Source organism: Cupressus sempervirens, chromosome 8 (genome assembly GCF_028749045.1).
Source record: "Cupressus sempervirens isolate cs-2001-9-10 chromosome 8, ASM2874904v1, whole genome shotgun sequence".
Lineage (NCBI taxonomy): Eukaryota > Viridiplantae > Streptophyta > Pinopsida > Cupressales > Cupressaceae > Cupressus > Cupressus sempervirens.
Window position 1 is genome coordinate 512,413,373 of NC_143125.1, and position 288,358 is coordinate 512,701,730.

The 288,358-nt window shown below is 36.2% G+C and overlaps 2 protein-coding genes across 4 annotated transcripts; one reads left to right on the forward strand and one right to left on the reverse strand.

Annotated features, from left to right (window-relative positions):
• The first annotated feature begins 64,206 nt into the window (after nt 1-64,206).
• On the forward strand, nt 64,207-64,776 carry LOC149543449 (uncharacterized). The gene is made up of 2 exons (XM_089795801.1): nt 64,207-64,537; nt 64,664-64,776. Exons 1-2 carry the CDS (start codon nt 64,207-64,209, stop codon nt 64,774-64,776), a joined length of 444 nt encoding a protein of 147 aa, XP_089651927.1.
• An 8,768-nt stretch (nt 64,777-73,544) lies between these two features.
• On the reverse strand, nt 73,545-233,823 carry LOC149543450 (transcription elongation factor SPT4 homolog 1-like). 3 transcript variants are annotated; one of them, XM_089798248.1, is made up of 7 exons: nt 233,767-233,823; nt 194,302-194,431; nt 193,983-194,118; nt 193,599-193,690; nt 173,314-173,369; nt 160,820-160,881; nt 73,545-73,992 (listed from the first exon to the last, which is right to left on the reverse strand). In XM_089798248.1, the coding sequence occupies exons 3-7, from the start codon at nt 194,067-194,069 to the stop codon at nt 73,939-73,941; spliced, it is 351 nt and encodes a 116-aa protein (XP_089654374.1). In that variant the 5' UTR covers nt 194,070-194,118; nt 194,302-194,431; nt 233,767-233,823; the 3' UTR covers nt 73,545-73,938. The 3 variants fall into 3 exon arrangements, with proteins under 3 accessions (XP_089654374.1, XP_089654375.1, XP_089654373.1); XM_089798249.1 differs by having other exon boundaries at nt 233,497-233,823; XM_089798247.1 differs by lacking the exon at nt 194,302-194,431.
• Between the last annotated feature and the right edge of the window lie 54,535 nt (nt 233,824-288,358).

Genomic DNA, 288,358 nt, shown 5'->3' on the forward strand with positions numbered 1-288,358 from the left:
ATAATTACTTCACCATCTCTAATAGGTCATCAAGGTATTCTCGATCATATTGTAGTGGAAAATGTAAATAGGTAAAAGTCACACAACATGATGGTTGAAGCATGACTAAATAGAATGATAGAAGATTATTCAAATTTCATAAAAGGAGCAAAGGAAATATCTAGGAAAATAATTGCACAGGTGCAAGAGATGTCTAAAGAGCTTGAAATAAAAAAGGAACAAAAGGCCACTTGGCAAGGAGTAGTTGATGAATTGCAAAAGATGTCGTAGGTACATGTGAACACTCTAATAATTGAAAAGGTTATTTCTGATCTAAATGATAATTAGATGCACATGTCAAATAAGAGTATCAATTGGAAAGTAGTAAACATCAACAAAAGCATTGTTGAACTTGAGAAATTGATAAATGCATGTGAATAAATGAAAGTGAAAGTCTTAGATGAAGTGGTCATGATTATTATAAGTGGAGAAAAAATGAATGATATTCAACATGTTGATTGTCAATTTCTTCTAGATTCCTTCACTTTCATAATTCATTCAAAGATAGAGAATCAAGTATCAGATGTTGAAACTATGAAGAATATTTTTCTAATCTCTATCACTCTTGAGATTTCAACATTTCAAAATATCAAAAGGAGTTGGAAGAGATCCAAGAAAAGTATTTCACAACCAAACTCACGATGAAAAATGTGTTCATTCCCAATTATGGTTTGATGGTAGCACTCCTTGATGCTTACAAGTTTTTCAAGAATAAATCTATCACATCTTGATGGATGGATTCCAATAACTAGAGATCTTAGTGATCGGATGTATATGTCATGCATTTATGATAAATTTTAGCTTGAGTCATGTTTTTATACATTCTCCTTGTATAGGTTAATTTTAGCAAGGTTAATTAACCTCACCTGAAACACATAATTGTGACATAGTTATTAACCACATAAGGGGTAGTTTTTGACCTCAAGCCTATAAGGGAATCGATAGTGTGCTAATGATATCCTTCAAGTGTAGCTCTTGATTTTTCTTATTAGTGGTTTAAGTTAATCTAAGAAAGCTTTAATGTCGTTTGGTGCATTCATCATCAATATCTTTGTTTCTACGCTTCAAAGTTTGAATACATTTTGTTGAACAATCAAAACTTATATATTATGAGGAAGCTACCCCTCTTAACACAAAGGAAGGTTGTATACCAAGGGCCTATCCAACTATTGGAGAAATTGAATTTCCACATACATTCCATTGGGAAAAACCACATATTTTTCAAGTGAGAATCTGTTTACCAACATAGATAAATTCTTTATACTTTTTGTTGTCCACTGTTCTAAAATAATAGACTTGCATAATGTAAACATTAATTAGTTAAACATCATAATAACATCCACATGAGTTTGACATTGGGATTTAATGTGGAAACCAAATTTGGGAAAAATTACGAGCAAAATTTCACTAATTTTCACTCTTTTGAAGTGAGCCCTATTAGGAGCCAACCTTGTTAAAGGATACAATACACAAATGTGGCCTTGTTAAAGGATTTAATCAACCTGTTAGGAATGGCATTGTTAGAGGACTTTAGAACATTCCATTAGAATGTCACCCTATTTTAGGATTTACATAGACGGCTAAGTCACTATGATTGTTCGGTCAACCTTGATAAAGGATTTCAAATATTGTTCACAATGGTTAGAAAGTAACAAATGGTTTGATCTGTTAAGTACAACTCACATTACATGTACATATATCTATTTTGTTCATAAAATGATTCACTATCTAGCCTCCATTGTCATCTCAATCTCTGATTCTCTTGGTAGCCCTTCAAGAAATCACCCTTCACTTCTTCTCAACTCGATTCATCCTTGTGCTTGGATTCATTAGTCAACAACATCAATCATAGCTCCAACTTCACAAGCATCCACATATAGACACACACATAGACATTGTAAGCTTACCTTTGTACCTCCTTAAATAGGTAATTCTAATCTTTTTCCACTTAAATACCATTGTAGATCTTAGGGTCTATGATTAGATCCCTCAAATACAATGTATATATTTACCATTTTATTTTTCTCTTCTTTTCTAGAAATTTCACTTGGAATCCATCTCTTAGGTCATTTACCTAATCCTCTTCTAGAATTAAATTATCCAACTCATCGATCCTTATCTTCAACATGCTTTCCATATCCCAAGAAGTCTAATTAGTCAGCTAGAAATTACAATTCCTTGCAAACAATTAAATTGTTTTTCCTCAGCCAACACTATGTTTTGACACGTGTTCATCACTGGATTACTCAGTCATTATTAAACTTCTTTCTCAACACATAGACTATCACTCAGTAGATATTGATGCTCATCAACACTAAATTTTCTTGACACTTACTGTGGCTCAATTGACAATAGCATCACTTGGCATGTACTTCAAAATTCTTTAGTCTTCTACTTCATTACTCGGTCAAACCTATACATTTGATCTATCTTTGTTTGCACTTTGAAGACTTGAACATTACTGTCTTCTCCACTTGTAACATTATTTAAACAATCAACACATCTTGTCAAAGTCCAACTAATTAAGTGTCTGTTACAATTTCCTCATCATAACTCAACCTTTCCTCTAGGTGCTTTTGTTATGAGAAACTTCTCAAATCTTCTTCGTTAATAAAATAGTTATGACACTTAAATCAAATAGAAAACTATCTCACCAATAGGTTTGACATCAATGACAACATATTAATTATTTTAATTGTAGTTTCCAACAATCTCCCTCTTTGGTATTAATGGAAACACCTCTAAAATATTGCAAGAATATTTCAAGTTACCATACAATCCAAAACATTTATATAGCCTTGAGCAACACCCTCAATGTATCAAATCTTCATTAATATCCTTAGTTTCATTCTAATTCATATATCTAGAAATACTTTAAATAAATCTTATGAACTCCCTCCAAGTAATCTCTCCCTCTTACTTAGCATGTCTCTGCTAGCTTTCACATTCTCCCTCTATCATTGTGATCTTTATTTGTAACTCTTTGATAATCTCTCCCTCTTGGTGTCTTAGATATTCTCCCTCTTTATATTTTAGATATTCTATCCCTCTTTGAAAAAAATGACAAAGACATTATCTCTATCTCATACATCCTTCTCATATAGTTACCTTCATGTTAGTTTTGAATTCTTCATCTGTCATCTTCATGTGATTGATTCATCATTCTTTCCTTCTTCTTTACTACTACCTTAGATAACTCCTAAAGTAGAATTGCCTACATCAATGTATAAGATAGTCTGATCAACACATTTGATGCAATGCTTCACTTGTGCTTAAGTAGCTTTTTCTAGGGGAATCACTCCTAGTTTACCTCTAAGATATTCATGAGCATCTTTAGGTAGCTTTAGTGAATATATCAGCTATTTTATATTTTGTGTTTACATATTCCAATTTCACTTATTCGTCTTGAACAAGCTCTCTCAAGTAATGATAGTTGATAGAAATGTGCATTGTCTTTGTGTGCCTAATAGGGTTCTTTTATATGTTAATAACACTTGTGTTATCACAATAGATAACCACTAGATCAGTAATTTATTCCTTCATACCTTTCAACATTGTTCGATCCATATGATATTTGAACAATTCACTACTGCTTCCACATACTCAACTTCAACTATTGATTAGGAAATGCAAAATTTTTTCTTGCTTATCCATGAAATCAATCTCGTTCCTAGAAAGAATGTACCACCACTTGTGCTCTTCTAGTAATCAATATTTCCTACAATATCTAATCTTCTATGAACATCATATTGTAGTTTACCAATCATTGATCTATATTGTATTTGGTTCGCATCAACAAAATCACCATTCTTAGATAATTTATGTCCAATAGACATAGGTGTGCTCACTCATTTTGAATCTTCCATCCCAAAAAAATTTAGTATCTCCTTGATATATTTGGACTGAGTAATGAAGATACCTTGCTTCATTTGATATGCTTGTAAACCATTGAAGAATTTGATCTCACCAAACATTGACTTTTCAAATTCCTTTTTCATTTCGTTAGCAAATGATTTGCATAATGCTTCCTTGCCTCCAAATATGATATCATCAACAAAAAATTTAGATAACAATACCTCATTGTTCTTGCTAGTTTTCAAATATAGATTGATATTATCATTTGTTCTTGTTAGACCAATATTCACCAAATAGTTATGAAATTTTTTATACCATGCTCTAGGGGATTGTTTCAATCTATATAAAACTTTGTGCAACTTACACACCATATTCTTCTTGCCAGGTCTAAAAATCCTTCAAGCTATTCTATGTATACTTCTTCTACAAGTATCCCATTGAAAAATGTAGATTTGACATCCATTTGATATACCTTGAATCCCTTATAAGAAGACTATGCCAGCAGTGTTCTAACTCCTACTAGTCTAGCTACAGGGGAAAATGTCTCCCCATAGTCAACACCTTCCTCCTATACATATCCTTTGCATACCATTCTTGCCTTATTCCTTCTGACTTCACCTTTTTCATTCATCTTGTTCTTTATTACTCATTTTGTTCCAATAACACTTTTGTCCTTAGGTCTAGGTACTGGGGACCATGTTTTATTCTTTTCAATCTTTTCAATTTTTTCATTCATTTCTTGTATCTTATCTTCATTCTCCAAAGCATCTTTCATAGATTTGGGCTCAAATTCACAAAGTAAGCATGTATCATTTTTGAGTCTTTTTCTTGTCATAACACCAGACTCTTTATCTCCAATGATTTGTCTAGGTGCATGGTGTCTTCTTACATTTTTTGCTAACACATGCTCTTTTCTTCTTGGTTCTTTAACAGGATCATCTTGAAAAATGATTTCAATCTCATTATCTCTCTCTCTTGTTCAAGTTTTGGTTCTTGTTCTACATGCTCAACATTGCCTTCCTGATGTTCATCTTCCTCTATATGTGACTTGACATCATTTCCCTATTTCTTGACACCCATAGTCTATTGCTTGACAACTGACTATTGCAACTCGACATTCCCAATGTGTTGGGGATCTATAGCTTTGTTTCCATGTTTAGGTGGAGTGCTTGGAGCACTATCATTCACATATATGAATGAACTATAGTCTTAAAGTTCTTTTTCTAATTTAATTTAATTTTTCTTTGTATATTCATCAACTTTCACATTTGCTCTTCCACAACTTTATTAGAGTTAGAGTTCACACACTTATAAGATTTTCTCTTAGTGGAGTATCCTAGGAATATACCTTTATCACTTTTAGCATCAAGTTTTCCATTTCTACTATCTTTATATGTAACATTTGTTTCCAAAAACTTTTAAATATTTCACCTTAGGTGCATATCCATACCATAATTCAAAAGGTGTAGTATGTGTACCTTTCTTGACTTGCACTCTATTTAGAGTATAAACAACTATACTTACAGCTTCTCTCTATTATTTTCGTGACACATTCTTCTCCATCATCAATGTTCTAGCACAATCAATAATTGATCTATTTCTTCTTTCAACTATTCCATTCTAAGGAGGGGTCCTAGGTGTAGACATCTGTCTTTTAATTCCTCTATTATTTCTAAATATGTTGAACTCATTGGAAATTAATTCACCACCTCTGTTAGATCTCAAGCACTTCAGATTCTTCCTTGTCTCTTTTTCAACTCTAGCCAAATACCAATTAAATTATTGAAAGGCATTAGATTTTTCTTTAAGAAACATCATAGACATCATTCTAGATCAGTCATCTAAAAATAGAATGTAATATTTGTCTTCACAATAGATTTGAACACACCAATAGGTCCACATAACTTAATATGAACCAATTCCAAAATATCATTAGATGAGAATGTTTTTCTCTTGAAACTAGAATTTTACATTTTTCCTAGTTGGCATTGTTTACACATAACATTGTCAGGTTTTAGTTTTGGCAAACCTCTTACTCTTTCATTTTACTAATGGTAACCAAATTGTCAAAATTTACATGACATAACCTCTTGTGCCATAACCAAATATCTTCAGGTTGTGCAAATAGACACATCTCATTAGATAAATCTTGATAGAACAAGTTACCTTTTGTTTGATCACCACCTCCAATCAATTTACCATCAATGTCAAATATTTTAGCCTTTCTGCGATGGAATTCAACTTTGTACTCTAATTTTTTTAACTGTGATACACTCAACACATTATAGTTAATTCCTTCAACCCAATAAACATTTCCAAATTTGATATTATCAATTAGTTGAATTGACCATTTTCCCTTCACAAGACATGGAATATCATTACCAAATTTGATACAACTGCCCTTGTATGATCCAATGTCCTAAATTTACTTCTATTACCATTCATGGAATTTGAGAAACCACTATCAATTATCCATCTATCACTTTTATTCACATAATATATTAAAGCAATTTTCTCATCTTCATCATAATCATCTTTCATAGCAACATAGAAAACTTCTTCATCATTACTCTTAGATTCAATATCGGTTTCTTCTTCAGCAATATAATAAGATTTATTATCTTTTTCCTTGTAGTACTTGTTCTTCTTGAAGTCTCGAGCATCTCTTCTTCCTTTGTACTTTCTCTCCTTCCTTTCATTCTTGTCTGCATAAATATGACCAACTTTATTGCATGAAAAATAGATTATGGGAAGTTTACCTTTGTATTTTCCTTTGCCTCTTCCAAATCTCCTAGTAATCAATGCTTCAAGTCCATAAAGTTCATCATTGTTAGAAGTACCATTGTTAGGTTTTACATGTTTTTCTTTTCCTTTCTTGCTAATAATTAGTTGAGATTTAAAAGAATATTCAACAGTGGAAGTATAATTATAAAAAATAGACATCTCAAAAGTAGTAAGCCTACCAATTACACCCTCCAAAGTTAGGTCATTACCTAGCGTACATCTTAGTTCTTGTATTGTAGAAACCCTAATTGCATAGATAGGAAGTAGAGTTCTGAATACCTTATTATTGTTTCATCCTCAATCTTTCCATTCGCACCTCGAATAGCATTGGCAACCTCTTTCTTGTGTAGTACTGAACTATGTTTTCACCTTCTGTCATTATCATTTCATCAAATTTTCCTCTCAAACTTTTTGATTTGGCTCTTAAGACATTATCATCTCCTCCATAGATGGTCTTCTATTTATCCCACATTTCCTTTGAATTCTTGAACTCTTTTATGTCATCAAACTCAACATAGCTTAGGGCTAAAACAATCTCCAACATTGATTGATTGTGTTCTTTCTTTTCTTTCAATTCTTGAGTAGTTAGAGGGATTGTTGTTATTTTCACATATGCATTGTCCATAAAATCCAATGTAACATCACCATTACTAGCTATAGATAGCCTCATCAACATTTTCCATGTAGGAAAATTCTCATTGTTTAACTTTAGTACCTCCCTTTTATATGCCATGATCTTTATATTTGAGTACCTTCAAACTTCTCTTTACAAGCACCAATTCTATGATACCGATATACCAATTGAACAAACAAACACTTAAATAACTTCATATCATATCATTCCATTGCTCAATCTCTAATGTAAACTATTAGCAACATCAACTAGCTATCCACTATTCTAAATAATAGACTTGCAGAATGTAAACATTAATCAGTAAAAAATCATAATAACATCCACACAAGTTTGACACTAGGATTTAATGTGGAAACCCAATTTGGAAAAAACTACTAGCAACATGTCACTAATTTTCACTCTTTTGAAGTGAGCCCTATTAGGAGCCAACCCATCACCCTATTAGGAGTGGCCTTGTTCGAGGAATTTAGAATGTTCCATTAAAATTTCACCATATTAAAGGATTTACATAGATTGTTAAGTCACTATGACTGTGAGGTCAACCTTGATTAAATTTAAAATATTGTTCACAATGGTTAAAAAGGAACATTAGGTTTGATCTTTTAAGTACAAGTCACTTTGCATGTAGAGATCTTTGTTCAGTTCATAAATTGATTCACTGTCTGGCCTCCATTGTCATCTCAATTTATGATTCACTTTGAAACCCTTTAAGCAATCACCCTTTAGTTCTTCTCAACTTGATTCAGATTTTTGCTTAGATTCACTAGTCAACAACATCAATCACAACTCCAACTTCACAAGAATCTGAATACAAATGCATGCACACACATACATTGTAAGTTTTAATCTCTACCTCCTTAAATAGGTAATTCTGATATTTTTCCACTTAGACACCACCATAGATCTTAAGATTTATGATTAGATCCATCAAAAGCATTGTATCTATTCACCATTTTATTTTTGTTTTATTTTAGAAAATTCACTTGGAATCCATCTCTTAGGTCATTTACTTAATCCTCTCTTGGAATTAAATGATCCAACTCATTGATATTTATCTTCAACACATGATTTCAACTTAGTCATCTAGAAATCATGATTCCTCGACAATAATTAAAATGTTGTTCCTAGACCAACACTAGGTTTTGACACTCAATCATCACTAGGTTACTCAGTCACTATTAAACTTCTTGCTCAAAACATACACTATCACTCAAACGATACTAATGCTCGGTCAATGCTAAATTTTCTTGGCACTTATTGTGGTTCGATTTTCACTAGCATCACTCGACATGTACTTGAAAATTATTTAGTCTTCTACTTTGTTATTTTATCTAGCATATACATTTGATCTATCTTTGTTCACACTTTCAAGACTTGAACAAAACTGCCTTCTCCACTTGCAATATCATTTAAATAATCAATACTCAACCTTTCATCATTACTCAACCTTTTCTCTAGGTGCTTTTTTTATGAGAAACTTCTCAAATCCTCTTCATCAATAAAATAGATATGCCACTTAAATCAGATAGCAAATTTTCTCACCAATAGGTTTGGCATCAATGACAACATAGCAATATTTTCAACTATAGTTTATAATAGATTCACCCCACCCCCCTCCACCCACTCCATATTAATCAATCTGATACCTATAATTGTATATTCCCCTAATTTGCTAGACTCGTAGTTATCATGGTCTGTTCTCTGATACCAATTGTTGATCTCAACTAGTATTGAGAGAGGGGTGAAGAGTATGCACACTTTTACAAAATCTAGTGGTTATTGCAACTAGAATTATCACAGACTTTATTACTACCTATTTCACTATTAAATAAATAAAAAATGTAGTGCAATAAAACCACACAATATCTCACACAGAAGCATACATTAATGATAAAGATATTTTTAAGTGGGAACTCTCAGTGTGAGAGTGAAAACCAAAGTGGGAGTAATATACCCACTATCCTTTCCTTACAAGAAAAAGGGTGCCCTATTAAAGGCTTACATTTTTTCCTTCTGAGAATGCATCTTGTTAGGAATTTCAGTAACCTGTTAGGATTACAATAGCTTGTAAAGGCTAGCTTGTTAGAGGATTTAGATCTCTTTCTAAGAGATACATTGTTAGAGAATTTCAAACACCTATTTTAATTCTTCCCTTTTAAAGGTATAAAATAGATGCTATGGTTAGAAAGAAAACTAAAGTACTTGATCTAAATGCATGACACACCTTTCTTGATATATCCTTTGGTACATCTTCCTAAAGATGCTCTATTCACAAAAGATCTTCACTACTTGAGTTATATGGTTCAAATAGTTGCAACTACAACAATGTCCCTTGCCTCTTCCCCTAGATGATAGTCTTCCCCTCTTCATTCAGCCAATAACTACACTAAATGATAGACAAGTGATATTTAAATCACCTTTTTGCTATAGATAAAAACCCTAGAGTTATCCCACTCAAACTATACTTTGAATTTTAACTCCATAGTGAGCATAGTGACGAGACATCCATGACTACCTATCTATAGATGTCTATGCTAATAGGCCATCTTGTCCATTTGCAAGTCTACAACTAGATTTGGGACCTTGGGTGTTTAAGCCACATTCTACTACTTTTATTTGTTGCATTTATTATTGCATTTAGACTTCCTTTAGCATCATCACATAAATGGTTAATGAGATATAGCCATTATAATTTCACACTTTTCCTTCACTCTTCATTCTTTTTCTTCACTCTTTTATCTATATTTATATTCCATACTATTGTTGCACTTGCAATGTTTTGTAACTTCTTGTTAATTAATTTCTAATCAATGACAACACATTATACTAACTCAATGTCTAAGTTCTTCAATCACCAACTACCCAGTTGATGTAGTTGTTAGAAATAGAGAATATTGAGAGGGGGTGATTAAGTATTCCATAAACTTTCTCCCAACTATGGATATTATTAGCAATCTTTAAGATGCATAAGTGATCAAACTGAAGAAAAATAATAATAATAATAATAAAATGCAACTCATAAAACCATTATTTGTTAACTAGGGAAACATTTTCCAAGGTAAAACCCTGTTGAGATTATGAGTGCCACACACATTGTATGGTATTATTTATATTCTATTATTTTATTTTATTATGTAATGTTGCACCTAGATGGACAAGCAACATGTAAAGATTCTCATGGGATATACTTGATGAGTTGTATTGTAACATTGTGATAATATTTCATGTAATTATTTAATATTGGGAAAAAGAATTAAATTTTCAATACTAAATTTGAGGTCAAGGGGTTAGGTAGCACATGGTTTATGTAATACCACTTGATGGTTTTGTGGGATTTGCTACTATATAAGTAGTTACAAGGGTAGTCTTTGGAGTGAGAATATAGAAGGGAAAAGGGGAAAGAGTCAAGTGAGACAAAGCTTGATAGGTTAGCCAAAGGAGCATTTGTGAAGGTTGGAAGCATTTCATGGGATGTGTGGATTCATGCTTGTTCACATGGATTGCTTGGTTGTGGCTATGGCTTTGAAGACTTTCATAGTTGTACTACAATGGTGTTTTTGTTGAATAATACATGGTGATGGATGTTTTTTGGAGGTTGGGTTTTTCCCTCAATAAAAGTTTCCTGGGGTATATCTTGTGTCACAATTTTTGTGGATATGTTGTCTATTCTCTTGCATGTGGACTTTAAGTACATATTTATTGCAGATCTATTATAGGTTATATGGAAATAGTTATATTATTTGTTGCAAGTTTCCTTACATGTGGTATCAAAGCCTACTTTTTATTATTGTAACCCTAGATTGAATCCATGGGAATGTATGAAAGGATTTAAAAAAGGGCAAGATATACGAATTATTTATTGCAGATCTGAGGGTTTTGGGTTTGTTGTCATGATGGGATGTTGGTAGATTTTTGGCATGTGAAATTATTGGTCAAAAGAATTTTTTGGATGTTTCATTTAAATGAGGGTTTTAGGGAAGAGCTTGCAGAAATGATCTCTTGGGTAAAAATAGACCTCACCATTGGATCTAGGTCGATGTTTCCATAAATTTTGATATATAATATGCCCTAGTTTGGCCATGTTCAAAGGAAATGAAAGAGTTTTTTAACTTCAGCCCATGATGGTCATCAAATTTAATCTCACTAAAACTTTTGTCACAAAAAAAAAACTTTGCAGTGAAAATGGTAAAAAAACTGTCTTGGTAAAATGACCATAACTTTCTCTCAAGATATCAAATTTTGGACTTCTTATAGGTGTTGAAAAGTTAATTCAGAGTACTACAATTTGATATAGGCTTGGGTCTATGATTTTGACATTTTTGTCAAGTTTTAAGAGCCCAAAAGTCAAATGTTATTTATTTTGAGCATATATTAGGGCATAACTTGAGCATACAAAGTCAGATTTTGGACTTCAAGTAGTCAACAAAAAGCTCTTGGAAAGATCTACACATTTTTTAAGATTTGGTGCAAGTTTGGCATGGTTTATTTGGTAATATATTAATTTGAAAAATTTATAGTATATATTGACTATGGTAGCATTGTGAATTTATGACATTGTAAGTTTTGGAGATTTGGATTTGATGTCATTGTATACTCAGTTTATATTTCAAATTAGTCTCATGATGATATGGTTATTAGTGTTGGTTTGGATATGCATGATGACTTATTGGGTCTACAAGTTATGCAATGTTGTAAGTGTGAGGCCTCGCCCTAACCCATCGTAGCATAGAGATACATTATTATTTTGATACTCACGACTCGAGATGTCGAGACATTATCTGATGCTTTAAATATAGTATATTATTTCATGTTGTGTGAGATTACTTTTAGATATTTGATGTTCGTCATTTAATGTTTTATGTATATGTATGTTGATGAAATAAGAAAATGTAGAATTAACACTTTTATTAAGAGATTCTAATGGTTAAAAATTTGAGTAAGATGAGAGAAACCCTAACTGATTTATAGATGTATGTTTTAATTTATGTGATTTTATGGGACTACTAATGTGTGCAATGAGTGTGCAGGATATTTTAGTTGAGAAACCTGATGGAGGAATGGAACTGATCCCTATGTGCTATTTGTGGAAACCTTGTTGTTCATAACTTAATTATTTTGTGAGATGTGTGAATGTATCTTCCTATAATTTAGTAAATGTTAATGTTTCGTAACCGTGTTCTTATAGTGCCACTTGGCACTCGTGAATTTGCATATGCATTTCAGCATGCTAGTTAGGATTAATTGCATAATCTTTGGACCTATGTCGGACTAAGATAGTAACCTTTTCCACTAATTTGTTTCTTAATCGAGTTTAGTCACCCCTAATCCAAATTAGTGCTTAATCTACATTTTGGAGTTGTTAGTTGGTCCTAATTATCCCTAGCTTTTGTTTGGTTCCAAATCAATTCCTAAGACCTTTAAGACATGAAATCTTTATACCCAAGGGGTATGGGTATGGGTTGGAGATATTTTCCACCCCCTAAGCCCCTTTTATTGACTTTTGAGGTCACTCAAAAAGTCTATTTTTGCCTTTGTGCAAAAATTGAAAGTGGTTACCTTGAGTTGCATGACCTCCACTCCACTTAGTGGTTAACCTTAGGATTGGTTGAGTTAGAAACTTCTAGATTTGTAGGTGAGTGGGTGAAGTTATTGCCCTTTTTGGTGGTTGAATTTGGATCTTATTTAGAGGCCCTTCTTGAAGTAGTTTTGGTTGTTACCCAATCTCTACTTTTAGAGAGGAGTCTTGAAAGGTTGAAGGCAAGGAAGGAAGGAAAAGATCTTCTCAATTTGATCATTTACCATAACCTCTTTGTGAAGGTAGGAGTTCTTCATCTCCTTGTTTTCAGTTTGTTCATGCTCGTTTCATGCTTATGCTATTGTGTTGTTATTCGTATGCTCGTATGTATGTTGGGTATGTTTTGGGAAGGATTGAAACCATGTTTTCTTGAATTCTTTCCTTTCATGTTTCTATTTGAATTTCGAAGTTTTCTTGTATGGGTGTTTTGGCATTACTCACCCTTGCAGAGGGAAGAAGTGGCCAATTTCGGGAAAGGTCTTTTTAGTTGGACTCCAATAGTATAGAGTCTCTTCTCAGGACAAGAAGAGGGAGAGAGGGTAGGGTGTTATGGGCCCCTACCTATCAACACAAACCATGTATAAGTTTTGGCATGTAAGAATGGAAGAACAGAAGTTCTTGAGTTATAGCCTCGATTGGGCACCTGGTTTGTTGTTGTGTTTGACATCTCCTATTAGAAAAATCCACCTTTCCCTAGTTTTGATTCATTGTGAATCCTATTGTGAAAATTTATTATGAATATGCATGTTTGATTTTGTCTCTTGGTCATGCGTGTTTGACACCTGATCAGATTTTGTTCTCTCCACGATCTTAGCAATGTGTTGCAGAAAATGGTATAGATCCCTTGATAAGGGTCATGAAGGAAAATTATTTGATTGTTGAAAATTTGGGATTGAAATCCTATGAAATTTGTATTGAATAACTTTTTTGTAATAGCAACAACATCAGGTTTTCTTCCTAGTTCTTTCCCGGCTGAGCCTTTGAATCAAGTTTGCCAATAAAATAGTGGTTGAGTATTATTGCTTCTCATGAGATTTAATTGTAAATTTTAGTTATATGGATGCACATCAAAAATAAGATGAAATGATGATGATTAAATTAGGCAAAATTTCAAGTTTCATATATGTTGAAAAATGAAAGATTATGTTATGAACGTAGGTGCAGTTTTTGTGATTATTGGAAACAAAACAATTCTTGCATTGTGGTTAAAATGGATATTCAAATTTATGGTTTGTTTAGTTTGTAACAAGTCCTATTAGAATTATTTTGCCAAAAAAAATATAACCCCTCTTGCTTAATAAATCAACTCCAAAATCTATTCTTTAAAAAAATAAGACAAAAAAAAAATGTTCCAAGAGAGCAAAAACTCTCTGGTTTTTGTATGGGGAGCAAATTTAAATTCTCCCCTTGAGATAGAGAATCTAAGGAGAATCTTTAATATCCATAAATAAAATATATATAAATGTGCTTTGAATATTTAAATAAAGTAAACCAATAAATCTATATATATATATATATATATATATATATACAAACTAATATCTCTACTTACCAACTTTACTTTATACATTTAATCCTATGTATCTCAGGGGCCAGTTTGAATGGCAATGGTGTTTAAAACTGAGTCGATGAGTTTAATGCCAAAACTTTTGGCCACCTCATGACATCACGTTCACTCCTCTCCTTTCAAATTTTGGGCACAATAAGCAAGTCAAACTTGTATTAAATGGAAAGTCAGTAATGTTTTAAAAAATATTTCAGTTGTTATCCTCTATCTTCCAATCGCTTGATGTAAAAGCTGCCCTCTTGTACCTTGGTCAGACCTACATAAGGATTCACATGAGATAGACATTGGTCCATGTGAAGAGTTTTGGGAGGCACCCAAAGACCATAGGAATTCGCAGCTTAGCAAATCCTAGGATTTGGCATTTATTGTGAATGTTTTGTAAAGGGAGGGTATTTGTTTTAATGCCTTCTACTATTTCCTTTACTTGGACGCTACATCACACTTGAGTGTGGTCAGCGCTGGTGGGTTTGGGGCAGAGAGCCAAGCTTCCTTGGTAAGCGCTTGGAAAGCGTCAGTCTTAGGGATCTGCACATGGGATTTGGGGGGAGATGTGATGTGGGTTGGGTGGGAAGTTAGTGCTAGGTTTGGGATAGTATAGGATTGTTTTGCCTTTTTTGTAGTTAATATTAATAAAGTTTTTAGATATTAGTTTAGTGATAATTTAATTGATTTTTTTTTTTTAGATTTACATTTTTGTTTTGTAGTTAGTTTATATTTAATTTTAGTTTAAGATTTAGTTAGAGTTAGTTTAGATTAGTTTAAGTTTTAAGTTGTTAGTTTATAGTGTTTAGTTTAGTTATAGTTTAAAATTTAGTGTAAGTTAGTTAGTTTAATATGTTTTAAATATTTTATCATTTCTAATAGTTTTGTTTTAAATTATAGTTAGTACATTCAAAGCTTAATTAAATTAAGCACTTTAGGTGAAAAGGGGGAGTTAAGGGTTGTTTAAGGTTAAGGATAGATTAGAATGTTTAGGAAAGAAGGAAATTAGTATAGCTGAGTTAAATTTTTAGTTAGTATCATATTTTAATAATTTATTTTATTTTTATATTAATTAATTAGTATTTATTTATTTTTTAGCTATTAAGTCCTTGGAGATAGTTAGTTCTAGTTAAGATGTTTGTTAGGATATGTTGTTATTCATATAAAAAAAATTATTTAGTTAAAGGGTTTTTCGTATATGTTATTTGGATAATTAATGTTAGATTTATAATAGTGTTAGATTTCATTTGAAAATTAATTAGCTTTGTTATTGGTTGTTTTATTTGGTTTAACTTAAGATTTATATGATTATTGTTTGGTATTATGTTAATTATGGGGTAAGTATAAAGAGGATGAATTGATTTAAAATAATGTAGAATTATTGTTTATGATTTAATTAATTATATTGATTCTATAATATTAGCCTGGATTTTAATAAATGTTGTTATATTAGATTAATTAAATATGTTAGTATTTACCTTTAGAGAAATAATTAGTTTTATTTTGAAAGTTTAGTATAGACTTTAAATGTTAAGCAAATAATTGGATTAACCTAGAATGAATTATAAGTTTAATTTTGCAAGGGTTATTGCAAGGTAGATGACAATTGTATATTTGTTTTAAAGTAAGGTAATGATGAATGCTCAGCTTTAACGATCTATTCATACCAATTGGTTGTAAAACTTTTATGAGATTGTCAAGACACTATTAGGAGAAATGGTATTGATTGTTTTGCTATGTGCATGTGATTAAACTAATTTAAACTTATCAAACTTAGTAAATTTAGTTATTGCTTCTAAAAAGAAAATTGTATGTGTTTCTGCCCATATTTTTGGGCATGACAGTAAGTGGTCTATACTTATAGGTTGCATTTATAGCTTGGTTATGGGTTGTCTTTGCCCATTGATCTTTCATTATTGGTGCATATTCAAATTGTTGGCTTTGATTTAGGTTGTCTATGCCTTAAGTCACATGATTTGCTAATTTTTCTTCATGTAGAAAGGATGAGATGTTGTTACTAGGTACAGTCATGGTAGAGGATTGTGGTTGACTATTTTATGTTGACAAATTGAAAACATTGAAAGTTAGTTTCTTCGTTCATGGATGTGATCATGGTTCCATGGATTTTGGCATAATATGTTTGGACATATAGGTACATCCTTGATGTTTATTGGTTTGGATTACTAATTTGGTTACGATGGTATATCTTCTTGGTTGAGGATCATGGTTGTTTGGTTTCTTTTGAAGAGCTCACGATGTGCACTTTGATTTCTTTGATGGTTTGATGCCTTGGTTGATTCTCATGGTTAGAGGATGGTTTTTCATCATGATTTCATGGATAGCCTGGATACATGGTTTAGTGGGAGCTTGTGGCAGTGATGGGTTGATAGTGTAGGATTATTTCCTAGTTAGGTTTGTATCTTCTTGGTTTGGAGATCCTGGTTTCACTTGGTATTGACACTTTGGTTGTGTGTTTAGACCTAGAGGATCTTCATGTCGAAGATGGATTTTATGATTCCATAGGTGACTTGGTACTACGGTTGAGTGGGAGTTGTTGGCATTGATATATTTATTGAGTGCTTGCAGATGTTAGAGGTTTGTCTTAGATCTTGTTGCTGCAAAAGTGTCTGTGACATTTTCATGGTGCACTTAGTTATCTTCATGGTGTGTGGAGATGGTTCTTCATGGTATGTAGAAATGGTTTTCTTCATGGTGTGTGGAGATGGTTGTATCTTGAGGACTAATGAGGTTCTTGATAAAGGTGTGGTTTATGCTTTCATTTGATATATTATCCTTGGTGTTAGAATGGTTTCATTATTATGTCATGGCATACTCTTGATACATGTTTAGAGTTTTGATATGTTATGATATGTTCATATGGAGCATGTTTTCTCTTTTGGTTGAGATGGTTAGATCATGTTTTCATGTTTATGTTCTTGAGGCCATGGTTGCAACTTTGACATTGATCTTGGTTTAGTTTCTTGGTATTGAGTACATTGATCATAAGTTGGATACTTCACGATGTTGCTATGTTGTATCTAGAGTTGGCATGGATTGATTGGTTATAGGTGCTCATGGATACTTAGAGATGGTGGTGATGCTAATTTCTCTTGGATTAGAGAAGTATTTGTTGGGATGGTTGATGGTTTCAGCAAGAAGTCTGAGGGGCATTCACCTTATATGGACTTGAAAGGAGATTGTTCTTAGATGAGTTTTGGTTGGAGACTTAGATATCTTGATGAGGATTCTCATTTCCTACTCATGGTCTAATCAGTGGTTTTCTACTTGAGAGGTATAGCCCATTGTTTCTCTCAGGTGCATTATGCTTATGCTTGTCTTTCATGGATATGGATCTTGAGCTACAGTACATGAGTTAGTTTTAGAGGGTTCATTTGAGAGATGGTTTAGCATTGGTTATCTCCATTTGCATTTTTTTTATTATGCTAGTTGAGTTTGGGAGATGGTTTTATATTGGGCATATTCCTTGGTTTAGGAATAGTTATTCCTTGAGTTAGGAATGGTTTATGAGTTTAATCTTCTTGTGGGAGGCTTACATCCATGATTAGTTATATGGTATGATTTGGGTGTTGTGGCTTCTTGGTTGGGGTTTTATGGAGGAGATCATACTTGCACAATTTACATCTAAAGGTGTGTGTAGAAGGACATGATATAGGTTATGATTTGCATGGTTTCTCTTTGGTCTTGGTTATCTTCCTGGATGTTCAGTTTTACTTACATTGGATTTGAGATTGGTTGGAGATTATGATCACTGGTTTTTTCTCATATCTGTCATGTGAGAGATGACATGGTTATTCTTTTATATTTTTCCTTTGTTGGTTGTGGAGAGATTGGGAGACTATTGGATTATTTTTTTGAGAGTTGTTCTTGTAGGTTATTGATTTATGTATTCTGGATGTTTTTGAGACTACATGGATTCACTTCTTTGAGATGTTTTGAGTGGATTGGTTATAGATTTGACATTATCTTTTGTAGTAGGAGCTTCTTGATACATATGTGGTAGGTATTTATCTTGAGGCTTGTGATTGCAAGTTACAGATTGGATATGTTGATGATGTGAGATTCACTTAGTATACCTTTGGAGGTATGGATAGTTGGATGGGCTGGCACTTGTTGTGGGTATTATTTCAACTATGGATATTTTGACAACTATAGATACATGTGATTACCTTTGGATTAGGTTTTTGTGCTTGGCATTTCAGTTGATACAAGATTTTATGATCTTCTAATGTGACAAGTTGGGTGGTTTTCTCTTTGGATGGCTTCTATGTATATTTGGTGGTAGTGGCATAATAGGAGGTGAGATCATTCATGTTTGAGATGCTAGATACTTTGATTTTGTTGCGGGTACTAGGATGGACAACATGGTGTACTTTGATCCATGATGGTGGATGTGCTAGTAGGGATTGTTCCCTTGTTCATTTATGTGGCATGCAATGTATACAACAAGTGGGAGATCATTGAGATTATGGGTGTTGCACACATTTCATAATATTTGTTTTGTATTGTATTTTTTATTTTATTATGTAATATGGACATGCAGCATGTAAAGGTTCCCATGGGATATACTTGATGAGTTGTATTGTAACATTGTGATAATATTTCATGTAATTATTTACTATTGGAGAAAAGAATTAAATTTCTAATATTAAATGTGGGGCCAAGGAGTTAGGTAGCACATAGTTTTAGCACATGGTTTATATAATACCACTTGATGGTTTTGTGGAACTTGCTACTATATAAGCAGCCACAAGGGTAGTTGTTGGAGTGAGAAGATAGAAAGGAAAATGGGAAAGAATTGAGTAGGACAGAGCTTGATAGGTTAGTCGAGGGAGCATTTGTTAAGGTTGGAAGCATGGCATGGGATGTGTGGATTCATGCTTGTTCACATGGATTATTTGGTTGTGGCTATGACTTTGAAGGCTTCCATGGTTGTATTGCAATGATGTTTTTACTGAATAATACATGGTGATGGATGCTTTTTGGAGGTTGGGTTTTTCCTTCGATGAGGGTTTCCCAGGGTATATCTTGTGTCACAATTTTAGTGAGTATGTTGTCTATTCTCTTGCATGTGGATTTTAAGTACATATTTATTTTAGATCTGTTATAGGTTATGTGGAAATAGTTATATTCTTTGTTGCAAGTTTCCTTGCAAACCCCATTGGGGATGGTACACACAAAACGATCTATTAGTCAAAAGTATCTTGTGAAAGATATTGACCCTATTAGAATTCTATTACACCTATATGGTGTGTATGTCTTTTTTATAGGACTAGACCTTGTTAGAAGCCTTAATCCTATTAAGATTTAGTATTATAATTACAAAAGTAGAAAGCTGAGCCCACTACTCAAACATGCATATATAATAGTAAAATATTTATACAAAAACCTTTCTGACTATGTTGATATCTTCAATATCTAATTTTTTCTTTGTATCTCTCTTCAAAAAATGGATTATACAATTGTACAATACCATACTATCATCAAGTTTGCACCAATACTGGCCATACATAGTGTGCATCACAACATTCTAACATTACATTACAATGAAACAATTTTTTTTTTAAGTTCTTCCTTTATATGGAATTCTTTCATCATGTATGCCTTATTGCTTGATACCTTGTTAAATATTTTGAATTACATTTTTCTAAGTGAGGGGTTAACATCTATGGTATCATCCCAACCTTGTTAAGTCATTTTTTTGGTAAACCAAAATAATCTCTTAACCAAAATCCCTTTACTATGTTATCTTTTATGTTTTGCCTGTATAACTTCTACCTAAAAAACTTGACATAACTTTGTTTGTACAACAATTTTTTTTAAACACTCTTAACCACATGCTTATTACAACATTTCCTTCCTTCCCTGAATTACACATAACCTCTGGTGCTTCCATTAATTTGTGCTAAATAAAAAATATATAGTTGTTCATTGTTTTCCATAAATGAGAACCCTATATTACCCTTTCATATCCTCCTAGACAAATTTTCAACAATATCCTCCATTGGTATCGATGGCAACATGTGGAAAAATTGGCCAAGTCCCCAAAATATTCAAATTTTCAAAACTTGTGAATTTTTTCATATGGCCAAATAAAATTTGCAAAATGTGGATCATTTATATATTTATCATGTTTACATTTTACAATTATACATTACTCCCCCTTTCACTATACTTTATCGTACTTATAACTCCTTACAATAAAGTATACATAATAGTTTTATAATTTTCCTCAATTCTCTCCCCCTTTGACATCAATGGAAAGGCGAGTCAAAACCTATATGCATATTAAAATAGTGTTACCTTCTCCTTCATCAAGGTTTCTAATTGTTAATTAGTTCCATGCTCTCTTCAAAGTTCCTCTTGAAGCTGGTGAATTCTTTGTCCCATGTATCCTTGATTGCTTTTGATATGTTGATTAGTGCATATAAGCCATAGGATGCTAATTTACTCCATTAATATTAGAATAAACAAATGTAGTAAATGAATCCATTATATCTATACACTCATCTTCTTTCTTAACTCAAGTAATCTCAGCCCATCATGAATATTGTTGATTCTTGATTTCAGATTTTTCATATGTGCAATTGAATTTTGTAATTCATCCACAATGCTCTTCAAACTTGCTTCCTTTTCCTTGATCTCATTCTCAATATCTTTTGTATACTCAAATTACACAGTAAATTTACCATAGAAATCTTTACCATCTTGTAGAAATATTCTTAATACCTTGATACAAGTGTCAAGAAGTGATAAGTCACTAGTAATATTGGTGCAAACAGTGCTAAACAAGTTAGCAGCATGAGTACCTTGAGCTTTTGTTGTTGCAACTTCTATTAATATGGAAAATATATTATCAAATTCAACCATTGTCTTTTCCACTCTATTCTCTATATTTGACTCATCAATTTGTACTTGAGGAATATCTTCCTATTTTTTTGTCATTTTATCAAGTGTGCCCAATGCACTTTTACTCATCTTTCTTGATTTTTCTACAATTTTCTCCAGTCAAAATGTTGTTACTTGTAGATATCTCTGAATATCCATGTTACCCTCAGACATTTTGGTAACATCTTGTGGAAAATCAATGATCAATGCTTCAAGAGGGAATCTTGAGATACTAGTTTATGTAGGCTCAATTTCCTTAGCAAGTGTTTGCACAATTGTTGTTTTTATTTCCTCTTATGTGGTGCTTGACTTTTAGGTGGATGAGATAGTTGAATATCCATTTGATTATCTTGTTCTTTCTCTTGGTCTTCCTCTTTCTTTTCTTCTTCTTTCTCTATTTGTTCTTCTACTTTCTTTCCTTCTTCTTTTTGTTTCTTCTTCAAAGAAATGGTTTTCTTTGTGGTTTCTTCAATAATGTTTGACTAGTTTTCTATGTAGTCAAACTTTGCACTCACTGGAGTAGGTAATAAAGGTAACTCTATAGGTGTTATATGTCTATGCACAAGTGTAGAATCTTCTTTTCTCTTGATATTCTCTTCTTTTGAGCTGGTATAATCTACAATATGGACTAATTCCAAATTGCCAACTTCTTGGTCTTTTTGTCTTGTAGAGGGGTCAACTTTAGCACTAGCAAAGGGGCCTTCACTAGTATTAATAGTGATTTTGTCTCCCCCTATCATCATGGTGTAATCATCTACTTCTAGTGCATTTTTTATATCCATTGCAGTATCATCGTGTGGTTCATCTGTTGCTAGAGTAGACTCTATCATAAATTTTGCTATTGCCTTATATGTCTCCTTGATTATTTCATCATACAAGCCTCACATTATTTGTATTTCATTTTTACTTTCTCAATAGGGGCTCCAAGTTCTTCTTTATATCCTCCATTTGATCATCACTATCTAAGGTACATAATTTTTGAATTGCATTTTCTCTTATTTTCTTCTCTTCTTTGTTAGCTATTTTTTTCCCTTATCTTCAACCTTTCTATAATGTCGCCTTTCTAGCATTCATAGCATGATGTTGTCATTAGCCTATTTCCCAACAGTCTCGTAGGCTAACCAAGACATTAAAGGGACTTAGAGGCCATTTGGCATAGATAGTTTCAGTTGCAGGTCTTTTTGAGGGGTTTTGAGGCAACTTTGGGCATACTTACTATTTATAGTAAGTCATCTTGGGCATGGGCGAACATCCAGTGGCAACGGTACGTTGATGGTAATTGTTTAAAATCGACAAGAAGATTTGTTTATCACTAATAAGATTTGTTATAAGCTATTTTATAAAGTTAAATTTAAATATTTAACTTTATTAATGCATAGACTATAGTTTGTGGGAAATATTTAAATTAAAAGAGTCTCCTTTATTTTATAACACATTGGAGACATAAGTTACATAAAGGGAGTTATGTTTTATCGCACATTGAGAAAATGAAGGACGGAGCCCTTGTGAGAACACTATAAAAGAAATGGAAGAGCTTCTTTTAAGTATGGTTGGAAATATCAAAGAAATTGGGAAATTTTCTGGTGATTATGTCTCAATAGTTTGAAGGACGAAATCCCTTCAACCTGGAAATCTTGACACCATTGAAAGATATGGTCTTGAGATTCAATAGGGTAGTAGTCCGAAAAAGCAGATATGAAAAAGCAGCCTGAAAAAGTGGAACCAAAAAAGCAGCCTGAAAAAGCAGTCCGCAAAAGCCGTTCAAAAAGAAGATCCGAAAAAGCAGTTCAAAAAAGCAAATCGGAAAAGCAAAGCAGAAGGGGCAACATTGAAGAAAATTATTACAACCATCTACAACCAGGTTCCTTTATTAGTATTGCCTTTTTAGGGTGTTATAAGTTTCAGTTGTAAGTGTGCATTATACCAACATTATCATTTTGTAATCCATGTAAATGCCAAAAGTCTTGGCCATATTTCATGAGCATTGTATTAGAAATTTCATTGCAAATTAAGAAGATAATAGTTGCTGGTATCATTTAAGCAATTCAATATCATTATTTATCAGCTAGTTAGTTGCATACCAACTATTTGTAAAAATGTCAGTTGGCTGTAGGTGTTCATTTCTCATGCTTAGATCATATATATGCACCGAATATTGTCAAAATTAGTAGCACACTCATGTTAGGCCATTATGTAGTCCATTTGGAGTCTTCTAGCACAAGATTCTCATTGATGCAAATTGAAAAAAGAGTCATTTAAAGCCAGTTGAAAAACTATATCAGTTATACGTCCCTTGCATGTGAATTGTTTGATGAAATTCCTTGAGCTTTCATCAGCATTTTTTGAGAGCAGATTTGAGGAGGGTCATTACAGTAGTATCAGAGCTATAAGTCCTGCCATCCTGTAGAGGTCTTATAGGGAATTTGGAACAGCCAGATAGAGGGGAAAGTGTTTGATGAAATGTCAAAAACACTAAAATCAGAGCATTTATGTTTGAGCATGCGATAGGGGCCTTATAATTTCTACAATACCCAAGCAAGACAAAATAGGATTTCAAACCTACAAAGCGAACAATCTAGTTCATCTGTGCAGGTGGACATAGAATCCAGTCATACAAACACATAGGAGGTATTCTTGGATCAAGTCAACAATATGGATGATCGAGATGACAGGAATACAAGATTAGGCAGAGGCAACAATGCCGGTCTAGATCAAGGAAAGGAAAGATTCTTATAGTTATTAGACACCTTAGCACAGGGACAGTGATCAGCAGAGTAGAGAGCACAAGAACAGAGTCAGAGATTGGAGCTTATGATTCAGATGATGGCTCGTCAAATGGGGTTGAATGCTAATGTGGGTGGAGGAAATAATCAGAATGGTAATAATCAGAATGGGACACATAATGGAGGCGAACAAGTTGGGAACAATTTCGGTCATGCACCCCAGCATACTAGGATAATGAGTTCGCAGCCGATGATTCCCACATTTCCTCCTAGAGCTCCAGAGCAGCATATACCAGAGCCCCAGATCACTAATATACAAGACCATCTGAGGAGAGATTGGGAAGCCGGAGGTCCAAATTTTATTGCTGCAATTACCTTTAGGGAGTATATGGATGTGCGGATGAAGCATATGCCACGTGGACATGACAGGAACTAGAGCTATGAGCTACAGAAGAAAGTAGGGAAACTTCAGTTACCATATTATGATGGCTCGGGGAAGTCTACAGCAAGAGCTTGGGTTCAAAAGCTTGACAAATACTTTCAATTGAACCCTAGGCCTAAGAAAGAAGCTATTAAATATGCACCAATTCACCTGGATGGGTTAGCACATGAGTGGTGGCATCATGGTATGGTCACTATGGGTCATGCACACATTACCTCATATGTGGAGTTTACGGAGAGACTGATTAAACATTTTGATAGGCCTAAGGATTGTACCTTCCTATGACAGGCAAAAACTTGTATGAGGAGTTTAACAGACATGCTGATTTGATACAAGGAGACATTAGCACATCTTTAGGTAATGGTTTATCTGCATCATCTTCACAGGAAGAAGAGGTTAGATGTTGTGTAGGTTGAGCCAGTAGCATCAGAAGGTGATATCATAGGCACACCAGATTGTGTGATTGACACAGATAGTGATTCCAATACAATTAGGCTGGATGAAGTTACAACAGTTGAGGATACTATCATGTTTGAGGATAATACATTTGATCAACAAGTGAGCATTTAGGACTTTGCAGAAAATGAGTATCAAGCACAATTAGATGCTTCTTCACATGAGATAGAGGCTAGTAGCTCTTTACTTGGTTTGGCAAGCTAGCTGAAGACAAGGGATAAGAATATTGTCACGACTTTATCTCATCATGACAGGATACATGGATTGATTGAGAATCACATTTGGATGATTCAATTGTAGGAGAGATAGAAAGGAGTCACAACAGGTTCTTCTTGTGACAACTTACAACAGATCAAGGAAGGCATGGAGGCAATGAAGGTAAGTTACATACACCTACTTTTAGATCGCAATCATCTCCTTAATCTTGCAGGGATTTATTTAGATGCATTGAAGAAGAAGGAGAAGGAGGTTGACTGGCTTTCTCATGAGCTAGAGGATACTCAGAATTCCTTGGTGTGTATTCAGTTGGCTCTCCAGGATTCTGAGAGACATGTGGACGAGCTTTGTCTTGAGGTGAGCTCATTTCGAGAGTTAGTGCATATAGAAGGGACTCAGTTTTCTTTTACAGTCAGGTCACATGTTGATGATTTCTCAGAGATGATAGAGTTTACAAAAGAGTCTCAAGATCTAAGTATTACAAATGATATCTATTCTAAGGTTACTCCTTTGGACAATGTACTAGGAATAGAGTATAGGAGTTCAACCAGTCGGCACAATCATGTGTCTAGTCAGTTGAGAGTTGGTGAGCGAGACATTTCTATCGCTTGCGAGCTTTTTGATGGTGTTCATCAATTGTTAGTAGTTTATGGATGGAGTTCTCCTACTAGTGATGAGCAAGGAGGCAGTTATATTTCTTTGATAGAGATCCACACCTTATGGGAGGCTATCCAGATTTTGAGATAGAATTATATGCAGTTGGTAGCCGACAGAGATTATCTTATGGAGTGGGGCAGTACAACATATGATGCATTATTGGTCAAGGAAGATGAGGTGAGTGAGCTTACTCAGTAGCTCGAGGTGACTTCTGAGTTTCTTGAGAGTACACAGTTGGCTTTCAAGTAGTCACAGTTTCATTTAGCTAAGGTGACCATGGAGTTAGAATGACTTCAGCCTTTACCAGATTCTGTACAATCACGGACCGTGGTGTCTGGTGATCCGCAGATGTCCATGGTCAAGGTTGATAGAGGTAGTGGAGATGAGGATATATCTGTCCACGACATAGTATTGGCATATTTGGTCTGTTTCCACTAGAGGCAGGTTCAACTAAGTTGGGTGCTGCAGTTGAGCATTGTGATATGTTTGACTTGGAGCGCATATGTTTGACTTGGAGCACATAGAGACTAGTGATGTTGTTGTTGATTCTGCACTCTTGGCTATATCATCCTCTGACTTAGCTGATGATCAGTCACAGTTGGTTGTATCACGTCTGCAGGATGAGTCTTTGACTAGGATTGATTCTTTTTACCGGCATTATATTGTAGGATATGTTCATCGATTTGCTTTTGATCCATGTGTTGAGGAGTTGATGGAAAACAGGTTTGGTCTGGGCTCTCATTTTTTCTATCTACTATGTAATGACTATTCACCATCAGCAGTGCATGGGTGTTATGGTTATGAGACAGTGACCGGTGATCTGTAGAGTTGTGTTAATTGTAGTAGGTGTGCAGTGTGTAGATTCTCTGTATTTGGTGCAGTTTCATGCAGGAGTATTCATTGTTGTAGAGGAATTGTATTGTACATTCCACATAGGCTAGTGGGATGTGTTGATGGTATTTACTATGTTGGTAGTTTGGGTTATCTACTCTACTTGGGTTCTGATATTTTGAGAGCTTTTTTCTCATGGGTTCCTGACTTTGGAGTTTGGGTGAGTTGTATTTGCCAATTTGATTATGGATTCCTCTTGGTTAATTTTTAGAGGTTGTTGCAGGATCCTATGTTGACTGACAGCAGTATAGTTCATGACTACATTTGAGATCCAGGTGGATTGATTGGGTTGTTGTTTGACCATTGCTTGGGGACAAGCAATTTTGGGAAGGGCGGACTGTAATGTCCCCTTTTTAGCATTCATAGCATGATGTTTCCGTTAGCCTATTTCCCCATAGTCTCATAGGCTAACCAGGATATTAAAGGGACTTAGAGGCCATTTGGCCTAGATAGTTTCAATTGCAGGTCTTTCTGAGGGGTTTTGAGGAAACTCTGGGCATACTTACTATTTATAGTAAGTCATCTTGGGCATGGGAAGACATCCAGTGGCAATGGTATGTCAATGGTAATTGTTTAAAATCGACAAGAAGACTTTTTTATCACTTATAAGATTTGTTGCATTGATAAAGCTATTTTATAAAGTTAAATTTAAATATTTAACTTTATTAATGCATAGACTATAGTTTGTAAGAAATATTTAAATTAAAAGAGTCTCCTTTATTTTATAACACATTGGAGACATAAGTTACATAAAGGGAATTATGTTTTATCCCACATTGAGAAAACGAAGGATGGAGCCCTTATGAGAAGACTATAAAAGAAATGGAAGAGCTTCTTTTAAGTATGGTTGAAAATATCAAAGAAATTGAAAAATTTTCTGGTGATTATGTCTCAATAGTTTGAAGGACGAAATACCTTCAAGCTGGAAATTTTGACGCCATTGAAAGATATGGTCTTGAGATTCAACAAGGTAGCAGTCCGAAAAAGCAAATACGAAAAAGCAGCCCGAAAAAGCGAAACCGAAAAAGCAGTCTGAAAAAGCCGTTCAAAAAGAAGATCCAAAAAAGGAGTTCAAAAAAGAAAATCAGAAAAGCAAAGGAGAAGGGGCAGCATTGAAGAAAATTATTACAACCATCTACAACCAGGTTCCTTTATTAGTATTGTCTTTTTAGGGTGTTATAAGTTTCAGCTATAAGTGTGCATTATACCAGCATTATCATTTTGTAATCCATGTAAATGCCAAAAGTCTTGGCCATATTTCATGAGCATTGTATTAGAAATTTCATTGCAAATTAAGAAGATAATAGTTGCTGGTGTCATTTAAGCAATTCAATATCATTATTTATTAGCTAGTTAGTTGCATACCAACTATTTGTAAAAATGTCAGTTGGTTGTAGGTGTTCATTTCTCATGCTTAGATCATATTTATGCACTGAATATTGTCAAAATTAGTAGCACACTCATGTTAGGCCATTGTGTAGTCCATTTGGAGTCTTCTAGCACAAGATTCTCATTGATGCAAATTGAAAAAAGAGTCATTTAAAGCCAGCTGAAAAACTATAACAGTCATACGTCCCTTACATGTGAATTGTTTGATGAAATTCCTTGAGCTTTCATCAGCATTTTTTGAGAGCAGATTTGAGGAGGGCCATTACACTTTCACATAACTCATTTGGTATGTTAATTACCATGTATTTCTATGAAATGTTTCTTGAGATCTTTCATATAACTTGTCACTATATTCTTGAACTGTCTCTTCTCCATAGGATCATATAAATCATAATACTTGTTTACCTAAGTACGATTTCCATCTCTGATTATCATTTGGTTCATTCTGCCAATTTTTGGCTTCCACTTCTTTTTCTTCTTCTTAATGCTTTCTGCTTATTGTCACCATGGTTGTGGTTGTAGCTGTGATTAAGGTGGGTTAATATTCCATCTCATTCTCTTTGGTGTTTTGTCTTTTAGTTTTTCCTCTACTATCTTTCTTCCAACATAAATTATCATTACTTTTGGTTTCTTTCTTGGTCCTAGACAAGTGGCCATTTATTTAATCCTTTTTGATATCTTGGGGAAAATTTATTCAGTTTTCTTTCTTAATAGGTGCAAAAGTTATTTATTGTAAGGTCCTTGTAGACCTTATTGAACCTATGGGTGTACTAATCTCATTATTATTGTCACATCTTCCTCTTTCTCAATCGGTGGTTCAACTTCTTCAAAAGATGGTTCTGCACTGATAGGTGTTGCAAGGGTAGGTTCTATTGATGATGGACTACTAGGTGCAACAAAAAAGGTTGCACTAGCAATATGTTATTTTGGCCTATTTTATTCATCTCTACTATAGTTTTTTTTTCTTTGACGTACTCTTCTTTGTCATCCTTGTCTCCTTAAGAATTTTCTTCATAACTTTCTCTACTAATTTCTTTATTTCCTTGGATGTTTGATATTGTCATGCCACAACCAATCTCTCTTCTATTACTCCCCATTTTTTAACTTTCATCGCCTACATCTATCTTTAATAGTTTTGTAGCATACTTGATTATTTTAGCCAAAGGGTCAACAAACAATTACTCTAGGTACAACTGAGTTCATGCATTTTTTTTAGTTTCAACCATTAAGAATATATGTTTCTTATATCTTTCTACAACATACTTTTGTATCCTTACTCTTCCCTTTATCTCTGATAAAAATGAACTTATGAAACTATTTATAGTCATAATCATATAGTCTTCAGGTGTTTTCCTATAAAAGTATCTCACCAATTCTATTGTACTCTTGTCCAATTTCCATTATGACTCCAACATGATTGGGAATATCTCATTGACATGAAAGAATAGGTACGTTATTAGAGATCCAAGTCTAAAGGTTGCATGCTTGTTCTTCTTGATTCAATCTAAGTTATAAAAGAGTTGTTGCTTTAGAATTTTACACATTGACTTCAATTTTCTCAACACACATTTTATAAGTTGAATTAATGAAGCCTGAAAAGACTTAATCCTTTCTAGAGCTTGAACTCATCTTGTAGGATTAGATTTTGCTTATAAATGCCACATCATCTTGTTCAATCAAGCTTAGAATCATGTCTCAACCATTCCATTTGGTTTTAATGTTTGTTAGCATTATTTTCTTCACATTCTTCTCATTGATAGGAATTTTTCCCTTGCTACTTAGGCATTTTACCTCATGAATTAGGTCACTTGTAATCTCAACTACTTGATCTCCTAACTAAATTTTTTTTTCATGTATTCTACTTAGGATTACTCTAGCCCATTCCTTATTATTGAATTCAAGGCAGAATATGAAATGTCCAATCTTGAGTTGACCTAAGAGGTTGAACTCATCTTTAATACTCATGTTTTTCTTGTGAACCTTCTCACATTCATTAGAAATATTTGGATCTCCTAGGGTTTCAAACTTACAGTGGATGTATGATTGTACATTCTCCACAATCACTACATCTAGAATTTGTGAGAATCCACCAATAGGGTCATCTCCCAATTGTGCAATTGATGTTCTCTTAATACCTAGATTTTTCCATAATATCATGAAATAAAAGACTGGTCCATTTTAAAATTTTAAAATTACTTCACAATAGAGCCTCAAGAGTGTAGATTAATACCTTGAAATCATAGATATAGGGCTTTAGCGTAAACCATCAGAATTTTTCTTCTCAAAAGCATCAATTCTCCTTCAAATCACTCTTCAATATCCTCCACAAATTTATCTCAGTTCCAAATTCTTGAATACTGTCTTGTGACTTTAATTCAAGTCCTTTTATTCACCACAAATTAGATTTTCATTAATTGTGCAAGTGCAAAACTCAAAAGGTTTGATATTGTAACTAGTGTATTGAATTTCTTTCTGAAGCTCACATATGACCTCAAAATTTTATGCATTGTTAATTGTTTCTTCTAGACATCATTCCCATGCTCCTCCTAAATGCATAAAACTTTATGTCACCATTTTAGGGTCTAATGAATTTATGGTGAGATATCCCATGTTTCCTCCAATGAATTGATTGCTTAAATTGACAAGAGTTTATCGGCCACTATAGTTGATTTTAATTTCTCATTAGAGGTGTCATTTTCCTTTTCAACCCATATTTTTGTACTTATAAGTATATTTTCCTTAACAAATGTTTTATTGAAGTTTTCCACTTTCTCTTTTATAATTTTTTCTATCTTTTATTACTATTTCCATTCCTTCTTATGGTGGTGTTTTTCTTTCTATACTTCATGTTATGTCATATCATATTGGGTATTTTCATAGTGTTCACTCTACAAAATCTTGTTGTGTGTCCCAAATTGTTGCAAATATGACATGCTGTCACATTATTTCCATACCTAGGTCCAAATTGATGAGACTGTAATTTGCAATCCGTAGAAATGTCCAAAATTGTTGCAATTATAACACATGACTCCATTTATTATGATATTTGTTGCTCCAATAGGTCTACTAGTTGTAGGGTTAGTACTTTGATACATTCCATTATTATTATATCTAGGTTTCCTACATTCATTAGCTCTATGTCCATAAGGAAAACAATTATAACAATAACCAAAAAAGGTTTAGAATACTTACTTGTGCAGTCCTTCATATGACCAAGTTCTTTGCATGAAAAAAATCTATCAAATGGTTTCTTCACCTCCTTAGGTTTTTTTGGTTGTTGATATTGATTAAGTACTTCCTTGTTCAGATCTTCTTATTGTTTAGATTGTTGGTTTACTAGATCTAGTTCCTCAGTAACTTCAAAAAATTTAGATTATTCTCCTTCATAGTAGCCAATAATAGTCATATCACCTTTAAGTCTTTGTGCCATGATCTTATCATAAAGCTTCTCAGTCTTGGAATACAACTTCTCAAGATGTTACTTAGTTTGTGTAAGCTCCACTTTCACAATAGTGTTGTACTTCTCAATTTTTGTACATTGTAGCTTTGTAGTCTTTATTTTAGATCTCACCTTGGTAAGTTTGGATTTCATATCAACATTCTTAGATCTCAAATTTGATTGACTTTTCTTCTCATCTTCCACCAAACTAATCTAAAGATTAGTGATCTCAAGTTCATGCTTTAGAATATCATTCTAACGCAAGGAGGGAAAGAATAACTAGGGCCAAAGGCACACCCAACAATCCAAACTAACCTTGCAGAGTTAACACAATGAAAGCAAACACACAAAGAGAATAACACTATAGAGAGAGAACAATATTCTTTTATTGATTCATCAAATGATCAGCATACATGCCAAGCTATAAGGCCTTCTAGGTTATGACCAGATACAAAATACATTCAAGATCTAAGATCCAACTTCAAATTTGCACTTCTGGACACATATGTCACAAACTTTCCAAACCTCCCAGTTCTGCTCTAAAATCACCCAAATTACATAATAGAAAGGCTACCCAACAATGGTCTAGACACATCCCAAGAAAATATCTTATCATAAATGTCATGATCAAAATAAATCCCGCAAGTTAGCTTGCACCAAAAATGTAGAAAACACGTCCAAAATGTTGATGATTGGCATCAACAGAAAAACTCAGCACATGAAGGATCACTTAGCATACACTGGATAACTTGGCACATGAAGAATAACTCGACACACACTATGGAACTTGGCACACACTGTAGAGTGAGATGAGATAACATGCTAACCCGAGTGTTAACATGACATGGGATAACCTCAACTTGGCTTAAACTATAGAATTACTAGCACTCGACAATTGCTGCAAGTTGGAAATGACTGGAACTTGGTAACAACTGATAGAATGAACACAAATGAGTAGGATAACATGTCAACTCAGGATGCTCCTACATCAAACAACCAAGGTAGAAAAAAATCATTCTCTTGAATCATGCAAGTGTCACAACTTGAGCTGAATCTAACTCAGATTAAGAAATCCATGTAGCATCTTCAACTAGTCTATTTTTCCACTTCACCATATATTCAAAGTACTCTTTTCCTCTTGTGCTTTTACCAACTCTCTAATCTAATATCTATTCAACCTCTTCAATCTACTTCTTAGGATAGTCATCAGGTACAAAAACTTCATCATTTGACTCGTGATACTTATATAGATCAACAATATTGAATATAGGAGATATATCCATGTCATCAAGTAACTCAACTTCATAAGCATTTCTACTGTCAAACTTTTTCAAGATCTTACAAGGTCCAAACTTCTTCATCTTTATCTTACTGTATGTTCCAACCAAAAATCTGCCTTTCTGTAAATGTCATTCTCAACATTCTCTAAATGTTCCAACTTATGAGCATTCTCCCTGTATTGCTGATTACCTTGTTCCAAATTTAGTTTTACTTTCCTATGCAAAGATTTTCTTTAAATCAAAAAATTCTTCGCTTGCAACACTTCTCTTCTCTTCACCAGCAAAATCTCTTAAATATAATTTTCCTCTAGGCTTCATTCCAGTAATAATCTCAAAAGATGTCTTCCATGTACTCCTATTCACAAAAGTATTATATGCAAACTCAACTTGTGCCAATACCATCTTCCAGTTATATGTTTCATCTCCAATTAAGCATCTCAAAAAATTACCTAAGCTTCTATTCACAACCTCTATCTATCCATTAGTTTGTGGATGGAATGTAGAACTAAATTTCAACTCAATACCCATCTTCTTCCAACAAACTTACTATCTCTATCAGAAATAATACTTCTTGGTAATCCATGCAATCTCACAATCTCTTGGAAGAAAAGTTCAGCAACATGCTCAACATTTGATGTCTTCTTACATGGTATAAAATGAGTCATTTTAAAAAATCTATCCACAACAATGAATATAAAATCATACCCCTTTGCTATTTTAGGCAATCTGAGAATAAAATCCATACTAATATCACCCCAAGGTTTCTTAGGAATAAAAATAGGTGTATACAATCTAGTATTCTAACTTACTCCTTTTGCAACTTGATAAACTCCGCAACTCTTCACAAATTTATGAGCATCTTTATACATTTTTGGCCAATAATACTTCTCCTTCAGCAAACTCAATGTCTTATCAATTCCAAAATGTCCAATCAATCCACCACTATGCTTTTCTTTAATCAGATTCAACCTCATAGAACTTCTAGGAATACACAACTGAATACCTTTGAACAACATACCTTTTTGAATGAAATATTCATCATACTTATTGATGTGATATGTCAGATTTAGTGCTTTGCACTTTCTCCATGCTTTGGAAAAATCAAGATCAATACCATACAACTCTTTCATTTCATCAAAACCAAGAACTTCAACCTTCATCTCAGTCAAAAAAGAATGACTTCTGCTCAATGCATCAGCAACTTTGTTAGTAACTCCACTTTTATGCTTAATCACAAATGTAAAACTCTACAAATACTCAACCCACTTCATATGTTTTGTATTCAATTTATGTTGACTTCCCAAGAACTGTAAAGCTTTATGATCAGTATACAACACAAACTCCTTAGGAATCAAATAATGTCTCCACTTCTTTAATGCTTGAAAAATAGCATAAAACTCTTGATCATACACAGAATACTTTCTTTTAGCATCATTTAATTTCTCACTAAAGAAAGCAATAGGTTTACCTTCTTAACTTAATACAACTCCTATTGCACTACCACTTGCATCACATTTAACTTGAAATACCTTATTGAAATTAGGCAAAGCCAATACGTGTAACTTAGCAACTTTTTGTTTCAAAGTCTCAAAACTCTTATCAGCTCCATGTGTCCACTTGAGTTCCTTTTATCTCCTCTTATTGTCTCATTCATAGCATTACAAAAAACACTAAAATTCTTCATAAACTTCCTGTAAAAACTAGCCAAACCATGAAATGATCTTACCTCACCCACATTCTCAGGTGTAGGCCATTCCAAGATTGATTTAACCTTCTCTGGATCCATTCTCAAACCATTAGCTGAAATCACAAAACCCAAATACATGATCTCCTTTTGCATGAAAGAACACTTTTTCATATTAATCATCAACTTCTCCTCTTTCAACATCTGCAATACTTGTCTAACATGCTCAAGATATTCTTCCTTGGTCTTACTAAATATTAGAATATCATCCAAATAAACAATCACAAACTTACCTAGAATTTTTTTTTAGAATTTCATTCATCAACCTCATGAAAGTACTAGGTGCTTTAGTCAAACCAAAAAGAATAACCAACCATTAATACAAACCATATTTTTTCTTGAAAGAAGTCTTCCATTCATCACCTTCTCTGATTTTGATCTGATGATAGCCACTCTTCAAATCAATTTTGGTAAAATACTTTGCTCCACTCAAACAATCCATTATGCCATTCATCCTTGGCATAAGAAACCTATATTTCATTGTGATCTTATTAATAGCTCTAGAATTAGCACACATTCTCCATTCTCCATTCTTCTTAGGTGCTAATACAGTAAGTACAACACATGGACTCAAACTTTATCTAATTAATCCCTTTTGCAGCAATTCATGCACTTGTCTGTTAAGTTCTTCATTCTTTGTAGGTGTTAATCTATATGGTGCTTTGTTCAACAAACTAGCTCCAGGAATCATATCCATACAATGACTTGTACTTCTCACTAGTGGTAAACCATTAGGAATATCCTCAACAATAATATCCTTATACTCATTTAGTAATTCTATAATTTCTTCTAGTACTCGGCTACATTGTCTATTGTCACTAGGTCATTACCAACTTATGTTGTCACTCGACCATCACTACCCAAACTCAATCCTCTAGGAATTATGGAAAAACATACTTGATTCTTCTTCAGTTCTTTCTCAAATTGTTTTCCATTAACCATGCAAACTTTTACTGTGGTACAATTAACCTCATCTGGTCCTTCAATCAAAGGCAACAATATTTTCTTCTTTCCATTCATCTAAAGAGTATATTGATTCAATCTTCCATTATGTACAACATATCTATCATATTTCCAAGGTCTACCAAACAAAATATGACAATAATCCATAGGCATAATATCACACAACACTTCATCAAAGTAATGTCCAATTTTGAACTTCACAACACATTGCTCACTTATCAATATCTTATGCTCATCTTTGATCCATGAAACATGATAGGGTTTAGGATGCTTCAGCCTTTGGAACTACAACTTTGTAACCAACTCTTCTAATGAAAAATTTGTAGAAATTCCAGTATCAATGATCACCTTGTAGCATTTTCTAGCCATCTTAGATCTTGTCTTGAAAAGACTTCTTCTAAGGAAAGGTTCATCATCACTTCCCTTATTACATAAGGTTCTCCTCACCATCAAATTTTCTCTATCCTTAGGTCGACTCAGTGAACTCTCAATGTCTCCTTAAATCACAACATTTCTATTATTTTTCCCACTTTTAGAAGATCTACATTCAAAAGATCTATGCCCTTCTTTACCACATCTAAAAAAATTACCACAAAAACCACCTCTAGGATTAGAATTACCTCTTCCTCAGAAAGAACCAGTACCTCCTTGGTATGAACTACCACCTTTCCACTCAGTCTTGTTTTTGTCATCATTCCTCCATTCAAATTCGCCTTTATCTTGCTGTAAGATCTGTCACCTTCACCATAAGATCTACCTCTGCCTCTCTAAAATCTACCACCTCTACCTCTTTGTCTTTGTTCATGCTTCTTTATCAAGATCTCCTCAGCTTTTAAGGCATATTGATATGCTTCTTCCACACTTTCCTACTTCACAAAACTTATTTCATCTTTAATTCTAGATCTCAATCCATTTAGATCTCCTCAGCTTTTAAGGCATATTGATATGCTTCTTCCACACTTTCCTACTTCACAAAACTTATTTCATCTTGCAATTTTCTCAACATCATCATCCACATGTCTAGATCTGATGTCCAATCTATATAATTCCTCAGTATACTCTTTTACGGTCATGTCTTTTTGTCTTAGATTTTGCATCTTTCTCAATAAGCTAACTTGGTAATTAGCAGAAAGGAATTTTTTCTTCACATTGTTCACCATTTTCACCCAAGTTCTAATTTTTTTTTTTTCCTCTCCTTTGTCTATCAAATTATAAATGCTCCCACCACAGTGAAGCATGACCTTTCAACCTAATAACTATAATCTTCACCTTCCTATTATCAAGAGTGTTTTCATAGTCAAAAAACTTCTCCATATCAGAGATTCAATCCAACACAACATTGGTGTCCAATTTCCATCATAAGGAACAACATCATGCTTTGAATGTGCCCTAGACAATACTCTCAGCTATCTTTCCTCATCTTGATCTTCTTTCAGTTCTAGATTAGGGTTTGGTGCTACCACTTCATCATCACTCACATCCTCAAGATGTGCTCCTCTCCTCTAAGTTGTCTCTAGAACATCTAGTCTAGCTGTAATATGTCTCAATGCATCTAGCATGACATTATTGGCATTTCCTCTGCCATGAACCATCTTTACAAACTAGGTTCCTACAAGATCGTAACCCTCTACAAGTTATAGTTCAAATCCATAGATCTACCACCCTACAACCAAATTTGAATAAGGGTTCTACACGATCCAATCTTCACAAAAATGAACCTCAAGCTCTAATACCACTTGACGCATGGAGGGAAAGAATAACTAGGGCCAAAGGCACACCCAACAATCCAAACCAACTTTGCAGAGTTAACACAATAGAAGTGAATACACAGAGAACAACACTATAGAGAGAGAACAATATTCTTTTATTGATTCATTAAATGGTCAGCATACATGCCCAACTATAAGGCCTTCTAGGTTACAGCCAGATACAAAATACATTCAAGATCTAAGATCTAGCTTCAAATTCACACTTGCAGACACATATGTCACAAACATTCCAAACCTCCTAGTTCTGCTCTAAACTCTCTCAAATCTCTCCTAACTCTAAGCCTAAACATCCTATTTAAACTCACCAAAATGGCCTACAAAAAATTGTATAACATTACATAATAGAAAGGCTAACCCAACAATGTTCTAGACACATCCCAAAAAAAGATCCTATCATAAATGTTGTGATCAAAATAAATCCCGCAAGTTCTCTCACACCAAAAATGCAAAAAACACGTCCAAAATGCTGACGCTCGGCATCAACAAGAAAACTCAGCACACAAAAGATCACTTGGCATACACTAGATAACTCGACACATGAAGAATAGCTCAACGCACACTGTGGAACTTGACACACATTGTAGAGTGAGATGGGATAACATGCTAACTCAAGTGTTAACATAACGTGGGATAACCTCAACTCGGCTTAAACTACAAAATTATTGGCACTTAGCAATTGTTGCAACTCAGTAATAACTGAAACTCGGTAACAATTGGGAAAATGAACACAAATTAGCAGGATAACACGTCAACCTAGGATGCTTCTACATCACATTCTCCTTCTTAAGCTTAGAAACTCTATCACTATCCTTGATCTGATCATTTGGCTCTTTCTTCTTGGATTCAGTTGATTCAATATGATCCTTCAACTTCCAAATGGAATCTTATGCATATTTAAGTTTGATCTTTAGATTATCTCTTTCTTTTGTTACTACATCAAGTCCCTTGAGATATTCCTCTAGGTTCTTTTGTAACTAATACATATTCATAGAGATCCTACTCAAGTTGTTAGGCCTCTTTTGGGTAACTATTCTTTCATACCAATTGTTAAAAACAGGAAATACTGAGAGGGGGAGGAGGTAAATCAGTGTTCCACAAACTTTCACCCAACTATGGATATTATTAATAATCCATAAGCATGCATAAGTGATTAAATTGAAAAATAAACATAACCATAATACAATGCAAGTCATAACACCATTATTTGTTAACTAGGGAAACCCTAGCCAAGGGAAAACCTTAGTGTGGATGATAACCACAAAATGATCCACTAATTAAAAGTATCTTGTGAAAGATATTGACCCTATTAGGAGTTGGTACTTCAATTACAAAAGTAGCATGTTGAGCCCACTAAACAAACATGCATATACAATAGTATAGTCTTTATACAAAAAGGTACAAATACAAAAACCTTTCTGATTGTGTTGATATCTTCAATATCTAATTTGTCCTTAGGAGTTGGTACTTCAATTACAAAAGTAGCATGTTGAGCCCACTAAACAAACATGCATATACAATAGTATAGTCTTTATACAAAAAGGTACAAATACAAAAACCTTTCTGATTGTGTTGATATCTTCAATATCTAATTTGTCCTTTGTATCTCTCTTCAAAAAACTAATTATACAATCATACAATCATTAGTTTCACATCAATACTAAGTAAACAATTGTGCAATACCATACAATGTCACACTTTTTACAATAAAAAAAAATTCTTCCTCTATACCAATTTCTTTCATCTCGTCATCCTTGCTACTCAATACCTTGCTAAATCTCTTGAATTACCTTTTTCTAAGCGAGGGTCAACATCTACGATGTCATACCAACCTTGTTAAGTCATAGTTTTGGTAAATGAAAATAATCCCTTAACCAAAATGCCTTCACTCTTTATCTTCTCTATTCTTCTTGTATAACTTGTAACTATAAAAATTTCCATAACTTTGTTCATACAACAAATTTTTTCAACAATCTTAACCACATGCTTATTACATCATGCCTTTCCTTCCCTCATCTGTGTATAACTCGGGTACTCGTAAACCTGTATAGTTGTTCATTATTTTTCTAAATTATACTTAGACAATTCTCTAAGTCTAGGTATCCAAAACTTAGTATTATGTTTTGCTTTCTTTATAGTAGATATATGTTTTCATAAATGACAACCCTATATCATCATTATATATCCTCCTAGCCAAATTTCCAATAGTATCTTATTCCAACATCATTCATGTGGCTAGCCCATAGGCTCTATACCCATTTACAGAGAGGTGATGACATATGGTCTTGGCCGCTCGGGGTTAAACTTCCCTCTTTTACTAGGCAACACACTTACATTTCTCTAGTTTGCATACAGAACAAGATCACCCACCTTGAAGGTTCATGAAATAACACTTTGATTACACTGTCTAGAGAGTAACTTTTATAATGTTCAAGATGTTGGAGTACTTTGAAACAATTCTCATCTAATGTTTCTAACTCATGCAAATGATTGATGTCATTAGTGTTATAAATGTCACTCCTCCAAGAGAGGCACACAATGATGGTGTCTCCAAATTGAGGGGTATGATAATATTAGCTCTATAGATAGGCTATAAGGAGAAGTTCGTGTATATGTACATATGCTATTATGATATGATCGTAAAATACTATTTTATTGGGTATATCAATCTTTCCCATGCTTGGTTACAGTTTTCAGCAATATTTTCTCAATGGTTTCACTAGACTTTTCTTCCTTACCATTCAATTTAGGGTCATAAGGTATAGAGAAATTATGGTAGATATGAAAATTCTTAAGAAACTATTTTACCTTCTTGTTATTGATATATGTCCCATTATCAGATATAATGGTGGAAGGTCAACCAAAGAAAGAAAACATTATGTAGGATAAATTTATTTATCATTTTACTAGCAGTGGACCTCAAGGGAACGTCTTCTACCCATTTACTAAAATCATATGTAGTATTCGTGATGAAGATATGGCCTTTCAAGGATGGTGGATATATTTTTCCAATAATATGTGACCCCCAAGCCTAGAAGGGCCATGGGGATGCCTGAACTTGGAGTTCCTATGTAGGATCCCAAATAAGGTTAATGTGTTGTCAATATAGAGGGAATCTTTTGACAAAATAAAAGGATTATTGTTCCATTATTTTCCAATAATATCCATTACAAGTTTGTTTTTTCATTAGGGCCTTCTTGCCAACATGCCCTCTAATATATCATGGGTGAGATTTTTAGAGAGTAAGGGGTATTTCTCCCTTAGAAATCGCAATAGGAGACCATTTTTGTACAAGGGAATGAAATTAATCCATCCAAACACCTTATAAAGGGGGCATAAAAATATTCACCTTCTAAGATATGACCGATTAACACACAAGGAAGTTTAGTTCATGACCTAGTGCAAAAGGGGGAATTAATCTGATTTATTTCTCTCTCACCTTCACCTTAAGAGGTTTTAAGAAAGTAGATATGAAATGTAAGATTGAAATATAAGGAAAATAAGATAATAATTTGAAGATATTATTCCTTGCAAGATATAAATCTAAAAATGTGTTGCAGGCAATGTCTAAAAGTGTTGAATCTCATGCGTTGGACTAAAAATGATGAGATCTACAAAACCTAGAAATTGTTCAGTGATCTAGCAAGGTCAAATTTTCCAAGTTGGGTTGAATTTTTGCTAAAGAGAGGTCAAATTTTGTGCCAGCCAACCTTTATCTTAAAGAGGGGAATAGTGTGTCCCTAATCAATTGTGTTTGATCTTGATTCTAATATTGTAGTTTTGAGAAATGATGAAAAGGGTATCAAAATCTAAAACCTGATCACCTTTTCTGGATCTAAATCCTACAAAACAAATAATTTTTTTTGTTGGTTGGGGGGTTTGCCTTGGTCGAACCTCAGTTTAGGAATTAGTCTTTAATTGAAATAGAAATGGAATGTTGGCAAGTAGTAGTGATAGATCTAACATGAAGCAATGTAAATATATGAATATACTCTTGAATTTAGAATGTAATCAAGTATGTAGATGCAATAGCCTCAACTTAACTTCAAAAAACCCTAGGAAAGGATATCAAGCTGAAACTAGAACCTTCATAAATGAATATGTTCTAAATATTCCTTAGGAAGGAATGTAGATGAATGTAGATCTTGAGAGGAAAATTTTAGAAGATGCAACAAATGATCTTGAATTATATGAAGGGAGATGTTGGATGTTAAAATTATATGAGAGATCTTTCATAAACTCCTTCAATGACTTGAATGCACGAATCCTTGATCTTCAATTGATAGATTTATTGAATGCCTTAAATGCTTGAAAGATGCTTGAGAATGTAAGAGCTTCAAAGTGGATGATAGAATGCTTGTGGATGATGGATGAATGCAAGATGGATAAAATGGATGTGTTTATAAAGTGCTTAGAGTTAACTTTATTCAATAGGTTGGTCCACCTAGAAGTTAACACCTTGTAACAATCCAAACATAGGACCTAGGAAGAAGACCCAAAATAGGGCCTAGGAAGGTGTGTATTATGCCCTTGATTAGCCTACCAAGGATGCACTACATCCCTGATTGGGCAGGAATGCATTACATCCCTTCTAACTAGGGCCCAAAACCCTCAAGATTCCTTCAGGGTCCTTAAACATGTCCTGAATCCCAAAAAAACTAGTATAGACGCACTACATCCCTGATTGGGTAGGAATGCATTACATCCCTTCTAACTAGGGCCCAAAACCCTCAAGATTCCTTCAGGGTCCTTAAACAAGTCCTAAATCCCAAAAAATAGGTTTGGAACTCAAGATATAACTGTTATAGCATAGAAAATAGGTTCCAAGTGATTGAATGAAAGGAAGGGAGGACCGAGGTGGTTAGATCCCACCTCAAGATTTACGCAATAAAAATAGGAGATTTAAAGATGATGTATTAGGTCCTACCCCAATTCCTCTTAGTAGAAAGGAGAAGAAAGGGGAGGATTACAAATGAATGATGAAATCACATAAGCCATCATTAAAGTGAGGCGCTCCCAATTTAAGATGCTACATTTAGCTCCCACTTTGGTAAAGTGGAGAGAAAAGAAGAAAACAATTCAATGAATCACAACAAGATAGAATATCACTTAATCAAAGGGAATAAGCCCCCAAGACCAAGGATTATAAATCTACATTCATGCATGAGAGTAGAAAATACAAGAAAAAAGGAAACGACACAATATGAGGTTAGAACTAAAACAATCCCAAATTAACCAGTGAAAGAGACCCCAACTGAAGAAATGTCTAACCCACTAATATTATATTTAGAAAGCTATTAAAAAATTAAAAAATGATGTTATAATAAATGCAAGAGAAACATCATTAATAACATAGCTTTAGGATCTATCTATAGTAGAATGAAATCAAAAGAGAGAAGGGAGAGAAAAGTGATTACCTTGCCCAGTAAGGTGGTCACCCTAGTGTGAATCAAAAGAAGAGTTGTTTGCAAAATATTCTATTGAATAGTCTAATGAGGTAACCTGCTAGTCCAACCACTAAAGTTCCATCCATAAATCAATGTCCAATGTATTACCATGGCATGGCCTTGTAAAAACAGGTTACTTGTGTACAAGACTTAACATGTTTTGCTTGAATGTGTTATCTATATATGAGATTTAGCGAGCTTGTACACATTACACATATATAATTATTAGCATGTATGTCTAGATGTGTTACCCATATATAATATTTGGCAAGTTTGTACCTGTTACCTATAAATGGGATTTAGCAAGTTTGTACCCATATACCCCATATATGAGATTTAACATATGTTTGTGCAAAAGAAAGAGAGACCCAATCTCAATGACACTAACATTGAACTACAGGTGTACTTGGAGAATCCATTCTTTAATACTGTGCATAATCCATAAAGGGATTCACAAGATGTGTGGAAAAAGAAGGTGATGAAGTAGTAATACATAGATTTGAGGATAACCTAGGAAGTATACCAACCATCCAAAGCTAAAGTACCCTAATCCATACTCAGAATTCATATTTACTGCTCCATGATTATCAATAAAAGATATGTACAAGGATGGTGTATTAATACCCTCCTCCCTATCATGTCTATATACTAGACATGAGAAGGAAGATAAAGAGGATATCTACTGCATGCAACAAGAAGATATCCTTCAAGAAATAATGCAAACTATATATTGATAGTGAAGAGCCTTGACCCTTATGTTTTAAGAACATAATTAAATGTGAAAGGATCCATTTCTTAAGGAAAGAGGATTGTCAGAAGGGAGAAATATTTATGGCAAGATATATTCCTCAAAGGAGCACTTCATCAAGATAGCATCTCCAAGAAGAGGGGAAGAAGAACAAGAACACACTATTCAACCCGCATGTATAGGTAGAATGGGGATCATTGGATAAAGGATGCCAAACATTAAATCTAAGCAAGTGTATATAATGGGCATAGCTTTACATGATAAATAATACATGATGACATAGAACATACACCACTTGCAAAAGAGAGAAACTATAGTCAAGCCACAATTTTTGGGATAATTTAGAATAACTTGGGGCAGTGGGGTGGTGTGGTGGTGAATCAGTTATCCAAGGTCCAAATGTACATATACAAATTTTTAGTACTCAACAAATATATGTGCATGCATTGATTAGATCATCCAATATCTCAACCCTTTGTATATTATTGTCCTAGGTCAAATGAACTTTGAAGAATTGTAAACATGGAATATCACAAATTCAATCAAACAGTTTTGTCACAAGGATTTAACATGGAAACCCAAGTTAGGAAAAACCACCAGTAACATGCTACCAATTTTCACTCTTATAAAGTGAACTCTATGAGGATCCAACCATGTTAAAGGTTACAATACACACTGTTAAATGAGACTTTGATTAAAGAATTTCTATCACCCTATTAAAAATGAGCCATGTTAGGACTTTAGAAAATTCCATTACAATTTTACCTGATTAAAGGATTTGCTCATGACTATTAGGTCAACCTTAATTTGAAGGATTTATCCAGATTGATACAATTGCTAGAGAGTAATAGTAGGACTTAATCTGATTAAAAAACAACTCACTTGCAAATTTTACTTCTCTCATTCAACTCTCATTCTACTTGGCATTCATTCCCCTTCATCTTTGATTACTTGTTCATCCTTCAAGCCCTCACCTCCTTAAGCCTTCTTTCCTAGTATGCCAATTGTAGGTTCATTCCTTTAGCCACCATATGAAGCAACACCTCTAGACTCCTCTTTTTCACTCACTCTTTGCTTCTGGCCTTGTATCTCCTTAAATAGAGAATCTCAATCTTTTGCCACTTAATCACAATCATCCAACTTAGGGTTAGGTGAGATATATTTAATCCTCCCTTCTTTCCATTATGTTCCCTCTAGAAACTTCTCTTACAATCCATATCGATCTTGTCTTCAAATAGTTTATCTTGAATTTTGTGCCACTAGCTCATCAAGCTTATCATCAATACGACTCACAAAATTGAAGAAATCAACTTATGTCAGCTCAGATTCATCAAATCTTCATTCAAAATCTTTATGTTGTCACTCGGCAATAACTGGCTTCTAATGCTTAGTCAACACTAGGTTGCTCGGCATAAACTAAATCTTACTCAATAAATACTATCATTTTTTGATGATCGACACATACTAAGTTATGATGACACTTGACACATAATAATTTTGTCTTTTCTTGGCACATACTATCTTTCTTCTTGGCCTAAACTAAATGCTTGGCTTACACTGTTTGTTTGGTTAGGCTTGGAAAACACATTCTCTTTGTATAGTCTTCTTCTCGTCTTTGCTTTAGTATCCTTTCATTATAGCCTTAAGTAGATAAATAATACACTATATCATCAAAGTCTTATTTGGTCTTAGTTCTCCTTTTATACACCATATAACTCGATCTTTCTCTAGGTACTCTTGTTTTCCTTTCTTTTCAAATCCTCTTCATCAATCAATCAAATGATAGCATTCTAAGCAAAGTTAGTGATTGTCTTACTAGCAAGTAGCAGGTTTGACATCAGTGATAAAATAATGATTGTTCCCATGGTAGGTTTCTATACTTCAACAATCTTCTTTTTAAACAATCTCCCTCTTTTGCATTGTTGGCAAACCAATACCAACAATAATACCAAAAAGAAACATAATATCTTTTGTTGAAATCTCTCCCTCTATCAGTATATGTCCTTCCTCTATATAGGTTATTGTTTTCTTTGTAATCTCTCTTCTTCTTCAAATAAACTCTCTCTTTAAGATATTCAGTGTAAAATCTTCCTCTTCTTCTAATAAAACTCTCCCTATTTGAGTACAATGCCAAAGACTCGTTATCTATTCATGTAGATATCAATAATTTAGGTTTTCTTGATAAGGTTCTCCCTCTGTCACCTTGCTTGTGACTATAAATCTTTTGTTTTAGTTCCTTCCCTATTTTAGGCAGTTCCTAAAGTAAGATTCACTGCACCAAGTTGTAAAGTATGTCATTCAAATCAGTTGATGAAGGTTATTACTCTTACTTCTTTAAGTAGCTTGAGATAGGGGTATCACCCCTAGCTTACCTCTGAGATATTCATGTGCATCTTTAGGTAAAGCCTTGGTGAATATATCAGCTATCTATTACTTTGTATTCACATGTTCCATTCGCACTTCTCTATACTAAGCCAATTCTCTCAAATAATGATATTTGATTACAATGTGCTTTGTCTTTGTGTGCATCACATGATTCTTAGATATGTTTATAGCACTTGTATTGTCACAATAGATTACCATATGTTCAATGATTTCTTCTTTCATTCCTTTGAGTAACTATTTGATCCATACCAAATTTGTACAATTCACTACAACAGCCACATATTCAGCTTCAACAGTAGATTGTGAAATACAATTTTATTTCTTGATAGTCCATGAAACTAATTTTTTTTCCTAAGAAAAATGCTCCACCACTTGTGCTTTTCTTGTCATCAACATTTCCAACCCAATCAACATCTATATAGGCTCTAAAGTCAAACTTGTCATTCTTCTTGTAGTATAGACCATAGTCTTATGTACCTTTTAAGTATCTCATGATCCTTTTAACAACCATTAAATGATTACCCTTAGGATTTGCAGAACATCTTGCAACAATCCCAATAGCTAGTGCAATATCAAGTATGCTATGAACTACATATTACACTTTTCCAATCATAGACCTATACAATGTTTGATTTACCTTAGTAGAATTATCAATTTTGGATAGTTTATGTCCTATCATCATGGGAGTACTAACTGGTCTTGAATCTTCCATACCAAGAGTCTTCAAGATTTCCTTTACACACTTGGACTAGGCAATTTAAATACCATATTTCATCTGATATGCTTGTAATCCAACAAAAAAAATTATTTCTCCAAAAATAGACATCTCAAATTCTTTCATCATTTCATTTGCAAATGTTTTACATAATGTCTTCTATCCTCCAAATATGATATCATCAACAAATATTTCAGCCTTTAAAATTCCTTATCTCCTTTTGTCTTCAAGTAAACATTGTTGTTGTCATCATTCTTCTCAAAACCAATCTAAGATAATTGTGCAGTCTTTCATACTATGCTCTGGGAGCTTTCTTTAAACCATATAAATCTTTGTGCAATCCACACACCATGTTTCTATTGTTTGGATCAAAAAATCCTTTAGGTTGTTAAATGTAACCTCCAGTTCCAATATACCATTCAAAAATGCTGACTTAACATCCATTTGATAAACTTTGAATCATTTATAAGTAGAATGAGCAAGCAGAGTTATTACTCCTTCCAATCTTGCAACTAGGGAAAATGTCTCTCCATAATCAATTCCCTCTTCTTGTGCATAACCTTTGCAGACTAATCTTGCCTTATTCCTTGTTACTTAACCATTCTCATCTAATTTGTTTTTATATACCCACTTTTTTCAAATAACATTCTTGTCCTCTGGTCTCGGTACTAGTGTCTAGGTTTTGTTCTTCTCAATCTGATCAATTTCTTCATTCATCGCTTGAATCTAGTCTTCAGTCTCTAGTGCATCCTTCACTTTTTTAGGTTCATGTATGCTTAACGAACATGTGTCATTTCTTAATCTATCCCATTTCATTGGTCCATTCTCTTTCTCTCCAATGATTTGTTCAGAAGGATGATGTCTTCTGACATATTTTGATAATCTTGGTTATGTTCTTTCTTCAACAATAGGTTGTTCATGAAGTTCAATCTCGGGTTCACTATGTACTTCTCTGTCAGGTAACTTGGCATTCCTTTCCTGTAAACTAATCTTGGCATTAGAATATTGTTGGACTAACTACCAACATTCCCCTTTAGCATTCATGACGTGGCCTAATTGCCTCATATGTTCTATAAGTCTAGTGGTCGTATCAGGAATTGATAGGTCGATCTTTTGGTGCAATGACAACTCTAGCTTGTAACAAGTGGTATCAAAGCTTGGTCACAAGTTCAAATCTCCTCAGGTAATGCTGAGGGGGGGATTGTTGGAGTAACTGCCAACATTCTCCTTCGAGATTCGTGACATGATTTAAGCACCTCCTGTGTTCTATAAGTCTAGTGGTTGTATCAGGCATTCACAGGTCGATCTTTTGGTGCAACAACAACTCTACCTTGTAACAAATGTATCTCAACTTGTGACTATAACTTGACATCCATTGTATGTGACTCAATAGTCATTGGTTCTTTTTGATTAGTAGTTTGGTTCTCAAAATCATCAGTATTAGTAGACATATCTTCATAGTAGTACATAAAGGTTTAGTAATTTTCAAGTTCCTTCTTTTGTTCATCTTCATGTATTTATGTATATTCATCAATTTTTACATTCGCACTTTCCACAACTTTGTTAGTGGTAGTATTTAAATACTTATAAGATTTACTTCTTGTGGAATATCTTAGGAATATACCTTCTTCACTTTTTGCATCAAGTTTTCCATTTCTTTTATCCTTTAGAATGTAACACTCGCTTCCAAATACTTTAAAATGTTTAACATTGGGTAAGTATCCATACCATAATTCAAAAGGTGTGAAATGTGTACCTTTCTTGACTTGTAGTTGGTTCAAGGTATAGACAATTGTACTCACAACTCCTCTCTAGTATTTTAAAGCAACATTCTTCTCCATCATTAGTGTTCAAGTACAATCCATCATAGATCTATTTCTCCTATCAACTATCCCATTTATAGAGGGGTCCTTCGTGCAGAAGTTTGTCTTTTCATTCCTTTGTCATTGCAAAAATTGCTGAATTTATTTCATGTAAACTCTCCACCTCTGTCATATCTTAGAAATTTTAAGCTTTTATCAGTTTCCTTTTCAACTTTTTCTAAATACCACTTAAACATTTGAAAAGCATCAAATTTTTCTCTCAAAAACATCATTGTCATCATTCTAGAGCAATCATTAACCAATAGAATAAAATGCTTGTCACCTTTGTAGATTTGCACATCAATTGGTCCACATAGATCTATATGAACTAATTCCAAAATTTCTTTTGAAGTATGAGTCTTACTCTTAAAACTAGACTTTTTCATCTTTCCTAATTGACATTGTTTGCAAATCATATTATCAAGTTTCTTCAATTTTGGAGAACCTCTGACTCTTGTCATCTTACTAATGCTAACCAAGTTGTCAAGATTTACATGACATAACCTTTTGTGTCATATCCACACATCATTGAATTGTACAATTAAACAAGTTGCTTCAATCATGTCAAGATAAAATAGATTACCTCTTATCTGATCACCACTTCCAATGAGTTCTCCATCAGCATCATAGATCTTGGCCTTCTTGTTTTCAAATTCAACTTTGCATCCTGAACTATTCAGTTGTAATACCTCAATAGATTATAGTTAAGTCCTTCCACATAGTGAGCATCGTCACACATAATATTGTTTGTCAATCTTATTGATCATTTACCTTTCACTAGACAAGGTGCATCATTACCAAATCTAACATTATTTCCATTATAATGCTTAAGGGTTATGAACTTACTTCTGTCACCAGTCATGTAATGAGAACATCCTCCATCTGTCACTTTTGGTCACATAAGATGCTAATGTAGTTGCCTCATCTTCATCTAAATCATCTTTCATAGCAACATAGACAACTTCATCATGATCATATGATTCATCATTAGATTCTTCTTCAGTAATGTAGCAAACTTTCTTTCCCTTGTCTTTATAGCCTTTGTTACTCTCATATTTTCTACTTCTATATTTGTCTTGATTTTTTTTGTTTGTCTTCTCAAGATTTCTTGTTGCAATATCACCAACTTCATTACAATTAAAACATATGATGGGTAACTTACCTTTGTATTTTCCTTTGCCTCTGTGAAATCTCCTAGCCAGCAGTGCTTCCAATTCTTCTAGATCTTCATCATTTATTTCACTGTCACTAGAAACATGTTTTACCTTTTTTATCTCTTATCCTTAGATTCTTTGAGTGTCAATTTAGCTTTGAAAGTAGAGTCGATATTCTTAGATTTGAAATTATCAAAATTTTAAAGTTCAAAAGCAGTGAGTCTACCAACCAGTCCTTCAAGGGTCAGATCACTACCAAGAGTACACCTCAGTTCTTGTATAGAAGAGACTCTAATAGCATAGATAGGCAACATGGTTCTTAGTACTTTTTTATCACAGTTTCACCTTCAATCTTTCCATTTGATCCTCTAATTGCATTTACAATATCTTTGATTCTTCCATAATACTGAATTATACCTTCACCTTCTTGCATTTTCATATCATCAAATTTTCCTCTTAGACTTTCTACCTTGCATCTTAGCACATTCTTGTCTCCTCCATAGATTTTCTGTAGAGCATCCCACATTTCTTTAGCATTAGCACTTTCTTTGATGTCATCAAACTTGGAATATCTTAGGGCATATGCAATCTCCAACATTGCCTAATTGTGTTCTTTCTTTTCTTTCAATTGTTGTGTAGTAAGGTCTCCAACTACTTCCACATATTTAGTGGTCATAGTTGACTATACAAAATCTACAAGTCCACCTAGATGCAACTTCATCAAACTTTGCCATACAAGAAAGTTTTCCTTGTTTAGCTTGGGCACCTCCTTTTTGTACATCTTGATCTTTAGCTTCAAGTACCTTAAAATTATTTCCTCACAAGCACCAAGAGCTCTAATACTAATTGTTGGAATAATTTAGAATAATTGAGAAGGGGGGTGAATCAGTTATCCAAGGTCCAAATGTATAGAAAAAACTTTTCAGTACTCAACAAACATATGTGCATACATTGATTAGATCATCCAATATCTCAAACCTTTGAGATATTGGATGATCTAATCAAATGAACTTTGTAATAATGTAAACATGAAATATCACAAATTCAATCACACAATTTTGACACAAGGATTTAACATGGAAACCCAATTTGGGAAAAACCACCAGTAACATGCTACCAATTTTCACTCTTCTAAAGTGAGCTCTATAAGGAGCCAACCCTATTAAAGGTTACAATACACACTATTGAATGACACCTTGATTAAAGGATTTCAATCACCCTATTAAAAATGAGCCTTGTTAGATGAGTTTAGAATATTCCATTAGAATGTCACCCGGTTAAAGAATTTACTCATGACTGTTAAATCAACCTTAATCCAAAGGATTTATCTAGATTTATTCAATTGCTAGAAAATAACAGTAGGACTTGACCTGATAAGAAAACAACTCACTTGCAAATTTCAGATCTCTCATTCAACTTTCCATTCTACTTGGCATTCATTCCCCTTAATCTATGATTTCTTGTTCACTCTTCAAGTCTTCACCTCCTTAAGCCTTGTTGCTTAGTATGCCAACTATAGGTTCATTCCTTCGGCCACCATGTGAAGCAAGACCTCCAAAATCCTTCTCTTTTTTGCTCACACTTTTCTTCTAGCCTTTTATCTCCTTAAATAGAGAATTTTGATAGTTTGCTACTTAATCACAATCGTCCAACTTAGGGTTAAGTTAGATTCATTGAATCCTCCCTTTTCCCATTATGTTCCCTCTAGAAACTTCTCTTACAGTCCTCATCAAATTCATCTTCAAATTGTTTATCTTGAATTCTATGCCACCAGCCCATCAAGCTTATGATCAATACGATTCACATAATTCAAGAAATCATCTTATGTAGACTCAAATTCATTAAATCATCATTCAAACTTTTTATGTTGTCACTCGGCAATAACTGGCTTGTGATGCTTGGACAACACTAGGTTACTCGGCATAAACTAAATGTTGCTCAGTGAATACTACCATTTTCTAACACTTGACACATACTAAGTTACGTTGATGCTCAGTACATACTAAATTTTTCTTTTCTCAACAAATACCATCTTTTTTCTTAGCCTGAACTAAATGCTCGGCTTACATTTTTGTTCAATCAGGCTTGACAGACACATTCCTTTTGTATAGTCTTCTTCTTATCTTTTCTTCAGTATCCTTTCGTTGTAGCCTTAGGTAGATAAACAATACACTATATCATCAAAGTCTTATTTGGTCTTCATAAAGAAAAAACAATGTCACATAATAAGCAAGTTCTATGTAAGCCTAAGGAAAGTAGATCCTTAAAACAAGATACAAGGAATATACAAGTTTCTTTACCCCCAATCATGAGACAAGGAAATGAAATGTATGGTGGATTATATAACAAAATCTTGGAAGACATAAGGATAAGTCTATAGAAAAAACTTATAGTCATGCACAAAACAAAAACACCCCATATCAAACAAGAAGTATTATAGAAAAATGTGACACCATAGAGAAAATGAAAGAAAGAAACATCATATGATAATCAATTCTAAACCATGTAATAAACTAGAAAAGATATCACATATGAAGTAGACTAAATATGATCATTGAATGAGAGGCATTAAATCTAAGGCATGAAAAGACAGTTGCTAGGCAAAAACACATGGTCATGCATGTAACAAAGCAATATATACCCATAGATAAGAATCTATCATAAAATAATACAAATCTATAGAGAAATAAAATAAAGGAAGGGGTAGCTCATTATGCCCATTTCATGATCACAAAAGTAAGAAAAAAAGGGATAACATATCCTAAAGAGAAGAGAGAGATAAAATCCAACATATGCTCTAAATGGTAGATTCTTTGTAAAAAACAGATGTACTTACAAACATAATATTTAACTCAGGATGTTAATCCCTACATAACACAATAATTGCATGCAAGAGAGAACATCAAATTATAAGAGAATTAAAATTCATAAAAAATAATGGATACATTTAAGAAGGGAAGAACACAATATGCCTCCCTAAATGGATTTCCATTTACACTAACATGCAATTTTCAAAAAACATCATAATGTACGTGGAATGTTACTCTACAAGTAATCACAATAAATGAATGCAAGACAAGATGTCATCATATAAAAGGAAAAAAAATCATAAAAATGGAGATAACGAATCTTATGATATAGATAGAAAGAGGAAATATGACCCTTTCTCCCGAAGTGAAGAGACAAGGGAAATGACTATCATGTTTTTTATTTTAAAAAATAGGTTTTGAAAGGTGCCTGAAACCCTTTACAAATAAAAATATTTTCAATGTATCCCGAACAAAAGATATAATAGACCAAAGGTAAAACAAGTCACCAACCAAAATAAGGTGACTACAGATAACACAGTAAACTTCTACCACCAAAACAGGTTTTGAAACGGGTGCTTGAAACCCCATGGTTACAAAAGAAATAGACATTAAGTCCTAAACCATGACAAACTACAAATAAACAATGGACCAAAAAGTCCAAGAGAGCCAAATAAAAAGTGACGGCCTCAAAAGAATAGGCGAGCAACAAGTTTTGAAAGGACCCAAAACCTAATACAAAACCAAGCCTCAAGATTTACATTTTAGTCTCGTCTTTTGAGAATGTAAAGACATATCAAACAAAGGATTAGAGGGCTTGACTATTTTTCCTTTTACTATTGTCCATCCATCCTCCACCTTCCCAGTAGCCTTCTACCACTCAAGGTCATCAGCTCCACAACCAACCCCCAACAACCTCACAGCAAGAGAAGAAACAACACTACCACACGATTTTTGGCCACAATAGAAGAAGGGACATCAACACTATCCTTAGAAAAAGTCGCAAGAGGGGCAACAAACGAATCAATAGTTATAATAGTTGAAGAAGGGAATACTGCAACATTTATGGTCACTACCATAGGGGCATCATTTGAAACATCAGAGACAACAATATAATCCTTCACCAAAGAAATTTCATCCTGAGAAGAGCCTTCCAAACCATCCCCAATAGTGGAAACTTTCTAAACCATGTAGTGATCATCTAAAACCCCCAACCACCATGAAGGTTATTTCCTTGGTCTAACCTTTTCAGAGGAGCATCACGCAGTGAGATGGCCAATCTTATGACATTTCCTACATCTAAGGGAATACCCTCATAATCAAGAAGTTGAATCCAAGAGCCTTTTGGAGAGGCCAACTTAATCATTTCAAGGACCCCTTAGAGATGTCAATCTCCACAAGAATTCAAGCATACATCGTCTGAGACACATTGGAAGATATGACATCAACCAGCAAGAAGTCCCCAATGGCCTCCCCCACAACCTCTAGGATTGAATCCAACCATAAGTGAAGGAGAAGATTCAACAACCTTACCCAAAGAGGAATCTTATTAAAGAATTCAATCGATGGGTCAAAATCCTTATACCAAGGTTTAGCCATCAATGAGAACCTCTCCTCCCAAGAGAAACCACGATATCGAAAGCCATTTCTATCTTCAGCAATAGAAAATTTCACAATAAAAAACCCTCTTTCCACAGGGTAAATCTAAACTAACTCTAAAATGATAAGCTCCCAATATTTGGATATCCAAGCATGCAAACCCAACAAAGATGGCCAAAATCCCCTAAAATGAAAAAATAGCAGTTGAAGAGAAGTCCTTCACATATGTGGAAATCTCATCAACTATTTCAGATTCTAGATTAATCAGAATTGGGTTACTTACAACAACAAGCACAACTACTCGGAGCCCCAACTTCATAGCTTGAACCCCAATACCTACCTCATAAGTAGCCACATCAAAATACGAGATAGTGGATCTTCCTATAGCACCTTGAGGCAGAGCAACATGAGCCTCCTTAGTAGGAGCCACAAGAGCAGAAGTTGTACCCCTATCTATTGTAGAGGGATCACCCATTGCCTTGGCCTGAGAACAAACAACCCCGTTGTTTGCCAAAGATAAATGGGTGGAAGAAGTCACAGGTTCAAACCCTACAAGAGCATCACGGGCAGAGATAGGAGCGAGAGCTAGAAACATTCTCTTCTTTGGAAATGACTATTATGTTAGTCACAAAGTACAATAATGATCCCCCAAAAGATAGGCTAACAATGCCACATACCTAGAAGCAACATAATAGGGATGTATATGTATCAAGTAAAACGATCATGAAAACGATACCATTCATCATTGTGGCTTTTAACATAATAAAGAATAGAAGAAGATCTATTATGTGTAATTAGATGAAAATATAGAGAGAAACACTTAATATGCACATATTCATCAAATAAAGGAGTTTGATTCACAAAGTCAAGAATGTATGATGTTGGTGTGAAATCTAAATTTTCCCAATCTTGAAAAGTTGGAAAGCCACTTATAGGGTCAATCTGAGTAGGATCCTTATGATTTAAGATTGAATTAGTGAAAAGGGATTCATAATGAACACCTAAATTGATTTAAGATGTGTCTTAAAAGGAGAATAAGAAGGATTAAGTGTGTGGTCTCCTATGGCTAAGGCACTCTTTGGAGAAGGACATACAAAACTCATTAAGGCCTCATCCATACAAGGAATATCAATTAAATGCATATAAAGAGGTTGATCATGAAGAATAATAACCATGTCATAATCTAAGAAAAAAACATGAGAAAGAGAGTAATACATATCCTTATCTAAGGGTTCATCCCAAATAGTAGAATATTCTAAGGGGGGAGAAATCACACATGAAAGGAGAGGCAATCATGACTCAAAGGACTTTCATGAGGAAGAGAATAGTGAATATTCCCATACAAGGGCTCATCCCAAATAGTAGCACTATCAAGGTTAGGAAAATCATGAATCACTAAAACTTGATCAACATCATTTTTGAAAAGATTACCCTTTGAAGTGGAATTAGAATCAATTAAAGAAAACATTAAGTTCTATCATATGCATGAAATGAAATATGTTGAATATCATTAATTAAACTTGAAAACAAAGGCAATAATCCTATTGAAAAGGATTGAAATGACTATGAGATGAACTAGACGCTTTATTTTTGTATTTTCAAAATGCAATTGTATGAAATGTAATCTATATGTAGATGTGAAAGGAGATCCAAATAAAACTAAAAGCATACATAGTATATCTAGATACACCAAGATCTAACTCCAGAAAAGAAGTATAGGAAGTGTTAGGGATTGACATATCCAGAACAATATGAGAATAAGCAGCTATAAGCAAAAACAAAAGGATTTTACACAAAGAACACAGATAACACACAGATTTAATGTGGTTCACCCAATCTTGGGCTACATCCACCTAAACAGCCTTCAACCTTTCTATTATCTAGCAAAAATGTACACCAACCTTACAATGCATTATGCATCTCAACTGCTTATAACAACATTTTAGGAAGTCACTACAATATCAATCGCCACAATATCAATAGGAAGTCAAGTTCACCAAAGATGTGTAGGGGAAAATGAAATCAATCCACACTAACACCTTATGAAGGGGGAAGACCAAGCTTTACTTACTAAGGTGGGACGATCAACACACAAGAAAGTGTTAATGTGTAACCTAATACAAAAGGGTGAATCAATCGAATGTGTTTCCCTTTCACCTCCACCTTAAGAGGGTTTTAAGAAAGTAGATATGGAATGTAAGATTAATATATAGGGAAAATATGATAATAAACTGAAGATATTATACCTTACAAATATGAAAATGGGTTATCAAATGATGTCTGATGTGGTGAATCTCACATTGTGGATTGAAAATGGTGAGATCTACAAAACCTAGCTATTGTTTTGCGATTCGGAAAGGTTAACTTTCTCCTAAAGCAGGGGAGCAGTGTGTCCCTGATCAATTGTGCTTGATCTCAATTTTTATTTAACAATTCTGACAAATGATGAAAGGGTGTCGTAATCTACAACCTATTCGTTTTTTCCAAATCCAAAACTTGAAATAAAAATATGCTTTGTTTGTTGGTTGCGGGGGTTTGTCTTCACCACCCCAGTTTACGAATTAACATTGAATTGAAATAAAAATAGAATGCTACGAAGTATTAGTGAGATCTAATATGAAGCAATGTAAATCTATAAATATGCTCTTTAATTTAGAATGTAATCAAGTATGTAGATGCAATAGCCTTGACTTAAATTCAAAAAACTCTAGGAAAAGAAATTAAAGTAAAGCCAAGACCTTCATGAATGAATATGTTTAATATCTTCCTTAGGAAGGAATGTAGATGAATATAGATCTTGAGAGGATGAAAAAAGAAGATACAATAAAGGATCTTGAATTGTACAAAGGGAGATCTTAAATGATGAAATTCAATGTGAAACCTTGATCTTGAATGGAGAGATTGCTTCAATGCCTTCAATTTTTGAAGAATGCTTGAGAACTTGAGATCTTGGGCATGGATGACAAAATGCTTGTGGATGATGGATGGACATGAAATGGAGAAAATGGATGGGTTTATTAAGAGCTCAGAATGAATTTTCTCCAATAGGTCAACCCACCTAGAAGATAACACCCTAGAACAATCCAGACACAGGACCAAAGAAGCTAACCCAAAATAGGACCCAAGTAGGGATGCACTATGTCCCTGATTAGCCTAGTAGGGACGTACTATATCCTTGGTTGGGAAGGTATGCACTATATCCTTTCTAACCAGGGAAAATAACCCTTGGGATTCCTTTGAGGGTCTCAAAATAGGTCCCAAATCCCAAAAATCAAGTACAAAACTCAAGATATAGTTGTTACAACATGAAAAAATAGATTATAGGTGATTAGATGAAGGAAAGGGAGGACCTAGGTGGATAGATCCTACCTTGAGCTTTATGTAATGAAATATGAACTTTAAAGAGCATCTATTAGGTCATACCCTACTTATGCCTAGGAGAAAGAAGAAGAAAGGGGATGAATGCAAATGAATGATGAAATCACATTAAATGGATGCTAAACCATCATTAAATTAAGGTGATTCCAATTTAAGATAGTACACCATTATATGAGCTCTAATATAGAATATTTGATAAGATGATGGTACCTTCATATCTTTCTTATCCTTATGTCTACATTTTTTCTAACACTATGAGGAAAATTTATTTTCTTCAAATAACCACATGTGTGTGCGTGTGTGTGTGTGTGAGAGCGTGCTTGCACACAAATAAGATCATATTGTTTTGGTAAGTCGGGTATTGTGGGAGAGATCAACACATATACCATAAAGTGGTAAGAATTTGTGTTAATTTCAGGTTGGACCAAGGAAGCAATGCTTGTCATTACATTTGCATGCCTTTTTTTTGTCCTAGAAAAACCATCTATGGTGTAATGGGAGGATTGAGTAGATTCAATATCAATAACTATACTAAGATAGATTGGATTGTTTTGCTTCATATTTTTTTATAATTCAATTTACTATTAATTTAAAGTCCAATATATACAAATTTCTAACTTCTAAAGTAATTATAGCACATAGTCCATCATTAGGGTTTTTAACTTGGTGATATTGTTTTACAATGAGACACTAAGAAAAAGGAAAGAGGAAATGATTTTCCCTCAAAAGATGTAGAGATGACACCTACTCTTGAACTTTTTTGACACCTATACCCATAAAAGTACATATAACAAGTGGGATTATGACTAATGGTGCAAAGATTCTCATTACAAAATTAGTTTAGCATGTGAACACACTAGGAGATGGTGCTTCAGCTAATTGATCAAAAATTACCTATGTGATAAACCAATACATTGAGACAAGTAAAATGAAATGTATCCCTTCTTAATGGAGGATAACCCCTATTACACTAAGATGTACAATAAGAATGAGCTTCTCTAGAGGGAAGAAAGCCCTTATTGCAAAAAGATAACATAGTAAGAAAAAACATCACTTGAGGAGGAAAACTCTTTCTACCTAAATAATAGTAAAGTAAATAACAAGACTAGTGTTAGTATAATAACATATAAATCTAAACTAGTATACTATAAATAAGATATGATAATGTAACGAGGAAGAGCACATATGTAGATCCACTCAAGTCATGGAGAAATTTGGGTAGTACTTTGTGAGAGACACAGAGAGAGAGAGAGAGAGAGTTTCCTCCAAATAAGCAAAAATGGGCTATTTATGGTTGCAAAAGGGTAAGTTTTCAATCTTGCAAGAAGGGACGTGTCAAAAGCCACATTTAAATTTAAAGTTTTGTGGAAATTAGCATGTTGCTTCACAATTTTTGAATCACACTTACATCCAAGAAAACAAGGTTCAAATTAGGCTTAGAGGTTATCAATGATGCTTTAGAGAGCCATGATGTGCAAATCTGCTCATTTGATCATGTTCCTCCATTGTTTGCTTGTGGGACACAATACAAAAGTGTCATAAATGCGAGGGTGCATTTTTAGGCCACTACAAGTGCAAATCTAATTATGAATAATGACTTGAAAATGCATTACAACACATCATATTCTTTGGGGTACTAATGAATATCATGGAAGAAACACAAATGGAATCATTGTTGAGGACATATCAAGTAAGACAATTTGTTACAAGTTGTATGATTCACCATCAAATTTGTCCTCAGTGGACATTGTCACTTCACTTGAATTATCATTTGATGATTAATTCGTGAAGATGTTGAGGATCCTTTTATCATTTTATAGGAAGTCATGCCTAATGATATTTGACATGAAAATTTGCAAGATTTTCCTAAGGTGAAAGCAAGTAGCAATTTCATGTTAGATCATGAGGCTTCAAATCTATTTGGTGAGAATATGCAAGGTATATTGAGCGATGACTAAGTTAACCCCACATAAGTAGAAAACAAAGAGTATTTTGGATTGGTGCTACAATATTATATTGCATTTGAAAAACTTGAAGAAATATTTGAACTCATCAAAGAATCTTTGATTTTTGAGTATGCAGTTAAGAATATTCACAATCATACATGCTTCATACTATACAAAGACAAGCCTCTAAAAGCCATATTCGATGGACTTGAATTCAATATTGATTCTACCTTGATTGCTCACAAATTGATTCTACTAATGAAGGGGTGCTCCCCTTAATACCATAAACACATAACAAAAATAAAGAAATAACAACAATTTGCGAGAACAAAATATGGGCTTCTTATTATCACCGCAAATGCGGAATTACAGAATTCAAGATTACAATATGCTTACCCACATGGGCACCTTCATTACAGTAATATACAAGAGAAAGTTGCGAACTATCACCCAAACCTGTCCTAGACAATATTCAAGCATTTCTTATATAGGCAATTTTATGCCCCCCTAGGAAGGTTATAAACACTCAAACTTAATACCTAGGCCTGACAAACCCTAACGATACATATACAGTTGGCCAAATACATTTTTGACATTTATTTTTGAAGTTTTGGCCGGCCCAACTTCCGGAGGCCATAACTATTTCTCTGATTGGCTATTGTAACCACTTTTCAGAAACCCTAGGTTTTAATCTACAAGCTTAGATCAGCGCAAGTGCCCATCCCTTGAGTTTTCGGGCCTCATCTGGGCACTTTTAGGCCTTCAATGGTGAGACTCAAGTTTCTATACCAAAATTGCAAACCAAAAATCTGCAATAAATCTGTGAATACACATAATATGGCACTGAGCTTCAACTGGTAGATTGATATATCTAAGATGAATATCCACCTCAGAAATTAGGACATTCAAAGGTTATATGACTGACTTACTAAATAGAAAACCTCTATAGAGAACCACTCTGCATTAAGACAACTCTTATTCAAACAACAGAAATGAAATATTTTTGGTTGATGCAAGATTGCTCTTACACCCAGGATGCTCCTACATCAGACACCCGAGGTAATTTGAGAAGTGACCCCATCATGTCTTGGGTGTTCAGAGGAAAACCAAGACAGTTAACCTCCTCCCTTGCTAGCCATGATGAATCTTCTACTAGCCTCCCTTTCCATTTGACTTGGTATTCTTCATAAGTTTTGTTCCTTGTACTTTTACCAACACGACTATCCAATATCTCCTCAATCTCCTTTGTAGCCGAACTAGCTGCTAGAATACTCCATTGCACTTCTGCAACTTCAACTCCATCTCCTCCTTCATAATACTCTGTCAAATCTAACATGTTAAATACTGGAGAAATATTCAATTCAACAGACAACTCTATGTCATAGGCATTTCTAAAATCATGCATTTTCACTATCTTGCATGGTCCAAACTTTTTCATTTTCAGCTTATTATAGTTACACACTAGAAAATGCTCCTTTCTCAAATGAACTATGACTTCATCTCCACTCTAAAATTCCTTTACCTCAGCCTTGTACTATGTATTCATCTTTATAATGTGCTTCCTCGCATCCTCATGGATATTCTTCAAATGTTCAACAAATTCTTCGACTCACGACTCATGGCTCTAGATTAAGCTAGCTTTTGTTGCTTAAGGAAACTGCGGAGTGCAGTTCATGGCTATGGATTAAGTTTCTTGGTGTGGTTTTTCCGTTATTGGGTCTAATTTAGCCTCTACACTGAGGAAAGAGGAACGACATGACAAGGCATCAAACAGGTCCAAGCAAGGCACAGAGGAAAGAGGAACAACATGGCAAGGCATCGAACATGAAGTACCCCCGCCTACTTTTGACTATTTTGCCTTTGTGTCTACCATGGGGATTGTTTGCAGGGATATCTAGTATGATATAAGGTAGAAAAATTGATTGATTCTTGTTAGAGGTTAGAGGCTTTTACCACATGAAAATTGTCAAGAATTGGTTTGGTGCCAATGTCTTCAAACAGGTTCCAAGTGTTTGACAGTTTGTACATTACATAGCTATCTATAAACTATTTGACAAAATGTTTGATCTTTGGTAAGGCTATGTGCTTCTAGGGACACCTTTTATATGATATGTCACCCTTTTTCTGATCCAATTACACTCCAGCATCTCGCTGATCGTTTGGCTACAATGGAGTCTACTAATGTTGTTCTACAAAGTGTTGTTGCTTAGTCAACTTCACTCTGTGTTAAAATCGTAGAACAATTGGCTTTGTTGGAATCCGAGAACCACACTCTACAAGATATTGTGCAATCTCTAGTTGCTGAAAATATAGGCCTCAAGACTAATTTGGAATCTGCTACCATACAACTCAAGGAGTTAGACACTATCAAGGAGAAACAATCAGAGATTACCGATAAGTATTCTTCACTATTAACAAAGACTAGATTAAAGGTGAAGTCTTGGGCTTCTTTGTGCAGTTCTACAGCCGAGGCTCCCCTTTCAGGTATTGAGAAGTTAGTCCCAAGGAAGACAGATGATGAGTGGATTAGGCAGATCTGTGAACTAAACTTACGAGTCTATGGTCTCTCCCCCATTGATGATCCCTCGACTGCTGGATACTCTTTCCTCAAAGATTTGTTGGACATTTCAGACATCACTCATGACAGGTGTTGGTTAGGCCCTGATGGTATTCTCTTCATCTGGTTCCTCTCTCTCTTTGACAGATTGTGGGCTCTTAGGGCAAAGAAAAAGTTATTCTCTCTTTCCCCTGAGATCTATCTAGATGAGGATCTCACCAGATCATAGGTAGCAGTTTTCAAGCAAGCTCGTGCTCTCATTGTGGCAACAAAACAAGAGGGTAAATATGCGGTCATCATAAATCTTAAAGCAGTAATCTATGACACCTTTCCTACAAGCTAGGTTCCAAGGACGGCCTCTAAGGCCAAATGACTGGCTCAGCGGTAGTTGAGTACAGGCTCTTTGTGTCTCAACTGTTGGAATGGTAATGGTGTCCTCTAGTCTATATTTGGCTTACTTAATGATTCTATTGGTTCTATCGACCTTCTCTTTATTACAGACACACATGAGAGCCCTATGCGTCCTCTTCCTGGTATTTCTGGCTATCAATGGATCTGCTCTTTTAGAGATGAAGTCATGTGCTCTGGTGGGGTTAGAGGCTTTGGTGGGGTGGCTGTCTTATTCGAGACCACCTTTTTAGTAAAATTTCCTTAGTTCATTCTGACAGCTATGCCAGATTCATGTGGATTCACATTGATTGAGGAACCTTGCTCTATAAAGATACCTATATCATTGTCTGTTACTTTCCGCCAACATCTTCGTTCTATGCAATTCACAGCACTGAGGGTGGGGACCTCTATGAGGACCTCCTTGAACACATTACCAAATTCTTTGCCATCAGGGACATCATTATTTTGGGAGACTTAACGCATGGATCAGAGACCTACAACCTCCTCTCCATGATCGCAAGCCTAATCCCATGTGTAAAAATGATTCTAATCGTGGTTCTGTTGGTCTACTTTGGCTCTCTAAGGATTGTCAGGGGCCTTTCACTGCGTATGGTCATAATTTGTTACAACTTTGTGAGTCTTCTGATTTAGTGATCTTGAATGGACTCTCTTGCTTTCCTAGATCTGAACCCTTCACTTGTTGGCCACATGGTGGTGGTGCTAGCGTTGTTGATTATGTTCTCTCTATTGCCTCCTTCATCCATCTCATTTGCTGCTTTCCCATCTCTCAACTTCCTCTGACTAACCATGCCCTCCTTAGCATCACCCTTCAAGGACCCCTCACATCTTCTCCTCCTTGCTTAACTGCTTCTTCTCGCCCCCCTCTTCTCTCCCCCCATGCTCATACTTCTTTTCTCTTCTCTGATGGTGATGTGGAGCTCTTTATCCATTGCCTCATACGGCTTCTCCCCCAGGACCCCTTCCTCGACTCCAAGGATGTCACCTCCATGTTCCACTCACTTGTGTCCGCCTTGTGGGAGCCTGCCCTTCTCTCCATTCCCCACTACATCTCCTCACTCACCCCTCGCCCCACTTGCAGGTCTTGCCCCATGAACTAGTGGTTCAATGACGACTACAAATCCTTTCATTGCATGCTTCGCTCTGCTCCACCCACTACTTCTTCCCCCTCTTCCTCTCAGTTGAGGCTCGACTACCACCGCTTTCTTTGCCATAAGAAATGGAAGTTCACTTTACTGCAATGTAAGTCTCTTTGTGCCATGTTCCTCCAGTCCCCAAAGAGACTTACATTGCAGTAAAGTGAACTTCCATTTCTTATGGAAAAGAAAGCGGTGGTAGTCGAGCCTCAATTGAGAGGAAGAGGGGGAAGAAGTAGTGGGTGGAGTAGAGCGAAGCATGCGATGAAAGGATTTGCAATCGTCATTAAACCACTAGTTCATGGGGCAAGACTTGCAAGTGGGGCGAGGGGTGAGTGAGGAGATGTAGTGGGGAATGGAGAGAAGGGCAGGCTCCCACAAGGCGGACCTTCACTCCCTTTTCTCCCACACCTCCACACTCTTATGATATTCCTGACCAACCCCTTCTCCATCTCATCCTCCACCCCACCCTTTGTCACCTTTTCTCCTTCTCCCACATTAGTGAGGCAGTTAGAGTTATGAATAGTAGCAGAACTCCATATGAGGAAGGATTTCAAGTTGTGTATCTCTGTTCTGGGTCCCTTTCCTACAACACTCTTTAATTGAGTGGTTTGTGTCGGCTTCCCTGACTCTTCGTCACAGCATATTATCTATCTGATCCATAAATCCGGTCTAGCCTCTGACCCCGAAAACTATAGGACCATCATGGTTGGGCATACCTTCACCAAACTCTATGTGACTGTGTTGAACGGTATCATGTCCAATGACCTTGATCAGCGACATTGTCAAGCTAGAGGTCAGGCTACGTTTCGTTCAAATTTTCAGACCATTGATCACATTTTGACTTTACGAGCCATTATTGAGGAAGCTCGCCACCGCTCGACGAAAGTTTATTGTTGTTTTGTTGACTTATGCAAAGCTTTCGACTATGTTCCTTGGGTGACTCTCTTTCAACGTCGTAGGGACATCGGGATCTTAGATATTCTTATTAAAGCTAATATGTGGTTATACGAGTGCATTGAGGGCAGATTCAGAACTCCACAGGGCTTCTCTGATCCTATCCAGAGCACTATTGGGGTGAAACAGGGTTGTCCTCTCTCCCCCACTCTCTTTGGCATCTACATCGACGAGCTTGAGGCTTTTCTTCGTGATTGCACACTCCCTAGCAATAGTTGTTATTTACATCAAGTATTGATCTCTATTCTGCTATTAGCTGATGATGTGATTCTCCTAGCATCTTCTCCCGATGGTTTTCAACGGCTCCTTGATGGCTTGGCCTCTTTCTGCGACTCACGTGAGCTAGTTGGAAATCTGGGCAAGACTTGAGTTATGGTCTTCAATTGTTTGAGGACACCCCCATCTCCATTTTTACTTCCAGGGTACCGAAATCCAGATTTCTTCATATACTTACTTGGGGGTTAAGTTTTCTAGACCTCAATTCAGCCTGAGACCAATCATGCAGCCCAAAGTCAACAATGGGCTTGGATCGCTTGCTATTCTTGAGTGACAGTGCTTTCGACACCACTTTCAGGATACCACGACTAAGATGTCTCTTCTTGACTCCCTGGTCAAGCTGACTATCCTCTATGGCTCTAGTGTTTGGGGCCCCTCCCTCTTGGAGTCTAACTGGGCCTCTACTGAGAGACTCCAAACTCTTTTCCTTTGGCGCATTATTAGATGTCACGGATTCACACTAGACAACATCGTTCTAGCTGAGTTTTGTGCTCACTCTTTCAGATTGGGGACCATCTTTGATTTAGTTTGGCTCAATCATCGGCTCCGGAGTTTTGTTGATTCCTCTGATGATCATTACAGATATTCCTACTTAGCTTATTGTTCTTCTATGGAGATTGCAGGTTCAGACTCTACTCATAGGTCTCATTGTTGGTACACCCAAATTTTTGCTCTCTTGGACTCGATTGGTATTAGTTTGGATCGTCTTCCCCCTTTCCAATTTTCTCTAGATGCTCCTGCCCATCTTCTTCCACCTTAGCGGGAGTTGAATGAGCATGTTAGACTTGACATCTATAGATAGTATGTTATCACAACCTGGAAGAATTCCCCAAGTGGGCTCCATTCACACATGGCCTTTTATGCTAAGCACTTTCTTGATATTTAGGATAGGATCATCTTACGTCCCTGGTACCTCACTCGTCGTTGGACTCACACTCTTCGCATCTCCTTAGGATCTTTTAGGGTGGGTTCTCGTACGTATTCAGACTAATCACCAGATTGGTAGGAAGGATAGGATCCGTCAGCTTTGTCACCTCGAGGAGGATGAGACTGAGTCTCAGTTTATTTTTCGTTGTCCCATTTATTATGAAATCCAAGGGAGATTCTATTGTTTATTCAGAGTGTGTGGGTCTCTTCCCTCATTCTTCAGATATATTGACCAGCACTGTCTTGCACTCTATCTTCAGGAGACCATGTAGCTTCGTGAACACACTATACAACTCTAGCCTTGCTCGACATCGACCCCTACGTAGCTCATCACCTCTTTCTTCAGTCCTACAGCTCCTGCCCGAGGATTGAATCAGCCTCTCTACACTATCTTGGTTCACACTAGATCTGTGAGACCTCCCAGAGATCACACTCAACAATGTCCCTCTAGTAGACCTCAGAGGTGACCTTTCAAAGTCCCTGATTGCCCTAATGTCCGTCTTTCCATTCTGGACTACTTCTTGCCTATCAGGAGTTCTTAGTTGTTGTTATTCTTTTTTCCTAGTTGTTTTGTTTGTTTTGCTTTCATGTTCTTTCTGTGGACACTGTTTGGTGCTCCCTTTGCTGGTGTTTGCCTTTTGTACTATTTCTAGTCCCTTCGACCCTAGGTGGTCTCTTGTTGGACATTAATAAATTTATCTTATCTTATCTTACCTGCTCCAACATTACTTATCTCTCCTTTATCCAATTGCCTCAATTCAAATGCATTTATGGGATTGTTCCCATATACAATATGGAATGGTAATTTCCTCGTACTCCTGTTAAAAAAATTATTATATGCAAATTATGTCTGTGTTAAAATCAGATCCCATCGTTTTGGTTTATCTCCAACCAAACATCTCAACAAGTTTCCCAGACTGTGATTCACAACTTCTGTATGCCCATCAGTCTGTGGATGATGTGATGAATTGAACTTCAAATTTGTCTTCAATTTCTTCCACAGTGTACGCTAGAAATACCTAATGAACTTGGTATCTCGATTAGAAACTATATTATTTGGTAGACCTTGTAGTCTTACCACTTCTCTGAAAAATAACTCTGCCACATGAACAACATCACTAGTCTTCTTGCAAGGGATGAAATGTGCCATCCTTGAAAGCCTATCAATCACTACAAATATATAATCATGCCTTCGCTAAGTCCTTAGTAATCTAAGAACAAAATCCATGTTGACATCCTCCCATGGTTTCTCTGGTACAAGTAATGGCTAATACAACCATGTATTATGCTCACTCATTTTGCCATCTGACATAATCTACAACTCTGTACAAAATCGGTGACATCTTGTTGCAATTATGGCCAATAATAGTTCTCAACAACCAAAGCAATGGTTTTATCTCTACCAAAATGTCCAACCAATCATGCACTATGCTTCTCCTTGATGAGATTCTCTCTCATTGAACTTCTTGGAATGCACAACTACCTTTCTTTAGTCGACATACCATCTTGGATTATGAAATCCAACCACTTTGTCCTATTAATTGTAATAGGTTTTGTACAAGCCTTCCAAGCTTCACTAAAATCAAGATCCTCTAGATACAAATTACTCAATTCCTTTAACCCAACCACCTCAATATGCATCTATGTGAGTAAAAGTTTTCTACTAAGATCATTTGCAACTTTATTAATCTTCTCACTCCTATGTTTCTAAACAAATGTATAAGTCTGCAAAAAATCAATCCACTTCAAATGTTGTTGGTTTAATTTTCCTTAATTATTCAAATATTGCAAAGCTTGATGATTAGTATACGAAACAAACTGCTTAGTAAGAAGATAGTGTCTTCACTTCTTCAATGCCTAAACTATAGCATAAAATTCTTGATCATAAACATAATATTTTCTTTTGGCATCATCCAACTTCTTGTTGAAATAAGCAACAGGTCTACCTTATTGGCTCAAAACAACTCCTATTGCAGTACCACTAGCATCACAATCTACTTGAAACACCTTGTTAAAATCTGCAAGTAATAAAACAGGCTAATTTGTAACTTTTTGTTTCAACAAATTAAAACTCTTATCTGCTCATCCCACTTGAATTCTTTCCTATCCCCTCTTATTGTTTCAGTCAAATAATGCTAAAACCTCTTATGAACTTTTTGTAAAAACTAGCCAGCCCATGAAAAGATCTTACCTCCGTAGCACTCTTTGGAGTAGGTCATTCAAGGATAGCTTTCACTTTCTCCAAGTCCATTTTCAAACCTTCTGCTAAGACTACAAATCCCAAGTACACCAACTCCTTCACAAAACTTCACTTCTTTAAGTTTATTAGTAATTTTTCTTCCCTCAACTTATCAAACACCTTTCGAATATGCATCAAATGCTCCTCCAATGTCTCACTAAAGATCAAAATATCATGGAGGTAAATAATGACAAACTTACCCAGAAACTCCTTCAGTACTTCATTCATGAGTCACATGAAAGTGTTTGGTGAATTGGTTAGCCCAAAAGGCATGACTAACCACTCGTATAGTCCTTTCCCTGTCTTGAATGCAGTCTTCCACTCATCTCCTTCTCTGATGCGAATCTGATGGTAACCATTCTTTGAATATATCTTTGTGAAATACATAGCTCCACTCAACAGTCCATAATATCATCCATCATTGGCAATGAAAATCTATACTTGATTGTGATCTTGGTTATAGTACAAGAATCTGTGCACATTCTCCATTCCCAATTCTACTTTCGTGCTAATATTGTTAGTACAACACATGGACTCGGCCTCTCTTGAATCAACCCCTTATGTAAAAGCTCATGAACTTGTCTGTTAAACTCTTCACTTTCTATTGGTGTCATTATGTGCACTGCTTTGTTTGGCAAATTGGCTCCTGGAATCAAATCCATCTGGGGACTGATCTTCTCACTGGGGGTAATCCGTCAAGTACATTATATCACACAATATCAAGAAACTCCCAACAAATCTGCAACTTCTACAAGTAGCCCCTCTACTTTTTTACCATCTTTTGGGATTACAACAGAACACATGCTCATACTTCATACCTTGAAGAATTTCAATTCCATTAACAAAACATATTTTGGCAGCACTACATACCTTTTATTCTTTCTCCTTCAATGGCTTCAACTTATGTTTCACTCCATCTTATGTCAGAGTGTAGGTATTTGCTCGCCCATCATGTACAACGTGACTATCAAACTGCCACGACCTACCCAACAACATATGACATATGTCCATAAGTAAGATATCACACAAAACCTCATCCTGGTAGCTTCCAATCTTGAACTTCATTGACCATGACCTTGTGGTCATCTTGCACCTAGGCAATACGGTATGGACACAGGTGTTTCTGCCTCTTCAGCTTCAACTTTGTGACCATTTTTTTTGACACCAGATTGTTAGTACTTCCACCATCAATGATCACATCACAACACTTATCTTCACATTTGCACCTGGTGCGAAACAAACTCCTCCTTTGATTAGGTTCATGCTCCCCACTCAGCAAGACTCTCTTGTTAACTAGGACTTTTCTTTCAGCATCTTTAGATTGGGATGATTTGACATCTTCATCAACATGCACAACTCTGGTCCGGCCGTCTATTCTCCGATCTGTCTTTCCTTGGTGGTGGAAACATTCAAATGCTCTATGCCCTTTTTCTCCATAGTGAAAGCATTTTCCACAGAAGCATGATCTTCTAGATCCTTTCCCCCTGCCTTGTCCTTTTTGATATCTATTGTTTTGATCATGGAAACGATTGAGATTGTTTCCCCTCTGGTTCTAACTGCTACTTCCAGCCTCATCCTTATTCTTCTGATCATCATTTCGACCTCCATAAGACCATCTGTGGGATCTTCTAGCGTGACCTCTTCCACCATTCTTGCTATCAAACATTTTGTTCAGCTTCTCAACTTTTACGGCAAATTGGTATGCCTCCTCAATACTGTTCATTCAAACCACACTTGGCTCCTCTTGAATGCTTGACCTTAACCCATTAAGATAATGGGCAACTTTCTCCTTATCAACTTTTGCATGGTCAATTCTAATGAGAACTCGGTAGAACTCTTTAGTATACTCTTGAACAGATCTTCCTGCTTGCTTCAAGCCTTGCATTTTCTTTAGTAGATCCAACTTATAATCCATGGGAATGAATTGTCTCTTCAATTTAGCTATCATCTAGTCTCATCTGGTGATTGTGTCCTTTCCTCTTCTATTTCACTTCAACTAAATCTCCTGTCACCAGATCTTTGCATGTCGCTTCGGTTTCGCCTTCACAAACTTAAGCCTATCAAGGTCCTCAATATCTTCATACTCAAAGTATTCCTCCAATTCATTGATCCAATCGATCAGCTCCTTCGAGTTAAGATTTCCTGAAAATGTGGAAACCTCAAACATAGGTCTTTTTCCAATTTTGGAGATGGCCTTATAAAGCCTCTCTACCTATGGGTTTAGAACTACCTCTACTTCAACATTTTCTTCTTCTTTGACCTCATCCTCGCTTTCATCTCTTACGACAAGGTTTATTCCTTTGCGCATTTGTTCTTCCAATGCTTGCATCAGTCTTTGGAGGGCTCTAAAACCCTTTGGTGTAACACCTACAACTCTCCCACCACTCTCTTCGTGGATGCATCTTCATGCTTTCGATGAAACCCTAGTGCAAACTGTCTCAAAATCGATGATCTATCTACACACTCAGCCCAAACCACGATCCTGGTGCAACCACCTCACAGTCGGTGATCTGTTTACACACTTGGGAACTTCAGCTCAGATAGCACTTGATGAAGAAGTGATCCCCTTAATACCATAAACACATAACATAAACAAAGAAATAACAACAATTTGCGATAACAAAATGTTGGTTTATTATCATCACAACAAAATTACAGAAGTCAGGATTACAATATGCTAACCCACATTGGTGCCTTCATTCTAGTAATCTACAAGAGTAAGTTGTGAACTATCACCCAGAGCTGTACTGAACAATGTTTGGACATTTCTTAGATAGAGAATTTTAGGTCGACAAATCCTAATAATACATATACAATCGACCAAATACATTTTTGAAATTTATTTTGGAAGCTTTGGTCGGCCCAACATTGAAAGGCCATAACTCTCGAGCTATTGCTCCTATTTATAACCACTTTTTGAAAACCTCAGCATGTGATCTACAAGCTTGCTTCTACGCAAGCGTCCATCCATCAAGTTTTTGGGACTCATCCATTCACTTTTAGGCCTTCAATGGTGAGCCTAAAGTTTATATACCAAAATACGGATGATATGACATTGAGCCTCAACTGGTAGGCCAATTTATCCAAGTTGAATATTCACCTCTAAAATTAGGACATTCTGAGCTCATATGACTAACTTACTAGGTAGCAAGCCACTACAACCAACAACTTTTCGTTAATACAACCCTTATTCAAACCACTGAAATGAAATATTTTTGTTGATGCAAGATTGCTCTCCTGCATCAAACACACTCACTAATAGATTCATTTGGTTTATTTCTTGGTTCTATTTGTGAGGTTCCCTCGAATTGGAGACTGTTCATAATAGCCTCATCTTTTGAAAAGGATTTGTCCTAAATTTTGAATGGGTCATAGTTGTGTTTTGTGTATCTACGTCTTTTGGTCACCACCACTATGGTTTTTCTAAACCTTCTACAAGCTTCACAAAACAAAGAATTGTGCATATTAATAATAGTTCAAAAAAGCTTCATACATCAAAAAATATGTGGGTTTATATTTGAGCAATCAATCAAAGTATTCTAAACTATATCTATGGTCTAGCATGCTAGCATAGTTCTCGTATTACATTATTTTTTCAAAAGAAACTGAAAAGAAAAGAAAAGAAAACCAATATAAAAATAAAAAATAAAAATAAAATAAAAAAGAATGAATAAAATGATTTTAAAATGGTAAAAAGTATACAAAATCAAGGCAATTTAGCTTGGGTGTGTGAATAAATCTACTGGTGATTCTAACTAGAAGCGAGGATCTATCTAGGCATTATTTTGGAGGGAGGATTGAAAAATAGCTAAGTTAAAATGGATCTAAGAAGTTTTCCAAGCTCTTGTGCACAAACTAAGGTAATCGAGGATGAAGGCTCTTAAACCACTTTTTGTTTTCTTCCATTTTGAGTGCATTTTGTAGTTGTTTGATAGGTGAAAATGAAGTTGATCAAAGTGTCTTGGTTCCAACCAAGTTTATCCTTTTAAATTTAGGACCATTTTTTGGTTGGGTGCTAGATGTTGTGAGATTTTCACACCATTACCCCATAAAAAATGGAGCCCCCTCTTTTTGCTTTTGCTCCTATGGATTTGGTATAGTTGTCATTTTTAGTGACATGAGTTTAGTGTAGTCATAGTGACGTAAATTTTGAGGATTATTTAGTCTTGTGTAAGGCATGAGAAGTAAAATGATGATGGGGTGATATCGATGTTTAGATAAGACCTTAAGCCAATTAGATGAAGAGAAAATGAGTAAGAGATTCCTTGCAAATCCATTTTGGCAAGTTTGAGGAAGGAAAGGATACAATGATTTAAGTGTTCGACGAAAGATAATGGAAATTTCCTAGCGCCTAGGAAAATTCCTAGTGGTGTGGTGGAATATGTGTGTCTCTTAGGAAATTTCCCTAGAGGAGACTGCCTTTCGCCTACTATCTTGATTAAAAAAAATCCGAACTCAACCTCAAAATGGAGTTGTCTCAAAATGACAGAAAGTGGTTTGGCATAATTTCATAATCAGAAAACCCAAAATCATATTTGGAAAATGCAAGCAACATGAAGAAATCAAACTTCAGCATGAGCAAATCAAAAAAGTGTAGGAATCAGATTTGTCTTTGAAATGAAATTGAAGATATCAATTGGCATGAGGGAGTTTGAAACAAAGTGAGGAAAAAACTATATAGTAGAAAAAGTTCCTAGGGAATGGGTGGAGTCCACCTCTCTTGGGAAAAATTCCAAGAATGGTAGGGAATCCACCTATCCACTATGAAAATTCCAAACAAAAGTCTGAATTGCCCTCCATTTTTTTGAGCAACTAAATGTCTAATTCAAAGTGTTGTGAGCAAGAAAAGAGTTTAAGGTTTGAAACACACAAAGGACAAGATTTATTCCAACTTGGAATGCAAAGTTGAAGTTTGTTAACAAGTGAACAAGATTCAAAGGACATGGAATTTGCCCATCTCTTGGGAAAATTCCGGCATGCTGTAAATAGTACAAGTCATCCTCTATTTTACGTGTATTGTGAGGATGGGCAAAAGCCTTCATGGACAAATGCCTCTAGCAAACATAATATAATTATACTAAGAAGATAATTGAATCAAACACATAGCCATACTCCTAGGTAAAGCTGATCTTTAGAACTCAAAATTGCCACTATTATCGAAACCCTACAACTAACAAGAGAAAAAAAAAAAAGGCCCATTTGCAAAGGGCCATTAGATTTTGCTTTTCTATTAAGAAAATGGTGAAAAGCCACAAAAGATGTATCTCTAATATCTTTATCAAACTGTATCCACATTATAAATAAGGAACATAGTGAATATTCTTATATTAAGATTGGCTTTGTTCATCGGTGCAAATGTACTAACCAATGCCATTGTATTTGGTATGTATTTTCCAAATATATATAAATTATGTCATGTATAATTATATATAGGTTTATCCGAACAGAAGCTACCAAACATCAACAGGGTTAATTAGTGTGTCTAATTAAAGAGGGCAGCTGCTTACCATCTTTGCATGGTTTATCATTCAATATATTTTCTTCTTTTTGTCTATGCAATTTAATTTAGAAATGCAAAAATCCTCTCACACACTGAACTCTTAAAACATTGTGAGGAAGTTTTTAAGTTTAGATAAACATTGTATGTAGGGAATGCCTATGAGAGAATATTCAGGACAGATAGAAGAGAGCGAACTTTAAATAAGCTTATAAATTAGAAGCGCCTGAGCAGAAGGATTATATTTGATATTGTGAGAAAATAAATTGAATTTTCAGAGCCACGTTAGTTGTCATGAAAACCATACACATTATATTCACATCCTAGACTTCCTCTCAAAACTTTTTCGTGCTTGCCACAAGCATTGCTCTCTCAGATAACTCCTTAGTAGTATTCACCCTTTTTGTTTTCTTGCCCCTTTTCACTGCTGTGGTCACATTCTGTTGTTTCTCTACTGACTCATCTATCATTTAATTTTATCGTGATGCTGGTCATTGACATTATTCTTTGCAACATTAATGCATGTTATATTGAAATAATAATAAAAACAGGAGATAATCATTGCTGATGTTGGTGATGGTATCCAAATCACTCATGTATACTGCTTTGGTGGAACATACTGGATACTATTATCTTCACAGACAGCCTGCACAAGAAAGGGAGTGCATTTAAAATAGGTTTTCTGTTAAGACCCCAAATTTTAGAATAGGTCCAGATGAAATGTTTAGCCATGAGAATTCTCAGAATACCATGATAGAGGTGTAGATAACAAATATCTTATAAACAACCACAAATCAACATTTACTATAAGTTCATGACAAAGTAAATGCCATTACAAAGCACAATCAGTTGAAATGTGCACACTATAAGCCTATATGACAAATATTTTATAGATAAACAAATACAAATCAGGATTCACTATAAGTTGACCATAAAGTATATACATTACAAAGGACAATCAACGGAATTGAGCACACTATAATCCTAAATATCTTAAACAAATACAAATGAGAATTCACTATAAGTTGACGACAAGTATACAGTAATATAGTATATACCACTACAAAGGATAATCAATTAAAATGTGTACACACTATACTCCTGTATGATTTATAACCACAAATCAGAATTTATTATTAGTTGTTGACAAAGTAGACAACATTACTAAGGACAATCAATTGAAAAGTGTACAATATAATCCTAGTTTCTTCAACTATTAAGTTTTTCTAGTTCAAAACACCAGTCCCATAATTCTATATTCCATAAAATCTATTGTCTACAAATAAAATCCAGAAACAGGTGAAGATTGTGACTTTCTCAAGTATAGCAACAGCCTGGAAAAGTGCTACTAAACCCAGTGAATAGCATTATTTAGTGCAGTCATAAAATTGTGTCAGAATTAACTTTAAATTGAATTTCAAGTCTATTTGCCAGAAGAGGTCAGTAGCAGCAACAGCAATAGACTTCGGAACGGAATCTATTATTTTATTTTTTTTATCAGATTTGGGATTTTAATGCAGTATCATAAAATGTACTCTCATTCTAGTTAAATACAAGCAAGGGCAAACCTTATGCAATGCAGCAGTTTGACTCTTAATTGTTTCACTGTAAATCTCATGTTCAACTTCCATAATGGGTCTTTATTGTGTTGGATGTATTGGTCCTTGATCGACATTTTGAGCATCAGGATTGGTGTGTTTCGGGTGAAGGGGCTGTGGGGTCTTGCCATCTGGGTCAGGTTAACCATAGGATTTGCAAAAAAAAATGACAAACTTTGCTTTAGGAAGGACCCAGCGATAGCCCATTTACCCACTAGGATATGAATTTGAGTGTAACAATGGTTAACACACTTAGCATGCAAACCAACCAGATTACAGCCTTGTGGACTTTCAAAACCCTTAATTACCCAAAAAGTAAAATCATCTCATTCCCTTTAACTAATTGAAAATGATCTTTAAACTACTAACTATAATCAATGTCAGTGTCATTTCATCCCTGCTTGCAAGAAACTGTGCCATTTAGACAAATGAATTGAAACTACTATTCAGTCATACTCCTTGGAAATATTGTCCCACATTTTTAACCAAAAAATTAAAAATACCAAGATGAATTGGGACAAGAATACCAAATGAGTGGATTGTAACATCTAGGAATGAATATTCTGATGATTGGAAAGCTTTTTCAATGCCACAAAAACATTCATATAGAGATCCAAGCATCAGAAACTGATGATCTTCAAGTGTTGCATTGTACATGGATGTACAACCTTCTTCAAAACACAATCTATTGGAGGCAATGAAGTAGGGAAAGGGGATGTCAATACTAAGACTGTTAGTCCTCCTATGAAAACTAAGAGGAAACCAAGCAATATGGAATTATCATGAATTTGGACAATATCAAATTGGACAATGGAAAAAATAGTGGACTGTAGTTACTTGAAAAAGGCTTCACCAAAGGCCTAGTTGTGTGATTTTCATACCATCTCCCCATTGCAAATGGGGACCCCCTCTTTTTGTTTTAGCCAGTAGGAGTAGTTGTCTTAGATGGTTTTGCTTGGCAAGATTTATTTTTTCATGTCTCCAAGTTCCAGATGTGTTTGGGCAATTTTGGCTAAGTTGGAGGCGATTTTGTCTTGGGTTTGTGCAAGCATTTTGATCCCACTTAAGGGAATTTTTGTAGTCCAAGTCCAAGTGGAGAGTGAAATTTTTTTGGTTTGATGGGTTTCTATGTTGGAAAAGGGGATGAAGTTCGTGAGAGAACCAAGCCTTGGTGGAAATTTTGGATCTTCCAAAATCTCCCCCTTTGGTTGAATTTTCGGATCTTCCAAAATCTCCCGTTTTGTGGAAATTTCAGATCTTCCAAAATTTCCCCCCTCATTCCTCCAAAAAATCTCAAGACTTGGGCCGTTTATTTCGTGGCAACTCAAGCATTACAATATTAGAACAATGAGGGGAAGCAATTGATAATTTTCTGAGCGATTTTTCATTCCATTGGAAATTTCGCATCTTCCGAAATTTCCCCACATGGAGTCTCCCAAGTTCTCCATCCTCGTAAGGCATTAGAAAATTGGTTCATGGCATGAAGGTGACATCATGATCAAGGATAGAGCAAGGAATCCCCAAGAGTGTTAGAATGAAAAAACTTTAAGAAAAGCAAGTCTTGGTGGAAATTTTGGATCTTTCGAAATCTCTCCTTTGGTGGAAATTTCGGATCTTCCGAAATCTCCCCTTTTGTGGAAATCTCATTCTTTGTTAATCAACAAAACCATCCTACCTCTCCAAATATTAAAAAAGAAACAAGAAAAAAAACTGAGAGAGAAAGTGATGAAAATCAGAAATAGAAAAACAATAATAATAATAAATGGTTTTGGATTGATGAAATTAAAATTTGCCTCCACTTTATAAAATGATTGGTTTTAAATTGAAATTCATTCTTGGAAAATCTTGGAAAATCAGAGGGTTAGTACACATATCCTGCATCGTAATGCCAACATAAATTGGCAAGGTGAGTTCAAGAAGGAGAAGCTAGAGAGCAAGGTGATGATCTAGACCTCAAGACTTTAAACAGATACTACAATGAGATGGCCCAAGCTCAAGGATTCAAGTGAGAAGAAAGGGTTCATGTTCAAGCTATCAACCCTCAAACTCAAGTCTGAATAAGGAGGAAATTTAGGAGAGTAAAGAGGATCTAGCTACATGAGAACATCTTCAAGGAGAAGAAAGGAAGATCAAGTTTGCAAGTTCACGAATATGCCAGTGGTGCAACTAAATTCCATGAGGAAATTTCGAAGGATGGAAAAAATCACAAATGTTGGGGATAGTCTACATGTGCATTACAACACCAAATGGCATCTAATTGTAAGTGTATACCATGTCCTCCACCACAAAGGTTGTTTTGAACTTGTCCTCTTCTACGATATTGATTTCGTTACAACTTTAGAATCATCCATGAAATAATACATTTCATGGCCCACGACTTCTTCCAAGATTTTGTTTGTAAAAGGAATTGGAAAGGGATCCTTCATAGTTACGGCATTCCAACATCTAAAATCTACATAGATTCAGATCTGATCACATTTCTTTTTCAATGAGATGACAATGGATGAGAACAAATCGCTAGTTTGTACCGTAAAGATGATACCAACATCAAGCATGTCGGCAATCTCTTCCAATACCTTCGTTGCATAGTTTTTATTCAATAGAAATGGTATTTTCAATGCCGACCTTGATCCTAGTATGAGGGGTATTTGGTGGACACATAACTCAGGTGGTACTCCTTTCAAGTCTTTATACATCCATGCGAATACATCTTTGTATTCTAAAAAAAGTTTAAATATTGTTGCTTTTAATACAAGGTCCCATTCATCTCCTACCAAGATTACCTTGGGATCGTCTTCCTCCCTCAAGTTTGTTAATTTTATATTAGGTTCCTCGTACTTCACTACTTTTTCCTCAAGCTGATGAGTTGGGGTGTTATCTATTTTTGTTGTACCTTCTTTGTACTCATAATGTCAAGGGTAAGCTTCTTCGGTTTCTATTTCATGAATTTGTAACATATTGCATTCTGATTGGAAGACCTCATAATCTTCCATCTATTGGTAAAATAGCCCATTGAGAGAGCAAGTGTTGTCTTCTGTGAAGTCTCCCAATCTTACGCCTTCCTCATCTAGCTCTACTCCATCCTTGTCTGAATCCCTGTCATCTACTTCAGATTTTGAGGTTAACTCTTGACTTGTTGTCTGGCTTTGAAGATCGATTACATATTTCTGTCATTCTACTTCAATGGAGAGTATTCTTTATCTAGTTGTGATTAGCTTGAGTTGTGATAAGCCACTCTCTTCTCAAAAGTGCATCATACCCCTTCTTTTCTAAAGCAATGGCTACGAAATCCAGGAAGAATTGTTGGGGCCCAATCACCACTTTTTGTCCCATCGATGTTCCAATGGGCTTGATCCCATGTTGGTCTTCTCCTACAAGCTAAATGTAGGTGGCCAAAGGGTTGGTTTCCCCAAGGCTTTGCAAGTTTCTTCAAGAAGAACATTAACACTTGACCCTTCGTCCACATACTGTTTGTTTTTTGCAGCCCATTTTTCCATTTCTACTATGTTAGGAGACCTGCCTACTCCTATAGTAAGTAGTGTATTCATCTCTTTCTCTCCCCCTATTTCCTCCTTTTCTTCTTTCTTGAATTTATTCTCCTCATGGTTACTACCTCCTTTTGTAATGACAACCTCCAGCTGTGGAAGAGTTTCTAGTAAACTAACTACCCACATTGGTTTGGTGGCTTGCAACATCTATTGAATAATGTTTTCTTCTAATGTTAATTTAATAGAGAGTGGGCTTCCCACGCTAAACTTTCCTTCTTTGTTCTTCATGGCTTATTGGATGTCTTTTCTTGCCTCCTTTAGCGTCTCTTTCTCCACACTTGCATCAAGATATGTGAGTATTTTGGCTAGAGTTCTTGTAATGGCCAAAATTTCTCTTCTAAGCTCTTAAATATCAATCATGCTTACACTATTACGTCTGGGACAATCTACATCTTCGTCATTACCAAGTCCATGCCATTTACACAACACCCCTTCATTGGTAGTCACGCACAAAATGACCCCTTTCATTACGTCTATGACATTGATCATGGGGCATCCTCGAGCATTGTACTAGATGTGGCTACAAGGTGTATTGGCTTTTGTGTAGCCCTCCAACTACCAATCTGTACACCAAACTTCCTTTCCTTCTTTTGTTCCCTCTTTCCCAACGACCATCTCCTTCATCATTTGCATCATATCTCTTCTTAATGCTTGTATTGTTTTGGATTCTTCTCCACTATCTCCTTCTGAACTATCACAATCACTCTCAAACTTCCTTGCATTTGAGGTCTTAGTTTTGCTTTCCATGTCTATGGCACGTGAGCAAGCATTTGTGTACGAAGGTGGCGGTTCCACCTTCATCTTCCTCCATAGGGATGGGATTAGTACTTCAATGAAATACTATTTTTCCAATCCAGCCGCTCGTTTATTTTCCAGTTTGCATATGAGTTCTTTTCGCCTTCGATTGTAGGTTCATGTGGATCCGTTCTTTCCTTGTCTAGTATTATATATTTTCGTGACTATTTCATCATCTTCTCGTAATAGTCCCCATTTTTGGCAAGTCTATGCAGTTGATGAAGTTAGCTCATCATAGTGACCCTTGTTAGCTGACAGGGTGATTTGGGGGCACAGTTGTGGAGTTACTATAGTAAGTCTATATTTGGCAGTGCAATGGGTGGCTCTGGCAATTGGTCATTACCTGTTGTGGATGAGGTTAATAATTGCATGAGCTCTTATTTATTAATTAATTATTAAAGTTGCATTATTATAATAATATTTATGTTATTATAATAATGACATTAAGAGATATTTCTAAAAAATGTGTTGGAAAGTTTGTGTATTGTCTTCTTTTAGAAACTTCCACAATTTTTAAACTGGAGTTCTTTAGGAAACTTTGGCCAACAAAGGATTATAATAGGAGTTCATTTCATAGGAAAAAAGAACGCTTGGATGATTTTTTTGCTTCTGTTGCCTTTGTGGCATTTTCTAAGTTCTGATGTTTTGTAGCCCTTGCTGAAGTATAAGGGTTGAGTCTGAGATTCAGAGAAGTTCTTGGCAATTGTGCCAAAGTATACAATTGGCCAACATCTCCTACCATATTTTCGATAGCTAAGGAGAATAATCTTGAATAATATATTTTCTCATGAATTATCTGGCTGAGGGTTTCTGAGAATTGTTCTAAGCTTTGTGCAATTTGATGCTGAGGTAAAGCAAATTGCAAAATTCTCCTACTGTTTCTACTGTGCCTTGGAGATTGGAATGGTGGACATTGTTTAATTTGTAAAAGATCACATAATGGTATTCAAATCAATTTGTTGTGGTATTGCATTGGTTGCATTGAAACACAACTGGAGACGGAGATCAGCGATTTATGCATTTAGATGCACATTGGTTGTAAATTGATCCAATTTACACTAAGTGGCTGGGTGGCATCATCAATTGAACCTGCGATTTATATCCTGATGATTTCTGACCAGCGTTTGAGTTTGAGAAGACATTTGGAGCGCTTGCGTGTGGTTATATTGGACCTGCGATCTACCATATAAGGCCTGCATTTTGAAATTTATAGTCTGCGATTTCATATATGTGCCTTGCGATTTATCACAGACCCTGTGTATACTGTTTGGATTGTACGCCTAACAGTTTGGCAAGCAGCTGTGGCATTTTGAAGGCCCTGCGATTTGGTACTTTACGGATTTCATCATTTTCCAGGCCAGTGTGGTTTAAAGTCCATTTGAAGTCATCAGGCTATCTCATGCGATTAATAATCAGGTTCCATTATTGTTCAAAAATTAAATATGCAAATATTGTCAAACTTAGTTATTTTTCATTGGCCAATAAAATTCATAGAATTCTAAAGTTAAATGCGGAACCCTCATCATTCCAAAAAGTTTATTTATTTGCACAGGACAGAATTGTATATCACAAATTGGCATTCATCTATGTGAAATTCTTACAACCAAATTGATTTGGATATTGTAAGCACTACTTGCATTCTCTAGTTTGGTTTCAAAAAAAATTTAAATCATATATTCAGTGATATCTTTGGAGCCTGCAAAGTGTTTGACGAAATGCCAAACACTGAATTGTTAAGGAAATTTGATGTTTATTAGTTGAGGACCAGTAGCAGTTATTAGAGTATAAACTCCTCTTCAAAGGCAATTCTGAAGTTTTTCCATGATGTTTTTTTAGTAGCAACCAACTCCATATACCAGTCAATGGCAATCACCCTCAAGGTGGCTGAGAATGCTCTTAACCAACCATCTTGGTCATTGTCTCCATTTGCTTGCGATAGGACTATACACATCTTGCAGTGACATACTGGGTTGTTGGATCCATCCCTTGTAAATCTGGGAAGTTTTTGTTTATCTGCTATTCCTACCATTCTAGTTTGTCAACTACTACCTTGTGTGTTAAACACAAGCAAAGTTATCTCTACTCCTTTCCTTGTACCTCTTCTTCAATCCAATTAGAACTTTCTTTCTTGCTTGTCTAGTACTCTCTTCGTTGCTTGTCCACCCAACCCTCATTTCTAGCTCTCCGAAAATAGCCATATTTGCTATTCCCCTTACGATAGTTTCAATTAAGTTCTCTGCCTCCAACTCAAAGTGGGTTGGTTCTTTTGGTTGACTCCAATCTGGCTCACTAAGTTCTTTTAGATGGCGACGCCTCTCCTCTTGTTCTCTGAAGGATAACAAACACTACAATGCAACTTCTCTGTCAATTTCCTCTTTTGCCAACTGCCTTAGGTATTTATTTGGTATTAGGGGCATTAACTGTTTCATTGGTTTAGTGCTCTACGTCATGAGGTATCTCGCTCATGTGTTTCTTGTTGGTTCCTTTCAAAGAATTGTTGCAACACTTGTTGCCTTTGTTGCTCATGTTGTACTTTGGCATGTTGTTCCTCCAACTATACTAGGTTCCTTGCCAATAACCAAGGAATTTATCCAAAGCAATCGAACACTATTGATCAACTAGAGCTTCCCTCGCCTGCACCAGATCTAGTGTCACTTGATCCTCCCCTTGTTACTTCATCCTCCTCAGCGACATTGTCTGTGACTAGTACTTATTGTTGGAATGGGCAACCCATTGCTCTCTTGCCTCTATTACCATGAAGTTATGATCTCAAGACCTTCAGGTTCGAAGACAAGCAACGATGCCAAAAATGTAAATTGTACCTATGGTGCCAAGATTGTTCTATACAATACATGTCTTACAACTTTAATCACTACTTCTATCTACCATAACCAGTTGCCGGAATCAAATGCTATATGCAACCAACACAATACCATAATACCATGCAATGAGAAGGGGATGATATCTTTTATTAATTCCAAAATAATCGATACAAATCTGTCCTTCCCTTTGCCTTGGGATCAGTTCTTATATATTATTCCTATTGGTTAAGTAAACCAACGGACACACCCCTTTGCTACAAATAATTATCCAACTCCCCTACTAACAACTTTTAACATTAAGTATACTAATTATTTATTACTAACCTGCCTAATTATTAATTATTTAAGTGATATCATTGCACACGAGCATTGAATCACAACCCTAGGAAAAGTCAGACCCATCATACGAGCACCTAATACATCGATTGCCTAAAACAAGGTATTATGGGCCCATTTGTATGGAGAAAGGGGCGAGCAATCTAATTTAAAAGGTAGAGAGGCATGGTTTGATAGTCTTTGACAACCATTCACAATATTGGTAAGATTGATATATGAAATAGAGGTATGCTTCAAATATTTCTTTATTCATTTTTTAGTATAATTATAACATGTTAAAAAACTGAAGTAAGGTTATTTCTATGATGATAAATATATCTATCTATCTATATATATAAATTATCATTCATATTTGGAACATTTCTATGAATATCATAAATTAGGTGTAATGTTCCCTATAAAAGACTGGAATCTTCATGATTACATGTATAAGAAATAATAATACTTTTGTATTATATCTAAATTAATTTTATGTGTACACTTAAAGATCAAACTATTAATGAATAAGAATCCATTTGTGGCTTATTACATAATAGAGAGGGAGTGTGACAAGGGAAGGAGTAAATCGGTCACGTTGGGGCAAGAAAATCTCGATATGGATAAAGATCTGAGGGAGCCCCAAGTTGAGCCTGTCCAAACTCGAGCAGCTGTAAATCTACCATACCTTGTGTAAGTTCATATATAAGGAGAAATAGTCTTATTCAATGTCACTCATAATATTAAATGCTAGAGATTTAAGATTCTTTGAGTATGAGGTAAATACAACCTAAACCCTAGTTATGAATTTTATGAGAATTTAAGACCTATTAGTGGTCATTACAACTGGTACCTTCGAGATAGATCCTACCTTATATACGTCTTTGCATTGGTTAATTTCTTCTTATGCTGACAAGTTCTTCATCAAGCTATTGAGTTCAGTGGTAGCTTCGAGACAAATCCTATCCTATGAACATCTTTGCATCAATTAATTTCTTCTTATGCCAATAAGTTCTTCGTCAAGCTCTTATCATTGTTGTTATTAGTTCATTTTCAGCTGCTCCTATGTATTCTCAATTCTTACATTTCCCAAATTGATCCAAGTTCCTAATCTATGATTCTCTTCATCATTTGTATTGCTCATATATATTATGACAAGTTGAAGACTATGTAGAAATTTTACTTCGATATTCTTGGCATCATCCGACTTGATCATCCTTCTTGGCATCTGTTTATCCTAGTCATTTTGTCTTATTGGCATCCACATCCTCCTTAATACTGCACACATCCTATGTGTTTGTTCTTCAATTAATCATGTTATGATCGAGTATTGCTTCCATTACAACTATTGTCTTTATTGCATGAGACATTGTTTAAGGTGTGATTGCTTCAACATCTTCAGAAAATTAATAAAAACAAAAAGAAGTTTTGAAGCCTTGACGGTGAATGATTATTATTATGATAATATCACCAGTAGCTGTGATGGTTCATGCTGGTGTTGTATCATGTTTCTCAATATATAATCTATAGTATCAAACTCTGTGTGGTGTGCATGGTCAATTTGTGGTGATTATCTTTCACGCTCAATGTTTTGAGAAAACATATCAGTCTATCTAGACTTTCAGGATATGTATGAGATGTCTTTTGTGTTTGTGCATTTGATATATCGTGAGTAGAGGCAAAGAACTCATAATTTTGTGTTTGAGAAAATTAATAAAGATCTTGGTGAGTAGGGCTCTTTGAGAAAATATATCAGTCTATCTAGACTTTCAGAATATGTATGAGATGTATTTTGTGTTTGTGCATTTGATATATCGTGAGTAGAGGCAAAGAACTTGTAATTTTCTGTTTGAGAAAATTAATAAAGATCTATTTGTTGGCAGGTTGGGTTGTTTCCCTTGGTGAGTAGGGATTTTCCTAGGATAATACTCTTGAAGAGAATGATATTTTAAATTATGTCAATTATGATGTTGCAAAGTCCTCTGATGAAGCTGAAAAAGCTTAGTGGAAGAACAAGATTATGACTAAAAAGATCATGGTCAACTTTGTCAAAGATGTAATGTCCCCACTCTTAGGGTTAGTTTGGGACCATAACGATTATAAGAACTCGGTATGTTTGTAATAAATCTATTTGAAAGTTTCATATCTTTAATAAGTTGTCTAATTTGAAATCATTACCATTCGTAATGAATGTTTTCCACAAATTTATTGGATCGTATTGTGACATTCACAATGAATGCCCTCCACCAAGTTATACTTGGATCGTTCCATGACATTCGTAATGAATGCACTCCACCAATTTATACTTGGATCATTCTCCACTAAGTGCACTTGGATCATATGATGACATTCATAACAAATGTCCTCCACCAAGCTATGCTTGGATCATATCCTGACATTCACAATGAATGCTCTCCACCAAGATTGCGCTTGGATCAAGATATTATATTCATTTAATCTTCTATTATTTTTTATTATTGATTCATTTATATATGTATATGTATATGTATATATGTATGTGTATGTGTATGTGTATGTGTATGTGTATTTTTAATTATAGGTATAACATAAATAGACTTGTACCTATGTTCATTTGCTTGTATTAAACAAGGAAACTTAAAATGAATATTTATTACATAATCATTGTTTCTAATTAATTAAACATATTTATTTGTTTATAAATAACTTACAATACATAATCATTATCTCTAATATGTAAACATATTTATTTGTTTATAAATAACTTACAATATCCTTGTGTACCTACATTGAGTGGTGGAAACCGATGGGTTTAGTAATAGCTAGAGTCCTCCCTTCGTACTTTGGTCATAATGACTTGTACTGGGGATTTCCTTTGCCACGTGGTCCAACAACCCCTATTTCCTTGTTGCGTCTACATTCAAAGGCATGTCCACATTGGTTGTATCAGCAATGTATATAATGTCCAACTCCGCTTTTCGTACTTCTCCATTTGTGTTCACAAAGTCCTCTTTCCTCGGCTGATGATCTCTTTCACAATGCTCACCGACTCATTTATAGGAGAGGATCCTAGGCGACACGTTCTTTCATGTACTACATGTAGGGTCCGCTCACTTGGTGATGTGTGTCCCCTCCAAATTAATATTTGTTATGATATTTGATTTTATATATAAGTTATTTGTATAATCAATTGATAATTGATTTAAATTGATTTATTTACATTTGTTCATTTGATAAAGTATCATGATAATTTCTTGATGGTTTCTTTGTTACTTATAATCATTTAATATAAATATCATTAATCCTTAATTAATTCATAAGAATACACAATATATTCTTCATTTACTTGTTAATATATTATGTTAGAGACTCTCATATTGAAGTATATGTTTTATTATTCAAACATCAATTTAGGCTCATGAAAAAGGATCATTTGATTCTTGTCATCAAAATTGGAATCAGCCAAGGAAATGTTTAAGACTCTTCAAGATTTGTATGTCTACTAATAACAATAGAGTTCTTGCATTGAGGCATTAATTGTTGCATGTTAAAATGGCAAGGGGTGATTTTGTAGTTTCACACTTTATGAAAATTACAGAATTGAAGGATCAGCTTAGCACAATTGGTGAGACATTTTCAAACAAATATCTAGTCATGCTTGCTATGAATGGACTTCCCCATTGTTGGAAGTCCTTCATTCGGGCATTAGCAGAAGAGATGAGCTTCCAAATTTGACAGGTTAATGAGAGATTGCATTCAAGAAGAATACAGATTAAGTACGAGGAATTGATTGTAGAAATCATAATGAAGATGATAATGTTCTTGTAGCTTACACTTCAAAACAAAAAGGGAAGAGAGGAAACTTCAAGAAATTCAAAGATAAAAACTTTGAATCAGCTCATGACTCCAAGAAAGTGTAAATAGGATATTTCCAAAATTCAGTGCTTTTGATTCGACAGGTATGATCACCTTGCTAAAGACTATTATTCTGTAGACCAAAGACTCAAGTTGTAGCAAGAATTGTAGAAAATTCTTCTCCTCGAAAGGAGTTGGGCAATAATTCTGAGGATTTTTATTTATATCTGAACTTTCTAGCAATATTCCCTACGAACAATGGTACATGGTTCTTTGGCAGCGGTGCATCTCATCATATTACTGGTTACAAATCATCTCATCATATTACTGGTTACAAATCATCTCATCATGTTACTTTTTATCAAGAAAGTCTTCTTAATTTGATGGAAAATGATTCTAATGTACAAATCATAATTGGTGATGATGCCAGTTATTCAATGAAGGCTATTGGTTGTGCTTCTTTTAAATTAGATTCTAAAAGTCCTCGTCATCTAAGTGATGTATTATTTGTACCTAGCATAAAAGAGAAATCTGATTTCTATTTCAGCATTAGAAGACAAAGGGGATCACGTTGCTTTTGTTGACGATAAAGTCTTGGCATGGAAAAAGAGCTGCAGCAGTCAATCAGTTTGTGAAATTCAAGTTTGCCATGATAGTCTCTACAAGTTTTCAACCTTTCCTTTGCATGCACTTGCTCTTAATACTGCAGACTCAAATGAACTTTGGCACGATAGGTTCAGAACTTTAGCCACTATGGATAATGTTGTAGTTGGTCTCCTGAAGCTGAACCAATATCTTGAAGGAGTTTGCAAAGGATGCTCTTTGGGTAAGAATTTTAAGAGCACTTTTCATAGTAGTGAAACTAGAGCTAAAGACATTCTAGAAATAATTCATTCAGATTTATGTGATCCCATATCAATTGCTTCTCTTAGTGGTTTTTCGTATTATGTTACATTCCTAGAAGATTATTCAAGTTTAGTGTTGGATCTATTTTGTTAAGTCTAAAAAGTACGATGAGGAGTTGTCCCATTTTAAAGAATTCAAAGCACTTGTTGAAAACTTATCTAGCAAAAGAATTAAGACCTTAAGGTCTGATAATGGAGGTGAATATGTCTCTGATATATTTCATCAGAGCTGTGTTAGAGATAGGATTAAGAGGGAGTTTTGTGTTCCCTATAATCCTCAACAAAACGGTCTAGTTGAAAGAAAGAACAGAACAATTATTGAGGAAGCAAAGGCAATAATTCTTGATTAAAACCTTCAAACTTTTCTATGGGTGGAGGCATGCAGAACTGCAGTTCATATTCAGAATTGTAGTCCTCATCAGTTTCATGACAATGTGATCCCTGAAGAAGCTTTTTATAGGTATCAGACTAGACATTAGTTACTTCATAATTTTTAAATGTCCAATTTATATTCACAATCCAAAAGAGGAAAAGATCAATATTAGAACCTCCAGGAAAGAAAGGTATCTTTGTCAGATATAGTGATACTTAAAAGCTTTAAGGATTTATTTTCCAGGTCAAACAAAATTGACATAAGAAGGGATGTTACTTTTGATGAAAATGTAGCTTGCAAGATATGTCAAATATTGAAAATGATGGGGAAGATTTCGAGCATCTTCAAGATTCAGAAATGGCTGATCTAATTCATCTTTTGAAATTCAGAGGATGATTCAAGTTGAACCACTTGGTCCTAAAGATTCTATAGATACTTCAACAGGTCCTACGTCATACTTCAACCAACAAAAAAGGACTATTTTGGGCCAGAAACATTGTGGAAGAAGCTGAACAATATGCAGCCCCACATAGCACTTTCAGGTTAAGTAAAAGGCCTCATACATTTGCTGGTTATGTAGCACGCATTATTGTATCTGAACCTTATAGTGCTGAAGAAGCTTCTAATTAGTAAGTATGGAAGGATGTCATGCTGGAAGAGTATTGGTCAATCATTAAAAATGATGTATGGGATATAGTTCCAAGACCAAAAGGTCAATCAGTAGTTTCTTCTAAATAGTTGTTTAAGATTATGCATATTGTTGCTGGTAGAATATAAAAATATAAAGTCAGATTTATTGCTAGAGGTTTTTCACAAAAGGACTATAAAGAAACTTCTGCACATGTAACTCATTGCACTTCCATCAAAACAATCATTGTTATTACGGTACTAAAGGGCTGGAAACTTCACCAGATGGATGTAAAATGGCCTTTCTAAATGGAGTAATTGAAGAGGAAGTTTATATTGAGCAGCTAGAGGTTTTGTGATTCATGATAGGGAGTCTCACATGTGCAAAGTTAAAAATACATTATATGTTTTTAAGTAAACTCCCTGAGTCTGGTATGAAAGAATTGATCACTATCTTCTAGATTTGGGGATTAAAAAGAACAATGTTGATCGAAATTTATGCTTCAAGAGACAAATAATGATAAGGTATTAATACTTGTAATTTAAGTTGGCAACTTGTTTCTTACTAGTGATGATGATCTAATTGTTAAGTGTAAGAATGAACTCACTTCAGAATTTGATATGAAGGATCTTGGTTTGTTGCATTATTTTCTTGGACTTGAGGTAGGGCAAAGATCAAATGAAATCATTTGAAGTCGAGGCATTTTGATTCTAAGTTGACTCTTGGTCTTCCAATTATTGGTGTTTCTCATAAACAGCTCAAATAAGCTTGTAAGTCGCATGTTATTAGTCGTAAGGAGCACAAGGTTTGTAAATGATCTTCAATAAAATTAAAAAAAAGATTTGGAATGCTAGAGTGTAAATCTACTTTTTACACCTATGGAAGAAAACCTGAAAATATTACATTAGGATGTAGGTGTTCCAGATTTAGTACAGGAAACTAATTGGTTCCTTAACACAAAACCTGATATATGTTATGCAGTACATACATTGAATCAGATAATGTGTGTACCAAGGCAAATTCATATTGTAGCAGCCAAACATATATTGAGATAAGTTTGTGGTACAGTAGGATACGGATTAAAATATTCTTCAGGTGATGAGCTAAACTTACAAGAATTCTCTGATTCAGATTGGGCAAAGTGTGTACCCTACAGGAAGAGTACTTTAGAATGTTGTTTTTGCCTAGGCTCTCAGCCATGGTTTCTTGGCACAGCGAGAAGCAATCTTGTGTGGCATAAAACACAGTTGAAGAAGACTATGTTGCAGCATGTATGGCTGCAAAAGAGTGGGGTTTCATAAATTACTCGCAAATTTATTTGGACAGCCTTTGAAACTTATAGGAATCATGTAACAATCAAAGTTGTGTGAAGCTTTCAGTTAATCCAATGTTTCATGACAGGTCAAAACATGTGGAAATCAAATACCATTATTTAAGGGACATGGTTAAAGGAAAGCTATTGAACTTAAGTACATTTCTACCGAGGAGCAGTTTGCAAACATCTTTACCAAGCCATTTTCGAGGGTGAAGTTTTGCTAATCGCAAGATAAGGTTGGTATACTTGAAAATGATTCTCTTGCTGAGAGAGAATTTCAACATCAATGATCCTATACATATTATTAACGAGTTCTTCTTTGTAAGAGAAGTTTGAGTTACAATCCCTTATTCATAAGTTCTTCTCTATGAAAGAAGTTCAAGGTGCAATCCCTTGTTAATAAGTTCTCTATGAGAGAAGTTTGAAGTGCAATACCTTGTTAATGAGTTCTTTGTAAGAGAAGTTCGAGGTGCAATCACTTGTTAATGAGTATTTCTCTGAGAGAGAAGTTTGAGGTGCAATCCCCCGTTAATTATTCTTCTCTGTGAGAGAAATTCAAGGTGAAATCCCTTGACCCATCCTCTACGAGTAGGCATGATGGAAGCCATGAGTGTGACTCCATGATTTTGATATATGCTTCTTGGTTCACCCTCTAGGAGTAACTATGATAAATATTGTTATGCTCAGATAACAATTTTCTTTGATGATGATTGTTACTGACATTATCTTTTGTTGCAGCAAAATGCACTAGTCACAAGGTCGCACTCTAAGGATCTCTCTCTCTCTTGTTAAGTGGGAGTGTTAAAGTTTAGTGGTAGCTTTGAGATAGATCCTACCTTATGAACATCTCTGCTTGTTTAATTTGTTCTAGTGCCGACAAGCTCTCCATCAAACTCCACTCGTCGTTGTTTGTTACTCATGTTCAGCTGCTCCTATGTGTTCTCAATTTTTATTTTCTTAAATCGATCAAAGTTCATGATGTTTCATCCTCTTCATCATTTATCCATTGCTCATATATATTATGATGAGTTTAAGATTATGCAAAAATAAGACTTTGTTTTTCTTGGCTTCGTTCAACTTGGCATCATCCAACGTGGTCATTCTTCTTGGCATCTGTTGTTTACCCTAGTCACTGTGCCTTATTGGCATCCACCTCCTCCTTGACACACTGCTCATCTTATGTGTCAGTTCTTCCTTCTTCGTAAAGGTTGTCCGTGACTCGTCAATTACTCATGCTATAATTGAGTGCTCCTTTCATTACGAGTATGTCTTTATTACAAGAGCCATTGACTAAGGTGTGATGGCTTCAATATCTTCAGCAAATTAATAAAAATGAAAAGAAGTTTCGAAGGCCTGGTGGTGACTGATTACTATTATAAAAATATCATCAGTCTCTGTGATGGTTCATGTTGGAGTTGTATAATGCTTCTCAATAAAATTTGTATAGCATCAAACTTTGTGTGGTGTGCATGGTCATTTTGTGGTGATTATCTTTCATGCTCAGTGTTTTGAGAAAAACATATCAGTCTGTCTAGACTTTCAGAATATGTATGAGACATCTTTTATGTTTGTGCATTTGGTATATTGTGAGTTATTTGCAGCTATTCATATTGTTATATAGACTCTGCTCTAAGTGTGTTCATTTTGAAGAATAGAATTTGAAAGAGGCAGAGGACTTGCAATTTTTGGTTTGAGAAAATTAATAAAGATCTATATTTTGGCAGGCTGGATTGTTTCCCTCAGTGAGGAGGGCTTTTCACAGAATAATTCTTCTGTTTTTCTTATATGTTTTGGTTCAAATTTAACAAGGAGAACCTCTTGTGTATTGGATGCATTTGAATAATAAATTCCAAACACAGAACATTAGTTGCAAAGCAAAACAAGTATACCAAAGTCAAGCAATGCATCCAACACACCTAAAGGGGGCAAATAATGTTTTGTTTCTTCCTCTCCTTCCAAGAATTCCAAAAGGATTTTTGTGCAGACAATGTTCAAATCAGGCCAAAGATAGACATCTAGATACTCAATGCTAGATAATCACACCATCATTACTTTCAATATGATTTATGATCAATCAGGCCAAGAGTGGGATGAGCTCTTGCATGTTGGAGCACTTGACTAATCAGAAGCGAAAAAGTATTTGGAAGGTAAAACAAAGATAGGAAGCAAAATCCGAAGCAAAATAATGGGTCCAATGTACCTAAAAGATGCAAACAAAATTCTTTTTTTCTCTCCTTCCAAGAATTCCGAAGCAAAAAATGTTGTGCATACATGTGCATGTTTTTTTTATCGGAAAAATGTATATTCTATTAAAATTATAATATGATTTTACGTAGTATCAACAGTCTGAAATTCAAGCATCCCAGTCTTCCATGAAACCTGCAACGAAACTCTTATACCTTCTAAAAACTTCTATAACTCCTACTTTCCCACTGTACCAAATTCTAATAGCTGATCATGAACAATCACAAATATACAAAGTTTGGTGAAACAATCCACATTCAATTAATGCCCCACTCATACAAAATCCAAAGTTCAAACCCTGCAGAAACAAGGGCATTCATAAACAAAAATTTACAGTTTCAAAACAAAATTTCATAGTGACAGCAATCAGGAACAATCATACCAAGAGAATATACATGTGACAGCATTGTGACTCACTATGCCTTTGCTGCATCCAGCATTGTCACTCCTTTGATGTTGTACTCTGCTTCTACCATCTCATCCACCATTTGTGGTGCATCGCCTAGCTAGTTTCCTATCACCTCATCCACTGCTCTCGTGGTATTTCACTATCTTTTGCTTCATCGTTGTCCTTAAGCACTTCTCCTTCAACCCTCTTGCCCTGATTGAATGACCTTTTCTCAATCAATGGTGTACTCACATATCACCATCCACATCCTTCATGCATCAAACTTTCTCACTTCTTTGTTCATACCAGCCTGCCAAAGAAGAAAGGTATGTAAGTCATTCACCCATGTCTTAGGGTGATGTGAGGATGATTGAAGGGGGCCATCAAGAACTTGCCTACACTCCTCTCTCACACACCCGGTAACCACCCTTCTCACTTCGTCAATATCACCAAACTCCAACTCTAATACACCAGACATGGACAATTTGCCCATATTGGTGCAAAATTTGTATCCCAACATTATTATGAGAAAGAAAGGATCATCTATGGTGAACACGTTCTTCAACCATTCAATGGAATTTTTGCCCCAAAAGGCCATTTGATGCTAAGTTGCCCTGAGACTGAAGTTGGCTTTCATCTATGAAGAGCACTAACCAAACATTGCCACAAAGAAAACTAACAAAGTACTTTCCAAAAACCACCACAAAAACAATTGAGAAAATGACATTATTTCCACAAAAATTTACAAACTTTCAAAGGTAGAGTGAGCATTTTCTCATTGTACTCATCTCGGCGAATTCCTTAGTCTTCATTCCTTCATTAATTGCATGTCCTCTAGTAGACTTCATCATATCTTGACAACCACCAAAGTGCATCATCCTCACATCACCTTCCACTTGCATCCTTTCAAATTTCTTCTTGAAACAAGTAGCCTACCAAGGTGCATAGTCAGCACCAACTTATCGTTGCAGTGAGGTTGCATCCACTATCATGCGAAGCTACTATGTCAGCCCCACCTCATCTAAGCTATGGGATTCTTTTTCTCAGCACGTATGTGAACAGGAAAGAAAAATATAACTTAACAATGTAAAATATTTTTCATTCATCAAATGCTTCTGTACATAACAATAATGCTCAATACAATGATGCCAAATACATAAGCCACATTTATAACATTTGGCATGGTGCCAATGAAACGACACAACCGTGCCCGTACTAGTAACCGTCTAACTACCTAGTTTGTCGGACAACAGCATCCCCCCCAAACAAGAAAAGTCGTCTCCTAATGACTCAAATTTGACAAAATTAGGAGACAACATACAACATAGAAACAACATAGACTAGGGAGGAGGTTGCTTCCTTGAAGTGTACAACTGCTTGCGCAACTCATAAACTTGATCAGTGGGTATACATAACTCTTTCTGCATCCGTGTGTTAGCTTCCACCGCCTCCTTCAGGATAAGTGCTACCTCCATACTCTAAGTCTAGGCTGCCTGCAATCCTTGTTCAGCCCTTTCCTTGTTTTGCAAGAGAGTTGCTCACTCGGCCGCCCATGCTACCTGTTGGCTAACCAATTCAACAACTAACTTCTCTCAAGCTTCTACCTCAACTACCCTAGACCTCGCAGCTGCAATCCACTCTACTTCCCTATCTACCTTTGCAAGTCGATGAGCATAGTAAATGTCTTTATATGCCCCTACTATCTCATGTGCAAGCTTCTCCATAGTAGTGTTGCACGGTCCCAACTCAAGCTCTGTAGTCCAATCAGCCAACATCTTCGGTGTTTCCATAGCTGGCCATTCTTTGGACAGCCCCTCTGAATATAGGCTCGGACGAATTGCAACTCCCTCCTATGGGTTAAAGCCTACTGCCCAATACTTTGACCTCTCTCTAGTACAACCTCCATGGCTCTGATGTATGTCTTCCATTTCTCCTCATCCGACACATAATTTAGTTTGTCCTCAATGTCGACATCCTACTCCATCTCTGTATCCTTCTCTGTCTCTTCTGTAGCAGCCACATCCACCTCTGGTGCGGCCTACTCATCTCCAAGCGCATACTCGAACTGTGATACTCTCGACTCCTGTGGCACTAGAATGGCAGCTACTCTAAGGGATACCTCTCCCTCCCTCGGGGACTGAATGGAGGAACCGACATATGCAGGAATGAGTTGAAACTGTTGTCTCAAGAATGCATTGGCTTGGTCCATCATCAAAACATCCGCTGGTTGTGTTGTCTCGGTCATTCCAATGCTCTCGACTCTAGTCAAGTTGATTGTGCTAACTATGCTGACTAGGCCACACTCATGGGCTTGGCCAACAAGGATGAAGCTACGGTGACAACAGCCCCTGAGCCAATCACATTCGGTCGAACTTGAGGCTCGGGCTTTGGTGCCTGCATCTCCACTACCCCTGCCATTGGCACTATTGCGACTGGATCTATTGAGACATTTCGTGGAGTCATAACATTTGTGGTTTCTGTCATGGTTGTGGGTGGAGTCATGACAACTACCGCATGCCTCTGGCCAAATGGAGGAATAAGCGGGGTGGTGGCTGTCAAGTGTGCCAAAGTCGGCAACTAAGGAGTGAAAAGTGTGGACCTTCCGACTGCCTCATCATTCCCAGCTTTACCAAGGTACTCTCTCCCTCTGAATTGGTCCCACTACCCTCCGTGGTATCCTCCCGTCCGCTGTCAGTGTCACCATATGCATCTAAGACCTGCAATACCCTCTTCTAATCGGTCACTGTGCCACCTGTGTCCAAATGCCTTCAATAAAATACTGGGGATTATCCTAGCACCAATTTTCCTCTCAGTGGGACTTCAAGCCAAAGTCATGATGTAGCATATAAAACGTCCAATGTTGAAATGTCATGAATTCCTTGATTCTATCAGTGAGGATGGTGGCCAAATTATACACTGTACCATTCATGATGCCATTAATGAAGGTAATCTGAGGCAGGGTGATATCTGAAGCCCTACTCACCCTGGTTAACATACTCTTTATCACATCCTTAATACATCTCCAATGGCCTTCCCGAATGAAGTCCCGTCGCAATCCTCGGCTTAGTACCCCTTACAACGGAATCAAATTCGTCTGGTGTGAGGTCGTGTCCCACCAACTTCACCCAATACTCCTTACGTTCTTGTGGAAGTTTGTGGTTAGTGGTCACCACTTTGCGACCTCCTTGGACAAAAATGCCAATAACCCATTAGCTTTAAAGGAGACCATCATACGATGCTTTTGTATACAAATGTGCTTGTTCAGTTGTGCCTATTGTATGTTTCAATCATAGTTCTTAAGATCGTCTCAAACAACCGAATGGAAAACACCGAAAGTTGTATTACCCAATGTACTTGCGCACGGATTAGAATTTGTTTGATGAGGTCTGTGTTAGCCATTTCTTGCCACCATCTTCGACACTCACTATCACTCAACCTTTCAAACTACACTATAAGATGTGAAAGGTAGGCCTTTACCTTTTGCTTCTTGTTGCTAGATGCTCCCGACCCTGCAACACGAACTCTTGAGGCCAACACTCGCATTCTTGTCCATCTCGGCACTATTTTCCTTCAACTGATCCTTCCACTGTCTTCTTTTCCCTACAAGTTGCATACTCCAACTGATTAACCGTCCCTTATTTTGTCTTTATTGTAATGACGACAGTTAGGGTTGCTTCGCTTTCTCTTCTCGGTCACATGTTTTGCATCAGCCTCTTTCCCACTTTTACAGCACCTTGTTATCTCCACCTCCCACGGAATGCTTCCTTCTTCCTTCGTAGCACTTGTTTTTCTACCTGCCTTTTCTTTTTTCCTCCCTCAGCACCAACGGAATTATTCTTCGACGACGATGGCTTCCTCTTATTACTTTGTCTTTCCCACAGTCAGGCTATACATGTCTCATTCTCAACAGGACGGAACCTTCCTTCCCTCTCGATTTCTTCCTTTCTTTTATCTTTCCCTCCATGGAACACCCTCTTAACCTCTCCATGGATGCTCTGTTCATTGGCTCCCCATAGTCATCCCCTCTCCACGAAATGTTTTCCTTTGCTTCGACCTCAAGCATTAGTTTATCCCTCCCCGGATGTTCTTTTTTCAAACTTTTTTGCGGCCACTTGCTTTATATTGTCTGCAAGCACTCCTTGCAAAATTTGTTTTTTGTTTCGTAATTCTCCACGAGAGTACCTTATATGCGGCTCATGTTCGCAGCACATGTCCGCGGGCCACTTGTGCACGAAACGTTGTCCATGGGCCACAATGTCCACGAGAAAGCTTTCGGTCTTCTTTCTTTTCTTTTTTTCTTAGTCAATTTTCCAACGAGTATTACCATTTGCCTCGCCTTCTTGTCATTCATGATAAATTTTCAACTTCGATCCATTGATGGCATCAGGAATTTCTTGCCTATCCAAGGTCCATAATTTTATAGAACCATTATCGCCAACTTCTCTGATTTTATATGGTCCAAGCTATTTGACTTTGAATTTTCCCGATTTTATCTCGTTGCGGCCATTGTATTGAAGCACCAGTTGACCTGGCTAGAACCTCATCCTTTTAAAATGTTTATTGTGACATGCCTTTCAACGGGTTTGCACCACCTCTATTGCCCATTGCATCATTAATCTTCATTCATACAATTTGTTTAGTCAACATAGGCGCTCTCGTACACTTTCCATATCTCTAAGTCTATTTCAATTGCAATCTGGAGGCTCAGTACCACGGATTCAAATGGTACTATGGCTTCTTGCTCAAACATTAACTGTAACAGTGTCTGTCCAGTTTGACTCCGAACATTGTGCGGTAGCTCCGTAGCGTCGAAGGCAACTTTCCCTCCCAGCCTGCCTATTTTACTCCGCATGATTTATATATGATAGCCACGAGGATTTTGTTTGTCACTTTCGCCTACCCATTGGCTCTTGGGTAGTGCAGACTTGGCAACGAATGAAAAATCTTGAATTCAGTTGATCACGTAATTCACAAAGTGACCTCCTCTCTCACTTGTCAACTAGATGGGTATGTTGTACCGTGTGATGATATTCTCGTATAAAAACTTTGTGGTACTTATTGCAGAGTTATCAAGTAGTGCTCGTGCCTCAACCCATTTTGTTAAATATTCAGTGGCCATAGACATGCATAGGCAACATCGGACCCACGAAGTCAAGTCCCCAACGTTCAAACAATTCTTGAGCGTAGGAAAGGTTTAACAGCATGAAATCCCGCTTAAGTGGTTTGTCGACTCTCTAGCATGTAATGCAACTTAACACCTATTCTTGTGCATCATTGTAAAGTGAGGGACACCATGATCCAACAAGCAGGACCTTTCGTGTCGTTGTGTCGGGTCCCATGTGGCCGCCTGTCGAACATTCATGTGCTTTCCTCAAAACACTCTGCACTTCCTCTTCCATTACGCATCACCTTAGTACTTACTTGGTCTAGGCCCATCTTAGGTAGGAGACCATTTATCAGTTGGAAAGTCCGGCTCCTTAACACTAGCTTTTGTCATTCTCCTGGCAGCATCTCCATCAGAAATTGGGACGTGGATATATATTCCCTAATGGCTTGTACCATCTTGGAAGAATGTCAATCCTAAACAAGTGTGCATCTGGAAAATCATCACTGACCACTTCTGCGGCTCTCCTGACTTGATTCAGGAAAGCTAGTTTGCAATGACATGACTTTCCCACATCGCACAATAACGGTAAAAATGAACTCTTGTAGTAGTAACAACCATCTACTAATCCTTCCCTGGATGTTTGGTTTGTTCACCAGGTACATCAGCACCTGGTGGTATACGTAAAAGGTGAATGGTGTAGCCAAGAGGCAATGTCGAAACTTTTGTACCATGTACACCATCCCAAGCGCCTCCCTTTCAATGGTGTTGTAATTATTCTCGGCTTTTGAAAGTAGTCGGCTTGCGAAATATACTAGGTGATCAAGGCAATGGTCACCAATTTGCGCCAACATTGCACCTATGGCTAAGTTAGAAGTGTCCACATGGACATTGTCCTAGTTTAGGTATGCCAAGATGGGCGCCCCCAACAATCTATTTTTCAACTCTGTGAAGGTAGTCTCCTCCTCGGAGCTCTAGACATATGGTTCTCCCTTGTGTCAACTTGTCGAGGGGAAGAGCAATTCAAGTGTAGTTCTTTATGAATTGTCTGTACTATCCAATGTGCCCAAGAAAAGATTTCAATCCAGTTACCTCTGTCGAGGCTTCCATTTACACAATCACCAACACTTTGTCTGGGTTGGTCTTCAATACTAACTTGCAGACAATGTGCCCAAGTAATTTGCCTTGAGGAACCATGAACCGACACTTTTTATGGTTCAATGCCAGCCATGCCCGCTGACACCTCTCTATACATTCCTGGAGTGCCCTCAAGTGGTTATCTTGTCTACTGAAGATGGACCAATCATCCAAAAATGCTTGAAAGTTGCCTACTAACATTTTGTCAAATATGTGTAAAATGGTTCTCTGAAACGTAGCAGGTGTGTTGCACAATTTGAAGGGCATCCGATTGTAAGCACATACTCCATCCTCCACCACAAAGGTAGTTTTCAATTTATCTTCTTCAACAATGGAGCTCTGGTTATAGCTAGAGAATCCATCCATAGAGTACATCTTGTGTCTTGCCACTTCTTCCAGAATTGTGTCCGTGAATAGGATAAGGAAGGGATCTTTTATCGTGACAGCATTCAAACAATGGAAGTCCACATATATCCGGATTTGGAACTCGTCCTTCATGGATATCACAATTGGTGACACTCATTCACTTGTTTGGACTTTGAATATTATGTTGGCTTCCAGCCTTCATTGTATTTCCTCATCTACGCGTGCCACGAAGTTCTTATTCATTTTGTATGGTCGCTTCCACACAGGTATGGCTCCAGGCACCAAAGGTATGTGGTGAATGCACATCTCTGGCGGGACCCCTTTTAAATCCTTAAAAGTCCAGGCAAATACATCTTTATACTCCATAAAGATCTTAAATGTTGCAGCCTTCAGTACGGGGTTCCCGTCTTCTCCTACAAGTATGTTCCTCGGGTTTTCCACGTCGCCAAGATTGTTGGGCTCCACTGATGGATCTTTGTATCTAATAGCTTTCCCTTCAAAGAAATAGGCATGACTCTCATTGATCTCCGCATTGCCTTCTCTGTATTCCACGGACTCTGGTGGGAATACCTCCTCATCTTCAAGTTCCTCCATGCCAAGCATGAAAGAATGGAAGAGCTCATAGTCTTCCATCTGCCAATGGAAAAGTTCATTCATTGAACTAGTCTCATCTCTTGAACATTCCTCCAATTCCATAACGCCTTCGTCATTCAGATCCATACGGGCTCTTCCCTCATCCATCTGATGTTCCTCGTCTAACTCGGACTCTGACTACGACGCCATTTCTTCACTTTGGCTACCACCAGCCATCCTCTTCCAAGAAGGTGTCATATCCCTTTTTTTTCAAGGAGATCACCACGAAATCGAGCACAAATGGTTGTGTTCTGATGGTTACCTATTGAACCACCAGGGTCCCTAGGGGCTTATCCCGTGCTAATCGGCGTCGAGCAAGTCAAATGTGGGCGGCCACAAGGTAGGCTTGCCCAGTTTCTTCAATGTCTCCTTGGGGAGAACGTTCACGCCAAACCCACCATCCACGATAGTGTCCGTCAGGATGGTTCCAAGGATTCCCATTTGGACCGCCGCTGGGTCACGGCCAATGCTTATTGTCAGCAACATAGGATCTGTGGCCGACCCTCTTGGTAAAGTTGGTTATTCCTTCGTCTCCGACGAGTTTGTATAGGCCTTCAATAATGTTGACCTTAATTGTGGTATTGTTTATAGGAGATCTTGAAGTCTAATGGGCACCTCCATTTGCAACATCTAGTTTACCCAAGTTGTTTTTTCCCCTTGGTTGTCCAGGAGTAGTAGCTCTAATATCTATTGTATCCTTCATTGCCCTTTCTATTTCTTCTCGCGCCACCCACAATCTCTGCTTCTCCGTGCGGGGATTAGGATACATTGCCTGCTTGGCCTGTTTGTGGGTGAGAACAAGAACAATCTCCTCATCAATGTTAAGGAGGTTCACTTGTTTTGGGCAGTTGGCGTCTTTGTGGTCCCCTAGACAACACCATTGACGCTATTTTTGAGGTGTGTCATTCTTCGAGCAATCTCTAGCAAAGTGGCCCTATTGGCTACATGCCTGACATTGGATTATGGCCCTTCCCTTTGAATCATATTGTATCAAATTCCTATTGTCATTCCCACGCTGTCTCCCTTGACGGTTGTTTTTATAGATGTCGGATGTGGCATTCTTGTTGCCCTAGGTCTCATTGTTAGTGCTAGAGATGGATGGTTGTTCCTGTGTGAAGAGTATTTGTTGGCTTCGTGTCTTCATGTTGAACAGGCACTCCTTCGTAGAATGACCCAAGACCTGACAAATATCATACATTGCCTTTTTAGGGCACGCTCCCTTTGTGTGTCGTTTCTCTTTAAAATCTGTATACCATATTTATCCCTCTCCCGTAAGGCTAGTAGTTCCCTTCATGGACTTGAACTCCTTCCTCATCTACTCCAAGTCCTCTTGGAGGGCTTGTACTTTCTTATTGGGTTCCTCATCACTGCCTGCACTACTTTCCTCTTCAAAGGACTCATCGCTCTCAGAGGAGGATGAGGATTTACTTTTCTTCTTCTTTTTCTTTGTTGTCTTGCCCTCACTTTCCAAGTTCATAGCATTGTCGTAGGCATCTTTGTACGATGTAGGCGGGACTATCTTCATCTTCCTTCTCAGTGCCCCGCAGAGTCCTACAAACCGTCATTTCTTTAGTTCATCAGTGGGTTGAGTACCCATTCTGCTAAGAAGATCCTTGACCCTATGATTGTGGGCTCGTACAATTTCCTTTTTCCCTTGTTTACAGTGGTAGATCTCGATGACGACCTTGTTGTCATCCCGTAGCAGTCAAAATTCTACTTGAAATTCTTTCTTTAAATCGTCCCATGTGGTGATCTTTGCCTTGTCCATGTTAGAGAACCAATCCACCGCCACTCTCTGTAGTCTGGTTGGAAACTGGTTCAACCACTCGTCCGCGTCGATGACCTAGTTGGCAGTCCAAATGGTTTTGCATGTACAACAATCCGTAGACATTGTGTTTCTCATCATTTGATGACCACTCAATTGTGTCCCAGAACTATTAGGAGTTGGTCCCAACGAGTTACTCCGACCACTGTGTAGTGTCCCTCTGATACTTTCTTGTGCCCCAGTGTCTTCTATTGGCCTCGCCTCCTTTCCTACTTCTTCACAGCTTCCCTCTCGTAGTGGTGTATAGGATGAATATAGAAACATTTCCCTTGTCTCCTCGAGCACAGTTAATTTGTGTTGTGTTTCCTTGAGCAACTCATTTCTCCATATTCGTTGTTCCAGCGCACTGTGGCACCCTTCGATGGTTCCTGCGCCTCCCGCGTTGTTGCCTTCTACCACACTGTGATTCCTACGACTGCCCCACAGTCCATTCTTTGGCAAGTTGTCTTAGCCGCCACCTTCATTTGCCTTGGATTCCCGCACAAATTGTAATTCGTCAACATCCTCCCTCAAGTTCCTATTTTTATTTAAGAGATTGGGCATTCAACATATACCATTATATAAAAACCAAAACAAAACACTCTTTTATTTATTTAATCTATATACATCATGTGTTGACTCATGCGACAGTTACAGACTCCTGAGTGCTCTTGGCGCTACGGCTCAAAAGCTCATGGTTTAGTTTTGCAACGTCGTGCGTCTCTCTCCTCATAGAAATTCTTGACGGTTTCTTGTCGACGTTCCTCTCATTCCACTTCTTCCCTGTCTCTTCTACGCCAAGTATGAGTGTGCAATTAAATGAGGAAGTTGGTCTAAGAATCTGTTCATTGTTGGGCTTGCATGCATAGCATCCCACACATTGTCTAGTGTAACATTGTTCTCTGCAGCTTCTCTTCATACGAAGGTTTCAAGGATTACGCGGTAATGGATATGGAAGTTCTAGGTTGCCTCGTGCTCACCTTCCAGGATTTTTGTTTCATCGTCCTCATTCTTTTTCCGGTGGTCTGGTACAATTATTCCCATTTATCCTCGGCCTTCCATTTGCTACCACTCTGGATTCAAACTGGCAACAACGCCAAATGTTCAGCCTGTAGGTGAACAGGAAAGAAACATATAATAGCTTAACAAAATAATATACTATCATTCATCAAATGCTTCATACATTACAATAATGTTCCATTCAATGATGCCAAATACATAAGCGAACGCTACATTTATAATATCTGATACGGTGCTCATGAAACTTATGAAATGACACAATCGTGTCTGTACCAGTAACCATCTAACTACCCAGTTTATCAGACAACACAATCTTTGATTTAAAATATACATGACAACACAATCTTTGATTTAAAATATACAAGACAAATTTATCAGAAAAAGAGAATATTTAGAATATGTCAACATCCCCTAGAAACACTATTGTCGTTGCAAGAAAATTACAATTCAAGAGCGACAGAAGTTTGTTCATGGTGAGACTCGTGATATGACAAGGATGTTGTAGAGGTTATACTATTGGATCAGTTTCATGTCTCCACAAAATGTGTTCAATAACCTGATAAATGCTTTAGAAAGTGGAAGCCAACACTAAGGAAGCCATACAATTTGTTAGGATATATTATTCCTCTAAAATAGGAATATACAACTTGATAAATCAAATGTTTTTGATGGAAAGTTGTTGATGGACCAAAAGGTTGCTGAAATGACTACTAAAGTTCCAACCAAATGCAGATAAGAAGCAATACACAATTGTCGTTGTGGTGTTCAAATCAAAACATCAGAAAAGAACGACTTTTATTAATGCTTGCTTCATTTTGTTTGCATTATGTGTCTTGATGACTGCCTTTGGTGCAACATACGCATGCATGCAACTTGTTAATGGGCTCTCAAGGTTTGATCTTTCTCAACATAGAAGAGATGAATTAGAGGGAAAAGCTTGAAGAAGAGCGGGTTGATAAATTTTCATGAAGCCTCCAAAGGAAATTGGGGTTATTGGGTGCAGGATGTGTGGCAAGAGACCCTTTTGGAAACATAACAGAACCCTTTTGGATGTGTGCCAAAACAGAACTCCTAGAAGGTGAGCACGACCAACCCAAAACTTCCACATCCTATACCATGTAAGCCTCGAAACCTTCATATGCAAAGAAGCCGCAGAGAACGAGGTTACACAGAACATGGTGTGGAATGCCATGCATGCAAGCCCAACAATGAATAGACTCCTAAACCAACTTCCCTGTTTAATTGCAAAAGCATACCTGTCGAAGAAGAGAAGCAGGGAAGAAGTGGAAAAAGAGGAATGTCATCAAGAAACTCTCAAGAATTTCTGAGTAGAGAGACGCACGACGTCGCATAACTGAACCATCAACTTTTGAGCCATGGTACTAAGAGCACTAAAAGGTCTATAACTGTCGCAGGAGTCAACAGCATGATGTATATACATTAAATAAATAAAAGAGTAATCTGTTTTGTTTTTTTAATATAATGGTATATGTCAAATGCCCAATCTCTTAAATACAAATAAGAACTTGAGGGAGGATGCTGATGAATTAGAATCTGTACGTGGAGATTTAATAAAAGCCGAACGAAGGCGGCGACTAAAACAACTTGCTAAAGAACGAACTATGAGGCAGTCGAAGGAATCACCGAGTGTGGTAGAAGGCAACTGCGTGGAGGGCACAAAAACCACCAAAGGGTGCCACAATTTGTCGAAACAGCGAGTACGGAGCAACAAGGAGTTGCTCAAAGAAATATGACACAGATTAACTGTGCTCAAGAAGACAAGCGAACAATTTCTATATTCATCCCATCACCACTACGAGATAGAACCCGTGAAGAAGTAGGAAAGGAGGTGAGGCCAACAGAAGACACTGGGGCACAAGAAAGTGTCTGATAGACGCTAAATGGTGATCAGAGTAACTCGCCGAGACCAATTCCTAATAGTTTCGAGACACAATCGAGTGGTCATCAAAGGACAAGAAACACAATGTCTCAGAAACAAAAACTCCCTAAGCTCACAGGCGACAGGAAGGAAGACCCTGTATGGCGTTGTCGTACATGTGAAACCATATGGACCGCCAACTCGGTCACCGATTCGGACGAGTGGTTGAACCAGTTTCCAACCAGCCTATGGGGAGTTGCAGTGGATTGGTTCTCTAATATGGACAAGACGAAGATCACCACATGGGACGATCTAAAGAAAGAATTTCAAGCAGAATTTCGATGGCTACGGGATGACAACGAGGTCGTTGTCAAGATCTACAATTGCAAATAAGAAAAAAAGGATACCATACAAGCCTATAATCGAAAGCTCAAGGATCTTCTTAGCAAGATGGGTACTCATCCCACCGGTGAATTAAAGAAACGGTGGTTCATAAGACTCTGTAGGGCACTAAGAAAGAAGATCAAGATAGTCCCACCCACATCGTACACAAACACCTACGACCGTGCCATGAACTTGGAAAGTGAGGGCAAGACAGCAAAGAAAAAAAAGAAGAAAAACAAATCCTCATCCTCTTCTGAGAGAGATGAGTCCTCTAAAGAGGAAAGTAGTGCCAACAACGACAACGAACCCAACAAGAAAGTACAGGCCCTGCAAAAGGACATTGAATGGATGAGTAAGGAGTTCAAGTCCATGAAGGGAACCACTAGCCACACAAAGGAGGGAGAAATATGGTGTATCGATTGTAAAGAAAAAGCCAAGACAAAGGGAGCATGTCCTAAGAAGGCCATGTGTGATATTTGTTGGGTTTTGGAAATGACAAAAACAATCGCCAAGGGGGACAGTCTGGAAATGACAAAAGGAATTGGATATAGTATGATTCCAAAAGAAGGCCCATAATCCAATGTCGTGCATGTAGCCAATAGGGCCACTTTGCGAGAGATTGCCCGAAGGGTGACACTCCTCAAAAATTGTATTAATGGTGTGGTCCAGGCGACCACAAAGATGCCAACTGCCCTAAACAAGTGAACCTCCTTAACATTGACGAGGAGAAAGTCCTTGTCCTCACTCGCAACCAAGCCAAGTAGGCAACATATCTAGATCCACACACCAAGAAGCAAAAATTGTGGGAGGCACGAGAAGTAGAAAGGTCAATGAAGGGTACAAAAGATATCAAAGGAACTACTCCTAGACGATCAGAGGGGGAGAACAACTTGGTGAACCAGATGTTGCAAATGGAGGTGCCCAACAGATTTCAAGAACTATTACAAATAGTACCACAATTAAGGACAACATTATTAAACACTTATACAAACCCACCAACTATACCAGAGACACATGAACAACCAATGTTACTAGGAGGATTAGCCACAGACCCCATGTTGCTAATGGTAGGCAATGGTTGTCACTCGACAATGGTTGAGATAGGAATCCTTGGAACCATCCTAATGGAGACCATTATGAATGGTGGATCTGGGGTGAATGTCCTTCTAGAGGGACATGTAAGAAACTCAACAACCTTACCCTATGGTCGACTGCATTCAACCTGCTCGGTGCTGACCAGCAAGGGATAAAGTCATTCGAGACCCTAGTGGCCAATAGGCAACCATCGGGACACAACCCTTTGTGCTTGATTTCATTATGATTCCCTTGAAGAAAAAGGGAAACTGGTGAACTAGATGTTCCAAATGGAGGTGCCCAATAGACTTCAAGACCTATTACAAATAGTACCACAATTAAGGACAGTATTATTAAACACTTATACAAACCCGCCAATGGTACCAAAGACGCATGAACAACCAACGTTACCAAGAGGATCGGCCACAGACCCCATGTTACTAACAGTAGGCAATGGCTATCACCCGATAGTGGTCGAGATAGGAATCCTTGGAACCATCCTAACGATCACCATTATGGATGGTGGGTCTAGGTTAACGTCCTTCTAGAAGGGACGTGGAAGAAACTCAGCAACCCTACCCTATGGCCGACCGCATTCAACCTGCCCATTGCAGACCAGCGAGGGATAAAGTCGTTCGGGACCCTGGTGGCTCGATAGGTACCATCAGGACACAACCCTTTGTGCTTGATTTCATTGTGATTCCTTGGAAGAAAAAGGGATACGATGTCATTCTTGGAAAAGGATGGCTGGTGGCAGCCTAAATGAATCACAATTGGAAAAAGAATTTTCTGCCAATGGAAATCAAAAGGTGGAAGTTTGCCATTGACCTCCGAACTCAGATAGTAAGTAAAGAAATGGCATTGTCGTCAGAGTCTGAATCAAATGGGGAACATTGGAAGGATGAGGGAAGAACTAGCATGAATCTGAATGATGAGGGCATTTTAGAATTGGAGGATTGTTCAGGTGATGATATTTGTTCAATGAATGGACTTTTCCATTGGTAGATGGAAGACTATGAGCTCTTCCACTCGTACATGCTTGGCATCGAGGAACCGAAAGGTGAGAACGAGGTATTTCCACCAAATTTTGTGGAATACAAAGAAGGCAATGCAGAGATCAACAAGAGTCCCGCCCATCGCTTTGAAGGGAAAGCCACTAGATATGAAGAGCCATCAGTGAACACCAATCTTGGCAACACGGAAAACTTGAGGAACATACTTGTAGGAGATGACTGGAACCCCGTACTGAAGGCTGCAAAATTTAAGATCTTTATGGTGTATAAAGATGTATTTGCCTAGACTTATAAGGATTTAAAAGGGGTCCCACAAGAGATGTGCATTCACCACACACCTTTGGTGCCCGGAGTCATACCTGCGAGAAAGCGACTCTGTAGAATGAATAAGAACTACGCAGCACACGTAGATGAGGAAATACAACGAATGAAGGAAGTCGGCATAATATTCAAAGTCCAAACAAGTAAATGGTGTCACCAATTGTGATATCCAGGAAGAAGGATGGGTTCCAAATCCAGATATGTGTGGACTACAGGTGCCTGAATGTTGTCACGATAAAAGATCCCTTCCCCATCCCATTCACGAACACAATTCTGAATGAACTACCAGGACACGAGATGTACCCCTTCATCAATGGATTCTCTTGCAACAACATCTCCATTGTTGAACATAATAAATTGAAAACTACCTTTTTGGTACAGGATGGGGTATATGCTTACAATTGGACACCCTTCAGATTGTGTAATGCACCTACTACATTTCAGAGAATCATTTTACACATATTTGACAAAATGTCAGTAGGCAACTTCTGAGCATTTTTTGATGATTGGTCCATCTACAGTGGACAGGACCACTTGAAGGCACTCCAAGAATTATGGAGAGGTGTTGACGGACAAGACTGGAGTTAAACCCTAAAAAGTGTCGGTTCATATTTCCTCGAGGCAAATTACTTGGGCACATTGTCTACAAGTCAGGATTGAAGACCAACCCAGACAAAGTGTGGGTGATTGTGGAAATTGAAGCCCAAACAGAGGTAACTGGAGTGAAATCTTTTCTCGGGCACATTGGATACTACATACGGTTCATAAAGAACTATGCTCGAATTGCTCTTCCCCTCGACAAGTTGACATGGAAGGGAGAACCGTACATCTAAAGCTCTGAGCAGGAAACTACCTTCACAAGAGTTGAAAAATAGATTGTTGGAAGCACCCATCTTGGCATACCCAAACTGGGAGAAGGAATTCCACGTCCATGTGGACGCTTCCAACTTCGCCATAGGTGCAATGTTGGCGAAAATTGGCGACCATGGCCTTCATCACCCAATATATTTCGCAAGCCGGCCAATTTCAAAAGCCAAGAAGAATTACAACACGACTGAAAGGGAGGCCCTTGGGATGGTGGACGCAGTGCAAAAATTTTGACATTACCTCTTGGCTACACCATTCATCTTTTACGTAGACCACCAGGTGTTGATGTACCTGGTGAACAAACCAATTATCCAAGGCAGGATTACTAGATGGTTGTTAGTACTATAGGAATTCACCTTCACCATTATTGTGCGACCTAGGTAGAGTCATGTCATTGTGGACCAGCTCTCCCGAATCAAGTCCAAAGAGCCACCAGAAAGGGTCAACGATGATTTCCGGATGCACAATTGTCCAGGATCGCCATTCTTCTAGGATGGCACAAGTCTATTGGGAAATATCTATCTATGTCTCAATTTTCGAGGGAGATGCCACCAGGTGAACGACGGACGCTAGTATTAAGGAGTTGGACTTTCCAAATGATAAATTGTCTCCTATATAAGATGGGCCTAGACCAACTGCTAAGGCAATGCGTAATGGAACAGGAAGTGCAAAGTGTTCTGAGGGAAGCACATGAAGGTGCAACAGGCTGCCACATGGGACTCGACACAACGGCACGAAAGGTCATGCTTGCTGGATTATGGTGGCCCAAACTTTACAATGACGCACGACAATAGGTGTTAAGTTGTCATACATGCCAAAGAGCCTACAAACCACTCAAAAGGGACTTCATGCAGTTAAACACATCCCACGGCCAGGAGTTGTTTGAACGTTGAGGACTAGACTTTGTGGGTGTGCTAAAGGCGAGTAGGTCTCGACGAAGCCGATACATGGTGGTGGCCACTAAGTATTTAACATGGGTAGAGGCAGGAGCACTACCCGATAGCTCTACAATAAGTAGTGCAAAGTTTTTGTATGAACAGATCATCACACGGTACGACATACCCATCTAGTTGACAAGTGACAAATGAGGTCACTTTGTAAATCACGTGATCAAATTGTTGACAACTGAATTCAAGATTTTTCATTCGTTGTCAAGTCTATATTACCCACAAGCTAATAGCCAGGCGAAAGCGACGAACAAAATTCTCATGGCCAACATGTGGAGTAGAACAAGCAGACTGGGAGGAAAAGTTGCCTTCAACGCTGTGGGCCTACCGCACAACATTCAAAGTCACAACTAGACAGACGACGTTCCAGTTAATGTTTGGGCAAGAAGCTGTGGTACCAATTGAATTCATGGTCCCGACACCTTTGGATTGCAATTGAAAATAGACTCGGAGATATGGAGATTCTACGAGAACACCTGTATCAACTGATCAAATTTGATGAACGAAGATTAACAGTGCAATGGGCGACAGAGGTGGCAAAAACCAGTCGAAAGGCATGGCACGACAAAATTTGAAAAGAACAAGGTTCCAACTAGGCCAACTGGTTCTTCGGTACAATGGCCACAATGAGATAAAACTGGGGAAGTTCATGGTCAAATGGCTTGGACCATATAAAATCAAAGAAGTTGGCAACAATGGTTCTATAAAATTATGGACCTTGGACGGGCGAGAAATTCGTGACGCCATTAATGGATCGAAGTTGAAGATTTATTATAAACGGCAAGAAGGCGAGGCAAGGGGTGATAGTAGTGGAAAATTAGACTTAGGAAGTTGTAGAAAAATAAAAATTTAAAAATTTAAAAATTTAAAAAAATCGAACAAGCCACACGAAAGTGTCCAGCGAACATGGACACCATGTGTCTCACGGACAGAATGGGTCCCCACGAGTTCTTTTTGGCCGCGATATAAGGAACTCCTATGGAAAAGGGCTAAAAACATATATTCATGTGGAGCAAATCACAAGAACCATCTGCGGAAAACATAAGAGTGTGAAGAATAATAAAAACACTCCCGTGGAGCATAAAAATAAAGAACACCCACGAAGAATCAAAAAGATCATCTGAGGAGCACAGTAAGACATCCGTGACGAGGAAAAGCAGTGGCCGTGGAAAAAGGGGAAAAGGGGTGTCCGCGGAGAAGTTGACCATGTCCATCGAGGACGAAAAGAAAAAGGAATGTTCATAGGAAATCATAAAAGGAAGTGCTCACGTGGAAACAAAAAAACGTCCGTGGAAAAGAGAGAACGACGCCGTCTGTAGAGAAGTGTCCATGATGAAGGAAAAAGGTTTGCGGAAAAGTATAAAGAATGAAAACAAGCAGCTATTAACAAGGAAGAACCAGCACCATAGAGAAGTGTATAGGGTGTAGGGGCGATCGTGCAGAAGGGAGATAAGAGTAAAAAAAAAGAGAAAGGAAACAAACACAAAGAGAAAGAAAAAACTGCCTAGATAAGGGTTAGCCGCAACGACGAGGAAAGGATAAGAGGAAGCCATTGCCATTAACGTCTATTTCTATAGGGAGGAAGAAAGCATTCTGCGAGAGCAAGAAAGGGGCAGAAGGACATGTCACAAAGAAGTAAAAGGAGAGCACCTGCATGAAGCAAAACCTAAGCATTTTTTGTTTTGGTTACAATAAAGACAAAACAAGAGACCATTAATATGCAGTCTACAAGTAAAATAAGACAGTGGGAGGATCAGCTAAAGGGAAATAGTGCCAAGATGGAAAAAAAATGCAAGTGTTGACCTCAGAAGTCCATGTTGGAGGGCTGTCAGCATCGAGCAGCAAGAAGCAGAGGATGAAGGCCGACCTATCACATCTCACAATTCAGTTTGAAGGGTTGAATGGTAGTGAGTGTTGGAGATGGTCGCAAGAAATGGCGGACACAGACCTAATCAAGCAAATTTTGATCTATGGCCAAGTACATTGGGCAATACAACTCCCAGTGTTCTCCATTCGACTATTTGAGACGATTCTAAGAACTATGATTGAAACGTACAACAGGCACAGCCGAACAAGCACATTTATATACAAGAAGCATTGTATGACAGTCTCCTTCAAAACCCAAGATTTCAGTAGGGTTCTTGGCATTCCTAGCCAAGGAGGTCGCAAAGTGGTGACCACGAACCACAAATTGCATAAGAACATAAGGAGTATTGGGTAAAATTGGTGGGATGCAACCTCACACCAGAGGAATTTGAGTCCATTGTAAAGGGTACTAAGAGTCGACAGTGTTGGAATGACCCAAACAGCACAACCAAAGAATGTTGAGGTGATGGACCGAGCTAGTGCATTCTTGAGACAGCAGTTCCAACTCATTCTTGCAGATGTCAGTTCCTCCATTCACTCCCCGAGGCAGGGAGAGGTATCCCCGAGAGTAGCTATCATTTTAGCGCCTCAGGAGTAAAGAGAAACATAGTCTGAGGATGCGCCCGGAGATGAGGAGGACGCACCGGATGTGGACGTGGCTACCACAGTAGAAGCAGAGATGGATACAGATATGGAGCAGATGTCGACACTGAGAATAGAGTGAATTATGGGTCAGACGAGGAGAGATGCAGGGCATAATTCAGAGCCATCGGGGTTGTGCTGGAGAGAGGTCAAGTTGTTGGGCATCAGCGTTTGACCCGTAGGAGGGAGTTGCAGTTGGTCCAAGCCTATATTCGAACAATTTGTACAAAGCATTTTCACTTTTTCTTTGAGGCCAGAGGATGGCCAGCTGTGGAAACACCAGAGATGTTGGTCGATTGGACTGCAAAGCCTGAGTTGGGACAGCGCAACACTGTTATAAAGAAGCTTGCACATGAGATAGTAGGGGCATATAAAGACGTCTACTATGCTCATCGGCGTGTAGAGGCAGATAGGGAAGCAGAGGGGGTGGAAGTTGTGAGGTCCAGGGTAGTTGAGGTAGAAGCTCGATAGAAGCTAGCTGCTAAATTGGTTTGCCAAAGGGCAGCATGGGCAGCCGAGAAAATAGTGCTCTTACGAGACAAGGAAAAGGTCGAACAAGGATTGTAGGTGACTGAACAAGGATCGCAGGCAGCCTAGACTTGGGCCATGGAGGCAGCACTTCTCTTAAAGGACGCGGTGGAAGTTAACACACAGACGTAGGACTTAAGTATATGCACTAATAAAGTTTACGAGTTGTACCAATAGCTGAACACTCCAGGGACACAACCTCATCCCTAGTTTATGTTGTTCTGTGTTTGTATGTTGTCTCCTAATTTTGTTAGTTTGAGACGCTAGGAGACGACTTTTATTTTTTTGGGGGGGATGATGTCTGACAAACTGTCTAGTTAGACGGTTACTGATATGGACACGGTGGTGTCGTTTCATGAGTTCCATGAGCACTGTATCGGATATTATAAATGTGGATTTCACTTATGTATTTGGCATCATTGGATGGAACATTATTGTTATGTACGAAGCAGTTGATGAATGAATAGTATTTTATTTTGTTAAGCTATTATATGTTTCTTTCCTGTTCACCTATGGGATGAACAGTTTGATTCTGATTTTACTACTTTAGATTAGAAAATAATTCGAGCCGAATCTTATTCATTTGAAGTTCTTGACTCAAATGATTACCATCATTGCAATGATCACCATAGACCAAATTGATGATCTCAAGTGTAATTCTATATTCCTACTTTAGAGGAATAATATATCCTAGCGAGTTGCATGGCTTCCCCAGTGTTAGCTTCCACTTTCTAAAGCACTTGTTTGGTTATTGAACACACTTTTGTGGAGACATGAAACTGATCCAATTGTATAAACTCTATAGAGTCCTTATCATAGCACATAAGTCGCATCACGACCCTACAAACTTGCCATTGTTCCTGAATTGCAAATTTTTAGCAGTAAAGGAAGTTGTTCTAGAGGATGTTGACATATTCTAAATAGTCGCTTTTTCTGAATAATTTCTCATGCATAATTTTATATCAAAGATTGATTTTGATTTTCTTATTTAAGATTAGAAAATAATTCAAGTCAAATCTTCTACATTTACAATTCTTGACTCAGATGATTACCATCATTACAATGATCACCATAGACCAACTTGACCAATCTGATCTCAAGGGAAATTCTAATTTGAATGAATTTTCTGCTTTTCGTAACTTTTTACTTATTTTTCAATCAAAGTTTAACATATATAATATGTAAGTTCCCAACTTAACTTTTGAAAGAGCCAGGTAGTAGCCTACTTTACTAAGCTTACACAAATTTAGGTTATTGGTGCTTTTTTAGCTAATTTGACAAGGCTTTTTGTTATTCTTTTTTTATACAAAGTGTTGAAGGTTCAAAATATCATAGTAGTAAAAGTCTTTCTTGTGAGTGAAACAAGTTAACAACAATTGATTGAACGGGTTTTGCTTGATCTTCTTGCCATAGAATAGGGTATGCACAATATGGAGCTATGGAACAAGCAACAGATATTTATAAATGTTTTCTATTCCAATGAGGATAGCATATGCCATTTTAAAATGCTTTAGAAGACTTGGTGTAAAATGTAAGAAGTATTAACCAGCAAATTGCAAAACAATGAAAGGAACTGCATAAAATTCAAAATTTGCAATGGGGTTCCTGTTAGGATCAAGCAACACTAAGGGGGGGCTGAGTCAATATTGTTGTGCTTCTAAACTAACAACAATTTATAATTTAACCACATGCAACTATAAACCACAATGCATAAAACTAAAGCATACATTAAAAGAAAACTTATAACAACATGATTTGTTCTCAAGGAAACCCTAGCCAAGGCAAAATCCCGATGGGGATTGAACCCACAAGATGATGCACTAATCTGAAAGTATCATTGTTAAGAGATTTGATCACATTAGGAGTTGTTACATAGCATTTAGTACAACAGGCCCTATTTGGAGACAAGACCTTGTTAGCGATTTACAACTGTATTAGGAGTTGAGAACAAAATGAAAGAGCATTTTCTATAGAATAAAGGTAACATCCACCTTCTGGACTCACTATCAACATACAAAAGAATTTATTACATCAAAATGAACCATACATAACATCACAATGCCTCATTACTTTCATTGTAGCTAGCATCTACTCCGATCCAGCATCAAGGCTTTAACATAGCATCATATAGCTCTTACATCACATACACCTCTATTCACATAGAAAATAAGAGTTTCCTTTATACCCCTGAGATTGATTAATGTTAGTGTAATTTTTTATTTTTCCTATTTTGCTAAGTTTTTCCTACACTTTTAATAATCTCACTTAGGTTAATAAAGCATGTCTTATTAGGTGAATGGTTGTGAGGTGTCACCTTCCTACATGTGAGCATCCATTAGCTATCTTGGGAAGATACTTTGCTATCTTTAGTCCGATAGATGGTTGCTCCTCATTGGTTGGTGTTGCCACCTCCTCCCTCTTCCTAGCCTATATAAGCATGCTACCTGGCTTGTATTTGGATCTCTTGTTTTTGCATCCTCTTAATGCTATTTTGCTTCCAGCATTTGCATTACTCTCTTGGAGACTAACTCTATGATGCTATTTTGATTTTGTATCATTTGCATTCATAGTTTAGATATTTACTCTTTGCACTAGTTTTCTGGGTTATTAATCTTTTCAGATTTTAACATGGTATCAGAGCTTTTCTATGCGCAAGAGTAGATTTTAGTTTTCTTATTTGAGAGATTCGGGGGGGGGGGCAAATAAACTTTATTGTAGTTTTTGAAAAACGAAGTATGCTCTTCTCTTGCATCTTTGGATGATCCTGAGAATCAAAAAATTTTGACAAAAACAGTTTTTCTCTGGAGTTTCAATCTCAAATCTGACAACCAACTTGCATATTTGGAGTTTTCAATTAGTTTTGCAGGTTCTAGCATGCCATTGATGGACTTAAGAAGCTGATCCAGCATTTGCATGTCATATTTTGGTTGCTGGGGTCGTTTTTTGATTTTTGGAGCCGTTTTTTATTGTTAAAGGCGTCTGATTTACACTATAGCAACAATTCTGTACATCAGCAAGAAAAACGCTTTTTGGGTTTTGTTTGCAGCCCCGAAAAACCATTTGGGTATCTTTTAGATTTTGCATGCAAGCTGTATATTTTTCAGAATCGAACATGCAAAGCTACAGCCATACCCCTCTCCGTTGGCAGTCGCAGATTTGAATGCAGTTTTCAAATGTCTCGTTCTTGCTCATACGGACTCCGATTTTGATGATTCTTGTTATGAACTTGGCTTTTTTTTTGTGCTCTATGCACTAGTGGAGTTGTTTTTTGATTTTCATGTGTGAATTCTTCAAAAATTGCAGATTCTTAGCCGTGACTGTGCACAATTCTCATTTTGAAAACTTCTGAGGATCATAACTTTCTCATACGACCTCGTATCGAGGCGATTCTTTTTCTGAAAGTGCATGATTTTTCGAGTAGATCGTAGTGGTGTTATTTGTTTCCTGATTATTGTGCCCAAGTTTCACTTTTAGCATATGCTCTTCATGAGGGTTTGTAATGCATTGAAATCAAGACCACTAAGTATCTCTTTCTAGTGGTAGTTGTAAATGCACTAAAATAAAGTGCCAAATCATATTTCTTTGGGGGGGTTCTTTGATTGAGTAAAAAGGGGGGGGCATTGTCGTGGCTGGGTTCTCTTCTTTTTAGCATTTCTTTGCATTTCTTCATCATGGATCAAACAAATATGCCCATCCTAACTCCATACAATTACTTTGAGTGGAAATCACACGTGATAATTCACTTAAGGAAAGCTGAATTAAATAGGATAACTATGGGACTTTAAACTGAACCTGCTAAAGATGAAGACAAGCGTAAGTGGTTTAACAAATGTGATGAGGCATATGAAACATTGTGTTTGTCTGTTTCTCCTGACTTGCTATTTCACATTGAGTCTTTGGATACACCAAATGAAGTATGGACAAAGCTAGAAACATTATTTGGCACACAAGATTCAATGAGGGGTCATATGTTGGAAAATGAATTAATTAGTCTGAGTCCAGGCAATTTCAACACAATCCAAGATTTCTTCACCAAATTGAAATCACTAAGGCTGCAGTTAAAACAATGTGGAATTGAAAAGAAAGATGAACAACTGATTTTCAGTATTCTCTCTAAGCTAAGTTTAGAATATTCTGTGTTTGCCTCTACCTTCTATGCTACTAAGGGTGCACTTGGTACTCAATTCACCATGCCATCTCTAGATGATTTTGTTGTCAATCTCACTCGAGAACAGGACAAGCCAATCCAGATGGGCACTCTTAAGTCCTCTAAGTCGCATGCCTTAGCAAACAACCAAGGCACAAAAGAACAAAAAGGAAAAAGTAGTAACAACAATAGTAAGGATGAGAAACAAAATAATAGTGAGGAAAAGAAGGATCAGATACCAATTGCTTCAAAAGCAACTATTGATACCTCATCCTCTAAGGGCGATTAACCTAAGAAAGAAAAGGTTAAATGTGCCTATTGTAAAAGACCCGGTCATGATTAACATAAATGTTTGAAGAAACAAATTGATCACTTGACATACATTCTTGAGAAGAATAATATTAGTGTTCATGAGTCTATCAAACAAAGTTCTAATGAAGAGTCTAACAAGGCAAAAGAAAACAACAAGGGAAAAGGAAAGGGCAAAGCTCTTGTTGCAGTTGCTTCCTCACCATCCACTTGGGTTCTTGATTCGGGTGCTTCGCACCACATGGCTTCATCTAAGGAAGAACTTGCATCCTTGGAGCCATGTACTATGCCTTCTATTTTGATGGGTGATGACACTCCTATTGAGGTGTGTGGGAGAGGGTCTGTTGATGTGGGGGATGGCACATTCCAGATGTTCTATTTTGCCTTCCGGGAGCCATATCTCGCTCATTCGGACTCTTTTCTGGGCTCGCCAGATATCCTTGGAAAGCTGGTTCTGTGAGTTATTCAGTTGCAGAGGTCTTTTAGCCAAATTCTACTCCAGGTTCTTTCTCTTTCGAGTTTTGCACTTTCGCACTCTAGCGGATTACTTGGATTCTACAGGTCTTGGAATCTCTTCTTCTGTTCTTTTGGCTCACTCTTCTTTCTGACTTCTGAGCATTGTATGCTTCTATTCTTTTGCATTCCTTTTTCTGTAAACGCACTGAGATAAAGTGCCTGCTTTTGCATATCTGGGATCTTGTACACCTTGTGTTTGTTTGTACTCGCACTCAGTTATAAAGTGCCATGGGGGGTCATGATGTTTTGCCATTTTGTGCTCATCCACCTTTGTCAAGTGAATTTTTCTTCCACGACATTAGCCCATGCAGTGTGTCAATGACACCGCCCTTTATCCTGTGCTTGTACTTCTATTGCACTATTGGTGTTCCTGATTCTTCTTCTTGCAGATGTTTTTGGCATTGCATTTCAATGTTCCTGTCACCCCTCTCCCTGTTCAGCATTATGGTGGGGTTCACCTGTTGGCTCTATTACTTCTTTGGTTCGATTGAGTGATCTACGTATTCAATTTTTGTTCCTATGTACTAGGCGGATGTAGTGGCTAGGCACCTATGCATTTTGGTGAGATGGTTCATCTACTATATAGACACTCATTCATTCCTACCTTTGGAGGTCACCTCTTCAATTGATCAGCTCTTCAGACTTTGTCTTCTCTACCTGGTCATGCACTATTTCAATGGGGGTTCCGGCAGTTTCTTCTGACAGTGTTTGCAGCTTCATGCTTTGGAGATGCTTCATGCTCTTTTTTGTTCCTCTCTTGGGGACATTTCCTAGATTAGAGGCTTAGTTTCCTTCATCTAGTTCTTTTTCTTGTATTGGGTACCTGATCAGGCCTTGTTGTCGGGACCCATTTTCCTGCTTTCATAGCTTTGCTAGGTTAGCATCCACCTAAGCTTCGCTTATGGGGGGGTGTTAGTGTAATTTTTTATTTTTCCTATTTTGCTAAGTTTTTCCTACACTTTTAATAATCTCGCTTAGGTTAATAAAGCATGTCTTATTAGGTGAATGGTTGTGAAGTGTCACCTTCCTACATGTGAGCATCCATTAGCTATCTTGGGAAGATACTTTGCTATCTTTCGTCCGATAGATGGTTGCTCCTCATTGGTTGGTGTTGCCACCTCCTCCCTCTTCCTAGCCTATATAAGCATGCTACCTGGCTTGTATTTGGATCTCTTGTTTTTGCATCCTCTTAATGCTATTTTGCTTCCAGCATTTGCATTACTCTCTTGGAGACTAACTCCATGATGCTATTTTGATTTTGTATCATTTGCATTCATAGTTTAGATATTTACTCTTTGCACTAGTTTTCTGGGTTATTAATCTTTTCAGATTCTAACAATTAATTCAATCAAATTAGACCATGTTATCCAAGAGTTTAGTCTTTAGATGTTATACCTCTATTGCCAAGCAAATGAATTGCCGAAACAATTCAATTGGCTAAGCCAGATTACCCAATCACATCAATTGTCTTCTAACTCACCATACTAGACCTCCTCTACTTCGCATCACTAATACACATGTTGTTCATCATATTAACTCTAGCAACAATACTAGTAGCTCATATACACTGTATATACCATGCTCCAAAAATTGTAGCCACATCTGATAATTCTGTCGTCGATGCTAACCAAAATTGTCTGACTATCACGTATATCCTTTTTGGACTTGAGTATTTTTCACATTCAAACCTTAACAAAATTGATTGTGACATCAAGTGACCATGAAAATGAGATATGTTGCGATTTATGACAACATCTTAACACTCGCTTTGATGCTCGTCAACAATCTCCCCCTTAGGCATTGATGGCAACACTAAGTGAAAAATGACCGTGTACGATGCCAAATACAAAATGCTCTTATTAGCTTGATCTATCAAATACATTTCCCCTTACAATAGACTATACATATATCATTTTTCACATTATTACTCCCCCTTTGACATCCCCTTTGACATCAATGCCAAAGATGAGATACCAAAATTCATCTAAATTATGCATAATAATCGAAAACTCTGCATCAAGGCAAACTATTTCTAGACAAACCTTAAAACATCTACAAAATTGACTTTCAATGCTTGAAAGTGAGTGTCCCATGTCTTCTTCAAGCCCTCAGCCACATGAACCTCACCACACAAAGTATATGCAGCTATTTTTGTTGCCTCAAGATCAATAGGTCTAAAATGTGAATAAGACTTCTAAGTTGTCTCAAGTGATTCCAACACTTTCTACATAATCTTAAGCTTAGGAGTGATGAGACTCCTTAGCTCTGCAAAACTCCTCTAAACTGTGTCCTCACATTAAAGTGTGCCTACATTATCCATTATCTTGCTTACTTCTTTGTCAAAATTTGTGACAGCTCACCTAGATAACTCAAACATTGTAGCTAATGTATCAAAACATCCCTCTTCCTCCTATATCATCTTATCAACATCAACAACATAGATAGTGGATCTTATACCGTGAGTGTATCATGTCTTCTTCAAGCTCTCAGCCACCTATATCTCACCACACAATGTATACATAGCTATTTTTGCGGCCTCAAGATCAGTAGGTCTAAAAAGTGCCTAAGACTTTTGAGTTGTCTCAATCAATTCCAACACCTTCTGCATAATCTCAAGCTTAGGAGTGATAAGACTCCTCAACTCTGCAAACCTTCTCAAAACTTTGTCCTTCTTACATTGAAGTGTGCTTATCCATTATCTTGCTTACTTCTTGTCAAAATTTCTGACAGCTCAACTAGATAACTCATACATTGCAGTTAATTTATCCAAACATTCCTCTTCCTCCTATATCATCTTATCAACATCAGCAACATACTTAGCTGATCTTATACAATCAATGATATCTTTCTACCACCCTCAGAAATACATACTCTAACTTCTTCAATATGTTCATTGACTAGCTTGATATCACTAGCGATGGAAGCACATTCCCTGTTAAATCTTTTTGTTTTGTATTCCTCGCTAGCCCTTGGTCCAGCTGCTTGCTCAAAAACCTGAAAGTGAGTATCAAACTCAGCTAGCACTTTGTCCAAGTCATCCACAACCTCACTTCCCTGAAAAGTGAAAGGGATAGGCGGTATCTTGTCTAAATTGTCTAGTGCTCTACGTAGCACTCTACATTTTTCTTTGTTTTCCTCTTTGATCCTTCTTTTGCCTTTGCAAAAATGATCGTTGATATCTTAATCAACTGATCTTTTTCAAAAAAAAATCCAAATTGCCTTCCTTCTCAACGCTAGCAAGTGTCTCGCTCATATCACTTGTCAACAATAAAGTTTTGTCAGAAGTAGTGGGAGTCTCCATGAGGATTTCCACTTTCATAGTTACCATCTCTATCTTCTCACGTACATCACCCTTATCAGTAGGGTTAGTGCTAGGCTCATTATGTTGTGGAGATGAAGGCTCCAACTGAAAATTGTCCTTTCCTGCCTCATAAATTGTGATCACTGAAGGCTTACCTTCATTGATCAGCTCTCTGATTTCAACCTCTGTCATAATATCTTCTTTTTCATTCTTTTCCTTCTCTCTCTTGTTCTTCTTCTTCTTCCTAATCCTCAACCATAATTTCTCTAACTTCTTCATTGGAAATGAAATTTCCCACAAACGTAATCTTTTTCTGCTGCTCCTTAGATGGCTCTATGCTAATTGGTACACGAAAGGCAAAGAAAATAGGTTGTTGCACTGTACTAAAGAACCGAATTTACATCTTTTGTATCATTTGTACTCTGCTCTATGGGTGTTACTGATTGCTCTTTGATTGTACTGTACTAAAGAACCGAATTTACATCTTTTGTATCATTTGTACTCTGCTCTATGGGTGTTACTGATTGCTCTTTGATTGTGATCCCTTTTGGTCTTGGTGCAGGTGTTGCTACACCTTTATAATCAATGTCCCTTAACACTTTAGAAATTGCTTTCTCTATTTCCTCACCAATCTCATCATACATGCTTGTCATTAGCTTTATGATTCTCATCTTGGATCTCATTTGATCTTTTGCCTCTACAATACATTATGCATTTCATCATATGTAATCAAAGCACAAATGTCATAAATGTTTTCTCTCTTATCCACTGATTCCCCTCTAAAGCTTTTTGTCTTCTAACATCTAATCTCTCAAAAAGTTCATCAGCAATGCTTCCCTGAATCTCTATTAGGTTTCTCTTAAAGTTTAAAAAGATAAATAACATAATCTTCTAATATCTTCCAATCCTAAAGTTCATATCTGTCATTATACTTATTGAGTTGACTGGTCACACCTTTCTCTATTCTTTATGTAAATTTTTTCATGTCTGGTTTCCACTTTTTCTAAGCATCCTTCCTCTTGAGTTTACGATATGGTCTCGGTTTGCTTCTTAATTTCAATAACCTTTGCCTTCTTTGGACGGGGTCCCTTACCCTTAGACTTGTGTCTAGGATTCTTATAAGTCTTCGCTGATGGTTCTGCCTTAGTTTTCTCTACCTTGGTTGGTGGAGTTATCATTGTTGATTTCCTTGTAGCTTGTTGAGGTGTAGGGGTAATCTCAGGCTTCGTGAGGACTTCTAATGGTGTATTTGGCACCTCAACTGGTTGCACATCAATTCTGTTTTCTTCTACAAGCCTTGCAAGGGTGGAAGCTTCAAACTTAGCCTGCTAAGCAACTTAAAATTCTTTTCTCAGAGTTGTCATCTGTTCTTCTGTAATTCCTTTTTTCTCTGCAATCCTGTTAACCATCTTCTCTATTTTCCTCTTGTCCTTCTAGTCAGCTCTTCTCTTATCTTAGTAGTACTTTCCTTCATATGTTCCCCATCTGTCTGCATTAGGGTCTTTCTCTAATGCAGCAATAGCATCTACATGTTCAACAACTATGAAAGGATCTACTTCATATCCCATAGGTGGGATCCATTGAACTCTTTGTTCAACTACTTCTATACAAGTACTGCCAATTTCCACCATGATGCACATAGTGGCTGCATACTTCTCAACAATTTCTCTTAAATTTCTTACTCTATGTTTCATTTCTCTCTGAAATCCCTTGAATAACCAAAAAAAATCATTGTCTATTTATTTCTTATGATGCATTTTATAGAACTCTTTGATTAGGAGTATTTTGGGTGCAAATTTCTCCATGCATGAGAATGCATATTTGGGAAATTATGGGTGATATGGAAAAACATGTGTAAGAAGTGACCCAAACCTGAATACTTGTGATTTATCATGCTTGAATCTCCTTATGTTCTCCAAAACTGTTGTCAAATGATCTCGCACACATCAAAATCTTCATACTCAACAACCATTTGACAAGTTGCATAAATAATACCTTCTGAAACTAAATTGTCCCTGCTGCTATAATGCATCTTATACCCCATAATATTAGAGATTAACCTCACATCCTTTTGTCTGATGTCATAGCTCGCTTATCCAACTTTGATCCAATGTTTTTCTCAACTTCCTTCTTGACTACCTTCATTGCAGTAGGTATTACACCAGCATTATCAAATCTAGTCACAAGATGAATGTGTTCTTTGCTTATCTTGACAGGCTAGTCTCCCAACCAAAAAAATTGGTCATGAATCCTACTAAGAACAATCTTTATCCACTCCAACTCCTAAAATTCTTCAAAATCCATAATCTGTACTTAATTGAGGGTTTCAAGATGTTTGAATTCTGTCTTAAAGGTTCTATCCTCATCATTCCAAATATCAGCATTGCCTATAGTTTCATAATTGCAGTGTATATATACCCTAATATTCTCAACATGCAAAACTCCATCAGGGGTTGGGAAAACACACCCTCAAAATCATCTTCCACAGACATAAAGAGATAGTTCTTGAAATGATACCTAGTTCTATCCTTGATATCGTATACTTGTGGCGTGTTCATGATTATCCAGCTGAAATTAATCACAAACAAAGCTCACAAGATCAAACTAAATAACCTTTCATTGTAAAACTAAAGTTTGTTTGAATTCTTTAAAAACCTTTTCTCAAATGCTTCAATCACCTTCACTTCACTCTGCTCAAGCTTGCTTTGGAGTCACAAATAGTGACAAATGATTCAAACTTTGATTTATCATCCAAATTTGTTTTGTGATTAATGTGTTAGGTCGCATTCTGGAAAAGCTTCAAAAGAGAAAGTAGCGATGAAAATACACAATGATGTCTTAAATCAACATGTCAAGGCTTGCTATTAAGGATCTTACGTATCCCAAACCAAATATACCTTAATCCATACTTGCATGTCTAAACTCTGCAAATTCGAGGACATCATATTTCATGCACAACTGCTCCCCCAAGGCCATGCTTTGCCAGCTCAAGCTGATGTAGAAGGTTCAATACTTGGCACTGTAAGGATTATAATGAAAGTTCCCTTATGAAACATTTTGATCATTCTTTTTCCAAATCTTCTCATTCTCATTCTTAGTTTCCTTCACAAATGTATTATTGACGTTCTCATAATTTACCTTATTTGATCCATTGTTCCTTCTTCCATTGTAATTGTTCCTTCTAGCATTGGGTGTTCTTCTATTGTTCACAAAACTATTAAATCTACAGTATCTAGCTGTATGCCCTAGATTATTACATTTGTGGCATGTAACAGCTGAATTTCCATACCTTGGTCCACCTTGATTCACTTGCAATTTGCAATCTCTTGCAGTATCTCCAATGTTGTTGCACTTATAATATGTAACTCCAACATACATGACATCGTTATTTCCAATAAGTCTTCTAGGATGTGATTGCTCATTACCCTTCTGATTTGATTTAGCTTTATATTCAGGTGAATCCATAAAGCCAACAATTAAAACAATAACCAATAAAAGGCCTAGTATCAATATTACCTTTGCAGTCTTTCTTCATGTGTCCATACCTGTTGCTTGCATAGAATCTTCCGTAGAGCTTCTTGATTTCCTCCTTAGGTTCATTAATCTAAATAGGTGTTTGAATAAGATCTTGCATTGGTCTTTCCTCTATTGCCTTAGAACTTTTAGCACTGTGACAACAAAGTCTAGTCATGTCACCCTTAGGTTTTTGCTATTGTAGTTGCTCGTCAAATTTGTTAGTATTTAAATAGAGTTTTGCAAAGTGTAACTTTGCTTCCACATGTTTTCCCTTGACAATGTATATTTTTCAAACTCCTGATAATTAATGCTTCAATCTTCAAGTCCCAATTTTACTTGTCCAAGTTGAGTATTCAAATCATGACATTCATTTGTTTTCCTCTTTAGTTCTGTTTCAAGTATTTCATCTTACTCTTTCCCATCTGCAATCTCTTTGGTCATCTGGAGAGTAGTAATGTCAAATTCATGTTGAAGTGCTTCTTTCTCCTTTTGAAGTTTCTCAATCAGATCTGACTCTATCTCATGTGTCTTAGGCTCATTAATTTTTCCAACTTGTTCCTCTTCACTATAAAACTTTCAATCTTCTCTTTTACTTTTCTAATGTAATCTAAGCTTCAATTTCAACCGTTCCTTATTTGCATTGCTTTATTCAAATCCTCAAGTGTTCCATCAGGATCATCCTTAAGCTGTAAGACTTCTTCAGAGGCACCAACCTCTGATACCAATTGTTAGGATCAAGCAGCACTAAAGGGGGGGTTGAATTTGTGTTGCAACACTTTTAAACCAATTCAACAATTTATTAACATGCAACCATAAACCACAATGCATAAAAGTAAAGCATACATCAAAAGAGAGCTCATAACACCATGATTTGTGCTCCAGGAAACCCTAGCCAAGGAAAACCCTTGTTGGGGATTGAACCCATAGGATGATGCACTAATTTGAAAGAATCATTGTTAAGAGATCCGACCCTATTAGGAGTCATTACATAGCATTTATACAACAGTCCCTTTAGGAGACAAGACCTTGTTAGAGGTATGCAACACTGTTACGAGTTGAGAACAAAATGAAAGAGCACTTGCTGGCTCACTATCCAAATACAAAGAAAGTATTATATCAAAATGAGCTACACATAGCATCACAATGCCTTATTAATTCCATAGTAGCTCACATCTGCTCTGATCCAACATTAAGGCTCTCACAAATAGCTCTTACATCACATACATCTCTACTCGCATAGAAAATAAGACTTTCCTTTCTACCCTTGAGATTAATTAATTCACTCGACTTACTTAACACTTTACAATATGTGTCCATTCAAATATCAAAATACAATGTTGGACCATGCTATCCAAGAGCAAAGTCCTTGGATGTCGTCACCCTATTGCTAAGCAATTGAATTGTCAAAATAATTCAATTAGCTAAGCCAAATTACACAATCTCATAAACTGTTCTGTAACTCTATCATACTAGACTTGCTCTACTTTGCATCACCAAAACATGTTATTCATCATAATAACACTGGTGACCATACCATTAGCTCATATGCACTGTATATGCCATGTTTCCAAAATTGTAGCCATGTTTGATAACTCTCCTTTAATTGCTGACCAGAACTGTCTCACTGTATCCTAAATGCCCCTTCTGGACTTGGGCATCTTTAACATTCAAACCTTAGCAAACCTGATAGTTACATCAAGCAATCATGCAAAAATATGTTGCAATCAATAACAACATCTGAACAATCACTTGATACTCACTTGTAAACAGGTTCTCAAAGCTCCTAGTAGAGAAACTTGGAGGCAATCTGCAATAGGGAAGGAATATATTTTAAAATTCTCAAGCAATAAATCCAATCAGCAGGGGCACACACGCAAAAAATGAGGGGCTCTTTAATTTTTTTAAATAAATGCAAGTGCAATGTGGCACGGTCAGCCCATGCCTTGCACCTTCCATTGCAAATCGCAGCATCTGAGATTTCATTGGCACGTAAGGAGTACAAGTCTCAAACCAAAACCATGAAATGGGTACTATATTAAGCACAAAGGGGCACAAATGTTTAACCTTTAAATGCATGGCAGAGGATGTTGAAACGCACACAAAACAACAAGGAAACTATTTAAAGTTGCAAACTATGCATTTAGAAGAGAATCCATGGCAAAGGGCACAGTTTGGACAGAGAGATTCAAAATTTTATATTTTTTTCGAACCAATGCAATCTCCAACAACATATGAAGCATGCATGCACATGAGGGATATACAAGTTTTCCAAACATAGTTTGAAGGGACAAAGGAAATGAAAACACCCCCAACAATGGTTTTCGCAAGTGTAATTTGTAGAATGGTTGCAGAGTTTAGGAAGCGGTGACATTATATGGCAAATGCATTATGGAGATATATCCCACATATGTCATATGCTTATAAACAATGAGGTTTTGATATATCAACGCACTCATGCATTATGGGGATATATCCCACATTTGTGGTACGCATGTAAATAATGGGGTTTTTATTTATCAACACACCTACATTGAGTTCCCTAAGGCAACTGAGCTTTTTGGAAAGATGCACGCATAGGACCAAGGTCCAACATGGAGGTGACTTGGAGGCGGAGCTAGGACAAATGTAACATGCTAAAATTTCCACTCTTATTTAATTAATTTAATTAACAAAATAACATTTCCTTTCAGAATTAAATGAAGGATAGTTATAACAACCAGCATATCATATTCACATGAAATACAGTTACAACCACAAATTATATTCAAATGAAAAGAACAACATATTTAACATATTAAGTTATTCTTAATCCAATGAAAGAATAGCTAATTAACTATAATAACCATCTAATCATACATCAATTAGAAATGTGATAACATAAAAGTACCCAAAAAGTAGTTATCTTGCATGCAGATTATATCCTTGTGTTGTGCAAATCTTGGCATCCAGAAGAGTGAAGCATTGCCGAGGGCTTAACCTCCAAACCTCGGACCCTTAAGTATCCCCAGACAATCCCCTACTAAGAAGGCCTTCCCTACCCTGGGATTATGCTTGGGACACCACTATCCTACCACTAAGCATCCTTGTGTTAGAGTGCCAACTAGGTTATTGATACCTTCCATCACCCTATCTACTAACTGCTAGCAAGTCATAGGAAATTGAGTTGGCTTCTCCATAGGAAATTGATTGATCACTTGGTTTCTATTTGTAATGTAAACCCTTTCAAAGACCAATAATCTAAAGGCCTTAAGGCTCCACCTCTAAACCCTCACCGGGAACCTTCGCCAAATCTAACCTCTTGGTCCCCCTCCTCCCCCATTTTGAGACATTGTGGAACTATGTTGGGAACTCTATAAGTGAGCTTTTGGATTGGGTTCCTCTATCATAACACTTCTTATGCTTGGATATATTTTATGGCTAACATGGAAACCTTTCAGAAGCTATTGGCATCTAGTGCTATGGTCTAGGTTTGTATCTAGCCTGTAGGTTACAAGTATTTCCTATTTTCAGTGCTTAAGTAGTTATCTTGCATGCAGATTATATCCTTGTGTTGTGCAAATCTTGGCATCCAAAAGAGAGAAGCCTTGCCAAGGGCTTAACCTCCCAACCTCGGACCCTTAAGTATCCCCACACAATCTCTACAAAGAAGGCCCTCCCTACCCTGGGATTATACTTGGGACACCACTATCCTACCACTAAGCATCCTTGTGTTCAAGTGCCAACTAGGTTATTCATACCTTCCATCAACCTATCTACTAATTACTAGCAACCCATAGGAAACTGAGTTGGCTTCTCCATAGGAAATTGATTGATCACTTGGTTTCTATTTGTAATGTAAACCCTTTCAGAGACCAACAATCTAAAGGCCTTAAGGCTCCACCCCTAAACCCTCACCGGGAACCTTCGCCAAATCTAACCTCTTGGTCCCCCTCCTCCATTTTGAGACATTGTGGAACTATGTTGGGAACTCTATAAGTGAGCTTTTGGATTGGGTTCCTCTATCATAACACTTCTTCTGCTTGGATATATGTCCTGGCTAACATGGAAACCTTTTAGAAGCTATTGGCATCTAGTGCTGTGGTCTAGGTTTGTATCTAGCCTTTAGGTTACAAGTATTTCCTATTTTCAGTGCTTGCACTACGATAGTCAAGGTCATTTACCTTTGTACAATCATTTCCACTTAGAATGTGTGTGTGTTTCTACTCAGAATGACAACCCTTTATATTCTCTTGAGAAGGAGAATCTAGAGACCATGAAGACAGAATGGAACATCTCAACTCTAATCTTGTTCAAAACACAAAAAGTACCCAAAAAATTATTGTTTCTTGAGAAAGGGCAGATTGCAGACGCCTTAGATAAAACCCAGCTCCACTAGGTTGTCAGTTCTTCAAGAATCTGACTAGGAAAAACAATCAAGATGCTTTGGAAAATGCTGATGCTTGAACACCACTAAACGAACAAGATGAAGAGCGATCTTAGACCAATTGTTACAAGGCTAGAAGGAATATCAACATGGAATCATACACAATGATACAAAGAAAATTTCTGAAGGACACAAACCACTTTGGACAGACTCTCCAAATCAAAGAAGCGTGTTAAAAATGAACATCCTTTCATGGAACTGCAAGGGAGTTGAGAGAAGGCACAAACAAAGCTTTGGCAGGTATCTCATGAAGGATCACATCTTGGTATAATAGCAATTCAAGAAACTAAATTAGGTCCTGCCATTTCTAAAATCTTCAGAACCATTTGGAAAAACTCTTTTGGTCATTTAATAAATATCAAAAGAGCTTCAGGTGGTTTATTTCCAACCTAGACAGAAGAGATATGCTAAAAGTGGAAGTCTTCAATGTTAAAATTTGTAGCTTCAGGAGATATCTGTTTACCTGTTACAAATATGGAGGTGTACAAGTAGTCTCATCGTTTTCAGCTCACATGCCATTTTGTTCGTCTATTGTTTGTGGTGGAAAGCATATTTGAAGTTTCAGTTGTTTCTTGAAGGTGAAACAACACTCTTTGTATTCGTCACCATCATAAATTAATTAAGATGGAAGTGCTACCATGTCAGGTAATCCAGATTATTTGGACATTCCATGGTTGAAAAAAGCTGTTGGAATATAATTGTTTTCCTTTATTATCGGCATTAATTGTTTCATGCTGAAGTTTAATAGAAGGTAGAGTTCATATGTTTGATGGTATACTGCAAGACAAGATTTGGAACTGTCATTGATCATGGGAATGGAATGTATGCTACCCCTTGAGTGTCCAGATTATAGACTTTTGATATGGCATGTATCATCGCAATCTTCTTGAGCATGCACAGTAATTATTCTGAAAACGCAGTGTTTGCTTTCAGCATAGGTGAAAGTCAGAGTTTGAAGGTTCAAAGGTTATGGTGATTGCGTGGATCCTAAAGATTGTGGAAATTCAAAACAGCATCCAATCGTAATGTATTCGGATCTGTGAAAGGGGATAATATCTTCAACAGAAATCTGTGTCTGCACATCAGGTCTAGTAATGGCAGAGAAATTGGTGTTATGATTATTGAAGTGCAAGACAGTGTGATTTCGTGAGAACAGGAACAGCAATCTCTGTATTCCTAAGATATCATTGTATCTGCAACAAGGAATCATTTGTATCAGCTTCAGACATTATTATGTGCATAATCTGTATGTGATCTTTGTTGTGTATCATTATTGTAAGGTGTTCAGCTAGGATTCAGTTGCTCTTTTAGCAAGTGAGAAAGACTGCAGGTAGTGTCAGAAGGGGTTGTGCGATACTTTGTCATCTTATTGCCTGAAGTAATTTTGTAATATATTGCTGTGTAATGAAATAAAGGTATCTTCCTAAGATTCCTGTGATTCTATCTGAAGCGGTCAGATAAGAATATTGACTAGCAATATAACATCTGTACATTATCATCATATTAACAGTTTTATATATGTTTGATTTGTAATTATAGAAAAGAAAGGGATATATCAATCTGTTGTAGATGTCTACTCCTCAAAGGACATGCTACTAGCAATTGTTATGTGATAGCAGTGTGTTGAAGAAATCATTCTTCCGTATAAGCTTGTGAAGCTTTGTATTGAATCTCCTGATTTTCAACAAAATAACTATATTAAGTGACTGGGTTTCTCCATCAGGCTGGAGGGTTTTCCCAGGATAGATATTTTCATTTTGTGTTGATTTTTCCTAGTATTCTGGTTTTAAATTCACATTCAATGCTTGCATTCATCTGCCACAAGTTTTCAGGCCAGAGCCAACATCATGTTGACCTTTGTTGATATTTAGGCCCCTAATGCTCCCTCTTTAAAAACACTTTGTTGTGGATCACTCTACGATTATGTTGAAAATGTCAAATTGCCAATATCTTACAGTACATGCAAAATGAGGGTCCCAAACAAAGAACTGGTCAAAAATACTGTCTTCTTCAAATCTCCCTCATACCACTTCTATCAAAGGAAAATATATGTGGACCAATAGGTCTGGTACAAAACATATTGCTATAAGGCTTGAGAGGTTTCTAGTCAACAAAGATCTATGTGTCCCCTTCCAGCTTCCCGAATATGTTTTCTAAAATTCTTCCTATATATTCTCTTAAATCCTTAACAAATATGTTCTCTAAAATCCTTCACAAGGCCCCTCTAGATCGTAAGCGTATAGTGCTACCCTTTGGCTATGGGAATACAAAATTCCTCTATCTCAAGGCTCACCAAAGGTATCAACATAACTTTATGTATGAAATCTCCAATGACAATGACACAGTGGTCTCTGAATTTGAAGAAATAAAAAACCATTACATCCTCACACTTCCATATCTTGTATTCCACGTTTGAAAATATATCAGCGCAAAACTGAGTTGCTTATCAACTGCCCTCTGGTTCTGATGGTAAGAATAGCGGATATCCTAACAGACCCATTTCTCCTGACAAACAGCACTCTACCATCATGTCCCTGAAAAAATATAAGGCACTTGGCCCATTGCTCTTCTGTCTCTTGTGGAGCACACCATGGCCCATGGCTATCTGTTAGGAGCTATTAGCTCCTCTTTGTTTTATTTCCAAAAAAAATAAACAGAAAATTTTAACTGATTTAGAACTCCCTGTGCAACTCTTCCTATTAAATTCTCAAGAAAATCATTGAAAACCACGTCATAGCCAACCTAGAAACCTGATATCTAAGGAGCACTGCAGATTAATCCCCGCCAAGTAAACTCATGATAGCATCACTGTTAACAGTGAAGCCTTTTTATTCAAGTAAGCAGCTTAAAACAAGTTGATGAACGTATTGTCATTGATGTCAAAGGATTTCATGAGAATGCATAAAACCAGTGTATTGAAGATAGGAATTAAACTGTTTGTGTCTGTGATATACATACTAGATGGAAGGATATAAATAATTATAAGAAGCCATATTTGGGAGAGTCTTGGATCTACAATGAGAGGTGGCATACCATTGATTAGGACACCATGACGAAAGCAAAAAGATGAATAGATAGGAGATACCAACCTATATAAGCATCCCAGGAAAAGAACGTGATTAAACAAGAAAGTATATGTCATTGACAATTCACGGTTTGGAGCAGCAAGACCCAGTTTGGAGTCCACATTGGTAAACTATTAATTGTTTGAAGAAATGACAATGGTGGGATCAAACCAGAGATAATATACAACAGCAGATGGTATCGTTCATCTGCATAATATTATGGAAGATGCGATTAGAATGGCCAAACAATAATCAACCATTTATGCAGTGATAAATAAGAGATTTGATTTGTTTGACTTGACAAACAATAAACTGGTGTTTAAGCGAACATGGGTATTAAGTTTATGCAATTGCCCAACTTCTGAGATCAATGAGATGTATTTGGAATTAGAAGATAAGACAACCACATGATTTGTAAGCAGCGATTCTTCTATATGAAGAAACAGAGACATCGATTCATTAAAACATCCACATCAGCATATAGAGGACAAGCTGTAAGAGACACAGGCTGTCATATATATATCCAATCTATGTAATCACCAACTCTAAAGTTTCCAAGCTATATTTGGAATTAGAACCACGTCAGCCATATGTCTCGTCAGGAGTTTGAACAAGGATGGAACAAGACCAAGGAGTAATCTGCAAGTGTGAACAAATAGGAGTCACGGCAAAAGGTTCCAAGTCAAATTTGGAGTCCCGTGAATGTATAAACAGAAATTTGTGGGATGACAGCAATATATGTATATAACAATCATAAACAATAGAGATAATGATATAATATCGATTAAACTATGGAAGGAAATATATCTGTAGCAATCAATCTCAAGGGCCCTTAGTTACTATGGTCAAACTATGATTATCGATGGAAATGAATTGATAGAGCAACATGTGAAAATGCCAAATCCAGATTATATTTGGAGCAGTGATACTAATGAATATTGCAAGGTGTGCATTAATGGAGAAATCAGGGATTACAGAGATTAAAAATCAAACAAGTAAAAGACATGACAAAAGAATTTGGATAGCAAAGGAGTAAAAGATATAAAATAAAAAAACGATGTGAATGCAGTGATAGAAATCAAATACTAACACTGATAATGCTTAAAGCATAGGCAGATATGTCTCACTGCATGCAGCAATCTCAGTCAAAATAAAATAGAAGGTGTTGGGAGCAGCTTGGCATAAGAAGTAATCAAATAAATGCCCATCGAACTTTCTAGGTATTACAATAGCAAAAATATATAAGAAGAATATAAACTGCAACAAGTGTAAAGATTGAATAGCGAACATGTAGCAACTAAAGCATAATTGATTCTCAAGAAAAATAAGCAGCTACATTCAAAGAGGGCGTAATTTCTTCACACACAACAAACAGAGGTACTGTCGGTAAATATGCTGAATACAGAGTAGCCATCGATGTTAATGTACCCAAGCTACCAAATGCATATTCTGAACACAGAGAAGCCATTGATATTCAACAACATGTTAATACAACCAAGGTTATGAAATAACAAAAACCATCAGACAAAGGCTATTAATATGAAGTATTTATTATGAAGGATGACCGATCACATTCAGAAGGAAAATAGATCTGGCTATATTAAACTTGCAGTGGATTAATTCGAAGCCCAATAATCAGATTGGGCGGATGTGCAACTACAAGCAGCGGTATGATATTTAATTGGAAAATTAAAATGTGTTGTTAAAGTAAAAAAAAAACAAATGGGCTTATTGTTATCATTATTCCTAAAATTATTTATGAAGAGCCATCAGGTATAAAGGAAGTGTTATGCCTATTCATTGAAAAGTCACACCTTATGATATACAAGATATAAGTATGACTTGATTCATTTGTAAATTTAAGTAAGCAGTGAGTATGTGATAAAATGTAAAGACTAGAAGTTGTGAGAAATGTGAGAAGTGGATAAGAAGTCAGAGAACCAGAAGTGAGCAGATTGAAAATAAAGTATAATAAAAAGGGGAGAAGTCAATGGTGAAATAAAAGAAGTTAAGTTGAAAACAAAGATAATATATTACTAGATTTTTAATCTAATTTATGTATATATTAGACTTCACTTTTTAATGAAATATATATATCTATATATATATGTATATAAATTAGATTAAAAATCTAATTATATATTTTCTTTGTTTTCAACTTAACTTCTACATATATATATATAAAATTAAAAAATGAAGAGCAAAGGAAGTGGAATTGGAAATAAATAAAATATATATTTAATTAGATTTTCATCTAATTTAATATATGTAACATAGAGTGCATTAGAAAGTATAAGAAAAATAAAAAGTTATATATATAACTTGAGTGAAAACTTACTTCAAGGGAGAAGAAAGCATATATTCATATAATGAAGAAGTTGTGAAATAGAATCATCCATCATCAATTGTAAGAGCAACATTATCAAGGTGGAAGAGAAGTTTGTGTGCAGTAGGTCAGAGCCTACGAAGTGTGGGAGTCGAAGCTTCCAGTGACTCGGTGCTCATAAACATGGAGGCCATCGCCTTTAGTAGGTTGAAGCCTACAGTACATTGTAAAAGAACAAAGTTTATATAAAAGCATTCCCGCATTGGGTTTCCACGTAAATCTTGTATTATTGTGTTCATGTTTATAATTGTTCATTTCAATATTTACAGTTATTGTTTGGATAAAAGTTTTAAATTGGCAAAGTTGTTATTATACTGATTCCACCCACACCCCCCCCCCCCCCCCCCCGCCCCCTCGAGGTGCTCCCGAGATTGATTTTTCCATGTTTTTATCCTGAAAATTAAACCTTGCATCTCCTCTTTGTGTGTAGCCCCTATTGTTTATAGCTCTCCACCCTTTCTCCTTCAAGGGTTCAAGAGCGCTGAGGGGAGATTTCTCTCCTTACCTCTACATCACCGGTATCCAGTTTGCTAAGACTTTTGGGAGATACCTCCAAACTCAAAAAAAATAGAAGGCAGATCACTTGTATGGAGATAACATATGGTGTCAAAGATACCACCAACTCTCAAATTGTTGATGATTTAATTATCTAGACTCAACATGAGCATATTCTAAACTATTAAATTTAAATGCTCTACCAGTTATCCTGGTTATTCCTGGTAGAATGTTTTTGCTTGTGTTGATCATTAATTTGCATCTAAAAGACTTCTGTTCCAATGAAAGAGCGGGGCAGAACATCACCACCTTCTACCTCATGACATTTTCTGTTGAGTTCCCTTTGTAGATGTGAGCCGATTTTGTTCAAATCAAGCATAACAGGCCCATATACACAATGAACGCTACTAGCTTCCACCTTGGGGCAGTGAAGTACTAAGCATTACTAGGTTTTCATCCAAAGCATCTGAGGGAATTTTTGATCAAATCAGATGGACACAAAGGTTTTAAATACAGAGGGAGGCGTTTTCCCTTTATTTTAAGAAAAATTTTGTGGTACCAAAATCTCTCTAGGATGGGAAGGTCGGCATGTTTCAGGACCTAAAACTAACTTTGGTGGCATAAATAAATAAAAAATTTAAATAATCATGTTAATCTCCAGAAGTTTCAGAAAAGCACCACCTTGCTTTGAGACATGCAGTTGTCATGATTTTAAAAAATGAAAATGAAAACTCACAGAAAGATGGTTTTATAATTGCCAAGTGACAGGTTTTGAAACTGTTGTGATGTCTCCTCTGCTGAAAATTGGTGGTCAGGTCCAAATGAATAAAAAACAAAGGGAATTTGAAGGAATTCCACGACCCTATCTTTTCAGTTTCTGTATAAAATGCTTTTTATATCACTGAAAAAAATTCTGACACCCTAAAACTATAATTGGTAAGCTAGACCAAAGGGGACAATAAGAATTGAATTGTTAAATCTCTTAAAAGTGACACTTGTAATGATAGGCTTGCAATAGTGTATCAATCTTTGGCATTTGTACATGTCAACTTAACAAATACTGGCAGAGAGCAATTGCCTCTATGACCCCACAGGGTTTTCTCATGGTAAAGTTATGTTATATTGTATCTTTACATTTCAGCATTTCATTTCTTTCTATAAACAGAGAGCATTCAAAATGGCTTAAGAAGTCAAGTGGATTTTACACTTCCAGTTTATGATAATAGGAAGAAATGAAGAAATACCAGTTGTATGATTTGTTAATCATGTAAAACTGACTATCCCACCATGAATTATCTGTACTTTATCCCTAATTTGCTTCACACAACAATAGGTCAAAGTGATTGAAAGAATCAAATATATTTTGCGCAAATAATCGTGAATATAAAAAGCTCTGCAGTTTCCTTGTTGATTCTCTTTCAGTTTCTATTTTTTTTTGTCTGTGATTGTTCTAGCATTTATAATGAGATGTGTTTCATTGGTTTTCAGGGATTGTAAATGTTATGAGCATGACGATGGAACGTCCTGTCCAAGTCCTAAAAAAAATTAGAACTTCAGGATATCTTCCCCAGGTGGGCAACAATCCAATGGAAACTTCATTGTTTCAGTACCCTAAGGGTAGAGCAGATCATACTCGATGGCCTTATGATGCCCAATTTCATGAACACATTACATGTTATAGAGCAAAGTCTCCTCCAAAAAAGGGAAATATAGAAAAATGAGTCACTGGAAGTTTTGTGTATGATGAATGTGAACCTCCTAAACCATCCCATATGAATAAGACAAAAAAACTCACTTAGCCTCACACACTCATAGTCCACTTGCAAGTCTGGTTGTGGTACTGCTCAGTTCATTGGTTAGCCCGTTCACTTAGACCCTTCCTAGCATCACCCATAGTCTGCTTGCTTTTGTCGAGGAGAATCAAACTGCTCTTGCTTGTAGCAGCCAGAATCACCGTGAATTATTCATTCAAGGCAGAAAAACAGGCATCCCATTGACCTTACACATTTTCACGTGAGGTTTTTTTTTGTCCTTGAATATTTATTTGCATTGTACCTAAACTCTTTCGATTTATAAAGATGATCTTTGTAAGTGATCAGATATGAAATAAATGATGTGTTTTATTTAGAAGAAAGAAATCTAATTCAATGTAAGCTAAAAAATTTGTAGCATGTAATTTAATTTTGTATAGCTTGTAAATTCTATTATATATTAATTAGTCGAGGGGTAAATTGGAGAAGTATAATTTATCACATTATGCATTAAATAGGGTTGAAATATCAAATGAACTTTTTGTGATTGCAGGCTCCAATATCTAGCAAAAGAAGGTTTTAATTTTTAAATATAAAAATATACATATATATATATAGCCACTCCCAAAATTTAGGATAATTTCTGCAGAGCCTGCCAAATGCTCCCCAAATTTCCTTTCTTTTGTTTGGCTGACCTTGAAACCTTGTCCCTACATCCAAGACACTCAAAAACACAGGATAAAACTGTTAATGAACTGCCCAGGAATAATGATGGACAGCAATAAGACACAACACATTTACTAAAGATCTGTCATCATTTGCACATAAAGACACAACACATTTATCTTGGGGAAACCCTCCAACTTGAGGGAAAAACCCAGCCACACTATAAAAAAAATCTCCACTGTGAGTTCAAGTACAATGCTTTAACTTGATACCATATATTATCACACAGAGCAATCACATATACTAAGTCACTGAATTCGCCAAATTTTCGGCTTCAAGGTCGAATTTCAGTGAACTCATAAAAAATGAAAAAATTTCATTAAAATTCGGCTTAAATTCGTACGGCCAAAAAAATGGTTGTTGCATTCTGCAAGGCAGTAGCCGGCCCAATTCGAGCAGTTTCTGTTGATTCCGTTCTAGCAAACCCAGTTGTGGCAGATGCCAAAAGATCATCCCCCTTTGTTTATGCCCTATTCATCATCAATGAAGTGAAATCTGGTGATGCCAATATTGTGTTGAAAAGAAATCGAGACTTGTGTCATCCACCCCTGGACGCTAATAGTAGTGGCTTTATCCACAATCCATCCTTCTTGATAGTGAAACCGGAGAGACGAACCTATCACCCGCTTGTTTATGTTGTATTCTTCCGTTCGAGCAGGATGCAGCGGTGGTAGATATTTTTCATACTAAGTTTCAATTAATTTAAATTTATGGTGTATTTATTTGTTTACCAATATTAAAGCATTCGGGTTTGTTTAGGAATTATAATATTAGAAAAAAATTTACTATATTTATATTTATTTTTTTGATCAGTAGTATATTAATATTTAATATTTTGTATGTCCATTCACTATTATTTTTATTTATTGTTAGATTACTTCATTTTTATATAAATTTTCATTAAAAATTAATATTTATTATTTGATATGTTTGTTTATTAATATGTTAATTAATTATCTTATTTCAAATCATTTTGTAATGATTAATTATTTTGATAATTTATTGGATATACTTAAAGTTTTTAAAAATAATATAACATGAACTTCATGTCAAATTTTTTTTTCAATTTTTTTCATCCTACCGAACTTTATCCAAACTTCATAGTTGCCGAACTCGAACTAAAACCTTGTGACTTAGAACATATATATCTAATTGAGACTCTTCATATCACAACCGAAGGTCTTCATTTTTCTAAATGCGCGACATGTCACTTCATATAATAAAATGTCAAATATTTAGAGTGTGACACCCAGCACACGTTGAATGCCACATAGTGCTCATTTGATTATATGAAAGAATATGACGAAAATATCATCAGAAATATCCTCTCTAGTTGTTCACACAATGCAGAGGTACTGACTCAATTTCAACATAGAACAAAATCATAAATCAAGATCTCTATCACAGCTACAATCTTCAACACTCCCTCTTAGCAAGAGACAAATCTTTACCATGGCAAGCACACATAGCTAAAACCAAAGATGTCAATAATAAATTCTCATCACATAGATTCTCATTAAAGCATTGCTATCTCAAAATAATATTATTCACCATAGTTACTAATAAGAGCATAAAATTGAAGTCATAATGTGATGTCCGCACTTTGACATATAAGTTAAATAATAAATAAGTATTATATATAAAGTAATATTAATAATAATATTTTATATTATAATCATATAATAATATCATCGCATTATAAATAACAATATGGAAGTATGAAATGAATTAAATGATAATCTAATATAATTATAAATAAATAATGATATGATAATGATTAAGATATGAAATAATATAAAAACAAAGTATTACAATATAATATATATAGTTGATATATTATTAAAATAATATATGTTATAATATAGTTATTAATATTGTATACATTATGATATTAATTAATTTAACTAAGCTTATTGATGTAAATGTATAATTAATTATATTATCATTAATATAACTAATATTAATGAAAAGACATGTCTCTATAAATTATCATATATATGGAATATCACACGTTGAGAAGGGGACCATATTGAATATTATAAAATGGACTCAAAGAAAAAAAAGTCAAATCTGAAGATGTCGTAAAACGGGACATTACAAGTGGTATCAGAGCTAGTTTCCTGCCAGCATGTGGTCCTTCAAATATGTATTCAAAATGTTGAAACACAAAAAACATTATATGGGAGCCTTGAGAGGAAAAAGAAACACCAATTCATCTAATGCAATGATTAAAGGCTCTATACAAAAATGATGTGTATAAGGGTTTAGAAGACTATTGAACAAATGTAGTTTGTGATAAAGCCAAGATATATTCCCTGTGCGAAGATGAGAGTTTTCAAATAGGTTTAGATTGTGAAAAATCGATTCCAAAACTCTTGTTAAATCCTCCTTGGCATGATAATCAGTGGACATCAGATTTCCAGAACATAACTATATCGTGTATGCAAGCTAAAAATACAACATTTATACCTATGCTAACTTGGTGAAAATGGAAGTAAAGAAAGCTCATGAATTTCTTTGGAACTCTGATCCTTTGGGATGCAGATAAACAATTGACTTTGAGAAGGCTAAAAATATATTTATTTTATTTTATTTTTTATTTTATTTTATTTTTACCACAATAAAGAATGATTTTTGGGTTGAGTGGAAGAATGTAGTGCTTCTTTTATGTAATCAAGAGGCTTATAAAGTAGTTGCAAGATAGATATGATCAGCGTGAACCAGGGAACATGTGGATGTCTTGTACTGTACAGAACATAACTATATCGTGTATGCAAGCTAAAAATACAACATTTATACCTATGCTAACTTGGTGAGAATGGAAGTAAAGAAAGCTCATGAATTTCTTTGGAACTCTAATCCTTTGGGACGCAGATACACAATTGACTTTGAGAAGGCTAAAAATGTGTTTTTTTTTTTTTTTTTACCACAATAAAGAACGATTTTTGTGCATTTTAAACAAAATGAGAGAACAATCACATACAAATGTTTGAGTGGAAGAATGTAGTGCTTCTTTTATGTAATGAAGAGGCTTATAAAGTAGTTGTAGGATAGATATGATCAACGTGAACCAAGGAACATGTGGATGTCTTGTACTGTACAAGGTTGCAAATGCATGCAAAAGTATTAAATTAAAACCAGCGAGTGTGGGAGTGATACGCAAACCATGGCAAATATCTGTGCTGCATAGAGGAAGATTAGAATTCAACAAAGTATCCCTATCCCAATCTTGCGGAAGCATGAGGGTGTTGCAGAACCCTTATCTTGACCATGAACATCTGAATCATTCACTAGTGTCTGACAAGAAGAGGGCTCTATGTATTTATCCTCCGGCCGGTGTGCTTGGGCATCAATCTCTATTCTTAGAAGCCATGGGGGGTACCTGTCTCACGAATTGGGAAGTCAGAAAATTGTTAGGACTAGATTGCAGGTTGTCTTTGATTTACGCCTTCTTTTCTATGGGAAATTGATAATGCTCTACTTCTCTCTATACGAGCCAATAATATTCTGCCAAATTTGTACTTGGTTAACAACCGAGAAAGTTTCAATATTTAACCTTGACAATCTAAATCAACAATTGCTTAAATTGGTTTTTGATTGGCTAAGACATAAGATAGAGGATAGATGGAATTCTTCTGAGCCTCGACAACCAGATCAGTCACGTTCAGAAGACAAAGAAACCCTATTAAAGTTGCCCTCTAAGTTATACACGCGCTGAGTGTTAAGAAGATAATTGTGTGATAGAGAGTGAAGCGTTCGCAAATAGGTTCACACTCCTCCCAAACAGTGACACGCAACCCCAAGAAGGTGATGTTGACATCATGAGAGCAGAAACAATCATAAAACTTAAGTATGTAGGAATATGTTAAATAATACATCAATAATTGTTAACCAAAGTTTATAGTACTGACAATGTGAAGAATAAAGGATCGAGCACCCATCAACCTATAAGGTTTTAGATTATTTTTATTTATTAATATATTTAAGATATTAGTATAATTTTATGTGAGGGGTGGCTTCCTCGATGTAGTAAGTATTTAATAAATATTATATGAAATATTATAATTGACAATATATATGACAATTAATTATATATATGTATAATTACATTTGATGACATTTAATAATTTGATAAAATGATTGTGAGATTCAATATGGGAGTATGAAAGGTAAAAGATTAAGTTTATGTGTTATTGTTAGGCAAGACTTAAATTTCTAACAGCCTAATTAACATTCTTATTATTTCTAACAGCCTAATTAACATTCTTGTTTTTTCTACATATATTGTTATTATGAAATAATTATTATTGTCTTTCTTATTACTGACACATTTTGTTATTGTGAAGGATATTGAATAGTCTATCAATGATTCTATTTACAATGAAATGAAATTGATCTTTGAGTTGATCGGTAATAATCAAAGAACATTGTTAAGTAAAATCAATAAGATTATCTACGGTCATCACCTTCCAAGATAAGATAAGGTTGGCGGTGGAATAGGTCGGGTGACACCACTCGGAGGTACTAGGTAAGGCTTACAATGAGATGGGCATTGGACTGCATCATCCAAGGGTACTAGGTACGACCTACGATGGAGCGAATACCCCAAGGTACATCATACAAAGGCACTATCTTGGAGATGATGATTGGAGAGAGATAACAATAATAAGGGAGAACAGTGAGGCCCATGTTTGGGTAACAGGGCACCCTATTATAGTTTCTCCTCTCGTACTCAAAAAATGATGAGTTAATAAATGAACTATACTTTTGATTGGCAAGTCACTAAATTGAGACCATAAATACCTTGTCAGGGGATTGATATAAGGAAATCCTAAAAAGGAAAATTTATATAAATGTGTACTAATGATTTTGTTGTTGCAGGTTCACAATCAAGGAATCACCTAACATGTGTTTTGTGTGTCTACACCATGTTTGCTTCGTGTTTTCATCTGTTTGCACCGTGTTTAATTTGCGTTTACATCTATTTGTATCGTGTTTTCTTCATGTTTTCATCTGTCTACATCGTGTATGCTTCATGTTTTCATTCATGTATATTTCATGAATCTTTCTGGTCTTTTGAATGCAAGTATGTTTTGTGTCTATGACAAAGCTTGTGTATGAAAGATTTTGCTTAAGGGCAAGCGAATTCGAGAGGGGAGAACTGTGATGTCCCCACTTTGACATATAATTTAAATAATAAATAAGTATTATATGAAGTAATATTAATAATAATAATAATATTTTATATTATAATCATATAATAATATCATTACAAATAGCAATATGGAAGTATGAAATGAATTAAATGATAATCTAATATAACTATAAATAAATAATGATATTATAATAACTAAGATATGAAATAATATAGAAACAAAGTATTACAATATAATATATATAGTTGACATATTATTAAAATAATATATGTTATAATATAGTTATTAATATAGTATTACATTATGATATTAATTAATTTAACTAAGTTTATTGATGTAAATATATAATTAATTATATTATCATTAATATAACTAATATTAATGAAAAGACATGTCTTTATAAATTATCATATATATATATATATATATATATATATATATATATATATATATATATATATATATATATATATATATGGAATATCAAACGTTGAGAAGGGGACCATACTGAATATTATAAAATGGATTCGGATAAAAAGTCAAATCTGAAGATGTCATGAAACGGGACATTACACATAGTCACACATGACTTCCATCATGCCTGCTCGTAGCTGGTGGATCCATCATTACTACTTGTAGAGGGTGGAACAAGGGCTTTCACCTTAGAATTTTCTCAGAGAAGAATGCATTTTCAACATAACTATTTGCAGAGGGTGGAAGGAGAGCTTTCACCTCAAACTTCACTTTGAGAAAATGCATTTCCACCATGCCTACTCATAGAGGGTGGATCTATTCTATCCACTCGTAGAGGGTGGAACAAGGGATTTCACCTCATAATTCTCTTAGAGAAGAATGCATTTTCACCATAACTATTTGCAGAGGGTGGAACGAGGGCTTTCACCTCAAACTTCTCTTAGAGAAAAATGTATTTCCACCATGCCTGCTCATAGAGGGTGGATCTATTATATCCACTCGTAGAGGGTGGAACAAGGGATTTCACCTCAAACTTCTCTCATAGAGAAGAACTCATTAAAGCACATAAAGGTCACTTAAGTGTTGAGATTCCCTTTCAGCCAAGACACCCTCCCAAGAGGGGCAACAAACTCAAGGTTTGTATATCACAATAAATTGATTAACTCCAATTATTGATCAAGCAAAGACCTTTTATACTCCCTCCAGCATACAAGCTCCCTATGAAGCTGAATAGACTCCCTCGGAATATCATTTCTTCTTCTTTAATGGTGATTTGTATCATCAATTCAGACCCATGACTACAAGCAATGTCCCTAAGTTCATTTCTATAGTCTGCATAATCTCCAATCATCTCATTGCATCTTGATTTGTCCTACAACCAAGAGAGATAAATAATAACTCATAAAATCAATATATAATGAAGAGAAATATAGAAATCAATGCTAAAAGAATACACTATTCTCAATTATATAACAAATATTCATGATATATACTTAAAAAGTGTAATCATAGAATACTTATCTCTTTGTAGTCTAATTAGAAACAACTTTAATAACCAAAACAAGCATCTTCCCAAAAATTAAAAACCAAAATAACTTATGCAAATAATTTACAAAACAATGATCTTCAAAATACCAGCAAGATAAGTCTGTTAGATCTTTCTATAATTTCCAACTACAACTCCCAAAGAGCATAACTGGCAACTCCAATAGATATAATTTCCATGTGCTATACGAAAGACAAAGACCACAATGAATGCATAGATTGAAGCAAAAAAGGTTGGACCACGAACATTTGACAATATAGGAATATGAGGATGCAAGCAAATGACTAACTTAGCAGTCACTGTCTAAGTCTTCGGTAGATATGAGCAAGAATCCCAAAAGCCAAAGTTCATTCGTTAACTACATGTTCTTGCTTCCCATTCCTCCCATTTTGTCAATTTTGTTGCACGTGCAAGGAAATTTGTCCCTCCATTCCAACCATCCCCTATCATCTTTTCTAATCTTGTGTTGCACTTACCTTTAAGCATGCACAAAACAACAAATACCACCACCCGAATGAGTTCTACAGTTTCAAAATGATTTACAGGCAACTGGACTAGCCACAATTCTGATGTGTCTAAAAGTGACTCCATAATGAGAGGCGCCACCTTAATTTCTTTAAACTCTAGAGGATCTTACAACATTTGGCATCTTACCCATTTTTGGGCCCCATGATAGGCTAAATTAGGGCAACTCAAAACACAAATTCCTTATCTCATCTTCGTCGTTACCAAAGAAGCCTTGATTGCAATGCAAAATGAGCATCGACAGTGTTAACAATCACAAATTCATTCAGAAGAGAAAATTTGCATGTCAAAATTCCTTCCCAATATGCCTTTTATCCAATGTGTTACCTCCAAAATTATGATGGGTACATTTCCCCCTAACAACGTCTTCACTCTCACCAATCTCTCTCTTATTCTCCATCCATGTTTGGAATCGCTCCTCCACAATATATACATCAAAAGACCAAAACATAGAGAAAAAACTGAATAAGATGCACAACCAACTACCACTTTAAACTTCATTTTGATAAGTTATTTCATGTTCTTTCACCGCAGAAACAATATAATTCGATGAAGGGAATAATAACACATTATAATAAGAGAATAAGATAAAATAAATGAGAAGAAAGACTTATGTTGACCTGAGCAAGACATATTAAATATGATGCCATGTCAATGGTAGATATAGACCAAAGTAACAAGAATCGGAATCGGATCGGAATCGGCAAGGCCGAATCAAATCGTGAATCGGCCATGAATCGGAATCGAATCGGCCATGAATCGGAAAATTTAAAAAACCCTTGAAATTTAGTGAGTAACTTATTTCATAAACCCTTTATCGCTGATTCGATTCACCGATTCACAAAAAATCGTTTGGCTTGAATCGAATCGCGTGAATCGCATGAATCGTCGTGATTCTTGGAACTATGATATAGACAAAGCGGGGTCTAATCGGATAAGACCAATATCAAAATTTAGAAAACACAACATAGGAAACCTGGAAAAGAGTTGTGCAGGTCGTGAGAGCAGCAGAACCAAAAACACGTGGTAGAACAAAGTGAATAGCAGAATGACATAAAACTGGCTCTTGCAAAAATTGGAGCAAAATCTGATTCAGCCAAATTGAATAGACATCTTCCAGCGATGATAAGATCTCTATCTCTACTAATACTTTCAACAAATATAGATTGTCTGCAAAATAGTCATAGCAATCTTTAACAGATACACAAACTAATGAAAGGAATATTTCTTAATGAAATTATCAAGCATGACTTGGATACTATGTTAATATTTTGCCCAGAAATTGTGATAGACAGCAAAAATAAAAGAAGAAAAATTGGCACATAAAAACACAACACATTTATCCTGGAAAAACTTTCTAACTTGAGGGGAAAAACCCAATCACACCAGAGAAATATCTACTTTATTAATAATATAAGTTCAAGTACAATGCTTTCAACTTGATATCATATACTATCACACAAAGCAATCTCACACACACACACACACACATTGAATTGAGAGGCTCTTCATATCACCACCAAAGGTCTCTTCAATTTTCAAAAGCAATTCTCTTCATATTTCCAAAGGCATGACTCTTCGCATATTCCATATCTCTTCATATAATAAAAATGTCAATTTAGAGTGTGACACCAAGCACATGTTGAATGTGACATAGTGCTCACTTGATTACGAAAGAATATGACAGAAATATCATTAGAAATATCTTCTCTAGTTGTTGACACATTACAAAGGTATTGTCCCAATTTCAACATATAACAAAATCAGAGATAAAGATCTCTATCGTGTTAAGTTCGTAACTGTAATAATATACTGGTCTGAGAGTGCAGACCGCACTTGGTCTTCTTCCTTTAATATCACTTCAAGACATTATATACATGTCATACATCTCTAGAATGGGTGGTGATTTTTAGGATCGGTTTATGTTAAACAAAACTTAACATAATATGTTAGTTGTATTTATGATTAGTCATTTTCTTCAAGTTGCCGATTTCTAGAAAAGAGTATAAGCCGACCTAGGAAGGGTCATGTCCCTTTGAGGGACATGCCCTTTGGTCATGATATTAATAGTAGGAATTATTGCAGTTTGAGGACACAGAATAATTACAAGTCTGCTCCCTCAAGCAATAATACCAATTCGAATATATTGCAGAGATAAATAACATTTCAGTAAAGAATAAAAGTTGACAACTCCTCCATACTTCAGAATATTAAGAAGATTGTTTTCAGCAACGAAGGATAACATAGAAGTCTGAATTATTTAGGACAGAATTTGCAGAAACTTTACATATTGCAGCTACAATCTTCAACAGAAACAAATTCACGAAGCCCTATAATCGTGCTGCTATTATGAATACAAGCATATTATCAAAAGTGAGTTTAGGAAAATTAAAGAAGACAATGATGAAAACTGCTTTCCGGGTGGTTTGAAACTCTGTACATCTGCAACTCATTGGAGTTCGTGTGGTACTGTTGGCTAGCCTCGGTGGCCTAGCGTGTCCTTCCTTGCTTTAGTTTTCCTTTCTTTTGATGCATGTGTGTCACGTATGACTGTCATTGTTTGTGTGTTTGCAAGCCTTTATTTTTTTCTCTTTCGTAGGGTTTTCTTTCCCTGTGTGTTTGTAGTGCCAGTCTAGGCAGAATTTCTCGGCCCCTTACCTGGCTCGCGCATGTACAATACCTTCTAATGATGATATGCAGTATGATACAGAGGTGTCAAACAATGATTGAACAGAGAGGGTTCATGGACGACCTGGTAATGATGGTAACACAAGCCTTGAAAATAAGGATGATCGCAAGGCAGCCCTTGAAAATGACACTAAAAAACCAACCTATAAAGGAGTTCTTGCTGAAGATTCAGTTCCAATGTGCACATTTTCTGCTAGTTTCGATGGAAAGTTTGAGAGGAAATTGGTTACAGAATGTCCAAATGGTATGGGAGGAGCCCCAGCCAATGGAGATAGACGGGGACACGAAGACGAAGCCGACCATGGTGAGAGAGATAGTAGGAATTCTTCTGTCAGTTTGAAAACCCTATCCTTGTCTCCCAATGAAGATATGGTTAAAGTTGTTAGGGCAGAACACAGTCGCTTAAAAAATATTGTTATTTTTTTTGTTTGTTTAGATATTAAAATTCTGCCATCTCGTAAATTCCTTGATGAATGGTTAAATACAAATTCAGATAAGAAATTTGGAATACATGTTAGTTTTTGCAGAATGATACAAAAAGGGGCTTTTTGCTATTTTTCTGAAAAGTCATAATATGCAAGAAAGAATCCTCAAAAAATGGTTTTGGAATGTTGGTCATTCCTTATTCCAATCATATGCTTGGTCACCAAATGGAAATTTTGATAAAGTTCCTCGGATGTGGAAACTGTCGACAAAAGTGAGTTTATCTCTTTGGACAACCCCTTGCATGATAGAGATTTTGAGGTGATCCTGGCTGGTCACTCTAACCCTATTTCTTGTGAGAATCATCCCACAACCCTAGATTTCGAGAAACCTGCAGATCCTATAGAGGCCGATGTTATTGGTAACCCCATTACATTAAACAAACAACAAACCGCAATTTAATCCATCAATGAGAAGGCTAGTAAACTTAAAAGTGCTATTGTTAATCCTGAGGAGAGTAGCGCTCCCTCACTTGTGGCCCAACAGGTTTTCAACACAGACTCATGTGAACAGTTTACTGAGGTTGTTAGGAAAAAGAGGAAGACTTATGAGAGGAATTCTCTATCAAATAGTAAGAGAAATAAAAATGTTATTCCTAACTGTTTTAAAAGATTATATAAGAATCAGAAGCCTCCTTCCAAATAAAACCCCCATGATGATAAACCTACACAATGGGAATGTCAGACTAGAAATGCCAGATGGAAAATATGTTGTCAGAGGTTGGTGTAACAAGTTACAGTTCAAAGACATAGTTTGTCTACAAGAGATTAAAGTGGTTGATTTTCAAGAATCTTGTATGTTAAAAATTCTTTGGGACCAAGCCTTAGAGTTTCACTCCAATCATGATAGAGGGAAAGGTGGTATTGCAATATTAGAGGGTCCCAAGTGAACTGATTCTATTGTAGAACATGGATGCTCACCATGTCAAAGAACAATCTAGGTGATCTTTAAGTATAATGAGGATCTAACTGGGATATGTAACATCTATGCTCCAAATGTTTACACAGGGAGAGAGCTAAACAGTGGGAATGGTGTTCTTCTGAGTTGCCTAAAGCCTACTGGCTCTTTGTGGGGAATTTCAACATGGTGGAATATGGTTGTGATAAGCTGGGAGGAGTAAAACACTCTTGGAAAGGCAATGAACAGTATTTTTGGCTTAAGCTAACAGATGCTTTAACCGGTTGGATCCTCTTGAGAATATTACGATAGTAGATAAGTGTCTATTATTAGTTAATGGTAACCTATTTGTAATCTATTGTAAATATTAGAATGTTTCGAATATTTAGTCAGTTGTAAATAACTGCTAGTTTTCTCTTAGCTAGAATAGAAACTTTCTATTCTTTACGATTGTTTCCTATGGAAACATCGTTCCATTCATTTGTATATATAGACCTCTTGGTCTCTATTAATATAAGCAAGTATTTTATCAGTTACTTCCATAATATGGTATCAGAGCATGGTCAATTTTTTTTCGAAAAAACAAAAAATTCTTATTGAAATTTTCAAATCTTTATTCTCGAAATTATTTTTTCCTAATTTACCTACTTCAAAAACTCCAAGGTTCGACTAAGGTTTATTGGAGACCAATCTGTACAAAAATCATGGTTATTTTTCTTGCTAAGTGTTTGGCGAATTGCGACTGTTTTTCTTGCTAAGGGTTTCACAAATCACGACTAATATTTTTTGCAGGTAGATTCAAAACGGCAACTGTTCTTTTGGAAAAACAACTAAGGTTTTTTGGGTGTCTCTGACTGCAAATCACGATCTGGGCAAATCAAATCGGATGGCTCATTTCTTCTACTCACTGGGGGCTCAGTTTGACTAAAACTCACGAGTTTTTTGTGCTCTCCATGATCGCGTCTCCTCTTCTCACGACTAAGTACCGAAAATCACGAAAAATTTTGACGTTTTTTCAAAAACGACTCTACCTCATTCACGCGCCTGAGCCTACAAGTTTGTGTCATCTTTTCAGTTCTTCTTCACATCTCCATAGTCGTCTCTGTTCACACACCTCTATGCAAAATTGTCATCTTTTGCTTGTGAAATCGATTTTTTCTACAACTTTTTTGCTCCATAGCTGCTGACTAGGGTTTTGGTTGAGAACCCTAATTTTCGGGTTCGAAAAAAAATCTCATTACAGATTCTTGGTGGGTTTTTTGAAAACTCAACTGGCTTGTCATCTGATTTTTCTAAGTACCTCGATTTTCATTCCTCGATTTTCAAGCCAACGAATTTGAAACCGACAACATTATTTCTAGGTTTTTCGAGTTCTCTTCTAGGTCACCCTTCAAGTTTTCCCAATCTTCCATTTTTTTGCCTCAAAGTACGTGACTTCACAAATTTTCACACTTGTTCATTGAAAAACAGGTCATGGCATCTCTGACAAATATTCTACTCAATTGAAATTCAAAATTCAATGGTCAGAATTATGGCACCTGAAAGAATTGGATAATAGCAATTTTTGAATATCTATTACATAGCGTTCGACTGCCCTTGGTACTAATCAAGATACATGGGATTTGAATAATTGAGAGGCAGTGATGCTTCTCAAACTAACCATAGTTAATGATCAACTCTCTCAAATTCCATCCGGCAAGACAACTATCGAGATATGGACACATCTCAAAATTCTTCATGAGACTTCTAACAAAAGCAGAGCTTTCTTCCTAAAGAACAATCTGTTTTCCATTATCATAGATGAGCGAACATTGCTCAAAGCTTACCTGAATAGGATTCACGAAATCCGTTATCAATTGCTTGCCATTGGTCACTACATGGAGGAAGAGGACATTGTGGTTATTACTCTTCGAAGTTTACCCAAATCCTACAAGCATTTTATCAAGACTCTCAACATCACATCTTCTGGAGTTGATCTGAAGTTCACCGATCTCTACACTTCTGCTTAAACAAGATCGACGGAAACAATAGTTCGGTAGCAGTTCCGCCTCCACCTCCATAGAGCAAGCCTTTGTTGTTAAAACCTTTCAGAAGGATAAAGGCAAGTCTCGGCAGTTTTCTTAGCAGAAGTCCTCTGCTCCAGCTTCAGAAGGCTCCCAAAAGAACATTCTATGCAACTATTGCCACAAATTTAGTCGCATGAAGGTTGAATGTCGAAAACACTTAGTTGCCCAATCTAAGCAATCAGTTTTGCAACCCAAAGAAAACAGTGCAAAGAACACTGAGCAGACGGAACAACCTTCTACGCCTACAAGGCTAAAAGACCTACAGATCATGTGCAGTCGTCTACCTGGTACATTGATTCAGATGCCTCTCATCACTTCACCCACCGCAGAGACTAATTCATTGACTACCAGCCTTACTTAGATTCTGTTATTTTTGGTGGCAGAGAAGATTACACAATTGTCGGTAAAGGCAACATTTAGATTCAATCTGCTAGGAGGAATCTCAATTTCCTCGATGTGTCCTACATTCCAAGGATGGAACTAAATCTACTCTCAGCCAGTCAGTTACTGCAACATTCTCCACAGTTGGATGTCACCTTCAATTCACATCAATGTACCATCACTGATAAGGCGACTCAGTCAATCGTTCCAGTGGGTCTTGAGGATCATGGTCTTTTCCAACTAACTGATTCGGGTGATTCTCGAGACTTAGCTATGGCTGCTCGGTGGTCTTCTGTTAGCACACTTTGGCATCAACGACATGGGCTCTTAAATGTGCATTATCTCACTCAGCTTGCTTGAGAAGAGCTTGCCCTCAGTTTGCGAGAGATTCAAACTCAACAACTTGGATTTTGTGATGCATGCCAAGCTGGGAAGCAACATCGCACACCTTGTTCATGTCGATATCTGTAGCCCCATGACCACTCCTTTTGTTCTTAGGTCCAAGTATTTTCTATTGTTTGTTGATGATTTCAGTAGAAAAATGTGGGTGTATTTTCTTCTAAGGAAATTAGATGCATTTCTTGTATTTCAGAATTTTAAACCTTTACTTGAAAAAGAGTTTGGGACATCTATTATTACTCTCAGGTCAGTGCAAGGGATTTTTGTTCAAATGAATTCTCTAGCTTCTTGGATACTCATGGCATCAAACGCCAGTTAACCACACTCCACACACCACAACAGAACAGGTTAGTTGAACGTCGGAACAGAACAATCACCGAGATGGCTCAATCCATGCTTGAACACAGACATGTTTCGAAGAAGTACTAGGAAAAAGCAGTTAACACTACAATTTATCTCTTGAACCGATCACCCACAGTGGTTGTCAAAGGTAAGACTCCGGAAGAAGCCTGGTCAGGTCACGAGCCCCAAATCAATCACCTGAAAGTTTTAGGCTCCCTTGCTTTTGTGGATCCCTGATGCGTCGCACACTAAGTTGAATGCCAAGAGTCAAAAACTCAGCTTGCTGGATACAGTAGTCTTCACAAAGCCTATCACTTGATCGACACTAAGACATGTCTCCTGTATAGTCGTGATGTAGCCTTTGATGAGCAGCAAGGACCATTCATGCTTGTTTCTCCTATTTCTGATCCAGAAGACCAACCTATGAAAGCTCATGATTTGGGAGTTACGCTTCCATTAGGTCCACCTAATGGTATGGCTCCAGTAGCTCCAGCTATACCAGTGATCCCTGTACAGACACCTCTAGCTTCTCCTGCAGGATCACCTCACTTTGAAGATGCTTCACCTGAGTTTGATCTGGATTCTTTTGATGAGGACCCTGATCACCAAGCATCTCTTCATACTAATGTTGATCGTTCTCCTCTCCGGCCTAAGTGGTGGGCTAAGACACTTGTTGACCTTCATGATGATGAGCTCATTGATGGAAGAACTGCTCGAAAAAAGAGAAAACCTACAAAGTTTGTTAACTTTTCTGTCATGGCCAACATTCACAGTGTGTTTGAACCTCAAACATATTCTAAGGCTAAAGGAATTCATGAGTGGGAACAGGCCATGACATCTAAACACCAAAGCCTACTAAAGAATAACACCTGGATCCTTTTTGATCTTCCACCAAAGAAGAAACCCATTGGCTGCAAATGGGTTTACAAAATCAAATACAAATCTGAGGGTACTTTGGATAAGTACAAAACTCGTTTAGTTGCAAAGGGCTTTTCTCAACGTCAAGGAATTGATTATGAGACCTTTGCTCCTACTGCAAAGATGAGCACAATTAGATTAGCCCTACCCATGGCAGCACAATTTGGCTAGAAGGTCCATCAAATGGACGTCAAGAATCAATGGCAACACAGTTTGGTTGGAAAGTCCATCAAATGGGCATCAAGTGTGCTTTTCTAAATGGTGATCTCCACGAAGAGGTCTACATGACGCAGCCTCTTGGTTTCAAGGTTGCTAGTAAAGACCATCATGTTCTCAGATTGGTGAAAGCTCTATGGCTTGAAGCAAGCCCCTAGGGCATGGTACATAAAAATTGATAAGTACCTCAATGATCAAGGCTTCAAGAGGAGTTCTTCAAACTCAAATTTGTACATCAAGACTACTGACAGTGACATCATCCTTCTAGTTATTTATCTGGATGACTAAATTATCATTGGTAGTTCGGCATCTTTGATTCAAGGAATCATGCAGAATTTATGTCAGTCTTTTGATATGACTGACCTTGGGCTCATGCACTATTGCCCAGGTGTTGAGGTCTGCCAACAACATTCTAGTTTATTCATCTCTCGGTCCAAATATGTCAGGGCTTTGTTAGACAAATTTTGTATGCAGGATTGCAAGCCTGAATCTACACCCATGAAGAAAGGTCTCAAGTTATCAGCAAAGTCTGGTTTTCCTCTCATTGATGATACTACATACAGGCAACTTGTAAGTGGCCTCATCTATCTCTCTGCTACTAGATCTAATATCAGCTTTGCAGTCAGCTACATCTCACACTTTATGACTGCTCCGAAGGCTGATCATTGGCAGCAAAGCGTGCGCTTCGTTATGTGAAGCGTACTTCTGATTATGGACTTCTTTACTCTCAAAGTTCTAATCCTAAACTCAGTGGGTACACAGATTCAGATTGGGAAGGCTCTGTGTACAATAAAAAGTCAACTTTTGGATATGTGTTCACTTTGGGATCCAGTACAATCACATGGACCAATAAGAAGCGGGTAGTTTCTCTCTCCTCCACGGAGGTTGAATACAGAGGGATGGTCAAGGCAGGTTGTGAAGTTGTTCGGCTTCGTTGAATGCTTAGGGATATGCAAATGTCACCAACAAGACTGACTACTTTTTGTTGATAACGAAGGCGTTATCAAGTTAGCACGAAATCCAGTCTTCCATGAACGAACCAAACATGTGGATGTTCACTATCACTACATACGACAATTGGTTGAAGACAGGACATTAGAGTTGCAGTATGTTCCTACCACAGCTCAGACTGTAGACATTCTCACCAAGCCTCTTGGTCCTAATAAGTTTGTCACATTCAGAGGATAGCTTGGTGTTGTGGATAGATTAACCATTAAGGCAGTGTATTACGATAATAGATAAGTATCTATTATTAGTTGATGGTAATCTATTAGTAATCTATTATAAATATTAGAATATTTCTAATATTTAGTCAGTTGTAGAAAATTGTTAGTTTTCTCTTAACTAGAATAGAAAGTTACTATTTTTTACAATCATTTCCTAAGGAAACATCATTCCATTCATTTGTATATATAGACCTCTTGATCCCTATTGATATAAGAAAGTATTTTACCTAAATAGAGAAAAAGAGAAAAGATTTTAAGGATATTTGGTTTACTTGGTGCAATAATTAGGCGACAATAATAGAGTCCATTGCAGATTGGATAGGATTTACGGAGACTCCTCAATTTTTTTTTCCTTTCAATCCAAGGATGGACCCTCACCTGTTGAAGTTTCCCCTGCCTCTCTTTTAGATCACTCACCTATCCACAGTAAGATTCTACTTAATCATAATGGGTTTGACAACAGAAGTATCTCTAAGGATAAAGTTTTCAAGTTAAATACTTCTATGTTAAATGACTCTGATATTAAGGATGCTATTTGAATGATGACACTCCTGTCCAAAATGTGTGGTCAGTCACAAAGACCGCTCAACCAATGGAACCTTTTAGTGGATGCTTGGAGGAAAGTCTATCAAATTGTTGGTAAAAAGCTTGCAAGAGACAGAAACAAGGAGGATGATCTTCAAATTAGGCTGAATGAAATAAAACTTGAACTCCAAACTAAAGCACTAAACACCAACTTAGATATTTGCAAAGATATAAGATCCAAGGACAAAGGATCCGAGCCAAGATGTATTCGTTAAAAGTGGATATAGGATCTAGATATTTGTTCAATATCATTAGAGCCAAGCATAAGAGAGAAATCATTGAGGACATTCAGGTAGAGGGAGAGAGAACTACAGATCCTGAGTCAATTAGAGATGCTCTCTTTAAATTCTACTCAGAATTATTTTCTTCAGAATTTGGGCAGAAACAAGAGGCTTTGAATGATTGTTTGAAGATGATATCTAAAAAGATATCAGATATGGCGAGTGAAATACTTAGTAGATGCATATAGTTAAATGAGATTCAAGGATCCATCAAAGCTATGGCCAATGACAAATCCCCTAGACTTGATGGGCTCCCTACTGAATTCTATAAAGATGCCTTTTGAGTATGGTTCCCTTAGCAGCAATGTGAATAGAGGGGTCATCAAATTGCTCCCCAACAGTGGGGATAAATCCCTAGTAAAGAACTGGAGGCTTATTACTCTTTGAGGGCAAAATGTGGCAATGATCCTATTAGACTTTGAAAAAGCATACGACAAACTTAAGTGGCCCTTTATCAGTGGTATGCTCATAGCTTTGGGTTCCCCCCTTACTTTTGTAAATGGATTGAAATTTTGTTTCAAGATTCTTCTACTATTATTGAGGTGAATGGGGAGTTGTCTTATCCTATTGTTCTTCAAAGATCTATTAGGAAGGGTGCCCTATTGCCCATTCTCTATTTGTGATTGCTAATGATGTTCTATTCTATATTCTAAGAGATAAATCTTTGGGATCTCCTATTAAAGGTATTACTCTTCCTACTTCAGAAGAACTGATCAATGCTCAATTTGCTGATGATACTGCACTACATTTGGAATTGTCTGTGTTAGTAAAATAGGATGGATTAATATCTTTTGTAACTTGTAATAGCACTTCTGGATATTTTATGTGTTTTCCAAGTTACCATTCGAATGAATATATATATGAAATAAAGAGGCATGCCTCTTGAAGAGACATGTCTCTTTAATATATTAACTCACATTAGTTATAGTTATAACACAATTAATATACTCTCAATATATTATAATGAGAAATATATATATAATAAGAAAGATATATATATATATAAATATATATATATCACTCTTAATATAAGTTAATTATTCCATATATAGTATTTGTCATATATTATATATCTCATATATATAATATAATTTATCCGACGGAATTATAACATTAACACTCCCTCTTAATGAAGAAGGATAAAACACATAGATATTACACCATAGTCAATATTTCAAAAATAATACATATAGGAAATCTTTGATCAAAAGATTTCCAGTATATGATATCATGTAAGTATTGGCCTATCAAAATATCAATATATGATATTCACCAATTTCTATTTGATATCATATTTGGTAACATGAGCATTGGCCTATCAGAATATCAATCAAATGATATTCACCAAATACTTTGAGTAATCGCCTATCAGAACATCAACTAAATAATATCCACCAAGTACTCAATGTGGTAATGGCCTATCAGAATATCAAGGCAAAATATTCACCAAGTACCGAAAATATATCTATACAAGCAACTTGTAGATAATCAAATTAATGATATCAAATGCCTAGTTGTTGATTTATAAGATAAAGCCTTTGCATGAAACAATTTCACAAAAATGAATCATGCTACAAGTTATTGTAAGGACATCACTTTACAACAACTTCTCCTAATACAAGTGACAATCATTTAGAAGTTGTCACTTCTTCATGATGTACACAGGGGACAGGCTCATACATATATACATCAAAAGTTCGCATGAAGTCTCCATAAAATACTGTCATGTGGTGTTGTCACAACATTCACCATAAAACATATCAAAAAATAAGGTTTCTCCCTCTTAGTTTGATATCAACTTTTCTGACCTCTTAGCACAAGGTTCTCTCCGATGCAGTGTCAAACTTCCTTTGAATCTGTTATCATCCTTCTAACCTCTTGGAAGCAAGTCATGTCATGCTTCCCTAGTTCAATGGGTATCCTGATAGCATAAAGCCTTCCAACCCACATACATGAGACTTTATCCCATGAATCATAGTCCTTTAGCTATTATAGTTTCTGACTAGTGTTGAATCCATCAACAAAGTCTACTCCTTCTGAGCCAGTGTTTGATTTAAGCATTTTTATTTTCTGCTCCCTCTCTTTCTCCAAGGTTGCCTCTAATGAACTATCAAACTCTCTCATAATTTCAATCATCAAGGATATTTGCTTCAAGAAACTCACATTATCCAACCTAATCATCAGATGATTTGTGAATCCTAAATCACAGCTTCTTTGGAGCTATTATCATAAGATTGAGCCTGCACAATATTTGGTAGCATGCCTAATGTACCAATCTTCTTTTCCTGCAAGAACATGCTTAGAGACAAAGGAAAAGATCAAGGCAAATAGCTCTTTATAGTAATTATTGAAATACAAAATAAGAGAGAGACTACAATGAGTAAATACATGCAATACCCGAGGATAATAAATACTTATCAAATCAAGAAATGCCTCCATGTAAGAATTTGTCAAAAAATTTGAGTACGTCTTTTCTACTCCCATATAAGGACAGCTCAAATGGGAAGAGAACATTGGTTATCATTCCCCCTTACAATGTTAGATTCTCACTCTTATATTATTGAACATAGAGGTACGCCAACAAAGTTGCATATATATGGACATACAACCTATCTCCTTGTAGTTCAAGCCACATTGGTATGACTTTCACAATGTGTCCCATGCCCATGTGTTTGTTTACCATCATTTAGATGAAGTTTCTCCTTCAAGTTTCAAGGGTTGCTACAAGTGTAATGACACTACCATGTTTTTGGTGCCTAACAACGTAAAGATAAAAAACCTGATAGCGTTTCTGTGGTGAATGTACACAAATTGCCTACTGTGTGGGCATTAGTGTACTGCTCACACACCCTCCTTGTTCACTTGTCCCGATAAAACTAGAACTTCATCATATTCAAGTAACGCCACCTCCACATAGGTTGAATAATCGATACTTTACGAGATTTCCTATGCTGGTGTATATACTCCTACTGTCCTGCTTGAATCTTGTTTGTCCACTCTCCCTTTATATTGTTGAGCATTCATCATTGGCAATCCAAGTCTCTTGTTTGTTGAGTATTCCTCATTGGCAATCCAAGTGTCTTGTTTGTTAACTCCATGCTAGGTGTTTTGAAAGCACAAAAATATCAACCTAGACGTCGCAGATAATAGTATCCCCACCACAACATTTAACACATCATCACATGGAATTTGAAAAGACTCCACTCAATATATATTCTTGGGATATATTTTCATAAACGTTTATCGCTTCACTATAGTCTCCAACCAGAAAAAAATAATCGTTCAACAATATAATCTCATCATTGAACAATATGAGCTTTAATCTTCGACAACAACTATTATCATCGAGTCCTAAAGCATATATTCTTTGAAACAATAATTTGAAGCCCAGTTCAATATTTGCGATGAAACAAAATTTTAAGAATATATATATATATATTTCCTTCAACTATAGTCAAAAAATAAATCTCGACTTTCGTAGTGATGAATGGGGGCCACGAATAACCAAGAGAACTTCACCTTTAAGACCAAACTTACAAGTTTCATTCTTTTAATTCTACTCTTTGTCTGTCTAGCAGAAGTTAAGCCTTTCCTTGCAGTGTCATTCCCGCAAAATGGGAAAACATTCTTTCTATTGCAGATACACTAGTCTTCGAGCGTGTCGATCGACTTCACAAATCAAGGAAAGTTTAATATTCTTTTCCTGGAGTGGATATCGTCAACAGAAGTGGATATTCCTCTCTTTATCACTTATGATTGAATAATGTTTAGTAGGATAGAATGATTATCGTAGTATACCAAATGTTCTTCTAATCCTGCAAAATCGTCCCTCTATGATCCATGTTTGTCCCTATCTGCTTCTTGTTCACTGCTATGTTTACATCTATTTCTTTACGATTTACTATTCCAATATTAATGTATTGATTATATTTCTGGCATCGACTTCTGTGCTGATACATTTTGCAATCGGGTCCGACTCATTGGCCCAAGCTCCAAACCGAGCACATTATGTACATAAAGCTTGAGTTGGCATCCATTCTCCTCATAGTTTGGAATAATAGTTTCAGATCATTCGCTTCTTCCTACAATAATCTCCTCTCACACGTTTGGCTTTTTCTTCTGCACTCCCAAGATCCAGATGCAATTCTGACAATATTTAATATAAAGTGAGATATCATCTCATCTTTGATATTAGAATTTAGATCGAAGGAATAAGGATTTCCATAAGCATCATTGTCAACTTATATACTCAGTGAAATTTTCCAGCATCAACTTATTTATACACAGTTTGTTTAGCATCCACAAAATCCCTAAAGACCAACCTACTCTGATACCATGTTAGTGAAATAGGATCGATTAATATGTTTTGTAACTTGTAATAGCACTTTTGGATATTTTATGTGTTTTCCAAGTTACTATTCGAATGAATATATATATGAAATAAAGAGACATGCCTCTTGAAGAGACATGTCTCTTTAATATATTAACTTACATTAGTTATAGTTATAACACAATTAATATACTCTCAATATATTATAATGAGATATATATATATACACACATATCACTCTTAATATAAGTTAATTATTCCATATATAATATTTATCATATATTATATATCTCATATATATAATATAATTTATCCGACAGAATTATAACATTAATAGTCTAAAGATAATTTCTCCAAGGCCATTGACAGACTAAATTTATTTTGCCTAGCTTCTCAAGCGAAGGTTGCCCCTCAAAAGTCTTCAGTTCTTGGTTGCTCAAAATTGTCCCCTAGTTGGTTGACCAAGATGGGATGGAAGTGGACTAGGCCTAAGTCTATTATTAGATATCTCGGCATCCCATTTTCATTAGAGCCTTCCTTCTCTGAGATGTGGGAATGAACTTGCAGTAAGATTAATAAGAAACATATTAAATGACAAACCCATTCCCTCTCTTTTGCTGGGAGAGTGCAAGTTGTCCAGAAGGAGCTCTCTTCCCATCACCTATATTTTGCCTCCACTTGGCTTTTTGCTAAATGTCAGACTAATATGCTTGAGAAAATCTTGAGAGACTTTTTATGGTCTGATGGTATGGGCTCCAAAAGAAGACATCGTGTAAGATGGGAATGGTGTTGCCTCCCTAAAAAGCTTGGAGGTCTTCAGTTAAAGGATATCAGAGCTCATGGGATTGCCCTTGCTGCTAAATGGATCTATAAAGCCTTCTGGGGCAATGAGCCGTGGAAGATTCTTATTAGAAACAACATTGAAAAATCTGTGATTAAGAAAGGTAAATAGTGGTCCAACATTCCTTTATGAGATATCATCATGGGGGACTTTAAAATGATAATTTTTGGGTCTAAAGTGTTCAACTCTTTTTAGACTGCTCGGTCTCAAGTGAAGGATTTCATCTCTTCTAGGAGTGCTATTGGGGGCCCTCTCAATTATACTATTGCGGATAGGTCAATCTAGTGGGGATTGTATCTTAATAACAAGCCTCTTGCTTTAACTCAAAGTTGCTCTGCCATAAAGTGGAATGAAAAAGGTATCGTTTTTATTAGTGATCTGTTAACAATAAACTACGGCCGTGGATTGATATCTCCAACAAATACGGTATTCCCAGCTCTCAAAGGAAGACATATACTCTCTTGTCTAAGGTGATAAGTAAGGAGAGGGTTGGCAAAATCATGAATAGTGATACATATGCAAGAACTGCTAAATGGAATGATGGTACCCTTTTTACTGATGCTTCTACTAAGCAGATATATGGGTTGCTTAAGAATGATCACTCTGTGCTTATGCGTGTGTCCCAGTGTCTCAAACTGGCACTTTTTCTTTGAATGCTTTTGGAGTGGTCCCTGTGAACCTAAAATTACTCACTTTGGATGGCTTTTGTTGAGTAAAAAGCTTGCAAATGGTTGTCTTATCTTCCATAAATGTTGAACCTGTGTTTTGTGCCTTGTGTAACAAGCCTTTCATTTTGAGCATGTTTTTTTAGTGTTTATATGCTTATAAGATCTGGTCTATTTTTTTTTTGGATCTCCCATTGGATGGAATAAGAAACCTGGCTTGTCTATGAGCGAAACTCTGGCTGGTTATGTTGAATCTTTTGATTTGTACTTAAAAGATTTTGGTTTGTGCTAACTCCTGAAATCTTATGGTTTCTTTGGGAAGACAGGAACAAGGAAATTTTTCAAAAAGACAGAAGGTGCCCTACTGAGTTTAATCTTAAACTCATACATTTTTACATAGTGTCTCAGGTATCTATCAGCTTGGAGATCCCATAATACAAATTTATGAAGCTTATGCATGATGGAGCTCTACAGATTCATAAAGATGAACTGAAGGCTGCACAGTACAGTGTTAATTACCAAAGCTTCCTTACTCAAACAGAGATAGAAGATCTTAGTAGTCTCATGGAAAAGTGTCATCTGGACTCAGCCAGTAATATTGATGTACACAGACAGCAATATATGGGGAACCTGGAAGATACAGATAAAACAAAGAATTTTGCTGATATGGTTTCTGATGTGAGCCCTGAAGACACTTCATATCAGCAGCGATGTGGTTTCCAAAGACCCTAGCTCAAGCAGAGCATTTTCAATGGCTTTTCTTACTATTATCATAGATATTCGAATTGTATAAGACACTCATGCATGGCTGCATCATAGCTTTGAAATGACTAAACTCTACTTTCTATCGGTCACCTCCCTCAATTTCGTAATTGTTTATATATGTGAGGGTTGGTGTATTACTCTGATCAGTTGTTTTGCCCTTGGATATTGTTTAAACTATTTTAATCCAAAAACATTAAAGAAGACTAACCTGCATCTCCTCTGACAACACCTCTGCTACAGACAGTGTATAGCACCCAGGAACAAATCTACCTGAAATGCCAAAACAATATTAGCTTTTACTTTATAGAGTTCACAAGGATTAGAAAGAAACAAAGGATAGATAATATCCAACCCAATTTCCATGGAATAATTACACACATTAAAATTTCCTTTATGACAAGAGCAAGTAAAACCAATGTATCCTAGGAAACAAGAAAATGGATTTCACTGATTAAACTGGGAAATGAAGACATCATCACAAATAATAAAAACAAGACACTTTCTAATGTCCCCATTTTGACCAAGCATCGAGTCAATGGATTTAGCCTATCACTTAATCTAATCATGTTAAGGTTAACATGGATTGTAGTGCATCATACTAGCCTAAAATTGATTTATCTATTTCTTTGTATAAAAAGATCTTATGTTTGAAGAATGTATCTGCTAAATTCTAATGTCCAGAATAATAGATAAATTTCAACTATCATTCATTGATTAGACTAGGAAATAAAGTCATCATCACAAATAATAAAATTAAGACACTTTGTAATGTCCCCATTTTGAGCAAGCATCCAAGTCAATGGATGTAGCTAGGTCCTTGTATGCTGATACTGGTGATTAGAGGACCTTGTTGTAGAGTTATTTGGCTCTCCAATGGCCAATTGTGAGTTTTGGCTCCATTTTGTCAACACATGATTCCAATGAGCTCAAATGACTTAGAAGAGTTGTATAATGCATCAGATGTTTCTTCTGACTTGTGGTTTGGGCTCCAAGATTCTTGGAGGGAGAATCTACTTTAAGTAAGTCACCCAGTCAGGACCATTCATAAATTAGGTGCACTATTGGTTATAATGTAATTATATTTACTAAGGTTGCTATTTTAATTGAAATTGTTAAATGGGTTCTTAGTGTTATAGCTCATTAGAATCAGGATGAAAAGTTTTAAAATCATGGGCACATTAAATAGGAACCTTGGGTGTCAAGATTCCATTTTATCAGTGAAAAGGTTGATTTTGGAGCAATGGGGGAGTTTAATTAATAATATGAATCTATTATTTGTCAACTTTAAATTAGAACATAATGTTGCTTTATAAGAAATGAATTTAAAGTAAATTCAGTGAGATGAAGACACATGGAAACTGAATTATTATAAAAGGGGTTTGGGATTTTATTTCAGGCATTGATGACATTTTATATTTTGGTGAATTTGTGAGTTTGAAGGATTTGAGAGATTGGTTGCTGAAAGAATTGTGAATTATTTTCAATGAGGTTGCAATTGGAGTTGGCCATCCTTCTGCCAAAGATTGTGTTTTTCTTGATAGTATATGGCTGCAATCTGAACTGGGGTTTATAGGATCAATTTATGTTGAAAATTGAGCAAATTTGCTGCTACATGTCAAGTATTTGGACGGCCAAAAGTTCTGATTCTTAAGAGCCAAATTTGATTGAGTTTCTGACAGCCATGTGGGGTACCCATTGACTCAGTTTGGCAGCATTGGAAATTGTAGCAGAGCTGTGATTTACATATACAAGCCGCATTTCTATGGGAGGAAGTGAATTTGATTAATTTGGAGCCACTGCCAACACATTCATCAACATTGGATCGGACTCCGATTGCTACAAGTGATCGATGATGGTATTCTATCTTTTCCAGATTCTTTAATAATTCTGAAATAAAGTGTTGCATCATTTAAATATTTGGCATTGTAAATATTTGCATACTTTCATTCAGTAAATAAAGTTTACTGTGCAAGTTTGTAATTGCATTTACTTTCTAAGCATTATTATCATTTCAATTCTGGAAAACCCCAAAAAAAGACATTATAAACATCTAAAAAATTGCTAAGTTTTCAAAAGCAAAACAGAATCTACCAGCATAGAGCCAGTAGGGCTCTTCACAGTGGAATCAAAGCTTGCATGATAAGTGTTTGAGAAAATGTCAAACCACTAGAATTGAAGTTAGAACTGGTAGGGTTTCTTACAGTGATATCAGCGTCTCATCCTGTAGGAGGTTGGGAAGTAAAATTCATAGAGCTCTTACAATTGATATTTGAGCGACCATCACTTTCAGTTTGTTTCAGTCATGGGAAAAACAAAATCTATACAGGACCTCATGCTAGAGATCGTGCATGCCTTTCAACAGTATAATAATGGCTTTCAGAATTATAATAAAATATCTTCTACAACATCCAGAGATCTTGGATCCTTTGTTTGCAATGATAAAGGAAGAAAACACTTGGCCAAATAAAAATAAAAGGTCTAATTTTTATGACAACAGTCAGAATGGTCAGCATATGCATGTGATAGCAGCCCTTCCATGTCTGAAAGATGGTTGCGTAGAGTTTCCTAAAGTTGACACTCATGTCAGATGTTCGAAATGAGACATGTGATGCAAATGTGAATCAAATGTGAGTCTTGGTAAATCAGATTTCTCAAATCAGACTTGGGAAAATAAATCAGAAAACTAGGTGATTGGTAAAAGGTCCCATGGTCGGATTTTGGATTTTAGATAGCAGACATTCTATGTTTAAAAGATGGTTGCATAGAGTTTCCTAGTGTTGAAACTCATGTTTCAGATGTTCGAAATGAGACATGTGATGCAAATGTGAGTCGTGGTAAATCAGATTTTTCAAAACAGACTTGGGAAAATAAATCAGAAAACTAGGTGATTGGTAAAAGGTCCCGCAGTCCAATTTAGGATGGACATGCAACTACCTTGGCAAAAGTGAGTGAAGATACTTTTATATCAGCAATATCTACATTACTAGTTAAACCATCTATTGAGGTGTTTACTAGTATGTTTGTGTTTGTTGATGTGTGTGCATGTTGTTCTTCATGTTGAGGCAAGTGATGTAGAAATAAGGTCATATTATAGTATAGATCATCATAGTGTTGATGTTCACTTTGTGGAAAATCCTCTTATCGAGATGGATGCAACATTGTATTATGATAATCTGATTTTTGAGGTTGATGTTGATCACTCACCTGAATGGAGTTGGGCACAGTTTACAACATTTGTAGAAATAGTTCAGTTTCCTGTAGCAGCAATTGGTGATGTTCCTATACCCACGGATGAGTGCATTTGATATGGTTATAGGTGCAAATGATATGGTTGGTATGAGTGCACTTGTAGAGAGCAGCAGGAACCCACATGTTGCATCAGGTTCTCCTATGGTTACATCCACTGCAAAAGTAATTGGTGATGGGCCAGATAACAGAAGTTATATTCAATATTGTGACAGTCAACGCTTGACCAAGGTGGGAGTCTTTTATCAAGACTACATAGGGAGCAGTACTCATCACTACTTCTCTGATACACATGCAGAGCTTTTGGTGAGGCATCAATGTGGATTGGTTCGAGGTTTTAACATCTTATGGGATGAGTGTTTCCCATCTACAGTAGTTGAGATCAGTGGTTGCAAGTTAAATTACTTGCGGAGTCAGCACATTCATGCGAGCCTTGTAGAGGATAGAGATGGTGCCAGTGATACTACCGCTTTCAGATGTTATGATCTCCATAGTACGGATGGATGTGCATAAAATGTGCTTTAGGTCCCTAGTGCAGACATGGCGAGCACTGAAGTTTGGTTGGGTCCCATTGATTGGCTTCACTACTTAGAGCTTGGTAAAGTTGAGTTCAGAGTTGAGCAGCAGATGTCAGAGGATGTTCTTCTTGTCAAGTTTATGTTCAATGTTTGGAATCCTTCTAGTGCATCAAGATTTCTGACAAGTCTCGCAAAGGAGTTTGAATTGTGTACATGGTATCTAGTATATATAGTTTTAGTTTTGACCCTCATGTGCATGATCTCTTTCAACTGCAAAGTTCAATTGCACATGTGTCAAATAGTGTGTATGGCAGCTCGCGTTGCACTGTTTGGGGAAGCAAGCTTTGTCATCTTACCAAGTTGCTTCCTTTTGAGATGTTCACTCTTGTGGCATCTATAATCAGATTTGGTTCAGCTTGGAACGTCCAATTAGTTGTATTGGTGATGATTTTAAACAAGCTAAATAGTGATCACAAGGACATTACTCGATCTTATTTTTGGGATCCGGGTGGCTTGATGTGTCATTTGTTTTTTGAGATTGCTTGGGGACAAGCAATTTCAGGGAGGGCCAATGTCCCCATTTTGAGCAAGCATCAGAGTCAATGGATTTAGCCCATCACTGGGTCTTTGTAGGACTAGTGATTAGAGGACCTTGTTGTGGAGTTATATGGCTCCCCAGTGGCCAATTATGAGTTTTGGATTCATTTTGAAAGACTTACGATTTATTCGCGCACCCCGGTCAAAAATCTTAAGCACCCGGTGCGGGTGCGTCATGCACTCGAGAACCCCCACTGGCTGAAAATGCGCCGCCACACCTCAGCCGCACCAGTCGGGTACTCGAGTGCATCGCAGGTGCTCAGGTACGAGGGTGCTCCCAAGGTGTTTGCGGGGTGCTTCCAGGGTGCTCGCAGGGTGCGGCCAGCTAAATGGCCCAAATAGTTTTTTTTTTTTTTTTAAATTCTTTTCTTTTTTAATTTTTTCGAGGGACTTACCATTTATCAATGTAACCTGGGTGCACACACGCAGGTCAAAAATCTGAAGCACCCGGTGCGGGTGCATCACGCACCCGAGCACCCCCGCTGGCCAAAAATGCACCGCCACACGTCGACCGCACTGACCAAGCACCCAAGTGGTTCGCGGGTGCTCGGGTGCTTGTGGGGTGCTTCCAAGGTGCTCCCAAGGTGCTCGCGGGGTGCGGCCAGCTGAATGGCCCAAATAGTTTTTTTTTTCTTTTTTTTTTAATTTTTTCTTTTTTAATTTGTTTTTTATGCATTCTTAGAGAGCACTTGGTATGATGCCTGTTACAAGTTGTAATCTTTTCTTGGTATGTTTATAAACCAAGGTTAGACCTCCTTTCTTTATTGTTATAATATATTAGGATATAAGCCAAGGTATCCTAATATTTTTTTTTTTTGTCCTTTTTCCACTACATCTTATTTTGTCCTCTAGTGGAATATGTGCGGACAAATATTTATTGTAATTTGTAATTTAGATTATTCCTCCTTAAGAGGAATCTCACACTTGGCCTCACACACTTATGAATGGTGGCATTCATAGACATAGGAGTTACATTCTAACTCGTCTCTCTCATCTCTATTTAAGAGATGACCCTCCTCTCTCATTTCTAATGAGGTTTCTTCCTCTTCTCAATTATTGTATGAGCGATTGCTCTCTCTCTCTCTCTCTCTCTCTCTCTCTCTCTCTCTCTCTCTCTTTAGGCTTTTCATGCCTCATTCATAATGTCAGAAGGGGTTTTCTTTGCTTTCCCCTTTTCAAATATCTTGTCTCATGGTGTTGGAGCTTGAAGCTTTCTCTCTCCTATCTTATAGTAATATCTTTTCATGTATTAACTCGCTTAGATTCTTTCCTGGTATTGTTTATTTACATATTTCTTTTTCCATTTCTAACATGGTATCAGAGCAATTTAATTTTGTTTTTGAGTGTTTGCATGAAGGTACAATTCGAAGGAAACTCTTGAGAGAGATTTCACTAATTTCTTTTTCCATTTCTAATTTCTTTTTTAATCTTCCTAAGTTGGAAGAAATTGATTTTTTTTTTGAGTTTGGCCGGTTTACCGCCAAACTCGATTAACTCCTGTTTGCTCTTATTTGTGTAGGTTTTGATATATTGTTGATAAAGAAAATAATATAAATTTAAAGATATCACACTCCTAATTTAATAGTATATTCTAGTACAATCTAGTATATTGTTGAGAGAGTTTATTCTAATATATTTCATTTTTTTTTAACTAATTTCATTTAGTAGAAAAAATTTAGTACCTCCCCTTACTTTGTTAGTTAAGTTTATTCTAAATCTCTTTTATCAAAATTTGTGCTAAATTATTATTATTATCTTTTATCATTTCATATAAATCAAAATCTCAAATATTATCCTTTTCATTTTGATAATAATATTAATTCTTTTCTAATATTATAATTAAAAAAGTTTTAATATCAGTTTTTATCTAATCAATTTTTTTTTTTGAAACTGCACTCTCTAAGTTTCTAATTTTGTCTCTTGCAAGTTTAAAATATTCTCTTTGTAATCATTATTTCTAACTCCTTATCTCTGCATGTCGTAATATGAATGATAGTTCATTCTCTTTGTGCATTTTTTTAATTGCTTAATCATTACTTTTATTTCTGCATTCCTTGCATGCACTGTGTTTTGTATCATTGCTCTGTTGCTCTTGGAATCATTGCACTGTTCTTAACAGAACTACGAAGGAGGCTCAAGCGATTTCCGATGATGTCTTCTTGCTCTTCATTAGTGAAGAGGTCGACAAGGTGGAGCTTCTTTATACCAAGTTTGTTTCATTGATAAAATCGGATCTTGTTATTCACACGCTCTTGCCCCTTTCCCCTAGTGGCGAGGTCTGTGACATTAATCGTGTTTGTGTGGATACGGCAGAGGATGAGATGTTCAGGCTTACTACCAAAGAGGGTAAATTGACGGTGGAGAGAAAAGTCGTGAGGACTCCCACCCCGGAGTTTTCATCCATGGTACAATTTGAGCAGGATCCGGTTCAAATCTTGGATGCCTTGTTGCCGCTTTATCTGAACAGCCAGATCCTCCATGCCCTTCAGGAGTCCCTTGCCAGTGAGCTCGCTTCTCGTATGAATGCCATGACCAGCACGAGTGACAATGCTGAAGATCTCACCAAGTCGCTCTCTATTACTTCAATAGGGTTTGGCAGGCCAAGATTACGGGAGAAATCTTGGAGATCGTTGCTGGCGCCAATGCGCTCAATTAATTTGGGCTTTCTTTGTTTCTTCTGGATCAGGGACTCAATTCCATGTTTTTGATCTTTAATATAATCGGAGAATCCATAAGCTCTTCTCATCCGCTACAAGCTCCTCATCCTCCTCCCATTCGGAGAATCCATAAGTCGAACCCCTTGAAGAGGTGAAGTCATCATCAATCCCAGCAAAGTACAGAACCTTCTTAGGCACACGAGCGGCCACAATTCCAGCCCCTTAGGGAGCAGGAACCATCCTAACAGTCACGGATCCACACTTGCCTGTGACCTTGCACGGCACAGTATGCACCTTCCCGATCTTATTCCCCCAATAACCGCGCCTCACAGGGATCACAAAAAGCTTGGCCAAATTCAAGGTTCCTTTGATAGCAACGGCGATGTTGGGCTGGGCGTCAAGTGCAGCAAAGAAGTTGCCATCAGATCAAATGCATGCTCTCCCCACCCACTCTTTATCTGAGTTATTTCTTTTGTTTCTTATTTCATTGCATTGAATTATCTAGACATGCATTGGATTATCTACATGCATAATTATTATTCTTCCTTTTCTCTGATTTTCTCATTATATTCTTTCTATTTTTAGTTGTTAACACTTGTTATGCAGGATTGAATGATTTATATAACGTCTCTGATCTATTTGTTGTTTTACTCCAGCTCATACTCTATTATGAGTTTGTACCACCTTTTTATTCGTTCTCTGCATTCTCTGTCACTTTTTTCAAAAAATTAAATCAATTTCTGCAATCTCTTTTCTGGAAAGTTTCTTAACATTTTTTTTAGTATATTCTTATCTGCCAAATCTGAACTCTATCATTATTTACTAACCTTTTTTGCAGGGTTAGTTGTAACAAATTTTATATTAATCATATTTTATGTAATTTGTAGCGCTCTTGACTGTGTCAATTCATATTGTGTTTTTCTGAAGTGTTTAATTCTAAATAGTTGGCAAACTAGTGAAGGCGAATCGAATGTGGTTGTGCGCAAACTAATATTTTCACAGATTATATTGACAACCTTACCTATATGTCAACAGTTTGCCATTAGTCATTGCTAAGTATGCTTTCAGCAAGAATTATACTCTTTTTTTCAACTTTGGACTCAGTGTTAAAATAGAGACCTACTAAAGTTTTTATCTTATTTGACAAGTCCACGTTCTTAAAATCTTATAATAAATTTGAATTTGGAGAGAAAATGATAGAAATTTTATCATTTTTTTTGTGAATATAGGTATTTATATTATTTTTCATTTTAATTTTTGATCAAGCATCAAGGTAAGTACCTCAAGTCTATTTCTTTTAGAACACGTATTTATGTTCCATCAATAATTTGGCCTCCATGTGAGCTAGATATGACCTTGTTTCATTGTAGGATTTCATATTTCAAGTATATTTATTCAAGTATATATGGGGGCCCACATATATGCCCAGATAAATATACAAGCTATTGTGATTTTATTAATTTAGAATGTCTTTTTTTCTTCTCTAAAATACATATGCTCAAGACTCCACTGCATAAAATCTCTTAAGTAATCATGCTTACCCTTAATGGATTTTTCTACCTGATATCTAATAATTTATGCTTATTGCTCTTCCAAATACTTCCTATTTATCTCAAATTATTCAGGTTTATGAGTTATCTTACACTATTGCCTTCATTATTTAATGATTTGATTTAATTGATCTATCTGCACATGGTTGCAATTTTATGCTTTTATAGCATCTCTTTATGCTCATAGTAGCATTTCATGGTTTAATACCATTCTTTTATTATATATTTTTTTTGTAAGTTGCATCGGGAGCCAATTTATCAAGGTTAACTATGGTAGACCCGACAGTTTTAAACTGACTCGTAGTTGCCTTATCTGGCCCGTAGAGTATCCCTCCAACCTATAATTGGTGTGCACTTACTTCAATGGAGTTTCCCTCCATTTCTCCTACTTTGTTCCTCAATGCGAGGATGATATTTTATGGGGATTTCCCATTCTGAACTCCTTGTCTCCTTGGTGTATGCTCCTAGTTGTGATTTATTCATGGTATGACTTCCTACACTTTGCTAATTTTTTAGTGTATAAGTGACGAGGCTACCATATCTTGGAGCACTCCAATATTGGAGACTCTATTTGAGAAAGTTGTTTTGACCCATGTTGATCTATTTCCTCGTGGCCATGATGTTGCTTGTCCATGATGGATTTCTTATTTGAAGGCAATATGTTGTTACTTCTCATAAACCCTTCCTTTGGTCCACATCGGCAATCATTCTTGGAAAAACTGTAACTTGAATTATTTGGTGCTTGAGGCACATGTTCTACTTATTTATTATTGTCTATCTTATATTTCTTTGATAAATATACAATGTGATAATGTTCTGCATACTTTATTGCTTAGATCATGAGTCATGTAAGTTATGGTGCTGCAGCCCATTAACTTGCAGTGAGATGATTCATTAAGTGGACTGTCTATATCCACGTGATTGATGCAATGTTGATGCAAGTATCATTAGTTGGCCTTGTCTGTGGTCATTAGTACATTATTATAATAAGCTTTTCATGAGATCATTGATCAAACTTTTTTGTACTTATTGATAATATTTGAGCATATACTTTATCTTGATATCAGGTTATCTCCATTGTTTTGTGGTAACATGTTTTATTTTCCTCATTGTTTCTCTATGAGGATTTCTAATTTGAATATAAGATGAAATACTTCTTGTGGATAGTTGTCTTGTTTTTTGTTCTCTACTTTTTTTTCCAGGTGATCCATCAAGGAACCTTCTTGATTTTTCACATATGAAGATGTGTCTATGCTTCCACTTGATCACATTCAAAGGACTCATGTACTTCTCTTGGATCTGCAAATGTACCATATGGCTTGAAGACAATCAAATTACTTCATATTGAAGATTAAGTTGCAGATTTTTGTAAATTATGGGTTTAATACCCCTTGATATAATTACCCCAAGTAAAGATTAAAAGGGGGTGTTAGAAGTTGTAATCTTTCCTTGGTATGTTTATAAACCAGGGTTAGACCTCCTTTCTTTATTGTTATAATATATTAGGATATAAGCCAAGGTATCCTAATACATTCATTTTTTTGTCCTTTTTCCACCACATCTTATTTTGTCCTCTAGTGGAATATGTGCGGACAAATATTTATTGTAATTTGTAATTTAGATTATTCCTCCTTAAGAGGAATCTCACACTTGGCCTCACACACTTATGAATGGTAGCATTCATAGACATAGGAGTTACAATTTAACTCTTCTCTCTCATCTCTATTTAAGAGATGACCCTCCTCTCTCATTTCTAATGAGGTTTCTTCCTCTTCTCAATTATTGTATGAGCGATTGCTCTCTCTCTCTCTCTCTCTCTCTCTCTCTCTTTAGGCTTTTCATGCCTCATTCATAATGTCACAAGGGATTTTCTTTGCTTTCCCCTTTTCAAATATCTTGTCTCATGGTGTTGGAGCTTGAAGCTTTCTCTCTCCTATCTTATGGTAATACCTTTTCATGCATTAACTCACTTAGATTCTTTCCTGGTATTGCTTATTTACATATTTCTTTTTCCATTTCTAACAATTCCATTCTCATTATTGACATTTTGTCATCTTGTTGATTGTACTCACTTTGATATGGCTACGATACATTATTTCATTTCACTGTTTCATGCTACTCAGCTCATTGCCATCATGAGCATCTTTATGATATTCATATTTGAACAATGAATTTTGAATCTTGCATCTTGAACTAAGTTTATTTGTTAAATGGTCATTGGTAACGGTTATGATGTTTCAAGTGTGAACTTATGGTTTGTGAATCACATTTCAATTTTCTCTATTCAACTATATTTGGTATGTTATATAATATATTGAAGTATCATTCCATAATTAGCATTTTCGGTCATATATATTATATATTGTGCAACCACTTCCCCCTCCTCCCCCCCCCCCCCCCTTCCGAACCCCACCACTGCACCCCAACCGTCCCCAAATTGAGGCCATTTTTTTCCCGCACCCGAAACTCATCCCAACGTCCCCCCGCACTGTCGCACCCCCGTGTCAGGGTAACACTGCTATTTATATTAAGTTAACAAATGATTCCAATGAGCTCAGATGATTTAGGAGTTTTATGATGATTTCAGATGTTACTTCTAACTTGCAGTTTGGGCTTCAAGATTCTAGGAGGAAGCATCTATTTTTAGTAAGTCACCTAATTAGGATCATTCATCCTCTTTTACTGCACGATCACTCCTATGCTATTAGATTTTCGATTCTAGTGTTGTTAGGCCATTTCCGCAAGCTGAGTGCACTATTAGTTATAATTTAATTATATTTACTAAGATTGCTATTTTAATTGAAATTTTTAATGGGCATGGGCGCATGAAACAGGACCTTGTATATCAAGATTCCATTATATTTGTGAAAATGTTAATTTTGGGGCAATGGGGGAGTTTAATTAATAGAGTAACTTTATTATTTGTCAACTTTAAATTTTAACATAAAGTTGCTTTATAAGAGATGATATTAAAGTCATTGAGTGAGATGAAGACAAATTGAAACTGAATGTTATAAATGGGGTTTGCGATTTCATTTTAGACATTCTTAATGACATTTTATATTTTGGTGACTTTGTGAGCTTGAAGGGTTCGAGAGGTTGGTTGCTGAAAGAATTATAAATTCTTTTCAGTGGAGGTTGCACTTTGAGTTGGCTATCGTTATGCCAATGTATTGTGTTTTTCTTGATAATATATGGCTATGATTTGAATTGGGGTTTATAAGATCAATTCATGCAGAAGATTGAACAAATTTTCTGCTATTTGTTGGGTATTTGGATGGCCCAAAATCATAATTCTTAAGGGCCAAATTTGATTGAGTTTGTAACAGCCACGTGGGGTACACATTGACTCGGTTTGGCGGCATTACAAATTATAGCTGAACTGCAATTTACATATACAGGCTGTGTTTCTATGGAAGGGACTGAATTTGATTGATTTGGGGCCACTACCAGTACGCATGTCAACCTTGCCTCAAAATCTGGTTGCTCTAACTGATCAACAATGGTGTTCCATCTTTGCTAGGTTCTTTAATATTTCTCAAATAAAGTTTGCTGCATCATTTAAATAGTCGGCATTGTAAATATTTGCATACTTTCATTTGATAAATAAAGTTTTGTGTGCAAGTTTGTAATTGCATTTAATTTCTATGCATTGTTATCATTTCAATTCTGGATTTAAAAAAAAACATATATATATACAATCTCGCATTGTAAATATTTGCATTCTTTCATTCGATAAATAAAGTTCTGTGTGCAAGTTTGTAATTGCGTTTAAATTTCTATGCATTGTTATCATTTCAATTCTGGATTTTAAAATAAAAACATATATATTAAAAACATAAAAAAATTGCAAACTTTTCAAAAGCTAAAACAATCTACCAGCATAGAGCCAGCAGAGCTCTTTATAGAGATATTAGAGCTTGCATGATAAGTGTTTGACAAAATGTCAAACCACAAGAATTGAAGTTAGAACCCTTACACTCTTTAATACAAAGGAATATAATAATACTTTTAGAATATGCAAACAAGTCCATTTAATGAAAGAAATAGATATTAAAAACATTTTAAAACATGAATAACTTAAAAGTAAGTTATACAAAACTATTAGAAAGCTTTGTTGAGTTCAACACTTACTTATCCTCAACCAACGAGCCGACCAACTTCTTGTGGGATCCATAGATGAAATGATCCTGCACAACAACATACGTGAAATGTTATTTCCTAGCATAATAACAAATGTTACTTCAAGAGATTCAAGAAATAATCTTGAGCATCCATCATGTACTGATTACTCTATAACTATTTCTCATATTAAAAATGTCAGTACAAGTATATGAAAGAAGATACATTAGAATACAAATTTTACTTGAACAAAACCATGGTTCCCAGGAGACAAAGATGCCATTTTTTTTAATACAGTTTAACAATTTCCTAAGAAAATATTATGAATGTTTTAAATAAACATATTTGAATATCAGATAGGTTTGCAATCAAATAATTTTACCTATCTCAAATAAATTATGAATTTGTTTGTTATTATTTTTTTCAAAATTTAAATATGTATTAACATAGTTTAAAAATTAACAACCTGCTATCTGTAATATAGTGTTTTTTAATTAATATACATAAAATGTGAAACTTACAAATTTATAGTGTTGATTTTAGATGACTCTTAATAAATAAGTTGTTTAATAATCTACAACCGCTTGATACGAAGCCTCTTAATTTAAGCATAGCAGATTGTAGATTTAGTATTATTTAGTAAGTCATTTGATTGCTGTAGTCAATATAAAATGTCTATAGTAGTGATTGGTAATATCAGTTATCTGCTAATGTATTATTTGTCCATGATAACTAGTTGTTGCATTAGTTGGTTGATGGTTATGTTCCTCTTGGCAACGGTTGGGTCCTTTAAATATGTTCCTTTAAATATGTTGAGTGTTGCCAAAGATGGTATGGTATCATCAGGTAAATTGTAATTTTTGGCGATAATGAATTCATGAGCTTATAGAGATATATTCTAGTCCTATATCTGGTATGCACTACCATTTGTATTATTATTTTATGTATGTAAATTACCCGGTATAGCACTAAACATTTTGGCATTGTTGCCTACAAAGAAATCGGGTCAGTATTGTTGATTCATGCCCTCGGATCCCAATAAAGGCTGGAAGAATCAATTTGAGGTGCTCATTGACCCATTGTTTAAGAGGGTTGATGAGAAGACAAATGATGATCTACTCTTTGAGCTAGACATTGGAACTAGTCTTGGTTGTATCATTCCACCCGATGGAAATAGTATATGGGACCCTAGGACTGAGTTCGAGTATGATTTCCAGCTTGTCATTCAACTTGGTTCACCTTATCAGGCAAAAGGACATGCTCGTTGGAGACCACCCATAATAAATGATTCTACCGTTGACTCACTCTCTACATGAAGGACCATTGGGTGTTAATGAAGCCTTCATTTACAGCCACGTGATAACATGCTTGATTTTTCTTTGGAATTATCTAATAAAACAACACCAGTTAATGCAACCTCCCATGGAAGGAGAGGTACTTGAGGGTGTTGATGGATTTATTCTAAGGAGTAAAACAAATTCAAATTTCTTGAGTTACAACAGCAGTCACCTATCTTCTTGCACTCATGAGATGAAAATCCTACAGGATGAAGATATATCTGTTATTGAGTCCCTCAATGATGGCTCTCAAGATTCAAGGACTAGACATAATGTTTTTGGTGTAGATTCGATATACAAGAGAGGGTGTTGATGGATTTATTCTAAGGAGTAAAACAAATTCAAATTTCTTGAGTTACAACAGCAGTCACCTATCTTCTTGCACTCATGAGATGAAAATCCTACAGGATGAAGATATATCTGTTATTGAGTCCCTCAATGATGGCTCTCAAGATTCAAGGGCTAGACATAATGTTTTTGGTGTAGATTCGATATACAAGAGGTCTGATTTAATCTGCAACAACACGGACGGTGCATTGAAGACCCAAAGTTTATGTGATAGATGAACGAAAGGAACTAAGGAGGCTAAGGTATTGGCTACCACTACAAAACAACACCTTTGGTAAATCAAAGAACAAATCAACCTAATGGATCAAGTAAGGCAACCGAATTAAGTTCACCATAGAATGTGTAGAGGTTGATGTACTACTTGTAACTGCTAAGGATAATCTGACAATGTTGCTTGAAAGGAAAAGATGTCATCCATGTAAACTTTCAGATATAGTTGAAGGATCGGGACAAATCCCTTTGCTTATTTCTGCAGCTGAAAAGGGTCTGAATTTTAGAGTGTCATCTTATTTGGTGTGCAATATAGAAAATTGTTAGATAATGACTAAGGGATATTCAAGTGCCTTGGCCATTAAGGGACTATGGGAGTGTTCGAAGTTCATCTGATGCTAATTATCAGTTGCATTTGACGGAAGCCAGTCTTGGAGATGGTTGGAGTGAGTTCATTTCCTTACAGCCCAAGTTGGTTATTTGCTGGTTCATCTACAAATGATTGGAGAGAGATTTAAAAAAAGGATTGGAGCATTGACAAATGGTCAATCTTGAGAGCCTACTTGGTAAAGAATGGAATTGGATTTCAGTTCTGAGCTTTCTTTTCAGTTCTAGACCAGTCACTCCATTTCATGGTTTGTTCTCATTCAAGGGAGTTGGTACAATTTCTTTTGTTGAGGAAGTAAAGATTTTTAGTTGGAGATTGCCTGGAGCTTCAATATTTTAGCTTTGGAGTTGGTCCATAACAACTAACTTCTTATGCTATGGTTCATCGTTCAGAGGACTTTGGAGTTGTAATAATGAATGTTAACACTGATGTCCACTCTCCAATCAGATTACATATGAGTTCCAATTTTGATTTGCAGATGAGTTGAACGGTTTCTTTAGTCCTACAAATGAGCAGTTCTTGGTTGAGGATTGATGGCACAGGAGATTTGACAATACGAGATGGGTTTACCGTTATCCCCATATTCATAAGTTTTATGTACCCAGTGAGATATCAAATTTTGTATTGTTGTCCTAGCTTTTTTGCATTGTTTATCTCGACCTCAACCTCGGGGCAGTTGATTTTGAACACTTGCAGGTTTTAGTGCAGCAACTTTCCACTTGCGAGAGTTTGGGTCATTGCGGTCACTGCATGATGCTCGTTTTCATGCTTCCAGATAATAAGCGGTTGATTGCAATGAGTTGGGTTTGTTGGTGTACTCAAGCTTCCTACCTTAACGCTCGAAGGTTATGTGTCAGTGATATCATTCCAATTGCTGATCACATATGCACTACTGGGGTAGTTGATTTCAGCGTTTGTACAGAATATATTTATTAGTCTGTCATGTCCCCTCTTTCGCGCTAGTTCTTTAGGCACCTAGTTAATCTATCTCCACATCCGGATAGATTAATGGCATTATCAGTAAGGATGCCTGCAAGTCACAAGGGAAGATTTGTCTTAAGTACGTCATTTAATGTATTAAAGTACTTTAATGAAGTTACTTTATGTTTTAATCAGGCATTCACTTTATAAAGTGACTTAACTGACTAGAAGACAAAATTAGTGTTTTATCCCACATCTCTTATTCCAACACTTTTCCCTCACTTCAAGGTTATAAATAAGAGACTCCGTCTTGGGAAAGGTACAACGAATGTATGTTATGATACAAATTCCAACGTTGCTTAGATGTGACTGGATTTTCCCAAGGACGAAAAACCCTTGAGGAAAAGTGTGCAACTAGACACAAACATAGTTCAGCACAGTTTACTATTAAATTTGGAAGTTTGATTTCAAGATTAGATAAGAAGTTGGAACTACAGAAGTAAACAGGAAGAGGACTGATCAGTAAATGGTATTGGCTTCTTAAGGACACCAGTTGAAGTGAGTCAGCATTCAAGAACTCAGACACGTCCAGGTCAGAGTTGGTATTATTTTTGCAAAGTGAATTCCTTCATCTACGTTTTATCCAGTGGCAGCGCATTTTTCCATCATAGGGGAATACGGGACAGTTGGGCAGGTATCCCTTCACGTTAAACCAGTCCCACATATTATCTGCACGTAAGCCCCATCCTGTTGGACTGAAGGTCAGGTGGAACAGTACAGCAAACGCGGTATTGGAAGTATCCGCAGCAGAGACTTGCATTGCAGTTGGAATGGGAGAATGCATCAGCACCTTGAAAGGTGATCACAGGAAGAGATTTCACTGAACAATATACAGTTTGGGCACTTAGCAATCTGCCACGGCATTATCCACACCTACAGTAGGAGTCGGGTTCCATCAACCGTTTAGAGTTCAGCAATAGTTGGCAGTCAAAATTGAGTAACTGGAATCATTGACAGACTGAGTGGTTGCTACCGATTTCAAGGCTCTTAGCGGCATTCATCGTATTCGGGTCTGTTCATTCTTATTCAGTCTGTCATGTTCATTTTGCTTATCTGATGATATTATATGACTGAATCGCATCCTCCGACTGTAGCTTTAAGCTCATCGATTTATTGCCCTGAATATAAGTTTTGTGTTGAGTCTGTAATCAGCTTCAAATTCTGATTTGATTGAATGTATTGGGATCTTGTTTGGCATGTTCTTAGTATTAACTCCTTGAAATAGTAAAGAGTTGGGACAGTAATACTTTGATTCTCAAAGAACTGGTTATATTACAACTGTTTGATGAAATTCTTGTCAGTCCTAGTTCAATATTTTAATCTAAATCCAGCAGAGATTATTACATAGTCCCTCATTTGTGATAGATTTGTTTCTTGTTTGGGACTTCATGAACAGATATACTGAAGATTATGGTTTTGGGTTGAGTAAATATTTCTTCCAGGTGCCCAGGATCATGTTAGTTATTGGAATTGCAATCATGGATCCTACTGAGATGCCACAATATAAATGTTACATGTTGATATCAAAGTAGTGCAGCATCAGCATGGTGGTTCCTTTAAGAGATTGCTTTGGAACTCTGAGATCATCTGGGTTTGCAATTTAGCAGATGAGAATAGGAAGCCAATGTTGAATTATTGGAGGTTGCTCCTATGGGATTCCAGATTAATTCTTTTTGAGAGCAATTTCCTAAGGAGTTGATAGAGTTGGTGCAATATTTGATAGCTCTTCTTTCAAGAGCTTTTCGAGAGATCACTTGTTCGGGTACTTTGCAGGACAATTTTGTTAGAAAATGGTACTACAAATCTCCTAGGATGACTTGAGAACCTAGGATCATCCTTGGCTACATTCTTGAAAAAATCAATGATTGTGGATTGCATTGGCATTGTTCAGTAGCAAGAGATCTTTGGGAAGGGTGCACTGTAATGACCCCTTTCAGGCACATGTTGTATGATTTCATCATTAGCCTATTTCTTTATTGTCCCATAAGCTAACCAAGACATTTGGGGGATCTTGAGGCCATTTGTCTTGGGCAATTTTAGTTGCAGACCATTTCTGTGGGGTTTTGAGGGAGTTTGAGCATTCTTCTATTGAACATCTAGGGTCAATGACATGTTGATCATAATTGTTTAAAATCAACAAAAATATTTATTTATCATTGATATGCTTTATTATGCTTTTAAAAAGCTATTTTATAAAGTCAAGTTTAATTATATCCCTTTATAAATGCATTGTCTATAGTCTGTGGGAAATATTTAAATTAAATGGTCCCCTTTATTCTATAATATATTGGAAGCATAAATAAAAGTAATTGGGAAAATTTGTCAAAGAAAAATCATGTACATGACATAAGAAATATTAAGAAAAAGCAATCATGATAAAATAGGAGCCAAAAAAGCAATCATGAGAAAATAAGGGCAAAAAAGAAAAAGTCCCAAAATATTAAGAAAGGGCAAAAAGGTGATTTAATTTATCCCACATTGACAAGGTGAGCAAGTAATCTCTTAGAAAGCACTATAAAAGAGATGGAAGTGTCCTCTTTCAGCATCATTGGATATCAAATGAATATTGGTGAAATTGTGAGGATTCTCTCTGGGGAAAAAGGACGAAATCCCTCTATGCTAGAATTCCTCTTGTTGTCGCAAGATAATATCAAAAGGATTTGATTGTGCTTTAAAGAAGGAAATCAGGAGATTGATTGAGCTGTATTAAGTGGAGTTGCATTCTCATTCTTCGTTGGCAACATTTCTTCTTCTTGTGCGTCATGTAATGTTGGTAAATCATGGTTGATATTGCAGTCGAATGGGAGTGAACAATACTTCAAGCTTGTATGCATGATGTCAAAAATTTGTAAATCGTACGTTGGAAGGAATATCCAGGTCTGCAATATTAATCATCTCTGATGTTGTATTAAATAAAGTTCTGAAATAAATCTGAAAATCTTTACATTGTTAACAGTAGTCACTTTTATGAAGTTAGATTTAAGTTAACATTTGAATTTTGTGATGTTTAGATCTTCACAAGTGTATTCTTCCACGTTTTCTTCCTATCGTACATCTTATGAAGTTCAAACAAAATGAAGAAACCATCATAATCAGCAGCACACTGAAAAAACTAAAGACAATCAGTTCGCTGGCAAACTGTTAGACAAAACTCCTGTGAATACAAGAAGTTTAAAATTATTGGAACAAGGGAGTATCTTTGCAGGCCCTCAACAAGCCAACACTTTGGCCACCCACCTTCAATCTAGTAGGTGCTGTTATCCAGCAAATTGGGTAGTTAAACGGTTACCAGTAAAGGCATAGTTGTGTCGTTTCGTTGGTACCGTGCCGGATATTATAAATGTGGCTTACACTTATGTATTTGGCATCATTGTATGGAACATTACTGTTACGTACAGAAGCAATTAATGAATGAATAGTATTTTACTTTGTTAAGTTATATTATGCTTCTTTCCTGTTCACCTACGGGCTGAACATTTGGCACCGTTGCTAGTTCGAATCCGGCAGTAGGGAATGGAAGGCCGAGGAAAAATGGGAATACTTGTACCAAACAACCAGAAAACAAATGAGGACAACAAAACAAAAATCTTGGAAGGCGAGCATGAGGCAACCCAAAACTTCCACATCCTTTACCTCATAAGCCTTGAAACCTTCATATGGAGAGAAGCTGCGGAGAACGAGGTTACACAGAACACGGTGTGCAATGTCATGCACACAAGCCCAACAACGAACAGATTCCTAGACCAACTTCCCCGTTTAATTGCACAAGCATACCTGTCGCAAAAGAGAAGCAGAGAAGAAGTGAAACAACAGGAACGCCATCAATAAACCATCACAAAACTGAACCATGAGCTTTCGAGCCATGGTACTAAGAGCACTCAAGGTTCTATAATTGTCGCATGAATCGACTACATGATGTATACAGATTAAATAAATAAAAGAGTGTTATGTTTTGTTTTTAATATAATGGTATATGTCAAATGCCCATGTTGACATAAAGGTCAATTTGTCTATCAATGACTCAACACTTAGTCAATTCGTTACATTGCTACCGAGTTCTACAATTTCTAACAAGCTTATCATTCAGTTTGCAATGTTAACCAAGTGATTCAGTTGTTCCTGAGCTAAGTAGTCAAAACACAGTGTCTACCAAGCACCTAAGTCAATTTGCAGCGTTTGTCGAGCTACACAGTGTTTACCGAGCTTCAGAGACAAAGTTCGGTGCAAACCAAGCATAGCAGAGGCTACCGAGCCAGTCGGTGAAAGTGAAGAAGATCGTAATGCTAACCGAGCTCTATAGTGTTAACCAAGTCCAAAAGTGTCTACCGAGCTCACAGGGTTAACAAAGTGGATCTAGTGTTGACCAAGTCATATAGTGTCAACCGAATGATCCAATTGCTACCGAGCTTCTCAGAGTTCACCAAGTCACACAATGTTGAAAGAGTTCAACCTACTTGGAAGTGATTAATATGGACTGAGTTTCAAGTTCAACCGAGTGCCAAAGATTGCCAAGCGTTGACAGTGTTTGCCGTGTATCAGAACATCACCAAGTTTGTCTTCAGAACCCAACTTACAACAGTTGAGCCGACCTTGTGAATTATGATGAAATTGGTATTGTAGCCGACTCCAGTAAGTTGTAATTTGGATTGGTATATATGTAATACATTGTATCATATCCAAACAAGATAAGTGAAGAGTGTATGATGAGAAGAAGTGTGAATTGAAGAAGGCTACAAGCACTATAAGGGACAGCAAATATTTATCTATCACAGTCAGGTGATCATTGTAATAAAAAAAATCTCAACCAGCAAATTAGAGTTGTAGATAAGAGATCAGCCTCCAATTCATCCTAACAAGTGCATCAACCAAATCCTTTAACAAGGTAGACTTAACAATCTCCTAACTAAATGCATACTTCATTGTATGTTTGTAAATCTTTTGACATGGTGGACCTCACAGTCCTTATTGCTCCTAATAGGGCAGATCACTAGAAGTGGTCAATTGTAAGCCTTAACAAGTTAACTTTATACTGCAATACTAAAGCTTGTGGGTATCATCCCCACCCCAGTTATACTTTCTAATTGGAAGGTTTTTGGGTCACCATATCTTGTATCAAAGTGTGAATGTTTATTTGCTTTCATTCTTTCATGCATACAATTAGATCAGAATATTATATGAAGGATTAATTGGTGAAGTAAGATAAAGTTTTATTGGTTCCTAATTCACCCCTCCCCTCTTTGTAACCTTGCCTACCTTACATTTCCAACAGCCCAATCTTTTAAATAAAAATAGGAACTTGAGGGAGGATATTGAAGAATTACAATATGTGCGAGAACTACGACAACTTGCCGAAGAACAGACTGTGGGGCAGTCGGAGGAATCACTGAGTGTGGCAGAAGGCAACCGCACAAGGGACGCAAGAACCAACAAAGGGTATCACAATTCGGCAGAACGGTGAATACGGATCAACGAGGAGTTGCTCGAGAAAACACAGTACAGATTAACTATACTCGAGGAGACAAGGCAACAGTTTCTACATTCATTCCATACACCACTACGAGAGGGAACCCGTGAAGAAGTAGACGAGGCAAGGCCAACAGAAGACACTGGGGCACAAGAAAGTGTCAGAGGGACACTGCACAATGGTTAGAGTAATCTGTCGGTACCAATTCCTAATAGTTCAGAGACACAATCCAAAGGTCATTAAAGGACAAGAAACACAATGTCTCAAAAGCAATAACTCCCAAAGTTCACAGCCAACAGGAAGGAAGACCCTGTATGGCATTGTTGTACATGCGAAGCCATATGGACCGCCAACTCAATCACCAACGTGACCGAGTGGTTGAACCAATTTCCAGCTAGCCTATGAGGATTGGCGGTGGATTGGTTCTCTAACATGGACAAGGCAAAGTTCACTACATGGGACGATCTAAAGAAAGAATTTCAAGCAGAATTTCAACTGCTACAGGATGACGAGGTCGTCGCCAAGATCTACAACTGTAAACAAGGGAAAAACGAAACCGTACGAGCCTACAATCAAAGGCTCCAAGATCTTCTTAGCGGGATGGGTACTCAACCCACCGATGAACTAAAGAAACATTGGTTTGTAGAAGGACTCTACAGGGCATTAGAAGGAAGATGAAGATAGTCTCACCCACATCATACACAAATGCCTACGACCATGCCATGAACTTAGAAAGTGAGCGCAAAAAGACGGCAAAGAAAAAGAAGAAGAAAAGTGAATCCTCATCCTCCTCTGAGAGCGATGAGTCCTCTGAAGAGGAAAGCAGTACAGACAATGATGAGGAACCCAACAAGAAAGCATAGGACCTCTACAAGGACTTGGAGCAGATGAGGAAGGAGTTCAAGTCCATGAAGGGAACCACTAGCCATACTGAGGAGGGAGAAATATGGTGTACTGATTGTAAGAGAAAGGACATACAAGGGTAGCGTGCCCTAAAAAGGCAATGTGCGATATTTGTCAGGTCGATCATTCTACCAAGGAGTGTCCATTCAACATGAAGACACAAAGCAAACAAATACTCTTCACACAAGAACAACCATCCAACTCTGGCAATAATAATGAGACCCAGGGGAACAACAACAACATTGCCACATCTAACCCTGGTGACTCAACAGGCAACCATCGGAACACAACCATTTGTTCTCGATTTCGTGGTGATTCCCTTCAAGAAAAAAGGATACGACGCCATTCTTGGAAGAGGATGGCTGGTGGAAGCCAAGGTGATTCACAATTGGAAGAAATATATTTTGTCAATGGAAAGCAGAGGGCGAAAGTTTGCCATTGACCTCCAAACTCAGATAGTAAGTGAAGAAATGGCATCATCGTCGGAGTCTAAGCCAAACGAGGAAAATCGAATGGATGAGGGACGAGATGAAGGCGTTTTGGAATTGGAGGAATGTTCAGGAGATGAAACTAGTTCAATGAATGGACTTTTCCATTAGTAGACGGAAGACTATGAACTCTTCCATTCTTACATGCTTGGCATTGAGGAACTTGAAGATGAGGAGGTATTCCCACCAGAATTTGTGGAATACAAAGAAGGCAATGTGGAGATCAACGAGAGTTTCATCCACCGCTTTAAAGGGAAAGCCATTAGATACGAAGAGCCGTCAGTGGAGGCTACCAATCTTGGCGACAGAAAGAATCCCAAGAACATACTTGTTGGAGACGACTAAAACCCTGTACTAAAGGCTGCAGCATTTAAAATATTTATGGAGTATAAAGATGTATTTGCCTAGACTTGTAAGATTTTAAAAGGGGTCTCTTGCCAGAGATGTTCGTTCACTGAATACCTTTGGTACTCTTTGCCATACCTGTGCAGAAGCAACCGTACAGAATGAACAAGAACTATGGAGCACGCATAGATGAGGAAATACAACAAATGCTAGAAGCCGACATAATATTCAAAGTCCAAACAAGTGAGTGAGTGTCACCGATTGTAATATCCATGAAGAAAGATGGGATCCAAATCCAGATGTGTGTGGACTTTCGGTGCCTAAATACTGTCACGATAAAAGATCCCTTCCCCATCCCGTTTATGGACACAATTCTTGAAGAAGTGGCAAGACACATGATATACACCTTCATGGATGGATTCTCTAGCTATAACTAGATCTCCATTGCTGAAGAAGATATATTGAAAACTACCTTTGTGGTGGAGGATGGAGTATATGCTTACAACTAGATGCCCTTTGGATTGTGTAATGCACTTACTACATTTCAGAGAATCATTTGACACATATTTCAAAAAATGTCACTAGGTAACTGCCGAGCATTTTTGGATGATTGGTCCATCTTCTGTGGACAGGAAAACCACTTGAAGGAACTCTAGGAATGTATGGCGAGGTGTTAGTGGGCAAGGCTAGCACTAAACCCTAAAAGTGTTGGTTCATGGTTCCTCAAGGCAAATTACTTGGGCACATTGTTTGCAAGTCAGGATTGAAAACCGACCCAGAGAAAGAGCAGGTGACTGTGGAAATGGAAGCCCCGACAAAGGTAACTTGAGTGAAATCCTTTCTCGAGTACATTGGATAATATAGATGGTTCATAAGGAACTACGCACGAATTACTCTTCCCCTCAACAAGTTGACACGGAAGGGAGAACCGTACATCTGGAGCTCCAAATAGGAGACTGCCTTCACAGAGTTGAAAAATAGATTGTTGGGGGTGCCCATCTTGGCATACCCAAACGGGGACAAGGAGTTCCACATCCATGTCGATGCTTCTAACTTTGCCATAGGTGTAATGTTGGTGCAAACTGGCGACCATGGCCTACATCACCCAGTATATTTCGCAAGCCAGCTACTTTCAAAAGCCAAGAAGAGTTACAGCACCACCAAAAGTGAGGCCGTCGAGATGGTGTATGCCATACAAAAGTTTTGACATTACCTCTTGGCTACACCATTCACCTTTTGCATGGACCACCAAGCGCTGATGTACTTGGTCAACAAACCAACCATCCAAGGTAGTAGTAGATGGTTGTTACTTCTGCAAGAATTCACCTTCACCATTAGTGCGCGACCCAGGAAGAGTCATGTCATTGCGGACCAGCTCTCCCAAATCAAGTCTGAAGAGCCACCAAAAGGAGTTAATGATGATTTTTCAGATGTACACTTGTTCAGAATCACCACGATTGTAGGATGGTACAAGTCTATTAGGGAATATCTATCCACATCCCAATTTCCAAGGGAGATGTTGCCAAGCGAACGGCGGAAGCTAGTGTTAAGGAGCCAGACTTTCCAACTGATAAATGGTCTCCTATATAAGATGGGCCTAGATCAAGTGCTAAGGCAATGCGTAATGGAAGAGGAAGTGCAGAGTGTTCTGAGGGAAGCACATGAAGGTTTGACAGGCAACCACATGGGACCGACACAACGGCACATAAGGTACTGCTTACTGGATTATGGTGACCCACACTTTACAATGACGCACTGGAATTGGTGTTAAGTTGTGATACATGCCAGAGAGCCGGCAAACCACTCAAGAGGAACTTCATGCCGTTAAACCCGTCCCACACTCGGGAGTTGTTTAAACGTTGGAAATTGGACTAAGTGGGTCCATTTAAGGCAAGTAGTGCCCGCTGTTGCCGATACGTGGTGGTGGCCACTAGATATTTAACAAAATGGGTAGAGGCACGGGTACTACCCAACAACTTTGCAATAATTACGGCAAAGTTTTTGTATGAGCAAATCATCACACAATACAGCATACCAATCTAGTTGATAATTGATAGAGATCACTTTGTGAGTCATGTGATCAGATTACTAACAACGGAATTCAAGATAAGTGCAGAGTGTTTTGAGGGAAGCACATGAAGGTCCGGCAGGCAACCACATGGGACTAATACAACGGCACATAAGGTACTGCTTACTGGATTATGGTGACCCACACTTTACAATGACGCACGGGAATGGGTGTTAAGCTATGATATATGCCAGAGAGCTAGAAAACCACTCAAGAGGAACTTCATGCCGTTAAACCCATCCCACACCCAGGAGTTGTTTAAACATTGGAGACTGGACTAAGTGGGTCCATTGAAGGCAAGTAGTGCCTGCCATTGCCGATACGTGGTGGTGACCACTAGATATTTAACAAAATGGGTAGAGGCACGGGCACTACCCAACAACTCTGCAATAATTACAATGAAGTTTCTGTATGAGCAAATCATCACACGATATGGCATACCAATCTAGTTGACAATTGACAGAGATCACTTTGTGAGTCATGTGATCAAATTACTAACAACAGAATTCAAGATTTTTCATTCGTTGTTAAGTCTATATTACCCACGAGCCAATGGCCAGGCAGAAGCTACAAACAAATTTCTCATGGCCATCATATATAAATCATACGAAGTAGAACATGCAGACTAGGAGGAGAAATTGCCCTCGGTACTGTGGGCCTACCACACAACATTTGAAGTCACAATTGGACAGATGCCATTGCAATTAATGTTTGGGCAAGAAGTTGTAGTACCAACGAAATTCATTGTCTCGAGCCTATATCAACTAAACAAATTGGATGAATGAAGATTAAAGGCACAATGGGCGACGGAGGTGGCATAGACTCGTCGAAAGGCATGGCATGATAAAAATTTGAAAAGGACAGTATTCCAGCCAGGCCAACTAATGCTTCAGTACAAATGGCCGCAATGAGATAAAACCAAGAAAGTTCAAAGTCAAATGACTTGGACCATATAAAATCAGAGAAGTTGGCAACAAATGGTTCTATAAAACTATGGACCTTGGACAGGCGAGAAATTCTTGATGCCATTAATGGGTCGAAACTAAAGATTTATTACAAACGGCAAGAAGGCAAGACAAGGGGTGATAGTAGCCGAAAATTAGACTTAGGAAGTAGTTTGTAAAAAAAAATTATAAAAAAAAAAGTGTAAAGTGTCCCGCAGATGACATGGGTCCCACAGACGACAAGTGTCCCACAGACGCATTATAGCCACGACTATATTATGGCCGCGAGCAAAGACACTCCCGTGACCCGCGGAGAAATCAACATAGTTTCCCAGTTGTCCCGTAGAGAATAGAAACAAAAAACAAGGCAACAAATAGTGAACGTCAAGTGCCATAGACAGTGAAACCAACGTTTGCGGATAACAAGTAAAAGTAGCATCCACGTAGATATAACCCAGCGCCGCAGAAAGTTTGTAACCCTGTGGTGAAAAGGAGTATAGGCCCCGTGGACAACTTGTGACCTGCAGGAATGAAAAGTTTAAGGCTCACGGATAGCTCGTACCCCGTGACACCATGCACATAACATATTGGTGAACACCGCCTAGACATATAGCCAAAATAGGAACCCTCGTGGAGACTTTTTGCAAGGAGAGTCTGCGGAGAGGGAAAAAAAGGTCTACATGAAGAGACAAGGAGAGTTTGCGGAGAGGGAAAAGGTTCACGTGAAGGGAAAAAGAGAGTCTTGCGGAGAAGATAGTTGTGAGCATCCAATGACAAGGGGGGACGAGAAGACAAAATAAAAGAGGTGGAGGGAAGATAAAACAAAAGAAGAGCATTCAAACGGGGATGAGACATACAACATAGCCACAAGAAAGAAGTAGTCATAGACAAGAAAATAAAAGAGAAGGGGCTGAAGCAAAACGTACCACGGAGAAGAGAAAGGGAAGAAGCCATAACCATCATCGTTACAATAAAGACAAAACAAGGTATAGTTAATTAGTTAGTGTGCAGTCTGCAAGGAAAAGAAGACAGTGGAAGGATCAGCTAAAGGAAAATAGTGTTGAGATGGACAAGAATGCGAGAGTGTTGGCATCAGGAGTCTAGGTGTAGGCTTGGGAGCATCCAACGGCCAAAAGCAGAAGGTGAGGACCGACCTGTCTCATCTCACAGTACAATTTGAGGGACTGAATGGTAGTAAGTGTTGTAGATGGTGGCAAGAGACGGTGTGGATACAGACCTCATCAAACAAATTCTAATTCGAGCGAAAGTACTGGGCAATACAACTCTCGGTGTTTTCCATTTGGTTGTTTGAGACAATCCTAAGAAATATGATCTACACATACAACAGGTATAGCCGAACAAGCACATTTGTATACAAGAAGCATCAAATGATGGTCTCCTTCAAAGCCTGAGATTTCAATAGGGTTCTTGGCATTCCTAGACAAGGAGGTCACAAAATGGTGAACACGAACCACAATCTGCCACAAGGACGCAAGGAGTATTGGGTTAAATTGGTGGAACGCGACCTCACACCAGAGGAATTTGAGTCCTTTGTATGGGGTACTAAGAGTTAAGGACTACAGCGGGATTTCATCCGAGAAGGCTATTGGAGATGTACTATGGATGTAATAAAAAGCAAGTTAACTGGGGCAAGTAGAGCTTCACATATCGCCCTGCCTCAGATTACCTTCCTGAATGGCACCATGAATGGTATGGTGTATGATTGGGCCACCATCCTAACAGATAGAATGGAGGAGTTCATGATATTGTAGCATCGAACATTTTGTATGCCGCATCATGCCATAAGTTTGTTTCTAGAAGCAACACTCCATCAAATTCCAGCGGACGAATTTGAAGACCCACCAAGAGGAAAATTGGCGCCAAGAGAACCCCCAATAGATTACTGGAGGCATTTGGCCATCGGTGGCACAATGGTCGGTCAGCAGAGGGTATTGCAAGGGTTACATGCTTACAGTGACACTGACAACATATGGGAGGGTACCACAGAGGGTAGTGGGACCAATTCAGAGGAAGAGAGTACCTCAGCAGAGGCTAGGAATGATGTGGCAATTTGAGGGTCCACATTTTTCACTCCTCGATTGCCGACTTTGGCACACTAGACAACCACCATCCCGCTTATTCCTCCATTTGGCGATGACAAAAACCACAAATGTTATGACGCCACAGAACATCTCAATAGATCTCGATGCACCAGACTTACTAGCAGTAGTGCCAACGGCAAGGTTAGTGGAGATGCAGGCACCAAAGCCCGAGCCTCAAGTTCGACTAGATGTGATCAGCTCTAAGGTTGTTGTCACCATAGCTTCATCTTTGTTGGCTGAACTCGTGAGTATGGCCCAACCAGCTCACCCAACACAACCAACCCGGCCAGTGGTCAAGAGTGTTGGAACGACCTAGATAGCACAACCAGAGAATGTTGAGGTGATGAACTGAGCTAGTGCATTCTTGAGACAACAGTTTCGACTCATTCCTGTAGATGTCAGTTCCTTCATTCAGTCCCCGAGGCAGGGAGAGGTATCCCCAAGAGTAGCTGCCATACTAGCGCCACAGCGGTTGAGAGTACCATAGTTCGAGGATGCGTCAGGAGATGAGATGGATGTGGCTACAACAGAAGAGGCAGAGATGGATACAGGGATGGAGCAGGATGTCGACATTGAGGATAGAGTGAATTATGGGTTGGATGAGGAGAGATGCATGGCATACATCAAAGCCATGGAGGTTGTGCTGGAGAGAGGTCAAATTGTTGGGCATCATGCTTTGACTCGTAGGAGAGAGTTGCAGTTGGTCCGAGCTTATATTCAGAGGGGTTGTCCGAAGCGTTTTTGCTCTTGCTTTGAGGCCAGAGGATGGCCAACAATGGAAACACCAGAAATGTTGGCTTATTGGACTACAGAGCCTGAGTTGGGACCGTGCAACACTGCTATGGAGAAGCTTGCACATGAGATAGTAGGGGCATATAAAGACGTCTTCTATGTTCATCGGCATGCAAAGGCATAGGGAAGCAAAGAGGGTTGCAACAGCGAAATCTAGGGCAGTCGAAGTAGAAGCTCAAAAGAAGCTAGCTACTAAATTGGTTAGTCGACAGGCAACATGGGCGGTTGAGCAAGCAGCACTCTAGATTGTAGGCAGCCCAGACTCAAGCCATGGAGGCAGCACTTCTCCTGAAGAAGGCAATGGAAGTTAACAAACGTACGTTGAAGGAGTTAAGTATACACACCAATCAAGTTTATGAGTTGCACCAGCAGCGGAACACTTCAGGGACAAATACTTCAGCCATCTCTTCTTCAATGTGTGTATTTAAAAATGTTTCTATTATTCGATATCTTCATTTCGGCATGGGATAATGTTTGGTCTCCAATGTGTTGCAATAATTAGTCAAGCTGAATGAAGTTGTAGTTTGAAGAGGGTTGGAGCTCTCAGTGAGTTGATGCTCATTCAATAATTGAAAGTTATTGATCTATCGTGGTTTTCTACCCCAAAAGGTTTTCCACATGAAATTTGGGGTTCTCCTTGATGTTTGTTCTCTCTAATCATTTTTTGTTATATGTGGTTCCATGCTTTAAAAACTTCAAAAATACTAATCACCACCCCCTTCATATTTTTTGTGTGCTCTTTAATGCTAACTAGAACTCAACAAGAAATGTCAATTTCTTTCCTCCAAGATTTTCCTCTATCGTAACATCTTTTTAATAACTTCCCTCCCTTGCAACATTATCAAAAGACACAATCCAAAAATATTTCCAGCACTAGAGACGCATTTCAGTCCCCGAGACACTACCCAAGGGCCCAAAGACACATCTTCTAGTAAACCTAATCCACACAAACCTCAAACTAAACATCCATCTAAAGTTAACGTAAAATGCTGACTAGAACTGAACAAGAAATGCTTGTTGAGTTTTTACTAGATTTCTCACTATCTTAACATCTTTTTAATTACTTCCCTCCCTTCTAACATCATCAAAAGGCACTTATACTATTGTCACTTGACTTCTCTAAAAATCAATGGTATGAATCATGATTGGAAAACTTGTGGGACTTGCCATGGACTCGGCAAGACTCGCGAGTCCTATGGCAGGTGGAGTCGACTCACCACAAACTCCAGAATTGAGTCCGAGCAAGTCTTGGCCTATGACTCACAAGTCTCTAGCTTCAAATTCACGTGTCGGAGGTTCAGACTCGCGAGTTCTTCCTAAAGACCCTTACACACTACTTAAGGTGCCCAAGCAACTTCAAGACACTTTTATTTTTGGTTTCTACACTAGTTTTTTGTTGCCAAGGCCACACATGGATATTGTTACAAAAATGATGTTTTCCATGGAGTTCAATGTCATTCTAAAGGTCTTTATTTGGTTTTGGCCCCTCGACCCTGATAGCAGCACTGCCCTTAGACCTTCGCAAGGGCCACTACTCTTTGACCCCACTAGGAGTACCATCCCCAAACCATGCAAGCAGTGTTGTTTTTTGCCACCACTAGGGCTACTACCTCAAACCCCTACAAGGGGCGCTACACCTTGACCTTGTTGACAGCATTGCACCCAAACCCCCATTAGATATTTGATGTACACAACTTTGAGTTTGTGCATTATGAATCATTGTCTAGACTTGCCATTAGCCTTTAATCATGAGCGAACAAAGATATAATTTACTCCCATATCTGATACACATTACCATCTTTATTATTATTTCATGCATGACATTTATCATATATAGTAGTAAAGGATGGAGGTTCTTTGTTATTTTTGAATTATGGTTCTAATATTAATTTCTTTTTTGCTTTTTTTGGTAAAAAGACAATTGTTTTCTTTGCCAAGTCCTTTCCCAGATTTTTGTAGAGTCCCACAGCAAGTCCCAATCTTCCAACTATGGTATGATTGAGGGATGACTTATTACAATCAACAAGAGTATTGGTAATTGGCTTTTGTGCAAGTAGTGTGGGAACTACTCCATAAACAGTTCTAAAAATATCTACCCTCCACAAAAACAACCTGAGACCTTTGCCTCTTAGACAATAATTCCTTTTGAATGCCCTTGCTCAGTTTTATGTACGGATATTCCAATTAGTAATAGAGTTAGTTGTTCTATGTTATTTGGGATTTCAGCTCTCGAAGAGTATACCAAATCTCACACATGCATTTTTAGTAATTTAACTTCTTTACTTTTCATTCATTAGTACACATTATGGTGTATATTTTCAAATGTTGTATTCAGTCTATATGCAATTTCTACAGGTTTTCAAGTTCTTCAGTTGAACAGAATTGGAGTACATGCTCTGTTATGCACTCTATTAAAAGAAACCAGTTCACTGCAAAAGAGTGGAGGATTGGTCAATGTAGATTCCAACTTCCCTCTCTTTTCACATAAGAAAGTTGTTTACAAAGGAAGGGTAACAGGAATTGCCTGTAACCCCTAAACCTACCAACTTAGATTATTTTATTGCACAGCTTGTGTTAGTCTCTTTAGATGAAGTAAAACATAAAGATGAAATGGCTCGTGGGAGTAAAACAGTAGCTGCTTTCGTTCAAATAAACCAAATATTCACCTTGATGCTCTCAATGAAGAAAGATGTGAAGATCATTGATTGATATTTTGTATTGGCATTTAACAATGAATCGATGAATAACAACTATTCTGTTTTTCGCAAATCCTGACTATTTTTATATACTTCAAGATAATTTATTTTATTTTTAAAATATGACTATACCCAAAGCCAAACCAGCAACTTATCAAATTATAGCTGAAGAATGAATTACTACTTATGTGAATAATTTATATGAAGTTATAAACAATATTAAGACTAAAAATATTAAGGTAAGTCAATGACAGTGTGAAGATTCCCACCTACCTTTATGGGCCCGTTTGGCTGTGGGAATAGGAATTTTATTCTGGAATAGTTATGCTGGAATAGAAAATAGGGATACATATTCCTATTCTCTGGGGAATTCACGGAGCCAAAAATTTATGTTTTCTAATATTAATAAAACTGGAATAGGAATACGTATTCCAAGTCCACCTATTTAGGTGGAATTGCAAATGCTCATTTTTGGGCCAAAATTGGAATACGTTTTCCTATTATATTCCTACTCACAATTCCAATTTGGTGCACCCAAACAGAGAATTCAGCATGCCTATTCCACTCATATTCCCGCTGCCAAACAGGCCCTACATGTTTCTAAGATCACCTCTTTAGGATACACTTGATCATGCTTATGATAATATAGATCAATTGCTCTAGAAGTTCTGCAAAATCATTTCAAGCCCCTATGTTGTTCTGGTGCTTCCATTCACAAAAACAAGTGTTTCATAACTGATCTTTATAAGCACAAGCTACCAGAATTAATTGAAACCTCCACATAATAACCTATATTAGAATTTACAAGACAAGCACAAAACATCTGAATGATTGATGGGAAAATACCAGATGAAAGTGAAGTTCAAATGAATCATGCATTGTACCAAGCATTTGCTTGGTGTAACAATCATTTAAATTGTAATGAAAAACACATTCTACATTCCAAATGAAATAAAAAGTATCAACGTTATAAGATGCCTTATTCTTCTTATCACTATATGAAAAAACATACAAAGCTTGAAAGCCAACCAATAATATCAACAAGTAAATACAGGAAATCAATTTCAAAATGCCTTCTTCCACAGAAAATATGAAAGGATGCACACCATGACATGAACAGGCCTTACACTTAACTATGAAATGGCAATTACTGTAAACTCAGCATAAAGACAGTGTTTCCATTGTCTAGTCACATGGTGATGCAAACTCATAAACCATACAATAACCTTACCCTGAGAAATTTGATGTGGTGCAGTCTACTACTCGATCATGATCTTGGTCCATATGGAAGAAAGGACAATTTTCACAACCAGTTTCCCTGAACTATTCAATCAGTTAAAAATAAAAGATTTAGAACTGATGGGTTGTACATCAAACACTGAACTTAGTCCAATTAAAAGCTCATGAATTTCATGCTTGTTCTCTTAATAAGATTAACCAATCACATAAAAGTCAAAGAATTGATCAAAGGATTAAAAACTCCCACAAAGTTATTTTTCACATTGACAACAGCAATCCACCAAAATAATGCTGACGAATAACGTGTGGCACAAACTACCTTCTAAGTTCTTTCTTTGCAGAAAAAAAGAGAAGAAACAGCACAATGTTGTAACACCTGATCATAGGTCTTGATCAAACGACAACGAAGGCAAGCCCTGAGCTCACGGCCAAAACTTGTTGGAACTTGTGCAGCAGTCCCCATTGATAGACAGTGGAGTGAAGATTTACACAAGTTGCAATGCCGGGTACCCCTGCAGTAGATTTTACGGAAGTGTAAATGAGCAATAAAGGAATATAATCACAGAAATCAATAAACAAGATAAACAACGAAGAAATGCTGCTATCGTAGCCATCATAGGCACCATCCTGTTTGTGTAACAATTGAAGACCCACAAAAACTATGACCTTCTGTTCTATCAGATAGATTTCTTTACCAATTTTTTGTGGCACCAAACAGGATGATATTACAACACACTGGATTGGCTTATATCCTTTGACTTTATTTGCTCCGTTGCGGCTGCTTAAATGTTGATATTACAGCGTCCTGAACTCCTCGTTTATTTCCTATTGATGTGGCAAAAATCAGTTCTACTTAATGCTATCATTTACAGAGCTGCAATTGCCTCCATTTCCGACCAGTGGTATCACTAAAACTAAGTTACAAAACCATTGAAACTCTAATCAAATCCTATTTTCTTAATATTTTTTGGATTTACGTGTAATGCAATGATTAGTGGATCAAAAGTTTGAAGCTTCATCCCAGGTGGCTTGTGTGGGTGTACCATATCCTGGGGATGTCACCAAGATTTTTGGGGAAATCCTCTGAATGGAGGTTCCAGATGCAAATTAAGGAACAAAACAACCCCCATCCCCAGTGTCCAGTACACTAAGGATTGTCCACAGGACACCCTATAAAATGGAGATGCCCCCATTTTGCAGGACATCTTGCCATGCCCAGGATTACTAGAGGAACATCAGACATCCCTTGACCATCCATGGCACTGCAGAACATCCCTACAACTGTTGAAAAAGTCACTTCAACATTTTAAAATAATGAAAAAGAAGAGCCAAGACCCTATCCCTAAACCTAAAAGAATAGAGGGGGCAAGGCCCAACCTGAAAAACTAAACAAATTCAATCTAGTGATTTTTTGCAATAACCAAAATAAAAGAGATGGAATAGACAAGAGGAAAAGAGAAGCGGAGAGAGAAAAAGTGTATCATCTACTCATGTCCTTATGCAATCTAAAATAAGAAAAATGTAAGGTAATATTTGCCTTGCTAGAGTAAGAAAAATGTAAAATATCATTAAATTTTTACTAGTAATTTGGACGAATTGGGCTAATCGAACAATGTATTCAGAAACTACGATCGCTCAAAAAAGAATTGGAACTTTTTGTGTATCCTCTACTTCTGTATCACATGCAACCATGAGTAAGAAAAACAAAAAATGTCCATGTGTTTGTACAACTACTAATTTTTCTAATACTTGTTGTGATGAGCTTATTAAAACTCCTTGCCTTGTACAACTAGTGATCATTTTCAATGTTTTGTTCCAATGAGCTAATCAAATCTCAAGAGTCTTACATAAATACGCAACCTAAAGTTAAAAAAGAAAAAGAAAAATCCTTGCATTTCTACTACTAGTGATTATTGAAATTTTAGATGCATTTGACGAATCGAATACTGTATTTAAGTCTTAATTCGCTCAAAAAAATGATTTATCCTTCACTTCTCCAGCTCTTTACAACCATAAATAAGAAAAACACAAAAATATCCTTGTGTCTGTTCCACTAATGATTGTTTTTTATATTTAGCTGCAATAGGTTAATCAAATATTTTTACTTTGTTCTTGGAATCTTGAGTAACAATAAGGAGATTAATTTGTCAACAAATTCAGGAATTCCAAATTGTGGTGAGGGATGTGAAAGGTAGCACCTAATGTTCCATAATTCAGATCCCGGCACTGGAACAGTAGGGTCAAGGTTACATCTAAAATCTATTTGAGAGATAATTCATGGTCTGCCTTCATAAGCAGATTGGCTTCTATCATAGTTAGAATGATGGTGCAAAAGTTGAAGAAGACCTTGGGATTTGAAATTTCTTATGGTTGACAGCGAAACAGCATGCAGGCAACAAACAAAAGCAGGTTTTGTATTTGAAATTGCCAATTGCCACTAGTGGCATTTTCATCATCAATTGCAGTAATCTCATTGCAACTGTAGCCTTTCAATTGTAATTTCATTGCTTCCAGTTGTGCCCAAAATTCTTTCCATTGTTTGTTTGAAGCTTTCAAAGACATCAAAGGGGAGCTAATGGGCTCATGCAGAGTGTTTCGAAAGAAACTATCTATCTTGTTTGGAAATTATAAGCATATGAAGACCTTTGGTTATTTGTTTTGGGTTGCATTTTAAACTAGTAAGATTAATGCAATTAACACTCTTATAATATTCACAAAGCCATTTGCTAGGATTTGGAGTGTTACTTCAACTAGTGTGTGCTGGTTGGAGTTTGTTGTTAGTAAAATCTATATTGTAGCCGATGGGTAGAATTGTATCCAAAAGGGCGCGTGACAGTTGAGTCACCCCTTCAAGAAAGTATATGTACATTGTCCGAAGGGACTATTGGAGGATGATAATAATCATATTGTAAGCATTGGAGTGCATATTGCGTATATGAATAAACTATTTGTTCTGTGTTATATCAAACTGTACTACATGCAATAAGTATCCTTTTACCCTACACAGTAAATAGAGTTTCTTAAGAAAAATTTTCCCTACCCCATTCTGAATGGCTGTAAGTTTGTGTTGACCAGTGTGGATATGATATTGCTACTCAGTAATTCACGTTTTGCTTCTTGCTTTGCGCTTTCATTTTCCAACTGGTTGTGCTGTATGTTGTAGGTTGAAAATACTATTTTAATCTTTATGCTGTCTTGTCTGAGCATCATTCTTAGTTAGGTAGGCTTTGCTATTAAATTCTGTAGTGGATGCTTTGAGCTGGAGTTTTCTTCCCAAGAAGGATTTCTCCATGGTGGGCAACTATGTCATATTTCACTTCTTGAGTACATCTGTTCTTTCTTATATTGTCTAACTACATGTTTATTTTGCAGTTCACTGTTAGCACTTCATTATTACTGCATGAAATTGTACTGGATGAACCACACTGAGAGACATGTAGACAGTTATAAACCAATGCAAGACTCAAGTACATTAGAAGATGGTACTCATTAAAGGGATTAAAGGGTTTAGTATTTCCATCCTTTTATTAGTGTCAGTGTTCCATTTAGGTTGACATGGCAACTCTTTAGCCATAATGATGGTGAACTATAGGATGAAATATCCATCCTAATTACAATAGGCTGCATACTAGATTTTTATGTTTTATGAATCAAGTCCTATGATAGCGATTTGTTTATATGGGGGAGCCATCATTGTTACAAGATTCAAGAATTGGCAGATTAATGGATTTCTAGATGATTAATTAATTAACAGAGGAACAAATGTGTTCCTTATAAAGAATTACAAGGAAGCAACGTAGACTGAAGACAAAATTAGAAACAAAACTGAATACAGGATAGGAAACATTCCTATCTGGACTGAAGACAAAAGAGACAAGATAGGAAACATTCCCATCTAGACTGAAAGACGGACTACAAACAAGTAGTTGACCATTACAGAAAGTATTTAACTAAGAAGATAATATCTTAATAAAGATATTAAAGATATTATCTTAATACCCTCCCTTAATGGTCAACGTAAGGATGTCGGAACATTCTATGATTACTAAGACCCTCCCTGGATCTACAGAATGCTGAAACCAAAAAGCTTTGCCAGAAGAATGCTATGACTCAAAACGGATTGCAATTACAAAACTTCGTTTTTGTGGAAAAAAAACAGTAAAACCCAGAATCTCATGCAACCTTGCATATTACAGACAACATGAAATGATTTTTAAGGAGAAAATCAACAAACCCAAAAAAAATAGAAACAGATTCAGAAGGCAAAAAATGCAGTTTCGCCTTGGTCAAGAAGCTCGACAACTTGTGTTGTTGGCGTGGTTGGAGGTCGAACGAGTCTTTGTGCCTAGAACAAGCTCATCCAAACGACGATACTCGAAGATGGTTAACATGTGCTACTTCCAATGGTTATAATTGTGGCCATTGAATCGTAGACTGCCCTCCAACATCAAATTAGTCAAAGATGCCATTTCGAAGAATTCAGGTACAAACTTCAAGAATGAAATTCAACAGGCAGGAATTTCAAGGCAAATTCAAGAAGACCCAGAAGAATTAGAGAGTGACTCAAAAGACAGCTCGAAGAACCCAAAAGGACTCTGCTATCAATCTTTGGATCCGCTGGCTTGAAAAACGAGGCACCCAAAAAAAATGGACAACCTAGTTGAGCTCTCAAAAAACCCACCAAGAATCTGAAATCAAAAAAAAAATCGGACCCCAAAAATTAGGGTTTCGGCAAAAAATCCATTCAGCGGCCGTGGAGGTCAAAATGGCAAGAAATGGTGTTTTCAATCCAAAAAAAATGGCCGATTTTGATCAAAATATAGGCATTAGGGCTTTGACAGTAGAGAGAATGAGGATATGTGGTAAACCAAACTCGTTTTAGGCAGCAAACAGCACCAAAATGTGGGTAAAAAATGCAAGCTGAGACCAGGCACAAATCCAACGGCCGAAATTGAAAAGCTGGAAAAAAAGGCAGTCGTCTTTAACCGAGTAAAGGTATAAATGGATGCCAGATACTAAAAAAACGCCATGGGTTGTCAGGATTTGTCAAATAAAAAGCCGAGTTTTTCAAAGAAAAAACCAGACGCCACAATAAACCCGCATTTTTCAAAGAGCATTCAACCACGATTTGTAGAAAACGAGTTGTGATTCTCCGAACAGAAACCCTAGCCGGGTTGTTTGTGAAAGATTAGAAATAATTTCGAAAAATCTTAACAAATAATTCAATAGAAATTATTATTTTTTTGAAAAAATTTGAAGTAATTGCTCTGATACCATGTTACAAGAATCAAGAATTGGCAGATTAACAAATTTCCAGATGATTGATTAATTAACAGAGGAACAAATGTGTTCCTTATAAAGAATTACAAGGACATTGTTTCTTTTTAGAAATAGCGTAGACTAAAGACAAAATTAGAAACAAAACTAAAGACAGGATAGGAAACATTCCTATCTGGACTAAAAACAAAAGAGACAGGATAGGAAGCATTCCTATCTAGACTGAAAGACAGACTACAAACAAGTAGTTGACCATTATAGAAAGTATTTAACTAAGGAGAGAATATCTTAATAAAGATATTAAAGATATTATCTTAATAATCATATCACCACTCTTTAGTTTTGTGCTTGCAATAAAATGGCATGTGAAAGACAAACAAGCCAAGAATTCAAGAAATCTAAGATGTCTGGCTGATTCAAATGGAGAATCAAGGTTTAACTAAACTATTAAAACCCTCAAAAGGAGAAAATGCAAAGTTGCAGCCCAGGTTAGAAAGCCAAGGGAATCTACTCATAGGAGCATTAGAAATGTCCCAGCACGAATTGTAACAAAAAGAGTTAATAGAAATGTTGGAATGAGACAATAAAAGGGGTGAAGAGGAAGATAAAGTCCTCTAGTCAATGCATCAAAAGAAAACTAAGATGTGCATCAAGAACAATCCACAAGAAAGATTTCCTTGTCCAAAAGAGTATGTGGGTAAAAAAAGGTGGAACAACAGCTCCAAGTCAAAGAACAATGTGGGAAGCTCTGTCACCATACAAGAAAATGCAAGGTGGTACAAAGGAGTGAACAAACAATTAATATCAAAAAGGGCATTCCGATGAGTGAATCATCTCCTAGAAATGCCAAGAATCCAAAAAAAGGAAGACTACAAATGGGGTGTACCTGATTTTTTTGCCCAAAGTAAAGATTCCACAACAAAAATTGCTTGCAAAAGTATTCTATAATTAAATCATATAATAGCTATTGAACCTTTTTAAGGTAACTCAGCAATTGAGTTAAATAGCATCACATACTTTAATTTGAAGCTTCATTTCAACTAATCAACCATATTAGGGATTAGAGAGGAGAGCACAATAGGATGACCGGAACATTCGCCAACACTAAGCCCAAGGACGTGATATAACACCCCTTGGCCCACAAGTGGCAAGAATGCTCATCCATCTAACATGGGATGGGCTAACTAGATGGGGAATCAGCCTCTCAATCATTTCTCCTTACTAAGCCATACATGATGGCTTCTATTCTTTAGTTTCACTTTCAACAACCAACCATTGTAGGGACTGGAGAGGAATGCATGAAAGGGGACCCACAACATTTGCCACAACTAAGCCCAAGGGCATGATATAACAAGTTACTCAAGGAGTCAAAGAAGGAAAACAAGGCATATGAAGATCAAATATTTCTTTAAGTGTTTCTTTTGCCAAAAGAAAGGGCATATGGATAAGAATTGCAATGTTATGGATGGTTGTGTGGTGCTGGTGTGTGTTTTATGACACAAACAACACATAATAGAATACAAAAGGTAATCCATCATCTCTTAATCAAAATCTTCAATGTGCTAAACAAAAAAACTAGGTGATCACAAAGACAATTCCAAGGTTCCAAATGCATGTGGTTTTTGTTGTTCAGGATACCAATAGACTCTCACGATAGTATGATTTGCTCAAAAAACTCCGAAGGGACTTACATAGATACTCAAAATTTTATCATTTTCTTTTTCTTTTTTCTATTCCTTTTGAATTTTTTGGGTTTTACACTTCTGAAGATTTCTAAAACAAAGTGCAAATGAGGAGGGTTTGATAATATGATTCTAACTCCAAATTAGTTCTATTGACTCTGGAGACAGACTGCAAATCAATCAAAATCTATAACATGTCTTGGCTTTGCCACATTCAACAACTCCACAAGAACGATACAATCTTCTAAAAAATTCTGAGATTTTTCACATCATAGATATTCACAACATTCAAAAAATGAATATAGTAATGGAAGTTAAGATTTTCTACCACAAGTTCAAACTAACTTTCCACAATAGTTAATATCATCCAACCATCAAAAGTATGAACATATTGATTCCACCATGAACATTCTCATCAAACCCTTCATTCGATTTAACAACTTGAAAATATACGCTACTCTAAGTGAGAGACAAGAAACCCTACCACTTGCAAAAGATATTAAATTCACTAATAACCAGTGTTACGGGACTTTGACTCACCTCTGGCTCGGAAAGTCAAAATTGGGCTCGGACTCGAACTCGGCAACCGAACTCAGCAAGGACTCGAAAAAAAATTTAGTCAATTAACATGAAATACACAATAATTGAGATAAATAGAAGCTAATTAATACAAACACAAATTTGCATAGATCACCTAAGTATAAAAGCAAATTTCTAAAGCAAAAAACTTAATAACACAACATAAAGTAATAAACATAGTGTCACTGCAATGTCAAATGTCACTGCAATGTCAAATGTCTACAATATTCATGGATTACGAAATCCATGGTATCAAAAGTTCAAAACATACATCAAAATAACATCTAGAGTGTAGAAGACTAAGGCTCATAGTAGCCTATGTCCTCCTACAAGTATGCCTAAGATAAGTCATAGAAGACTATAGAGCCATACTCTCTCCCTTTGTCTGAGGCTGAACCTCAAGGGCATCCTCATCCTCATCCTCACCCTCACCCTCACCCTCACCCACATAATCCTCATCATCAGACTAGGATCCATCACTCCTAGCCTCAAGGTCTTGCACTCTGTCTTCTCGCGCTCTAGCCTCCTCGACTACCATCACTACTGCCTTAGCCTCCTAATCCACCTGATCAACCCACTCCACATCTTCATCACTCAAGATAGGATCAGCAATCTCTGTCTTTCACTCTACATGTGGATCAACAGCCTCTAATACAATCAATGATGTATTGGTGCCCTGGATCTATCTATGGCGAAGGTGAAGGTTGTAGTGAACAAAGACAAGATCATTCAATTTTTGCACTGCCAACCAATTATGCTTCTTCGAGTGTATATGCTCGAATAGACTCCAATTACGTTCCTCCAAATGCTTCCTTAAGCTCCTCTCAATGCTTAAGTGCAAGCTACACAGTTGCACAAACCATCAGCAATCAATATGGGAGAACCATCCCGTTTGCTAATTTCTCTCTCAAAACCCCAATACTCTTCTCTAACTCTTTCCTCTCTATCACAAGCATTAGCAAAGGGTCGAATGACCTTTTTAGGTCAAATGGATGTTATACAAAACAAAACAAAAAAATTTAACCTTTTATTTTAATTTATTTTTTCTCTTTATGGCTTCAACCACCAACGCGTCTCCCGAGCTTAGGACTCAGCGAATCTGTTGAGTCTCTGGACTCGGCGAGTCCACGTCGACTCTGTCAAGTCCAAGTAAAAATCCATTTGCTTCAGAAATGTGGACTCTGGCTTGGACTCGTAGAGTCACGTAACTATACTAATAATTTAACAATGAATTTGCTAAAGTGTTTATGCAATAAAATCTTTGAATCTCCCTTTGCGCAAGAGAGAGGAGAGTCTTATATAGGATTTTAAAAACAAAAGAAAGGACTAGATCAATGTAAGATTGGCACAAAAAATTAACCAACTATAACCTAATTAGGCTTTATAATGATTATCCAAAACAAACCAATGAAAAAAGAACACGTGTCACATGAACCTTATCCTGATGGTAGAAAAGGTCAAGTTCATTAAACTTGGATGCCTTGTGTTAGCCTCATGTTTGTCTTGCCAATTATTGATGCTGATACCCACAGTTTTACCAAATCAAAGTTGAACTTGAACCTAGTTCCCTTTTACTTCAACTTCCAGTTCAAGCTGGTATCATTCGCGAAAACGTAGAATCCTTCCTTACATTTACCCGTCATTCCAACATGTCCTATGCAAGGAAGTTGAAGTTGAAGCAAGAAAGTACAACTTCAACTTCGTTTCTTTTTTTTTAATGTTTTCTCTTATTTTCTTCTCGCAAGGATTTGGTTAAGTAAACCATGCACGTTTTACTAAAAGGAGGCCCCACTTTCTTGCCATGTGTCGAAGATATAAAAGGCAATAAATGTGACAGCTAAGTGGCATGTGTCAAATTACCAATTATTTCCGGGAAAATAAAAGTAATGATCGTCTGGCATCATTAAAGTGAGATCGTATGCTGATGTGACAGAGATAATTAACGATAAACGGTTGTGGAGTCTTGTCAAATAAATTCACACGCTGATATTAATGATTTCACACACTCCATATTGGTCCTTGATTCTTCATATGGTCTTTCTAAGGATTATTGAATCAGGAATAATTTACAGAAATGATCCATTATCGTCTACATACAATATCGTAGAGCATATAATATTACTGTCATAAATATATTCACAATGGACAAGATCAGATTGGTGATGACAGACCAGTACACTAGACACATGCAAATCTTAAAGTTAGGGGCGAACAAAAATGGAATTTGTGTAGAGAAATATGATAAAGAAAGAAGCGCCCAACATTAAGAAGAGTTCTTTGTGAATGATAATAAGCAAATTAGGAAATAAGTGAGTCAGGGGATGAATAAGTAAAAAGCGTCAAAGAAAGAGAGATCGGAGGGACAACCAAACAAGGTTTTGAGAGCCCACCCACACAAGCATAAATATAGGTATTATAGGTAATGTTTGTTTCATGAATATTCATTTCTTTGTTTAATATTATACATTCGTATACAACATTGTGTATCTATAAATATCTATTAGAGAAATGATTAATATATTCATGAGATGAATATAATATTTTCTAAGAATGTATTTATGAAAGTTTCAAATATGAGAGTTGATTTGTTTTCGATCTTCAATAATGATTTGGCCCTATTGTATATGCTTCAAACAACCCAATATAATATCTCGTTAGTGTGTATATATGTGTGTGTGTGTGTGTGTGTGTGTGTGTACACACACACTGTGAAAGACTAAACTGTATTATGAAATTGATAAGTAGGAGATAATTTCCACAGCAAGTCAAATTGTGATATTGCTATTAGGATTTAACTGTGTGATTTTGAGTCAAACTCGTTGACCCATGTTTCATGAGTAGTGATTCAACATGAATCCATCTCTCATGACAATAAATGGAATACTTAGCACTCATTGGATCTAGGTGATGCTCACAGGGGTGAAGATAACCTAGCACTCATTGGATTCACCCCTGTGAGCATCACCTAGATCCAATGAGTGCTAAGTATTCCATTTATTCTCATGAGAGATCGATTCATGTTGAATCACTACTCATGAAACATGGGTCAATGAGTTTGACTCAAAATCACACAATTAAATCTTGATAGCAATATCAGAATGCATTATGAAATGTTAATGTTTTGTAGCTTCGGTCCGATAAACTCTAGTGAAGATGTGTGTGTGTGTGTGTGTGTGTGTGTGTGTATGAGATGTACATAAATATATATATACATATATATTTTATTATTATTTATATATTAGAGAAAGAGATAATATATAATTTGCATATATATAATTACAATGATTAATATTATGAATAGACTGTTGGAAATATACGATAGGCTAGGTTACTGAGAGGGGAGGGGTGAATCAGGAACCAATAAAACTTTAATTCACTTCACCAATTAATCCTTCATAAATTATTTTGATCTAATCGCATGCATGAAAGAATGAAAGCAATAAAACATTCATAACGCTTTGACAAAAGATATGGTGACCTAGAAACCTTCCAATTAGACGGTAAAATCAGGGTGGGGATGACACCCACAAACTTTAGTACTGCAGTATGAAGTTAACCTGTTAAGGCTTACAATTGACCACTTTTGATCATCTGCCCTATTAGGGGCAATAAGAACAATGAGGTCAACCTTGTTAAAGGATTTACAAACATACAATTAAGAATGTACTCTATTAGCAGATTTAGCAAAAGACTGTTAAGTCTACATGGTTAAAAAATTTAACTAATAAACTTGTTAGAATGAATCAGTGGCTGATCTATGATCTACAACTTTGATTTGTTGAATGAGATTCCTTGAATTGCAATGATCACTTTGCTGTGATAGATAAATCATTGTTGTCCCTTATACTGCTTGTAGCCTTCTTCAATTCGTACTCATACACTTCTCATTTTCACACTTGGATATGATATAATGAGTTACATATATATCAATCCAAATAACTAATCACAGGAGTCGACTACAATACCAAATTCATCATAATTCACAAAGTCGGCCCAACTGTTGTAACTCGAGTTCAGAAGACAAACTTGGTGATGTTATGACACTCGGCAAGCACTGTCAATGCTCGACAAACTCTGGCACTCAGTTGAAGTTGAAGCTCGATCCACACTGATCACTTCGATTATCACAAACTCAGTCAGCACTATGTGACTTGATGAACACTAAGAAACTCAGTAGATGTTGAATCACTCGGTTGACACTGCATGACTAGGTCACCACTAGATTCACATCACTTCTACTGGATAGCTCGGTAGACACTACTACGCTCGGGCTATACTATAAACTGTCTCAACTGCTCAATAAACACTGTGTAGCTCGGCATAAACTGTAATCTGACTGTTTAGCTCAGTAGCAACTAGAACACTTGGTTAACACTACTGAATGTAAAATAAGCTTGGTAGCAACTGTAGAGCTCCTCGGTAGCAATGTAACCAACTAAGCGTTGAGTCACTAATAGACAAATTGACCTTAATGTCAACAATCTTCCCCTTTGGCATTAGTGACAAAAACACTTATCAAACCAAAAATCTGAATAAGTCAAAAACTTCCTTTATCAACATTTTGTGTCAACTAGGTTTTGACTTCCTACTGCTATACCTCAATAAAACACTCTGTTTTTCTAATTTTTCAAAATTGCTTTTGTAAACATATTTACTACTTATCTATACATATTACTACTGCCCCATACATATATCTCTCTTATCTTTCCTATATACATATATCTACAGTATAATATTCTTCTCCCCCTTTATCAATAATATTCTATATAGATAATCTTCTTCTCCCATACTCTATACAAATAATCTTCTTCTACCCCTTTTTGACATAAATGCCAAAGGTGTATAATATCTACAAGTTAATACCAAAATGTGACAATAAATCATAAGGTACTTGCAAGATTAGTACCATAGTATTGTCCCAATTTTCTTGCAATACCTTACTTGCATGCAAGGCTATCTATACCTTTGCTAACAATTCCATTACGTGGTCAACTATGGAGAAGTTATTATCATGGATGAGAGTCCTTGCATGTTCAATGTGCTTTTGCAGTACATCTATGTTTGGAATAATCATGCCCTTAATTTATGTGTGGCCCTAATTCTGGCTTCTTCCCTCAAAAATTCTGCCTAAAGATTTGTCAAATATCTGATCTTTGTGAAGTGTGCAGAACTAAAACTTGGATCGGATCAAATGACAGTTGGTGTGCACTTGCCTTCATATCCTCATTTATCTTGGCTAATTTTTCTTTGATCTCCTTTGTGAAAATAGATGTGTCACTCAAATTGACAAATAATGAAACAACATTACTAAGAGATGTTTCCAGTGAAGCAAGAATAGTAAACAGCTCTGCTTGATCAAAAGCATTCTTCTATGCTACTTGCTCAAACACTTCAATCTCAAATTTTCTCTCTACTCTTTGCATCAGTTTTACTTGTCCATTCAATTCTTCATTGTACTTGTGGGCAATTTCAACTAACTGATCCAGAATGGGTTGTTTCTCATCAATATCAATACTCAGAGCATCAATAAATATGCTATTTATACCCTCAAGGACTTGATTTTTCTTTTTCTTCTCTTCTCTAAGCTTTTGTTGCTTAGCCTTCTTGTTCCAAAGTTCACCCAGGGTATCCATTTGATCAAGAGTGAGGTTAGAGGTATCCCAATTTGGAATAACAATGTCCTCATCCAGATCAATTTCTTCCTCTTCTTTACCCTTAACCTTTGGGAAGGTAGAAGCAATTTCTTTACCTTTATCTACAACTTCAGTGCTCGGTTGAGATTTATTCTCAACAGTCATTGCACCAGCCATGGTGGAAACAATAGTGGAAAAAGTAGGAATAGCACCAAATGTACTAACACTAGAAATAGCACTAACAACAGAAATACCCTGTTGTTGCTCAGTCAAGCTTGATGCTGGAAAAACTTGTTGCTCAACAAATGAAGTGCTAGGCACTTTAGTTATTGAAATACTCAGTAGAACAATTCTAAAGATTGGTTGTGTGTGTGGTCTTGCAGATTTGTCCTCAATCAACTCGGTAAAAGCTTTCTCTGAGCCTGATTGCACTAAGGCTTTGCACTAAGGCTTTGCTCAGAAAGTGAGGCAAGGAAGTCATAACCTGTGTTGCAATATTTTTTGAATCAAATTCTTCAATACTCTGTATTTCTAGAAGACTTCCTCAAGTGGCTTCTTGCTCTTCCTCCTCATCATCAAGATTGACATCATCTATCTCATCATCTTTGATTTCCACTTCTTCAGCATCATCTTCTTCTCAATCTTTATCATCAATTTGAACAAAAAAGTCACTAGGCTTGTGCAGCCCATAGATATTCTTCCATGTGGTAGTAGTAGACTTCCCCACAGATTCAATGTCCTTAAGCAGTATCAGACATGTATTGAATTTGGGTGTGCACTTCTTCTCATTAATCTTTAAAAATTCCTTCACCTCTTCTCATTAGTCTTTAAAAATTCCTTCGCCTCTTTCTCTGCATAAGTTGTCTCAAGGTTTGTTCAATGATTTCTTTCGTAGTTTTCATTGCATTATTCCATCGAGGTTTAACTACTTTCAAAAGCATATCAGGAACTTGTTGTAAAAGCTCATCAGGTGAATATTTCCACTTACCCAATTTTGTCAAAAGGGTATCCTCAATCTGGTTTTTCTCTTCTTCGCTCCTAGTCTCATATTTAAGAGACTTAAAACATGCCATACCTGTTCCTTGTTCCTTGTTCCATCTTCTTTAATCTTTCATGAAGGGTAGTGCAAACCTCAACATCATCTTCACCCAACTTTAGTTTCTTCTTGGACTTGGCAGATCTTCTTGTAAACACAGTAGGGGAAGACTTGGTTGGTTTGGTTATAATAACCTTTCCTTTCTTCTTGGGAGGCTCCTCTTCCTCAGATTTTGCTTCCTTTGCTTCATCTTCTTCATCTTCATCCTCTATATCATCTCCTTTACCCTTGGTAATAATGACAGGAGAACTTGATGACTTAGAATTCTTGATTATATTCTTTATCCTATTCCTTCCTCTGTTTACTGCTTGAGGTAACTTGATTGCAAGCTCAATTCTGGCCTTAGCCTCATCATAAGTGCCAAAATATGTAGCTTTAGGATCCACGGGCTCATTCAGTAGAGCTTCAACAATATCTTTGGTGTCATCGATGTTAACCTCATATTCCAGAGGCTTAACCCATGCCACACTAGGTCTGATTGCCTAAATGTAAACCTTGTCATAGTCAACCATGAAACATATGTCCTGCTCGTAATCTTTTACAAGTTTCCTGGGAATCTTAAATTTTCTCTACATTTTCTCCTTAAATGTTTCAAAAAAGTTGTCCATGATGCTATCAAAGTTTTCTCCCATCTCTGCCATGAATTCATTGATTTGATACAATATCGGGGTATCTTTCTTCTATACTGCAGTTCCTTTAGAAGGGAAAAACTTCTGAACATAGAAAAATAAACATGTCAAGAGAGAACTGAACATACACGGATTGTTCTTTGATACTCAGATGCTCTCCATATTCTTGCTCAATCGATTCAACAATAGCTCGGCAAGGTTGAAGGATAAGTTGTTCTTCATCACTTTGTATGCCAAGTCAACCGCTTTGCATGACACGTTTAACCGGCTCGAGTTGTAGATTTTGTGAGCTATCACATGGATGCCAAACTTCAATTCCATGTCAGTCACACCACTTAGCTTCATGCCTCTTCCGTCCCACTCAGCAAGAGTTCACTTGGTCAATTCTGCCCGACCTAGGGTTTTAGTGGTCTTTTCTTTGTTTAACATGGGCAATCCAGTGATCTTGTGTATCATCTTCTTGGTTATCAGAATAGGATGATCTAACCATAGTTGCATGTGATGAACACAGCTCAAAATGAGTCTAATCCACTTTACTTGAAATTCCCTTGGCATATGCAGTATATGCATCAAACCCTTTGTCTCCAAATGTTTTTGCTCAAGTTTCAGAATGCCATCCACACAAAGTTCGTTGTATGCTTCATTCATTGCTAGGGTTCCAAGCTCCAAAATAGAACAATGATAGAAAGAACGAATGTCGTGGACAACAAGTACCTTCGGTGGAATTTGAGATTGTGCTCTAGCAAGGTCAAGTGTCTCTGCAATTGCCGTACTCAATTTGAATGTGGGAGCCTTGCAATCCACTTCACGAACCAACATTTTAGAACCTTTCGTAACCTTGCTCCTTGAAGATGCCATCGTTCGGTAGGGTTTTGAATACAGTAGAATCTTCAATAGCAATAGCTAAAATCACTTGGAGGCTCTAAATTCGCTCTTAACTCTTTGTTCTGAAAATTAGCGGTGAAACAATACAATCAATTTCCTCCTTTTAACAAATTTCAATCTTTACGATCACCATTAATGCTTCGTACACATATCCACTCGATGACAGGTTGTCTTCTGCTGGGTTTGGTCTTTAATGCTCAGAAGACACCTTCAACTTGGTAAGGCCTCCTGACTCGGTAGGAACTTCCAACTTGACATCTACATCCTGAAAAAGATATGCAACCCGACCTTGCTCGGTAAGGTCTTACGACCCAACCTTGCTTCAAACTTAAGTTTCTTTGTGCATTAACTTGCTTTACCATTGCTCCAACATTTGTGTGATGTATGATCTATCTTACCACTATGATTACAAGTAGGTCTTTTGTTCTTTGGAGCTCCTTGTTCAGATGATTCACCTTTTTTTGTGTATATTAATCCAGCTTTTCCTTTGTGTCTATGTTGACTGATTCATGCTTTCTTGAGATTTCATCATTCTCTCATTGGTTTGCTTTTCAATGCCTAAGATCATTTTGCAGTCTTTCATTCTCTGTCCTCCTATTGATAAGCTCTTGATTTGCATCATTGAGTTGATCAATAAAGTTTGCTTGCTGAAGGGGTAGTAGTTGAATTTCATTTTCCTTTTCTTCTATCACTTCTTTGGCTTTGTCTTTTTCTTCCATGACTTCACATAATCTGACTTATTGGATTTCTTGCTCTCATTTCAGCCTTTTGACTTCTTGAAGATTGGAATTCTTCTCAAGTAGGTGTTTGATTGTTGCACCAGATTCATTTGAATTTCTTTCTAGACATAAGTCTTCAATGTAGAGAGTGTCATCCATTTATACTGCAAGATCTTTCCTTCTTTGCAATGATTGAGAGTTGCTCCTTTGTTGTCTTGAGTTGTCCAATAGCTAATTCAAGATCCATCTTTTCTAGCATGTACACCTCCATTGCCTTTGATCTTATCTCAAGTTGTTAAACTTCTTCTTTAAGAACCAGTTGCTCTGATACCAATTGTTGGAAATATAAGGTAGGCTAGGTTACTGAGAGGGGAGGGGTGAGTCAAGAACCAATAAAACTTTAACTACTTTCACCAATTAATCCTTCATAAATTATTTTGATCTAATTGCATACATGAAAGAATGAAAGCAATAAAACATTTATAACACTTTGACACAAGATATGGTGACCCAAAAACCTTCCAATCAGAAAGTAAAATTGGGGTGGGGATAATACCCACAAGCTTTAGTACTGCAGTATAAAGTTGACCTGTAAAGGCTTACAATCGACCACTTCTGATGATTTGCCCTGTTAGGAGCAATAAGGACTATGAGGTCCACCTTGTTAAAGGATTTACAAACATACAATGAAGTATGCACTCTGTTAGGAGATTTAGCAAAAGACAGTTAAGTCTACCTAGTTAAAGGATTTGACTAATACACCTGTTAAAATGAATCACTGGCTAATCTCTGATCTGCAACTTTGATTTGTTGAATGAGATTCCTTGAATTGCAATGATCACCTTGATGTGATAGATAAATCATTGTTGTCCCTTATACTACTTGTAGCCTTCTTCAATTCGCACTCATACACTTCTTATTTTCACACTTGGATATGATATAATGAGTTACATATATATCAATCCAAATAACTAATCACTGGAGTCGGCTACAATACCAAATTTATCATAATTCACAAAGTCAGCCCAAGTGTTGTAATTTGGGTTTAGAAGACAAACTCAATGATGTTCTGACACTCGGCAAACACTGTCAACGCTTGGCAAACTCTAGCACTTGGTTGAAGCTCAGTCCATACTAGTCACTTCGAGTAGCACAAACTCGATCAGCACTGTGTGACTCGATGAACACTGAGAAACTCGGTAGATGTTGAATCACTCGGTTGACACTGAATGACTCAGTCAACACTAGATTCGCATCACTTCTACTAGATAGCTCGATAGACACTGCTACACTCAGGCTATACTGTAAACTGTCTCAACTGCTCCGTAAACATTGTGTAGCTCGGCATGAACTATAATATGACTGTTTAGCTTGGCAGCAACTAAAACACTTGGTTAACACTGTTGGATGCAAGATAAGCTCGGTAGCAATGTAACCAACTGACTAAGTGTTGAGTCACTAATAGACACATTGACCTTAATGTCAACATAGATATGTCCGTGAAGAAACATGTTTATTCATAACTCGTTCTCCATATAAATATTGATAGCTGCATTTGAAAAACATGACAATGCAATTAAACTTGCAGCAATCCTTGTACTCCAACATGAAAGAAGGCTTGAATGCTTTCAAAGTCTATCTATCTCCAAATATGTTGGAAATGAATTCTAATGCTCCCACCTAATTCCAAAATTTATGGCAACCATGAATAGAATTTATTTCAACTTGACTTATGCTTCCCGGAGATATCAACATGTGTTATGACCACGACAATGTAAGTATGTCTCCTCAATGCTCTGCATATTGATCAACTATAAGGTGATTGTAGATTTTATTTTTTAAATTTTTTCAAATTTCTTCACTTCAATCCTTCAAATACACAAATCCAACTACAATTGTTGAAAAATGCTCTTGTCAAAGAATGGACCAAAATATGCATTTGAGGCACCCATTGCATTACCAAAATTCATCTTCCTTGCATGTGCTAGTCTTCTAAGCCCAACGCCAAGACAACAAACTCTTGTGGGGTGAGAATACATTCACTGTCAAGCAATACTAGCACCACCGAATGGGGCTTTTGCACATCCAACTAGGCTAAGAAACGATTATTTGCCGGTGGCATACGTAACTGGGTGTTTCTTTGTGGAACTTCTAATTCTACACATGAATTGATGACTACCACCCAACTAGCCTTAAAACAACATACTCGACTGCTCAGCCATATTAATGTGGTCTAACTTTCGAAATACATCACAATGAAAACTTAACTTATTTCGCAGGAGATCCAATTTGAAATGCATAAATCAAACATCATTTGGCTTGCCTATTCCAAGAGATGTGCTCTGATACCATGTTAATGTAGTCTAAATCAATATTGAAAAAATACTGAATATAAATTTACAGGTCAATCTGAACTAGCGGTATTCGATCTCTAAAAGTCAGAACATTTATTGATTTTGACGTCTCCTAATGTGGATTGGATCTGCATTAAGTACTCATGGAAGAGACACATCCTATGAAAGGACATGTTTGTTCATGACATGTCTCATGAATGTGCCTTTTCATATCAAATTTAGACACCTGATCTCTAATTGGGATTTATTACATAACAAACGCAAATGCTTATTAAGTTCAATCTGATTTGATTTTGCACAAATAAATAAATATCCAATCTGAAAATGACCACCGATAATCCTCAATCAAGATCCTATATGAAACATGAAATAGCAATAATGTGCAAGTAATTATCTCTAAATGCAGATATTATATGAATGATAATTGATTTCCATAAATAATGATATAAACAATTTAAATATGTGTGTGTGTGTATATATATCAATATATACAAAGTATACTGATATATATACACATACATGTATATATATGCAACATACAATCAATCATCATTCTATATCTGACCGAAGCTATTATCCTCAACAGTTATATAATATTTACTTCCTTATACTTTAAATTATATACGCGCACACACACTAAGATATCAGATCCCTCTGGAAAGCGTTGAATTATGATTCCAAAGTGATCCAAATTCTGTGGAGCCCTCAGTGACGTGTTCATAGAGAAATCAGATTCCAAGAGGAATCTGAGAGGACCCACGGAATCCAAACCTCTAGGCAAGAAAAAAGGGACCCACCTTAACTTTTTTTATTTTTTCTAAATTAACTCAACATTTAAATGACATATCTAAACCCTAATTCGACCAATAAAGGTTGCCTAAAGTCATTTGAAGGTCACAGTTGTGTTGGATCTAAGAATCGCTGCAAACGTACTAAGCATTGCCATGTATGTAATATGTGTGTTCCAAATGGCAGCGACCTCTTATTTATAATGAGAAAAGGATTAGAAGAGACATGTCTCTTCATGGGAAATGTCTATTCATTAATTTGATAATTAATATAATAACAAATGTAATCAAATATACATAAATAATTATTATATTAATTTCTCACAAAATAAATTTATATCTCGTATGTAATTATATCTCATAAATAATTATATATAGCCATAGTTTATCCGACTGAAGCTACCAAACATCAACACTCCCTCTTAGCTAGGGAGGATAAACACAAGACAAATATTACGCCACTGGCAATCTTTACGAATGACACATTAAGGGAATCTTTGATCAAAAGATTTCTACTATTTTGATATCATGAGTATTGGCCTTCAAAATATCAACATATGATATTCACCAAATACTTTGAGTAATGGTCTCCAGAATATCAACACTTGATATTCACCATGTACTCAGTAAGGTAATGGTGTGCAAAACATCAACATATGATATTCACCATTATGATATCACAATTGAGTACTGGTTTTCAGAATATCAACATATGATATTTACCATATACTTTTGAGTCATGGCCTCCAGAATGAGCTACTATTATTATCATTATATGTTTGAACTTTCAAGTTTTGAACTAACGATAAATAAGCATAGACATGTTACATGTATGAAATCTATACATACATACAGACATTTTTTTTTTTAAATGTCTATATATGTACCCATGGAATTAGGAACTAACTCGAAAAGACTGCCAAATCCCCAAAATATGAATCGAAATTGGAACTAGGATCAGGATCAGCTACTTAGTGTGTGTGTGTGTTGCCAAGATTTTTGAGAGAGGTTTTAGATCTCTAAGATTTATAATGGAGATTCTAGATTTTATAAGATCCTAAGAAATCACAGACTCGACCAAATTCAATATTCAGCATGCTTTCATTAGGTTCTTTTCCACAACTTTTTTTAATATTTCTAATAAATTTGATACTGCAACAAAGATTTTCTAAGAAAAAATCACAATTTTTCTTGGATTGGAATCAAGTATCTTCACAACTTTCCATGAAATCAGTGTTGAAAACAAGAATTTTATACTTGGGTTATTTCTCACTCTTCTCAATTGCAGACATAGACTTCGGCTTTCTCAAAATACAAATTTTGAAAAAGAAAAAAATAAGACAAGAAAAAAGAAAACCCCAATTGGTCTATAAGTGCCAAAAATGTAACTTTTGAAAAAGCAAAAAAGTAGAATAAATAACTTCTCCTAAAAAGTAGTTGTTAGAATTGACCTCAATCAAAATCGATCTTCGTTCCTTGGTCCCTTTGAACACTTTTGAGGCATCAAAATACACATGTAGTCCTTTCTCCCTTTAATTTTTTAATGACACTCCTAAGCTTGGTAAGAATCAAAAACTTTTAACTTTGAACTAGTAAGGGACCCAAGATTTAAACAAAAACGCCTAAAGAAAACCCTAGAAAGTGAAAAACTAGGGGTCCCCCCATTTGCAATTGTCAATGTGTGCTAACATCACACTTTGGTGGAAACATGCCTCCAAGAAAACCCGAAGACTTTCAGAAGGCAGGAGAAAAAGTTGTCCAAAAAGAGGGATAAGAAAGTAGCACATTGAGGGAAAAAGGACTAATTGTTGAACCACAGAAAGGTAGATGCCCATAGAAAGGAAGAACTGGAATGGATAAATCATAATATGCAGAGGCCGAATAATCAAAAGCAGTGGCAAGAAGAAAGAACATAGCACATGAAGTACTAGGTTTCTTCCCAAGGCCAAGAGATTACACATGTTGAGAAATTTAGCCTCATAGTGAATTGAAGCCAACTCCATATATAATATATGTTAATATATATGTGTGTGTTAATGGATTTATATTGATATCCTTAAATATGTCATTCCAAGAGTATCACATTGAGATGATATATCTCCATATGCTTGAAAGCATAATGTGTTCCATAATAAATCCTCCCTAACTAAGAGGGAGTGTTAAGATTATAGCTACAAACGGATTGAACTAATCGTAAGATACAATGATGATATAATTATATTATAATTATACCACATATATATATAATATTATAAATACATTATATTATATATATATATAATATATTATACATTATATTATATATATAATATATTATACATATATATTATATATAATACATATGTTTTATTCTGATTTCTATTGTTGATATATATTGACTAATAATGATTAATCATAGAGATAGGTCTCTTCATGAGACATGTCTCCTACTCTTATATTATAAGAGATTGGGATCTACATTTGGAACACACCTATAACAATGGTAGTGTAATTACATTTGCAGAACCGATCCATGTTACTCAACATGGTTTCAGAGCCAAGTTCCTTCTGTAAAGCCTAATCGCTTGAAGGAAGATCTTATGAGCAGACATGGAGGATAAATACTTCTGACACTAATATTACCAGTCTGGCTACAACACTTATTTTATCAAGCGTGAGCCTTATAATTGAAGTACTGGGAAATACACTGCGTGAACACCTTAATCACAAAAGTCAAATAAGACTTCGTAATCATCACCAATTCAAAGAGGTGAAAGGAATAAATTAAACAACTTGGGAAAGTACATTAGGAAATGGAGACATCTATTGATTCTGTACATGAATGGGAGATTCTGTTGGTTGATGTCGAACACTACACTGATGAAGGGTTCTTCTTTGTCGTTTGCAATATATTCATCACAGTATGGAAAGAATAATTTGCAATGTAATTTAGTATTGCGTTCAACCATTAGCACCATGAACAAATAATTGAGTCTAAGATTCAAATACTGCCGACCTGGTCTCGAGAAGTGACATTCATATTGAGCACACAAAATAATTTCACCGCCTTTTCTTCAATTGTAGCTACTGTTGAAAGTAAAACATTTGTTTCTCTATAGAATTCTGGAGACAAGTGTATGTGGCATAGTGGCAACATTTCATTGATTGTGTATATATATATATATATATATTTTTTCGTACACCTAGTAATATATCCATTATGTGCTAAATAAAACACTTGCACACACATACACAAGATAAATAAATTTATTATATTCATATTCAAATATATATATATATATATATATATATATATATATATATTTGTGTATGTATGTATATGTATATGTATATATGTATACACGTATATACACAGACACACATACATATATACACATATAAATACATATATAGGTATATATAAATATATTTATGTATGTATAGTTTGTGTTTTTATATATTTATATATGTATTAAACATGCATTATTTGCATGTATGTTTTACTACTCACACTTTTAGAGATACACACACGTACTTATATATTGTTTCTAGGCATAATATATAATTACCTATATACATATTATATATTGTCTAAGTTATTGATTCTAGTTCTGATGCTGATGCGGGTGCGGATGCTGATGCGTGGATGTGTGGATTTTTTTTGGGGGGATTTTGGATGCGTTTGGGTGCGTCCATACATAAGTGTGTGTATATATATATATATATATTTTATTTTATTTTTAAATATATATATAATATATTAATACATATTTATTTATGTAAAGTTGTCAACTATAATTTATGACAATGTATGAAAAGAAATTCAAGAAATATCAAATATACAATAATACAAAAATAAACCATTCATTGAATCATTATAATTTATCATAATCAAATTGAAATACATTATAATAGTAATCAAAACATCAAGATTCCAATGCAGTTTGAATTACAAAATCAAAACATAGTTCATGGTTCAAAACTTCAATGTTGATCAATTAAGAGTCAATACTCAAGATTCACAAATCACATTCAATCATTCAGAATCATAAGGATTCTCAAAAAAATCCACATTCTCATCATCTCCTCCTGTTGCAACACTTGCAAATTCATTTGAACCATGCATGGTTCCAATTGTGCTAGATGCACGTGCTATGATGTTATCAACATCATCATCCATCATCACAATAAGATCCTGAAGTGTTGCATCCAAGTCTACACATTCAAGGGCTACATCCCAAAGCTTGGTTGACCCTTCCTTGTATCCATCCTCCTTACGTGACAAAAGACGCAAGTTGGTATGTATATAAACCAAGTTCTCAACTTTCTTTGAGCCCAACTGGTTGTGCTTCATTGAATGGATATAGGAGTATGTACTCCAATTCCGTTCAGCAGCAAAAGAACTTGCAACTTGAATAGTGTTCATAAAATTTTAAAAACAAATTAGAGAATGTTAAACACTAAAGTGTAGAATACAATTGATAGAAATAAATAAATAAATGAAAACTTGTGAGAGGATCTTGATTGCAAGAGGTTGTAGATGCTTGAAAGGTTGGCCATACATGTACCACCATGTGATACCTCCCATGTCATCTTGGTCCTTTATTGCATATGGAGTAAGTTTTGATCCTGAAGCAAATAAGCCAAATTCTTATCTCACCTTTTTGTGCATTTCCTCCTCTGGGAAGAGTCTTGCAAATGTAGTGTAGCACCCAGTAGCAACTTCTTCATCCGCATATGGTGCAATTCTATCCTGCATAGCAAGTATTTCCTGGCTATAGTACCTTGGAGATAAGGCATATGCAAGGAGGTGCAATGGGGCAATCATCCTCTCCCAACGATGATGAATGATATCCTCCACCCTTTTTCACAAGGCTTCACATTCTGTGGGGTTAGTCTCATGTGCTTGTATGGAAAGCTTTACCTTTTCTACCATGGTGTCCATGCCATCGTACACATCCCCCAAGCAAGGTGCATTTGTATCGGCAAAGCGTAGCATAGATAGGCTCAGTGAAATCCAACACAAATTGCACACGAGCCCACCAATGCTCATCCAAGATCATACACCTAACCTTCAAGGCTCTCTCTGAATTTGAAGCCTTCCATATAGCCCATTGGTTACAAATAACCATTTGGCTCAATGCTGATTTCACCTTGACGAGTCGTTTCAGAACAATAGTATGAGATGCAAATCTAGTCTCAGCTACCTATAAGCAAGTTGACAATATGACATCAAATATAAAACGAAGTTATAAACAAGAAACATTTCTTGGTATTAAACATGAATATAAAACTTATTCAAAATAAATAAATAAATGAAACTAAATAATTACAATTTTAAATCTACCTTCAACAACTCCAACTTGGACAATGATCTGAATGTAGATTGTGACATGTGGTGGTTTGTCACAAACATTTGTATCTCCTCTCCCGCTCTTGGTATATTTGCTTCACCTAATCTATTTGGGTGCCAATTTGTTGCATGACCAAGTTGAGAGAGTGTACGGTGCATGGTGTCCAAAAAATATGGTCGTATCAAGACTCAATCAAAGCACCTGCACCCCTACAATTCGTGGCATTATCTGTGACCACCTCGACCACATTCTCACTACCCACCATCTCTATTGCCTCAATGAGAATTCTAGAAATGAATTGTGAATCCTTAACTTGTCCTTCACAATTAATAGCCCTCAAAAACATTGCCCCTTTGGGGGGCGTTGCAATCACATTTATCAATGGTCGGTTTTTTGTGTCTTTCCATCCATCAGATACTATTGTTATGCTAGAAGTTTTCCAAGATGTCCTAATTGGTTGAAGAGCTTTATCTATAAAAATCTTTTCTTTTTGCAAAAGAGTAGTACACACCTTTTCATACCCAAGGCGAATGTAATCAGTTGGTGCTTTAAGGATGGCTGCAACCATTTCCCTCTAATATGGCAATCTTACTAAATTGAAAGGAAGACCATTGGCATAAAGGCAATGTGCAATTGCTTCATCAACAATCTCTCTTGCGTCCATTTTGAAAGCTTGATCCAACGGACCTCTTTTGCGGGTAATAACTTCTACTTCATCATCATCCTCTGCCACTTCCAAGAATGGATGTTTAGAGGATGCAACATGATCAGGGGGCACATTCACCTTGCTCTTTGTAGATGCAGATTTGTAAAGACTTGTTTTTTATTTGCTCACTAAACGATCAGCAGCCTCTTGTTCTTTTATGAATCCGGCTAATTGTGCATCGCTCAACTTTTTTCCATCTTTACTTCCCTTGCACAATGTTATTCCTTTACCAATAGGGCCCATAAAATGAGCTTTGACCCAAGAACATGAGTTGTTGAATGGTTTACTATGACATATATTGCATCTCAAAATGTATGACCCACCTCCGAAAACTTGTGATAATCTTGTGGTGTGTCTCCATAATGGAGATGCCACATCAATATTGAAGTTATCACTTCGTTCTTGCCCTGCTGCTGAACTTTGACTATCAGTAGTGGCCATTCTTGCACGATAGCAACTATAAATCTAATAAGAAAATAGAAAAAAAAAAACTTAGAAATGTTTAAAAAAACTTACTCCTGCATTTCTTTAAAAAAAAACAAAATTTCTTGAAAAATTTCTCATAAAACTTGAAAAATTCATGAAGAACTAAAAAAAATCACTAAAAAAACTCATGAAATGGATTGGATGCTTACCTTAGATGCTTATTCGTCCTTTGTAGAAGCTCAATAGACACCCTAGGAATGATCCTCTTCAAAACAATGACCTTGCTTTCAGAATTTCACAATGGAGACCAAATGATAAGAGAGCCTAGCTGAAAACAAAATGGGAAGAATGGGCAATGAATGGCCTCTTTAAGGGTCGTTTTTGGGTTTTAAGGCAAATAGAAGGAAAAAATAAAAAAATAAAAAACTATTTATAACACATGTTTTTTGAGTCACTTAAGTGACTGGGCGGTGGAAAAGGTTGGAGGCTCACGAGATGCATTCGGATGCTCTCTGGATGCTCTCTGGAGAGCCCCAAACACATCCGCAGGCGAAGATGACGCTTCCTAGAAGCATCCGCCGCACATCCTTGCACATCCACGCATCCTCGCGCATCAACATCCACACCAAGCTAAAACCCAGACACATTGGTAACATAGTATATTGTGATAATATAACATACATGCTTTATATATGAAGTGTGTAAACATATGATACGTGTTATATATTATATGTTTACATACAATACTTTTAATAATAATATATTTGTTTGACCATGCATAGATTTTATTTCTTTTTTAGGTTTGGTTAGTTGTGACTTCCTTTCTTCCTATCTTTTTCTTTTTGCCTTTTAATTTGATATTTACTTATCCTCAATTTCTAACATCTCATTTATTTATCTCTTTTGTTCTCACTTTTACTTCTCAAGTTCTTTCTTTCTATTCTGTCTTTAGGAGTTTGTTCCTTGTGGTTTCTTGTCCAACCATCTTGTCTATTATTTTGTTTCTAACCTTGGTTTATTTTGTTTCTAACCTTGGTGTGCGTGCAATCTCTCTCCCCTTGGTTCCTATATCTTTTGTTCAGTCAACATCTGCAACTCACTTTGTTTTGCATCTCTTGCTCTCTTTCATCCTGATGATGGATCACATAGTGTGATTCGAAAAGTTGATGGTAAAAATCTTTACACAATCAAATTCTGAAACAAATCAATGTAATGCAAAGGATTGTGGAAATTTGATCTCTCTAATGGGTCAAAATCATTATATTAGTATCAGTGACTTGATGAATTCCCAATACAAGAAGTATTCCATGAATGCGACAAAGACTATACTATTGGGTAAGTACATTTGTGTATATATGAATTCTGCAAACATGCGACGTAGCCAATTCCTGTACAACCATGGTAATGATTATTGGCAGCAGCCAAAGGGATAGAGATTCTAAAATATGTCAATCTTTCTTGTTGCACAAATATAGCATCAAGAATGATTTCAAGAAGTCAAGGAGTGTCATATTTATTCTAGATATTATTCATTTATTTCTGCCAAAGATAACCTAATCTTATTCACTGTGAGCTTCTATTATTTTGAGTTGTAAACTATATATGCTCTTGATTCCAAATGTAATTGGTGCTCAAACTCAAACCATCTGGGATAACTCTGCTAAGAACAAGAGTTCATCATGGTTGATGTTTGATGTATCGGGTAAACATTCATCCATCTTGGGAACAATGCTAGTTGAATACTTTGCATGTGTCTATCGGATTAGGCTGGAATGATGTGGTCCAAAATGTTTCTGCAGAAGGAGGCAAAGGTCCTATGACTTCTCAATTCAAGGAATAATGTAGAAAATAGATTGGCTAAACTTACACGGACAGAGGAAGGAATGTTTGCATAAAACATCATCTCGATAGTATAAAATATTTAATACAAATTGAGAAGACACGATGCAAAATATATTTTTTTATGAGCAACGAATATTAGTTATGAAGTGATAGTCAATGAGATGACTATATATGAAACGGCAAGAGTATATATGAAATGACAACAACTTATTCATTAGTCATCACAAGTGATAAGTCTGTCTTGAAGTAATATGATTTATCTAAGGAGTCCAATACAATTAGAATCATAGATTAGACCATAAGAAATTCTCCACAAGACTTGCATTGATCATATTCATTGAGGAGTTCATTTTATGCCTCTTGCGTTGGAATATGAAATGTTTGCAACAGAAGACATGATTGAATGAATGAATGAAGGATTTTAATAATGTCCACGAGGCCAAAGCAGCCTATGGGATCCGCCTGCTAACAACTAGCCTAATCCAGTTGTAGTCCTTTGACTAATTCTTCTCTTCTTCGATGTATTTTGATGATCAGGTTTGCAGTCTTATTTAGTTGCTTTTCCTCGAACAGGTAGCCCTTTTCTAGCATCTCCAAGTATTCGGATCTGATGTCGCTATGCATTGAGCAGTCGATGACAAAGTGATGTTCTGTCTCAATTGCCCCCGTGCCACAAAATAGGCATGTCTTATCTTCCCATTCTTTTTTTGGCACTTTCCATCTACCTGTCTCGCATCTTAGTTAATGGGAGTGAGTTCTAAGTTGAGCTATAACATTTTGGCCTTCCACTTAATGGTCATGCCTAGATACCCCTTTTCCTCGTGACATGCACTAGGGTTAAATTCCTTAATATAGTGAAAAAAATTCCTCCCCATGCGCCTTGTCCACATGATGTTACGGAATCTTTCGCGAACCAGCTTCTTGATGTCTTCTGTACCATCCGGGCAACTATGAATGTTGACGTCCCACTTTTGCATCCATTTATTGTTTTGCTTCATCCATGTGTTTTTCTCCTTTCTAACTTATCTTCAGTGACTAGCTTAGGCCAACGATGATTTCCCATGCTCTGTGTTTTTTTAAGTAACATAACAGTCGGACCATTGCAACAGCTTCCACAGGGAAGACATCGAAACATCTAATAATATCTCGTAAAACATCGAGGTTTTGATTTTAAGGCTGTCGATGATAAGGTGCTTTTGTATTCTTTCTACTTGTCCCCATTTCTAATCCAACAGGTTGCTGCCCCAAATTTCGCATCCATACAAGATCACCAATGTGACAAGCAATCCAAATAATATTTTCATTGTCTTCCACTCCTAGAGTTCTACATTCCTGCACTTATTCTATAAAGAATACAGCGCCTTCCAACCTCCTTGAATCCTTTTGGATCTGCACATTTCCCAGCTGAGTTTGTTCTGGAAGTCAATTCCCAAGTACTTGTATTCACTCACAATCTCTTAAGGGTTACCCTTAAAGAGAAAAGTGTCCAGAGGTCTTTTGTTTCTTTTCAGTGAGAAGATCATAAATTTCGTTTTGCTGGTGTTAACTTCCATACCCACCTCTTGGCAAAAGCTTTCTAACGCCTTCAGTGCTCTCTCAAACCATTGGTTGTCTTGGCGATAATGATGAGGTCATCCGCATATAACAGTAATTTTATTACATAACTAGCCAGCTGAAAGGATCTACACACAATCCTCACAATCAGAAGTTAAAATTGGAAATTAAATATATATGAGATTCACCAATAATGTGGGAGTATGCTAAAGAGGATTGTTGTCCGTGTATATACCAAGAAGGCAATTCAATTACATCTACAGGGATCCTATTAAAACCACATTGTGATAGATTCACCAATGATATAAATTTGGAACGCACATTGCAAGATGTGTGTAATATAGGTTTAATCAAAAGATCAAACAAATACTTTGCTTGAACAAAGGAAATTGAGTTATTGTGAGGCATTAATGAAATATTTAAGATTTGAACCATCTATAAGTCTATCTTTGATGAATGAAACTTGACAGATAAGTTGTAGATTCATTAATGTGGCACAATCATACTCAACCAAGATATTGGCGTATTGTGGATGAGTTTAAAAAAATGGAAGGACATGTTTGCTTCTACTGTTAAGCTTAATGAATGTACGGACCTTCAATGGATGAAAATAGCAAATTGAAGTTTGATGTGATGCAAAGGTGTTCAGCGATATAAGACAGGGAATTTTACATTGTGGGAGAATAATAACCAATATTGCATTCCCACTTGAACCATCTTTAGAAAGGAGATGTTCCATGACACTCATGGGCAGATACATTTTCTTACCCTTGAGTATTACATTTATCTACTCTTTGTAGTATCTCTCATATTTGTAGTTCTATACATACTAGAAGAGTTATTTAACTTTATTTTTTCCTTTATATCTGAAGATCTTCTTGTAGGAAACGATGCCAAGTACACATGCTACCAAAATTGTGCAAACTCTTGAAGCAAACATTTTTGATGATTGAGATTATGAGTATCCTTCTACATTATGAGGGAGTGTGACACTTCTTCGAAGGCAATGCAGGAGCTTAGCAGATTGATACTCAGAAGGAGTCTAGAAATACATGTGTGTGACTGCATGATTTTGATGGGCCTACAAGAATCAGATTCAGAGTGAGTCTGACAAGAATCCTTGGGAGAAGAGAGCCTCAAAGGGAGTAACTACTAGACCTAACTTCCCGAGATCATTGTTCAGAGGGAGAATTTTGAGGTGGAATTCGTTGTGAATGATATTTTCTCTATGAGGAGAAGTTCTAAGTGAAATTCCTTGTAATGCATTATTCTCTGTGAGAGAGAATTGAGGTGAAAGCCTTATCGCCCTTTTATGGTTACTATTTCGCATATGATATGTTATGAAAGGTGACGATCTTTCATCTGTGTGAGGTCACTATTGTAAAGTGGCAACCTTATCAAAAGTTGATCTATCTCCTAACAGCAAATGTGTTGGAGCAAGTGTTATCATGGTTCTTCAGGCTGGATTTTGCCGGACACCTTGATAACCAACTCATTATGGTTCTTTGGGCCGGATTTTGCTGGACACCATGAAAATAAATATATATTATATTATACATATATAATATATAATACATGTGTTATATTGTGATTTATATTGTTAATATATATTAACTAATAATGATTATTCATAGAGACATGTCTCCTACTCTTATATTTATAAGAGATTGGGATCTGCATTTGGAACACACCTATAACTATGGCAATGTAATTATATTTGTATAGACCGATCCATGCTACTCAACAACACTTGAATAGTCAAGAATCAAAAGTCCCGGATCAAATTAATTTGAAGGGTTTATTGAAAAAGAAGATCAGATAGAATCCCACTAAGGGTCTGGAGACATGCATTCCTCACTTTGCAGTTCAATAGGGTTTGGGGACCAAGAGCCTCATGAGTGAATCGTGATCTGAAAATGGATCATAAGAGAGGACCAGGAGGGTCAAAAGTCCTTACTGCAGTTGCAAGTAAATTGAGATGAGCCCAGTGACAGAGGTACTGACTTCTTCCAACATGATGCACCTCAAAGGTTGATCTGTAACACCTTTGATATAGCTTAAAAAAGCAATGCAGGTTTTAAAACCAAGCAGAAAACCTATGAACAAGCAATGAAAATCCAACCTACCACAGCAAACATGCAAACAAAGGAGCAGAAATATTTTCATCTCTCTGAAACAAGCAGCAGAAATGTAACTGTGCAAACAGATTATAGTATGTATAAGGTTTCATCATTGATCTTGCCTTTGGATATTTGGTCTTTCATTTTTTAGGCTTGGAAGGGTATATAAATTGTAGTGGATGACTGCAAGACAGGTTAGACATGTTGACCATGACTTTAAGGCCCTCTAACAAGTATTTGTCTGAATATCATATGTAGGAGAGCAAGAAAAGACACTATTGAGGTAGTTCCTGGTCTTAGGAGCTGGTAAATTACCCTTGTGAATTTTGTAACAGCCTAAGGCTAGGAGGCATTGTAACACTTGCAACCACCTATGACATGGTTAAATGAGTGATTGCTCACTATGGCTAGGGTTTTGTATATGATATCCCTATCCAAATAAATCCATATAATCAAATAATAAAATATTAACGATGTTAAATTTGCTATATTCATTGCATAATATATATTAAAATGAGATTTAAATATTATTATTTGAATATAAAGTAAATATATTATGCAATCGTAAATATAATATGCAATATTATTAGTATTAATAATAATATATTAATAAGATATATAATTTATATTATTAATAATATAATATATATTACTTAATAATATAATATATATAAATAATATAATTGATATGGTTAAATTATTAATATATAGTATTTATTTATGAAAAGACATGACTCTGAAAATGAAGAGTATATATATAGAATTAGATAACTTTGAGAGATCATCATTCAAAAGTGAAGAAATGGGGAATATATATGGAATAAGTCAGCAAATGACTTAAGAGAGAAATATTCAAGTAAAGTCCCAGCAGGAAACATTACAAATGGTATCAGAACATCAAACCTGCTAGCCTATGAGGCACAAAATTTGCAAGTTTGATTAAGTTTCATCAATAGACAAATTTGTAAAAATTGTCTGGAACTGGATTAATTCATAAATCTTACTAAACAATTTAGTATGGTTTATGCCTGAGATTTTATATTTGAATATTGCACTTAGAGCATTAAAGTTGCAGTATGAATATTCAATTTAAATATTTCTCATTGATGTTTATCAGGCAACTTCGTTTGAGCACTATATAACTGTATATTGGAAGATTTACTATATTCCTGTCAAGATTATTATATGCCTTGAGGTGACATTTTGTGTGTATTTGATATTACTGAATATAATTTCATTAAATGGGGACATTGGAAGCTTAGAGCAACGTGTGTATGAGCATTCTAGAGAAAATGAAAGGGACTTCTGGAAGAGCATTACATAGTTTGGTATTTTTTGGTAGACAAGATGCACTTGATCACACACCATATAGAGCGCTGATAATTTTGGTTAATTTTTGGCAGAGGTGGACATCATTAAATTGAAGTCTATGGTTCATGATCTACACTATAGAGCTACCAAATGTTGAAGTTAAATTTTCTCATTCAGATTTGCCTTGAATAAAATATAGTGGAGTCAGGATCATGTCTAGCGTGAACTGGGAACTCGTGACAGTATGTTCATCATGGTAATGCTTGAAACAGAACATCTATGATATGGTATGTGGAGATTTAACATATATTTGAACACCAGTTACTGATAAATGGCCAGGCTCTATGTACTTGTGAGAACATTGTCTCAACATTGACTGTCATCTAAACAATCACAACCAGTCTTGGAATCATTGTTATCTAGCAAAATAGTTTGATAGTTCAGTTCTAATGCCAAGAGGAGCACCAGGTATTAGGGAAAAAATCACAGTATCTACAATTTACTATTAGCATTGACAAAATTACTCGAGTCATCATAATAAAGGGTTTATCAGGTACTTGTCAACTCTGCTATTAGAGAGATAAAGAATTGGTGTTGGTAAAAGCTAACTATTACAGAGTGCAGGGAAACAACAATACTCTTTCAGAGTTGATTATGTGCTATCAAAAGGATAGATCAATTTGGTAAATTAAAACCTTAATTGAAGCTAAAGAATTGTGTGTACTGGCCATTGATTTGCGAAGAATATTTATTTTGGCTTTTGAATACAAAGTGGCAGAGCATTATTATGGTAGAAGTATATTGAGAACAATGTTATCGAGCCAAATTATATTTAAACAAGAGTTTTGCAGCGAGAAGAATCTATTTTCTGGAGAATACAACAGAAGTCGAATGAATTGGAGGAAATAGTTTATTCAGCAGTTATACTGGTGATACCATACAAGAGGGTCGGCTCCAACTCAGCACTACTATATACAACTATTTCTGGAATCATTACTATGTGCATTTGATAACATTGAATATATTGGGACCTCATCATTTAAGGTCGAATATATTAGCAAATCCATACAGCCCTATATTACGATGATTTCTCTATCATTCATAGAGTTTTGGAGGAACTTTCTTAACGTTGAAAGGTAAACAAAGATTTATAAATGCAGTGGTACAAGTGGCTTATGCAGCTGATAACTTACAACAACATATAGAGCTATCAAAGTATAAATAAGTAAATTCAGCCACCTACATAATATGTTATCAGATATTGATATATCTATAAGTTATAACGCCAACACCCAAGGAAAGATATTCTATTAATTAAACAAGACTTATGCAGCTCTGAGGTAAGTATAATATCTATTATAATGATAAGAATTAATTCATTTAAAAAATATTCATGCCCAGTCCCATTGTAAAATCTAAGCTAGAAGAATAGAATAGGGATGCAATACGGGAAAGGCCTGTGTAATTCCAGCCAACAGGTTACTGCGAGATGGACAAGGATCAGTGTCCCTATAATTGCCTTGAGCTTTGACCAAGATGGCATCAAGTTGCCTTGAGGTCATTCCAAGATGGGATTGTGGGCATGGATCGACAGAAACATTGAGGAAGACCACTGAGTTTGGTGTCAAAGCGATCTACTGCGCCTTAGCATTCCTTCTAGACTAGAGTTATAATCAGAATAACATGACCTTTTTAATTCAAATATAGTTTATTACTTACCTATAAAGGTAGCCTCAAAAGAGAGAACAAAGGTGTATTCAGCTAGTGCAAGTAATTAGTTATTCCGAGATGGGTATGATCAGCGTCCCTATAGTTGCCTTAAGGTTTGACCAAGATGGGATCAAGTTGCCTTGAGGTCATTACAAGATGGGCTAGTGGGCTTGGCTCCACAGAAACATTGAGGAAGACCATTGAGTTGGTGCCTAAGTAATCTGTTTACATCCTAAGTGTTATTCTCAACTAAAGAATAATAATAAGTGTAAAACAAAACAAGCATTCCCCTAAGTAAGCCACCTCATGTTGCAGGATTCTATTGAAGAAGTAAAATTTGTAAATCATCTTCTTGACTCTAGTGAACTATGAGGCATTAATCAAGAACGCGTGTATTATGTGTCAACATCGTGTTTGCTCCGTGTTTTCATGCATTCATGTCTACTTTGTGTATGCTTTGTGTTTTCATGTATTATGATGTATACTAAAATCTTCTTGCATCCAATTATATGCTCCACATGATGGTTCTACAAAAAGTGATTTTTGCTTGAGGACAAGCAAAATCTGAGAGGGGAGAACTGTGATATCCCTATTTAAATAAATCCATATAATCAAATAATAAAATATTAACAATGTTAAATTTGCTATATTTATTGCATAATAAATATTAAATATGAGAATTAAATATTGTTATTTATATATAAAGTAAATATATTATGCAATATTATTAGTATTAATAATAATATATTAATAAGCACGAGCCTACAACACAACGGTAAATTGTGAGTCTCTTATCGAAGAGGTCTTGGGTTCGAATCTACTCCAATAGTAATATAATATATATTATGTTAGTAAAATAATATATATAAATAATATAATTGATATAGTTTAATTATTAATGTATAGTATTTATTTATGAAAAGAGATGACTCTAAGAATGAAGAGTATATATATAGAATAAAATAACTTTGAGAGATCATCATTCAAAAATGAATAAATGTTGAAGTTGATGAAAGATCAACCCCACAGCTCTCAAGAATCACCTACATGCAAACCCCTCTCACAGAGAGAGAGAAGCAAAAGTTATGGAGGTTGGAATTCCCAGATCCATAGATAAGACATTCTTGATGAGCAAAAAGAGAAATTGCTATTATCAAAAGTGAATGAATAAATTACAAAGAGATCAATCCTTATAAATGGAGATCAAAACCCTAAAAGCCAGTAAAACCTACATTCCATGATAATAATTAATAAAAGAATTAAATATTATATGCCCAAAGTTTAGCTTAAGCAAACTAGATATAATAAGTGACTTAATAATTAAATCAATATGATTTAATTAATAAGAAAATACTTTATTACTCTAACACCCCCTTAAGATAAACTCAGGGAGTAGCTAAAAACCTAGAAACTACTACTAAAATCAAATTTGGGTCTCGACAACAACGCCTGATGAGGTACCCAAGCACAACCAAATCTCTAAAAAGAGAAGAAATGGAGAAAACCACATGGAAAAAACCCTACTCCAAAAAGAGATGGAAAGAATGCTAAAAAGAACTAGTGAAGGAATGAAGAAGCCTCCAAACTAGGGAATGTTCCAAAAGGTAGAAACAAAAGATGATCATGAAGAACACCACTGAAGCATGAAGCTACAAACACTGCCAAACAACTAATCTAAAGAACTTCCACTGTATAGAACATGACCACATAGAGAAGACTAAGTCTAAAAAGCTGATCAATCGATTACGGAAGGTATCTTCATGGCCTCCAAAAATAGGAATAAAAAAATGTCTATATGGTAAATGATCCATCTCACTGAAATGCATAGGTATCCAGCGACTGCAATCGCCTAGTACATAGGATCAAGTATTGAATACATAGCTCACTCCATCGAACCAAAAAAGCAATAGAACTGACATAAACCCCCCTATAATGTTGAGAGGTAAGACATGAACACTGAAACTTAGATCTATTAGATTTCCACAATCCCCTGTTGGGACTTTACTTAAATATTTCTCTTAAGTATTTCTCTCTTAAGTCATTTGCAAATTTATTCCATATATATTCTTTGTCTTGTTAGAGTAATAAAGTATTTTCTTATTAATTAAATCATATTGATTTAATTATTAAGTCACTTATTATCTCTAGTTTGCTTAAGCTAAACTTCAAGCATATAATAATTCATTCTTTTATTAATTATTATCATGGAACATAGGTTTTACCGGCTTTTAGGGTTTTGATATCCTTTTATAAGGATTTATCTCTTTGTAATTTATTCATTCGCTTTTGATAATAGCAATTTATCCTTTTGCTCATCTAGAATATCTCATCTATGGATCTGGGAATTCTAGCCTCCATAGCTTTTGCTTCTCTCTTTCTGTGACAAGTGTTTGCATGCAGATGATTCTTAGCTACTGTGGGGTTGATCTTCCATCAACTTCAACATGATATCAGAGCTCCAGATCTTCATGCCCCTATTCTATTTATGAGAGTTTTGACTTGGCTTTCAGATTAGTGTTTTTTCTTTCAGAGGGATTCATTTTTTCAAATTTTTTTTGTATTGGATATGGGGGGTTACTTTTTTTCGGTGCACATTGAGCCCAAACAAACCTCATTGCTAAGCTTAGAGTGCCCAAAAACCCCTTATTCATTCAAAATTTGTCCAATTTGGGCACAGTTGGAATCTAAAGCAAAAAATAATGTTCCCAAATGGGCACATTTCCCAAGGAGGCAATTTTGTGATTTTCAAGATTTTTGGCTCAAAATTTGAGGTTTTTTGGCATGGAAATCGAGATTTTTTCTCAAAAAGTGAAATTTTTTGGCATGCAAATCAAGATTTGAGAATTTTGGCACACCAATCAAAAAATTTTGGCACACTAATCGAGATTTTTGGCATGAAAATCAATACTTTTTGGTACAAAAATTGAGATTTTTAGCACACAAATCAATGTATTTTGGTACGGAAACTAAGATATGTTGGGACGAAAATCGAGGCAATTCACCTTTGCTTGCCCTTCTGACTCTTTTCTAACGTACCAATGGTTTTTTGGCCGTAACTTGCTCATTCGGACTCCATTTTTCGCAAACGAGATATTGTTAGAAAGCTTAGTCTAAGCCCATTTCAATGGTGCAATTTATTTGGACTTTTGATGCAGTGTGGTTGCCAGTTTATGCAGTCAAAGTTAGAGGTTCTATTTTGTACTCCGGTAGACATATCTTAAGACATTCTATTTTCCAGATTATGCTCCAAGCACATCCCATTCATTTTTTTGCTTTTTTTGTATTCTGGTGGATATCTTGGTTGTTTCAAGTCTAAAGATCGATTTTGTTGCTTCAAATATTTTTTCATAGGTTGTACTATCTCTTGCACTAAAGGTACTTCATATTATAAAGTGACTTTTTCATATAATGTATTCTAATATATTTTGTCAATTTATATTATAAACTATATCAAACGAACTCGGAAAACCATGTGTGATAGCTCATTCTTGGCAAGATGCAGTAAGTCTCATAGTCAGATGCCGAAATTTTCAAAATAGTAAACCTAGCCGACTTTACTATAAATTTTAAGTATTTGGAAACCCTATTGACTCAACTCTAATTGGACTGAAAATAGAATTGCCTAGGTAAAATCTCTCTTTGATCCCTTCAAAGTCCTAGATAGCCCTTGGAACCATGATGAAAGGGCTAGCAAAATGTCATGTCATGACTAGATAGAAAGGGGACATTACAGCCTAACCCCCTTGAAATTGCTTGTCCTCAAGCAATTCCACTATAACCCAATGGTTACTAACTTGAACCATGCTATATCTTAGTATAATCCCAAGATCCCAAATTAATCCAATAGATACATAACACTATCTACTTTGAGCTCTATCTGGTTGATCACCTGTACCACTGAAGTCATGCCAACCTCCAACAAAAGAAGACGTCAAGAATAAAGTATCAAACTGGGAAGCTATGTGAATGAGTTGTGGAATGTCAACACAAATTGACACATTCCTCGCAACTGATGAGTTGCTGACCATAGACTTTGCAGGGTCTTAAATCAAACTATGAACACAATCGCCATGTTGAACTTGTGCCAAACTGATCACAATCAATAAACTATCACCCAAGGCATACATGAGGAATATTCTCATGGAACAAACATGCGGAAGTCCATCCATCGAGAAGAAACCCAAGACATACATGAGAAGAAATACACAAGGAGAAAGAATGTTTATATTAGACATTAAGCAGTTAAAGGGACATACATAAAGAGTTCTACGAAATAGTATAAAATCACTGGTTTCCCAAATTGAGAGCTAACCATTGCATTGGTTTTGATCTAATTGCACCTGGTTTCATTCTGCATAGAGTGGAACCTTCACCATGTATCTAGAGGCAGTCTATATTGCCCTGAAACAATCAAAATACCCTTCTATTTGGCTTCTGGAGAATTTTGAAATACATGACAGGCCTGTCCAGGTAGCAGTATTCCCAAAAGTGATCATAGAATACAAATGAGGTTTAGGAAATGATTTCCAAGAGGTTTCAAGTGTATGAATTAGACTGTATATAAATGAAAAGACATGAGAGTCTGTTACAGTGCTGTTATAAGTGATAGACCACACTATGTCTAAAACCCAAGTACCGGGGAAACCAGAGACTCGTTTAGTATGCCACAGTGTACCCCGATAGAAACCCTATCCACACTCCCTGACCGGCATCCAGAACGAAATAAATAAATAAATGCACCTAGAAAAAGGGCAAAGGTGCTCAAATCTAATCCACGGCAAAACATGCGCGTATTTAACGAAAAAGAAACAGAATGCTGGCCAGCGAAAATACTGGATATTGTCAACGAGCGAACGAGAGCATAAAAGTGCAAGGAAAATTTCCTACCAAATACAAAACTTCTAACCTCAAAAGCTCCAAAACGATTCAAGAGGTTCTTAGGTTTTATTTCATACTGAATCAATGTCTGCCTTAATATAAGTTAGAGTTCTATAGAAGAAACATTTCAACACAATATGCAGCAGGAAATAGATATTTAAACAGATAGAAAACTAATACTTAAAAATGGAACGTAAAAAATTTCTACAATAGAATCCTTGCCCGCGCAGCTACTCCAACCAAAAAAAATCTTCTCTCCTCAGTTAGGAATAAAATTTTGTAACAAATAATAATAGATCAACTTTAACATATAATAATAGATAATCTGTGTTCTTACAGATTTCCGAATACATTTTCAAGCCGCATACCTCGAGATCATGCAAAAATTGTGCAGATTCCAGTGAGGAAGAAAAGAGAAGATTATGAATCAATATTGATTCCAGAGACGAATGGACCATCACATGATAGGTTCGGAATTGAAAAACAATATAGAAATGTGTTTTGAAAAACCCAAAAGGAGGTTAATCAGGAGGACCAAATACAGACACGAGAAATTCAGCATACCGCAAGGAATTGATTTCAGAAGAATTTATTAATAAATACTTAAAAATTTCACAGACACGAGAAATTCAGCATACCTGGAGATGAGACGAAGAAAGCCTCTATCCCAATTTTTCGTTATCGAGCACAAAGGTCACGACCTTCGTGAGCAGCGAGCTATTTAGCCGTTAGGGGACACGGTTACTGTCTTTACGAAAATAACGGTGTCAGTTGCATATATGTGGAAAGGTAATGTAATTTTTTTAAGCGTCTTGTTTGGGAATCCCCTATTGGTTTAAAAATAAGGTGGCCTTTTTCTGTTGATTGTTGTCGGTGGTTTGAGGTGGCTAGGGTGATGAGGTTGGAGGGGTTTTTGTTATCAAGTTTGTATGTTGTGGTGACACTTCTTTTTAAGTCGATAAAATTAGGATATGTGTAGGAACTTTGTTCCTATAAAGTAAATTATTTAGTGGGAAAATTGTGATCAATTTTTATGCGAATTTCATTTTAAGTAGATTTTTCCATTTTATAATTTATTTTTTTTTCTCTATATACTTGTTATGAGTTTATTTAATATGGGAGTGGTGGGAGCGGTAGAGATGGAGTAGTGTTTTATCAAAGATTGTCTGGCATACAATGACATTAGATCTAGTTATACAGAGATATTACAAAATAGGGACTTGAACTACTTATTCGAAGAGGATCAAGCGGACAGAACAGCGGCTCTGATTATCAAACTTCAGCGAAGGAGAAAGAAGTTAACCAAAACTTTGCAGCTCGATTAGTTCCGCTCCTACCTAGGGGATGATCGTGTGGATCCCATAGGCTACTTTAGCCTTATGGACGTCACTAAAATCTATCATTTCATTTAAATTTATCAAAAAGTAGAAAATTATATATTTATTGCGAAAATAATATCACAATATTTTTGTTACAAAGAGTTAAAAATTGCACACTTATTATGAAAACAATATCATATTTTTTTAATTTTTGAATGAAATTAATATAATAATATTTTTTATTTTTGAAAAATAAATAAATTTTAACTTTATAATATTTAAAATATTTATTATTGTTTATAATGATAACTTGATTATTTAGATGTTATTAGTTACTTTAATTTAATTTAATTAGTTTTAATAGTATATAACAATTATTTTAAAATTAGGCAAGAACCTACACTACATCGGTAAATTGTGAGCCTCTCATCAGGGAGGTCTTGGGTTTGAATCTACTCGAGATTAACACATGATAATAATTAATCTAACAGTAATAATAAAATGAATAATAGATATTCTAGGCTTTGGCCGATTACTTATCAAAAAATTATTATTATTTTAAAATTTCAAAAAATGAAAAGTTTTACAATGGCGAAATCAGCGAGAAACCTAAGAATATCAGGGAAGTTTTTAGCGCATGAGGCTGCCAGATGAAAAACCTCACTCTACAAGAGATCCCATCAAAACAAAAAATGGTCACATATGATTCCAAAGGAAAATATATTTAAAGCATTTGTAAAGGATAATAAGATTCAAGATCGAGAAATTCAGTGTTATAATAATTTTGATGACCTAGCCAAACTACACGAAATCAGAGGGAAAGAACTATCAAGGGCGTATGGAAATCCCAACAAACTTTCTCAGACAAATGACTCGACCAAGGGATTCAAGGAATTGCTACCATCCATGGAAAGCATAGAAGAAGGATGGTAGATGGTGAATAACAAAAAATCTCATAAAAGATCCATGGTCATCTCCAATCACGTGAAGAAAGTGCTACTTCAAGGTCGATCTCCTCCAAAAATAGAGGCCAAGACAAATCCAGGAAAAAAAGACTGCCCTAAAGAGCATGCAATGAAGCTAGAGCAACACTTTTTTTAAATAAAGTATGCTCGACCAAAAAAAATAGAAATCAAAGCCAAAGTCTATCTACTGCTCAAGCACTCACAAGCAAACAAAAGGTATTTTCTCATACTCATCCCATTTCAATCAATCTACTAAATAAGAAAGAATCACCACACCCTCACTCCACAGATCAAATTAAAAATGCAAAAAAGAATCCTTCCAGCCCCGTGGTCAAAAACCCTAGTAAAAATCCATGCCCTAAAATCATATCTGAACCAAATAACGTCCCATTACGTTTTTTTAAAAATCCTCCTAAGTATCAAAAGGACATTACAACCACCTCAACTCTCCTCCCAAAACTGTATATACCCCTACATTGGAAAAACCCCAACACCTCTGAGACTTTTCAAAAACAAAGTCTTTCAATTCTAAGCAAAGAAGACCACAACAACACCATTATCATCAGCAACTCCATCAACAAGGATCGATGGAAAGATTGTCAAACCTAATCTAGACACCCCAGTTTAAGATAATGGGTCCAATCATTCAACTGGGAACAAGTAAGTTTTCTCACCCTATCTTCATGCTTAGTCTATTTACAATTCAAAGATTAAATATTTAGAAAATCAATTCTATCATCCCCCTTATGCTTTTATAAAGGATATACTATAAATTCCTTCCCATGGAGACCAAATATCAATGAACAAATGAACAACTTATTAAAATTTCCAGTATGGACAGCTTGTAATGATATTCGTATAGAAATTATGCAATACCCATATTCTAGAAAGAATAGGCTCCTCTTTAGGGGAGTTTCTAGGATTAGACATATAGCACAATAATAAGAAATAAATTAAATTATTAACTAAAATTGAACTTAAAATCAAAGTCATAACAAATAGATCTTTCTATATTCTGAAATACTCAAAATTTGAAGGATATATTAAGAACGTCACACTTTTGATCAAGAAACAATTAAGGAAAATCCAAAACTTGATTTCACATCTACTCATAGATATTCAAAACTTAACAAAATATTTACTAAAGGGATAAAAAGAAGCAAAGAAAAATCAATAAACCAGAACCAAAGCAACACGTTAGTAACAAACCTCTACAAGAATCCACAACAACAAATTCAAAGTATCATAATCAAAGGGGAAACTAGCATTGAGGAAGGTGAGATATTAGAGGAGGAAAATTTAAGGATAGATGGGGAGCAAAACCTAGTTAAACAAGGAAACAACACCAAAGGGAAAAAAGAACCAGAGATACAAATACAAGAAGGAAACTGGGAACAAGATATGGAAAAAGGTTCCAAATCAATGAGCAACAAGCATGCAAAAGAAATAAAAATATTTCAACAACATGAACATTGCGCAAAACACAATCTCCACATCGAAGACATGAAGGAAAACCTTAGAATTTATAACTAGATCATTAAGGAATTATTATTAATTCACAATGATATAGGAGATCAACTTACCATTTGGGAAGAAGCTCACGAGCAACATCGAGAAATAATAACCAGCAAGCAAAGCACTGAAATAAATCTGGCAAAGGCTCCAACTCAGAGCAAGCAAAAGAGAAAAGTCATAAGGGAACCAACATGACCCAAGAAGAGAGAATCATAGAAGAAAAAATCAATTAGGAAGAGATATTAGTTTTAAAAAAATTGCAAAATAGAGAAAGAAATTATCAAAAAAAAAGAAGAGGGAAAAACATTAAACAACAACACTATCCTTAAATCAGATATAGAAAAGAGAAACCAAGAATACTGCCTAAACCAAGCAACAGAAAACAAAAAGATAAAAAATCCAACCTAGGATAAAATTAGGATAAAGTAGCTACCACAAGAAATAAACTTCCAAAAAAGGAACCAAAAGAAGAATTTCTCACCCCTACAAATCAAAGGGGAAAATAGCAACCATTGAAAGATCAAAAGTTACAAATCGAACTTCTAATTTGATAGGTCAATCCCGTATGATAGAGAAGTAATCACTTGAGGAAGATGATATAATCCACTCTAACAAACATGTTGAAGATAATGAAGACCAAAATAGGGGAACATTCCAAAAAGAGACAAAAAATATAAAGAAATAGAAATATAAATTCTAGCAAACACCCTCAAATGGAAAAGATCCCTTTAAATCAATGGAAATAAGTTTATATGAGGAAGAGGACAGGAATCTAACCAACACTCTCATCCCAATAGAGACAAAAAAATTTCATACATAGACTCAACAACCCAAACTTTAAAAATATAGAGATAACTGCAAACAATGAGAAAGACTTAAACATAAATTGGGAAGAATTTGGAATCCAAGAACAAGTAGAAGAAAACTAATAAAATCCAAAACAAGGACTATCAAGAAGAAGACACAAACAAGCTTGACATTAGTGAGCAATTAATTGAGGAACTCAGCAAAGATGAAGAGACTAACTTAGACGAATCCTTATCAAATAGTCTGAAAAATGCAAATGATTATACAGACAAATTGGGACTAGAAGAAACAATGGAAGGAATGCCATGCCTTCACTCTCTGGCACTCAAGACATCAAGCAACAAAATTAACATCTTGTCTCATCCCTTCCAAAAAGTACAACTGTCTAAGGTCAACATGCATCTTCTTGACGTTAGGATGTGCAAAATATGGTGCATGACTTTCTTTCGACAAAATCAAGGTACGAAGATCACTAGATGCTGGCACATAAATGCACTCTAAGTGTCAAAGCAGTCCATCAAAATCTAGAAAATAACCTATAAACCTCCCCTCAAGGGTACATCCAGACTCAATCTCTGCCCTCACCTCCTGATACCATGTGTCACTAGGAAAAGCCTACAAGATATGACCTCGTAAATCGAGTCCAGTGATAAAACTAATATCTCATGTTGCCTCCTGCTCAAGGCATCCATGATAACATTTTCTTTCCCTTTGATGTAGTGAACATCAAAATCATATTCACACAGGAATTCTATCTAGTGACACTATCGTGCATTCAGGTTTAGCTGAGTAAAGATTTACTGCAAGCTATGATGATCACTATGCAACTCAAACTTTGTTTCCCAAAAGGAAATGTCTTTAGTGGACAAGTGCATGCAAAACTGCCACAAGTTCCAAATCATGAGTGGGGTAGTTAAGCTCATGGTCTTTGGAATTTCTAGACTCACATGCAATCACATGACCATCCTACATCAACACCATGCCCACACCCTCCAACAAAGCATCTGTGCAAACCATAAAATCACCTACAGGATTAGGCACAACAAGGACTGGCACACTAGTCAATTGCTCCTTTAGAATCTCAAATGCTAACTCATACTGGTCTAACCAAACATTCTTCTTCCCTTTCCCTTAAAGAGAAGTGATAGGGTGAGCCATTTGTGAGAAGTCCTTCATGAATCAATGGTAATAACCTATCAATCCCATGAAACTATGAACTTTAGAAACATTAGTGAGCATCAGCCAATCCATGATAGCTCAAATTTCCTCTAGGTCCATTGCAATACCATCACTTGTGATGATATGCCCCAAATACTTCACCTTAGACTAGAAGAATTCACATTTGCCCTGGTTGCCATATAATTGATAATCTCGTAAGCACTACAACATCTGGCGTAAATGGACCTCGTGCTCCTCAATAGTCTTAGAATAGATCAATATGTCATCCAAGAAAACAAGGGCACATCGATCAAGGTACATGTGAAATACTCCATTCATCAAACTCATAAACATCGATGATGCATTGGTTAACCCAAAGGGTACAACCGTAAACTTGTAATGCCTATAGTGTGTATGAAAAGATATCTGATGAATGCCCACCTCATGAATTGGAAGCTAATGGTATCTTGACTTTGGATCAATCTTCAAGAACACTCTTTCTCTCTTCATCTGATCAAATAAGTCATCAATCCTTCGCAAGGGGTATCGGTTCTTCATCGTCACCTTATTCAATTTTCAGTAGTCAATGCATAGACACAAAGATCCATCTTTCTTTTTAACAAAGATGACTACTGCACCTTGCAGAAATACACTAGGATGAATATGGCCATTGGTCAATAGTTCCTCTAACTACAATCTGAGCTCACTCAATTCTTGAGCAGTTATATGATAAGGAGCTTGTGAAACAGGCTCCACTCTTGGAATGAGATCTATGTGAAAATTAATGTCATATTCTAGAGGCATTCCTGGTATCTCATCAGGGAATACGTCAACATACTCATAAAGGAGTGGGCGATCATCTGGCGTCACACTCTTAGCCTCCTCAAGGTCACTGACAAAGACTACAAACATCTGACATCCATGTCACACACTCTACTTCAGTTGCTTATCTAAGATTATCTGAAGTGAGACTAGCCTCTAGACCCCTACAAGTCCCACCTACCCACTTATGTCATCCACACACTGTACCAACTTATGTTGGTAGTCTATATTTGCCTGATGGGTGGCTAACCAATCCATACCCAACACGATGTCATAAGACCCTAAGGATAGGATGCAAAGATCAACTGTGGTGGTGAAGGTGCCCAAGTCCAATGCACAACCACTAACTCTGGAATCCACGATCACCTTAGAACCTATAGTTAACTCAACCTACCACCTATCAACCTATCTTGTAGCCTCTAGCCCACATTGTTGAATAAGGGATGGTGAAATAAAAGAATCAAATGCACCAGAGTCCATTAAAACAACAATAGAATTACCATGCAACATACATGTAGCCTTGACTACAGTACCCTAGTGCTCAACTTAATGATCTTCAACCGTTGCAAATGCTCTATGGGATTTGCCTACGTCACCCATGGTAGGTTTAGAAATGCCCACACCTCTATTAGTTCCTAAAGATGTCTTTATAGGACACTCCATTGATCTATGGCCACACTGACCACAAGAAAAACATGCTCCTCCAAAATTGGAACCAGATCCATGTCCACCCTGGGAAGCACTAGAATATGGTGCAATCCCTCTACTAGAGTCATGTTGATTACTCTGAGATGGATGACTCTTCTAGGACTACTAACCTCGACTCTGTTCATGCCCCTTTCCTCCTGTGGTACCTAAACTTTGTCCACCTTTTTGCTAATAATGTTGGCATCGTCGTTCTTGATGACTGTGATCACTTTGTGAGGGTGTTGGTTGGGCTTGACCCTACCCTGTGACCTGTGTCTGAGGGGGTGGCACACTATGTCCTGTGGATCATGTACTATGACTCTAAGAGCCCAGTCTAACACTGAGCCCCCTAGCCATGTTGCTCTTAGAAATCCTTTCCTTCTCAGTGGCAAGTGCAAGAGTCCTAGGCTAACAAAGATAGACATCCCTGATGATAGAATCTTTAAGACCCCTGACAAAATATTGTATGAGTACCTTATCATGACACTAGCCGGAGTATCATCCCAATCCAAAGAACCACCTCTCATGCTGATCCACTATCATATTCCCTTGTTTGAGCTTGTGGAACTCATCCACATGAGCCTCACAATATTATGGAGATAATAATTTATCCCTAAGCCTCTCCTCAAATATCTCCAAGGTCAAATCCATTATACCGATCTGGAGCTTCTCACTATCCATATTCCACCACATGGATCCATGCTCCCTCAGATGTGTAACAACACAATGAGCCTTTATGTTGCTTTCATATGGATGTAAGGAGAAGTAATGCCTCATATCTAGTAACCAAGTCTCAGCCTTGAGACCTCCTCCTAGGTCATCAAACAGTGGTGGTTTAGACCTCTAAAGGTCTCTCATCATGTCCATTTAGATGGATCTCCATCATCCCAACCATGACATCTCCTACAGTCACCTCTACCACCAGGTGATGTGCGAGAATGCTCATGTTCATGCCCATATTCTTCTTCGTATCCATGCTCTGACATTTGGGAGTCTCCATGGTGGGATCCCTCTTCCTAGCCATAGTCTTGTCAAATTTCCCCAAGTTGAGCTCCCAACAGAGCTATAATCTCCTATAAGAAAGGCAACAGTGCCCTAACATCACCCTTATTGTTATCACTTTTCCCTCCCCCAACTTCTTGATGTTCTTCTCCATGGTGTTATTCTTCATTGCTATTCCATCGGTTGTTACCCCAATCACTAGGTCTACGTGCAGGAGACATCACTAAAGGAGCAACAAGATAAGGGTTAGATCATACATAAAAATCATAAGTATCATAAGTGTAAGCTAAAATAAGATACCATAATACGTAATCAAAACAATATCATAGTGGGAGCATTACACATAGATCCCAATGTTGCAGCCTGGCTCTAATACCAGATGTAATGCTTCGCCTGAAGATCCTTAGAACAGGGATAGATAACAACCAACACAATTTTTTTTGAACAAGCATGGAATCAACACATCAACATGAAATTGATCAAATGATTGCAATGAAAGACTTAACCAAGCAATCTAAACATCCAATGAATCTCCAAGTGTCACTACTTACCAACACATCCAAAACCAACTATGAAAGTTTACACAAACAAGAAACCATTAATATTTGACCTATCAGGACCGAGGGAGGGGCACAACCCAAGAGGGTACCCAAAACACCCTTCCACTTTCAACCAACAAGTCTGGAGATACCTATTGTTTTCCCTAGCAAGTTTTTGCAAAGAAATCAGACGATACTTTTCTAGTGTCGTACGACACTATTCAGTACTATCGGGCAATACTTTTCTAGCATCACACGATACTTCTTATTATTACCATGTGATACTTTCCAACATCGCATGATATAACTTACTACTACCATGCAATACTTTACCAATGTCACATGATAGAACTTATTGTTGTCGTGCAATGCTTTCTAGTATCACACGATATTTCTCTCTAAGGCGTGCAATACTTTTCTAGTATCGCCCAATGTTGAACTTATGTCACCTAGGATTGCAAAGAAGCAGTCTGACAAACAAACAGAAGGGAAAAAGAGTTAAGAAACTCCACACTAGGGAGTACCAGATCCATAATAGTCATGGAGTAAACACTCAAAAGGATAAGGAAGATTGCATAAATCTAACATCTCAGTCGTAACATATAATCCAAGCATCTAATGTAATCATGTGGAAAGCAACATCACAATGAACATAAATGTGCATAAATCAACTATCTATATGAACTAAAATAACATAAATTACATGGAAACATACTCTTGAAGATATAGAGAACCATGTAAGCATCCAGCTCTAGAAATGAACATGGAAAAAGGCTAACTCTATACGTCGATCCCCAGCAATGGTAAAGGTAGCTATGCCTCCCAACTAGTGGAACCCATATGCCCACTCAAATCATGCTAATGGAGACAGTAATCTAACCTCAAATACACATATGGAAATTATGCATGGTTAACACTCACACCAAAGAGTACAGAGGATTGAAAACAAGATCATGAGACAATGTAGTACAATAGGTCCTAGTCAAACACTCTATGGGTCTACTATGTAGAGACTCTAGTGGAGAGTAGGTTTCTTGGGACTCCCAAGATCAACATCATTATGAACTGTTCCCCTTAGGACTCCCTTAGGAGGCCAACGTGTTGTGTCCCTGGATGAGTCATGCAGACATTGTGGTTCTCAGATAAACCAATGAGCGCATACATTTGGAGGAGCCATACATGTACATAATATTTTCTTATCTTAGTTAATTACCCAAGAATTTCTTTAATTATCACTTAATTAGAAACTTCTTCACATATACCTCATTAGGAACACGACTTGGGGTTACGAGAGAAGCCCCTCCACATCGACCTACCCTACATACCCATGCTCATCGGACGATGAGTGCCCGTAGGCAATGTAGTTTCCCAAACGATCCCAAATGAACATAACCAACAAACAACCAAGAGCTCAAGTCTCACAAGAAATGCCTAGTACACGCTCATGTGCTCATGTGTGGGCACACCATCTACATGATGATCATAGTAGAAAGGATTGGTTGAGAAACATAAAGATATAAGTAAAATAGATCACTCAACCAACCTATATCCGGGAGTATGGATTCAACATGAATCCCAATGCAATAAAACCAATACATCAAGGGTAAAAAAGATAACCCTACAGATTATCTAGATCCACGACCAACTACGGTGCTAAGAAAACTTGAAAAAGCAAGGAGACACACAAATCAAGGCAAAATAAAAAATGACAAAAACCTAAAAATTAAAACCCATTATGTTGTTGGGTATAAAAGTGACAAATACTAAATAAAATCTGGGTTTGGAGTCCATATGCAAAAAGACCAGCATAATGACAGAAAACCCCAAACCCTCAAGTCCAAAAAGAAACAAATGCTTGTACTCAACCAACCGGGTAGAGCTAGCATGCAAAAATGGAGGGCAATACTAGTTCTCAACCTCCAAACATTTTACTACCAAAAGAAAGCCCCAAAACGGAGCAAAAAAAAAGAGAGTGGGACCTACCTCACAACCAAAAGGGTTAAAATAGGAAAGCATACAATAAAATAATTGCCCCACAGTCACCTTTATAAATCTTGACAAATAATGGTCTCCTCGAGCTAGATCCAGTGAGCTCAACCTTGTGACAATCCCACACCCATAGTTCCTATAGCGAATAGAATGGTAAATTCTTCAAAGAGGATTTTGGAATTTGCTCTCCAAATTCCTATTTCACAAGTGAGAAGTAAGGAAATAATTCCCTTTTGGGATATATATTCACTTTTAAAAGTGGAATATAACATTACGAAATTTAATAACCCTTTCAACCTAGACAAAATCGGACAATTCCAATTAAATGGAATTCAACTATGACAAAGCTATGGGGAATTAAAATAATCAAATCAAATATAACATTCCCAAAAACTATAAAATCACAATATTCTTTAATAACTTTCATGACAGTGCAAACCTCTAAATGCACAGACGTGCTTGCAGGTCTAATCACATAATGCAAATGAGTCGAGATTTATTAAATCATCAAAGGGTTTAATTAAATAATTAATTAGGATACATCGAGCATACAGGGACAACATTGGCCAGGTAAGAATAATTGAATCACTAACTCCATGTGCCACTATCAGGGATATAAATCTTGTACACTAACAACATGATCAAGTGCAATCAAATATAATAATATAGCAAAAGTAATAAATGCATTAAATCACATTAATAACCATTTATTTAATTGCATTCAAATAATCTATTTAAATCACTCACTACATCATACAATATCTCAAAGCAAGAATGAAGTAAATAGCCATAGCATCAAATCAAAGTATCTAGAATCCAATAAGTCCATCATATAATCATAAACAAAGTATATGTTTGAATACAAAATAACCAGATATCATCATAACGCATCATATCACATCAATAAGCATCATCATCTAGATATGATCAAACTGAAAAACATAACATCTAACATCTATGATACTGGTAAATCAAAATAAAGTATCTAACCACCAGGTCATCTCGAATGTCCTCAAACATGAGTATCAAAGTATCTCTCAAAACCAAAATATAACAAGGTCCAAAATGCAAACACGGGAGGCACTACAATTGAGATTTGATAGTTGGATGTCGTTGTTGGATGTACTTGTGCAGTTGTTCCATTCTTCTGATCTTGTGATTATGTTATATGGTCATATTTTGATTTATTATACCTTGATTATTTGAGATCCTATGAGATGTTGTATCTTATCATGATGTATATTCTTTTAGCATTTCATACCCTATGACTTGTATAGAGGATGATTATGCCTTTTGGTTATGCCACGTGGCATCTTATGTACTTGTTTATTATTTTATTTGACATCATACTTATGGTTATCCTATGATGTAGACTTTATTATATATTGGATTTAATCTTAATAAAACTTATGTATGTGATTCAATGTCATGGAACCCTTGAGAGATGTAACTATTATTGTATTGATTTGTATGTATGTGAGTTATTGCTTCTACTATATTATCTCTTGTTATTTTAATCTTTCAAAAAAAATTGTTTAGTAAAATTAGTGACTTAATAGGTTAATTTCTTTTGGGTTCCCTAGCAGGGCATTACAAAAGTGCTTATTCAAGCACAATATAACTCTATTCAAATCAGATCTAATTTTAATACAAGAAACAAAACTTAACAAAGAAGAAGGAAAAAGATTCAAGAAAACTTTGGGAGTTTGAAAAACTAACCTAATGGAATCCATAAGAGCTTTAGGAGGTATAGGTATCATATGGGACCCAAGGAAAATAGATTATTAGTGAATAACTTCAACAAATAATTGGATGGGAGGAAGAATACAAAGTTACCAAAATGATATTCAGTTAATCCTAATTAATGTTTATGGACCAATTTATTTATTTATTAGAGGGGTAAACGCTTTGACCTGGAGCTATGAACCAGTGAGGCCACAAATAGGGGACCTCATTCTCATTAGATTTGAACCTTGATGGCAAGGATAACAACTCAACAAGTTAACCATCATAGCATGCCACTATTGGCAATGTCTATGGACCAATTACATATATAGATAAACAAAATAGTATGGGGAGAAATTAGCATATTAATGAGAAATTATAATAAATTCATCATATGCATAGGAGGGGACTTTAATGCCCTCCTAAACTTAGAATAAAAATTTGGAGGCTCACAAAAAACTTTAAAACAAACAATGGAAAGTTTTAAATCATGGTTCGCAAAGGATAATATAATTGGCATTCCCCTTTAAAATGTACTATACACATAGAATAACAAAAGGTCAGGTTTCAGCTATATAGTTGAAAGACTGGACAGATTTATCCTAAGGGATATCAACAACTTCAACCATGCAATCCATTCATTAGTACTACTGAATGTAGGATCAAACAATTATCCAGTCCAACTAGAAATTGTTGAACAATTAAAACCATCAAGAAATCCATTCAAGTGCAAAAAAATGTGGTTCTTGGATGACACTTTTATGAAAAGTATAAAACAATGGTAGGAAGAAAGCACATTCGAAGGATCTAGGATATTTTTTTAATATCCAAACTAAAAAATTTAAAAGATTTTTTTTAAAAAAATGGAATAAGAATCATTTTAAAATATCTTTAAAGAGACACTAGACAATGAGGAAGAACTAAAAAAAACTCAATGAAGAAGTAATAAAAACTGGAATGGATAATGAAAAATATTTTAAACAAAAAGAATTATTAGCAAAACAAGAAAATATTCGTGCAAAGGAAGAAATACACTTGAAACAAAAATCCTAGGAAACTTAGCTATTAGAAGGTGAAAACACAAAATTCTTTCACAATAGTACTATAAACAACAAAAAAATTAATGTAATATCAAGAATAAAAAATGAGGAAGGAGACTTCACGAAAGAACCAAAATAAATAGATGAAACATTTATCAATCACCTCACCAACACTCTAAATAATTATGAAAGCTCCAACCTGGCAACCCAAAATATAATAGGAAGTACAATTCCAAAACTAATCACCAAAGAAAAAAACAAACAACTCAACAAATCATTTATAATAGAAGAAATTAAAATAGCCCTCTTTAGTATGAAGTTAGATAAATCCTCTGGCCCAGATGACTTTCAAGCTTTCTTTTTCCAAAAATGTTGGAACATTATAGGAACAAACTTATGGAAAGCAATAGAAGCAACTAGAAATTCAAGATCTATTCTATCTTAAATTAACAACACTTTCCTAACACTGATCCCCAATAAGAAAGTATATGTGACCTAGGATATTTTAGACCTATTGGCCTTTGTAACATTATCTACAAAATAATGTCCAAGGCTCTAGACAACATACTAAAAATGGCTCTACCAAAGATCATATCAGAAGAACAAATATGATTTGTCCCAGGTAGACCAATTCTAGATGGAATAATAACCATTCAAGAAATAATTCATTCAGCACAATCAAACAAAAAAAATGCATATTGACGAAGCTAGATATACAGAAAGCCTACGATAAAGTAGACTAAAGGTTCTTTTGCAAAATACTAGAAGCTTTTGAATTTTCACAAAAATGGCTAAACCTAATCTACAATTGCATTTCCATACCAAAAATCTCATTACTAATAAACTGAACCCCAAAAGGATTTTTTAACATATCACGAGGAATCAGACAAGGGGACCCAATATCTACATTCATCTTTTTCATAATGGAAAAAGCATTTGGTAGAGCAATAAAAAAAGCTCGAATCAAAAGAAACATAAAGGGAATAATAGTAGCAGAAGAAATCCCAAACATCACTCATCAACAATTTAAAGATGATACAATAGTCCCTCATGAAAGCACAATGGAAAGCAAGAAACTTAAAAAAAAAAAACTATACTCAATAGCATCAGGACAAATGGTTAACCTTGATAATTCTGAAATATTTTTCCTCAACACAAAACCAAGCATTGAGAGGAGAATTTGGAATTTCATGGGATACAAAAAAAATAACATTTCCTTGCAAATATTTAGGGATTCATCTAGAAAAGACTTTGAAAGACGCCAAATTTTGGACTCCAATTCTAGACAAATTAGACAATAAGATGGATAATTGTAAAGGTAAATGGCTCACTAAAGCAGGGCAAGCAACCAAAATCAAAGTGGTCCTATCTACAATCCCCACTTATCAAATGTCTTGCCTACCGCTCCCACAAGAAACAAAGAAAAATATGGATAAGAAAATGCGGAATTTTTCCTAGAGTGGAATAGAAGAAAAAAAGTAATTGACCCTAATCAAATGGAACAACATCTATAAACCTAAACACCTAGGAGGATTAGGCATACAAAATTAAAGTTGGTAAAATGAAGCCCTTAGAGAAAAATTGGTATGGAGTGTACACCAAGAGCACGAGATTAAGTCGACCAAAATTTTATACCAAAAATACTTAAATAACACTAATACTACATCACTATTTAGAACAAAGAACCCTCTTAGAGGATAAAAAATCTATAACTTTATGATACATTACAAACCTTTAATAAGAATAAATTTGACCTTGGATATTGACAAAGGGGAGGAAGCTCTATTTTGGGAAGATTCATGGGATGGTTTACCATTTGTATACAGCTAAAATCTCCCTCCAAATATTAAAAAATATTCTCACAAACGAACGAGGGTTATTTGTTAGCAATTGCAAGAAACCTGCAAACAAAAAAACAAATGGAGAGTGGAAATAGAAGAATATTTAAGAAACAAACCTAACAAAGTAGGAAAAACTAATCTTTAGTCAATTTATCAACACATGACAAGCAAACCCTAAGGAAAGAAAGGACAAGCTAATATGGGGCACCTCCAAAGATGGAAAATATAGTGTCAAGAAAGGATATGATATAGTCATCAACTCCCAAAGATGAGAAATTTTTTTATACCCCACTCGACCTTTGTTGGGACAGTGCATGCCTCTCCAAAGTAGGCATTTTCCTTTGGGAGGCAATGCAAAATAAAATCATAACCATGGATAGATTCACAAAGATGGGTTTTGAGGGTCCCTCAAGATGTCCCCTATGCCAAAAGGAATCTAAAATAATACAAAACCTCCTCTACCAATGCCCCTTTACCTATTCCTGCTAGCAATGGCTCTACCAAAAACTAAACTGGCAAATAGCCCTCCTGACAAAACTAGTAGACCTTCTAAATAGCTAGCCCACCAGGGTCAAAACCCAAATCTAAAATGACCTTTGGAAAATTTCACCTTCAATACTCCTCTGGGAAATATGAAAAGAAAGAAATAGGAGAATATTCCTAAACAAAGAACTATCCAAGGGCTCTCTCTATAATAAAATAGAACCTAGCATAATAGAAGTGTTGAACAATAACCTTAGAAACACAATTAAAGAAGAAGGGACATTTGGAAAATGCGATGCAAAAATGAAACAAAGTTGGAATAATCTCATTAACCCCCCCTCCTATACCCTAAATAAAATAGTCAAGCTAGGATGAATTGCAAATGGGTAAAACCCCTTATTGGATGGGAAAAACTAAACTTTGATGTTTTAGGTAGAGGCAATCTGGGTAATGTAGGAATAGGCTGCATCATTAACTCTGCTAAAGGGAAATGGATCCTCAAATGATTAAAATTTATAGGTGAAACCTTGAATAACTATTGGAAGGACTAAAATTAGGACTTGAAATAGGTATAAAAAATTAATCATAAAAGGGGACTCACAAATTATTTTGAATACAAATAGGAAAAGAAACACCTCAAACTAGAAATTCAATTCTCAACTTGAATATGGTCTCATTCCCATTGACAAGTATGAGGAAACCATAATTCAACACATCTACTATGAAGGTAACAATAAAGATCATCTAGCAAATAAAAGAGCCAATAAAGAAGACATATATTTATTACATACCAAATGACAAGAATAAATCAAAAACTTAAGAAATTAATTAACCTTAAAATTATATAGACATCACAATCTCTACTGAACCTCGTATGTCCCAATTAACTAGAAATATTTTGTAATGGGCACCCCTGGATATCCCAAAAACTAAACCAAATTGCTGAAAGGAATTATGTCAAACAATTTGCATTCAACTTCTTATTTCTCCGTTTAATGTTTTAAACCCCTTATAACTCCGAAAATCAAACGTTTATTATTTGTTGTGTTTTGTGCATGGAATTGGTATCATACAACATAAACAAGAAAGAAACTACAATGATATGCAAAGTGGAAATGAACTGCTGCTAATAAAATGTTATTTTCAGAATTCATAAAACCAAATACATGGCAGATTTATCAACTCACTAATTACTTCAGCAATATTGTCATAATACTCCAGCCCATGCTTACGAACTTGCTACTACAATACTTTGTCCTCCAATCAGTCCACTACCTTCATAATACCATTCCCTCCAAGCGGCATAAGCGTCGGACAAGTAGTGAAGAAGATATGAGCAAAATATCAAATCTGACTGTAGCTGGAAATGCAACTAAACTGCCTATTAATGAAGCCAATAAGAAAGAATTCCAAAGGCCAAACCCCAAGGGAATGACGTCTAGAATGTTACAAGAGAGGATAGACGTCCTCAAATGCCAAGAACAAAGCTGCAACTCACACACCAATTTCTTCTCATATTCAACCTGTCTAATGAAGCCACAGATGCTTCCTTTTATTCTATTCCCACGGGTCCGCTCAACTCATATGGGCAATGTGGGATAAAAGATGTGTAATATAAAAAATATATTAAAATACCCCTTATGTCTCCCTTGGGTACACATCACCATAAAATAAATATTAAAGTAACACTTTAATATTTTACAATTAAATTAGACGTTACTTTAATAAAACTTCAGGCATTAAAATGTATTAGCAATCAGACTTTGAATAATGCGAGTGATAGCTCATTGGAAAGCTCTCACCGAGGAGTATCGAATCCAATCACCAAAATTGACCTGCACTGTGTCCTGTCGACTTACTAAAAATAGTAAGTATGCCTGAAACTGAGTAAATCAACTTCGTTTTGCCCCAAACTGGAAATGACTAGGCCAAAACACTCCAAGATCCCATTAAACCCTTCGTTAGCCCTCGGGACCATGTAGAACAAGGCTAATGCACACACACTTGGTCAACTGCTAAAATGGGGACATTACAGTCCGCCCCCCTTGAAATTGCTTGTCCTCAAGCAATCTCAGTCCAGCCTGCTGAATAACCTGCTCACTCTCCCATGTAGAATCTTCCTCCGGCAGGTCTTTCCATCTAACCAAATCCTCCTTCACTATCCTGCTTCTAAGCTTCCTCTCTCTGGTATCCAGAATAGCCTCAGGTACCAACACAAGCTTCCCCTCCTCATCCAAAGGGGGTAAATCTGCAGAAGGCACTACACTCTGACCAATGGCTTTCTTAAGCCTAGACACATGAAACACATTGTGCACTCGATTGCCCTCTGGAAGCTCAAGCTCATAGGCGACTTTGCCCACTTTGTGAATCACCCTGTATGGACCATAAAATCTAGGTTTCAACTTTTCAGCTCCCCTCTTCTTGAGCGATGACTGTCTATATGGTTGTAGCCTCAAGTAAACCATATCCCCTACCTCGAAGCTGCGCTCTATTCGGTGCTGATCAACATACAATTTCTGTTGATTCTGGGCCTATTGTATATTCTCTTTGAGCACTTTCAGGATGTCCTGACTATCCCGCAATAAGTTTTTGGCTTTGGGCACTCTACTGTCCCCCAAAACTAAATCCATGAAGCTAGGTGCTTCATAACCATAGAGTGCCATGAAAGGAGTCATCTTGATGGACATATGATAAGTGGTGTTATAACAATACTCTCCCATATGCAACCATCTGATCCAAGCCTTTTGTTGTGTAGTTACATAGTTCCTCAAATATCCTTCCGCCCATTTATTCACAATCTCTGTTTGCCCATCTGTTTGCGGATGATAACTAGTGCTAGGTGTAAGATCTGTACCACACAACCTAAACAACTCTTGCCAAAAAAAACTCATAAACTTACTATCCCGGTCGCTGACAATGAATCTGGGCAACCCATGTAACCTGAATATCTCTTTAAAGAAAAGATCTGCCACCTGTGCTGTTGTGTAAGTGGACGGAATAGCAATGAAGTGAGCAAACTTCGTCAAGCGGTCCACCACCACATAGATGCAATCCCTTCCCTGTACTCGTGGTAAACCAGTGATGAAGTCCATCGAAATACTTTCCCATTTCCTATCAGGAATGGGCAAGGGCTGTAATAAACCTGCAGGAAATGTGTGTTCTCCCTTATTCTATTGACAAACCACACACTCCCTGACATACCTCTGAACATCATCCTTGAGCCCTTTCCATGAAAACCGCTCTCGGATCTGCCTGTAGGTCTTGAAGACCCCCGGATGTCCAGCTGTGGGTGCATCATGAAATGCCTTCAGTATCGCCTCTCTCAAATGTGATGACGGAATCAAATAAACCCTGTCCTGAACTCTGATCAATCCATCTATCACCTCATAGCGATCATCCTGTATGGTACCTGAAATCAATCCAGAAGCCTAAGCATCTCCGACATACTCTGCTATAATCCGATCTCTCCAATCTCCTGAAATCTTTGCCAAAGCACATAAGTGAGGTCTCCGAGATAAGGCATCAGCCACCACATTTTTCTTACCTTTGACAAACTCTATGTCAAAGTCATAAGCCTGCAATTTAGTCACCCATTTTTGTTGTCAGTCATTAAGATCACGCTGGCTCATGAAGTATTTAATACTGTTGTGATCAGTCTTGATCACAAAACGTCCACCTACCAAATATGATCGAAATTTGGCCAATGCATGCATTATGGCCAACATCTCTTGGTCATAGACAGAATAACTTTTCTCAACTCCTCGGAGCTTCCTACTCTCGAATGCAATGGGATGCTTCTCTTGCATCAATACTACTCCAATCCCATCACCTGATGCATCACAATGAAGCTCAAAAGGCTTCGTGAAAATTGGTAGAGCTAGAACTGGACATGAAGACATTACCTGCTTGAAATGCTCAAAACACCTCTGTGCTGCCCCTGTCCACACGAAGGCTCCTTTCCTGGTAAGATCTGTCAAGGGTGTAGCAATCTGTGAGAATCCCTTAACAAACCTCCTATAAAAACCACATAAACCAAAGAATCCCTTAAGCTGTGTAAGGTTTGTGGGAGTAGGCCATTCTACAATAGCTCTAATCTTTTCGGGATCAACCCGAACGCCATCTGCACTAATGATATGCCCCAGGTAAAGGAGCTCAGTCATGCCAAACTCACATTTAGATTCCTTGGCATACAATGAATCTCTCTCCAGAATAGATAACACCTCCTCTAGATGATGTAAGTGCTCCTCTCAGGTCTTACTGAAGACTAAGATGTCATCAAAGAAGATCAAGACAAATCTCCTCAGCTGCTTCCTGAATACCTAGTTCATACAACTTTGAAATGTAGCAGGTGCATTGGTTAGACCAAATGGCATAACCATGAACTCAAAGTGACCATAGTGACATCGGAAGGCTGGTTTCTCAATGTCCTTTGCTCTCATCTTGATCTGATGGTATCCGGATCGCAAATCAATTTTGGTGAAGAAGCATGCCCCATGCAACTCATCAATCAGCTCATCAATCCTAGGAATGGGATACCTATTTTTAATTGTTTTCTTATTCAGTGCCTTGTAATCGATGCACATGCACATCGTCCCATCCTTCTTCTTTACCAATACTACTGCTGAAGCAAAAGGGCTCTTACTGGGCCTGATATGCCCCATCTCCAACAAATCCTTAATCGCCTTCTCTATCTCATCCTTGTGTTTCTTAGGATGACGATAGGGAGTAATCATAACTGGTTTGGCTCCCTCCTCGAGCTCAATAACATGTTCCATCCCTCTGTCAGGAGGAACTCCATGAGGAATATCACTAAATACTTTAGCGTGTCTATCAAGTATCTTCTGGACATCTAGTGGATGACTCTTTTCTTGTGGCTCTGGTGAAGTTGGCATAATGTGGCACTCTGCTGCCCACTCTATGTCATCATGACGAAAAAGTCTCTGCATTCTCCTCAAGGACACTACTCTACAACCTCCATCTGAAAGCCCTCTAAGTACCACAGTTCTGCCCTCATGCTGGAATCTCATCTCCAATTTCGCTAGATTGAGTGTGAACTCAACTAGTGAAGCCATCCATGTCATGCCGAGGATGACATCATAATCTCCCATGTCCACAACATAGAACTCATCCTCCAACTCGTAGCCATCTCCAAACCTGATGCGAAGATTAGATATCTTCCGAGTGCATAATAACTTATCACCGTTAGCCACCATGACTCTAAACCCATCATGCTCCTCTGTCTGTAACCCTCTCCTGGCTACCAACTGTGCATCTATGAAGTTATGTGTAGCCCTAGTGTCAATAAGAGATATCACTTTCTGCCCCTGGATAGTACCCCTGACCTTAAATGTGATTGCCTTTTGGGCCCCTGTCAAGCGTGCCAACGATCTATCATCCTTAGGAATGTTGCTCTCCTCTATAGTGTTACCCTCATCTAAATCAGAGTGCTGATCCTCCCCTTCTGACTCTGACTCTTCTGCTGAAAAATACTCCATTTGATTTGCCTTAGCCTTGAGAGAACATTTATGAGATAAGTCCCAAGGCTCTCTATAATGGAAGCACAGCTTCTTCTTTCGAAGTTCATTCAAGGTTTCATTGTCTAATCCTTTTGATCCTTCTTTGGGTTTGCTATACTCTTTCTGAAATTATTTTTTGTCTTTGTCCTTGCGGTAGGAAGAATCTGTTGAATGGTTTTTTCCTTTGTATACCGAAGGGGCTAAATCTCGTGCCTTTTTAGTTGCTTCGGCTAACGTGAGTGGATCATGTCCCTTCACCCAACCTCGTAATGGATCAGCAAGACCATCACAAAATAACACCACCAATCTCCTAGGAGAGATATCAGTAACAAGTATAGACAAGCGCTGAAACTCGGCAATGTAAGCATCCACAGAACCTGACTGTTTTAACTGTGCTAGCTCCTTGAAATGTAACTCGGGATCCTTAGTGTCAAATCTCCCAATCAATGTTTCGGTGAATTCCTCATAGGATGTAATCTGATTATGCCCCAAAGTCACCATGCCATGATGCCACCATTCATGTGCAACGCCATCCAAGTGCATAGCCGCATACTTGATAGCCTCCTCCTCTAGCATAGGATTTAGCTGCAAGTATGTATCTACCTTCTGCACCCAAGCTCATGCAGTCATCTTCCCTGAAGCATCATAATAAGGTAAAGAAAGTTTTCCAACTTTCTTCCTCAGCTCAAAGTTTTGATTCCTCCCTCCTGCTTTAGGCATGTGTCTCATCCTCAAGTCCATATAATCTCTAAGAGAAATATTTGCCTGAAACTCTGGTCCACTAGCCTCCCAGTCCCTCCTGAACTGATCCTGTAACTCGGTAATCTGCGGTTCGTTTACTGGATGAACCGGATCTCTGGGTGGAAAAGTGGGTAGAAGAGGTCTCGAGCTCGTAGTTCGTGTTGGGCGTGCAACGTGTCTAAAGTTATCAGCCTCATTCCCATTGTTGCCGTGTCCATTATTACCATTAATGTTATTCTCAGGACCATTGTTGTTGCCTTGGCCTTCATGGTTATTGTTTCCCCCGTTGTTATTGTTTTCCTCGTTGTTATTATTTCTGTTGTTGGCATCACCTGGATTAATATTGACACCCATCTATCTAGCCATGAGCTGCAACATCATGTCCATTCGCCTATTCTGCTCCTGCTGCATACGCTGCCCCTGCTCTAATGTATCCAGCAACTGTCGGAATAGTACCTCCTCCTGATCTGGACCAGCATTTTTGCCTCTGCCTAATCCTATATTTCTGTCATCTCAATCACCCATATTATTGTCCTGATCACAGAATATCTCCTCTGTGTCTGTATGGTTGAATTCAATGTCCCCCTGCACGGATGTACTAGACTGTTTGCTTTGCAAGTCTGAAATCCTATTTTGTCTTGCTTTGGTATCACGGAAATTATAAGACCCCTGTCGCATGCTCAAACATAAATGCTTAGCCTGTTTTTTTTACTTACTTTTTCCCTCTATCCGGCTGTTCCAAATTCCCTATAAGACCTCCACAGGATGGCAGGACTTATAGCTCTGATACCACTGTAATGGGCACCCCTGGATGTCCCAAAAACTAAACCAAATTACTGAAAGGAATTATGTCAAACAATTTGCATTCAACTTCTTATTTCTCCATTTAATGTTTTAAACCCTTTATAACTCCGAAAATCAAACGTTTATTGTTTGTTGTGTTTCGTGCATGGAATTGGTATCATACAACATAAACAAGAAAGAAACTACAATGATATGCAAAGTGGAAATGAACTGCTGCTAATAAAATGTTATTTTCTAAATTCATAAAACCAAATACATGGCAGATTTATCAACTCACTAATTACTTCAGCAATATTGTCATAATACTCCAGCCCATGCTTACGAACTTGCTACTACAATACTTTGTCCTCCAATCAGTCCACTACCTTCATAATACCATTCCCTCCAAGCGGCATAAGCGTCGGACAAGTAGTGAAGAAGATATGAGCAAAATATCAAATCTGCCTGTAGCCGGAAATGCAACTAAACTGCCTATTAATGAAGCCAATAAGAAAGAATTCCAAAGGCCAAACCCCAAGGGAATGACGTCTAGAATGTTACAAGAGAGGATAGACATCCTCAAATGCCAAGAACAAAGCTGCAACTCACACACCAATTTCTTCTCATATTCAACCTGTCTAATGAAGCCACAGATGCTTCCTTTTATTCTATTCCCACGGGTCCGCTCAACTCATATGGGCAATGTGGGATAAAAGATGTGTAATATAAAACATATATTAAAATACCCCTTATGTCTCCCTTGGGTACACATCACCATAAAATAAATATTAAAGTAACACTTTAATATTTTACAATTAAATTAGACGTTACTTTAATAAAACTTCAGGCATTAAAATGTATTAGCAATCAGACTTTGAATAATGCGAGTGATAGCTCATTGGAAAGCTCTCACCGAGGAGTATCGAATCCAATCACCAAAATTGACCTGCACTGTGTCTTGCCGACTTACTAAAAATAGTAAGTATGCCTGAAACTGAGTAAATCAACTTCGTTTTGCCCCAAACTGGAAATGACTAGGCCAAAACACTCCAAGATCCCATTAAACCCTTCGTTAGCCCTCGGGACCATGTAGAACAAGGCTAACGCACACACACTTGGTCAACTGCTAAAATGGGGACATTACATATTTCCCTTTTTTTTCACTAACGACTAATGATTTTATGTGATTTTGAATTTTCATATAGAAGACAACTAAATGCAAAGGACTTCATAAATAATTCAACGAGTTAAGGATTCAGAAAGAGGCTCAATGCAGATAGCCAACTACTAGGAAAAATCAACATATGAGATCGACAAGATGCAAAGGAAGAAATTCATCCAAAAACTCAAACAAGGACAGGGGCACCTAATTAAAAAATCAAGAAAACAAAATTCAAAATTGATGAAAAGATGTAAGCATTGGAATTACTTGTAAAGAAGGATATATCCTTTAGTAGGCTAGGGAAACTGGGGTATGTCCCTTTTAATTTTGTATTTTTTATAGGACCCTTGGTCCCAGGCAAGACTTAAGGTCTTTTTCTCTGATCTTTCCTACCACTACCTATCTGAACAAAGACTTTGTAATTTATTATTTAAAATATAATCTACAGGGCTTCAACATTCAACCGATTAAAAATAAAAAATAAAAAATAAACAATAAAAATTAAAAATTAATTTAATAGTAGATAACAAATATTTTAAGAGTTTTGATTTGTTTTTTTGGTCAATAAGAGGCTGAAGCCAAGATTAATTATATGATGTGTTGTAGTTAATTAGTATTATTATTATTTATTAATCTCGAGTAGATTCAAACCCAAGACCTCCAAATAAAAGGCTCACAATTTACCATTGTGTTGTAGGCTCTTCCCTCAATTTTGAAAATTAATTATTTCTATTATAGAATGAAATTTATCGTTACTCTAATTTATGATTATTATATTTTTGTTAAATTTTTTATATCAAATTTTGTGCACTATTATTAGTTACTTTAATTTAACTTAATTAGTTTTAATAGTACATAACAAATATTTTAATAATTTATGGGTATTATATTATTATTATTATTTTTATATATTTAGGTTTTGTGTGTTGTTAGTAGTTACATTTATTTAATTTAAATAGTTTTAATATTATATAACAAATATTTTGAAATTTTGAAAATTAATTATTTATATTATACAATGAATATATATCTTTACTCTAATTTATGGTTATTAATTTATGTTATTTTTTATATCAGATTTTATAAGCTTTACAAACTAATTTTAAAAAAAATCAAAAAATCAAATCTCCTATCAGCTAATTGTTGGTTGCACAAAAGCATGTGACTACTTGTTGTAGATGTTTTGTATAAGATGAATAGGTGATAGGACATTTTGTATTTATTAGCCTTTAATGTGCATTCAATAAATTATCTAGTTTGTATCATTGGTGGTTATGGCAATGGTTTGGTTGGTTGGTGTCCTGTTATTTTTTTTAATCTTTGGTAGAGTGGTGGTATTGTAGAGGTTTGTTTGGGTCCTTCAAGAGCACCCATTACATGCTCTTAAAAATATTATCTTCATAGCTTTTTGTAGATGTATGTGGTGTAGTCTTCTTCATTGGTGGCTATTGTGATTATTTTATTCATTGATGTAATTCATTCTTCATGCTCGTCAAAGTGGTCATGTTGCAAAGGTTTATTTTCGTTCTTTCGTACCTCTATTACTTGCACGTTCAAAACCCAAGAACATTCATTGATCACTACTAGAAAATATTGTGTTTAAGATTTTTTCATATGGTTATTCTTTTGTAGTTAAGAATGTTGCAAACAAATATTATTTTTAGGGTTTTCTAGTGTTATTTTTATGCACATTAGTGGATTTTTTTAATATAAAGTTTGTATGGTAGTTGCATGTTTTTGTTGTTGGTTATGGCGATGGTTGGGTGGGTTGATGGAACTCATTATCTATGTTTTAAAGGGGCAGCTGCATTGCAATGGCTTTTTTTAGTCCTTCATGAGCCTCTATTGGTTGCCCTTTCAAAATATTGTGTTTGGTTTTTCATCTTGTCATTTTCATGCAATTAAGAATATTTCAAAGGCTTGTTTCAGTTCTTGAAGAGTGTTCATTACTTGGTCTTTAAAACATTTTGTTTATAATTTTTCATAGTGTTGTCATTCAAGAGCCTCGATTGCCTAGTCTTACAAAACATTGTGTTGTGATTACAATTTTTAGAATTGTCATTTTTATGCGGTTAAGAATATTGTAGAGGTTCATTTCAATTCTTCAAGAATGCCCATTACTTTCTCTTTTAAAGCATTGTGTTTATGATTTTTCATAATTTTGTTTAAAATTATTTAAAAGTGTTGTAAAGGTTTCTTTTAGTTCTTCATGAGTTTCTATTACTTACTCTTATACAACTTTGTATTCAGGATTTTTGGCACTTTTGTGTAATCAAGAATGTTGTAGAGGATTGTTTCAATTCTTTAAGTGTGTGCATTACTTGAAAGAATCTTTCCAAAAGAGGTTGTGTGATAGAGGTTTGATTTGTTTCTTCACAATTGTCCATTACTTAGTGTTTCAAAATATTATATGTAGTGTTTTTTATAGTGACATTTTTATGTAGTTAAGAATGATGCAAAGCTTTTTTTTGTTTCTTTAAGAGTTCCCATTACTTAGTCTATTAAAATTTTATGTTTAGGGTTTTAATAGTGCGTCTTATATGTGGTTAAGAATATTGTAAAGGTTTCTTTTGTTTCTATTAAGAAACATTGTGTTTAGGGATTTCCACAACGTTGTTTTTATGCAATTAAAAATGTTACAAAGGTGTTCTTTTGTGTTTAGGGTTTTCCATATTTACACTATAAAGATAGAAAGTTTAGAGATAAAATATTGCAAATATCCTTTTGTTTTCTTGAAGGCTTTAGTGTTAGTTTCTATGAACGGGTCCCAAACTTTAGTGGAACATATGCTAGCAATCTGGTGAAGCTCACATGGATTGAACTTGTTAATCTTCTAGTAGAACTAATCCAAACTCAAATTGTTAAAAGTTTAAGTTATTATATAAGAAAATTTCTAGGCATGGAATATTGTTTCAATAACAATATTAAAATTTTAATCAATATGAAAATTGAATGTCGAAACCTTGATCATATCAAGCTCATCACCAATAGATCAATTTATGATTTACAACCTAAAATCTATGAAGGATATATTCAAGAATTTATCTTTTATGGTTGTGAATCTAGAAATAGTGAATTTGACTTCTATAAGGAGTTCCCAATCACTACACAATTGAAAAAGTATATTATCTAACTTAGAAATCACAACCAAAATTAATAGAGATGAGGAATTTCCTAACCAAGATGGTTTCAAAGAAACTTGTAGGCATTCGACTAGCAAGATTCTAGTTTAGAATAGGAGATTGAGGAAGGAGAAATAATTAAGGATGTATCAAATCATGACCTTTATATAGATTCCTATATTATATAATCAAACATCAAAATCCATGTTGAGGAGAAAAGGAATGAAAACTTAGAAATCTCTGATAATATAATACATGTATCTACTAATGTAGGATTAGCTAGTGTTAGGATCCCTCTACAAATCCTAGCAATAAAAGATAAGATTAACTTATTATATAACATAATGGGATATGTAAAGAGCATAGTATCTTCATAGAAGACATCAAAGAAAATGTCAAACTACATAGTAGCCCAATTAAGGATATCATGTTGGTACATAATGATATGCACAACTAAGTAATTCTCTAGGAAAAGACTCATAATTCTCTCTGAATAAGGAGGGAATATCGTTGGTAAAAGATACAATCTTGAAGCTAGAAGGAGATATAGATAAAGAATAATTACAAATACAATCAAACCTAGAGAAAAGAAAAGAGATAAATAATACAAATCTAATTTCAAAAAGGGGAACTATGTTAGAATCAAAGACGTGCATTGATATAGGAATCATTATAGCTGAAATGAATACAATTAGTAAAAAATTTCCAAAAGTGAATATAAAGGAAGAACAATTATCACTATCAACAAACTTAGCAATGGTTTCTAAGAAATCTAGAAAACATAGGAAAAAGGCAATCAATCTAATAGTTTTCAAGAATCAAAGCAGACCGGTTCTTAATACTATAATCAAAATGCTAAATGTTGAACAAACAAAATTTAAAGAAAATCTAGTAGCAAAAAATCATATGGAAAACTCATCTCCAACTGACTTAGCAAAGCAATTAGAAGCTCAACAAGTTTCTATAGGAACTAATCTAGTTCTAGAAGAATATTAAGCTAATGAGACCATTCATAATTCAACCACCATAGAATGTTGATCTCTAAGCCTTGTTGCATATTAGTGTCCAAAACTTAGTCATTTTATAGGTAGTGTTGGCTCGTCATCAATGCAATTGAGCTATCCAAAGAAGGTCAAGCTACATGGACTTGTTTATGTTTCAGCTCATGCTAAGCAAGTCAAAGTTTGTTGAGCATCCTAGTAGAGACTAAGCTACTATACATGTTGAGTAAAGAATATGGAGACTGAGTGATACATAGATAACTTATGCCAAATGAATCAATATATGTTGATCCTATAAAAGCTGAGAGACAACATGAATGTTAGTTATGATTGAGCATTAGAACTTTCAATTGCTGAGTAAACCAGTTTTGACATATGTGTTTGTAATGGCACAAACACTTATGTAAATCATTATGTATGACTTCCATATGATATTTATGGATTGTAGAGATAGCTAAGGAGAAGATTACACATTTTTCCAGAAGCTATTAATCCCTAGGAATGTAGATTAACCAATCAAAAAATTAGAAGGGCAAAATGACAAAATAATGAATTTTGGATCATTGATTATGATCTAGAACCTTCCAAAATTGTCTATTTAATAAGGGATCAAACCCTAAATTATGATGAAGCATGAAGGAGTGTGAAGGTATACGAAGGAAGATCATGAATAAACAAGAAGGCTAAGTTTGATAGAGAGATCAAACATAGCAACCTAGCAGTGAAGGGAAGAATAGAGAAAATCAGATAAGGAGATCAGATTTAGATACTAAAGAGAGAAGATCTGTAATCAGCTTTGTGAGAGTAAAGTGAAGGATAAGGTAGTTAGACATTCTAACCAATGAATTAGGGAAAATCTCTTAACAGAGTGGTTTTAACAGACATTGTCAAATCTCCTAATATAGTGCTTACTTCATTATAAGTTTAAATCCTTTAATCAATGTAGACTTAATAGTCTTGTAATGCTTTTAATTGAGCAAACTCCTCATAGGGTAGATCATTATAAGTGATCAAATTGTAGCACTAATAGGAAAACTTTGTTGTTGTAGCAGTAAAGATTTATGGGTGTCATCCCCACCCCAGTTTTACCTTCACCTTGGAGGGTTTCTGGGTAACCAAAATCTTTGTGTTATGAGTTTACATTTTCATGTTGATGGATGTGATGCATAGTTAGTCTTCATTTTAGTTTTATAGTCCATGATTATATGGTATGAAATCTAGATGTGAGATGGATTAGGAGTGAATTTAGATAATTTGTTATTTTGTTCAAGAAGCAAAAAGTTTTATAGATCTTGATTCACTCCCCCCCCCCCTCAGTATCTTGTTTCCCAATAAGACTTCCAATGATTGGTATTAGAGCTTAGTTCTCTTGAAAGAAGTCTAACAACTTGAGGGATCAGATCTTGGAGATAGAGGTTCACAAATTGGGAAAGATAATTGAGAGTCAAATGATTGAAATACAAATCATACTGCAATAACTTGAAGTAGCAAAAGAAGAGTTATGAAAATCCTTAAAGAAAAGGAAAGACATGACAATTTAGTAGAATGATACACTATATAAGGAAGTAGATACCAAAGGATTTCTTAATAGTGAAAATTCTAGTGAAAGTGATGCAGTTGTAGTAGACCTATTAGAGAATAACACTATTTTGAATGAAGAAGTCAAAGGATTGAAGAGAGAACATGAAATACAATCAGTAAGATTATGTGAAGTGATTGAACAAAAGAACAAAGCTAAATAAGACAAGATCATGGTTGAAGAATGCAAAAGAGAAATGGCTACCAGAATTGAAGAAAGGTCATCTAATGTGCAAAAGCTTACAAACAATCAGTTGGACATAATGAATTAATTGTTACTTGCAAATTAGAAGTTAAATAGAAAGGACATGGAGATTACACTTTGCATGCTCTTCGGTTAGTCAAGGGTAGGATACCCTGTTACCTATGCACAATCCTTTTAGAAATATTGATTGGTCCACCTTCTAACTACATATGATTGTCATGTATACAACTTAGAATAATCTAAATCCATTTTGTTTAAACATTTGAGGAAAGTCTAGGGCACACGTTAACCCTTTTTGTTTGACAATCTTATTCTCTTCCCTCAAAACTCCATTATCACACAACTTACTATAGGTGTCTCTAATCTCCATATCTCCTACCTCTCCAATATTTCTAGTATAGCAACATCTCACATCCTGGATCATTAAAACCTTTGGTGGTATCATAGATAGCACATTAGATGGATCTTCTTTGTATGCAATCTCAGGAATTGCTTGGAATGGGGGTTGCCACATCATTTCTTATCAATTGAACATTGAAAACCTCTTTCCCATCTTTTCTAACATTTGACGAAGAAATAGTTGCCATTTTACTTTCTTAGGGTTTGTGATAAATGAAAAAACATAACTCGACACAAGATAAATACCTCTTGAATCCATAGAATGGTGTCGAGTAGTAGTTAGATCTAGTCAGCAAACAACAAAATCTCCTTTTGGAATTTTCCTTTATGCTCTTCAAACTCTGGTAAGTGAAAATGAGTCAAAAATTGACTATATAACCCTTCAAATTTGGCATTAATTACTCAGTGCTTACACAATTGTAAGCTCGCCCAATATAGGATTTTCAACACACTCAACTAACATAGAATTCCTAGTATGCTCGACATATATAATGAGCTCGACTCATACTAGCCTTAACTCCATAAGTCAACAATAACTACAATTGTTTCCATGCTTAGCGACAACATAGAAAATAATATATCTATAGACTAACTCTTACTCTTAGCTTCTTCATTGCATCTTGATTCATACATATTTATTCTTTTTAGATCTTAAATATTTGGAATTGATGCATAATATACATTTTCAAATGTCAGTTCCACACATGCCTTTTATTGCCTAGTCGGGGGTGATGTGATCACTTGATTTATCGGATGAAGTGACCTCATCTGAACTTGATGTACTGCAATCTTCCTTCTTTCTCCATGTCCATTTTATCTGCACCTTCACTTTCTCAACATTGACATTTTCTTTACCTTTACTGGTTTCATTGCTCGATGTTGGTGACCTAGTTGGACAGTTTCTGCTGACATAACCAGTCTTGAGACAAGTAAAGCATGTAATCTCAATCAACCATCTATTGCAGTTGCCTCTAAAATGTTTTCTTATGAAATTCTCAAGAACATGTCCATATTCTTGACAATAGTGACAACTATACCTTGTGTTGTAATCCCAAGCATAGGTGTTTCCATTTTGGTGTACCTTTGTCTGTTTGTTTGATGTCCACTTGGTTTTAGATTTGCATTCATATGCTTTGTGTCCATACTTTTGATAATTGTAATAGTATCCTTCAAATCTTTCAGTGCTCATGATCTTGGTCCTACATTCATTTGCTTGATGTCCTTATTTGTTGTAGTTGTAGCAATATTCTCTATATTTCTGCTTGGGGTTTTGGTTAATAGTTTTACTCCTGAAAATATTTGTTGTATGACCCAATTTTCCACAATTATGACAAGTAGGTTTTTAGTACTTACCTTTTTTATTCCTTTGCTCACCACTTCTAGACAACTATCCTTCCTCAATATTAGTGTATCCAATCTAGCAATATCATTAATAGGTCTTGGTGATTCCATCTATTTCTCAAAGTGTTTTATGGCTTCACTTGGTTTGTTGAATCTTTCAATGAATTCCTTTTCTTTTCTTAGTTCATTGTGCAATAGATCATTTTGTGACTTGAGGGTTGTGATCTCAATGTCCTTTCCATTCAATTCATGATTTGCAAGCATAAAGTGATTCATTGTATCCAATTGCATGTTAGCAAGATTTTTCACATCTGATGTCATCTCTTCAAGTCTATTAGTTAGTATTATTTTTTCCTCTTCAATCATGACCTTTTCTTCCTCATCTTTCTTTTTCTTTTCAGTTACCTCACATAGTAATATTGATTGTACTTCTTGTTCTCTTTTGAGATTTTTGACTTCTTGAGTTAGAGCATTGTTCTTTTGCATCAGATATTCAACTACTGCATCAAATTCATTTGAGTTTCCATCCTCAAATAGTCCACTATTGCCTTCTTCTTGGTATTGAGTGTCATTTTGTTGAATAGCCAATTCCTTTCTTCTCTTCAATGAATGTTGCAATTCATCTCTTGCCTCCTCAAGTTGATGTAGGGCAATCTATATTTCAATCTTCTAGTTCTCAATAGTCTTTCCCAACTCGTAGATTTCCATCTTCAAGATCTTATCTCCAAAGCTATAAAACTTTCCTTTATAGAGAACAAAGCTCTAATACCAATTGTTGGAAATAACAATGGGAAAGTAAGTTGTGAGGGGTGGGGGGGTGAATCAACACTTAAAACTTTTGCCTCTGAAAACATATGACCAACATCAATCTCATGACTTAACATGTAAACTAAAATAACTTAACATGCATCACATCCATAGCATAAAGTAAATAACACATAACAAAATAAATTTTGTTAATTTGAAACCATCCAATGAGAAGGTAAAACTGGGGTGTTGATGACACCCACAAATCTTCACTACTACAGTTGTAAAGTGTGGCCAATTATGGATACAATATGTTTGATCATAATCTATGATCTACCCTATGAGAGGTCTACCCTGTTAAAGTTTTACAAACACTGTTAGGTCTCACCTTGTTAGAGGATTTAAACTTATAATAAAGAAAGCACTTAGTTAAGAGATTTACAATAGCCTGTTAGGACTACTCAATTAAGAGATTTTCTCTATATCACCTGTTAGAATGATTCAACACCCTGATCCTTTGGTTGACACCTTGCTACTTGATGTTAGATATTCTACTTATTGTTTAAACATTGATTATTCCAATTAGATATGTCTCCTTTATCCTTTCACTTCATTAATCCATTTGTATCAAACTAATTCTATAATGCATAGCTTTATCATAGCCATCTCAACCACCATGAATGCCCTTTGAACTCTTAGTGTTCATCTCCTCACGCTCACCTTTTTCTTATTAGGATTTAGCCTCCTTAAATAAATATTGGTGCTCATCGATTAGGCAAGAATCAATGGTTGTAGTTGATCCTTAGTGCCACCTAATGCTTCCCTCAATTTGATTGGTTGTATGTATTACATAGGGATTCATAATATGGCTCCATACTTATCTTCTATAATCGTGAAATATGATTATGTCAACCCAAGAATGGTTTACATAGAAGTTTATGCCATTAAAAACATCTATGTCATAAACTATTCACTCGCCATCCAAGGGCTCTAATGCACAACCTTCACTATCCTCTTAATGTTGTAACTCAACTTCTGGATAGCTCGACACACTTTGTTTTCTCAGCACCAAAATCACTTGACACACTAGTTACTTGGCTCCCTCTGTTGGCTCGACACCTGAATGACTTAGCACACACTGACTGTTTGACACTGAAATGTCCCTTTACTGATTTTACATTATATTTCAAGCCTCTAATTAGATCTTTAAGATCAAACAACCAATATTTCAAAGATCCACCAATTTCTCAATAAACCCCAAATCAGGTATGCCGAAAATAGTGCCAAAAAATTCACAACTTCACATATTAATAATAAATCTAAAAGTGGAAATTTTTATAGAAATTTCAGCAGCATAACAGCCTAAAAAATGACATTTCTAGATCTGTATAACATTTACACAACCACTCCCAAACGGAGGATAAAAACAATGCTCATCGGGCTCCCAAAAACAACATAGAATAGCCCAAAAACTCCACAAAAACACTAATAATCTATCACAAAAGTATAATCATGAACAAATACATATATTCAGCTCTATTTTAACATCTAAATGTCTGATATATAGCAGCAACCCAAACTAATATGAAATACTCAACCAAAAACACCAAACTCTTACAAAAAAACACACCCGAAAACCCACAAATCTGCACTGTTCAGCACAAAGGCAAACTCTACATGAGCATGCACATGGAATGGCTTTAGAATCCCATCCTTAGCCTTCCTAGAAACCTACAAACTCTTGTTCTTGGGTCTCCTTCTCCATAGGTTTGGCAACCTCTGAAGGACAACAAAGAAATGAGCAAAAATCAAGTTCTGGAATGAGCCCAAAATGCCTCCAAACCCCTTAAAAGAGGGCATAACCCTAACTCACGTCCAAGAGGGGTTAATGAAACATATTTTAATAATAATTTTCATTTAGTAGTCCAACGATTCCCAAAGATTAACCCCTTTTTTTGAAACTTCACCTTCTTGGGCCTGCCTGCCTTGGCAAAAATTATTATTTTTAATTATTTGAAAAGGGACATGACAAGTCCTCCCCTCCCAAATATTGCTTGTCCTCAAGCAATGGCTGAAAAATAAACCAATCAATCCACCTGGATCCCAAATGTAGTCATGAACTATACTACTGTCAATTAACATAGGCTCCTGGAATATGACCAAGAGGAATCCATAATCAAACTGACAATTACAGCTCAACCAAACTCTAAAATCACCACTGCCACAATCAAAAACCCACGAGACACAAAGTCTTAGAACATCAGAACCCAAGTAAAGTGGACAAATCAAACTGCGAACATAGTAAATACCATCAACGCATCCCACTGGCCTATACGGAATGTACAATCCAACTTTGCAACAATGGTGAACGCTCTCGAATGAAACTGTACCAAGTATGGAGAATCCACACACTGTACAACTCTTGTAGTCAACACAACTCTTCAAATCATCGGCCACTGTCTCATAACCATAACTCCCATGCACTGCTAATGGTGAAAAGACATTACAAGATAAAGAGCAAGAAATGGAACCCAAACCAAATTTTCCATGAACAAGTGATATAGCCCACTGTGACTGACCACCAGCTAAGTCAGGAGATGTCATAGCCAAGGGAGTAGAATCAGTAACAACAACTGCTGAAGCATCACTCCAAACTCCTGCTCTAAGTCATGTATTATCAAGTTGTCAACTATAGAACCTATCACCATGTCATGCCCATCACAACTCTCATCTCGAGGCGTCAAATCGTCCCATAACTGATGAAAAGCACTAGGAACCAAAGTACATCTCTGTATCATCATCTCATCAACATGGTCATCAAAGGTAAATTGATGAGCATACCTCATAGTGTAGTGCTGATAGAATGCGCCAATCTCAGTCGGTGGCTCAGACTGCAATCCAGATGAAACTAACTGCAAATGATCACTAACCAAGTTGGAATTGACTACTACCTCCAAAGACATTACCAAGGGAGTAATATTACTAGCAGGAACCATTGCAACTGTCAACTCACCAACATCACACATGGTCTTTGATACAACATCTCTAGTCTTCATGCCATTAGTAGTAGAGGCCACCACCATGTCAGGCATACCACAACAATTTGTTGCAGCACCCAACTCAACTGCACCTGACTCTAGTGGGAATGAACCCAATATGCCAATGTTAGTATCAAGGATGGATGCATCCCCATCTCCATTGTCTCTGGCAATCTTGACCATGGACATCCTCAGATCACTAGACACCCCAGCTTGTGACTGTACAGAATTTGGTAAAGATTGCAGTCGCTCCAACTCCATGGTCACCTTAGTCAAATGAAATTGCGACTCCTCAAAAGCCAACTGTGTACTCTCAAGAATCTCAGAAATCACCTCAAGTTGCTGAGTAAGCTCACTCACCTCATCTTCCTTGGCCAACAATGCATCATATGCTGTACTGCCCCACTCCATAAGATAATCTTTGTCGGCTACCAACTGCATATAATCCTGTCTCAGAATCTGGATAGCCTCCCATAAACAGTGGAACTCTGTCAAGGAAAGATAACTGCCTCCCTGCTCATCACTAGTAGGAGAACCCCATCCATAAATTGCTAGCAATTGACGAGCAGCATCGAAATGTTGGCAAGCAATAGCAATGTGTCACTCACTAACTCTCAACTGACTAGACACATAATGGCACTGGCTAGACTGTATCTTACAAACCTCCTCTGATGCATTGTCTAAAGGAGTATCCTCAAGGTTACTAGTCTCTAGAGTATTACCATCCATATCATGCGAATCAACTCCAAAGCTCATATCAACATACAGAGTATCAAAAATTGTAGCACTGCTATCCAACTCCTCTGTACCAAAAGAAACCACCAAGGAAACTAAGTCTTCAAAACTGCCCACTGCATCCTCCTGGATGTCATCAATGCCAATATGATCCCGAGACTCATCTGTACACATTGCCAAATATGAAAGATCATCAACACATTCCAGCAAAAATGGTCGACTGGATATATGAACAAAGCCCAACATCGGTGTATAAAAACTAATAACAACATTGGATAAGCTCCTGGCACAAGAAAACACAACACCGTGCAATCTGCTAATCAAATCCATGATAGCACCCAAACAATCACTGCTACCAAAAAGTGTTAAAGATTTCCAGTCAACTGAATCCTAAATGCCAATATAACAATCTTGAGTCCATATCCGTAAACTAGAATCAGTTGGTAACTAAAGCAAACTCCTCACCTGAGTAATATGACCAATATCAACTAACTCCACATACCTGTCATGATGAGATAATGAAGTCACAATACTATCTTTGTTCACTTTCAGCTGGCTGGACAAATCATGTGAAGTACTACCAGCCTCAACCTCATGTGATGAAGCATCTAACTATGCCTAGTACTCTTTCTCATCAAATTCATGAATGCTCAATGTCTGCTCATCTCTACTAGGTATCTCACCATCATGCACAACAACATCTTCGTAATCATCATCTGAACCCACTACATTGTAGTCACTGCCTATTGTAACTATACCATCCTGAATACTTGTGACATCACCCTTTGATGACCTATATACAATTTTCTCAATTTGAGTATCAAGTTGACCATTAATATCAATATGCATAATATCCTTTCTCACTACCTCCTGTGGCAGAGTAGAATCTGAGACCTCTGCCTGGCTATAAGCTAGTTTCTCAAACTCCTCATGCAAGTTCTTGGTAATTGTGTCATCTGCCCCATGAGAAAATCTGCCAAATAGAAATCTAGTCAACTTATCCACCTTAGCTGGGTTGGACAACATGTCATTCATCATACGGTGGTGCTCAACCAACTGTTCAGACATGTCATGGCTTATTTTCCTAAGTTTATCTCGAATGTCTAAATAACCATCCTTTCTATTGTTCTGACTCTGGATATCAATTGTCCAAGATCATGTCCTTTGAGACTCTGTACTATACATGTCCATTCTAGATAAAGTAGAGTGTAACCCCAATAGATTATAACTTCTTCAGACACCAAGAATCTTTATACTTCAGTTGTTTGACATTTCATCAAACACTTTGCAAGCAAGGGGTCGTATGACTGATATAATTTTTTAGATTGCTACAAGGACTCTTGTTTTGATTTGCATCAAAGAGAATGCTTACAAAGAGACTCTAGATTGTCTAAATAATGACCTAACATGAATGTGCAACTAATTTTGGCAATATTCAATACAAATATGAGACTTAAACTACTTGCAATATGCAGCTACAACAACTAGTAATTATGACAAATACCTTGGATGTCTTGGAAGAATTTCTTTGCCATCTCATCTGGATCAGCCATACTTTTTCCTTCTTTGGATTTTGTACTTTTACTTTCAACTGGAGGTTTGATCAAAATTTCTTTATTCTTTTCTTGCTGCAAATATCCCTTTTCTCTTTCACTTAGTTGCATGCAACCAAAATTTTTGACATGCAGCTGATTAGAAGCAACATGCAACCACCAAATTCACCAAGAACTAACATGAAAATGATTAGAAGTAGCATGCAACCATAAATTTTGACATGCAGCTGATTAGAAGCAACATGCAACCATAAATTATTACATGCAAGATTTGGGTAGTTGTCAAAACTAACATGCAAACTTCTACAAACCCTCAGGCTGGCAAGATCATTGCTCTGATACCACTGAAATGTCCCTTTACTGATTTTATATGATATTTCAAGCCTCTAATCAGATCTTTAAGATCAAACAACCAATATTTCAAAGATCCACCAATTTCTCAATAAACCCCAAATCGTGTATGCCAAAAATAGTGCCAAAAACTTCACAGCTTCACATATTAATAATAAATCTGAAAGTGGAAATTTTTATAGAAATTTCAGCAGCATAATAGCCTACAAAATGACATTTCTAGATCTATATAACATTTACACAACTTCTCCCAAACGGAGGATAAAAACAATGCTCATCAAGCTCCCGAAAACAACATAGAATAGCCCGAAAACTCCACAAAAACACTAATAATCTATCACAAAAGTATAATCATGACCAAATACATATATTCAGCTCTATTTTAACATCTGAATGTCTGATATACTGCAGCAACCCAAATTGATATGAAATACTCAACCGAAAACACCAAACTCTTACAAAAAAACACACTCGAAAACTCACAAATCTGCACTGTTCAGCACAAAGGAAAACTCTGCATGAGCATGCACATGGAATGGATTTATACTCCCATCCTTAGCCTTCCTAGAAATCTACAAACTCCCGTTCTTGAGTCTCCTTCTCCACAATTTTGGCAGCCTCTAAAGGACAACAAAGAAATGAGCAAAAATCAAGTTCTGGAATGAACCCAAAATGCCTCCAAACCCCTTAAAAGAGGGCATAATCCTAACTCACATCCAAGAGGGGTTAGTAAAACATATTTTAATAATAATTTTCATTTATTAGTCCAATATTTTCCAAAGATTAACCCCTTTTTCTGAAACTTCACCTTCTTGGGCCTGCCTGCCTTGGCAAAAATTATTATTTTTAATTATTTGAAAAGGGACATGACAGACACCTACTAGTACTCGACACTAACTGTCATATTACTTAGCATGTACTGTTTGACCAATTATGCTTGGCATGCACTTTACTTTGTTGAATAATGACTAAGTGTTTTGTCACTACTTTGTCAAAACCAATATGAGATTAACACTATGTTGATGACTTGTTGATCATGGGGAGTAAGTCATCTCATATCATAAAAGTCAAAACTTCCCTTCATGATTGATTCCTAATGTCTGACTTAAGCCTTCTTTACTACTACTTAGGGATTAAGATCACTTAGTCACCTTTTGGTATACTCATGGCCAACCTAAGTATGCTCTTGATATGCTCCCCATATTTCATGTGACTAACTACAAGTCTACACCAACTCCATTTTTGTTAGTGTCAAACTTGAGGCTTCTTATTCTTCACCCTTGGTCAATGCTACCTTGTATCATTAATTGGTTGGTAGCCTCATATACTTAACTCACACAAGGCCTCATATTTCATATGTTGTGGGAATGGTCTCTTGGTTTATGCAGGAACCACATGAATTGCATTGCAAAGAAGCTAAGAAGATTCTTCAATACATGCAAGGTGTTCATAGTTATGCAATTCACTATGCAACATGTGTGGATATTTACTTGGTGGGCTATATAGATTCATATTGGGAAAGTAATTCGTCGAATCACAACTCTACTTATGTCCATTGCTTCTCTCTTGGTTCTAGTCCAGTTTCCTGGTCAAGAAAGAAGCAGTCTACTATTTCTCTTTCATCCACTCAGGCTATTTGGCTTCAACACATCCTCACTAAGTTTGACATTCCTTTCTAAAATCCAATAGTCATCTTATGTGACAATAAAAGTGCTATTAAGATGTCACACAATCCAATCCATCATTAGCAAACCAAGCACATTGCAATTCACATGCACTATATTCGAGAGATGACTCATGAGAAGGTCCTTGACCTTCAATATTTCCATACATCCAATCAAAATACATACATCTTCACCAAATCCTTCACTTAGATCAAGTTCATTCACTTACATGATTTATCAGGGTGTGACAAGTGTCTTCTTCTATAACTTTTTAGCTTCATTCCTACTCTCTTTTGGAGAGGAGTTTTATCCCACTGGGTTTTCTCGTTTTCTCTAGTTAGGAGAGGATTCTTTTTAGTTGTACATGGGTGCCTAAAATGGATTTGATGGTAGGAACCATTAGCTATACATTGCATTATTACACTCCCTAAGTTGCACTTAAGGGGGGTGTTAGAGTAAATGGTTATTTTCCATGCACTCTTATATTTATTTTATTTAGGTGAGCTCATAAATTAGGAGTTATATTTTCTTGGATATCATTATTATGTAGATATTATTGAGTCATCCTATTGACTCTAACTACTCTTAATATGTCACATGTGGTTAATTCCAATTTGGACACCACCCTTCTAGATTGCAAGTGAATGGTAGGTGGTTTATTCGATCAAGACTCTGCTTCCTCCAAGTTGAGACACTTGTCTCAATCTTATCCAAGTCTCCTACTAGAACTTGCCTATATAAATAGGCTAGCTATCTTGTTGATGCAGGGAGGGATGATATAACTAGGGCCAAAGGCACACCCAGCTATCCCAAATCACATGTGAGAGTAAACACAGTGAAAAACAACACAATAACAACAAACACAAGAGATAGAGGAACACATACTTTCATAGATTCATCAAATTAATAGATACATGCCCAATTATAAGGCGTTTTGTGTTATGACCAACATTACAATTTAGATTTAATCCACAATGATACTCTTCAATTTTCCTTCTACTCCTCCTACTCTACTTCCTCTAACTTGCTCCCTAAAACTCTACAAAAGACCTCTTTAAATATATGCACAACCACAAGTCATCCTATTGTAAATAAAACAAAATAAACCCTTATATTAGATGCTAAAATAAGCCACAAGTCAGCTCTCAACAAATACCTATCACAAATTAAATAAAAAGGTCGACTCCAACTAAAGACCACACACAAACAACTCAACAAATGAAGGACCAAGAAAAATGCCACAACTCAGTGAACTCAACAACACTTGGCAACCAAAGGAACTCGAAAACCACTCTAAACTCACCAACCAAAGGAAATTGACAACCAAAAAAAGCTGGCAACCACTCTAAACTTGGCAACCAAAGAAAACTTGACAATGCAAGACATTGCAACTTGACAAAAACTAAGGAACTGGATGCTTCTGCATTAGACAACCAAATTTGAAAGAAATAATACTCCTGAATCATTGAGATATCACAACCCAAGTTGAATCCAACTTAGATTGGGAAATCCATGTAGCATCTTCCATTGGTCTATTCGTCCACTTTACCAAATACTCATAGTAATCTTTTCCTCTTGTGCTCTTACCAACCTTCTGATCCAATATCTATTCAATGTCTTCAATCTACTTCTTAGGATAATTATCTAATACAACAACTTCATCATCTGACTAATGATATTTATACAGATCAACAATATTGAATATAGGACATATATCCATGTCATTTGGTAACTCAACTTTATAAACATTTCCACTATCAAACTTCTTCAAGCTCTTACAAGGTCCAAACTTCTTCATCTTCAACTTACTATATGTTCTAATAGGAAATCTTCTTTTCTACAAATGAACCATCACCTTATCACCAACTTCAAAAACATGATGTCTTCTAGACTTATCAACATTCTCCTTATACTTCATATTACTTTGTTCCAACCTCAAATTTACTTCCTCATGCAAAGACTTCATAAAATCAGCAAACTCTTCTCTTGCAACACTTCTCTTCTCTTCACTAGAGACATCTCTTAAATCTAATATCCCTTTAGGTTGTATTATAGTAACAATCTCAAAAGTTTTTTTTCCCCATGCTCCTATTCACAAAATTATTATATGCAAATTTGGCTTGTGCTAATACCATCTCCCAATTATGTGGTTTGTCCCCAACTAAACATCTCAACAAATTAGCCAAGCTTCTATTCACAACTTTTGTCTATCCATCTATTTGTGGATGGAATGTAGAACTAAACTTCAACTCAGTACCCATCTTTTTCCATAAAGTTGTCCAAAAATAGCTAACAAACTTACCGTCTCTATCAGAAATGATACTTTTTGGTAATCCATGTAATCTAACAATCTTGTTGAAGAAAATCACAGCAACATGCTTGGCATCTGATGTCTTCTTACAAGGTATGAAATGAACCATCTTAGAAAATATGTCCATAACAACAAATATAGAATCATACCCCTTCACTATCTTAGGCAATTCAAGAACAAAATCCATATTGATGTCACTCCAAGGTTTCTCAGGAACATAAATAGGTGTATACAAAATAGTATTTTGACTTACTCCTTTTGCAACTTGACAAACTCCACAACTCTTTACAAACTTCTGAACATCCATATACATCTGAGGCCAATAATACTTCTCTTTCAACAAACTCAATGTCTTATCAATTCTAAAATGTCTAGCCAATCCACCACTATGCTTTCCTTAATCAAATTCAATTTCATAGAACTCTTAGGAATACATAACTCAATACCCTTAAACAATATACCTTCTTTAATAAAATACTCATCAAACCTACTTGGTTGTTCTATCAAACTAGATGTTCAACACTCCCTCCACATCTAAGAAAAATTAGGATCAATATCATACAACTCCATCTCATCAAAACCAAGAACTTAAAACTTCATCTCGATCAACAAAGAACATCTTCTACTCAATGTATCAACAACTTAGTTTTTGACTCCACTCTTATGCTTAATCAAAAATGTAAAATTTTTCAAGTACTCAACCCACTTCATATGTCTTTGATTCAACTTAGGTTGAATTTCCAAATACTATAAAGCTTTGTGATTAGTATACAACACAAACTCCTTAGGGATCAAATAATGTATCCACTTGTTCAATGCTTGAACAGTAGCATAAACTCTTGATCATACACAAAATACTTCCTTTTAGCATCATTCAATTTTTCACTAAAGAAAGCAACAAGTTTATCTTCTTGACTTAACCCAACTCCTATTGTACTACCACTTGCATCACATTCAACTTGAAATACCTTATTGAAATCAGGCAAAGCCAATACAGGAAACTCAATAACCTTTTGTTTCAAAGTCTTAACACTGTTATTAGCCCCATGTATCCACTTGAATTCCTTATCTCATCTCATTTTCTTAGTCATAACATTACAAATAGAACCAAAATTCCTTATAAACTTCCTATAAAAACTATCCAAACCATGAAATGATTTTACCTCATCTACATTCTCAAGTGTAGGCCACTCCAAAATTGCTTTAACCTTCTCAGGATCCATCTTCAAACCATTATCTAAAATAAAAAATCCCAAATACACAATCTCCTCTTGCATAAAAGAACACTTCTTCAAATGAATCATCAACTTCTCTCATTTCAATCTCTCGAATACTTGTCTAATATACTCAAGATGTTCTTCATTAGTCTTACTGAATATCAAAATATCATCCAAATAAGCAATCACAAACTTACCAAGAATCTCTTGAGAACTTCATTCATCAACCTCATGAAAGTACTAGGTGCATTAGTCAAATCAAAAGACATTACCAACCATTCATACAAACCACCTTTTGTCTTAATATCAGTCTTCCATTCATCACCTTCTCTGATTTTGATTCAATGATAGCCACTCTTCAAATCAATCTTGGTAAAATACTTTTCTCCACTCAAACAATCCATTATGTCATCCATCCTCAGCATAGGAAACTTATATTTCATTGCGATCTTGCTAATAGCTTTGGAATCAATACACATTCTCCATTCTCCATTCTTCTTAGTTGCTAATACAATAGGTACAATACATGGACTCAAAATTTCTCTAATCAAACCTTTCTACAACAACTCATGCACTTGTCTATTAAGCTCTTCATTTTTAGAAGGTGTCAATCTATATGGTGCTTTATTCGAAAAACTAGCTCCAGGAGTTAGATCCATGCAATGACTTATACTTCTCATTAGAGGTAAATAATCATGTATATCCTCTACAAAAATATCTTTATACTCATTCAACAATTCTGTAATTTCTACTGGTACTCGGTCAATACTACCAATTTTTGCTATCACTCGGTTACTACTACTTTCTATCACTCAGTCATTCTTGACTCGGTTAAAACTATTTTTTGATACTTGACTGCTACTGGCACAACTCGATCTCCTAGGAACCATGGCAAAACAAATTTTATTCTTCTTCATTTCCTTTTTAAATTAATTTCCATTAACCATGCAAATTTTCACAGTAGTGAAATTAACCTCCTCTGGACTTTCAATCAAAGTCATCAATATTAGCTTTTTCCCATTCACCCAAAGAGTGTATTGATTCAATCTTTCATCATGTATAACATATCTATCATATTTTCAAGGTCTATCCAACAAAATATGACAACAATACATAGGCATAATATCACACATAAATCCATCAAAATAATGTCCAATCTTGAACTTCACAAAATATTGTTCACTTACCAATATTTTATGCTCATTCTTGATCCATGAAACATGATAAGGTTTAGGATGCTCCAACCTTTGCAACTGCAACTTTATAACCAATTCCTCTAATGCCAAATATGTAGACCTTCCACTATCAGTGATCACCTTGTAACATTTTTCAGCCATTCTTACATCTAGTCTTGAAAAGACTTCTCCTTAGGATAGGCTCCTCATGATAAAAACTGCAATATAAAATAACACACTATTGAATCACAAAGTTGAATAGGAACAAGAATAGAACATGAAATAGAACTGATTTTATTGATAAATATATGTGACTACAGTATTGAAATGGCTATGATTAGGCTCATTTTATTGATCTCTTTACATCTTTCTAGAATCAACTTACAATGTTTGACTTGTAAGATAGAATGACAAAATTGAAACTAATCTTAAGAACCTTGACTTATGTGGATGGCAAATTTGCTCTAAGTGTGACAAATAATATAACTGTATGCAATTTTATAGGAAATGTGAGTGAGATGTGGAGTTAAGTGTAGTCAAACTGTGCATGTAGAATGAATTCTTCCAACATTATCCCTTAATTTCTACCACTAAAGAATTTATATGTGGGAGAAATTAAAATTAGAAATTAAAATAGAATGGGTTCCGGCATTGAGCCTTGCTAGGTACCCATTTGCAACATAAAAAATTTGGCTCCCCTTTTCACTATCAATTTGTTCCCTATGTCATTATGATGTGGGTTTTTAACCGGTTGACCCATAACCATTTGGGATTTTCCCAACTAATACAATTGCATTTGCATTGTGTTTTTCATCTATGCAAGTGGTTTTGTCTTACCACAAACCCTTCAATAGACTTATAGGTTTTTCACCTAAATAAGTGGTTTTGGATTACCACAAACCCTTCATGAACTTTTAGGTTTTTCACCTAAATAAGTGGTTTTGGCTTACCACAAACCCTTCATGGAATTTTAGGTTTTTCACCTAAACATGTGGTTTTGGCTTACCATGAACCCTTCAAAACTTTTAGGTCTTGCATCCAAACAAGTGGTTTTGGCTTACCAGAAACCCTTCGAGAATTTTAGGTTTTTCACCTAAATGAGTGGTTTTGGCTTATCGCAAACCATTCGATAGCTTCACCTAAACAAGTGGTTTTGGATTACCACAAACCCTTCAAACTTCACAAAAACATTGTTCCAATAATCAGGACACCAACTCTAAACTTTTCTCATGTACAATAATATTGGGTCCATATGAGAGACAATCTTGTTAGGATAAACCACAGACAGAAATAAAAACTACATGCAAATATAACCAATAACAGAAAATAATAGAACACACAGAAATGAACACAAGGCACCAAGATTTAACATGGTTCACCCAATCCCTGGGCTACGTCCACCAAACAGCAAGTCCGATCTTATTACAATCCAGTGATTACAACTTGATTACAATCCGTAATCCCTTACAGCTCAATACCGCCGCAAGAACCAATTTCGTATCACAACATTATGAAAAATACCCAACCCTAAGCCCTTTTATACAAGTATTAAACTACTTTAGGGTTATAACATGTCGGCCATAATATGTCGGCTACCATGTCGGCTACTGCACAAAATTTTTTTTTACCCCACTATTTATGAAGTATGTACAGTACTTTCCTAATCAGTCACCACAATCTAACAATCTCCCACTTGGGGACTGATCAGGCTCCACACTAAAAAACAATCTCCCACTTGGAGACTGATCCTATAGCAATACCACTGCCACATGGGGCTCCCACTGGATCAAACCATCCTGGACTCTACTATTCTTTTATTCATGTTCAGTCTAAAAGACCAACCAAAGCTGAAGAGGAGTTCAGCTTCTCCCTTGTTACAACCTTTGTCAACATATCTGCTGGATTGTCATTGGTATGTATCTTCTCCAGCTTTAACTGTCCATCCTCCAAAACTGACTGAATGAAATGGTACCGCAACTGTATGTGTTTGGTCTTAGAATGCAGAGTTGAATTCTTAGCAAGATGAATGGCACTCTGACTATCTATGAACAAATAATTATCCTTCTGAGGATGTCCCAATTCTTCCAAGAAGAACTAAAGCCATATCATCTCTTTGGCTACCTCTATAGCAGCAACATACTCTGCCTCTGTAGGGGAGAGAGCATTAATCTTCTGTAACCTAGAAACCCAGCTCACGGCTACCCCACCAACAGTAAAGACATAACCTGTAGTACTCCGCCTGGTATCAATATCCCCAGCCAAATCTGAGTCAACATAGCCTTGTAAATCAGTAGTAGAGCCCCCAAAGTGTAAACACTTATTGGATGTTCCTCTCAAATATCTGAGAATCCACTTGACAGCATTCCAATGCTCAAATCCTGGATGACTCATATACCTGCTAACGACTCCCACGGCATGTGCAATATCTGGCCTAGAGCATACCATAGCATACATCAAGCTTCCTATAGCTGAAGCATAGGGTACCTTGGACATCTTATCCTCCTCTTCCTGTGTCTTGGGACACATCTCCTTAGCCAATTTCAAATGACCAGGTCAAGGTGTGTTGATAGCTTTAGCATTCTCCATAGAGAAACGTTGCAACACCTTCTCAACATAATCAGCTTGAGATAGCGTCAATGTTCTGTTCTTCCTATCTCTACAAATCTTCATACCAAGGATTTGTTTTGCTGCCCCCAAATCCTTCATAGCAAATGCATGTGCTAATTGGCGTTTCAGCCCCTTAATATGATCCATGTTAGACCCAGCTACAAGCATATCATCAACATATAAACATAAAATAATGTAGCTATCATCATCCAACCTCTTAAAATAAACACACTAATATGAATGACACCTATTATATCCATGCTCATGCATAAAACTGTCAAATTTCAGATACCATTGCCGAGGTGCTTGCTTCAAGCCATATAAACTTTTCTTCAATTTGCACACTAAGTTCTCCTTACCTTTGACCTCAAAACCTTGTGGCTGAGCCATATATATTTCTTCATCCAAATCACCATGAAGAAAGGCTGTTTTAACATCCATCTACTCTAAATGCAAATCTTCAGTAGCCACAAGACTTAAAACAGTACGAATAGAAGTCATTTTAACATCAGGAGAAAAATCTCATCAAAATCAATTCCCTTTTTCTGTGCAAATCCTTTTACAACTAACCTAGCCTTAAATATTTTCTTACCTCCTTCCTCTTCTTTCAACCTGTAAACCCATTTATTCTATAAAGCCTTTTTACCTGCAGGCAACTTGCACAAATCCCATGTCTTATTTTTCAGCAAAGAGTCCATTTCATCTTTCATTGCAGACTCCCACTGAATCTTAGTATCCACTTCCACAGCTTCATCATAACTTTCAGGTTCACCAGCATCAGTAAGTAAAATAGAATACAAAGAGGGAGAAAACCTTTGTGGAGGTCTAATTTGCCTTGTTGACCGTCTAACATTCACTGGTGTGTGTGGTATTTGTTGTTGTAGTTGTTGCACATCATGAGGAATGGCTGGAACATCAGCTTTTGGAGTATCATCCAGCACTACATAATCATCTTCTTTCTTCTCATGTTGCTGCAACAGATCTTTGTACAACACTTTCTCATTGAATATGACATCCTGACTTCTAATAATTTTAAGATTTTCAAAATCCCAAAGCCTATAACCAAATTCATTAATGCCATATCTGATTTAGCTTCTAGCTTGGTTCTATTTTTAGAGTCTATATGAGCAAAAGCTTCACAACCGAAGGTCTTGAGAAAAGAATAACTCACCTTCTTACCAGTCCATGCTTCCTCTGGAATACCATAGCCCAAAGGAGTAGAGGGACCTCTATTAATCAAATATACTGCAGTATTGACAGCCTTCGCCCACATGTGTAAGGGCAACCCAACATGCAACCTCATGCTCCTTGCACGCTCCATTATAGTCCTGTTCATGCGTTCAACCACTCCATTTTCCTGTGGGGTCCTTGGAACAATTTTTTGTCTATGAATACCATTAGTGGAGCAATAATCTTCAAATTCATGACTGCAATACTCACCACCATTATCAGATCTGAGACATTTTAATTTCTTACCAGTCTCATTTTCAACCAAGCATTTCCATTTCTTAAAAGTTTGAAATACATCAGATTTCTGTCTAAGGAAATAAACCCATACTTTTCTAGTTGCGTCATCAATAAATGTAACATAATAATGAGAGCCACCAAGGGAAGATACCTGGGCTGGTCCCGATACATCTGTATGCACAAGCTCTAATTTCTCCTTTTTGTTTTCCTTCCCTGTCTTTACAAAACTCACTCTCTTTTGTTTTCCATACACACAACTTTCACAGAAATCCATATTCACACATTTTAGACCTGGTAAAACTTTCCTTGAATGAAGTACTTTCATACCTTTCTCACTCATGTGCCCAAGTCTATTGTGCCACAACGCTATATCAGAATCTACAGCAGCTATTTGTTCTCCCTGCTCAACTGCAGTAATTGTTCCTGAATATTCATTTTTCTCTGAAACAATCAAAGTAGAAGGAACAATATGACCTGTACAAAGATATAAGGTGCCTACTTTCACACCTTTTGCTACTACAAGGGAACCTTTTGAAACCTTCCAATTTTTATCATTAAAAGTAACTACACAACCCTCATCACCGAGTTGCCCTGCTGAAATTAAATTTCTACTTAGTTTTGGAACATGTCTTACCTCATGTAGTAGCCAATGATTCCCATTCTGCAACTTAATCTTAATTTTTCCCTTTCCAACAATCTAACAGGGTTCATTATCCCCTAAATAAACAAGCCCAAAATCCTCTTGGACATAATCAATGAAATAACCTCTATGAGGTGTAGCATGAAATGAAGCACCAGAATCTAAAACCCATGAATCATCAACACTCTCTAAAGACAGAAGCAAAGCATCCTCTTCGGATTTTTTACTTACCACATTTGCCTCCTTGTCTCCATCTGATTTATCTCCTTCATTTTTCTTTCGATTCCAGCAATCTTTCTTTTTGTGCCCTGATTTCCCACAGTACCAGCAATCATTTGGTCCTCTCGATTGAGACCTCCTCCCCTTTGACTTTCCTCTTGATTTCCCACGATTTCTAGAGTTACTTCCTCTTTCAGTCGTTCTGCCCCTGCTTTGTGCATTTAAAGCACTTCCTGATGTAGATCCACTTGAGGATTTTCTACGAGTTTCCTCACTTAAAATAACACCGATCACATCATCATATTTTAGGGTACTAGATCCAGGAACAAAATTACTCACCGCCATTACCAAGCCATTCCATCTTTCAGGCAAAGAACACAAAATCAAGAGAGCCCTAATTTCTTCATCAAAATTGATACCCACAGAAGATAATTGACTAGTAATAGTATTAAACTCATTTAAATGATCTGCAACAGATCCACCTTCTGCCATTTTCATATTAAATAAATGCTTCATGAGAAATACCTTATTTGAAGCAGAGGGCTTTTCATACAATGTTGCTAGGGTTTTCATCAAATCTTCTGTCATCTTTGCTTTTGTAATATTAAATGCCACCGATGGTTCCAAGCATAACCGAATGCTTTCGAGTGCCTTTCTATCCAAAAGATCCCATTCAACCTCTAACATAGTTCCCTGATTCTTGGCTTTTCCTTCCAACGGCTTCCATAAATCATTCTGATATAAATAGTCTTCCATTTGCATCTTCCATAACTGGAAGTTCTACCCATTAAACCTGTCAACCCTCAACTTACCCTCATCTGCCATCACTCCCACTCAACTGTGAGACTTTCCTGTAGAGGATAATTGAAAGACAACCTTGCTCTGATACCACTTGTTAGGATAAACCATGGACATAAATAAAAACTACATGCAAATATAAACAATAATAGAAAATAATAGAACACACAGAAATGAACACAAGGCACCAAGATTTAATGTGGTTCACCCAATCCCTGGGCTATGTCCACCAAACAGCAAGTCCGATCTTATTACAATCCAGTGATTACAACCTGATTACAATCCATAATCCCTTACAGCTCAATACCACCGCAAGAACCAATTTCGTATCACAACATTATGAAAAATACCCAACCCTAAGCCCTTTTATACAAGTATTAAACCACTTTAGGGTTATAACATGTCAGCCATAATATGTCAACTACCATGTCGGCTACTGCCCAAAATTTTTTTTTCGTGGCGATGCCTCGAACCCCACTATTTATGAAGTATGTACAGTACTTTCCTGATCAGTCACCACAATCTAACAAATCCAACTAAGAAGGCACATGGGTACCTAGCTGTTGTGCTTGTTAGTTCTCTAGGAATATTTTTCAAATACATGATTTATCAATAAAGGAAAAAAAAACATATTTTAGAGTGTCGGATACTCCTGATAATGCACTCCTTATAATAGATAGGTACAATACTCACTTGAGGGATATTTGATTCAACAATATTCTATTACATGACAACATCTTGACAACAACATAGCCTTCACATTTAGCTAGATACATCCACTTACTGTCAATCCATACACTTACATCCAACATCATAAATACATTAAGAAAATCTTCATTCTGTGGTAGCAAAAGTTTAACATACCATCTCCCAACTATTTTGTATACCTAGACACTCAACTCCAATAAAAACCACAGATGTAATAGCCAACATAAAGCCCAAACTACCCAAGAATTTTTTAAAATAATTACACAAACATCAATATCTTTGCTTATTATGATTGTTAGTACTTTTTTGACCATTCTTTAGTTGGACAACAAAAGCATTTGCTCACATGAACTAACTTGCATAAAAAAAAAAAGATTTCACACAAACAAATTCTACCATAGCTTGTGAATCATAGACGCGCTAATATAGCAATATATCACAACCCTTGAATCGAAATAAGCTCTGATATCATGATAAAAACTGCAATATAAAATACCACACTATTGAATCACAGAGTTGAATAGGAATAAGAATAGAATGTGAAACATAACTGATTTTATTGATAAATATATGTGACTAAAGTATTGAAATGGCTATGATTAGGCTCTTTTTATTGATGCCTTAACATCTTTCTAGAATCAACTTACAATCTTTGACTTGTACCACAAAATGATAGAACTGAAACTAATCTTAACAACCTTGACTTATGTGGATGGTAGATCTTCATCAAGTGTGACAAATAATCTAATTGTATGCAATTTTATAGGAAACATGAGTGAGATGTGAAGTTAAGTGCAGTCAAACTACACACATAGAATGTGTTCTTCTAACACCTCATCACTTCCCTTATTACATAAGGTTCTTCTCACCATCAAATTTTCTCCAGCCTCAGGTCCACTAGGTGAACCCTCAGTGTCTCCTTGAACCACAATATTTTTGTTACCTTGCCCACTTTTAGAAGATCTACACTCAAAAGATATGTGCCCTTCTTTACCACATCTAAAACAATTACCAGAAAAACCACCTCTAGAATAAGAATTACCTCTTCCTTAGCAAGAACCAATACCTCCTTGGTAGGAATCACAACCTTTCCACTCAGTCTTACCTTTATCATCATTTTTCTTTTTAGATTTTTCTTTATCTGCACATAACTACCATATCTGCCACCTTCTCCATAAGATCTACCTTTGCCTCTTTGGAATCTACCACCTATGCCTCTTTCTCTTTGTTCATGCTTCTTTGTCAAGATCTCCTCAACTTTAAAGGCATATTGATATGCTTCTTCCACACGTTCCAATTTCATAAAAGTTATTTCATCTTGAATTCTAGATCTCAATCCATTTATGTACCTTGCAATTTTCTCAACATCATCATCTACATGTCCAAATCTGATGTCCAATCTATAGAATTACTTAGTATATTCCTTTTCAGTCATGTCTCTTTGTCTCAAATTTTGTATCTTTCTCAACAAGCTAACTTGATAATCAACAGGAAGAAACTTGTTCTTTACCTTGTTCACCATCTTTGACAAAGTCTTGATCTTCTCCTTTCCTCTCCTTTGTCTATCAATTTTTAAATTCTCCCACTATAGTGAGACATGCTCCTTCAATTTTGTAACTGCAATCTTCACCATCATATTATTAGGAGTGTTATCATAGTCAAAAAAATTCTCCATTTTAGAGACCCAATCCAACACAACATTGATATCCAATTTTCCATCATAAGGAACAACTTCTACAATAGGTTTTTAATGTGCCCTAGATAATACTCTCAATAACCTTGGATCATCTTGATCTTCTTCAAGTTCTTGATTAGGGTTTGGTGTTGCTGATTCATCATCACCCACATCATCAAGATGTGCTCCTCTTCTCTAGGCTATCTCTACAACATCTAGTCTGGCTACAATTTTTCTCAATGTATCCAACATGACATTTTCAACATTTTCTCTACCTTGAACCATCTTTACAATCAATTTCCTGCAAGATTGTAACCCTTTGCAAGTTATAGGTCAAATCTGTAGATCTACAACCCTACGACCCAAGTTCACTTAGGGTTCTACATGATCCAATCTCCACAAGGACAAACCTCTACTCTAATACCACATGACGGAGGGAGAGATGATATAACTAGGGCCAAAGGCACACCTAACTATTTCAAACCACCTGCGAGAGTAAACACAACAGAAAACAACATAATAACAACAAACACAGGAGACAGAGGAACAAATGCTTTCATAGATTCATCAAATTAACATATACATGCCCATATGTAAGGTCTTCTAGATTACGACCAACATTATAATTTAGATTCAACCCACAATGATACTCTTCATTTTTCCTTCTGCTCATCCTACTCTACTTTCCTCTAACTTGCTCCCAAAAATTCTGCAAAAGACCCCTTTAAATACATGCATGGTGACAGGTGAACTTGTTGCAAATACAACAAAATAAAGCCTTATATTAAATGCTAAAACAAGCAACAAGTTGGCTCTCAGTAAATACCTATCACAAATTAAATGCAAATGTTAGCTCCAACTAAAAACCACACATGGACAACTCGAGAAACAAAGGACCAAGCAAAATGTTGCAACTTGGCAAACCCAGCAACGCTCGGCAACCAAAGAAACTCAAGAACCAAAGGAACTTGACAACCACACTCAACTCAACAACCAAAGGAAATTGAAAACCACTTTGAACTCGACAACAAAAGAGAACTCGGTAATGTAAAACATTACAAATCGGTAGAAACTAAGGAACTTAGTAAACATGCAAGATAGAAATGTAACCTAGGATGCTCCTACATCACTTTTATTTTAACATATTAGAAAATATTGGTGCTATTTGTTCAATTGTATATTGTCATTGATGTTTACACAAATGTTAGTATTAATCGAGAAATGTAGAGTTTGTAGTATTAACCTTGTATATCTTAGTATTAACTAAGTAGTCAGGTAATGAAGAATTTCCAGTATTAACCAAGCAGTTGGTTAATGAAAGGATTCCTAATTGTAGTATTGACTAAGTGGTTGGGCATCAAAGGATTGCAGTATTGACCAAGTGGTCGGGCATCAAAGAATGGTAGTATTGATCAAGTTGTCAGGCAATGAAGAAGTCACAGTGTCAACTGAGTGTTCAGTTCTAGTATTGACTGAGTGACAACATAATAAAATTGTAAAATGTTTTATTAATTAAGGTTGACTATTTGGACATTTATTGATGTTTTGGAAGGGTACTCAAGCCAATTTTTTCTAGATTATGATATGTAAGAAAGATAAAGTTGAGAAGACAAGATGTAAGAAGTGGACTATGAAAAAGATAGATATGTGGGTGAAGAAAAATGCAGAGTAGGAAAGTGTGAAAGATAAACTACAAAGAAACATTTGATCAGGAATGATCCAGAGATCAAGCTAGAACAAAGATTTATATTTGCAAAGAAATTTTCTTCATAAATTAGGTCAAATTGTTGTTTCTTTCTAACCATTGTAGTTGTAAATAAATCTCTTAACATAGTTGACTTGACAATCATTTCATAAATCCTTTAACAAGGTGATATTTCAAGATTGAAGTGTTTAAAAACCTCTAACTAGGTCACTCCTAATAGGGTGATCTAAATCCTCTAACAGGGTCATACTTTAAAGTATGTTTTGTAACCTTTAACATGGTTGGCTCTTAACAGGGCTCACTTCAGAAGAGTAAAAATTATTGTGACTAGTTGCAAGGTATTTTTTTTCCAAATTGGGCTTCCATGTTAAATCCTGGTGTCATTTGTGTTCATGTTATTTTCTTATGCTTTATGTTTCAACAACTAAATTACTACAAGATAAAATAGATTAATAAATCTTAAGATTTCTTTGTTAACCGAGTAATAGTAAAATTCTAATGTTAAGTGAGCAATTAAGTATTGCATGATTAGTGGAAGTTTGTATTGACATCTAAGGGAAACACTTTTTTTTTGTGGTAAGTGAAAGTGCACATGTGAAAATTGACATGAGTTTGTAGAAAGAAATGAAAAACAAAGAAACAAGGAGACTGGAGATTACAAAAAGTTTGTCTATTATGAAGAGGAACCTGGGACTTTACATCAAAAGGTTGAAGCTAATCAGAAACTAAGTGCACCTAGCAATTCACTGGCATTTCAACTTGAGTCATAGACAAAGGCACCTGAGTCACAATTAGTTCAACTTGAGTTGTAGCCCTAGGTAGTGCAACTTGAGTCATAGTCAATGCTACCTGAGTTACAACTAGATCAGGTAGAGGAGCC

Excerpts from the sequence above, each read along its gene's own strand:
- LOC149543449 (XM_089795801.1), top strand. The coding sequence starts at position 64,207 with ATGTCCAATGACCTTGATCAGCGACATTGTCAAGCTAGAGGTCAGGCT. Across the intron at positions 64,538-64,663 it reads CACTATTGGGGTGAAACAGG|CTGATGATGTGATTCTCCTA; the intron begins GTTGTCCTCTCT and ends TTCTGCTATTAG.
- LOC149543450 (XM_089798247.1), bottom strand. The coding sequence starts at position 194,069 with ATGGGGACTGCTGCACAAGTTCCAACAAGTTTTGGCCGTGAGCTCAGG. Across the intron at positions 160,882-173,313 it reads GGCTCGTTGGTTGAGGATAA|GTAGATTTGTTCCTGGGTGC; the intron begins GTAAGTGTTGAA and ends TTGGCATTTCAG. Across the intron at positions 73,993-160,819 it reads TGTTGTCAGAGGAGATGCAG|GCTGTCTGTGAAGATAATAG; the intron begins GTTAGTCTTCTT and ends TTTCTTGTGCAG.